The sequence below is a fragment of the Metarhizium album genome (assembly GCF_000804445.1).
Source record: "Metarhizium album ARSEF 1941 chromosome Unknown scaffold_2, whole genome shotgun sequence".
Lineage (NCBI taxonomy): Eukaryota > Fungi > Ascomycota > Sordariomycetes > Hypocreales > Clavicipitaceae > Metarhizium > Metarhizium album.
Window position 1 is genome coordinate 1214190 of NW_024467576.1, and position 220678 is coordinate 1434867.

The 220678-nt window shown below is 54.2% G+C and overlaps 62 protein-coding genes across 62 annotated transcripts; 33 read left to right on the forward strand and 29 right to left on the reverse strand.

The window, feature by feature from the left end:
- Nucleotides 1–2003: 2003 nt before the first annotated feature.
- On the forward strand, nucleotides 2004–3029 carry MAM_01487 (pre-mRNA-splicing factor spp2; the record flags this gene model as incomplete). The annotated part of the gene is made up of 1 exon (XM_040820286.1): nucleotides 2004–3029. One exon carries the CDS (start codon nucleotides 2004–2006, stop codon nucleotides 3027–3029), a length of 1026 nt encoding a protein of 341 aa, XP_040681774.1.
- Nucleotides 3030–3563: 534 nt separating this feature from the next.
- On the reverse strand, nucleotides 3564–5445 carry MAM_01488 (putative protein family, YAP/Alf4/glomulin; the record flags this gene model as incomplete). Its single annotated transcript, XM_040820287.1, has 2 exons — nucleotides 3564–4544; nucleotides 4615–5445. 2 exons carry the CDS (start codon nucleotides 5443–5445, stop codon nucleotides 3564–3566), a joined length of 1812 nt encoding a protein of 603 aa, XP_040681775.1.
- An 800-nt stretch (nucleotides 5446–6245) lies between these two features.
- Nucleotides 6246–9536, reverse strand: MAM_01489 (DNA polymerase gamma; the record flags this gene model as incomplete). Its single annotated transcript, XM_040820288.1, has 1 exon — nucleotides 6246–9536. One exon carries the CDS (start codon nucleotides 9534–9536, stop codon nucleotides 6246–6248), a length of 3291 nt encoding a protein of 1096 aa, XP_040681776.1.
- A 2088-nt stretch (nucleotides 9537–11624) lies between these two features.
- MAM_01490 (uncharacterized protein) lies at nucleotides 11625–15733 on the forward strand (the record flags this gene model as incomplete). The annotated part of the gene is made up of 2 exons (XM_040820289.1): nucleotides 11625–13168; nucleotides 14914–15733. The coding sequence occupies 2 exons, from the start codon at nucleotides 11625–11627 to the stop codon at nucleotides 15731–15733; spliced, it is 2364 nt and encodes a 787-aa protein (XP_040681777.1).
- Nucleotides 15734–16519: 786 nt separating this feature from the next.
- MAM_01491 (uncharacterized protein) lies at nucleotides 16520–21760 on the reverse strand (the record flags this gene model as incomplete). Its single annotated transcript, XM_040820290.1, has 3 exons — nucleotides 16520–16576; nucleotides 16631–20838; nucleotides 20899–21760. 3 exons carry the CDS (start codon nucleotides 21758–21760, stop codon nucleotides 16520–16522), a joined length of 5127 nt encoding a protein of 1708 aa, XP_040681778.1.
- Nucleotides 21761–22379: 619 nt separating this feature from the next.
- On the forward strand, nucleotides 22380–31571 carry MAM_01492 (Serine/threonine-protein kinase tel-1; the record flags this gene model as incomplete). Its single annotated transcript, XM_040820291.1, has 8 exons — nucleotides 22380–22419; nucleotides 22477–22524; nucleotides 22574–22616; nucleotides 22678–24069; nucleotides 24118–24455; nucleotides 24521–28988; nucleotides 29040–31480; nucleotides 31552–31571. The coding sequence occupies 8 exons, from the start codon at nucleotides 22380–22382 to the stop codon at nucleotides 31569–31571; spliced, it is 8790 nt and encodes a 2929-aa protein (XP_040681779.1).
- A 1194-nt stretch (nucleotides 31572–32765) lies between these two features.
- Nucleotides 32766–33605, forward strand: MAM_01493 (Killer toxin, Kp4/SMK-like, core; the record flags this gene model as incomplete). The annotated part of the gene is made up of 1 exon (XM_040820292.1): nucleotides 32766–33605. One exon carries the CDS (start codon nucleotides 32766–32768, stop codon nucleotides 33603–33605), a length of 840 nt encoding a protein of 279 aa, XP_040681780.1.
- A 955-nt stretch (nucleotides 33606–34560) lies between these two features.
- On the forward strand, nucleotides 34561–36998 carry MAM_01494 (ubiquitin ligase subunit CulD; the record flags this gene model as incomplete). Its single annotated transcript, XM_040820293.1, has 2 exons — nucleotides 34561–36890; nucleotides 36941–36998. 2 exons carry the CDS (start codon nucleotides 34561–34563, stop codon nucleotides 36996–36998), a joined length of 2388 nt encoding a protein of 795 aa, XP_040681781.1.
- Nucleotides 36999–37632: 634 nt separating this feature from the next.
- Nucleotides 37633–40242, reverse strand: MAM_01495 (uncharacterized protein; the record flags this gene model as incomplete). Its single annotated transcript, XM_040820294.1, has 1 exon — nucleotides 37633–40242. The coding sequence occupies one exon, from the start codon at nucleotides 40240–40242 to the stop codon at nucleotides 37633–37635; it is 2610 nt and encodes an 869-aa protein (XP_040681782.1).
- A 4738-nt stretch (nucleotides 40243–44980) lies between these two features.
- Nucleotides 44981–47447, forward strand: MAM_01496 (DNA helicase PIF1, ATP-dependent; the record flags this gene model as incomplete). Its single annotated transcript, XM_040820295.1, has 2 exons — nucleotides 44981–46070; nucleotides 46126–47447. The coding sequence occupies 2 exons, from the start codon at nucleotides 44981–44983 to the stop codon at nucleotides 47445–47447; spliced, it is 2412 nt and encodes an 803-aa protein (XP_040681783.1).
- Nucleotides 47448–48386: 939 nt separating this feature from the next.
- Nucleotides 48387–50784, forward strand: MAM_01497 (YjeF-N domain protein; the record flags this gene model as incomplete). Its single annotated transcript, XM_040820296.1, has 2 exons — nucleotides 48387–48504; nucleotides 48626–50784. 2 exons carry the CDS (start codon nucleotides 48387–48389, stop codon nucleotides 50782–50784), a joined length of 2277 nt encoding a protein of 758 aa, XP_040681784.1.
- Nucleotides 50785–57864: 7080 nt separating this feature from the next.
- Nucleotides 57865–61103, forward strand: MAM_01498 (heavy metal tolerance protein precursor; the record flags this gene model as incomplete). The annotated part of the gene is made up of 3 exons (XM_040820297.1): nucleotides 57865–58302; nucleotides 58436–60630; nucleotides 60695–61103. The coding sequence occupies 3 exons, from the start codon at nucleotides 57865–57867 to the stop codon at nucleotides 61101–61103; spliced, it is 3042 nt and encodes a 1013-aa protein (XP_040681785.1).
- A 1853-nt stretch (nucleotides 61104–62956) lies between these two features.
- MAM_01499 (Longevity assurance, LAG1/LAC1) lies at nucleotides 62957–64372 on the reverse strand (the record flags this gene model as incomplete). The annotated part of the gene is made up of 1 exon (XM_040820298.1): nucleotides 62957–64372. The coding sequence occupies one exon, from the start codon at nucleotides 64370–64372 to the stop codon at nucleotides 62957–62959; it is 1416 nt and encodes a 471-aa protein (XP_040681786.1).
- A 1274-nt stretch (nucleotides 64373–65646) lies between these two features.
- On the reverse strand, nucleotides 65647–68022 carry MAM_01500 (pH signaling pathway protein; the record flags this gene model as incomplete). The annotated part of the gene is made up of 1 exon (XM_040820299.1): nucleotides 65647–68022. The coding sequence occupies one exon, from the start codon at nucleotides 68020–68022 to the stop codon at nucleotides 65647–65649; it is 2376 nt and encodes a 791-aa protein (XP_040681787.1).
- Nucleotides 68023–77295: 9273 nt separating this feature from the next.
- On the forward strand, nucleotides 77296–77849 carry MAM_01501 (uncharacterized protein; the record flags this gene model as incomplete). Its single annotated transcript, XM_040820300.1, has 2 exons — nucleotides 77296–77423; nucleotides 77507–77849. The coding sequence occupies 2 exons, from the start codon at nucleotides 77296–77298 to the stop codon at nucleotides 77847–77849; spliced, it is 471 nt and encodes a 156-aa protein (XP_040681788.1).
- Nucleotides 77850–78817: 968 nt separating this feature from the next.
- MAM_01502 (cell division control protein Cdc48) lies at nucleotides 78818–81632 on the reverse strand (the record flags this gene model as incomplete). The annotated part of the gene is made up of 6 exons (XM_040820301.1): nucleotides 78818–79410; nucleotides 79480–80971; nucleotides 81033–81282; nucleotides 81349–81404; nucleotides 81475–81502; nucleotides 81589–81632. The coding sequence occupies 6 exons, from the start codon at nucleotides 81630–81632 to the stop codon at nucleotides 78818–78820; spliced, it is 2463 nt and encodes an 820-aa protein (XP_040681789.1).
- A 4767-nt stretch (nucleotides 81633–86399) lies between these two features.
- Nucleotides 86400–89022, forward strand: MAM_01503 (Protein kinase-like domain protein; the record flags this gene model as incomplete). The annotated part of the gene is made up of 6 exons (XM_040820302.1): nucleotides 86400–87419; nucleotides 87586–87664; nucleotides 87731–88078; nucleotides 88136–88598; nucleotides 88649–88736; nucleotides 88795–89022. The coding sequence occupies 6 exons, from the start codon at nucleotides 86400–86402 to the stop codon at nucleotides 89020–89022; spliced, it is 2226 nt and encodes a 741-aa protein (XP_040681790.1).
- A 1422-nt stretch (nucleotides 89023–90444) lies between these two features.
- Nucleotides 90445–90840, reverse strand: MAM_01504 (uncharacterized protein; the record flags this gene model as incomplete). Its single annotated transcript, XM_040820303.1, has 1 exon — nucleotides 90445–90840. One exon carries the CDS (start codon nucleotides 90838–90840, stop codon nucleotides 90445–90447), a length of 396 nt encoding a protein of 131 aa, XP_040681791.1.
- Nucleotides 90841–90978: 138 nt separating this feature from the next.
- On the reverse strand, nucleotides 90979–92069 carry MAM_01505 (elongator complex associated protein Kti2; the record flags this gene model as incomplete). Its single annotated transcript, XM_040820304.1, has 2 exons — nucleotides 90979–91995; nucleotides 92064–92069. The coding sequence occupies 2 exons, from the start codon at nucleotides 92067–92069 to the stop codon at nucleotides 90979–90981; spliced, it is 1023 nt and encodes a 340-aa protein (XP_040681792.1).
- A 1024-nt stretch (nucleotides 92070–93093) lies between these two features.
- On the forward strand, nucleotides 93094–93903 carry MAM_01506 (uncharacterized protein; the record flags this gene model as incomplete). Its single annotated transcript, XM_040820305.1, has 1 exon — nucleotides 93094–93903. The coding sequence occupies one exon, from the start codon at nucleotides 93094–93096 to the stop codon at nucleotides 93901–93903; it is 810 nt and encodes a 269-aa protein (XP_040681793.1).
- Nucleotides 93904–94575: 672 nt separating this feature from the next.
- Nucleotides 94576–95510, reverse strand: MAM_01507 (Smr protein/MutS2; the record flags this gene model as incomplete). The annotated part of the gene is made up of 3 exons (XM_040820306.1): nucleotides 94576–95169; nucleotides 95280–95380; nucleotides 95477–95510. 3 exons carry the CDS (start codon nucleotides 95508–95510, stop codon nucleotides 94576–94578), a joined length of 729 nt encoding a protein of 242 aa, XP_040681794.1.
- A 915-nt stretch (nucleotides 95511–96425) lies between these two features.
- MAM_01508 (uncharacterized protein) lies at nucleotides 96426–97545 on the reverse strand (the record flags this gene model as incomplete). The annotated part of the gene is made up of 3 exons (XM_040820307.1): nucleotides 96426–96785; nucleotides 96842–97208; nucleotides 97289–97545. The coding sequence occupies 3 exons, from the start codon at nucleotides 97543–97545 to the stop codon at nucleotides 96426–96428; spliced, it is 984 nt and encodes a 327-aa protein (XP_040681795.1).
- Nucleotides 97546–101993: 4448 nt separating this feature from the next.
- MAM_01509 (Guanine nucleotide-binding protein alpha subunit) lies at nucleotides 101994–103363 on the forward strand (the record flags this gene model as incomplete). Its single annotated transcript, XM_040820308.1, has 4 exons — nucleotides 101994–102111; nucleotides 102270–102612; nucleotides 102698–103254; nucleotides 103320–103363. 4 exons carry the CDS (start codon nucleotides 101994–101996, stop codon nucleotides 103361–103363), a joined length of 1062 nt encoding a protein of 353 aa, XP_040681796.1.
- Nucleotides 103364–104498: 1135 nt separating this feature from the next.
- Nucleotides 104499–105446, reverse strand: MAM_01510 (uncharacterized protein; the record flags this gene model as incomplete). Its single annotated transcript, XM_040820309.1, has 1 exon — nucleotides 104499–105446. The coding sequence occupies one exon, from the start codon at nucleotides 105444–105446 to the stop codon at nucleotides 104499–104501; it is 948 nt and encodes a 315-aa protein (XP_040681797.1).
- A 972-nt stretch (nucleotides 105447–106418) lies between these two features.
- Nucleotides 106419–107657, reverse strand: MAM_01511 (cell division cycle protein 123; the record flags this gene model as incomplete). Its single annotated transcript, XM_040820310.1, has 1 exon — nucleotides 106419–107657. One exon carries the CDS (start codon nucleotides 107655–107657, stop codon nucleotides 106419–106421), a length of 1239 nt encoding a protein of 412 aa, XP_040681798.1.
- A 358-nt stretch (nucleotides 107658–108015) lies between these two features.
- MAM_01512 (pre-mRNA splicing factor CWC21) lies at nucleotides 108016–108568 on the forward strand (the record flags this gene model as incomplete). The annotated part of the gene is made up of 2 exons (XM_040820311.1): nucleotides 108016–108245; nucleotides 108301–108568. 2 exons carry the CDS (start codon nucleotides 108016–108018, stop codon nucleotides 108566–108568), a joined length of 498 nt encoding a protein of 165 aa, XP_040681799.1.
- An 883-nt stretch (nucleotides 108569–109451) lies between these two features.
- On the forward strand, nucleotides 109452–111309 carry MAM_01513 (Tannase/feruloyl esterase; the record flags this gene model as incomplete). The annotated part of the gene is made up of 5 exons (XM_040820312.1): nucleotides 109452–109806; nucleotides 109877–110012; nucleotides 110105–110645; nucleotides 110702–111189; nucleotides 111243–111309. 5 exons carry the CDS (start codon nucleotides 109452–109454, stop codon nucleotides 111307–111309), a joined length of 1587 nt encoding a protein of 528 aa, XP_040681800.1.
- Nucleotides 111310–112268: 959 nt separating this feature from the next.
- On the forward strand, nucleotides 112269–113407 carry MAM_01514 (synaptobrevin; the record flags this gene model as incomplete). The annotated part of the gene is made up of 3 exons (XM_040820313.1): nucleotides 112269–112445; nucleotides 112501–112653; nucleotides 112706–113407. The coding sequence occupies 3 exons, from the start codon at nucleotides 112269–112271 to the stop codon at nucleotides 113405–113407; spliced, it is 1032 nt and encodes a 343-aa protein (XP_040681801.1).
- Nucleotides 113408–113907: 500 nt separating this feature from the next.
- MAM_01515 (anthranilate synthase component II) lies at nucleotides 113908–115104 on the reverse strand (the record flags this gene model as incomplete). The annotated part of the gene is made up of 4 exons (XM_040820314.1): nucleotides 113908–114135; nucleotides 114198–114428; nucleotides 114470–114822; nucleotides 114900–115104. 4 exons carry the CDS (start codon nucleotides 115102–115104, stop codon nucleotides 113908–113910), a joined length of 1017 nt encoding a protein of 338 aa, XP_040681802.1.
- Nucleotides 115105–115903: 799 nt separating this feature from the next.
- MAM_01516 (trifunctional tryptophan biosynthesis enzyme) lies at nucleotides 115904–118247 on the reverse strand (the record flags this gene model as incomplete). Its single annotated transcript, XM_040820315.1, has 2 exons — nucleotides 115904–117866; nucleotides 117928–118247. 2 exons carry the CDS (start codon nucleotides 118245–118247, stop codon nucleotides 115904–115906), a joined length of 2283 nt encoding a protein of 760 aa, XP_040681803.1.
- Nucleotides 118248–118904: 657 nt separating this feature from the next.
- Nucleotides 118905–124570, forward strand: MAM_01517 (Nucleoporin; the record flags this gene model as incomplete). Its single annotated transcript, XM_040820316.1, has 4 exons — nucleotides 118905–118975; nucleotides 119037–119958; nucleotides 120015–123149; nucleotides 123218–124570. The coding sequence occupies 4 exons, from the start codon at nucleotides 118905–118907 to the stop codon at nucleotides 124568–124570; spliced, it is 5481 nt and encodes a 1826-aa protein (XP_040681804.1).
- A 607-nt stretch (nucleotides 124571–125177) lies between these two features.
- On the reverse strand, nucleotides 125178–125466 carry MAM_01518 (Tim10/DDP family zinc finger containing protein; the record flags this gene model as incomplete). The annotated part of the gene is made up of 2 exons (XM_040820317.1): nucleotides 125178–125366; nucleotides 125434–125466. The coding sequence occupies 2 exons, from the start codon at nucleotides 125464–125466 to the stop codon at nucleotides 125178–125180; spliced, it is 222 nt and encodes a 73-aa protein (XP_040681805.1).
- A 2353-nt stretch (nucleotides 125467–127819) lies between these two features.
- Nucleotides 127820–130785, forward strand: MAM_01519 (GPI biosynthesis protein Pig-F; the record flags this gene model as incomplete). Its single annotated transcript, XM_040820318.1, has 2 exons — nucleotides 127820–127970; nucleotides 128225–130785. The coding sequence occupies 2 exons, from the start codon at nucleotides 127820–127822 to the stop codon at nucleotides 130783–130785; spliced, it is 2712 nt and encodes a 903-aa protein (XP_040681806.1).
- A 795-nt stretch (nucleotides 130786–131580) lies between these two features.
- MAM_01520 (GPI mannosyltransferase) lies at nucleotides 131581–133568 on the reverse strand (the record flags this gene model as incomplete). Its single annotated transcript, XM_040820319.1, has 3 exons — nucleotides 131581–132972; nucleotides 133043–133288; nucleotides 133353–133568. The coding sequence occupies 3 exons, from the start codon at nucleotides 133566–133568 to the stop codon at nucleotides 131581–131583; spliced, it is 1854 nt and encodes a 617-aa protein (XP_040681807.1).
- Nucleotides 133569–135770: 2202 nt separating this feature from the next.
- Nucleotides 135771–137275, forward strand: MAM_01521 (ornithine aminotransferase; the record flags this gene model as incomplete). Its single annotated transcript, XM_040820320.1, has 3 exons — nucleotides 135771–136271; nucleotides 136366–137067; nucleotides 137138–137275. 3 exons carry the CDS (start codon nucleotides 135771–135773, stop codon nucleotides 137273–137275), a joined length of 1341 nt encoding a protein of 446 aa, XP_040681808.1.
- A 6450-nt stretch (nucleotides 137276–143725) lies between these two features.
- MAM_01522 (Serine/threonine-protein kinase) lies at nucleotides 143726–146702 on the forward strand (the record flags this gene model as incomplete). Its single annotated transcript, XM_040820321.1, has 3 exons — nucleotides 143726–143854; nucleotides 143950–146485; nucleotides 146545–146702. 3 exons carry the CDS (start codon nucleotides 143726–143728, stop codon nucleotides 146700–146702), a joined length of 2823 nt encoding a protein of 940 aa, XP_040681809.1.
- Nucleotides 146703–147907: 1205 nt separating this feature from the next.
- Nucleotides 147908–148750, forward strand: MAM_01523 (uncharacterized protein; the record flags this gene model as incomplete). Its single annotated transcript, XM_040820322.1, has 2 exons — nucleotides 147908–148042; nucleotides 148172–148750. The coding sequence occupies 2 exons, from the start codon at nucleotides 147908–147910 to the stop codon at nucleotides 148748–148750; spliced, it is 714 nt and encodes a 237-aa protein (XP_040681810.1).
- A 415-nt stretch (nucleotides 148751–149165) lies between these two features.
- On the forward strand, nucleotides 149166–150164 carry MAM_01524 (zeta toxin family protein; the record flags this gene model as incomplete). Its single annotated transcript, XM_040820323.1, has 1 exon — nucleotides 149166–150164. The coding sequence occupies one exon, from the start codon at nucleotides 149166–149168 to the stop codon at nucleotides 150162–150164; it is 999 nt and encodes a 332-aa protein (XP_040681811.1).
- A 195-nt stretch (nucleotides 150165–150359) lies between these two features.
- Nucleotides 150360–151037, reverse strand: MAM_01525 (uncharacterized protein; the record flags this gene model as incomplete). Its single annotated transcript, XM_040820324.1, has 1 exon — nucleotides 150360–151037. The coding sequence occupies one exon, from the start codon at nucleotides 151035–151037 to the stop codon at nucleotides 150360–150362; it is 678 nt and encodes a 225-aa protein (XP_040681812.1).
- A 3177-nt stretch (nucleotides 151038–154214) lies between these two features.
- On the forward strand, nucleotides 154215–155688 carry MAM_01526 (RNA polymerase I associated factor, A49-like protein; the record flags this gene model as incomplete). The annotated part of the gene is made up of 3 exons (XM_040820325.1): nucleotides 154215–154356; nucleotides 154424–154749; nucleotides 154822–155688. 3 exons carry the CDS (start codon nucleotides 154215–154217, stop codon nucleotides 155686–155688), a joined length of 1335 nt encoding a protein of 444 aa, XP_040681813.1.
- An 861-nt stretch (nucleotides 155689–156549) lies between these two features.
- MAM_01527 (3,2-trans-enoyl-CoA isomerase) lies at nucleotides 156550–157518 on the forward strand (the record flags this gene model as incomplete). Its single annotated transcript, XM_040820326.1, has 2 exons — nucleotides 156550–156740; nucleotides 156891–157518. The coding sequence occupies 2 exons, from the start codon at nucleotides 156550–156552 to the stop codon at nucleotides 157516–157518; spliced, it is 819 nt and encodes a 272-aa protein (XP_040681814.1).
- A 197-nt stretch (nucleotides 157519–157715) lies between these two features.
- MAM_01528 (Vps51/Vps67) lies at nucleotides 157716–160076 on the reverse strand (the record flags this gene model as incomplete). Its single annotated transcript, XM_040820327.1, has 1 exon — nucleotides 157716–160076. The coding sequence occupies one exon, from the start codon at nucleotides 160074–160076 to the stop codon at nucleotides 157716–157718; it is 2361 nt and encodes a 786-aa protein (XP_040681815.1).
- Nucleotides 160077–160411: 335 nt separating this feature from the next.
- Nucleotides 160412–162289, reverse strand: MAM_01529 (Something about silencing protein 10 (Sas10); the record flags this gene model as incomplete). The annotated part of the gene is made up of 1 exon (XM_040820328.1): nucleotides 160412–162289. One exon carries the CDS (start codon nucleotides 162287–162289, stop codon nucleotides 160412–160414), a length of 1878 nt encoding a protein of 625 aa, XP_040681816.1.
- A 2269-nt stretch (nucleotides 162290–164558) lies between these two features.
- Nucleotides 164559–167167, forward strand: MAM_01530 (chloride channel protein 3; the record flags this gene model as incomplete). The annotated part of the gene is made up of 6 exons (XM_040820329.1): nucleotides 164559–164855; nucleotides 164917–166056; nucleotides 166115–166447; nucleotides 166501–166878; nucleotides 166930–167040; nucleotides 167111–167167. 6 exons carry the CDS (start codon nucleotides 164559–164561, stop codon nucleotides 167165–167167), a joined length of 2316 nt encoding a protein of 771 aa, XP_040681817.1.
- Nucleotides 167168–168930: 1763 nt separating this feature from the next.
- MAM_01531 (4-aminobutyrate transaminase GatA) lies at nucleotides 168931–170553 on the forward strand (the record flags this gene model as incomplete). The annotated part of the gene is made up of 1 exon (XM_040820330.1): nucleotides 168931–170553. The coding sequence occupies one exon, from the start codon at nucleotides 168931–168933 to the stop codon at nucleotides 170551–170553; it is 1623 nt and encodes a 540-aa protein (XP_040681818.1).
- An 865-nt stretch (nucleotides 170554–171418) lies between these two features.
- On the reverse strand, nucleotides 171419–171778 carry MAM_01532 (uncharacterized protein; the record flags this gene model as incomplete). The annotated part of the gene is made up of 1 exon (XM_040820331.1): nucleotides 171419–171778. One exon carries the CDS (start codon nucleotides 171776–171778, stop codon nucleotides 171419–171421), a length of 360 nt encoding a protein of 119 aa, XP_040681819.1.
- A 5277-nt stretch (nucleotides 171779–177055) lies between these two features.
- On the forward strand, nucleotides 177056–177505 carry MAM_01533 (dgpfaetke family protein; the record flags this gene model as incomplete). The annotated part of the gene is made up of 1 exon (XM_040820332.1): nucleotides 177056–177505. The coding sequence occupies one exon, from the start codon at nucleotides 177056–177058 to the stop codon at nucleotides 177503–177505; it is 450 nt and encodes a 149-aa protein (XP_040681820.1).
- A 353-nt stretch (nucleotides 177506–177858) lies between these two features.
- MAM_01534 (uncharacterized protein) lies at nucleotides 177859–178477 on the reverse strand (the record flags this gene model as incomplete). The annotated part of the gene is made up of 2 exons (XM_040820333.1): nucleotides 177859–178112; nucleotides 178195–178477. The coding sequence occupies 2 exons, from the start codon at nucleotides 178475–178477 to the stop codon at nucleotides 177859–177861; spliced, it is 537 nt and encodes a 178-aa protein (XP_040681821.1).
- Nucleotides 178478–180557: 2080 nt separating this feature from the next.
- MAM_01535 (histone H3 lysine 36 (K36) methyltransferase) lies at nucleotides 180558–183499 on the forward strand (the record flags this gene model as incomplete). The annotated part of the gene is made up of 3 exons (XM_040820334.1): nucleotides 180558–180939; nucleotides 181120–182726; nucleotides 182792–183499. The coding sequence occupies 3 exons, from the start codon at nucleotides 180558–180560 to the stop codon at nucleotides 183497–183499; spliced, it is 2697 nt and encodes an 898-aa protein (XP_040681822.1).
- A 539-nt stretch (nucleotides 183500–184038) lies between these two features.
- Nucleotides 184039–185001, reverse strand: MAM_01536 (uncharacterized protein; the record flags this gene model as incomplete). The annotated part of the gene is made up of 1 exon (XM_040820335.1): nucleotides 184039–185001. The coding sequence occupies one exon, from the start codon at nucleotides 184999–185001 to the stop codon at nucleotides 184039–184041; it is 963 nt and encodes a 320-aa protein (XP_040681823.1).
- A 3186-nt stretch (nucleotides 185002–188187) lies between these two features.
- MAM_01537 (uncharacterized protein) lies at nucleotides 188188–191721 on the forward strand (the record flags this gene model as incomplete). The annotated part of the gene is made up of 3 exons (XM_040820336.1): nucleotides 188188–188673; nucleotides 188756–188851; nucleotides 189028–191721. 3 exons carry the CDS (start codon nucleotides 188188–188190, stop codon nucleotides 191719–191721), a joined length of 3276 nt encoding a protein of 1091 aa, XP_040681824.1.
- A 150-nt stretch (nucleotides 191722–191871) lies between these two features.
- MAM_01538 (uncharacterized protein) lies at nucleotides 191872–192228 on the forward strand (the record flags this gene model as incomplete). Its single annotated transcript, XM_040820337.1, has 1 exon — nucleotides 191872–192228. The coding sequence occupies one exon, from the start codon at nucleotides 191872–191874 to the stop codon at nucleotides 192226–192228; it is 357 nt and encodes a 118-aa protein (XP_040681825.1).
- An 805-nt stretch (nucleotides 192229–193033) lies between these two features.
- On the reverse strand, nucleotides 193034–194725 carry MAM_01539 (Molybdenum cofactor biosynthesis, MoeB; the record flags this gene model as incomplete). Its single annotated transcript, XM_040820338.1, has 2 exons — nucleotides 193034–194340; nucleotides 194455–194725. 2 exons carry the CDS (start codon nucleotides 194723–194725, stop codon nucleotides 193034–193036), a joined length of 1578 nt encoding a protein of 525 aa, XP_040681826.1.
- A 1885-nt stretch (nucleotides 194726–196610) lies between these two features.
- MAM_01540 (uncharacterized protein) lies at nucleotides 196611–198389 on the forward strand (the record flags this gene model as incomplete). Its single annotated transcript, XM_040820339.1, has 2 exons — nucleotides 196611–197473; nucleotides 197573–198389. 2 exons carry the CDS (start codon nucleotides 196611–196613, stop codon nucleotides 198387–198389), a joined length of 1680 nt encoding a protein of 559 aa, XP_040681827.1.
- Nucleotides 198390–198936: 547 nt separating this feature from the next.
- MAM_01541 (uncharacterized protein) lies at nucleotides 198937–199631 on the reverse strand (the record flags this gene model as incomplete). Its single annotated transcript, XM_040820340.1, has 2 exons — nucleotides 198937–199033; nucleotides 199087–199631. 2 exons carry the CDS (start codon nucleotides 199629–199631, stop codon nucleotides 198937–198939), a joined length of 642 nt encoding a protein of 213 aa, XP_040681828.1.
- A 950-nt stretch (nucleotides 199632–200581) lies between these two features.
- On the reverse strand, nucleotides 200582–201500 carry MAM_01542 (extracellular serine-rich protein; the record flags this gene model as incomplete). Its single annotated transcript, XM_040820341.1, has 2 exons — nucleotides 200582–201078; nucleotides 201155–201500. The coding sequence occupies 2 exons, from the start codon at nucleotides 201498–201500 to the stop codon at nucleotides 200582–200584; spliced, it is 843 nt and encodes a 280-aa protein (XP_040681829.1).
- An 863-nt stretch (nucleotides 201501–202363) lies between these two features.
- MAM_01543 (dephospho-CoA kinase) lies at nucleotides 202364–203188 on the reverse strand (the record flags this gene model as incomplete). The annotated part of the gene is made up of 1 exon (XM_040820342.1): nucleotides 202364–203188. The coding sequence occupies one exon, from the start codon at nucleotides 203186–203188 to the stop codon at nucleotides 202364–202366; it is 825 nt and encodes a 274-aa protein (XP_040681830.1).
- Nucleotides 203189–206171: 2983 nt separating this feature from the next.
- On the forward strand, nucleotides 206172–207411 carry MAM_01544 (INSIG domain-containing protein; the record flags this gene model as incomplete). Its single annotated transcript, XM_040820343.1, has 2 exons — nucleotides 206172–206978; nucleotides 207040–207411. 2 exons carry the CDS (start codon nucleotides 206172–206174, stop codon nucleotides 207409–207411), a joined length of 1179 nt encoding a protein of 392 aa, XP_040681831.1.
- Nucleotides 207412–209688: 2277 nt separating this feature from the next.
- Nucleotides 209689–211539, forward strand: MAM_01545 (PUA-like domain protein; the record flags this gene model as incomplete). The annotated part of the gene is made up of 1 exon (XM_040820344.1): nucleotides 209689–211539. The coding sequence occupies one exon, from the start codon at nucleotides 209689–209691 to the stop codon at nucleotides 211537–211539; it is 1851 nt and encodes a 616-aa protein (XP_040681832.1).
- A 356-nt stretch (nucleotides 211540–211895) lies between these two features.
- MAM_01546 (uncharacterized protein) lies at nucleotides 211896–214052 on the reverse strand (the record flags this gene model as incomplete). Its single annotated transcript, XM_040820345.1, has 1 exon — nucleotides 211896–214052. The coding sequence occupies one exon, from the start codon at nucleotides 214050–214052 to the stop codon at nucleotides 211896–211898; it is 2157 nt and encodes a 718-aa protein (XP_040681833.1).
- Nucleotides 214053–215572: 1520 nt separating this feature from the next.
- MAM_01547 (uncharacterized protein) lies at nucleotides 215573–216030 on the reverse strand (the record flags this gene model as incomplete). The annotated part of the gene is made up of 2 exons (XM_040820346.1): nucleotides 215573–215907; nucleotides 215967–216030. 2 exons carry the CDS (start codon nucleotides 216028–216030, stop codon nucleotides 215573–215575), a joined length of 399 nt encoding a protein of 132 aa, XP_040681834.1.
- A 1177-nt stretch (nucleotides 216031–217207) lies between these two features.
- MAM_01548 (Threonyl-tRNA synthetase, class IIa) lies at nucleotides 217208–219490 on the forward strand (the record flags this gene model as incomplete). Its single annotated transcript, XM_040820347.1, has 1 exon — nucleotides 217208–219490. One exon carries the CDS (start codon nucleotides 217208–217210, stop codon nucleotides 219488–219490), a length of 2283 nt encoding a protein of 760 aa, XP_040681835.1.
- Between the last annotated feature and the right edge of the window lie 1188 nt (nucleotides 219491–220678).

The following is a 220678-nucleotide window of genomic DNA, read 5'->3' on the forward strand; positions in this document are numbered from 1 at the left end:
ACCTGCGATGTTTTGACGCGTCTTTCAGCGGACACATCCACTATGGCCAATGCATGTGGGGGGGGAGGGCACCACCAGTTTTGTGCACTTGTGCAGCACAATGCTGAGATAAGTAATGAAAAGCGAGCTTGCACCAACGGAAGGCCTGCCTTGCGCAATGCACGAGTCGTGCATGCGACTGGATAAACTGGCGGCTGCACAGACCATGGGCAGGGCCCAAGGGAGCCACCACTCCACGCTCCACGCCCGCGGACCTGCCTTGCCTGTATGAATCAATCGGTTGCAATTTTCACCACCGCATCCGGAGTGTACGCTCGCCATGCGCCGCCAAAGCGTAGAAGCGTTCGCAGGTTTCATATGGCCCTGCACGTCATCTTGCTTTTATTGCCCTGCCTCCATTTCCCCCCCAGAGAAGTAGTATCGATCGTCAAAAAACAAGATGTAGAGACCAGGAATTGTGCTCCGTACCTCAGGCAAGAGAGAGCAAGAGCAAGAGCACACACCCTTTTAGGATGGGACTTGCTGCATAAATAGTGTGCTTTCCTTGCTAAGACGGGAAAAGTAAAATTCCACAACTCTTGAGGAGAAAAAAAAAGAGCGCGGGCCTATCATTCATTGCCTTGGCCAGTCGAACGGGTTTAGCTTAGCACAGCTACCAACGACCCAAGAAAGCCAAACTAGAAACTAGTGGGCATTCTGAATAGTATGTTGGTCACGTCTTCACGGGACCGCAGCTTACATAACACTTACCTACTTGAGTAGTCGAGCCATGCAGCCGACAGACTTCCATATACGTACGTCGCCGTTTATGCATATTTTGTTTGTTTCAACGTCTTGCTGATCCAGCTCGCCAGGATGACAAACAGATGGGCAGGCAGGGGTCGCGATTTGAATCTTGATTTTGGTTCCAACACCATCGGAATGAGTAGCCATTTCCCCAACCGTGTCATTTGTCTTGTCTTGCGGCCACACTTCGGGGCATTCGTCACCCTTACTTGAGTCAATAATAGAGTGTAGTTACGTAGCTATTGTCCGTCCACTGCCATGGCCGCCATTTCAAGCGTGGGCGAGCGACATGGCCAGTCCGACAAGTTTCCATCGCTGCCCGGCATCAGTTCTTCGGTGCCGCTCGTTCAACTGTACACCGTGGTTCTTGCTCGCAGAGACTCCCACGCCGACTAGGACCCTGTTCTTCCCCCTGCGCGGTGGCCATCTCCCTGGCAATCTCGTCGCTCACGTCCCTCCGCTGTCAATGTCGTCTTCTCGATGTCCTCTTGGTGTCTTGCCCGAACCACGATGCCTCGGCGGTCGCCCGCCCATACAACCCCCAACACATGTCTGGGAATGTACCTCGTGGTTATGACCACGGATAATGTGTCACAGTGGAAGATTTACAAAGCCAAGACGTCAACAGGTGTCCCGCGAACGTATCTGGGCCTGCAAAGGACAATAGCCTCAGAGCGAACGACCTCTTTGGTCGTTGAGCGTCGAAGCGTCGAAGAATTTGTAACTGCTCCTCAGCAATGAAGATTGATCCACAAGAAAAATTTGGAATGATCGATGCTTGGATACGGTCTGCAAAATGAAGTCTTGAACTCGTATCGACGTTCCACGGCCGTGGGGAAATCTACAACACCCGCTCGCGGCCTGCGCCCTGGTCACCACGGCATGTCCCCATCAATGGTCAGGGCACAACCAGGTCTCAAGTCATCTGTCGTAGGCGGGTCGTCGTCGTCGTATAAATCGGGTCTGGCATCGACGCCACGGCCGTGATGCCTCTGCAGACGGGTATTTTGAGCGTAGTAAGTGATGAGACTGCGCAGTCTCAGCATTGCATCAGGAAAGCGCGCACGGAGTAGCGAAAGCAAGCCACCCCCCGACGCCACGCCCCCACATCACATATTCAATGTGGATCCTGGCATCGGAAATCTTTATCCATCTCATCATCAGCATCAGCATCAGCATCAGCATCAACCTCCAACCCAACCCATCCTCCCAGCGCCATGTCGGAGCCGCCCAAAGGCCGAATAGCCATCAGACTCGGCTCTACATCATCAGCCCCAACGTCCGACAGGCCCCCCCGTCCCGCGCCCCCATCAAGCCTCGGAAAGCGACCCCGGTCCCGCGCCGCCCTCGGCGCAGACTCCGACTCCGACTCCGACTCCGACCAGGACCGCCGCGGACGCCATGAGGCCATCACCGGGTTCGGCGCAGATGGCGCGGAGACGCGACACGGGAGGGAGCAGGCACCGAAGAAGAAGAAGGAATACATCATCGAGAGACAACCAAACAGAGATTGGAGAGGGGAGATGCGCGCACAGAGGGCAGACGCTCGAGAGCCAGAGGACGGCACCGCGGCGACGGCGCCGGCAGACTCAGGCGGCAACAATCAATCATGGGGCCTGACCGTCAAGGGAAAGACGCGTAGCCCTCCCGCCGAGCGACAAGACGGCCCGGCGGAGACCCCGTCGGAGACGCCTCGGCAAGCACCCCTACCCAGGTCGGCAGACGACGAGGCCCTCGATGCGCTGCTGGGCAACAGGCCGAAAGAAGCGAGAGTCATCACAACGGAAGACGACGTGTACAGGCGTGATGCTGCGGGCGCGGGCGCCGCCTCCACGCTGCAAGACTACGAAGAGATGCCCATTGAGGAATTCGGTGCCGCCCTGCTGCGCGGGATGGGGTGGGACGGACAACACCGCGGGCCAAAGGTCAAGGATGCGCGCAAGAGGCCCAACCGTCTGGGTCTCGGCGCCAAGGAGCTGAAAGGCGTCGAAGATCTGGGCGGCTGGAATCAGAACGGCGCAAAAAAGAGGAGCAGGCCGCGGCTGGATGAATACAATCGGCAACAGAGTCGGAGGAAGGAAGAACGGGGCAGGGAAGATAGCTACAAAAGAGAGCGGGACAGGGACAGGGAGAGGGACAGGAATGGCCACAAGGAACGACATAGGGACGGCGATAGGGACCACCATGGAGACGAGAGGCACAGGGGTAGGCATGGGGATTACAACAGGGATCGAAGGCGGTAGTTTCGACGGATTTGTTGATACGAGGGCAATCGTGAGGCGTGGACGGTCGGCGTTGAGCCCGATAGCCCGCCCGGCACTGATTCGAAGTTGTTTCGACGCCCGGCATAGAATACCCGATTCACGCCAGTTTCATGGCTCGTCGGCCGCCATCGTTGAGGTCGAGACTGCCGCGATACCACTCTACTTTGCGCATCACGACGACGAGGCCGCCAGAGTGCTGTGCTGTGTGTCGACTGTGAAGACGACCAGCCACCGTAGGAGCACTGACGGCACGTGCTGTGTCGTCCAACCATCAACTCGGCATCATAGCTACGACTTTCTCAACATATAGGCTCGCGCGCGGGGATCGACTTGCACCACCGACAATCAACAACAGTAGCAACATCAATACCCAGGAAAGGAAATCGGCCACATCGTCACTCCTTACATACAAGTCACGTAACCAGTCCCAGTTCAAATACCTAGGTCAAACGAGCCCGCCGCGACCAAATGTCGTACAACATTTCCACCGATTGCACAACGTTTCACAGCTTGTCACTGCAAAGGCACCCTTTCAAGCGTGTCCTTCAATATTCCCAGTTCCATAACCATGTTGTCAGGGGCGTCGGAATTTTCAATCTCCCTCTTTCCCATCTCCTCAATCAACCGCCCAGACGCGTGCAGAAGTGGTTGCACATAACGATGCTCAATGGCGGCTGCCATGCCCGCCGGCGCCAAGTCCCTGTACTCGTTTCCAAACAGGAACAGAGCAAAGTTTGCAGCCTGTAGGTGGAACGGGGACGCTTCTGCCCAGAATTCCAACAATGACTCGACATCCGCTTCGTTTAGATGCGTCAGGTCGGGGAACAGCGTGTATTGTACGGACTCAAAACAGTCAGGTGTGCTGAATCGTCCTTTGGATTTGGAATTGCGGGCGGAAATGACTTCCTCCCTGAGCCAGGTTACCGCACACGCTTGGAGGGACGCAAACATGCAGTTCTCGAGGAGGTCTTCTAGGATGGCGAGGCGATCGTCCTCGTCTGGGTCCGAGTGGAGGACTGCCCCGGCAATGACTGTTGCGGCATTTCGAGCCTGGATATTGGGGTGGAAGACAGAAATCAGTGTTATGAGATGGTGATATGGCATGTAATTGTCCTTGGCACTTGTATCTGTTGCGCCGCCCTTGGCAAGCTTCTTCTGGCCAACTAGCCAGATTGCGAGTACGACCAAGGCTTCCATAGTTCCAGGGTTGTTCAAGATTTCCGATTGGGGGTCGTCTCCAATGTAGTGCTTGAGTAGTTGTTGGTGGTCTGGAAATATGTGCATCCCAGGCCGAGGTTGGTCGGCATCAAAGACGTCTCCCGCAAAGACCCAATAAGCAATTATGCATAGCAGCCCACCTCCCGATATCTTGATCTCGTCCGCATTAGCAGGATCAAATTCGATCGCCAATGGATCTCTAACTATGGGCGCTTCAAGGATCTGTCGAAGCTCGGCAAAGGTCATCTTGGCAAAGTCCAAATCCCCAGCAACAGCCTAAATAAAACACGCCAGTCAACTCTCAATGCCAGAAAAGGAGACGGCGGCGGCGGTGACGATGACTTACTGCTAGCTGGCCGACCAATGCATCTTTTGCTCTAAGCGCATCTACTTCGTTGAATGCCTGCATCATCGTCTTCCTTCCCGGGGGCACTCTGTCGGGATACGTAAATTCCAGCAATCTTGCTGCCCATTCCAACTTGTTCGAGTTGACGTAGGCCTCAATGACGCAGGTGATAAAGCACCGTAACAAATGCGTCACAACTTCGAGCTCATTGTCGTTTGGAAGATCAGACTTATCCGCCTCTGGATCCGGCGCACTCTTTGTCTCGTCGCTGGTATGCACGGCCGTCTCGAGCACAGTACTCGACTGTCGTGACGGCAGCGGAGGTCTTTTTTGCGCAGAAAGCGATTGCATCAAGGAAATGATGGCAGCGGTCGACTCGGCACTGGTTGGGTCGTATGATCGATACACAGTATCTAGGGTGGTGTGCAAAAATCGAGACGGCGTCTTGACTTGAAGGCGTTTATGCAGGATGCCGAGCATGCCGCAGAGAGTGACAAAGCACTGGTTTCCCACCGCGCCGTTTTCTCCTTCTCCTGTCACCGTTTCCATGACCTGCAACACCTTTAGGATGACTTCCCGAGGGTTTCCCAGACGCGCAATGGTTTCTAGACAGCTCTCGCTCCCTGGGACGTGGATGAGCATCTCAACGAGGTCCCAGCCAATGTCGCTGGTAAGTTCTACATCTTCCAGGATTTCGTGGAGGGCCGGCAGGATATCGGGGGACATGGACTTGTCTATGATTGTGAGGTATGTAAATCTATCGGATGCCGGGGGGCGAGCCTCCTTGAGCCGTTGAATGACCTCGTTCGTGGTTGGCTCGTCGGTGGCCATGACGGATTGCGTGCATGTAGCCAAGCTTCGATCGATGTGTGCTGCAGCTCGAGCCGGGCTTCAAAACGGACGGCCGGTGTGGTTGGTTGAGTTGTTGAGTTGCGCGACGATGCGATGATCGTACTTCACGGGCAACTTGCCTGGTGTGCGGAGGAATTAGTTACATGACTTCACAGAAAAGCACTGGGGGAACACGGTCCGAGCTTGGGTCCCTACCGGTACTCGGTACCTACAAAGTAGGCAGATACTAAGTACTTTGGTAAGTACAGACGGCGCCGGACATGTACATGCGTGCCTACTCGAGGCAAGTACGACCCTGCTTCCCCGCCCTGCCCTCCCTCCAATGTTAATGCGGCCCCGCATCGTCAATGCATAGCATATCTGGGCCTCGGCAAGCCTCACCTTGTCACCCCTCCTGCCTGTCCCGGCCCTTGCATTGACATGTTGTCACAGTCGCCGTGTGTTGGCTTGGGAACTTGAGTCTCTCTGTCTCTCTCTCCTTTTTTTTTATTTCCCTTTATATCCTTTTTTCTTTCAATTATGTAGTTGGCGGCTATAGACTGACATTACCCAAGGTACTCCGTAGGTACGTATGTGCGCCATTTGCGTCCCTTTGCGTCACTTACTCACTCCCTCCCCTCGAATAGCAGACATATTCTGTCTGCACAATTCGTCTGCCCCTTTCTTTTCACCGCGCCAATAAATGTAGAAAATCGTTCAAAATACAAAATTACAATACAACAGCCGATTGTCGTCCGCTCCGGGTCCCGGCAAGTATGATAGATACATGTTGTACATCGCTACAACCCCGTGCTTGTCCTCGAGCCCTTGCTAGGCACCCTGGGCCACGACCACCTGTTCCTGCCATCCTCTCCACTTCGATACTTGGTGCGCAGCGCCTCTGAGACAGAAATGGGCTCTTCCATGGGGATTAGTTGCGGCTGGGCGTGGTATGGCAGCACATTTGTCAGTCTTCTTTTAGACACCGACTTCTCCTTGTTGGCGCCTGCTGCTGATTCCGCCTTCCTCATGTTCTTTACCATGCTCCCAAGCTCGGCATCGCTGTCGATGATTTGTGCTTTGATGAAAGACAAACCATGCCCGGAAGCGTCTTGCATTGTCTCCATCACTGGAACGCGAGGGGTATACTTGTACTGTTCGGGCCGGGGTGCACACCTCGCGTCTGGAATGATCGTGGGGTCTAGCATCGCCTCTGACCCCTTCTCCAGCAGTGCGCTCATGTCCAAGCTTTCGCCGGGCGCGATTGCCGTGGGGTGACTTGGAGTAATGCAGTCCATGTCTACCTCCTTGCGCAGGACATGATCGATATCGACCGCTGAAAAGTACGCGCAAGATTGGGGGAGGTCATGGATGCCAACTTGCTGAGCAAACATTGCTCGAGTCCAGACATTGGCAACCTGGAGAGCCATGGCGGCGCGGTACTTGTCCGCTTCTTTGACAAGGTATCGAATCTCATCATGGACAGTAATGGCTAGACGAGCGTCAATGTTGAACCTCCTAACCAGAAAATCCATCGAGACGATAAGCAGGTGCAGATAGTCGACTCCGGAGGATTGAATGGCCCAGTTGATTCGCGATGTGAGGTAGCCACCTTTGCTAATGAAGCGGCTCATCAGAGCTTCTGTGATTCCAGCTCCGAGAACTGGTGTCTGCGGTCGTTCTTGCTCGGCAAACTCTTCAAGCTTATTGAAGACGAAGGACTCCGTACCGCCTCTCCAAAATGGCTTACTATGAACTATCTTGCGAGTCGTCTTTGTGCCCTTGGTATTGGCATACAGCTTCGAGGCCACTTCCATGGTCTGACTCTCGGACAAGCTGGGATTAAATTGTCGCAACAGCGTTGCCGCAAACTTCAAGCCGGCACCATAAATACGGCCGTAGTTGAACACCTTGGCGTCGTTTCTCGTGATTCCCAAGATGCCGGCTGTCCGTGAGTGCAAGTCCGTACCCGCTGCCTTTGTGCCTTCTAGTGTCATGAACCCAATAGCATTTCCACCATGGATTTTGAATGTCGCATCCCCAACCAGGCTAGCAATCCAGAGCTCCTCGGAGTCGACGTCAGCCCCTACGAAGCAGTATCCCGCAGGAGCCTTCACCATGGCCTTTAGTTCAGAACCAACGCGGTTCTTCTTTGCATTGCTTGCCGTCAGCCACGTATTTTCCACTGCCCGCCTGGTGATCGTCCCCATGGGAATGACTTGGGGCAAGATGAAACCTTGAGAATCTGCCTTTGGCTTGACCCGTCGTCGTCGTGTCGAGGCCTGGCCCTTGGGAATATCTTCTTCATACACCACCATTTGAGACATGATCCGGTCTCTCGCGCTTATCCAGTAAGAGCATGAAGCATTCATTTCAAGAGCTTCTTTGGCATATTCGTATTGTGACGACAGTGTTCCCTTCTCAAAGTAACGCAGATATCCTTTTGCCATAGGATTGGCGCATCGGGCTGTCGGACCATCCTTGTGTGGAAGCTTGAAATAGTCGTGGTCTTCATCGTCCCTGAGAGCAAGCTCCGTTTCGTCAAATGTACACTTGACCATCTGCTTTGCCTTGTACTTTGCTGATTCGCCTCGTGGAACTCGAAAAGTCCACCCGTACTTGTCCGACCAAAATAAGGGGTGGCCATCCCAGGCCAGCCTAAGAAGCAGAGGCGCTATCCGCGTGCGAACTGTGACGTTGATGGGCGAATCGTTTGTTGAAAACAGGTCTTTGTACCACTGTGGCATCCCCGGTTTCTTCTGCCTGGCCGCGGGGCGTGGTGGATCGTTCTTACGTTTCCCTTTGACCATGCGAACTTCCTGTCCAGACCAGTCTAATTGCTTCATCCAGGGATCGTTTTGCCACTTGTCCATGTCATCCTTAATCCCCAGCGCCTTCTCGGTTAATTCAATGAGACGTTCCTGAACGGCATCAGATAGCTTATGATATGTAGCTTCAGCGTTCGCAATGTACGCATCCCACGACTTGTTGACGGGTAGAATGACGGATGCCAAGTGACGTAGGGCCGCGAAGCTGACCGGATGAGGGCAGACCTCGAGAAAATTGGGGAACACAATCTGGTAAACGCGATGTGTGATGGCCACATCCGCAGCACAATAGTCCATCAATTCGTCCAACTTGGCCAAGACGCCCTTGCGATCAAGTTCGCCGAAATCATCTCTCACGGCCTTGTCGATGGACACATTGAGGTGAAACTTGGCCACATCACGCAGGGAATTTATCGAACTACGCTCCACCCAGAGTTCCTCTTCGTCATGCACACTTTTGCTGGTCAAGAGTTCTGCAAGGTCGTTGTCGGGGGTTTGGCTCGCAACCCGATCTCGAAGTTCGCGATTCTTCTTGTGCCTTAACCATGTTGGTCTCTGTTGCGAGCACATGCCGTTGACAGCGACGTGAAGGGACATTGTATCGATGAACGCATTTCGGGACTGCGCAATATCGTACTCCTCCAGCACCCTGGCACGGTCGTATCCGACGTTGTGTCCCACAATGACCCTCTCTTTGGCAGGGTCACCAAGGGGTATAAGGTGGCGATGATTCTTCGACTTTCCCAACAGCCAAGGAGACAGCCATGCATACCAAGCCGTGGGACTTGAGGCGCAGGCCATGACAGCAAATGGACTTTCCTTCCACATGACTTCTGTATCGAAGCACAACATGTGCTCTTCGGGAACGTCGACGGGCTCGTTTCTTCCATCGGGATAATATTTCGTCCATCCACTACGGCGAACCCATTTTCTGGGCTTTGGAGGAGCACTAGCTAGGGCGAATTGTTTGGCGTACGCAAGGTACGGGTCCGCACTGTCGGAGCCAAGTTTGTGGAAGTGCTCATCGAGAGTACGTCCCTGCAGTTGTGGCAAGTCGAACGCGATGGGTCTGGAATTGTCGGTGTTCTTCCCCAGAAGGTCATGGCGTTTTAAATGATCCTTTGACAGCTTGACAAGCTCTTCGGGGGGCGGCTCGCAGCCGTCGGGGAATATTTGGTTGAACACATGAGCGCTCAGCAGTTGCACGCCGATTTCGTTGTATCTAGGTTGTGAGGAGACTTGGGCGCTGGTTAGCAAGGCCATACATGGTCAACGAGCAGCAATGACGGCACGAGCGGATTCCCCCTCGTGGGTTGACTCACTTGCCAGGCTCCCGGAGCTTCTGCCATTGTCGTGTCTGGCGATATCAGACTGCCAGCGGACAAGGGCTCGCCAAGCAAGCCCACGATTCCCGTGATGGCGGGCTAGGCGCACGAGACCGGCAGTCGAGGCGCGCTGGACGTGGCCAGCAGCGGGACAGAGCGTATTCATCAGCGAGGGTGAATCATCACATAGCAGCGACTGTGCGCCATGAATCGTGGTTGGCTAGGGCTTGATTGGCACAGATGATGGAGGTTTGTTTGTCGTGTGTCGTTGCGTCGGGTCCGAGCTCTGGGCTCTGGGCCCACATCAAAGACCCCGGAGCGGAGCGGAGACTCTGCCTGCACAAGCACTGACGACACAAGTCACATGACGCTTCGACTTCCCGCGACGAAGCGAAAAGGGGGGTGGGTGTGTGTGTTGTACACAACCAATAGAATATAAGAATCATTATAGTATGCATGGAACGCCGTAAAGCTCTTCTCGTGACGGGGAACTACCAGGTCCCGTCATCACCCAATATGAATATTGACACCACACGACTTCGCGACGTATCCCGTAACCTATAGTTACTTAAGTACGTAATAGAAAACGGAGGGATACCTCTTTCTCTTACTCTCCTCCAGCTTGTAGTCATTACTACTTACTTAGTAAAGCTTAACAGAACGGGCAGGTAGCACTTATTTTGGTGGCTTGTCGCCTGTAATTCCTCCTCTTTCACCGCCTCACTATTGATTGGAACTTTACATAATCATCTGGGTGTGTATTTCCGCATCCGGTCAAGTTTTTCTCAGGGAAAAAAATAAAAAATAAAAAATCAGATATAGAACGACTCCAAGGAACCTTGGCTCACTTCCTCCTCCCCCCCTTGCCCATCAACTACACCATTCCCGCCCACCCCATCTCACAGATTTTCGAAAGCCGTATTGGGAATATTGAGAATGGTCGCGCTAGCAAGGGAGCGATGTGACGTGTGCCTCCAGCCTTGGCATCTACCTCAAGCTGTGTCATTGGCCGCCTCGATTTGCACATTCCACATTCTGCTAGGCTCAAGATGTAGCTGAAAGATGGTGTATCTCGCCAATACCATCGTTATAAGCTATATTCTCCTGTCCGAGACCAACCGCGAGGAATTAGCGCTCGGACCTCCTCCTCTGACGACCTGCCGAGGAGTTGTTGTGAAGCATTCACGGGCGTGATGGATTATAGCCAAGCCATGAGAAAGCCTTAGGGGCAGAAGATGGGCCTCAAGCCGGGTGAGTCGGGTTTCTGGAGATCAATGCGGTCACTGGATAGGACTTGACTAGCTCCTACGGCCTCTTCCATCGTGCACCTATCCCGGCACTTCTATACACATCTGTGACAAGGACTCGTCTGGGGGCTCGCAGCACCGTGCCTTAACTCAACCTATAACTCACTTTGGTACTAAAGATCCTTGGCTTTCTCCAAGGTCCTTGCGGCCACAGGCCTCTATTTATGCAGCAGCCTTCCTCCCTAGGTCTCTTGACCGTAGTCCTTGCTCTCCAACATCCGAGTGACAATACTCTCGTAATAACAGCAAGGGGACATATATATGGTCTCCAAGACTTGCGCCCTGGAATCATAAAAGTGCTAAGGAGCCTCCTGGATTTGCGATCTGATAGGCCAGTTGAAATCCTCACAAGTCGGTAAGTAGAATAGTGGGAAAAGCGTTGCACGTGACAAATTCTTACCGAGTTGATAGCCTGGTTACAGTTCTGGTCGGCACCATAGGATATTACATCGGCTTCGTCTCTGAACTCCATGTCTTCCACTGGGACAAGTGAGAGCATGGCTCACGTCAGCCGGAGCATCAAGGCGGAGCTCTGTGAAGATTGGCTTAAACAGCGTGTAAGGCGTTGGGGTCCAACGCGAGCAGGGGACAATCTTGTTCCGTCTTGGACTGCGACTATCACGTCTCAAATAGACTCGGTTCACCATTACATTACGTGCTCCGGAGTCGTGAACGGGCAACGCTGTTTGGGATGTTGGTCCCGAAGACGTCGCTCAACTATGGACGTGGGCATCCACTGCACGTTCGGTGGCTGGATACGGTATGACGGCAACACTATTACTGCCGATATATGCGAGGCTTCTGGTGAAGTTCCCTGCACTACCAAACGGAACTTGGCTCAGCTGAGGCGGTTGTGGGCTAAACATGTCTTGACGCAGCCGAGCTCAAGCCAGCAACAAACATCCGACGGCCAGAACAGCACCGCAATTTGGGACAAAGCAGCCATGGATAAAGTATACGAGATGATTGATACAGCAGTCGCACGGTCTGCGGCCAAGAAGAAAGGTGGCGTTGGCAGCGAGAAGGTATTTGGACAGGGTTCGGGGGGCTGGTCGGGCATGTCTGAGGACGGCGTGGTGCTGAAGCGTGACTCGGGGCTAAAAAACGTTGGCCACTATGCTGAAGGATGCGATAAGGAGCCTGGAGGCATTTTCCAGTCGGGAGACTCCGAAGTGTGGATGACGTGGAATGGGTGGTCTACACTAAGCACCAGAGATGGCAGATGGCGCCCGAGTTATCATTTGGAGATTCTGCTCCTGCATCTCACCACTGTGATCGACTTTGGACTTACAAGGGCTAGATTTCGGGAGCGTCAAGCAAGATGGGCATGTGCCACTGAATGGGCGTGGCTAGACACGCCATTGGACGTGCCTCAAGAGTTCATGGACGCGATGCGAACGGACGCCTCTGAGATGATTAGGAGAGAAAAGCTGCGGGCGCAAGACTTGAATCCGCACAAATTTGCGCCCGAAGACGCCGGCACGAAACAGCAGCGACTGCAGAGACTTCACGATCGCGCAGCTCATGTGGCCGCGTATCACACGGCCGGTCAAGGGCTTGACACGGGGCGTGGACTGTTGGCTGCGTGGGCCTTGCTCCTCCCGAATGACATGATAGACTATGAAAGGGATGTTCTTTGCGGCGAAAGTAACAACATGATCCGCAGCTTCACCAGCAGCCAGCAGATTGTCGACGCTAGTGCCTGGTTGCTCAGGGGTCTCTTGTGGTCGTTTCTCAACTCCGATTTCGATCTTGCCGATGTGTTTGTTGGTGTTTTGGCATTTAATGCCGCATATTGGCGATATAACACGGCAAAGTTCGTCATTTACGAGGCAAGGAGTATCCGCAACGTCCGACCGACCACGCCTCGGGAAATCAGTGATGTTGCAGAAATATTAGCTACCAGGAACGCGGTAAGTGTCAACGAAGCTGAAACATATGGTGACATATACCAGGTCTTGGAGAAAAGGGTCCGAGCAGCGTACGACGGCTGCACATGCGTGGAGTTTCCCGAGGGACACGAAGCGAGCAAACTGCTTGCAGCGGTGATGAATGAGGGCGGTGGCGATGAACTTGAGCACCGCCTCTTGGCCGCAATCATTTCCCTCAACAACGGGGCTAACTCGGGGGACATCAGGTGTGAGTGTGGCATGGACCTCCTGATGTATGAGGGCTTCGTGCGGTTCTTTCATCCAGACCAGGGACTTGTTGCTCGACTCCATTACCGCTCCGGTAATCTTGACAAGGGAAACACCATCGTCGAGTGAGCCAATTCGTTGTTCTTGTCTTGGGAGTCTCGTGGTAGAAGTCCGTAGAAGGTATCAGCAGAACGGAGGTAATTTTCGGAACACTGGGGGTATGTACTATGTATTCCCTTGTTCCATCTCTCGCGTCCTCGATTTAATTTACGTCCACCTTGCCCTGCTGCAGCCAACGTTGATCCTTGCAAGGCGGTGCTTGTATAGACTGCTCAGCCCGGTAAGTCTGCGGCGACGGCATCAACTCCATGTCCCTGAGGACTTGGTGAATGACCACGGGTTGTAGAAAGCCCGTGGAGTGGTGCCGGATGTCACTCTTCCTGTATTCCCTCGACAGCCTAATATCTACCCGCTTCGGCGATCGGTGAGATACCAACAGACATTGAATAGGTGGTTCGGCATCTCGTGAGTCTCAAGTAAGTTGGGGCCAAGGCCACTTCGCACCTTCATCCTTCATACTGCCTTTGCTGGCCAGCCCTCTGCTTTTGATGCCATTTGCTCTGGAGTGAGGTCTACAATTGAAGATTATCGAGGCCAACTAGTGGAGAGTCTCATGCCCTGTGCGGATATCAGCGTCCCGGATCTGGAAGCGATTGGCCAAGAATGGGCGGCCGGCCTAGGATTCCAGGACGCCGTCATGGATCCCGGAGTCTGGCTTGTGCATTTGCCGCCCGAGGAGCGGACGTGGAACCAGATTTTGTGGTGGATACAAGGCCAAAAGTCGTTGCTGAAAAACGTTCTCCATGCATGAGCTTTGGACTCGTGCCTGATGGCAAGGCGTAGACGTCGCCTCCGTGGCGATGAGGTCTGGGACGTTCGTCGGTCTCGGTACTCCGTAGTTGGCAAATTGACACGTGATGAGATCTTTCTCCTCCTCAGCCTGCCACGTCGCCTACACTGAGGATACAAGAGCATTTGCATCAACTGGACAATACAGCGCATCAATTGTGTGTGCTCGTGCATCCATTTACGACTGATGAATAGCCCCAGTGTTTGCAACGGTCCACGGAAATCGCCACCCAGCTCGTGGCCTGGACAAGATGTACACGGTACGAAGGACAGTGCGCATTGTCCGGCGACACGCGGAGGTACTTGCTATGTCCTCGAGTATACAAGCATACATACCCAAAATGACTGGTGTCATCGAGTACCTCTGCCATCATATCCTCCGTTCCCAGGTACTCGCCGCTAACCACACGCACACGCATCACACACACCATCGACTTCATCTTCGCTTGCACAACCTCCACCTCTTCAACATAAGACTTCACCCTTGCGCCCGCTACGGGGAACTCGGCTCGCATGGGCTTCCAATGTACGTCTTACGTTCTTTGCCCTGACCCGAAACAACAGCACCCATCACGTTGTGCTCTGACCCGTCTGTGCCTCAGTAACGCGGAGGGCCGCCTGCAACTGACGAGGATTCGCACGCATGCACCATGTCCTCGCCTCCAGCCCTCCCAGAAACGACCAATGTAGAAACGGAAATCGATCCATGCCAAAGCACTTGTCAAACAGATAGCCTCTCGGCACGAAACGCCCACCAGCCCATCCCCCCCATACTACCGCAACAGTCTCCCTGGCTGGCACATACTTGGTTGCCACGCCGTCACACCTCGACAACCTCTTCGTATCCATCTACGAGAAACACGCTGCGCGCGGCAAACGTACCGAATACTCCGTCGACTCCCCCTTGTCAACGACAGCATTCACCATCTTGCTGGCCCTCCTTGGGCCGTTCCACCGCCAGCCTTATCCCACCCGCCCACTGGGACCAAGACACCATCAGTGACGATTTCGCCTTGGATCATACAACAATCCCGCTCTGCCCTGCCGGCGACGACGAAGACGACAACGATAGCGACAACTTCTTTCTGGGAGCATTTGCCGACACCGACTTTTCCTCTCCGTCCACCTACCCTCCATTCACAACAAACCCGCCCGCGAGCGAGCAACCACCGCCGGACCGGGCTACATTTCAGCTCCAGCAGACGGCTCGCACCAACAACAACCCTGGTCCAGAGCCGGCCCCCGTCCGCCAGACGTCAGCCTGTACCCGAACCTCTGCGGCGCCCTCACGACCTACACCGCGGTTCAGTCCGTCAGGCCCAGGAGAATCGCAAAACACCTCGTTTACCACGGACCACGGCGACGACTCATCCCCATCACAAAGCTCTCACCCGGCCTTCTCAAACAAGATGCCGCCGCCGCCATCTCGACTTCAGCATTTGCTCAACGATACTGACGCCCCATCAATTAGTAAACGCATGAGGACATCGCAGCCCGGCGCCGACGCTGTAAACACGGCTTCCGCAGGCTCGTTAGCCACGCCATCGGCACCCTTTGACGACGACGACGACGACTTGTTTGGAGAGGATCGTACCACGCAAGGCTCCGAATTAGTCGAGGGCGAAGACCTCACGACCATAGACTTGACCGAGGCCAACAAGGTTCCAGAAGGCTTGAAGAAGCCGGAACAAGATAACCGCACCAAGATATCCAAGTTCCAGTGTGTCATCTGCATGGATGATGCCACGGCCATCACTGTTACTCACTGTGGCAAGTCTTGACCCTGCAGCGGAAAACATTCATGTCCACTAAGCCACAACTAACTAACACGCGCGACAGGCCACCTCTACTGCGCACAGTGCCTCCATTCGTCACTCCACGTCGAAGCAACAAAGGGAAAGTGCCCCATGTGCAGAGCCAAGATAGACACCAAGTCAAGGAGCTCGTACAACACCAAGACAAAGGGCTTCTGGCATCTTGAGCTGAAGCTCATGACTGCACCGAAAGGCAAACGAAAAGCAGACGAAATGTTGTGACTCGCGCAGCTCATGGCTACTCACTCTGTTTGAGACGAGGGAAATTTTTGGGCGTTGTACATGACTTCAAATTCGCACAAGCGTGGTTGGCCTCTGTGATTGTTACATAAAGGCCTCAAAGAATACACGTGGGCACGGCGCGCGGGGTCTACACAACTTTGCAGAATTATGAGATGCCCTCGTTGGTGGCCTCGGGTCCTGTTATTGACAAGTTGGCATCGAGGCATGCATTCAACGATTGAAAGAGTACATAAGATCCCGTTTGGTACATGCATGATCCTCAATGGACTTTATTTCTAAGACCGTCGCTATACGCTGACCCAAAACACCCCTCAGCCTATGATCCGTTTATTATCCCCTTCGGGCCCCTTCTGGCAGCGTACTACTCTGGGGCCAGTTTATCCCGTCGCGATAGTCGGTTCATGAAATTCCTTCCCCAACGCCGTTTCTATCACCTAGTTTGAGGGCGAAGACTTTGCTATGAATTTGATCAACTTATTTTTTTTCATCTTTACATTGCCAACTGCGAGATCAATGGAACAGTGATTGGTTCGGCTTCATCGACTCGGCTACGGCTTCATTTTCATACTGAATTCTGTCAGCGCAGGAAACCAATGACCAGAGACATCAACGTCAACATACCTCCAAGAAGCCGGTTGCAGCAATCACAACCATGAGCGCATCGGCAAGGTCGCTAACCTTGTCATCCAATGCCTCGTTGTCCACACCCCCGCCGATGCCAGCGCTTCTCTTGAGTGTATGAGTCACTAGCATCCTGTGGTCCGTGAGGAACCTGCGCCCCTGGATGATGTTGTGACTTCCCCTGCTGAGTAGGGCGGCGCCAATGATGCGGACGACCTTTGCCAAGAGGTCGTAGTGCTGCTCCAGCGCATGTGAGTTCCGCACATCACTCTGCAGTTCGGGGTCCGCGGTGAAGAGGCCGCTCGCGTCGATAGCGCGGAAGAGGTTGGCGTAGAGTATGTATTTGGCGCCGTGGCGGGACTGCGCCATTTCGAGGAGGAGCGCAAGGCGGGCGTTTTGGTAGTTTTGCTGGTTGGTGTGGCCTGGTTGAGACGGTGTTTGGTTAGACGGCACGGGGACATGACGGTCGTTTTGACTGCGGCAGAAGAGCTTACCGGCCGTGTAGGCGTCGTGCCATTCTTGCATGATGTTGCGAAGAGAATCGACTAGAACGCCAATAAAGTTGAGCTTGTTGAGAGTCTCGATTACGTGGCTGTCGTTTTCTTGCCGGCCGACACTGACGAGGGAGCTCAGGAGAACGAGAGCCGATGACTGACACGTCGGCTCCCCGCAATACGCGTCGTCGCAAATCACATTGATCAGTCGCTCGCCGTACACCTGGATAGTCTTTGTCGTCTTGGGACGGTTGGGACTCGGCGCACCCTGCGCAGATATGCCGGCGAGATATCGGTAGCAGATCTCGTAATACACCGACCGCAGTTCAGATGTGCCGGCCCACTTTCCAGTTGCTTGCAGACAAATCTGAAAAAGTTGGTACAGTTTGTCGCTCACCAGGTTGCCAATCGATCGACCGTTCTTGTCCGACATGTCTTGACTGCTCAAGTCTAGCTTGGACAGCAATACTCGGGCTAGTTTTGCCAGCTCCAGAGCCTCTTTCGGTCGGTCTGAAGCAAATACTTCGAGGCTGGGTAGCACGGCCTGCAGTGCTTGCAGGAAAAAAGATGTTCGGGCTGTGCCTTTGAAGTCATTGCACTCGACCATGACAAGCGACAGTCGGGTCCATGACTTGAGCACTCTCAGACATTGGGTCGCGATCTGGTTCTGACGGTCAATGGAAATGAGATATTCAATAATCATCCCCTCTTCTCTTTCCGTCATGGCAAGCTCCTGGACAGAGAGGACGCTGCCTTGAGTCTGGAACTCCACTCGTTTTAGAAGCAATATCTCCTTGACTCGATCAATGTTATGAATGGTATTTCCGTCGGCGTCGTCTTCCAAGCAGATGGTGACATCCACGTCCTTGTAAAACTGGAGCGGGGGAGGCGGAATATCCCAGATCCCCTCGGGGAGGAGGAAGTCGAACAAGTCAAAAACAGTTGGTGTTTGGATGGGTTGGTTGTCGTCGCCGATGACTTGCCCGTTCAGAGCCTCAAAAGCCCGTCGCTTTGTGCTCGGTATGCGACCTTGGGAAATCATGCACAACTCCATGGCCATATATTCCAAGGCCAAGCTTCTTGTGGTCAGAAAGTCGACGAGAGTCGGGGCACCGTCGGTAACGGGGAAGTGTAATGATGCGACATTCTGGCCTTCCCAAAGCAGTTCGGGCTGAATGACAGTCTCACGAATGAGAAGGTGAAACAGAAACTCGTTTTCTCTCAATTCATCAATCACCAAGGGCGCGGATAGGGGGGAGCTCCAGAGAATGTGAAGGATACGCATTACTCTGGACTTGATCGCAATAAGCCATCGCCTCATACCCTCGGCATCTTCGGACGGGATTTCCATCAACAGTCGAACAAGTGTGTGAAATAAGGATGTTTGATTTGCAAACGCACTGTTGCTCTCAATCGTGATCGAGTCCACGCCACACTTGAAGCCAAGCAGCAAATGTGCAATGGTTGGTTCTTTCGGGGTTGTAGAAAGACACTGAAGGAGGAAATCTAGGATGTAGATTTTGGTGACGTAGTTCGGGGACTCAGCCTCACGCCCTGCTTCTAGAGGTGCATTGAGCTCTGACGAGAAGCTTCGTGAGATCGATTCATGTTCGCCGTTTGCTTCCATGGCCACGATGGCTTTGTTACGGTGCGATTGACGACCGGACCCTGACCAAGTCGCTGCAATCTTTGATGATGAAGACATTTTCTCGAGAAGTTTGAGGCATGCCAAGGTGAGATCTGGGTGTCCAATGCCACAGTAATTGCCGAGGTCCACGACAAGGTGCAACCTAGTGACTAGTCCCTCCTGGAATGAAGCATATGAAGCATTTGCAACCGGTTGGCGTCTTGCTCCGACTTCCGCTTTGATGAGCGGCCTCACCAGGTCCAGATACGTCGCCTCCAGGTCGAGGACTTTGGAAATGACTTCAACGGCTCTCAAGATACCGAGAATCAAGGGCGAGTCAGGAGCGGCATTGCCCACATCAGCGGGTTCTTGGTGGATCGTGTTGAACAGTGCGGTCATGACCTTGTCGTTGAACATCCATTCCATGACCCGGGCAAACGGGTGCTTCCGAACGTAGGTTGCAAGGTCAGTGGTCGAGATGACAGAGTCAATGTTGATTGTGGTTTCGCTTGTAATCACAATCAAGTCTTCATTGAATGTCGACAAACACGTCAGCATGAAATCAAGGCAACCTAGCCTCAGTACGCGCAACTGGTGCTTGTCTTGGAGCTCATGTGCTTTGCTTGCGAAAACCAGTCCTATCACGAAGTCAACGTAGACCTCGACGCCGGGAATTCGTGAATTTGAGCCCAGGGTCTCCGGAAACGGTAGAGTGTCGTTGAGAGGACTGCTGTCTATTGCGGGTGAAACAAGTGACAGTAGCAATTGAACAAACGACTCCGAATCTTCAAAGCCACTGCTCATTTCATCCAGAATTCTATCCATGGAAATGAGAGGCGCAGGTTGAGCCTGTCTCAGGGGTCCCGTGGCAGGTCCTGCGTAGCCGCCAGTGATCCAGTTTTCCAGACACGTCCACATTGCGAGGTTTTCTTGCATGGTCTTTCTGGACATGAGAGCTTTGAGCGCCATGAAGACGCATCCGCGAAGTCTTGGGGGGATTGGGCTGCTTGCCAGCTCGTACAGCACGTCAACCAGATTGTAGTTTGGATTTTGAAGTAGAAATACCCGCGCAGTTTCACTCTCGGTAGCGAGCTTGGCCATCAAGCGCAAATAACACTCGAGCATCATGGCGGATTCTGGCTCTGTCTCGACATGTTCGTTACCTGGCTTACCAGTGCGGAACCGGGATGTCTGTGTTGTTGTAGGCTTTTGTCTGATCTTGTCAGAGAAGAAGTCTAGCTCTCTGAAAATCTGTGTCCAGGTCAATGACTGAGATCGTCTCATCTTCCCCGACGACTGGTGGCCATCATCGAGGAGGAACTCGTGAGCAGCCGTGGCGCATTCATCGTTTCCAGCTATGGCTTGAAGCATTTCACAAAAGGCCGTGACCAGGGGGGTGGAAGCTCTCCTGGACGCCCAATGCATGAAGCCCGCAAGATTACTGTCTGGGTCTGACCAGAAGTTTGCAGCCGCCTCTTCACGTCCTTCATAGGAATAAGCAATAATAAGGAGGAATCGTTCCAAGTCTAGGTCTTGCTCATGTGCTTGGCTAAGCTGTCTTTGCTCATCTTCCTCTACTCTGAGTTTTCTCAGGACGTCTGGAAGATTTGATATGAATGCATCTACAAATACTTCGATTTGCGACATGAGGCACAGCTGAAAGAATCCTGCAAACTGCACGAATTCAGCCGTCAGGGCAGATGATTTTCTTGTGAGCCAATTCCGCATGCCCACACGAACTGAGTCATGCCAGTCAGCTGGTTTAACATCTCCGGCAACTGAGAGCAGAAAGTCGAAAGCACCATCCTTCAGGGCGTCCAAGAACTGTTTCGATCGTTGGCGATCCTCTTCGTCTAGGTCGGTTCCGGGAGGAATAGCTGCCTCGGGCGGATCATCAAGATAAAATCCGCTGTATTCAGCGAGCCACCAGGCCCTGAATGCGGCATGAAAATGAGGCAGCGGCCATGTCGAATCGTCTGCGGGGGGGGAAAGTTTGCTGTGTATTTCTCGTGCTTTGATCAAGTCATAGCCTCCTTCAGTGGACCCGAATACTGAGATGTAGGCTCCCATTGCGGGAACCAAATGCGCTGTTGCACATTAGCCATTGTGTCAGAGGATTCCATTCATGTTGGAGAGCTTGCACGAACCAAGCAGATTATCGTACTTGTCCAACTTGTTCAGCGTAGAGACAAAGTCCATAAAATCCGATACATCGGCTTGTCGCTTCTCGACCAGACGGCAGAGGACAACTCCCAAAAGTTCGTGCTGCTGTATCAAGCTCACCCGAGAGAACTCAACGGTCTCCATCTCTTCAGAGAGTTGGTCAGACTTGACTTGACTGAGAGCTTGCGCGGCGGCAATCTTGTCTGCCAGCCGTTGCAGCGAGCTTTTGATTTTTCCCATTGCTGCCATACATCGTGGCACGTGTCGTTTGGCCCCCCTCGGCGGGGACTGAAACAACCTGGCGGCAACAAACATCTTGATGGCTTCTAGAGCACCGGATTGCTCTGTGACGTCTTCAATGCTATCCAACTCCAACAATAGCCTCAACGCATCCAAAGTATATTTGCGCTGTTGGTGAAAGCGGATGATGCCACATTCCACCAGAGATCGACCCAGAACAGCCGGGTCATCTTGCGATTCGAGGAGGCACTTTGCAGCTTCGAGTTCGTCGAGGTCGAGTTCATCAGACAATAAAAGCGCGTCTTGTTGGAATTTCTCGTTGAGGATGTACTCTTGTCCTTCAATCGAAAGTTTTCCTGCGAAAGCTTCAGTCTTGCGTCGAATGACCTGGTGAAAGACGTGCTTTGGAAACCTACCCGACTTCACCACGTTCCGGCTCTCATCGTTCTTTGCAGGGGACTCCCACAGCTTCTCCAGCTCTTTTTCGAATGTCCGCACCAGAAGCTCGTTATTCAGACTTTCGGTTGCATCTCCAAAGCCTCCACGCAAGGCCACCAATTCTCGGTGGAAAGCCTGCAGTGCATCCAAAATCACCACGTCGGCCATATTGGTGGTAGGCGCGCTATCGCATAATAAAATATCAGGAACTGCGCGTAAGCAGACAGCTGTCGTCACCAGACAATGGCAAAGAGGGCTTCGAGGATCAGCCGATAACTGTCGCGTGTCCGATCCGGCCTCGATGTTCACGACAGGTCCACTGCTCTCTCTCAATATTCTGCAGCCTCGTTGCTTCCATCCCTGCTGGCGGCGAGCAAAACCATCAGTGATTGGTCATGGCGGAGCTGTAGAAAAAGGCTGCGGGTCCAAGTAAACATCGACAAAGGCGGTGTGGATTCTGCCGGGCCTATTTCCCACAGGCTAGAGCTTTCAACGCTGCCGCAAACTCAATGTGACGCCAGGTCCCAGGAACATTGGCGCGAAGGCATCCTCAGTAGAACAAAGCTGCAACTTCGGTGGCTTGGCCCAAGAGGGACGAAAGATATCAACTCCTCAGAGCAATGGATGCTTGACTGTGCCCTGTCGACGAATTGACAAGGATCGCATCCCAGTTACATCAGCCGCCATCATCACTCAGGTCCACACGCAGCAGCGACGGCAATGTTGACGTTTCTTTCATCTGAAACCAGCCAATCGTCGTACATGGGCTCTCCACTGCTTGGACAAGATGGCCTCGTCGCATACGTCTACAGTAATGAGCCTGACCAGTAAGAATCCCCAGTTTCCGTCCAGCTGTGGCTGCCCATAGCTAACTATCCGACGAGGCGACGTCAAATCGGGGTCTGTCAAGGCTCGTGAAAAGGCTGTAGATGGTGGGTCAACCTGCCTATTCTATGGGATTGAACCTTCTAACCAAAGCAGAACTGGTTTCTATATTGAATCCCAGGAACCGGACTGTTAATCTGTACGCTAACCCCCCCCCTTCATCGTTCTGAATTTGTGCCGCCCATCTCACCAATTGAAAGTGCCGACCTGGGCGACAAGAGCTATCACCAGATATTCGAGGCCCTTTTTAATGTTGTGATCCGCGAGAGGCCTACTTTGTATGACAAAGGCAAGAAAGAGTCTTCTCGCAAGGCAGCCACAACTCGCCTGACCAAGTGCGCTTCGGCCATCCGAATGACCGCTGCCAGAGGTGCCTCAAGACTAGGACGCAAAACCCTGTTAGCTCTTATAGACCATATCTCTCAAGTTTTGCCGGACCCAGACGGTGATTTTGTTGCACCTTTGATACAAGATTATGTCAAGGCCTTGTCGGAGGTGCTCTCACGCCAGCCGCATGTCGAGTACCTAGCTCGGCAAGATGCCAAACACTGGGAGATCTGTGTCGACTTTCTACTTGATATAGCTGCATACATTATTCCCAGTGAAGCTCCTTTTAGCTTGATATCTGCTGCCCGACCTTCTCCTGCTCCAGATGTCTCGACACCACGTTCCATCATGCGATCTAATAGTTCTACTCAGAGCCAAAAGCGAGCAAGCATTGCCGAGGGTGAGCCGCTTAGAGATGCCCTTGAAGGCCTCCAGCATCTGAGTCAGGCTTCAAATGCTCCCATAGCACGGCGAGGAAGAAACGTTACAGACCTGGCGCTTCGCGTTCTCAACATGAAGCACCTCAGTCTTGGGTCTATGCAAGCAATGTGTTTCTTGATTTGCAATACGGTATTTGCTCAGACGCAATCTGAAGATCTCGACTACGGACTCTCATTAGTGAGGGATCTTCTACCATTGATGAGCCATTGGTGGAGGGCCGAGAAGGTCTCTCAAGACGAGCTCATAAAAGAGTTGCGAAATGAGATTTCCAAGACAATATACCTGGCACACTCGCATATCGAGCATCTATCCAGCACATGGACTGAAAAGATTCAGAATGACATCGAGAATCTTGTGGACCCCTTGTGGCAAGAATACTCCAGAAGAAGCGAACCGTTTCGGCTCCAGCTGCGCGATCTCACTTTCAACAGGTCATCACTGCCAGGTGGCAATATGCACTTAAACCTCTTTGGAATACGCAATCACAATTCAGAAGGGGAAAGCCACTGGGCCCTTGTGCAGAATCTTTCCTTTTTGGAGAGTATTCTCTTGAAGCGCGGCGACAATTCTGCGAGGAAAGTGACACAGAACGTCGAACAGCCACGAAAACGACAGCGCACTCGAGAAAGCCTGAGTCGTCTCAGACTGAAACTTAGATCGAGATATGTTGGTATTCAGAGAACTGCGCTTCAGATTTTGCCTTTTCTGGTGGAGGGTCCTGGCTTTGCAGGCGAAGAGCTGGCTTCCATTTTAGACGACCTTGTCACATATGTTTCCAACAAAGATCCAATCACGGCGTCATGGGCGTTGGTCGCATCAGCAAGGTAATGTAATTCAGTTGTATCTTGTCGATCAAAGCTAACAAGACCCAGCTGTGCCTCGTTGCTCGCGGCGAATCAATTGGATGGAGACCAATGGAAACAGCTCTGGCATTTGGCTGTGCGATCGGTCAGCATCCCAACAACATGCCGGGCAGCCTGTTTGCTTCTGCACCAAATGATTGAAATGGAACTACTTCCATACAATGCTACTTCAGAGGATATCGACGGGATTGTCACAACAGCTGACGTGAATGGGCCTGGTATACTCTGTGATACTTCACTTATCCTGATGTTCCATCTCTTCCACGCTCGAAATGCAGCACTACCCAGCGCGAGTCAGGCAACATCTAATCATATAATCAGATGGGTATTTCTGAAATGGAATCCCAGTGAGTCGTCACCCATGAAATTTACACAACCTGCAGTTATCAAATTTATCAAATAACATGTTCAGATGAGCCAGCATTTGCATCCTCCGTATCGCCTCTCATCCAGCCCCTGGAGCTCGTCAACCTGCTTCGAGTGTGTTGTGGCGTCCAACCTTTGTGCTGGAATGAAGTAGCTGCTATTTCAGGCACGACTTTGGAGGCCACCTGGAGAACGAAGCATGAGTCGGCCAAATTCAATGAGTATCTGCTGTTGTTGAAGCATAAAGAACCCAGCCATAACATTCGGCCATGCATCTACCGTCCGGGTTCCGGCAGACAGCTTCAACCTGCAACGGATTCGCACAGCTTCTACCCGTCCAAGAGACTTGCGTTCGAGCTCTTTTGTCCAAAATTGGACGATCTCGTCGAGCTATGCGACACGTGGTCAAAGAAGCCCAGCGACGGTGGAACTCAGATTTCTTTGGATCGATATCGAAGCCTTTTATCTGCGTGCATCATTGGGTCGCTTCTGATCCCCCAGTTTGCTGACTTGAACACGCCCCAATCAGCCTCGATGGAATCCAATCTTGTGAATCTAGCGAAGGAGAGTTTGGTATTGGCATTGGACTCTGTCGAACCGCAGGCCTTTTTGGAGGCCACCTTGCGAGTGCTGAGGCCTTGTATGCCCGGCATGACAACCGTCGATTTGAACAGACTGTATTCGGACCAGTCCCCCTTTCTGCACGTTTTGACAACAATTTCAAGTGTAATTGATCACAGACAATCCGATACGGCCTTTGGTACAAGCCCAGGCCCAATGGATCTCGACGATGAATTTGGCTCGCAGATCAGTAGGGCCACATGCGCTTCGACCCCCATGGCTGTACCGAGACAAAACGTTCAATTGTGTTCAAGCCCACGAGTGTTCCACGTGGATACGAAAATGCGACTAGGGCTGCTTCGCGCCATCAGTGATGACTCGAGTCAGATTGGTTTGCTTCCTGAAGCGTGGATTGACGGTTTGTTGCTAATGTCTGACGATGACTTGTTGTGTTGTCAGGCTCTACTATTGGAGATTTCTACTTCCGATCTGGTTGTGGGCTCAGAGACTGCATACAGCATCATAAAAAGACTAGGCGAAATTATCTCTACGTCGGATTACCAATGCTGCGAGGTGGCGCTTACGACGTGCATAGAAATCCTCGATGGATGGCATAATATCTGGTTGAGTGATAATCAAGATCTCGCCGAAGGCGTGGGCGACTTATACAACTATTTTATCAAAGTGTGCCTGCCTTCTAATTTCTTCTCAGCCAAGGCTCAAATGTCAATGGCGCGTTTGCTTTTCTCATTGCTCGGCGCAAATCCCGCGTACGGCACCGACTTGGGTCTGGCTTCATGTCGCACCTCGTTACTCACTATTCTCGCCACTGGCTCGATGCCAGTGAAGTGTTTTGTGGCAGACAGAATTGCTGGAGTATTTGATCTGTTTATACTGATGCTGCACGATGAAATATTTGTCGACGTTCTTGCGAGCTTGCCAACCAATCCTGCGGACACGGCCGGTATTGCCTTCAGGCTTCTTGCTTTGTCAAAGTTGGCCTGTAGATGGCCAACTCTGCTGCGACGATGCATATATCACATCTTTGAGACTCCAGGAAAGATTTCACAGTCTATCGACTACGCAAAGTGGTGTCTTGCTGATGTATCAAGCACGCTAAAGTTGGAATCGCCAAAAGAGCTTTTTCTATTATTCTCGCGCCAATTGCTCTACACCTGGATGGAACATGACCCCATTGAGGATATTCCCTTCGCTATATTCGGGTTCGACGACTTAAAAGACCTTTTACGATCTGCTCAAGCGGAAGCCATTGCGCTGGCGGTGATGCGAACCCAGGAATCAACCAGTGCCAGCATAGCCACCTTGCTTGGAATGACTGAAAGAGATTTGATCAAGCGCAACTTCTCCACCACCTTGTCTTACAGCATGGCCTACGCGGACGCTTTCGGTAACGCCAGTGATGTGAAGGGCGAAGATTACATTCGGAAAAAGCTAGGGAGCAAAGGTTACGTGGAAGCAATATATACCAACCTTGTGGATATCATTGCCGCATTTTTCGATCTAATAGATCAAGAGGATAACCTCGAAAGGATTTTCCGCAGACACGAAGACATTTCTTATGCAGCAGACAATCTAGAAGCGATCAAGAAGGTGGCTTGCTCATCCAACAAGCTTCCACCAAACCAGCAGCCCATGTTTCGAGCTAAATACATCATTCACGATATCTTCAGGCTTTGTCAAGGCACCGAGTTTCAGTTTCAAGACCTATGGACGCCTGCATTGGTTTTGTCAGTGACAAGGAGCTTATTCAACACCATCCACGCCGCCATGGGCTCCCTCTATGCTTGCTCTGTCCTTCGCAAAGTCAGACTGGTCATCTCTTTGGCAGGTTCAGTGGCGCTGGAGTCGTACTGCCTTGAGATGTTACTCAACTCGGTTCGTGGTTTCATAGTGGATGCAGAATGCGCAGATGATGCCCTTGGCCTGACCCAATATCTTTTGTCTGGGGGAAGAGCATATCTGACCCAGAAACCGTCCTTCCTCGCAGGATACGCCCTGTCTACTCTTGCTTCTCTGCGGGTCTTTTTGGAGTCAAGCCAGTCCAGCACAACCCAAGACAGCCAGTTCAAAGCCACCATGAATAAGACTCAAAAGTTCCATGATTGGTTCAGTAAATACTTGTCTGAATACGCTTCGCCCGTCTTCCAAGATGACGAGCAATCAAATTTATTCAAGTCAATAACTCACTCCGCAGCCCACATAAGATCGTCCGGCAACGCTGAGAAAGGTACATCGGAGAGTAAGCTACTTGTTGATATTTTGAGAGATGGCGTCACTGGCAGTCGCTTGCTGAATGAATCGTCGCGAGAGCTTGCGTTGAAGTTGCTCTGCGGAGACTTCACGATACCAGCGACAATTCGAGAAGATATTGTTGAAACCGATGCTGCTGCTATCGAACAGGCGTCAAGTGTTTGGAAAAGCTGCGAAGCACAAGATCTCAGCAAAAACTACCTGTCTTGGGCAGGACGTGTTGTTGGCCGCTCGTTTGCTGCATCTGGCGAATTCCCCGGGGATGTGCTTAAAGAATCAAACCTGAGCCTTTACAGACACATTGCCCCAGGGCCCAACGGATCGGAGACGTGGCTACTTTGTCTTCTGCAAGATCTAGCGGCAGACCAAAATTCGACAGTGGCTGGATTGGCAGAGGCGGCTTTGCGGGAGACAGTCACGCGAGCGCTAGAACATGGCGACGAACCTTTGGTTGTCGCATGTCAAAGAACTTTATCCGAGAGCCTTTTCACAGTATCACAATGGGGTAGATTCTGTTCACCAGACGTGGAGGCTACCGATAACTCGAAATTGGATGGCGGGCCATCTGTCTGGGAAGACGATATCTCATCTTTAAGCTGTTTGCAAAGGATCACTACTCATCTGGCTTCAACGGCTTCAGACTCGATATTGCTGTCGGTTCTAACACCAATCTTAACCGAGGTACCGGGGTTTGCCGAGAAGGCGTTCCCTTTTATTGTGCATCTAGTTTTGTGTTTCCAACATGAACAACAGCAAACAGCTAAACGACAATTGTCTATGGCAATGAAGGAGTGGTTGCGAGATGATAGGCCATCGGCATCACAGAACGTAAAGCTGCTGATCAACACCGTCCTTTATCTCCGCACACAGGAGTATCCCAAAGAGTCGTCTATTGCAGATCGAATGCACTGGCTCGGCATTGATTATGCAGCCGCAGCCGCTTCTGCGTCTCGATGTGGCATGCAAAAGACGGCCTTGCTCTTCGCAGAATGGGTCTCCTCGGAGGTTTCGCGGCCATCTCGAAGATCTTCGGCACACAGAGAACACGACATCAACGACATTCTGCTGACCATATTTGAGAACATTGATGATCCTGACACGTACTACGGACTGCCGGAAGATGCAAGCCTGTCCAAGGTTGTGGCTCGAGTTGAATATGAAAATGAAGGATTGAAGAGCCTCGCATTTCGAGGAGCGCAATACGATAGCCACATTCGTCTGCGACGCCGAGAGGCAGAAGCAGACGGCCAAGCTCTCGTTCAAGCACTGGGAACATTGGGGCTCTCCGGCTTAGCTCAGTCAATACTTCAGACACATGAAAGCCTCGGTGCCAGCAATCCATCCGTTGACAGTACATTTACCACGGCGAGGCGTCTGGAGATGTGGAACTTGCCTGCGCCGGGAAACAGCGAACACCATGCCGTCATTTTGTATCAAGCATACAAAAGCATTCACAATTCGACGTTCTTGCCAGACGTCCAGGCCGCCGTGTATGAAGGCTTCAGTGCCATTATGAAAAACATGGCGAGTTGCAACCTCAATGCAACTGCTCTTAGGAGTCGGCTGGCTGCACTAGCAGCTCTCACGGAGCTAGACGATATGCTGAATATCTCAGACCCGTCCGAGGTGGCCGTCATGATGGAAAAGTTCAAGAGTCGCTCGGAATGGATGCGAAGCGGAATGTGAGTGTGTATGAGAGCACAGCCCGCTGTCCATGATGCTAATTGCCTCAGGTACGGTGATGTCGGCCAAGTTCTATCTTGCAGAGAGACATCAGTCAGTATGCTTTGCCAGCATACCGGCTTGCTAAAGCATGAAAAGATATCTGCAGATGTATTGCGACAAATGCAGGTGGAGTCGATGATTTTGTCGTCTGGCATATATCGGTACCACCAAGCGACTCAGGAGTCCCTGAACATCGCGACTGCACTCTCTGACATGATTCCATTGTGCGAAAGCTTGAACCTGCACGTTGATGCCGCCATCAGAATTGAAGTAGCCAACTCACTGTGGGATCACGGTGAGATGGGAACATCAATTCGTATGCTGCAAGCCATTGACAGGGAGTCGTCTCTGACAAGACAGAGCATCCGGGTCAATCGGTCTGACCTCCTTTCCAAAATCGGACACAAAGTGTCACTGGCTCGACTTGAAAACCCTCACGATATTCAAAAAACTTACCTCGGCCCGGCCTTGAAGGAGTTGAAACGAGAAGGCAACAGTCAGGCGGGATCGGTCTACCATCAATTTGCCACCTTCTGCGATGAGCAACTGCAGGATCCAGACGGGCTCGAGGACTTGGCAAGATTACACAATCTGCGCACAGCCAAGAAGGATGAAGTCAATGATCTCAAGGCTCTCATTGACTCAACCAAAGAAACTCAACTAAAAGCCAGATATGCACATGTCCTCTCCAAGGAGAAGCAGTGGCTGGAGCTCGATGAGAAGGAGCTAAAACGGGTAGAGCAGACTCGGAGTGAGTTTGTGCAGCTTAGCTTGGAAAACTACCTGCTCTCACTGATTTCATCGGATGACTACAACAATGATGCCCTACGTTTTACGGCATTGTGGCTGGAGAGGTCCGCTGAAGATTCAACAAACAAGGCCGTCATGAGGCACCTGTCCCTTGTCCCTACCAGAAAGTTTGCCCCGTTGATGAACCAGCTGACCTCTCGGCTACAGAGCCAGGAGGGCACATTCCAAAAACTCCTTTTTGAGCTGATTTACACCATCTGCGTTGACCACCCCTACCACGGAATGTATCAAATCTGGTCAGGAACAAAGGCCCGGGCCCAGCAGAAAGATGAGGTGGCTGTACAGAGAGTCAAAGCAACAGAGAAAGTTGCGCAAAGACTCTCTGCAAACAAGTCAGTCGCAAATATATGGCTGTCAATTGACAAGACGAGCAAGTACTATCACGGGCTTGCCATGGAAAAGAACCCAAACAAGTACAAGTCTGGGGCTAAGATTCCGCTTAAGGACTCTGCAGCAGGGCAGTACCTGGTCAGTTACCTTGCGCGATATCGTATTCCTCCTCCAACGTTGCATATCGAGGTCTCAATGACCAAGGACTACTCGGACGTTCCGTTTATACACAAGCTGGAGCCCACAATGACGATTGCGTCAGGAGTCAGTGCACCAAAAATCATCACGGCCGTCGGCACGAATGGCGTCAGGTACAAGCAGTTGGTCAAGGGTGGCCACGACGATCTACGGCAGGACGCAATCATGGAGCAAGTATTCGCCGCCGTATCGTCTCTTTTGAAGCTGCACCGGAGTACGCAACAAAGAAACCTGGGTATCAGGACGTACAAAGTCTTGCCACTTACGGCATCGTCTGGTCTCATCGAGTTCGTTCCAAACACGATCCCGCTGCACGAGTACCTTATGCCAGCGCATGAGAAATACTACCCGAGGGACCTCAAGGGCTCGCAGTGCCGTAAAGAGATATTCAATGTCCAGAGCAGAACGACCGAAACACGTCTGGCCACATACCGCAAAGTGACGGAGAGATTTCATCCCGTGATGAGGTACTTCTTCATGGAGTACTTTGTCGATCCGGACGAATGGTTCGCCAGAAGATTGGCTTATACGCGGAGCACGGCAGCCATTTCTATGCTAGGGCACGTCCTTGGACTGGGTGACCGTCATGGCCATAATATTCTCCTTGATTGCCGGACTGGCGAAGCAGTGCACATTGACCTGGGAGTAGCCTTCGAAGCCGGTCGTATTCTCCCGGTACCGGAGCTGGTCCCTTTCCGGCTGACTCGAGACATTGTAGACGGCATGGGCATCACCAGAACCGAAGGTGTTTTCAGGCGTTGCTGCGAATTCACGCTTGATGCGTTGCGCGAGGAGCAGTACTCAATCATGGCAATTCTAGATGTCTTGCGATACGACCCTCTGTACACCTGGTCGATATCACCGCTCCGACTCGCCAAGCTCCAAAATGCCAGAAACAATGGGGGTGGCGGCGAGGAGTCGGAAATGAGCGAAACAGCAGATGCCAAGAAGGCCAACAAGCACAACTGTCGAACGAATGAGCCCTCTGAAGCAGACCGAGCACTCGAGGTTGTGAGAAAGAAGTTGTCAAAGACTCTAAGTGTAACAGCAACAGTCAATGACTTGATTAACATGGCTACAGATGAACGCAACCTGGCTGTACTGTACTCGGGTAAGAGCCCCTGATTTGTGGGAAACAAAAAAAATGTCTGGAGAAACGTACACTGACATTGGACGTCTCAGGATGGGCTGCATACGCGTAAACGTCTTGGTTCTCGTCTTCACCATGCGTGGTAATTCACGGACTGTAGCGAGCAGGTTGGGAGACGCCCATGGCGTTGTAAAATACATTCCAGATTGGAACATTAACAAAATCAAGCCATCTTGTAAAGAGGGCAAATTTCTTTCTCTTCTACTGCCCGTTTTTCAGCGTCGTCACACTTGCCGCTCGCAATTGCCCATCAGAGCTGGTGAGAACTTGCACGCTTCGCACCTCGACCGAACCTAATCCCTTGCGCGACGCTATCAACAAGTCTTTGGTTCATCGTCGACATGGGCATCCGGCCAGGTCAGCACTAGTCAGTCCCAGGACAGCATGCGCTCAGCCTAACAGCATGTCTGACCCAGATTCTGGCAAAGCCACAGGCGCTGATGCTTAGGGACAGCCGCGCGAAATGCTGTGATTCGTGGAAATAGAATATCCCAGGCCACTTCACAGAAAGCGGAGATGGCAATGGCCGGAGGTGCCGAGACAATGGACTGCTTGATTTCGGTAGTCGGTCCTGACACGAGCTTGAGTTGTGACGGTAGTACAATGAGCTAAACCACAAGGAGATGTGATGTCTACAGGGGCTACGGGATATATGATGCCACTGATGGGTTTGGCAATGGCTTCAACACCGAGGGCTCAGGTCTCGCAAGGAGCCATTGACCTGGGGTCTGACCGCCAGGGATCAGTCCTCACCCAAATCACAACACCAAATAGAAGACAGGTAACTAACAAGTCACGCAAACATTGCAGCTCGGTTCGTCAGACAATCTCACGCACAGCAGCCAGAAAGAAATATCCATCAATTACGGAGTACACACCGGCTTCTCGTCCTCGAAGCTGACCATGTGGCTTGCTTGCTTGCTGTCGGCGAAGCGTTTCAGGGACATACTACTCAAAACTAAGCAGCAACGCGCCTTGGAGAAGGGTACTGCAAGCTGCCAATGGAGCTGCGCCAACTAGCAAGTTTGGCATCGGGCATCGCAAGGCAGACGGAGCGGCTCCTGGGTGCTCCTGGTCGCTTGGGAAAGGTTTGCGAGTGATGAGGGCCGACTGTCGACTGTATATAAGGGGCCCTCGCCCTCTGCAAGCTGGTGAGCATCAGACAGACCGGCCAAGGACATCATCTTTCATCCACATCTCCCCATCTGGAAGCCGTTCCACATAGACTCACGCCTCACAAACCAAGATGGTGGCGACCAAGACAATTCTAGCCCTCGCGGCGGCTCTTGCAGGAACGTCATCCGCCCTTGGAATCAACTGCCGGGGCAGCGCTCTCTGCTCGGGTAACAAAGGCATCCTCAGTCAAGCCCAAGGCCAACTCCGTGGAATGAACCAGAACCAGCAGTTCTCTGACGGCCAGCACATCACCTGCGTCAAGTCCTCTGTCACCATCGGAAACCCCTCCCTCTGCATCTTTTATCAAAAGACCGGAGGACGCAGGTGGACGGTTGCCCACACGGTCAGGTATGTACAGCAGCTCCTGGACCACGGCTGCGGTGCTTGCGGCAGCGTACCGACCAATCCCGGGAACAACGTCGACTACGGCGAGCTTACTGCCAACATGGTGACGAACGCTGCTGCTCGTCGTGGCCTGGACCTGGCCGACAGGGTTGCCAAGCCTCGTGAGCGGAAGCGAGAGGCTGAGCCTCAGCCTGTGAGCCAGGCCGAGGACTCGGCTGCCATCCTGGCACGCGCTCTGGGAATCAACTGCCGTGGCAGCTCAACCTGCGGCGTCGGCGGCATCGGCCACAGCCCTGCTGGCACGCTTGAGCAGGTTCGCAACGCGGTTGCCGGCGGTCCCAATGGAAGCTGGGGCAACGGGCAGCAGATTGCCTGTGTGCCACATGTGACGGGCCGCCTGTGTGCGTTTTATCAGAACATCGGTAACCGGATGTTCAGCAAGCAGCAGAGTGTCGCTTATTTGGACCAGCTGATGGCTCATGGGTGCAGGGTCTGCGGCAGCATCCCTACAGACCCTGGCAACAACGTTGGAAATGGAGAGCTGACTGTCAACTTTGTATCTTGAGAGAGTGATGGGACTGGAGGGTGGAAGGATCCATGACGCGGGAGTACGCAGTAGGTAGCTGTGATTTTTGAGGGAGTGGCGTTTTAATGGACATTCATCATCTGACTGTTGTCTTGTGAGCTTCGTGATCCATGTTTGTTGGGCACTTGGCGTAGGTGCTTTTCGAGGACGGGAGTGGCTGATATGCTGCGAGGTATAGTAGATGCGAATTCGCCCCTGTCATGGCAGCGCCTGGCGCGTGTCATCTCGACATCTGCGCGTGCCGCTGCGCCGCTGCGCCGCTGCTACTTATCACCAACCCGAGGCGGCGGCGTCTCTGTGATTTTCGGCGGCCATAAATTAGAGCCTCGACTCCGTCCAAGTCCGAGCCGTGACAACATGGATTTCCCGCAGCTGGCCAATCCCCGCCTCGGCAGCAGTCGCTCGGTCATCCACCCTTGCCCCACCCCACAGCCGCACCTCCCTTCGCCCAATCAGCTCAACCCTCGCTGCTCCTTCCAGACGTCCTCACTGATCAGTGATTCAGAGACGGCCCAGCTCGGCCTTCAACTTTGTCGAAATGACATATGATTCAGCTCGCGTCCAACTCTCCACCTCGTCATATTCCCAGCCTCAGCTTTACCCCTACGGTCGCCCGTGCTTGTGTGCGGACAGTTCATTCCTCGTCCCACAACAAAGTTGTCGAGCAACTATTGGTTCCCCCGTGCCGCGAAGCGCCAACCGTCATCGCCTTCTTCCGATCCCCGTTATATCCTCCGATACGAAAAATAGTCGGTACCATACTTGCGACTTTCCTTGGCCGCCAACTTGCGACGGAATCGTGCCTCTCTGATCCATGCTATCCGCATCCGGGACGCCCGATTCGACCTCCTCACGACGTCGGCAGCGTCTCTCTACGTCTCCATCTCCATCAGCAGTCAACCCCAAGCGAGCTCGGCTTGCGGATCCCCCCGCCATGGCGACTGTCAGGGCGAGGGGCAAGATGCCCGATGTCGTCGATCTGACGGAGAAGCCGTCCGCCTTTCAGCCATATACCGGAGTCAAAAGGCTGGTTATCAAGAACCTTCGAGCACCCGTGAGCCGTGAAGCACAGGTGGAGGAGTACTACGCGCGCACAGAAAGGGATCTCGAGGAAGCTTTGGGAGCCATATTTGCCGATAGGAGGCCGGCCGTGCCGTTGGAGCGGTTGTATCGCGGCGTCGAGGACGTCTGCAGAAAGGGCGGCGCTGCAAAAGTGTACGGCCTGCTCAAGGAGCGCATTGATCAGCATTTGCAGTCGGTGGTCCTGCCAAGGATAAGACGCGCTGGCGGGCAGTCCAACATCGACGTGCTTCGAAGTGTACGGGGCGAATGGAAAGCGTGGAACGCACAAGCGATGACCCTCCGATCCACCTTTAGCTATCTGGACAGGACGTATCTGCTTCGAGAGTCCTTCCCATCCATCAACGACATGGCCATCAGTCATTTCAGAAGAATGGCATTCCCACAGTCGTCGCAGACCAACAGCAGCTCGCCCGGCGAAAAGGCCATTGCCGGAGTGTGCGAGCTGGTCGAGTATGACCGCCGAGGCGACCAAAGACTCGACTCGTCTCTTCTCAAAGAATCCATCCGCATGATGTACGTGCTGGGCGTTTACGTGAAACAGTTTGAGCCCGTGTTTTTGAAGCAGTCAGTCGCGTATTTCGAGGAATTTGGCGAATCGTGGAGTGCGTCCAGCCTCAAGGACTATATTGCTGCCTGCAAGGACCTTCTCGACCGAGAGGACTACCGATGTATCGCGTACAACTTTGACGGTACCACCGAGAAAGATCTCATGGACTCGGCGCACAAGATTCTCATTGATCAGTACTCTGAAAAGCTGCTGCACGGCGACAGCTTGTCAAACCTGTTGTCCGATAGAGACGTCGCGTCGATGAAGGGGCTGTACAATTTACTGAGGTTGTCTGACATTCAAAAGAAGATGCAGATGCCCTGGACTGAATATATCCGACGGACTGGTGCTGCCATCATATCAGACAAAGAGAGAGGAGACGAAATGGTCATTCGGCTGCTAGAGCTGAGGCGATCGCTAGACCTCATGATTCGGGACGCGTTCCAAAGAGACGAAGACTTCCTATGGGGCATGCGAGAGGCCTTTGGAAAGTTCATGAACGACCGCAGGACGGCGTCCTGCTGGGATACAAGCACGTCCAAGATTGGAGAAATGACCGCCAAACATGTAGATGTGCTGCTGCGAGGCGGCTTGAAGGCTCTGCCCAAGGAGTTGCTGTCCGACGCCAAGGATCGAGCGGCGGCCGAGAAGGAAGGCCAGGCAAGCACGGCGGACGAGGACGCCGAACTGGACAGGCAGCTTGATCAGGCGCTCGAGCTCTTCCGATTCATCGAGGGCAAGGATGCCTTTGAGGCCTTTTACAAAAAGGACCTGGCGCGGCGCCTGCTGATGGGCCGCAGCGCAAGTCAGGATGCGGAGCGGAACATGTTGACGAAGCTGCGCAGCGAGTGCGGGTCAAACTTCACACACAACCTGGAGCAGATGTTCAAGGACCAGGAGCTCGCCAAGGACGAGATGGAATTGTACAGGCAATGGAGCGACAAGAACCGGGAGCGCAAGGGCCCGGTAGACCTGTCCGTCATAATCTTGTCCGCCTCGGCTTGGCCGTCTTACCCCGACACGCGGCTCAGCCTGCCCGACGAAGTGGCCACGCAGATCGAGAGGTTCGACCAGCACTACAAGAACAAGCACACGGGGAGGGTGCTCACGTGGAAGCACTCCCTCGCGCACTGTTCCATCAAGGCGTCGTTCCCCAAGGGCACCAAGGAACTTCTCGTGTCGGCCTTCCAGGCCGTCGTGCTGATGCTGTTCAACAAGGAGCCCGAGGGCGGCTTCTTCACCCGCGAACAGATATCCGCGGCGACGGGCCTCCAGGGCGGCGACCTGGACCGGACCCTGCAGTCTCTGGCGTGCGGCAAGGCGCGCGTCATCACCAAGCACCCCAAGGGACGGGAGGTCAACCCCGCCGACACCTTCACCTTCAACCGGGCGTTTTCCGACCCCAAGTATCGCGTCAAGATCAACCAGATCCAGCTCAAGGAGACCAAGGAGGAGAACAAGGCCACGCACGAAAGGATCGCCCAAGACAGACGCTTCGAGACGCAGGCCGCAATCGTCCGCATCATGAAGAGCCGCAAGTCGATGGGCCACGCCGAACTCGTAGCCGAGGTCATCAACCTGACCAAGAAGCGAGGGAGCGTGGAGCCCGCCTCGATCAAGAAGGAAATCGAGAGGTATGTTGTCCCGCCGGCTGGGTCGCGCGACGGTGTGCTAACTGCCGCAGCCTCATGGAAAAGGATTATCTCGAGCGAGAGGATAATTCGTACACCTACCTGGCGTGACGCGCCGTCGGTCGGGCCGGCTGCTCGGCATCGATCGACAAGTGTACGAGGCGTGTGTGTCGCGGTGTCGTGTATGTACGAGTTGACCATGTCAGGCTGGAGCCGGCGAGATAGAGACGTGCTTCAGCGCCCGCATCGTCGTGTGTTGGCACGTGAATACACCGGGTTTAGGCGTGTGCCGTGCCGACGTGATGCCCCTGTTTCATGCTCTCGCGGCGAACAACATGCACCTCTCTTGTCTCGGGTCGAGCCATGTACGAGTTGCTCTGCTGCGAGCCTCGCCTGCCCGAGTCTGTCGCCTTGAAACGACGGTCGGTCGAGCAGAGCTTTTACGTGTGCGTCGCAGGGGCCGAGCAGGACAGTGATCAACGGCAAAATAATCATTCGTTCAAGCAAAGTAAGGAGCTGTGTTTGCGTCTGGTACAAAGTACGTCCTCGCCCTGCAATCTCCTGCCTTTCTGCCCATCGGCTATTTGTCTCTCGCAATCTCATGTAATCTCCAGTCAGACCTTTCCCGCCAGCCGCGAAAACTCCACAAGGAGGAGGAGGAAGAATAAAGGACAAAACGAATAAATCAATAAAGGCACGAGTACAACTTGGACACGCTTGATTCTACGAGGGTTCAGGTTCAGGTTCAGGTCCAGTACTGCCGTCGGAGAGTTGGATAGCCGCCGCTGGCCGGCATCATGGGATTATACCGATCGTCTCTGCCGTCCCTCCTGCTGCTCATGTAATCCCTGGGCGCCCACCGGTCTCCCCCGACGTCGTCGTCGTATGCGTCGTCTACCACGTCCCGTCTGGGCCTTCTGCCGGCGTGGCTCCTCGCCCAGCGATCCGCGGACTCGTCGTACTCGTTGTCCACGATGTCTCGCCTGGGGCTCCTGCCGCCGGATCGCCACCCTCTTTCAAAGCTATCGTCTGCGCGCGGGTAGTAGGGGTCCCTGTCCCTCCTGTATACCTGTTCGCCACGAATGTGGTCTGTGACGCGGACTTGCTCCATGTTGCGGCTCACGTCGTCAAGTTGGTCTTGGTGGATGGCTTGCCTGGCCCTGTGGGCGGGCATCATGCGCCCGAGGTGGTCTTGCACGACCACAGGGCGGTGCTGCTGGATGCCGTCTTCTTTCCCGATGTGGTACCCCCTTTGGAAGCCGGTGCGATACTCGAACGCCGGCTGTCCAGGGGACGGCGAGGTGGAGGGCGGCGAGGGCGGCATCGCCTGGTCAGTGTCTCGTTTGGAATGCCGCCTGGTCGAGGGGACCCCGACACCAAACTGCTCGGGGCGGTCTCGGCGGCCGTGGCGCTGCTTGGACGGGTAGCGCCTGTTGCTGTTGCGATTGTTCCGGGCGCTGGAGGACACGGAGGACTGGGGCGTCATCGAGTCCCCTTGGTCGGAGGAGGAGTCGCTCTCGAAGGATGTGGCAGAGTCTGTGGAGCTGCGTGGGCTGGAGGGCCGGGATTTCACGTAGACCTTGGGGTTGCGTTGCTGGCCGGCTGGTCTGACTTGGCGGTTGGACGTGGAGGAGCGTTGGGCGTGAGGGGTGTCGGGGCGACTTTGGAGGTTTGGGTGTGGTGTCATGTTGGGAACTCTGGGTATTTGAGGCGCAGGTGGTGATGGTCGTCGTGGTTGCTGTTGCTGTTGCTGTTGCTGTTGCTGTTGCTGTTGTTGTTGATGGTGCGGTGGCGACACTTGGGGTGGCATGGCCCGTGGTGGTACCTGCTGGGGTATCTGCGGTTGAGGCCTGGGAATCTGCTGGCCCTGGGAAGGAAAATGCTGGGTTTGGGGGTGCGCTTGTTGCTGTTGAAGAATCGGAGGATGTTGCTGAGGTTGATGATGAGGCTGATGAGGCTGATGAGGCTGATGAGGCTGATGAGGTTGATGAGGTTGACGAGGTTGATGAGGTTGACGAGGTTGATGAGGTTGGGTATGTTGCTGCTGCTGCTGCTGCTGCTGCTGCTGTGCCGGCCGAAACGATTGCGCCATTCTCGGATTCGCATTCATCTGTTGCTGTTGGTGGACCTGAGGCATGTTCGTTCTCTGCTGCCCCTGAAGCGTAGCGTGACCATCCGCCATGTTGTTTTCCACGGACATGAAGCGGCGTTGCTGCGGTCGGCCACTCGAAAGAAGCGACTGCTTCTTCAACCTCTGCTTCTCTTGCAGCATCTCAATGGCGTCTTCATTACTCCTGGGCACTCTCCGAAAGTATGCCGTCACGCTGACTCTCTCGCGTTTCTTGTCGCGTTTCTTGTCTCCCTTGTACTCCTTGTCGCCCCTATACTCCCTGCACCGACGATGCTTGTCCTTGTACCTGTCTTTTCTGTCTCTGTCCCGGTCCCTCTCTTTTCTTTCTTTGTCCGACTTTGAGATGTGGATGTGATACAATGGATTGCTTTCATCAATCTTTCTAGTTTCGCTCTCCAACTGGGCCAGCTCGTATTCATATCTATCATCATTTTCGTCTGCTTCCAATCTGGCTTGCGCGCAGTCAATCTGTTGCCGCACGGCCTTCGGCAGTGCTCTCTTCTTTTCTATAACCCCATCGTCCTTTATATCGAGCTCATGCACTCTGCGGGCGGCTTCTTTCTGGGAGATGCCCGTTTCTTCCGTATGCGTGGCGCATTCCCAGGTGGGCAGAATCGGATCGCCCAGTCTGTCCGTGCCACAAACGTTGCGAGCCTTTTCCATGTGCCAGACAATGTATGTGGAGAGCTCTTCACGGGCCTTCTCCTCAGACATGTTTTCGTAGCGTAGGTCAATGAGCTCGTTGCGGTGCTCACGTCTACGGTCCTTTGGGGCCGGTTGGTTTATGCTTTGTTGTTGTTGTAATTGTTGCTGTGGCCATTGTTGAAGGTGCGAAGGCGGCGGGCTTTGATAGGCTTGACCGTGACTCATAGGCGGCTGCACTTGAGGGTTTTGCATGGGACCGGGGTTCATACCGACTTGCTGTTGCACAAGAGGAGGATATTGTTGCTGTTCTTGTTGTTGTTGACCAAGCTGCTCTTGTTGATACATTGGACGTTGCGGCATGGAGACCGGTCCTCTTACGCCTTCGGCCATGCTGGGACGAACTCCGGCACGAGGGACTCCTTCATGCGTCGGCTGTCCTCCTCCGTTGAAACCATGGAGACCGGCTGCTGCTGAGGGAGACACGGTAGCCACAGGCGGGATGGCGTTTGGCCCGTTCACAGGACGACTTCCGCCTCCCATGTGGCTTGGTGGGAACACACCCGGAGGTAGGCCCGCCATGTTTGTCCTGCAGTCTGGATTATTATGTCACAGTCTTGTCTGGATGGGGATCTAGATGTCTTTTGGCGTGGTGGTCCTTGGTTCTGGGGTGGCTGGGGTCTCTTTCGTTCTTGTTTGTGGCCGATGGCGGCATCAAGTATAAGAAGAGCAGAGGGGAGTCGGGAACGCCTCCCATTAAGGGAAAACGCAGAGCCTCCTGTTTTTCTTTTCCACTTTTCTTTTGGGCCCTTCACACACTCTCTCTATGCATCAAGTGCCCACGATGTGTGACATTGAAAAGGCCCGTCCGGCGGACCAAGTGAGGCGGCCGCATGTGCTCAAACAGGACGGCAGCGGACGGGAGCAGGATGAAGTGGTGGTGTGATGGGAGAGCTGTCAGGGAGTGGTCGTGTCAAAGATACAAGGCGTCGCCGAGTGCAACACAACGCTATGCTTGGCTCGGTGCGGAATTCAAGCGGCTTGGAAATTCCATCGCATAGCCTCGATCCATGGAGAGGAAAAGCAGGGCGGATGTCGATGTTGACCGTGCCATTTTCGAATTTCCTATTTGGGCGATTCTGGCTTACACGACGCAGCAGCGGGAGAAGCAGGAGCAGCACAGCACAAAGAGGGGGAAGGAAAGAAGGCCGTTTTTTTCTTTCCTTGTTTTCCCTCACTTTTCCCCCCTTCAAAAAATCAATAAAAATGTCTCACTCAGCACACACGCACGCTCACTTCAGTCTGTTTACGCCTTGCCACTCCTGGATTCAGCTTGACGGACATTGTACCGTCAGCGTCACCGAAACAATGAATGCATCACGACGCTCCTCCGTCTCGAGGCAGCGCCGCGACGTGCGAATAGCAAATTGCAGCCACCACAGCTGCTCTGGTTGACAGCACTCGAGTCGACCACGGTGAGGCTGCCGTGCAGATGGCCCAGGCCATGATCCATTGATCTGTTTGGTCCAACACACCAATACTGGAGTCTGGGATCTGAGAGCATCACCGTTTACAGCCAGACGGTGTGTGCGGCCACGGCTACCCATTGGCCGCGACAGGAGGGCATTTTCCCGCCGGGGTCAGCCGACCATGAACGCCTTTTCTACAGGACTGCAACGGCCCGTCGGCCTGGTCGATCGCAGAAATCTCCCAATTGCGAGCCATTGTGTGATCCCCGTCGGTTCCGGGAACGCTGTCGCGGTGTTGGACCGCGAGGCCACGTTGAGAAACAGCCATCACTGTCGGGACAAATCACGACGACAATGAGGAACTCAAAAGAGCCGTCTAAGCAAAAAAAAAAAGTTGTATATAATGTGGTGTGGTGGTAGCACGGCATCCCTCCCTTTGTGCTCTCAACGCCAATCGAGGGAACCGTGTGTTGCGACATTATCGACGTTGCGCGGCCATTGTTGCACGATCCTATCCCCCGGGATCGAGTGCTTTCGGTCATCATCATTCAGAAACACTCTCGCGTTGGTCGTGGCGCAATATTCCCACAATCAGCTGGCTGTCGCATCGTTTACGTGGTTGCGACAACGGCCAACATTGAAAGCCTCGTTGATATCCGCGGACCGTGACAAGGCGCAACAGGTTCCTCCAAAAGTGCTCAGCTCGGCCCCCCTGATTACTGGGCAAACTGTCAACGTTATTTTGCCCCAACAAGCCATGATTTGCTGAGGTGGTCGATTATCTACTTGACTGCGGCTGGAGTTGGCCTGACGTCATTTCTGGGACTCGACTCTCAGGTCAGTTTCGTGCCTTGTAAGGCTTATCAACCGGTCGTCGTCATCGGTGTCGTCGCCGTCCATTGATGGCTGCATGAAACGCCTCGTTGTCGCCGTTTCGTTGCAAATCTGAAAATGAGGCGGCCAGCGCAGAGGACCGGGCGTTGGCGACATGGCCTGGCCTGCCCGACCTGGTGACAATCCCAGACGCGAATTCTTTTTTAATATATATATATCATTATTCTCCTACACACATCCTACCCTGTTCAACGACACAAGGAAGCGGATATATAAACAAGCGGCTTCATGGCAGAATAACATAATAATGTCTTGGGCCTTCCGGGGAACCTCGTGTAACCCTCGACCGTGCAGCCTCATCGTTGCAAATACTTACTGCGGACAGCCAGTTGGGTACGTTGTGTACTCCGTTCTTCTGCACTACCACGACGCACGTCTGACATGATTATACCTGGGAAACTCAGTACCCCGGATGATCCATGCAGCGCGCATGCGTAGCACCGGGCTATCACAGGGATTTTGCGAAACTGCCCGGTTGAGACTGTCTGTGGCGCATCAAGTACGTGATACAAAAGTACAGACGACACCAAGTCCCGAAGACTTCACTTCTGTTTCTCTCATAGCCCCAACACGGCCCAAGAGGTGAGCGTCTGCGCAATGGGACGACGTGAGGTGGTTGTCGTCGTCGAGACCAGAACGAAACAAGGCGGGGCGTCAATGTGATAGTCCATGGAGCTGCAAGGCACAGCGTGAATCCCCGAGCGACTCTTGAGTATCCTGGTCAAGTTGCTCCAAGAGAGGCCAGCCGGAACCTAAACGTGTCGCCTCGCCGCCTACATGCGATATGTCACCACTTTTCGCGTGATCGTGATTTTATTACTACCACTACTATTATTATTTTCGGGTATATTCTCTCCTCCATAATTTGGACTGTCAGCCTCCTCCCCCTTCTCGATGTGGTCCTTTCAGCTCGTCTCTCGCAATCCCCTCTCACTCTCAGCCACGATCCTCCGCGTCTTCAGGGGCTTTCTCCAGCTCCCGCCCTCGCTGGACATCGATCATCTCGTACAGCCTCTGGGCTACGGGCCCAGGAATATGACTGCCGACCCGAATGTGTGCGTGTACCGACAGTCGGGAACGCCGAGCAGCACATCGAAGTAGCCCTGTCACCTGGTCTCTGCCTCGTCTTTCTGCCTCGCTCTGCGCATCGTGCCGTTCTGGAACATGCATATGGCTCCCGTGGCGCTTCTGCCCTGTGTCTCCCTCGACGTGTTTCTTGATGCATCATCACACAGAAACTTGAAGACTGAAGATTCCCTTTCTTCACCCCCCCCCCCCCCCCCCGGGACCGAGTCTCAGACACTGCGGTCGGAACCCGGTCGAGAATCTCGTTCGTCTTCCTGCTCTTCGGGTGCCCTACTCTCTCATCTGAACCCTGATGGCGCATTGGCGTTTGTTATTGGGCAAATCAAGGCATATTCGCCACTGAGAAACTCTGGCTGGCTCTCTGTTTGGAGGAGCCTTGTCAGACGGCATTTAAGGTCTCGCGATACCACCATTCTTTTACTTGATTACTTTTTTTTTCCTGCCAGCAGTATTAAATTGAAATTGGTTCGGCTACGTGTTCCAGTGACGACTGCGTCATTGACGTGTCATGCGGCATATCCTCTCTCATCCAGTGTTTGCGTCGGCCGGATCGCCAGTCCTGTCTTGCCATGTCCCTACGCTCATAGGACGTCTTATTTGCAGCATCCCCGAACGAGGTGCCCGATGGTTACTTCATCGCGCAGACTCATCAGTGTCCGTTGGCGCCCGACTTCGGGCAATCTCTGGTTTGCTCCGGAACACGCAGCTTCCCCGGACATGGACGCACAAAGCTGCCTTCAACAACCGTGGGATCCGCGTACCTCTATCGTCTCCAACGAGGGCAGACCTCTCCGCCGCTCGAGCAGAATATGGAAGCGTCTCGCGAGTGGGACATCTGTTGTGAGGTTTGACATGTCGTCTTTTTGATAAAGCATTTGCTGCCTGAGCGAGTCCAACGTCGCTGGAGCAAACATCGGGCTCCGATTGATGGACCTGTCGTGTTCACAGCCGAGGACTTTTCGGCCAGATCAGCATGGAGGATTGGGCAAAGGTGGAAACAGAATTTTGGCAGCTGATGATGCCATGTCCCACTTGTCAGTCCAGAATAACTCATTGAAATTGCTCTTGTACGACCATGGCCTCGCTTTTAACAGATGAGACTTGTATTAGTCCCACGGGCGATTCTTTTTGGGGTAATTTTGTTGCCAAAGGACAGCAGGAAGGATACTGTCACTACTCCTTCGAGAGCAGCACCGTGAAGCAAGCGGCGACAGCTTGTGCATACTTCTAACTTCCTTACCAGGCTCGATCAACGTATGGAAACTGTAAGAGCTCCATTGCCAAAAGGTCGGTGGTCTTGACTGTCTGTCTGGTGCAAGGGATAATGCACACGCTGCCCGAGATGTCCCAGAGGCATGTATTGGTATAGGCATATCGGATAACTCAATCACACATTTGACTAAGAGTGGGCCGCGGCCTACCGCTTTCCGAAAGCAGTCGCGCGTTGCTGTAAAGGTAAAGAAGGGGCAGCCCACATTACGCGTGCCACGCCAAACGACCGCGTCAACTGGTGGTGTCTCTAACCGCACCTGCCATTGTGCATCGCACGCTCACGGCTCATCTACGGCATGCCCTGAGTTTGCGCGCACATCTCTTCTCAACTCCATCCGTGGCCTTCATCAGGTGGCCGTCGTAAGCCTTTGCGTTTCCCCTGGCGAGGTCGACATCCTGCCGACGGGCCGCGTCTTCCTCCCTCTCTGTTTATGACGGCTGGCATCACCAGTCTACCCACAGGTGCCTCGCCGACCTCTCGCAGACTGCTACGCGAAGCAAGCCGACTAGCCCATGCTCGCATTTCCTCCAAAGCGTATCACGCGGTGGCTAGGCCAATGTTGAACAGAGCTTCGCAGAAATTCCAGGACGCTGCCCCAATGTCGCGGCCGCGTCCAGCCTTGGCTAAGCAGCTCTTCCCGTCAAGCAGTCCTAGTTCCTGCGTTGGCGACATTCGAGATCAGTTCAAAAAGCCAAACTCGATTAGCTCCGCAGCTGCATCTGCATCCGTGTCGGCGAGGACCGCACTAGACAATCGATCAGTCAACCTGGCACAACAAATTGGTTCCGGTCGAGCAGCCACCTCCAATGGATCGATAGCCTCTTTATACTCGGCTCGTTCAGACTCTTTCGGGACAGAACCAAGCCATATCGACCTTACGGGCCCCGAAAATTCTACCGCGAAGAAGCTGCACGAGCCTGTTTATTTTGCTGAAGAAGACTTCAGCGACGACGATGCCCTTGACCTCGACTTCGAGGCCCCCACGGCTCTCCCACGACACCTGGAACCACCGGCGGTACGAAGTTTGCCTCCTCCAGTCACGCCAGCTCAACACGAGACAGAAATCCCGTGGTCTTCTTCTCCAGTATCACATTTCTTCCCGCCAAATCCTCCCCGGATAGCATCGGCGACTTCTAGTACATCTCAAACATCCTTAAAGCGAGAGTCATTCAACGACGTCGAAATGATAGCTCCGCCAACACAAAAGAAAGTGAAGAAAAGGGTTCTGCCTGCTAGTTTTCACAGGGATGAAGCTGCTGGAGAACACGATGGTGGTCCTCTAGAGCCTTGGAAAACGCCGGCGCACAAGACGAAAGCTCCTTGGGACTCTAGTGCTAGCGCCATCAAAGAGCAAAAGAAACTGCTAAAATCTCAAAGGAATTCTCGTAACCCCGCTCCCGAGCAGGATGCTGACCCGGAGACTACCCACGAGGTCGAAGAAAAGGCATCCAAATCTGTTGCCATTTCTCTCACTGGTGAACAAGCACATGTGGTTGACATGGTGGTGAACCAAAACCAAAGCGTTTTCTTTACTGGCCCGGCTGGTGCTGGAAAGTCTGTCCTTATGCGAGCCATCATCAACGAATTGAAAAAGAAGTACGCGCGAGACCCGGAACGAGTTGCTGTCACCGCCTCGACCGGTCTTGCCGCCTGCAACATTGGGGGCATAACCCTTCACAGCTTTGCTGGTAAGACATGTAGCAACGTGACACGTGCAACGACCGAAATACTAAACCTTGTTAGGCATTGGCTTGGGCAAAGAAGAACCTTCTGTTCTTGTCAGAAAGATTCGGAAAAATCCCAAGGCCAAGAATCGGTGGCTTCGGACAAAGTGCCTCATCATAGATGAGATATCCATGGTTGATGGGGATTTGTTTGATAAACTCTCTCAAGTCGGGCGCACAATCCGTAACAACGGCCGTCCCTGGGGAGGAATACAGCTCGTCATCACTGGAGATTTTTTCCAGCTTCCTCCAGTTCCGGATGCAGATAAGAAGCGCGAATCCAAGTTCGCCTTCGATGCCGCAACATGGAGCACATCAATAGACCATACTATTGGGCTAACGCAGGTTTTCCGTCAGCGCGATCCGAAGTTTGCACAAATGCTCAACGAAATGCGAGTTGGCAGAATCAGTGATCAGACTGTGCAGGCGTTCAAGGCACTCTCTCGGCCTCTCAACTTTGAAGATGGCGTGGACCTTGCCGAGTTATATCCGACCCGTGCGCAGGTTGAAGGGTCCAACGAAAAGAGACTCCGTGATCTGCCAGGCGAAATTCACCGGTACGAGGCCATGGACTCTGGTGACCCAGCTGTTCGGGACAAGCTGCTCATGAACATGATGGCTCCAAAGGCGATTGAGTTGAAAATTGGCGCTCAGGTAATGCTCATTAAAAATCTGGACGAGACGCTAGTCAACGGGTCCCTGGGCAAAGTGATTGCGTTTTCTGACGAGAAGACGTTTGAAATGAGCGGCAGCCACTCGTACGATGACATGATGGAAGACTCAATGGCCAAGGCTAAGCGAAAACTACAAGCATTCAGCCGTGACTCAGATTCAGCCGCGAGCAGCCAGCTATATCCGGTAGTACAATTCATCTCAACAGGAGGTGTCCCGCGTGTCCTTCTCTGCCAGCCAGAGGAGTGGACAGTCGAGCTACCAAACGGCGAGATTCAGGCAAAAAGGAACCAGTTACCTCTGATCCTAGCCTGGGCACTGTCCATTCACAAGGCCCAAGGCCAAACACTGGAACGCGTCACGGTCAATCTTGGGAGGGTGTTTGAAAAAGGTCAGGCATATGTAGCGCTGAGTCGAGCCACTAGCCAACATGGCCTTCGCGTCTTGGGCTTTGAGCGATCAAAAGTAATGGCACATCCAAGAGTCATTGACTTTTATAGCAAGCTGTCCTCAGTGGACGACTTTGGAGCCAGAAAACCGCAAACCATCGCCGAATTTATATCATCTAGGAAAGGCATAACAAGTCGACCAAATGGCGGTGCGAACAACAGACAGACAAACGTAGACTTGGACGACGATGAAGAAGCACTGGCATCATATGGATGCTGATGGGTTCGACTTTGTGAGGAAAATCGAGTGTTGCTCGTCGGCGACCCTCGCCATGATTAGACGAAGAAGCATGTGTGGCTGGCGTTCCGGTGAGGTATATAGGTATAATGTCCCTGTACAAATTTTCGAAGTGCATGGGGATGCTGAACGGGAAATCATTCTGTATATCTCCTACACTTGAATACTTAATTGCATTCAATCGAACATGTCATTGCCCGGTGGTGAATCTTTATGCTGACTGACCTTGAGTGTGGTGCCTGAACGTCAGTCCGACGGTCATGTTACGTCAGCAAGTGCCCACTGCCCAGCACCCCGGCTCCCGGGCTTGGTGTGTCCGCTTATCGATAAGAAATGGTCGCTTCCGGCATTGAGTCCATCGGCGAGTGACCATCCAATCTCTAGACGGCAAAGCCTTGGCGCGATATTCTTCAAGCACAAACTCTGGTTGACGAGCGTTGAAAGAAAAAATTCCAAAAAAAAATACAAGCCGCTTTAGCCTCGACGTTTCCAACGAGCTCGTCGACCCGGGCCGATACTTGTATGCGATCCGGTTTCTCTCGCGTCTGGTGCCAAAAGACTCCGGTCACAACAAAAGGCCCCTAAGCAACGACAGACTTGCGCGGTCGAGCCAGCCAACAAATCCCCATCGCGCGGACATCTGCCTAGATACGTGGTCAAGCGATCCGGAGAAACGGCAGCCTCCTCTAGTCGGCATACTGGAGAAGCTAGTCGAACAGAGCTGTGCACGACGTGGCGGGCGAGTAAGCCTCCCTATGACCGGTTCTGTGTCAGGTGTGGGCAAAAGCTCGGTGCTTGTCAACGCTGAGGCTCTCAGAAACTGCTTTACCGACGCCGAGGAGGGACAAGAGAGCTGCACGCCGGGCTCTGTTTTCATGGGCCAACTGTACCTCTGAGTTGTCCAACCGACAGTCCGTCAACATGGCGAGCCAGTTTATTGGACTGCACATGAGGGTTGTGTTGCGCGAGCCACCGGGCTATCGGCTCACTGGCATTGTGAGAGATGTCGAGGCGGGAAGCAGCCTGACTCTAACTGATGGTACGTGTCGCAGGCCTCGTTGCTCCCTCTTTTACCAAGAAAGAAAATGTCTTCTTTTTTTGCCTTGTTTCGTGGATGCTGGTTTGCTTGATGCCTTGTAACTGACTCTGATGTCTTGCAGTCTACATTGCGTCTACGTACGAAAGAGCTGCGCAGATGACGATTGATGCGGCTAACATTGCTGACCTCTCTGAGGTATCTCTCGAACAGGACTCGCCTACCAAACTTGCATCTCCCGCTTTGGAAGCTGGACGTTCTGCCATTTCCCAACCTGCGCCGCCGCCGCCGCCGGAGCAGCAGCAGTCTTTCGTTGATCCAGCGATTTTGAGCGTTAGGAGACGCCCGACTTCGAACGCGCCGTCGGCTCCTGCTCCTGGTCAGCCCCATCACTCCGACAACGGAGAAGTGCCAGTGGCGAAGCCGGGATTTCTCCCTTCAGTGACCTCCAGCAATGCACCAGGCAGGAGACCTGAGCAGGAGATATTGGACTCAATCCAGGGCTTGAAAGTCGGCGGTGGCAGTGGCAACAATCCAGGTCTTCAGAGCCTCAACGCCGTGGCAGCGTCTCAAACGGCGCCACAGAAGAAAAAGGGCGGCTCAAAAAATTCCAAGCAGGCCAAGGCGAATAGTGCTACTTACCAAGACAAGCAAGACGCTGATGGATCTAATGTGGGCGGGCATGGCAAGGGCTGGAGACAGACACCAATTCTTCAGAGCACGTCGTCCTTCCAGCCATTCAACTTTTTGAAAAAGAACGAGAAAGGACGCAAGGGGCTTGCCGACAATGGGTGGGCTTCTGAAGAAGTGACCGAGGAAATGGGCGACTTCGATTTCGAAAATAACCTCGCCAAGTTTGACAAGCGCACCATATTTGACCAAATGCGTAAGGAGGACGAAATTGACGAGGCTGACCGTCTTGTCTCGCACAATCGACGACCGAAACCCGGCACGGCAGGCGGCAAAAACCTACACTATACCGAAATGGTCCTCGACATGCCTTCTTCCAAGGGCGGACAGAACACCGACTTCTGGAACAGCGAGGCAGAACTGGGAGCGGACGGGTCAGACAGGCCGAGCGGACGAGAGGCCAAGAACGGCGGCGCTTCCTCTGCCGGAGCTGCGGCCGCGGCGGCTTCTGCCAAGCCACGGGCAGAGAGTAAATCAGGGCTCTCGAGGCGTTCGCAGTCCCGCAAGGCAAGTGGTGTCGTTACGAGCCAGCCGCTCAGCAGGGTGAACTCGTCTGTACGTCTATCCCACTCCTCCCCCCGAGGCCCGACGCCGAAATCAGGTAAGCGTGAAGCTGATGGCCGTTCGCAGCAGCGGGTCGAGCAGCCCGGTCTCTATCTCATCCCCTCCCAGCGCCGCCTGGAGGCCATTTCCACGCTGCAGATGCTCAACCTCGAAAACATTGCCGCCAACGAAATCGGCTTCTCAGAAGCCCTCATGGCGGAAAACGCCGGCCGCGGCATCGCAGAGGTAGCAGTCACGGCACTATCTGATCCGGCCTTGAAAGTGCGATTCGGGCTTTCCAGGGCCGCCTCAGCAACCGACACGTCCTCACCGCCCGGAACCTCGACCATCGTCGCCCTTGCGGGCAACAACAAGTCGGGCATCCGGGCGCTCGCGGCGGCTCGTCACCTGCGCAACAAGAACTTTGACGTCCTGGTCTGTCTCGTGGGCTTTGAGCGCGAAAAGGACCTTTTGGAAGACCTACGGCGCCAGATACAGCTGTACCGTGCGTTTGGGGGCAAGGTCCATCACAAGAACGACTTTTTCGAGCACCTCCGCAAATCATCTGCCTCGGGGACCCCCGTCTCCGTCTCCCTCATCATAGACGCTCTGCTCGGGCTGACCATGTCCTTTGAGGAACTCCGCATCGGCGACCAAGCGACCGTCTACGAGCTGATGGAGTGGGCGAACCGCAACGAGGCCTTTGTCTTGTCCGTAGACGTGCCGACGGGCATCGACCCTACCTCTGGCAAGATCGCCATCATCGACGGCGCACAGTTGTACGTGAAACCGCGGTACGTCGTCGCTATAGGAGCGCCCAAGAAGGGCCTCTTGGAAGCCGTTGCGCCGCCCTCGGATGGGGAGCCGGGCCCCCTGAACAGCGGCGGCGCCCACGAAGACGAGTGGCGACTGTTTATTGCGGACATGGGACTAGGCAGTGCGGTGTGGAGGAAGGCTGGCACCAAGGTACGCAAGGGCATCGACTTTGATGGCAAGTGGGTGCTCGAGATGCGGTATCGCGGCACGGGAGCCGAGTATCGCGGGGATTAAGGTCTGTTGATTAAGGTCTGTTGTACTCGAGATGATTCATGGCTTTAGCGGGACACGGCTGGGATACGCTTTTTTCTTTTCGCGGTCTCGAGAAGAGACCTGGGCGACGTCTCTCTCTCTCTTTTTTTTGGGGGGAGCAGCTTCAAAATTGCATTGCTTGCGGCGTTGTATTTAATTTAGCTTGTGCGGCGACGGGTGTAATACAATCTAGATGCTATCAATTACCCTCGACAAAGAGCTGCTAAAATGGCAACAAAATATTCGTCACATGCCGGCGGAGCCATTGATGTGCACATGCCATGATGCTTACGTATTTGGCGAGAGATGAAATCCTGCCGAGACTGGATCGCCACCATGAATTAAGTTTCGACACTAGCACGTACGGCTTGTTTCTTGGTGTGTGTTTGGACAAGATAGGCCGATGTTATCGCGTAACCGCCATGTCTCGTCTTCAACGGCGGCGGCGCCCGTTCCGCAGACCTTTGCATTGCTAGCGTGTCATACATGACTAGTACGGCCCCTGTGAGCGGCTTGGGTCTGGAATAATTCTGCTGGCGTGTCAATGCAGCAAGCAGTCCACGGTCCATCTTGGCGAGCGGAAGACGCTTGATGGCCCCAGGCATGCGTGCTATTACAGGTTAAGCTTTGCCAAGGGACAATGCTGTGTGCGATCCAGGTCCACGGCAGTAAAGGACAAATTTGACAGATCCAGCCCGCCATAATTATTGCGCAAAGTCTAATCTTCTGAGTCAGGGTTTACCCGGTGCTCGAAAAGGGCAGGCACTGACAGGCCATTGGACGACCCGAGTTTGCAAAAGATGATGCGGACTTCCGAAGCCCTCTTCCATTTCTCGGCGAAATGCGTAAGCCTCTATCGTTCGATGGACTCGACATGACGATAGATGATATTACGTGGCAGCATGGCAGGTGACACTGGGGTACCACACAGGTTCTTATCTCCCGTGATGGCGCAGAGAGGACCGGGTGGTGAGACCAGAGTAAAGTGTGGCGTCGCAAAAGCAACGTTAAGTTTGTCTCGGGCCGCTTTGGCCTCGATTAGCGCCGTAATTCGACATCGCTTTTTGCCGTTTGGACGCTAGTTGCAGCCATTTTCGCGGTTCAACGCGTCTAGGTTGAAAATTGGCCCGCCTTGGTGTCCGGCCCGCCTTGCTGTCGAGCACCACCTTTGGTGGTGAGGGCTTTTGCTAGCCGAACCACATAAAGTGGGGCGGGCACGATTAGTACTTGGTAGAGCATTGTAAACTTGACCGCACAGGGTTGGACAAAGATCCACAGTTGAGCTGTAGGTCGAGTGGTCGAGTCTGGGGTGTTTTGAAGTCCAAGACATGCACGGCTTAAGTTGCACCCGGAAACAAGGTTTTGCAGGGTCGGCCCAGTTTCTTGGGACAGAATGACAGCACTGAGCGTGAGTCTCCAAATGCAAGAAACCAGGGCTAGCCACTACACAGTGCTCCGTACCCCGGAGGGTATTGAAGGAAGAGATGGTTCTTCGAGGTGTGATGCGTGGAGTCGACGCTAGACTTGGCTTCCGCTCGGTTCTTGGGAAGAGGAGGAGGGGGGACCAGATGACTGCTCAGTGGCAAGCTTCGTTGTGGGAAAGTAGAGATGAACCTTGAGCCATGTATGGTCTATGACACAAGGACACATGACTTCCAGGGCGGGAACCGAGCATGAACTCGACAATGCATGGATGCTGATGAATCGCATCCGCTTGCTCCTTCCCGAGAAAATCCCTCCGCCGCCACTTCCTATATTTTCTCAAAACCCTCACTCCGGCTCTTGTCTGTTGTTCTGGACCTTGTTTCTCGCCAAACATGTCGTCTGTGAAGCACCCGGCATCGAGGTTCGCGCTCTCAGTTTCAATTCCTCGTGTGCGCGACACGTGGAGTCTGGTACCACATAACATACGGAGAATTCTTAGCAGCAGCTTGCCGCTAGGCCCCGGCACTGGCGGGCAGAAGACAGTGCGAGCGGGGTCGCCGCCCGACTCCTGTATGGACCGAAACCTGCAGATCGCACACTCTTCTCCAATGCAGGCGCCGTGAATGCTGCAGCCGCTTCCTAGCTATACGGGATACGGAGTATAGCTTCCTGAAACCGAAGCCCTGACCAAAATCCGCACCATGTGCGTCAGACAAGCAATTGCCTGCCGGCTCCCTGGTCGCTTGGAGGGACTTCCCGACTGAAGCTTCCATACAGCATCCCTCAACCTTGACGGAGAAAACACGAACAGGAAACCGAATCCGGCGCCCATACATACGTGATATTCCGAGTCTGATCGTGAGCGCGGGGGTGACCAAGTTACGTTGAACACTCAAGGCACATCCTAGTACCATGTGCGTATGTTATCAATCATGCACCAGATGAAACTGAATATATCAGAATCTAATCACAAGTCAAGCAGACAGATGAAATTTCCCGGCAGTCTCCTTGCTGGAAATGTCCTTTGATAGCCGCCTTCAGACACGGTAGTCTTACGCCTCGCTTACGCTGGCACTGACCCTTCAAGCCGCCCAGTGAGTGGACAAAGAACCCGACTCCCAAGTCGGAGGAGGCCCGTGATCCCTCCAGACCAAAACCAAAACACCGCCTCCGCCTGCCGCCATGGACCTGCAGGTATTGGTTCGGGAGGCGGCCATGTCTTCAGTCACCAGAATATGGCCCGACTCTTATGGAGCATTGAAGCTACTCAGATGCCATTACAGGCGTGTTGATTTTGCTAATCACGTGTAGATATAAGATTGGACGGCAAGAGCTGGAGCATTCTTGTCACAAGAGCACGGCTGTCTGTTTGAGCTAGGCAGGTTTTGTACCTGTCTCAATCCCTAGTGTATAACTAGTACTACGTCTGACTATGATTCAGTTTCGTTTGGTGAAAACAGTTTTGATCACGGGCTGGTCGGATGGCAAGCACGGGACTCTGTTATACCCCATGGTCTTGCCCGATTACAACCATCGACTAAGAACCCCGCAGAACTAGAAGTTTGGAGCAATGTGTAATGCATGTCACGAGGCTGAGTGAACGCCAGATCGCCTTGTCAAGCTGTCATCTCCCCGGCATTGGATTTATGTGAAGGCTGGATGACGCACCACCTGAGGCGACACCATGGACAAGGTGATGCTAGGTTCGTTCAAAAGGCCAGCATTGTTGAATCACAATTGACAATGGCCGAGGATTGTGGAGCACTTTGGCCACTGCCGAAAGTGGCAACACGATGGCAGAGCCGTCGGTTTGTGAACCCGTGAGTGAAAAGAATCCTCATCGTCACGAGACATGCTGTGTTTGAGGATGTACCTGTACCGAGCCGAAGGCAGTGACGTATTCATATTCACGTTCATCTTCACACCAAGTGATGCAATGGCCCGGCATATCTGGTCATTGTGCTCAGTGGACGCCGATGCAATGTCATTCCTCCGGGTTGCACATGCCCGTGGGCACCAGAGTCCACAGCGGTAGAAGGTCAATGACACATCACTCGCCATCAACGGTTTTCTGCCCCAACCTTGCTCACCTTGTCCATGACTCTGGCTCCTATGGCTCTTACTCGGGCATGGCTGGGCAATAGTACATGCGCACATAAGATGATGCTTCTTGGTTGCCACCAAAATTTGCCCGTGGACCCCTCGACAAGTTGGGCTTGGGACTGGGGACCAGAGCGCCCTTGGGAGCGCCGGTGCCACTCGGGGGCAAAGTCAGCTGCTCCACTAAGTAGAGGCGGCTACTAAGTTACTACGTATTAGGCCCCAGGCCCCAGGCCCCAGGCCCCAGGCCCCAGGCGCCTCGGCCTGCCCTACAGGCTACAGGCCAAGGCCACCACCGCAGACCACAGACAGGGTAACTGTGGCCCCACAAACACTGACGCGGCATCAACAGGCCCGGCAGCCTGACCTGACCTGCTCGACGTTGACGAGCAAAAAGAAGCGACGTGTAATTGGCCTCTGGGCAGTCGGACATCTGGAGTCTGGAGCAGGGGTACGGAGTATGAATATGACCAGAGCTGATGTGGAATTCCCCGGTGTCATGATGATTGATGACGGCCAATCTGGCCTGCCTGGTGCTTGCTGTTGCTTGCTCCCACCGCCGCCGTTGCGAAGCAGCCGGGCCGCCCGTTTGGTGCCGTTGCAACCGCTATAGCCTCAGGCCGTCCAAGAGCCGAAGGCTTGATTGATTGACCGTCGTTGGCGATGTCGTAATACTACTTAAGTAGTCAATCACGGCACTGGTTGGGCGCGCACGGGAGCACCCAAGCCTCGTGGCACCTACCCGTTCTTGTGAACGATGGATCGATGCGCAGAGATTCGAGATCGGAAGTGCGCTCGTGTCGGGTTCAGCAGAAGTTCTACCAGCCGACGAGGATGCAGCTCTGGGTTTGGACGGTGATGGGCGTGGCGAGCGGACAAAACCCATGCATGTAATATCATGGTTTACGTGTCATGACACGGACAAAGCATCCGTCATCAATCGTGACGGGAGCATCAAACGTCTCAATACGATGCAGTGTCATGGCATGGCATGGCATGGCATAGCATGGCATGGCATGCCATGTTGTGGTCTGTGGCTGCGCGTCGTGTGTCCCCATTCAATTTTGAAGCTTGGAACATAGCTGTTTGTTCATATTGTACGGAAGCATGTTGACATGCTATGTTCCACGTCCGTACTCCGTACAAATGAACCCAATGCTCACTCAGATTAAGCATGCACTGGTTCCAACTTCTCGTGGTGCACAAAGACAGACAGACAGACAGACGGTGGCCCCCAGGATCCAAAGACGTAGCCCCATGTCCATACTTTATGCGTCGTGTGTGAACCAGCCGAGTCGAGTCCTTGGAGTTTGACTGAAACTCAACCCCCCGGGCCTCCCTTCCCTTGGCCCCCTTCTTCTCACGCCCGCACGCCCCAATGTTGAAGCAAGAACAGAGTCCAGAAGCCAGAAGGCATGCATGCTTGCTTACCCACTGCGAAGGCCCCCCCGAGTGTCGACTGACGGAGCTACCGCCAGGGCACATTCATTCCTTGGCTCGCCGGCCGTCTTGTTTATTTGCTTGCTTGATTTGGGAAGCACACAAGCCCCGTGCAATACTGTAGCAGTGGTATGTTGGTATGTACGGAGTGCATCGGAGCGGATGGTCATGGCCATCTCCCATGAGACCGCTCCCAACCCGAGCATTTGAATGCTGATAATTCGACCCCATGCCACGCGCCTCGCCTGCACTTGCACCCCTCATCATCCACACCCACCGTCCCATGCCAGTACGTAGTGACCTGTGTTCTCCGTACTAGACACTAGGCCCATATCCGTGTCGGGGCCAAGCAGGGGCCTGGTGGCAACGACATGGGCCTGGTGGTGCTGGTGGAGGAGGAGGCGGACGAGGAAGAGACGGTGGTGAGTGGTCTAGTCGACGGTGGGACGCTATGCTGGGATGTCGGCAGGAAAGAGTTGACACGATTGATGCATTGATTCATTGAATCATTGATGCGAAGTGTCTGCGTATTCTCGTCTGTAAAGTCTGTGCGATGTACGGGTCACGTCCGTACGTGGAATCAGGAGGCTAGAGACGCAAGAATTGTTGTGTAGTCAAAGGTCTGGCTCGGTCCGGAGAGCAGGGACGGACAAGAGGGACGAGTTGACGCTGCACCACATGCTGTAGTGGCCTGTAGGCTGCAGCGGAGCAGGGCGTGCGCATACAGCGTGCGTCGTCTGGGGTGTTGCTGCGCACCCGGTGCGTGTGCTAGCTGCCTACTTCTTCCTCTAAGAAGTGGCAGCCTCTAACTAACAGCTGCCTTGGGTACTTGCTCAGGTAAGAAGTAGGTACAGCACGTACGTACCGGGTAGGTACCTAGGGCGGGATGGATGTAGGACGTTGTACGGAATATGTGCAACTTGTACATGCCGGCTGTGTGGCCAAGCCATGGCCCTGGCCCGGCGGACGAGCTGTGTGGCAGCACTGCACCGCGCACTTCGAACAAACGACCCCTCTACCTGCCCAAGTACTTACTTCTCAGTACTCAAGTAAGTACTTAGGTAGGTACAGCACGGAGCACCTGGTAGGCTTGAATGGTCCAGACATGGATGGGCAGAGTACATGTGGGCAGGTGGCCACGGCGCACGTACTCGAGTGCCTGGGACCAAGTACTTTTTGGTACTGTCACTTGGACCGTTTGGCGTTTTGCAGGCAAGCCCCCCCGGAACAGGGCCTGACACGCCCGCGGCACTGGCGCCGCCCGGTGCAGAGACACAAGGAGACCTTGAACCTTCGTAGAACATGGTCACCGGCTTTGAACATCTGAAGTACTACTTAGACACCACTTCGGGCCTCTCAACTCTCGGCTTTTAGCCTCTGCATCTGCAACAGGCTGCACCGTCGACTTCAACCATCGACTTCTACCCTCAACTCTCAACCCTCATTCTTTTTTTTTTCTTTCCTTCTTTCTCTCTTTCCTCACCACCTCCATTCTCCCTCCTCTCCGTCCTCTCGTTCGTACTGCCCGCCGACCCTTCTCCCTGCCGATCGTTTCCTGCCTCCTCTTCCCGGCACCCTCTCAGGCTTCTCGTCATTGCGGGTGTAGGTCAAGAGACTCTCCGCACTCCAGTGCGCATCACCAGCTGCCGCCAATTGACTCGGGCAGGGCGATGGTTTGCTCCAGGTGATTTGCCAACACTCCAATTCTCTCTGTATGTGACCGCACCAACCCCGCCAGTTGTTTCATTTCGACCAAACCACTTGTTGTGGCATATGCCCCGACTGAGTCCTCCTCGAGAACGTGTATGAGGAACAGTATCGACGGCCGCAGTGCAACAAGAGACACCTTACCGCCTCTTGCTGCGCCGGTACTCGTGCCAGAGCCAACAACCGGCGTGGGTATCGTGGCAGTGTCCAAATCCCTACACCTCCCTCCCCGCTCTCGAGGACCGATTCATTCTTGTCAACAGCCAGCATCTGTCTTGTCCGCCTCCTCTCCTCTCCTTCTAGCAACCAGACGCCTTCCAATCATGAATTGCCACTTCCACTCCGCGATCATTTGCTAACGATTTTGTTCATTTTCTGCCCCAGTCCGCCATGGGAGCCGCCGATGAGAATCAACCTCCGGATCCGAGAGACCTAGGTCCTACCTTGGACAATGGCAGTCTGGCCGTCATCGTCCTTCGCCAGACGCAATTCTTATATTCGTTGGTACTTCTTTTTGGTTTTGTAACAGGCGCCGCTTGGTATAGCGTGTACAATTCCAAGAAGGACGAAGACCTCGTCCAGCCTACTGTGAAGGGACCTGGTGGGAAGCCGCTGCCCATCACGAAGCGTAAAAAGCGAGACGATGGCGAGCGCAAGGTGGGCCCCCGTTTTGGGCCAGTGGCCAAGAACGTATTCCGCTACTTGGCGGCGATTCTGTTCTTGAGCTATGTCGGCACCGGCATGTCCATGTTCGTCCATGCCTTCTGGCACGAGAATCCGTACAAATGGTCCAAAGAAGGCTTGCCCTGGGCAGGTGAATGGACTGCGGTACGTTCACAATCTCGATTCTTGTAGTGTAGGAGTGTAGCCGGCTGCACGATATTTCCGACTCCCTGGCCGACTCATCTCTGGGGTTCTATCGTATAGGAATCCGTTGGCTAACTGTTGTGCGTTTCGTAAGGTCCATGTCACTGGTTCTACATTTTTCTACCTATATATGCTTTTCTCTCTCTTCGACTGGAGGAAGGGCCCCAATATTGTTCACCTTGCCATCTGGGTCGTGGGACTATGTGGTGAGCTTGTGCTGTTCGTCACTACTTTCATTGCGGCGGCGGATTGCCAGTTCATTCGCCCGGGCCGAACAGCAGATTCTGAAGCAGGAGAGAGCTGCATAAGTTCCTGGACCAAGATTGACTTGGCTCTGTATTTCGTCCGCGTTTTACACCTTGTGGCGTCCATAAGCTTCTTCTGCCTTGCCTGGATTATGAAGGGCCGCCGTGAAGTCTGTGAGCTCGAAGCAGTCTCTTGTTCAGAGTCTACGCCACTTCTTAATGGGCGGGCTAATGGCTCGCATGAGACGACAAACGCTAATGGCCAGGCGTACACTCCCCAAGAACGACGATCTCGCAGACGGACAATGTCAAACACGGCACGAACCGGAAACTATGGTACGTCTCGCAAGGAAGAACAAGCCGCGTTCTATCGCCCAGAGAAGCTTCCTCGTCGAACGTGGTTCGAGTATGTTCGTGGATACTCCTTGTTCTTTCCGTATCTGTGGCCAAAGGATTCGACTCGGTTGCAGCTTCACGTGCTATTTTGCTTTGTTCTGGTGATGCTCCAGAGATGTGTCAATGCGACGGTCCCCTGGCAGATCGGACGCGTCGTCGATAGTCTCGCCGACGCGCTCCGAAGTGTGCAGCGGGGCGAGCGTCTCACAACCGAGAACTTCCCTCTCCAAGACTTCTTCATATTGGGATGCCTGTGGACGCTGCAAGGACAAACAGGCTTATTGGGATCGCTAAGATCACTCTTCTGGATTCCGGTGTCGCAGTATTCCTACCGAGGGCTCACGACTGCGGCCTTCAACCATGTGCACTGTCTTAGTCTCGACTTTCACCTGTCCAAACGCACCGGCGAGGTTCTATCCGCACTTAACAAAGGCTCGGCGATTAATCAGTTTCTTGAACAAGTGACATTCCAAGTCCTTCCCATGCTTTTCGATCTATTTCTTTCCATCATCATCTTTTACTACGTCTTTGGGCCATTCTACGCTGAGATCAATCTCGTCAACACTTGCTGGTATCTATACATGACCGTCAAGATGGCGGCAACACGTGCTGATCATAGACGTGAGATGACGAATGCAGATCGGGAAGAGGAGGCTGTCAAAAATGACTCCATCTCGAGTTACGAAACCGTCAAGTACTTCAACGCGGAGGACTTCGAATCCAGACGATACCGGGACAAGGTCACCATATTTCAGACAGCGGAAATCAAAGTCCAGATGGGCATGGTCATGATGAATATTTGCCAAACCTTGGTCTACAACTTGGGTAGGATCGTCGCGTCCTTGGTCTGTGGCTGGCAAGTCGTCGTTGGCGTTCGGACAACGGGAGAGTGGTTCACTGTGGTGGCTTTTCTAACCCAGCTTCAAGGCCCCCTGAACTTTTTTGGCAACTTCTACAGAACTGTGCAGCAGGCCATGATCTCAGGTGAACGACTTTTGGAACTTTTCAAGATTCAACCCACGGTTGTCGACGCACCACATGCGGTGCCGCTTGACAAGTTTCGCGGTCACATTCGGTGGAAAAACGTCAGCTTCGCGTATGATAGACGAAAACCAGCCTTGCGCAACATTAGCTTTGAGTGTGCGCCGGGAACTACAACAGCCTTTGTTGGCGAATCAGGTGGTGGCAAGTCGACGCTGTTTCGTCACATGTTTCGATACTATGACAGTGACGAGGGCAGCATAGAGTTCGACGGCAAAGATATCAAAGATCTGACAATTGAATCAGTGCGTCGACAGATTGGAGTTGTGCCTCAAGATACAACTCTATTCAACGAGTCCCTCATGTACAATCTTCAGTACGCGAACCCGTCGGCCACCGAGGAAGAAGTCTATGCAGCTTGCCGTGCTGCGAGTATCCATGATCGAATCATGAGTTTCCCCGACAAATACAATACTCAGGTCGGAGAAAGGGGGCTAAGGCTTAGCGGCGGCGAAAAGCAACGAGTAGCCATTGCCCGAACGATCCTCAAGAACCCCAAGATAATCATGTTGGACGAAGCTACCTCAGCACTGGACACTCATACCGAGCAAGAGATTCAAGACAATGTGTGGAATATTGGGGAAGGGCGAACACTTCTTATTATTGCGTAGGTTGAACCATGTCGAAGCAAAAGCTGGGTGTTGAGTACAATCCGCTAACATTTTGGACAGACACCGTCTATCCACCATTACCCACGCTGACCAGATCATCGTTCTTCACGCTGGTGAGATTGTTGAGAAAGGAACTCACGACGAGCTACTAGACGCCAACGGTCGATATGCCTCGATGTGGGAGAAGCAGATTCGGGCCGAGCGGGCCTTGGATGCTGCCCGACAGGCGCACCTGAAAGCGGCGCGGGCAATACGACGGGCAAATATGGGCTCCAAGCCGCCAGAGGAGGTTACCACGGAAGATTATCACAGCGTTGGCTCTTCCGGTACGCTCTCTGGCAATGCCACGAGTCGTGGTAACAGGGGAGAGGAAACTACCTCGGCGTCATCTTCTTCATCATCCGATGCCGAGTCGACCCATACTCGTGACCACGACGGCCACCAAGATGAAGGACGAATGAAGATCTAAGCTCGAGCAGACTGCATGTTGCTGCAGACTAAAGACTGGAGCTTTTTTTCTTTTTTTTTTTGTTGAACGCGAGACAGCACGGTACGAATTTCACGAGCATTGGCTTTAGGATTTAATATCCCTCACCCCCCTTCTTTCTCTCCCGGCAATGCAACGCAAGCCTTTTGGCCGCGGCCCGGTCTCGAGGCCTGTTGTCACAATGCTCGAAACGAGAAATGCATATGTGCGACGCAAACGTTTTAATATTCTTTCCCATGATTAATTCACTTATATCACGATCGACAGCTCATCAAGACTGCATCAGACCGGCGTTTGGAGCAATGTCTTCTCATTGTCATGGATGTTTTTCGTTGCTTTGGACTTTGCGCTTGCACACATCAGTTTCTAGCCAGCTCGATGATGCCTTCGATATGCATCTGGCCACGGCCACAGGCAGAGGCACGGTGAAGATTTTGTTTTTGTTTTCTTTAATGGCATATGCGACTCATCGTACGTCAACAGAACGAGAAAGGAAACGGCACATACGGCACCCCTGGAACACTCTGGTCTGCTGGGAAACAACAGTTTGGTGGGGAAACATGGCAAAGGCCCTTTTCTTCAGCAAGTGTTCCCCTCGGTCATTGGACCCCACGAGGATGTGTATTGCCGTTGTTGACGATTTCAAAATCGAAAGAGCCATGGTTTTTTTTTTTTTTTTTTTGGTTTTTTTTCCGGCATGCGAAGAGGCACGCGGCGCAGCGCGTTTATCCGCAAGGGACTGATAATCATGCAGCCGGGGCGGATTGAAATGAGAATGTTGAGGTAGATGGGGGAATCCTCCAAGACGGGCCTGTTGTTCTCTCGGAAGTCCCCACGCCTCGGCTGCTTTTCTTTACTCTTTCTTGCTTCTCTCTCTCTCCGGGCACCGGTGGGAAAAATACAGTAATACGCACACGCACAGGCATGGTTCACGACAAGGAAAGGAAACGGAGGAAAGGGAGGGGGGAAAAAGGGAGAGAAAGGAGGGGGGGGGGAGGGGACTAGCGGTACAAGGAACAAAGGGGCGGGACATTTTCACAAGCGGAGTTTAGCGGATCTTGATGTTTTTTTTTTTAATCACCCTTTCTTTTTAGCTCGTACAGAGTAGAGGCTAGGACAGGAATGAACAGACGTCAGAAATGTGCCGACGAGGACGTGCATCGCAGCAGACATGTCGAGATACGTGCGCCTTGAAGTAGCAGCACGGCAAACACACGAGGGCAAGCAGTCAGTCTCATAGCACGTCGATACACCCTGCCTTGACGGCGATTACAAACGTAATGTATAGGTAAGAATGAAAAGAAGCGGCCATTCTATCATACACGCCCCTATTACGCCGCCTCGAGAAACGGCGCAAAGATTATTTAGAAGAGAAGGAGGTTTTTTTTTTAAAAAAAAGGGAAAAAAAAAAGAAAAAGGGGGACACGCTCCTGTCCGTACAATGCGCCAGCCAACCAAGCACTCACTGCATGTCATGTCATGCATCCGCCGTCATTCACCTTGGAAGCAACGGTGACTTTTTCTCCCCAACGCCGTCTTATGCTTTTCGCCACAGACACACACAGAATAAACACCACGACACGAACAACAGGGTTGGTGATGAAACAATCAAGCACACTGGTAGAATGGGACCTTTCTCCCCTTTTTAGCCTGCGCCTGAAGAGGTTGGAAAAGAAACATGCAAAAGAGCGGTGCAAGGAGAAGAAGAGACGCGCTCTTCTCTCCCCTGGCACACGCACGCACGCACGCACGTGGACGCATGCGAAGAAGAGAAGAAGAAGAAGGAAAGGAAAACGAAAACGAAAAAGAGGACCAAGCCATGGTCAAGGACATCATCAGTGTAAGCTGCCATTGACGGGCTTTCCATTGAGTTCCAGGGTGGGAAGGGGCTCCTCGTCGAGGTGGGCGGGTTCGTCGTCGTCGTCGTCGTCGTCGTCGGATCGTTCGTCGTCGGCGGTGCTGTCTCGGATGAAGCGGTAGGCAATGCGGATGATGTAGAAGAGCCAGAAGAGGTTGAGGGCCTGAAGGGAGGCGAGCAGGGCGACAGAGATGTACTGGGAGATCCAGCACTTGTACTGCTCCGTGGCCCAGTCGAGCTCAAAGGGGCCGACGGTGCGGAACTCGGTCATGAGGGACCAGAGGATGCGGAGGTTGACGACGTGGCGGAGATAGATCCAGACGCAGACAAAGAGGAAGAAGTAGGGCGCGACGAGGGGGTGGTCGAGGTAGTTGAGGACCTTGGAGGTGGCGAGGAAGAAGTCGCTGATGTCGTGGGTGGTGTAGACGGCGATGCCGACGTAGGTGAAGTGGAAACGGTAGCTGAGGGCGATGAGGGCGAGGCTGACGACGTGGTGGCCGACGAGCTCCTTGAAGTCCTTGCGCGGCTTCTCCATGCCGAGGACGAGGACGATGGCCTGCTGGGCCCAGTAGGCGGCCTGGAAGAGGTAGTAGAACTTGACGGCGGCCTCGTGGGAGCGGTGGGGGTAGTCGGCGTACATGGCGTGCGTGTTGAAGTACCGGACGGGGGTGCGAGACATGACGAGCATGCCGGCCGGGCCGAGGAAGAAGAAGTAGAGGGCCGTGTAGGCCTGCTCCATGAAGCGAGCCTGCTTGTTGCGCTTGAGGCCGGCGGCGCGGGCCCAGGGCCGCAGCAGCTCCTGCATGACGAACTCGCGGGTGAAGGAGAGCACGACGGTGTAGAAGGCCACCAGGGCAACGTCCCAGGGGCCCTTGCCGTAGTGCGTCGGTCTGGACGAGTCGCCGTCGCCGTCGCCGTCGCCGCCGCGGGCGTGCGGCAGCGGGTACGAAAGAAAGATGAGGTGGTGGAGGGGGTTGGCGTTGCTCGGGTTGACGGCGTAGCCCGAGAGGACGAGGCAGAGGACGGCCAGGGGCAGCACCCAGGTGTGCTTTGCGCAGGTCTGGCGGACGCGCGAGAGGAGGCCGCGGGCACGACGGCGTTTGGAGAGGCCGCGCTTGGTGGCAGCGGTGGTGGTGCCGTTGAGAGGCCAAGACGAAGACGGAGACGAAGACGACGATGCCGATGCCGGTGCCGCGCCGTGAGTCGACTCGCGCTCGCTGCGCCGGCCGTGATCGAGGCCGGCCGTGCTCGACGCAAACGCCGGCGCCCCCGTGTCGCCCACGCAAATCTCGCTGCCGAGACCGCTGGATTTTCGCCGTCGTCTCGTGCCCTCGGCTTCTAGGCTGTGCAGTTGCTCTGCAGGGCTGCTGAGCAGCGGAAAGGGCTCCGACATGATTGCTGTGCGATCGTGTGCTGCCCCCCTCCCTTGTTATTTTTTGTTCGGGTTTGGTCTCGTCGACAAGTATCCGGGGGAGGGGGGGACGCAGATGGGAGGAAAAGAAACGGAAAGAAGAGAGCATCGAGATGTTACGTCGGTGGAGAGGAGGGGAAATTAGATTGCCGCTGCCGCCAAGGCTGAATGTGAATGGATGGAGCTTGGTACGGAGTACGGAGTATAGCAATGGCAATAGCACTGCTCCGTGCTGACGAGCTCGCTCCTTCCTCTTCCTCCTTCTCTCCTTTTTTATTTTATTTTTTATTTTTTCTTTTTCGAGGGAAAAAAAAAAAAACCCCCTTCCATCCCCCCGCCTTCGTTCCAAGTAAGACCACGTTGCCCGCCTTGCGCCCCCCTCAGGTACCTTGCGAATTGTAATCGTCCTGGCTGCCGCTGACTTGCTTTCCCGTCCCGTCACTCCTTGGTCGACGACGACGACGACGACGACGACGACGACGTCATCACTCGTGCAACGGATTCATTGCTCTCCGCCCCGGCACGGCACTTCCATTTCGCACCGGGCAGTCTCCGTCCCGTCCCCCTTGTCGCGCCGCCCATTCCGTCGTTCTCAAGAATCACAACCCGGGTACAGGTCATGACTGCTTCCCAGTCCCTGCCGACCAACTTAACTACACGCCAGAGAGCAACGACGACAAACATAGGACAGGGACACGCCAAAAATTGCGTCCATCCAATCTCCACATCCCGTAAATTGCAGAACACCAGACCCACAACCGCCTGACCAATCAGGAGACGCACCATCGTCCAAATCGTGCACTGCATGTGCATGTCGACCAGGAGTCTGTCTGTGTCTTTACTTTCCTTCACAATCCGCTCTGGCTCTGGTCCCCGTGCCCAGTACAACCCACACACATGATACCATGAATACGGACGGGGTGCTGAGCATTGAATGCATCGGTCCTCATTGTCTGCCCCTCTCCCAATGCCAATCGTGCAATGCCCCGAAACGCCATATAACTTAGTCACCTACCCAAGGTAGTAGTATACTAGTCTGCAGGTCCGACATTCAGACCCGTCGTGTAGTCGTGTGCCAAGATATTATCCTCTCCCATTGAAGCTGGCTGTAAGAAGCCCAAACGGCGTTGACATCTCGCCCCCTTCTCCTTCATCTCTTCCTGGAATATAAACTCAGCACAAAGGGTCCCCAAACACCGCGCTAGAGGCTTAAAAAACCACAATCAAATCAGTCAGACGTCCATCGACCGCCAAACCTATTCTCTTCGACCTGATTCGTTGGCGCCTCCACCTCTCGAGGGCCCAGAATCCTCCGCCGAATCATCTTCTCCGACGTTTTCGTCGCTGCTCGACTCCAGAGACTCATCCGTGTACGAATATTCGTCGTCGTTCTCGTACGTCACCAGACGCCGTCTGATTCCAGGCCACAGAGGAGGGCTCACCGAGTCTGTAGATGACGCACCACGCAAATTGCCATTCTGCCCCTCGCCCATGTGCCTTGCCTGACCTTGGTCCCGTCGTCCTTCATCGTCCGAATCTGACGACGTGGACCGCCGACTTAGGCCTTCTTCCTCTAGGACTTGCTCGAGCGCAGCACCTTGCCGCGGAGGTGCCGGGATAAAAGTCACCGGCAGGCTGTCAGTGTCAGTCGTCGGTCGCAACTTTTCGCGTATCTTGTCGGCTTGGTTTGCTGCAAACATCTCCAATCTTGACTTGATGTCCCATCGGCTTCCCATTGTGTCATGTCGGCTCACTTCTTGCCTAGGCGCCTGCCGCTGCCGCGTTGGTGATCGGCGGCTGGGCGCCTGCGACAGTGCTCGCCAGCGGTCCGTCCGACTCGGCAACGGTGAATTTGCCTCTAAATCCACTGTGCTGTTTGTGGATGACCGTCCTCCATGGGCCTTCTGCCGTCTGGGCGAGGAGCTCTCCACACGTATCTGGCTAGACTTTTGGGGGCTGTCCTGTCTGCTTAATTCTGGAGTGGAAAGTTGAGACTGTTGTTGCGGAGACGATTGAGGTGGTGATTGTGAATTTGCATTCGTACTCGTATGTGGTTGCTGCTCAGAATGGGAAACATGTAATTCTGGTGTCCGAGCAAAGAGATCCGGCGTACGGCCTGTTGTCTCCGAAGGGGGCTGATACCGAACGGCATACACCGTGCTTGCGGCGCTGGGAGTATCCGTCCTGCTGACCGGTGTCATGACAGCTGCAGGCCGTGCAGGCCAATGAGGCCGGAAAATGTCCCCAATCGTTCGCTGTGCATTCTGCTCAGGAGTCTGGCCTGGTGCCGCAGTGCGACGTTGTCCGCGTTGTCGACCGGTAATCGCTGATACGCTTGGCCGTCCATTGGACTGCATGTGGCCATGGCTGTTTCGACCTCCAAAGCCGCCAACATTCGCATTGCCGTTGGCGCCTCTGCTTTCGTCATCTCCTCTCCCACTGCCTCCCAGCCCCCCAAAGCTGCCGTCCTTCCGGTGTTTTCGCTTTCTATCCCATGGATAATCCAGAGCACTCACTTCAAGCATCTCTTCTCCTTCAAAGACTTCCCGGCCGAGAACGCCTCCTCTCTTCTCCTCGCGCTCGAGTGCCTCTATTCGTTCAACCCATTCCCATACGATGACACTCGCAGCCGCCGCTCCAACCCATCTCACGTAGTCGCCCCAGCGTGCAAATGTAGGGTTCGATATATCAAGAATGAAGAAAACTATAGGAATGAGAATGGCGGCTAGTGATATAATGGCCAAAAGGCACATGTTCTTCATCAGCGGGTGGTAAAACGCATATCGCTTCTTCATTAGCGCGTAATATATGACCCAAGCCGCATATAAAACACCAAGGAGTAGCTGGAACATGTAACTCAGCGCGGGAATGGGATGCGTGAATCCCCCGCCCATGGGGTTGTAGTTCTGGTTGGCGCCACCACGCCTGAAACTGTTGATGGCGGAAAAAATGAGATCGAGAGTGATGAGAGCAAACGCCACCCATTTGATAATTACTTTTTCTCTGTGGCGTGGGAATAGGCGGATCAGTGTTTGGGCCTGAGCCAGCCACAGGAAAAAGTTGGACACGAGTCGGATGACCCTGAGCTCCATGCTTCCCATAACTTCTGTTTGCAAGACGGTGGCATTTTGCGCGCCGAATTTGTACTGCTCAGCCAGAAAATGAAATGTATCGCAAGTCGCAATAGTCAGAGAAACCGCCACAGTAAGGGCGGCAACCTTTTGCAGCCACGGCCGACCACCGATATTGTCACCTCCAGATGAGCTGTGAGTGAAGCCAGAACGGCGGCCGAGATAAACAACGCCGCCATCCAAGAAAGATCTGGGGGTAATGAAGAGCATGATGAGGAGCATGTATGAGGTGACAGTCGTGGCCGCCAAGGCATAGCACATGGGCACTGTAGTCGCATAGAAAGGCTCTCGCAGGTTTGATACAGAAGGCGAGTTTGACGAGTCGTGCGAGTTAAGACTCGCATCCCCCAGATAGGTCGTAGTCTCTGCAGCAGGAGTCGACAGCGCGGTAGTTACGGAAGTAATCGCCGATGAAGTGGTCGCGAGGGTCGTCGAGAAGAGAGATGCGACCAAGGACGTGGTCCTGGTCCCGGAGGGAACAATGCTCGCCGTGGTCGACATGGCTGGCCCTGCCTTTGCCCGACCGACGCGGGAACCCGATCAGGTTCGCGGCGTCGCGGCCGTAGTAAAGGTGCCGGCAAGGTGCAGGCGAAGGAAGACCGTGTATCTAGTGAGGGCGCGCCATCGATGGAGGAGCGAAACGTCGGAATGATGCAGTGACGTTGGCGAATGAAATGCAGATGGACGAAGGCGTCGGGGTAGGTCTCGCCGGCACCGCCACAAAGCGTCAATGGGATCCTCTCGGGGTCGGCGACGGAATCGGCCACGCGCGCGGACTATGCTGTATGTCGTCGGATGGAGAGGATTGAGAGCATGTGGTGAAAGTCGCAGCTGGGATTTGGAGAGAATTGCATGGCTCTACTCTGTGCCCTGTACGATGGATTGCGGACCAGGCAGGCAGGGGTGGGCTTGGTGGGCGAGCAGGACCTACCTGGCTTGGAATGTCAACGCAGTTCACCCTTTGGTCCATGCGACAGATGCCAACTCACGAGCAGTTATTCCTGGCTAATGTCTCCGACCAAACCGGCTGCGGCGGGGCAAAGCGCCGGAGACTGGTAAGCTGGTGCCAATTTGGATTTCTTGGCGGTGGAGGGCCCGTTGCCACGCGTGTGTGTCACAGACGGGAGAAGCTTGATCGACAAGGCTAACCGTTGCTATCGTGTCAAAGCCCAGGCGTTGGAGGAGAGATGTGTGTGGCGTAGGACTGTGTACTGAGCCGGTCTGTCCTGGGCTGCTCTGATTCCCACAATGTGCGCCAAGTGGTGTCTCTCGTCTTGTTATTCGTACCGACGCCGAGCCCGTATCCATGATTCTAGGACCAGAGTCTTGATGGGTCGGAAGAATGGACTGGATTCGTCGAGGCCGATTCAAGACTCCGCACAGTGGGCGGTGCAGGTGCAGTCTGCAAGTCGGGCTGGAGTACGAAGCACTAAATGCGTTAGTAGGTGGCAAGCTGGATGGTGAGTCTGCCGACAGACGAGCCAATATTTCAAGGCTGACATGTTGTTGAAGGAAGCAAAAGTTCGACCGCACTAGTGAATTCCCAGTGCATGCAGTCTTCTTCCAAAATTGGTCCGTCGGTCCTTCCCGTTTTGCTGGAAACGCCACGGTATGTTGCAGAAAAGAGGAAAGGCAAGTGCTTCACGTGGCGCCTGCCCCTCCTCGACAGCAGAGTGGCCTCGTCTTCTGCGCCAACAGCATCAAAAGCAGCAGCGTTCACGTCAAACCTCTCTGACCGCGCGTACGGAGTCCTTGCCTGTCCCTTTTCAACCACTTCTGGTCTCCTGTCCACACTCCTCCGCGAGCATCAGACGCAACGCGATACACAAGCGGGTGGCCTCGGAACCGACCAGGCGAATTGCCGCGAACCCACCTGCAACATGCAGCATCCAGCTCAGTGCTTCACAAGGCAAAGACCACGTCTGTCAGTGCTCCTATTGGCGAGCGTTTCAGTTTCTGATATTCCTTGTGCTGTTTTCGTCACGACTCTACGGTCCAAGATCAATTGAAGCGGCAGTTGATGAAGAAATGAAGCGCACCAGAATCCAGAATACCCTGCGAGGCTCGACGCACGTGTCAACGAGGCTCTTGAGTATATTGAGGAAAATCCAGGTGCAAAAATTCGCTCTGTGGCGAAGAAATTCAACGTGCCTCGTAGCCGGCTTCAACGACGTGCTAACGGCGTTCCTGCTAGGAAAGGCCATCCAGCAAGAAATACAATGCTTTCACGAGAAGAGGAAGTTGCTTTATGTAACTATATCGATCGCCTTGATAAGGCCAACTTCGCTGTACGACCTGAATTCATTACAGATGCTGCAAATTACATCCTAAAAGAGAGGGCATCGTCAACTGCCCCGCCTAGGCAAGTTGGAACGCGATGGACTACACGCTTTATCCAGCGGCATCACTATCATAAAGGTCTTCAAAAAAAGATTGATTCAAGTCGAAAAGCTTCAGAAGATGTGACAAGAGCTCTTTCTTATTACAACAAGCTTAAAGAGGCTATTCAGCAGTACGGAGTCCCTCCTGAAGATATCTGGAATATGGATGAGACTGGCTTTCGTATTGGAATGGGAAAGGACCATTTAGTTGTTACAAAGCGAAGAAGAGCGCATCTATTTTCAATGCCAGAAAACAGGGAGACTGCAACAGCAATAGAATGCATTTCTGCTGGCGGCAAAGTTATTCCTGCCTTTCTTATCCTTACAGGGCAAAAACACATGGAGTCCTGGTATCGGATAAAGGAGCTTGAAGCTAATACCAAAATAACAGTCTCACCAACCGGCTTTACGAATGACGAAATTGCAGTTGCTTGGATACAGCATTTTCAGGAATTTGCAACGCCAATAGGCAGATATCGCCTTTTAATCCTAGATGGCCACGGATCACACCATACAATTGAATTCGTTGAATACTGCGAACAGCACGATATAATTCCCTTTGCGTTGCCCTCGCACCTTACACACATCCTTCAACCTCTTGATGTTGTGATATTTCAGCCACTAAAGCATTATCATGCAAAGGCGTTGGATATCATTGTTCGAGACGGCGTGTTGAATATTACAAAGATTGAATTCCTTGCTTGCATTCAAGCTGTACGAAAACAAGCTTTCAAGACTACTACTATTCTCACAGCCTTTCGAAAAACTGGAATTTCACCCTACAATCCACAGCCTGTAATTGAGGCCCTTGAACAACGAGCTGCAATTTACACATCAACACCATCGCCGCCGCCGTTATATCACAACAACTCTTCCGACTTTGAGACGCCCACAACACTCAGGCAGATAAATAAGGTTGCCAACAAGCTAGGGGAGGTATTAGAAGACGATACATCCCTTGAGCCTGAGTTTGCACGCATCTCGGCGCTTAATATGCATATGATGCCTGGCCCTGGCAGGCATGCCACAGCATATCGCCAAAACGGGATCTCTTCCGCCCGGCATGCCCACTCATTTCTCACCTCTTGTCTTTTCTGGCGGACGAGTACTCTTTCTGGCAGTTGAGCAGTCTCACCGACAAGGGCCTGCGTCCGCGGTTCAACATTCGAAAAGGACGATCGGGCGAAATGTAACATTAGAACCGACTTTTTTGTGTTCACTTTACGCTTTTCATGCCTATCAAGAGGAGCGCGAGTGAGTGTTCTGGCAACGGTGAAAGGACAGGCTTGGCTTGATGAATCCACGTCTCAACTACTTCGCAGTGTCTCTCGGTCAATTCATCAAGTACGGCCAGTTCGAATAGGAACCTAAAATCGCTTGAAGAAACAAAGCAGCAAAGTTGGGCATGGGCAAGAAGGTTCCATTGCGGTTGAAGGAACCGTGGCAACTTGGAACAATGGTTGCAGGGGCACACTGCCTGGGATCCAGCGCCATTCAGACAACTCCGTTATGAGTACGGAGTACGGAGTACGGCATAACTGATAACGACATGGCCCAGCAATCTGAGCCCAGAATCTGGGTTGGCCCGGCTCTTGTCATTGGTACTTTATAACGCCCTGCCTCAGCTACCTACCAGAGCAGGTAACCATGCCGCCATGCATGTCCCGCTACCAGCCAGGCTGATGGGTTGACTGTGGCCGTGCCTTGGATTGAAAATAGTCCACTGGATTATCTGCAAATCAGCGTCGCTCAAGTTGTCGAGTCTTGTCATTGCCATGAAGGAGCGACAAGCACCACCGTGGCCCACGCAGCGAGGTCGCCGAGCAGACCTCATGGGTTGCGTCCATGTCAGAAGCTTGCCTGGAGGCGGGGTGGCACTGGAAGCCACCAGGGACTGGTGGGGTTTAACGACGGTCCAGAAGACTGGAGACTGAGAAGTTCTTGACTGCCAATCCATTGCCATCTACGCCGTATGGGTGCAGGAGGTTCTCGTTGCCGCCATGTCTTGAATACCACCCGCCTTTCCAGCCACCATCAGCTGTGGCTGGTCCTGGCTTGTTTTAGAGGTTATGCTGGTCAATCGAGCCATATCTAGATGCCGAATGAGAGCCGTCAATGATTCCCAATGCCGGAAGCTGGGCTTGAGCAAGAGGGAACCTTGACTTCAACCTGGTGCCACTTGGCTGACCGGTCTGCACCTTTATATTCACGAACTCGCATCGAAATCCGCCATTGGCGAGGCGTCAGGGCAAACCAGGGGAGATGCGCGTTGAACAAGGCACGCGTATTCAAATCCGCCTCCGACATCAACTTCGCCCCTCAAACCCGAAGGTACTAGTAGCAAACATGCTTGGCGGTACATGTGGCGAGCGTCTGGTGTTTTCCACAGTTTTGAGTAGACGATTGCGGGCGATGGGCGTTGCATTGTCTGTCTCATGGCCACGACTACGACCACGACCACGACCACGACCACGACGACCACGACGGCGACCACGACTACGTTATGGCATCCCATACGGACTAAACCGAATATCTGTTCCGTGAGCACACCACTGAACGACTGTAGGCATCTCATTGCCCCTGGGGCAGGCGCCAGCCGGTATCAGTCATCTTATACAACACTACACACTCCGGCTTGTCACTTCGCATCCGGGCCCGGTCCCTCTCGCCCGGGGAGATGAACCTTTTCAAATATTGGGGGAGGGGCATCGGCTCACAAGGTAGTGTGCGGCCTCAGCTCCAATATCTCCGATTATCGATTTCTCTTCCGTGGGGGTTGGCCAATCGAGATTCTGCATGGAATATTGAGCCCATGTGACAGCGTTTGAGTGAGGATATGGAGCAATGGGATGGCAAATGTGGCTGCCAAGCTGCCAAGCTGCCAATTCTGACCCATGCAGGTCTGTCTCCTCCGTCTTGAATTAGCATCATGATGCGGGTATAGACGCAGCCACTGATTTGGTTTGCTACAAAGGCAGAGTTTCCGCAGAGAAGGGATCCTTGGTCGAGGCGCTAACCAATCTGTCAATAGGACATGTCAAGTCTCTGCAGAGGCTGAAAGGCGTGATTCTGATGAATGCTTGCCTTGGGCTCTTCTCTCCGTCGAGCATTCGAGTCGCCACTGCCCGTACAGTCTTGGGACGTCATTGCGCACGGGATAACTCATGCGGCGCGTTGGTCTATTGCTCTCGCGGATGCGCAGCATGTACTGCGTGTCTCATGTGCATATCTGCTCTTTTGGCTCGCGCTCAAAATCCAGCGAATGCAAACGGCTCACATCGAATCTTGTCTTCGTCGGTCCCAGTCCACCCTGCAACAAACAAGTTCTGTCCGCTCCTCCACACTCGAGAGCCGTCGTCCTTGATACCAAGTGGCAATTTCGGTGTATTAGCATTCAGAAAAGGTCAATGTGTGTCTCAGCCTCCGTTGTCGTCGTTCTGTATCGATAGCTAATGGTGGATATCGTGTTGCAAACCATGGCACAGTATCCAACGTGGGAATGGTGACGGCACATGCAACGAGCCAAAAAAGGGCCTCCAACGGGAGGAGGGGCGCACCTCGTTCTCCATGAGCGGTGATGCCTGGTCTAGGTTTGTCATGGTTGCAGCCAGCCTTGGGAAGGGAGTGGTCACGAAGCTACTCAGGGAGTCACAGTGATGTGCAAGCTCTCCGTGTTTACCTTGCCAGTGGCAGAAGATATGTGCTGGATTGAAACGCCACGACTTATTGCAGGGAGTCTACAAGCACGAGGCACATACTTGGCCACGCAAAACCGATGCAGAACATCGCAACAAGCGTTGCAAATGCGCGACTAATCAGACAGCGTCCCGAGCCTCGCGTCGCCTTTTTTTTATTGCACTCATCACCATACCAAGATATCATAGGCTGGCTCGCTACAGGGCTAATCCTTGTTATTCTGCTTGCAAGCAATTCCCACCACGTTTGAGATATCAGATCTTTGCTGGGTTGCTGCGTCCATCAGCCACGGCTTGAGGTCGGAGCTGCCGTTCAATTTCCTCTTTCCCTATCCTTGACCCTTGCTCCGGACTCCACAAAGACATGGCGCTCTCTACCGGAGCCAGTATGGTCGCTTTTGTGGTTGCTGTTGCTGTTGCCGTTGCGGTTGCTCTTGGTGATGTCGACGCCGTTGTTGTCGTCGTCGCTGTCCAACAAGTCAGAGCGCGGATGCTGCCTCCCTGGCGTCTTGGATTTTCTCTCGTGTCGCATTTCCATGCTCCTCACATATTCAACTACGGAGTAAAGCAGGGAGGGATAGAGAAGTATGTGTGAGACAGCTGGACCTCAGACTAGTGGTGGCCTCACAGATTTTCGGACCAACACCGAGATTCTTCCTGTGGGTGGCTATCTACTACGCCCGACGATGGGTCGCAGGTTGCTCACGGTCATACACTGTATATGTAGATCTGGTGAATAATGGTCTATGGCGTATTTCTATCGTGAGTTGGGCCGTTTGGCATCCATGCATCACGAATTGATGCTTCCGAGGCAGATGCCCAGTGATCGTCTAGGCCAGTTCAACCTGTCTAGGCTTGGGCGCCAAAGCTACTATTTCCAGTAGCAAAACCCAAGGCGACGAAAAGCGAAGCTGCCGCTGGTTCCGGCGTACGCCTCCCCGTTTCTGTGGCACATGACTCCAGATTCGGGTATCATTTCACCAGTGTATCATCTTGGCGCATGGCTTTCCGGGCGGAGGACTCGCTCACACATGCGGAGCGAGCGATGGGTTCCCGCTTGTACGAATGAACGAGCGGCGAGGGATGTCTTGGGGTTTGCACATTTCTATACCGAGGATGGACCAGCTCACCTCCCATAGCGTGTTTTGCGGTTCCGGCCATGTAGGGTGACATCACACGGCCGGCTCCGGCTAACTGTTTTGCAGGATCCAGGCCATGGCTCAAGGGCCACGCTGGCAGCATGGAGAAGGAAGATGCGAGATGATGATCAGTAGCAATGCGACGTTGGTTACCCCGGTTTCGAATGTTGATCCGGCCGGGGGCCCCGACTTTGATACGCGGTAGTAGCATGTACCACATGGACGGGGAAAGGGGGAAGGGGAAGGGGATGGGGATGGAGGTGAAGGTGTTGGTACCAGTTGGGTTCTGGTGGTCACCATGCATCCAGGCCAGTTGGTCGATTCTGCGATTTGAAATGATGTACGAAGCACGGAGTACTGTGCAAGTGTCGTGATATCACGGGGCATCAGGAGGGTTGGGCCGACCAGGCGGCGCTCACAAAAGCTGATATAAAAGGTTGACCTGGCTGACGACAGGAGGGGTGGGATAGAACAACTCATATTCCAGAAGACTACTATTATTAACGCCCACATGCGCCGATAACATACGTACATGTGTCCCATGGTTATCCCGTGCCCTATAGGTACATGACGTGACGTGTACGTTTTGATATCTGACAATTCCCACGGTACATGTTGCCAGCACAATTCCCTTGCATCGACGAGGCAGTCTCTCCCACACGGGGGGTTGTCGGTATTGCGCCCCTGCCCCAAGCTCAATGCTGCCGGTACGCGTTGTAACGAGGCATAATTAACATTTTGCTTGGCACTTTTGCCGCTTTCCAGCGTCATCCAACAACCGACTTTTCCGTCATGTCCGGGACTAGATTGCCAGTGACGGTTGACGCGTCCGAAACAAACGTCTAATACTGGCACTGGTTGCTTGTCCATGTCTTTTGTCATTGCAGCCTCATGAACCCCTGCAAGGGCACGCTTGGACTTGACAACTCGAACCAGTCGGTGAAGAAGGGCGAACGAGGGCTGCCCTGTCCGATCCGCAAAACGCCAACATCGGGCCTATGATCTGACGGACATGTTGCCGTCCGCGTACGGAGTATAACAGAGTAATACGGCTTCTCGAGATGCTTCCTGGATGGAAGAACAGAAGAAGAAAAAAAGAGGATCCCCGAAGCCGGAAGACGGTGAACCGGGGGAGGGGTTGGTTGGGTGCCCTTCTTTTTCTTTTGCCTTGATTTTTCGGAGGGACGAGGAGAGGCTATTGGGCAAGGAACGGCACGGGCCGGAAGCAAGGGGTTGGTTTGAGTGTCTTCCTTTCCGGCACCAACGAATACGGTTGGGGATGTCTTGGTGAGGCCGCGAAGTCGGTGAGGATGGCCTTTGCGAAGGGAACAGGGCCTAAGTTGCGATTGGTTCGGCGGTAGATGATTTCCGTGCCGGACGCCGGACGGCGGTTGTCATTGCGTGTCACTCTGTGTAGTTATTTCGGAAATCGGGGGCGAGAAGGATGAATGCTCGTGACTCGTGAGGTTGGAAGTTGGTCGTCGGGCTGGTGTAGGGTAGCTGGGTTGGGCGGCTATGGAGTAGTAAAAGACGTGCTTCTCTGGGGTTCTGGACACGACGACGCGGCTTGGTTTTGAAAGTACGCGGGTGGCTTGTGATCGGGAAGCGTCCCAGCCGAGGGCTTTGACGTGTCGAATTGGGCGGGTGACGATGGATGAAGGCGTGGGTTTACTTGTATGTCGAGGTTGAAGACGAATGTGGACAGTGAACACATGATGAGTTCGCGGCGGGGACTTGCGCAGCGTGCATGTCGGTCGACGCCGTTTTGACTTCGACCAGACTTGCACATGCTCATGTTTCTCGTGCCAGCTACTGAACGGAATGAAATACACATATAGAATTATTCACGTATATAAAGTCATAAATATACAGCATAGATTCTCGACACATACAACGCTCGCTCAACCGCTTTCAGTCCCCCACGTCTCGAGACCTTGTCCAACTCGGACAGCCATGGAGGGGCAGCCCCCAAGCTGACCAACCACAGACCGCAGCCCGCTTGAGCTCGAAATGACCCCAGGGAGGCGCCACCCAGCCTCAGCCTTGCGTGCCGACTTTGGAAAGGCAGACCAACGTAGTTGCAGTAGCTTGACATGGTCATGATGAGAATTGACCGAGGCGACCAAAACGGCCATCACCCGAGCAAGATCTAATCGTGCCTCAACCATAATTCCCCCGACAACAATCTCTCACCCCCAGCTGGAGGGACTGGTTGTTTTCGTCAGCCGCAAGGTGAGCACCGAGCTCCATTGGTCTGACCAGCGTCTGTAGTTGATTCTGATTCGCTTCACAGGCAGAGACTGGAACTTCTTGGCTTCCAAGCAGGGCTGCCAACGGAACAAGACAGCTTTGAAGATACGTCAAGCCTCCGCCTGCCCTTGTCTCGCCTTGCCTTTTCTAGGCTTTGGGCAGCTTCATCGACGACGTCGGTACGCATCGGAATTGCGAGCCAGTCGAACCCGAGTCTACCTGGCCCCCTACCCCCCTTAGCACCGCCGCCAGATCGGATTCCCATCTTCCGCAGCCACAGCCGTATCACCTCACCTCTCATACTCAACCATGTCGCAACAGCCCTCAACGCCAGTCAAGGTGCCGTCCGCAGCGGCAAACAACACCCCCGCAACCCTCGACCCCGACCTGCGCTCGCAAATAAATACCGTCCTCTTGCGAGACGGCCATGTCACAAAGTAAGACGGCTGCCGAGCTCTATACACTCTCGCTCTCGCGTGGAAACCCCTTCCTCCAAAAAGGCTAACACCTCCCGCAAAAGAATCCAAGAAGCCCTCCTCCACGCCCTCAACTCCAACTCGTCCAACTGGCCGACGCAGATCCAAACCCACGCTCTGTCGCTCCTCCGCTCCGGCGAAATCACCACGTACCCCGCGCTCCTTCGCCGCATCCTCGACGACGTTCGCGAAGCCACCGCATCCAACTCATCCCCCACAAACGGCAGAACCACCAACGGCGATGCCAAAAAGATGAACGGGTCAACCACAACATCCACCGAGAAACCAAACCTAGCTATTCCCGCCACCGTCATCGAGGAAGCCCTCCGCGTGACGAGGGAAAGCCTAGAAGCAGTCTGTGAGATCGACGACCACGGAGCTAGCTGACTCGGTGCCCCCGCGTCTCAGCACACCGCAACGACAGCCAGAGGACCTACGGAGGCAAGGCCATGGCGGACACACCACCCACAAGACTCAAACAGCTCAACTCGAGTCGAAGCCCCCAAGTTCGTTACAGGATGAACCCACGAATCACACATTACAAGTACACAACCATGCTCATGACATTGCGGACGAAGCATCGACAAAGGAGAGGCTTGATATCAAGGTCAACAGAATACCGCACCATACCTCTTTGCTGTCATTCTCTTTTTGACGAGGCCAGAAACAAGAGGAGGGGCCTGGAAAAGCGAACGGGCACCGGGTAACAGAAGGCATTTTCGTAGACAGCTCAAGAATGGCATAAATACCACCGGGTCTCACTTGGGCAATTCGAGTCCGTCACTGACCTCCTTGTGTCTCTTCCCTGCGACTCCTCGACGGAACGCAGGTGCTGTGGAGTTGTCGGATTCATTGCAGATTCCCATGTTTGCCAGACGGCCATAACAATATGCTAGGGACCGTCTCGTGCACAACTGGACATGCCTCAACGTTGCAGGATTGCTCATCAAACGAGACATAGCTAATGCTCACATGGCATGTTATAAAGCAAGTTGGTTTTCTTGTCTATTAGGCTATAAACCTTGGCCGTGGTTCAGTCTACGGCACGCGAAATCAAGCACTCATCGAGTAAACGCGTTACGTGCCAAAGCAAGATATCCGGCCCTTCCAGGTGCCGTCAAGTGTCAAGTCCGTCGTATCGAAGCGACTCCAAAAACCACACTCTGCCGTCTTCCATTTCTACCAACTCCCAGAGTCCTAAAAATAATAGCTCCACAACAATCTTGGCAGCCTCAACCCCAACTAAGCCATATCGGCTCTCTCTTGACTGTATGCAGGTTTCGAAGCAGACATGCGAGTGAGGAATCTAGAATACAGGGACCAGTATCACGTCCTTAATTACGTAGCCGGATAACTTAGTCATAGAGATCATCATCATTACCGGCATCGCCGAACCCATTCCCGCCGTTGCCGGAAGGCTGACCGTTGGTCCCGTCAGGGAACTTGAAGAAGGCGCCTGGTCCAGCATTCTTCATTTGCTGGGAAAAGGCCTCGTATCGGCGGATCTCAACGTCACTGACAGACTTGCGAGCCATCTGCATAGCTTCCTCAAAGTGAGCCTTGGTGAGCTCGGGAACGGGGTCCTCGCTGTCCTCATCATCCATGTCCATTTCGTCACCAGCAGCCTCACGAGCCTTGGTTCGTTCGATATCAGCCGTGATGGATTCCTTGATGGCGATCTTGACAGCACGCTGGGTAATGAATCCAAGATCGGCACCAGAGAAACCATTAGTCTTGCTGGCAATATATCCAAGGTCAATATCAGAGGCCAGAGGGGTCTTGCGCAGCTGAGCCTTGAGAATGCTCAGACGACCAGCCTCGTCGGGAAGAGGCACATAAATGAGTGAATCAAGACGTCCCGGACGGCACAAAGCAGGGTCGAGCTGCTCGGGTCTGTTGGTAGCGCCAATAACAAAGACGTTCTTCTTTGAGGTCATACCATCCATTTCTGTAGGAAAAGAAAAAGACGTTAATCACGCGTATCTTGTGTAATCCTAGGAGCTTTTGAGCAACTTACCTGTCAAAAGCTGGTTTACAACACGGTCAGAGGCGCCGCCTGCATCACCAACAGAGCCACCTCGGGCTTTTGCAATCGAGTCTAGCTCATCAAGGAAGACAATGCAAGGAGCAGCGGCACGAGCCTTGTCAAAAATGTCCCGAATATTGCTTTCCGATTCGCCAAACCACATACTTAGCAATTCAGGGCCCTTGACTGATATGAAGTTGGCAGCGCACTCGTTGGCAACAGCTTTGGCCAACATAGTTTTACCAGTACCAGGAGGACCATAGAACAGCACACCCCGAGACGGAGAAAGACCAAACTTGAGGAATTTCTCGGGGTGGTCAACAGGGTACTGGACTTGTTCTCGGAGGTCCTGCTTGACGGCCTCGAGGCCACCGATATCTTCCCAGCGAACATTAGGAACCTCCACGGCGACGACCTCGCGCAAGGCAGAGGGGTTGGAAACGCCAAGGGCAAAGCGGAAGTTTTCCATGGTAACGCCAAGGGAATCGAGGACCTCTGCATCAATGGTATCCTCATCAAGATCAATGAGATCCATCTTCTCGCGAATCTGCTGCATGGCAGCCTCGGAGCAGAGGGCAGCCATGTCAGAGCCAACACAACCGTGGGTCTCAGCTGCAATCTGTTCCAGATCAACACAGTTACTGAGCTTCATGTTCTTGGTGTGAATCTGAAGAATCTCGAGACGGCCAGTTGGGTCAGGGACACCAATATCGACCTCACGGTCAAAACGACCAAATCTTCGGAGAGCGGGATCGATAGAGTTGGGACGGTTGGTGGCGGCCATGACCACAACGTTGGATCGAGCCTTCATGCCGTCCATGAGAGTCAGAAGCTGAGATACGACACGTCGCTCGACTTCACCGTTGGTCTTCTCTCGCTTGGGGGCAATTGAGTCGATTTCGTCGATGAAGATGATGGCGGGCGAGTTCTTCTCGGCTTCCTCGAAGGCCTTGCGCAGATTGGATTCTGATTCACCGGCCATCTTGGACATGATTTCAGGACCGTTGATGAGGAAGAAGAAGGCACCAGTTTCGTTGGCGACGGCACGAGCCATGAGCGTCTTACCGGTGCCTGGAGGACCGTAAAGCAAGACACCACGGGGGGGCTTGATACCAATCGACTTGAACAACTGGGGGTGACGAAGAGGCAGCTCAACCATCTCTCTGATCTGAGCCATTTGCTTGCGACAGCCACCAATGTCGTCATATCCAACCTCGTTCAAGTTGTTCTCTTCCTCATCTCGCTCGATAGGATCGCCTTCGCAGTGAATGACGGTGTCTTGTGCAACAATACCGTACTCCGGGGGGTCGACTTCTACGACCTTGAATTCCACTTGACGCATACCACCACGTACGATGAAGAGGTCGCCTTGCCGGACTGGTCGGTAAGCCTCGCGGAAGTAAGGGGCAAGGTAAACGTCAAACAAAGAGCCTGTGATGCCCTCGACGGTGTCGGCGATGGGCAACACGGCGATTCTCTTGGCCTGCTTGGCGTCAGCACGTTGTCTGGCTGAATAAGGTAGTGCCTAACATGTTTGAACGTACGTATTTGATATCGGGGCAAGGTAGAATGGTGATCATGTCGCCGTGCTTGACACGGAGGTTGTGTCGCACAACTCGGTTAATGCGGGCGCTACCGTCATCAAGTTCTTCATCGGCCATGACGATGAGGACAGTGTCTTTTCTCTTCTTGCCTCGAACGAGAACAGTATCACCTCTGAATAGCTGCAGGGCGTCCATGGTAGTTTCGGACAAGGCAATGATGCTGTTGTCATCATTGACGGCATCGGTAACCCTGAAGGCGGAGTTAGCCATGAGTTGATACTATACCAAATCGGCAATGTGGGAAAACAAAACACACATCAGCTGATTGGGCTTCTTCTTCTTCCTGAGAATCGCTGTCGCGGTGTCATCCTCCTATTAGAGCAGTCAGTTTTGCTGCGGCGTCGGAAGCCTCGACCTGAGGGGAGGGCGCGGTTTCACGAACATGTTTGACGTCCGCACCAGAAGCGTCGCTACAAAGGCAGGTCAGCATAATGATTCTCATCTCTCAACAGCGACCGAGTTGGGCGGAAGACATCGGAAAAGGCAGAAAACTCACGTCAGGTTCACCTTCTTCTTGTGCTCATCGGGCTGGGAGGCCATGGTATCCGATATGCTTCGGCGAAGCTGCAGTTCAATTCGAATAGGTATGGAGACGTGGCCGTGAGCGGATGAGGGTTGAGTATCGTATCTGCAACAAGCTAACGAGCTTTGGGTCTTGCTCCCGAGAAAACGGGAATGCGAAGAGCGTGACGGGTATATGTGAGGGGAGAAAGCCACTCGATGAGTAATGGAAGGTGGAAATTGGGGGAGAGGATGATGTAAAGGTTAGAAGAAGTAGAATAGCGAGATCGAGTTCAGAGGTCGAAGCACAAGCCGCGCCAAGTGTGAGCACCCGGACTGGACTTGGAGGCGGCGACAAGGCTAGCCGCACTTCGGGAACAAGCAAGTACTGAGCACCTAGGCACGCAGGTAAGCCTTCAGCAAAATGCGCGCCTGTGCCGAAGTACGGAGTACTGATTGCTTTGGATTACTCACAGGCATCCAGCACAATCCAGCAGTTGCCAGCAAAGGAGGAGGACACCAGCGAACCAATGATAACGCCGTGCGCCCTGGCCGGAGGCGGAAGATCGATGATGCAGGCCCGGACAGGGAATACCACTGAAAGGCTGCTGTGGAAAGACGCAGAAGTTTCTACTTTTCGCCTCTGCGACCGACTCACTCAGCGGCGTGGTCGCAGCCGCCTGGCAGGCAGCAGGACAGTACGTCAGGCGCAATTTCACCAAGTACTGCCAGCCGTACGGCCGAGAGGGACCCGCTTTTGAGAAATGCTACTGCCAGCCTGCGTGAATCCGTAGAAAAGAAAGAAAAAAAAGGGAAGAAAGAAAACGACAGAGAGAGAGAAAGAGAGAGGAACAAAATCCAAAAAAATTTCACCGCCGGGCATTTCTAAATTCTTTTGCGGGCGCTTGACTAACTACGAGGTGCGAAGCACCTGCGATGGCCAGTACTAATGTTGTCCTGCAATGCGGTGATACTCCTTCGTACGTAGTTCATACCCTGTAATCCCCGTCCACCTACTCCCAGGAACACAGCGCCAATATCCAAGCGGTAATATATAATAAATATACCAAGTAGTACGGAGCACAGTCAGAGCACCCAGACACTTCCCCCGCATCAACAGGAAGCACGGACAAGCGCCATTGCGCAGGACCGCGTAGATGCGAACGCGACACAGCAACCGAGACTTCTCCCATCACAACGTGACCATGGCAACTTTGAGATTCTTTTCCCCGGACATTTCGTTCGCGGATGCGCGCTAACGAATGAGTCGGAATGACTTACGACAACGGAGGGGTGGTGACTATTCAGAAGTGAATTTGCTCGACGACTACGACTTGTTGAATTGTGTCGACTATACAGAGTACTCCATGTCTAGGTATGCTGTTTGGCCAGCTAGCCCATGTCTTGCGCTAATTTCAGCTCGTCGTTCTGTAAATTGGACGAGTTGACACGGAGTAGAGTGCTCGAGTTCTTCGGGCATGGCCTGGACTGCGGAGTTAGTACAAGGCAACGCTCTCTGTGTGGCTTGCTCTACAAGTCAGCACGTCGCAGCGCGAGGGGAGCCTTGTACCGGGATCATGCAGTATTGAGATGAATGTTGACGAAAAGCTCCATAAATGTCACTGCTTCTGCCACTTGAGGTTGCGGCCAGTCTCATGATGAGGACGGATGAGGATGCGCAGTCCGCCGTCAACACGGAAACTATTATCGCAAGGCGGCTAGACCATGCGCTTGCAGTTGCTCGCCACGTCAAAACAGAACATGATCACCTGTGAGCAACGATATTGCAAAGCTTCCAAGTAAGCGCCCACTTTACAAGCTCGGGACCGTTGCATTTCAAGGGGTCCTCTGACAAAGTTCCGAGCACGAACGGCATCATCCAGTATCTGAGTGGCCGTCTGTAGGTAGCATCGAGCCTGCCAAGATGAACGTCGAATCAGCTCTACTGCTACTTGTCGGGAAGGGCCAGGAACGCAAAATCTTCAGGGCCTGTCTCTGCCGCTGCCAGAGAGTATGGTGTTGAACGCATGGTCGCCCGTAATAGATCCGACACGGTCCTGGCTGGTCTTGTGAATAGTGTCGGTTGTGACGGCAAGCGATGTGAATCAACCGCTGTAACCGCCTAGAAGAGTAATTCGTAAGATCGGCCATCTTGATGAGGCGGCCCAATTAAGTTGGCGATGAGTGAAAAGAGATGAAAGTCAGGCCTCTAGTGGGCGGAAAATGGCCCAGAAGTCTTGTTCAGAACTTACAAAGCAAGTATTACTTTCATGTTTTCCACGGATTGAAGCGTGTTACCCAGAGCGTAACGACGGGCCACAGGGTTAGAAACGTGCTGTCCAGGTGCTGCGTCGCCCATCCATGGCCTGTTGTCACGGCTGCGATGGTGGAAGCCTTCCCCACGAAATCACGTAATTGTATCCCATGCCTGTGTTGATGAATTGCAAGGGGGGGGCCTCCTTTCGAAGCAGCTGTTGTCAAACTTTCGATTTCAGGGTGTGCCTGGTGTTACGGGTGCTGGTGCTGGAGACGAAAAGCCGCCATTCGGGATTGTCGCTGTCGACGACTTCATTCATGCACCACCGCTTTTCTCATTCGATGGAGCAGAGCACCTAGGTTTTCCGGTTGACGACAAACATTGCAAAATTCCAAAGAAGACGAGACAAGAAACCTGTTCATCCATGTTTGCCGGAAAGCCAGCCTGAAGTTGACGGCCCGACAGCATTTTGCCTTTTGCATTTCTTCTTTCTCATGATGTGTAACACCGTGCTAGGATGCCAGCAAGCTGCGTCGTAGCCACAAATGTCGGCCCGTCTATCTGACACACAATCTCATCATCTGTCACAGTATTGCCGTCTTCTGCCGTTTGCATTGATGACGCATTTCGCCGGCCGGTGCTATCGCATGCTAGACTTGTCCACGTTTCGATGGGACTTGGGACTAGCAGATGTCCGGTTTGGAGGATTTCCTCGCCGCACCATGTGCGTCGATGTATGTCATATAATTTTGCCCGTCAATGAGTGTGGCGACACTGAAACCTCTAAGAAGCTGCGGAGCGCAGCCTTGACTCACATCAATCACTACTTAAGCACTCAATAAGTAGCAACTACGAGGTGCTCCGTAGCTTAACTGATGCTCCGCTCCCATCGGAGAATAAACGCGAGGTGGTAGGGAAGGTGCTGTCGTGGAACAAAATAGTTCGGCAGGGGCGACGCCTCAAGCCTGCCACAAGTTACAACCTTTCTCCTGCGTAATGTTCCTTCAATGTTTGGATAAATGAGACGTCCGTTTCCTTGTCGTTGGAGGGAGCAAATGTCAAATTTGCCAAACCAAGATTCTGAAAAAAAAAAAATGAACAGACTTTGCCGTCTGGAGGCGTCAGCGATGGTGCAGTAGTAATAACAATCGGGGAAAAAATAAAAACGACTTCACACCGACACAGTGCCAAGGCGAAGCTAAAGGCCCGCCAAATATATACCTAAATGTTGAAGTAGACATGGTGAGCAAGGTCAAGACGGCGCGCCACGATTAACAGCCTGTACAGTATAGACATCTGGCACCGTGGCTGACATCTGCAGGCACTACAACGGTCGTCTCCGCACTTCTCGTCGAGCAGTGCGATCCAGCCTCTCATTAAATGGTGAGTTTGTGTTTCGTTGTTGTGCCTGGAGTATACTGTATGTCTGCCTGCATCCGATATTTGCTTGACCCTGCAGGGCAGGCAAAAAATAGGAGTCAGAAAAGGCCTCGCTTGTGTACGGCCAGGGCAGTGAGGGCAGCCACGTGGAAGCATTGCTCACGTCACGTAATCGAATAGTCATAAAACAAAACAGACGACGGAGCACCGTGAAGACGAAATCACTTTCCACCCAATGCCACGCTGTTACTGGCCCAGCCACCGGTCCAATGGTCCAGTGTTCAATTTCAAAATCAGGATTCAAGGTTTGACCAGGCCCGGCGGCCGGTCCCCTGCCTGTCCACCAAGATGTTCTTGTGCACGAACAGAACATGGTGGGACTTGCTGATGCACGACTGACGAACTTCAGGTAGCGCTCAAGTCCCTGACCTTTTTAGTAGCGTAAAGTCTGGTACGGAGCAGGCCTCTGGCACACTGTATAATTGTCACGGTCCGCCAGAAATGACTTGGCTCAAGTGCCTACAGGCAGGAGCGACGGGCCCAAGCTGGGGTCCCGGATTTCACTAGCACCAAATGCCCAACCCCAACTACAGAGTAACAAGTAACTACCATGCCTGCCCCTGAGCAGCCGCCCGTCGTCACGGTGCGCAGTCTGACCGTCCACTCGCGGTGCTGCCCTTTGAGGATCTAACAAAGGTTTTCCGTGGCTTATGGCTCAGTGGCCCGGTGGCCCAGTGGCCCGATGGCTCAATCAGTGGCTCAGTCGCCTGGCTACCGAGCAGGTACCTGCTTGGGTACGTACATCTTGGAGGTAACTACTTATCTAGGGCACTCCCTGGGAATTGAGCGCCGACGCAAGTAGCACACTAGGTTCAATGTTCGTCAACGGCACCGACGTCGAGTGCAATCAATCCTCCAGTCGCAGACAACGGCTCTCTGCACGCCGCCCACTGCCGAGTGTCCGCTGCCCGCTGCCCGCTGCCCGCTGCCCACATCATTCGTTTTCCGCCCTCATCGTCCCAAAGTTCCGACGTCAACAAACCTCATCTTGTTCCGTCCTCCTTCCCTGCGAGAACCACGTCGATTCCGTGCCACATCCACCATATCTACTGCCTGGAAATTTCACCTCGCCCTCCCCTCCATTGCTCTGGGGAACGCTCCCAAGAGGCATGTCGACGCCCACGACGGCCGTGGCCACGCTCCCTCACTATCACCGTCTCGCCCACCAGGCTCACCCAGCTCACCACCACCCGTCGTCGACCACATCAAATTATCGCACCACAGCTGCCAATTCTTTGCTCTACGCACCGAATCCATCCGTGCCGGCGTCTTCGGCTGCGTCATCGTCGTCGACCACCGCGGCACGCCTATTGCCTTTCGACCAGCCTGGTAGCCATAATGCCGGCTACACTTCGTCGGATGCCGTAACCCAGAACCATCAGCCCCAATCGCCACCAGCACCCCCTCCCCACGACCAATACCTGCATCGCGACCACCACATTGAAACCTCAACCCCAACAACCCCGAGGCATCGCATTCATCATAACCACTCATCCGCCATGGCCAGTGCAGCGGCCACCGCCTCGGCTTCTTCTGCAGCCGCTGCCGCCCCCGGCCCTGCGAACATTCGCGACCTTGACCCCCCCTCGCGGAAACGCCGTCGCTCCCGCGAACCCGACTGGAATACCTTTTATCGCAACGGCCTGCCAAAGGAGATTATTGTCATTGACGACACCCCAGAGCCAGAGGCCAAGACCAGTCGGAAATTGACCTCGTCCAAGACAAACGGCGATGCGTCTGGCGGTGCCGCTTACCACGAGGCCACCACCAACACTCGCCAACCCGTGAAGCGACGACGTCGGGATGCTCCCGCCTCGGGCTATCACGTCCAGTATGTGGGCTCCCGCACAAACACACCGCTGCAAAATGGCACGCCCATCGGCTCTACACTCTCCAGCGACCGCACCAACTCGTTTCTCAACACCACCGCCCCGACTTCTCTTTCTTCCAATAGCCAGTACGACGAGGCCCCTGCCCCTTTGAAACGCAAGCGGACAACCCGTCAGCAGGCGGCCAACGAAGCAAAACGTCGGGATCTTGATGGTCTCGGCGGCCGGCTCCTCACGTACAAGCCACCACCATTCCCCCCGAAAAAGGTTTCTGATGTCCAAGTCCGGGTTGTACACGATGTAAGTGTTGCGTTGCATTGCTTTCTTCGTCTCTCAGTCTCTCACCATCGATTGGTGTTTGGGCTCGAGTTTCGTTTCCACGCAAGCTTCTCCCTCCCATGCAGGATGTTCTGCGCCGGTTTAAGAACATGCCGCTGATTGATTTTTTTTTTCAAACCATGAACAGCACTACTCCAAGAACGTCGAGGTTGATGACGACGACGGGCACTATATTGTCGTCCCCGATGCAGAGTTGACGGATAAATGTACGTCCAATTTTACATGCAGTCTTCTCTGCAAACCCAATGCGTGCGTGGCTAACGCTCTTATAGATCAAATCACTCGTCTACTTGGCCAGGGGACTTTTGGCAAGGTTGTTCAAGCCCGTGATCAGAAGCGGAACCGGGCTGTCGCCGTCAAAATTATTCGATCAGTCCAAAAGTACCGCGATGCGTCTAGAATCGAACTGCGAGTGCTAGCTACTCTGAAGGCTAATGACGCCACTAATCGATATCGATGCATACACCTAACCGATTGCTTTGACTATCGAGGCCATATCTGCATCGTCATGGACCTCTTGGGCCAGAGCGTCTTCGACTTCTTAAAGGGCAATGGCTTCGTGCCTTTTCCCAATAGTCACATCCAAAACTTCGCTCGTCAACTCTTTACGAGTGTAGCCTGTGAGTTCAAGACCTCGGGTGCTTTTGGTACTCTACCGCGCCGCTGACAGGGACCAGTCCTGCATGATCTAAACTTGATCCACACCGATCTTAAGCCGGAGAACATTCTTCTCTGTGATGACCTGTACCAGACGTTTACATATAATCGGAAAATCCCCTCATCTTCGACAACAATCAACAGGCAAGCCTCGCAGCGCCGGGTGCTGCTCAACACCGAGATCCGGTTAATTGATTTCGGGTCGGCTACGTTCCAGGATGAGTATCATTCATCCATTGTCTCAACAAGGCACTACCGAGCTCCTGAGATTATTTTAGGCCTGGGATGGTCCTTTCCCTGTGATATCTGGAGTATTGGCTGTATCTTGGTTGAGTTCTTCACCGGCGACGCCCTATTCCAAACACACGACAACCTTGAGCATCTCGCCATGATGGAAGCCGTCGTCGGTTCCAGGATAGACAGTCATCTTGTTCAAGCTGTCAACAAAATGTCTTCGAGGAGCGGCGGCAATCCAGCGTCAAGGTAGGCCTGACCTTTGTTGCCTTTACAGCACGATGCCCTAACCTGCATAGATATTTTAAACGTCTCAAACTTGACTACCCTACTCCAGATACAACGCGAGGATCCCGGAGATTCGTCAAAGCCATGAAGCATCTTCACGTGGGTCCCATTCCACCCTGTCGCCACGTGTGTGACTACTATCTAACTCTCAAAATAGGACATTATTCCATCGAGTAACCAATTCTTTAAGCATTTCCTTGATTTGCTGCAAAAAATCTTTGTATACGACCCTGCACGTCGTATCACCGCCAAGCAGGCCTTGAATCACCCGTGGTTTGATGAAATCGCGCAGCCGGATGATGGCACAGAGGCGGCCAAGATCCGACTAGAAAGGAAACGACTGGAGCAGGAAAAGGCTCGGGCCCACCATCCTTACGCGGCGTAATGACGACAACCTGCCGAGTAAAATATCTGTGACCACGACCAAGACACGACCAGTTCCACCTTGTACGGTCTCGTATTTTTTTTTCTTTTGTCATAACGACCATATATATATTTATTTGTTGGGCATGGATATCGGAGTTGATGGATCTTTTCTACTTTCTTTGCGCTAGAGGGATAGCCTGAACGAGACCTATGGTTGAAGCTCTTCTTGACAGTGTGGTTATTGGTATCCTGGCTTCCGATGCGTCGTTGGGGAAAATGGGCGGAATGCAAGCGGGGTGTCGAATTGAATTTCTTCTTTTTGGAGCTATCATGGTATCAGATCTAGGGCCGAGATTTCGAAGCCAGTATGGAAAAGAAGCTGATGATTGTCCCACGAGCTGCAGCCTTCATCTATTTCAACCATCACACCCACGCCGTTGTTCGTTTGCGGTCTACTGAGAAAGACCGTGCACAGTAGCCGCCTGGCCGAGGAGTTTTTCAGACTTTAATGCTCACAACAGACGCCTCGCCGCTTTCTAAGGACTCGGGAGCGCCGCAGGCTGGCCAAAGAATTCCATGCTGTGACCAGGAATAGGCCCAAGGGAACAGGGTACAAGTCCCAGAGGCGTCGTGGGCGTCAGCTGCAGTACATAGCGTTGGATGTTCCATCTTTTTAGTCTTTGTTTTTTTTTGTTGGGTAGCATGTAGCATGTATTGTAGCACGCATCACGTCATGTCTTTGTTTTTGTATGCAGCATTTTCAATTTTCAAAAACCGGCCACGGCCAGACTTGGAAAGACGTGTGTCGGCGCCGTTTCTCTCTCTCCGGCCAGAGGTGCACCTGTCCGCTCTGGATTAATGCCCGGCGTGTCGTGTGAAGAGGATGAGTCTGGACCACGACTCGCCGGCGGTTCCCGCCGTTTGCACCGTAGCAAGCCTCTCGGTCTACTGATCCAGAGCGCGTGGGACGGGTGTTAATCGGCAGTGTTCTGTTTGCGGTACGAGCTTCAATGGCAGCAGAAGAAGGAGAGGAGGAGGGGACTTTCTCACGAGCAACTTTGTGCGTCGGCGTGGAGGATTCCGTGACGGCGGCGGCGACGACTGCGAGTAAACACGAGCGCGGGGGAACACGTGCGTGCCATTGATTCATTCACCGACTGGCTGACTGCCTGGCCATGTCGGACACGGACCGACGCCGAAGTCGTCTTCTCGATTGGCGCTACGAGAATTGAAGGGCTTCCATGGGGCGGGAGGCGGCAGGAGAAGGCGTACGTGGGAGAAGCCCCGAGGCCCTTTGATGTATATAACTATCTGGGTGTACATATGTCTGATGACCAAGATGCGGCACAGGTTGGTCCCCCGGCGTCTAGACCTAGACCTCGTCGTACAGGCTCCCGCCGGCGGCGTCGTCGACCTTGACGGCCTCGCCCAGCCTACAATGCTAAATAGCCGCCTGGGGGGGGAGGTCGGGGGCGGGCCCGGTGCCGGCCGTGTGCTTGACGCGCGCAAGCGACTCCCGGATGGCCGTGTACGCGGGGGCCAGCGCGGCGAAGGGAAAGATGATCATCCTGGACCCCAGGCGCCGCGCCCGACCATGTTGAGCAGCAGCGGCACGGGGGCCAGCGCGTCGCACGCCCGCCTCGCCTGCTGGGCGTTCTGGATGCCCTCGAGGAAGGCCACGTCGGCGCCAATCGGCACGACGCTGCCAAACCGACGGGGCCGGGCGAGTCGATCCGGCTTCGACGATGTTGATCTCCAAGGCTAGTCCGGGGCGCTGGTTCCAGATTTTTCCGCGGCCCGAGACGGCCCCCCACGGCGATCCATGTCGTGACGCCATGGAGGATACATGTGCTGTTGGAAATCAAACCCGGAGTCCGCCTCGGTTGTAGGGAGGCACTTTCGGAGTCGGCAGATTTGCTCGCGTGCGCCGTGCCACGGGCGTTGGCCAGATGCACACCTGCCCAACGAGATAAGCTCAACACGAGTCATCCTTTTCAAACGCGTCGTTCAGAAAGGCGACAAACAGCTCCCTCATCCCGTCAGCGGCCATGTTTCCCACCCTCTCGAGCCCGATGCCGCCCCTGTTCAGGCCGACAAAGGCCCTCCTCAGTCTCTGCAGCTGCGGCAGGCCGACCTTTCTGCCCGCCGGCAGGTCCACGGTCAAATGCTGGCTGCCGGCCGCGGCGAGAGGCACCGTCACCTCGCCGCCGCCGCCGTCCCCCTGCTGGTCGAGTATTCTCTTGACGATATCCTGCGTCTCCCGCTCCAGGACATACAAGTAATCGCCGCCGGCGTCTCGGCCACGCTGCACCGTGGACTGATTCGGCCTGACGGCTTTGCGCCCCTCGCCGGCCATGGCGTCCCAGAGACGATCAAAGGTCTGTTTCGTCTGGGTCTCGTCGTCGTCCCAGAGGAGAGCAAAGAGCGGGGAGTCCCAGCGGGTCATGGGGTTTGGTTCCTCGTAGCGGAAGACGAGGTTGTCCCAGTTGGCCGGCTCGTAGGGCTCCGGAGCGGCTTCGCCAGTTTGCTGCTGCCCGGTGGTGGTGGTGGTGGTGGTGTCCCCTCGCTGCCGCTGCCGCCGCCGCCTCTCCTCGTTGATGTGCCTTGCCTGGTCCACGGGGCACGCGACACGCAGTATGCAGTTTGGCGTCCTCATGGCCTTGGCCTCGCAGTGCAGCTGGTACCGCCAGCCCTTGATGTAGTTGAGGCCGTCGAGGATGACAAAGTCCCGGTCGGAGAGCAGGCGCTTGACGGCGCCGTAGAGGGCGGCGCGGGCATCCTTCTCGGACGAGTTGGCGGAGCGCGTGTGCAGCCGCACCGTGTCCGGGGAGAGGTCGTACACGGCGCGGGATATGGAGAGGGAGTCGTCGGAGACGAGATGAAGGCGGTATTTGGGAGGCTGGGTCTCTGCGATGCGCGCGGCGAGGTAGTCGCGGAGTTGCTTGGCGCGGGTCGTCTTGCCGGACGTGGGGAGGCCCGAGACGACGATGAGCTGCGAGGCGGTTGCGTTAACAGACCGACGACGTGTGTGGGGAGGGGGTGCGGGTGATGGCAGCTGACCGGCATGGTGACGGCGACGTTGTGCGTTGTGAGGCAGAGCGCAAGGCGGCGACGTCGGGACGCGCGAGGTCGAGAAGTTGCCGTCACCGGCACGTCGACTTTTTTTTTCGCGGCGGGGTGCAGTTTAGTTCGTTCAGGTCGGGGGCCGCCGAGGGAAACCTCGACCGGGCCGACCAATGGGGGGGGGGGGGGTAAAAAATGCCACCCGTCGGCTCCGGCACCCGCCCCGGCTCGCCGCCGACCAATTACCGCGCCGGCCTCCGTCGTGCCCGCTCGTCAGCCCTGCGCTGCGGCGCTACGGAAGCGCAACTTACGACTAGCCGTACCCGATGCAGCAATTCCATTCGAGCCCACTAAGCCGCTTCTGGTAACTGTTTCGACGTCCCCCAAGGGCCGCCTCGTCACGACTCACGACTCACGACGCATTTGCGGCTGATGAGCCACGGACCGCGCATGTGCGACGGGCACTATCATCATTCTCGGCTGTCTGATGCGAGATGAGCGAGTCTGGCCTGGGCGTTGGAGCTCGGAACCGGGTCGCGAACCGTGATGCCGCGTGGCCGGCGGCGTCGGTGTTGCGTATGCCTGCATCATGGAGCTGTTCATCTGCGTGCCGTGATCCGGGGCGCGGGACGTGGGACGGACACGTCTTATAAGAAGGCCTGGTTGTCTTGCGGAAGCCCGACGCTTCTCTACGTTCATTCCATCTTGTGCGGGCTTGTTACGCCTGATCTGTCGGTACGCAGTCTCTGGAGTCTGTCATGTCATACTAGCTGACATTGGGTCGTGTCCAACCAGCCCTGCGCCTAGTCGTATACCGTTTCTCGTGGCAGCTCTGTCAAGTCTCGGACAGACTTGGACAGAGTTTCTTCAGTCACTTGCAGGCTCACACGGAATCTGCCGTACATCTCGTCGCACCGGCTCCTGTACAAGCCAGCACCGCATCTCTGATATATTCGCGCCCACACCTCATCTCTTGCACATTCTCGCCGGTAGCTCACACCAATCCCCCCCCCCCCCCCCCCCCCCCATGGCTCGCCTCGACGCCTACGACATCATCTCCATCGTCGGCATCCCCATCTACGTCGTCTTCCTCCTCTGCGCCGTCCTGCTCTTCCTCAAGCACGGCTTCAGAAACTCCTCCGGCTGGCGGTACCTCGTCCTCCTCGCCGTCATCCGCATCGTCGGCTTCTCCATGCGCCTCGCCATCGTCAACGACCCGGCCAACGTATCCCTCTGGATCGGCTGGATGGTCGTCAACGGCCTCGGTCTCGGCCCGCTCGTCGTCATGCTCCTCGGCGTCCTCAACCTCGTCTTCGACGCCCTCGGCCGCCAGGGCCGCGCCGTCCTGACCCCGACGCAGCAGCGCCTCCTCAGGCTGCTGGGCCTCGCCTCCGTCGCCGTCACCGCCGCCGGCGGCTCCCAGTCCAGCTTCAGCATCCAAGGCGCCGCCGTCCACGTCGACTACTCCGCCGCCAGCCGCGCCGGCGCCGGCCTCATGATTGCCATTGTCGTCCTGCTGTGCCTCGAGGCCCTCGCCGCCCTCTGGAACCGGCGCCTCCTCGCGCCCGGCGAGTACCGCATCCTGCTGGGCGTCGTTGCCTCGCTGCCCTTTGTCGTCGTGCGCCTCGTCTACACCTGCCTGTCCGTCTTTGCCGGCGACAATGCCAACGTGTGGACGTACCTGGGCATGGGCATCCTCACGGAGATGATTGTCGTCTTCGTCACCGCCGTCTCGGGCCTCGCCCTGGATAGGACGCCGCCCTCGCAGTCCAAGAGCGACGACCCCGAGCTCCTGGCGCGTCGGCGCGCCGAGCAGCAGAGCGCCAGGCCTTGTTGAGGCTGGGAGGTGGGAGGTGGGAGGTGGGAGGTGGGCTTTGGGCTTTATTTCCTTGCTTCTCTTCCCGTCTGCCTGTATCTAGGTCGGGGTTTCTTTTCGGTTCCTCATTGCCGCGTCAGAAGGCCTATTTATCTTTCGGCATCGACGCATTGCTAGTGCCCGTCGCTCGTGTCTTTCCGGCGGATGAGCCACACTTCGTCGCATGGGTGGATTCCACGTTCCCTTTCTCGCGGCGTGACTTTGTTGAGCGACACGGTACGCAGTCAGTCTATACAACCAGCTGCGTGGGCATGAATACGCCCGCACGTAAACGTGGACGTGACGCTCCCGTATAAACTGTGACTGACCGGTCGTGAGTCGTGACTTGTCTCCTCACCCATTGCCGGCACCGTCTTTCTATTGTACTCGGATTGTCCGTCGATCCAGGCATAAGCACTTTGCTCGCAGCTTCTACAAGTCTACCGTCTACCCCCTTCCCAAGGCCCATCGAATCATATTCTCAAGCACACCGCGCGCGCTCGCCGTACCATACAGCTGGTCCCGCATGTCCAACATCCATATATACAAACGCATAGATATAACGTCTTACCAAAGGCAAGAGGTGTCCGAGTTCGCAGGACAGGGGCGGGCCGAAATGCACATTGCCCGTATCCGACGCTCATTTTTCCCAATTCACATGACCGTGCAGCAGGCCTTCTCCAACTTCCTCAGAACCTTGGGCAGCACCTTGCCGACCAGCTCCTCCATGTCACTCTGCTGCTGATTGCCGTGCTGTTGCTGTTGCTGTTGCTGTTGCTGTGGCTGCCCACCGTGGCCGGTGTGTCCCCCATGTCCGGCACCGGCACCGGCACCGTGTTGGCCGGGCTTCACAGGCTCCCCGCCCTGGAGGTTGATGTATATCCTGCCGGCGTTCTCTTCGGTCCTGTACTTGAGCCCCAGCTCGCCGCACAGCTCCTCCACCTTGGGCTTGATCTTCTGGACGTGGCCCGTGGAATGGTTCCCCTTGCCCACGATGGCGTGGAGGTGCTGCTGGCCGCGCCGCTGGCCGGCGCGGATCCGCTCTTCCAGGATCCGCTCTGCCTCCTCGACGTAGAGGCCGTGCAGGTCGATGGTGTCGCCGTCGACCTTGCCCGGGGCATTGTTCTCGCGGAAGATGTAGTCGGCTGCCTGGCGGTTGTAGTCGTCGCGTCTGGCGTAGTGCTGCTTGGACTCGCGCGAGTGCTTTTGGGATGCGTCGTGGTCGCCTGAGCGGAAGGCATCTTGGGACTAGGGCGACGGTGGATGTTAGCCGGGCTGTTTGCCCATCAGGCGAGGCGGGTGGTTATTTTGGCTTTGGTTCGTGTGCTGTGCCGGCATGTGGCATGTCGTGGCCATACTCTCTGGGACGCCTGGTGAGCCCGGTCGTTCTCGGCGCGGGCCAGGTCACGCAGTCTGTCGTATTCGCGCTCGACATCGTCGTTGTCGGCTGAGCGCAGGGCTGGGGGGGGAGCTCTTGATTAGCTTTCCGCTGCTGATTGTTGCCGCTGGCGGCTGGGAGCAAGGAGCAAGGAGCAAGAGGCAAAGGGTGGCGTACCGCGGCCGCCCAACCTCTGCATGGGGATCGCCATTGTGCCTCAGATGTCAGATGTGCGGTGCGGATTGATGCTGCTGCTGCTGGCGAGGTGATTGGTGGAAGGGCCGCGCGCGTGGCGGCAGCCGTCGTAGACCTGCGTGGCGAATGAAAGCCGCCGGTGCGAGAAGCTGGGAGCCGTGGCCGTGCCGTATATACGGTCAGGTCAATTGATTGTCAATCGATTGTTGGCTGCAGATTTCCCTTTGCCGCAGAAAAAGGTTGGCTGGCGTGGGTGCAAATTCTTCACGGCCATGGCGGCGCGCGCACACGCACACAAACGCGCACACATGATGCATCACACATGCATTGACGTGACTTGGCACTTGGGTACGTAGTACTAATCGTGCCCGCCCCACTTTATGTGGTTCGGCTAGCAAAAGCCCTCACCACCAAAGGTGGTGCTCGACAGCAAGGCGGGCCGGACACCAAGGCGGGCCAATTTTCAACCTAATAACGCTATTAACCTCTTCGCCTATAATGTACACCCTTCTCGTCCCAAATTTCTAGTAGATCTAGTACAGAATCCAGACGCCATTTACGTGCCTTTTTAGCTGCTTCAAAAAACGTCCTCTTGGCGTGGTTGTGGCGCCTTTTGTCGGCATGCTCTTTATGCTTGCTGTTCGCCTGATGAACTCGAGAAAGGTCTTTGCAAAGGCGTGATTGGAAGGAGAAACGGCGAATGGTTGACGCGACAGGTATGCATTTGTTGGCGGTGACGGGAGGGGAGCCATATGAAGAGGTGCATTATCTGTTGACTGTTTTTCTAGACCGGGAAATAAAAATAGGACATGTATAGAAAACCAGATATTACAGCCCTTTTTAAAAAAAAAATCAAAAAAATCAAAGGTCGTCACTCATTCATTGGAAGCTTCAACGAAAAAAAAAACCCCGGATGTAATTACGCAGCTCATTAAAGATCCACCTGATCAATCGCCGGCCACCATTGAGACCAGGCCCCCTGCTCGTCGAGGTTATTGCTGACTTCCGCGAAAAGCTGGTTCAACAAGGTATTAGTGTCGAGCTCGTGCTCGTGCTCGTGCTCGTGCTCGTGCCCTTGAACCGGCCAAGTCGCCTGCGCCGAGGGCCGCTCCGCGCCCCGAATCTCCCGAGTATGCGCGTCGGATCTATCCACGACACGGAACTCGTGGACAGACTGGTGTAGAGTATCAAAGTCTGCTCGTGTGCGCCCCTGGTATCGTGTCCGGTCCTCGGTTGCTCGCTCGTAGAGCACGGATGCATGGTGTATCGTTTTGATCTTGCGCGTGCCGCCCTCTCAATGTTAGCGCAACGGTGGCCACGGTCGTGTCATGCTTGCGGGCGGCTTACCCATCCGTCGGCGATTTTCCAGACAAGTCGAAACTTTTCCAGGTAGTCGAGACACATTTTGAGACAGTCGCTTGCTCGCGGGCTGCGGCCCAGGTTCATTCGGGGGTATTTCGCCACGTAGAGGTTGAGGTAGCCGGCTGAGAATGCGCAGAACCCGGCAAAGGGCGTCATGAGATGCACGCCACACTCGGAGGCCTCGTGTAGAATGGCGGCGATGTGCTCTGCCGCGCCGAAGAGGAGTCGGGAGCTGTCGTCCCACCAGCCCTCGGGGGCGGGCGCCCCCAGCATGGGCTGGTCGACTGGACCCCGTGGCTCCGACTCCGGGGTCGGCAGGAAGGGGAAGTACTCGCGGTGAAGCATGAGGGTGCTGACAAGGCGTAAGCAGGGGCGGCGGCGGCAAGTTGGGAGCCCCGTCGACCGCTACCGCTGTGGGAAGGGGATTCTTACCTCACGTAGTACAGGAGATTGAGGTAGACGAACGTCTCGCCGAAGCCGAGCGTCATGTGGACGGCCACCGAGTTGCTGGGGTAATGGAGCTTCCGATGCTGGCCTGCCCTCCAGGCCTCGAGCTGGCTTCGGGATTGTGACCAGGGCGACGCCGGGACCCAGGGGCAGTTCTGGGGTGCGCACATGCCCTTTCTGCGAATGGAGACTGGAGACTGGACCACCCCATACGTGCCACCACCAATTATCTGCACGTCCATCGGTGTCTAGGGTAGACTGCGGATCCGTCGAGGCCACTCGCAACATCCAACAGCCCAAGCCCATCAACCATCGCATCACAGGGCACGTCACTTTGCAAATGGATCTTCTCCACCGAGAACCCTGCTTGGAGATTGGGAGCCGGCAAGCCCCAGCCCCTTGGAATTGTGCTCGACGCCGTGGCACTCGGACGCCGAAATGCCTGGTCACCCATGAGTACGTGTGTGCGATTCTGTTGGTGCAACATAACTAATCAACATCAAACGCCATCCGTGCTGGCAACTCTATGAGTCATGTGCTCCGTTTTCCCGTCAAGGATATGCACAGCTGACGAGTAGTGCTATTCGCTGCTCATCGACGATTTTTTTTATTTTTTTATTTTTTGCTCGCTGGGTCGACGGACATCAAACGTGCATGTACTCCGTACGTAGTACATATTATCCGACCGAGCAGAGTACGTACTCGAGTAGGATGCTTCGGAGTACGCCGTACCCAAGCGCAAGTGGTCAACAAGACTTCCCTAACTCCACGATCCCAGGGCCCAGGGCCCAGGGCCCCGGCAGGTGGGAACGCAGAAGGCTTCTGGAAAAGTAAGAAGTCTCGATTACGGGGCTGCCGCATGAGTCCTTGACGCCTCTCCGCCCATTTAGACGAAACCCTGGCCTACCGAGTAGTTACTCCGTACGGAGCGCAGAATCGTCGATAGTAACCTGCACTCTCAGTCTGTCGGGATTCGAAACTGCCAACGGTACTCCGTATGTATGACCAAGTGAAACGCTCGCATGTCGTGTCGCCTTTGGTCCTTGACTGACGACGCCGGCTTGTAGTATAATGTCATGCATGTACCGCCTATCCCGGGACATGCGTCCGTCTCTAGGCGCTTATACTTGCTTGTCCTCTGGCTTCTTCGTGCTGTATCGGGCATATCGAGAACGAGCTCCGATCGCATCATAGACCTTTCGGGGGAGAGGGCTGATATAAATCACGCCAAGAAGAAACGATAACAGATACGTCGTTTTTCACTTGTCAGATTTTTGAGAGAGACCAGAGACAACCATTGGGGTTATATCCTTGTCAGGGGATGCATCGCCCTCAAGTGACAAGTCCATGTGGTATGCACATTGCATACTACTCCATGACATCTGGGAGAGGGGAGAAGATGTACGTACATTATGTACACAGCTGTGAGAAGCTCATGTTTGTTGTACGTCCGTACGTAGTACTTGCTGGAAATACGCTGGAAGCGACGTGTGGCAACGGGCCACGGGCCACGGCCATGCATGATGTCTCTCCCTTTGCCAATCGCCAGTTTCGCCTCAAACTTACGTCCGAAAACCAGCTTCTTCAAACCGATTTACGCAGCATTTAGCCCACGAGTGGAGTCAGCGTTCCGGAGGCTCACACAAAGCGAGGCCAGGGTAGGGAAATTGCACACGGTGCCGCCGCCGTAGCTAATTTCAGAAGCACCCACCACCTTGTTTGTCAAACGGCGTTGGATTAGTACGCATGCATGCACGGTAATTCCAGCTGGATGTTGGTTACCACTACCCATTCATTGAAAGCCACTTGTCGGCAGCAACAGCCTTCAAGAGACGCTGGCGCCCAGTCCAGACCTCTTGCAGAGAGAATGGCGGATCTCGTGGTTATGCCGGACAATGGCCGATCCGGTGCAAGAAAGCGCTCGTTCGGCACAATGTACAGAGGTACGGCACTGATGTCCGGGGCAGAATCTGGAGTTTTGAGCTGTGTCCATCGGCGGCCCTATCCAAGGAATCTGTAGTATGCTGTGTGAAATCGTGTGCTTTTTCGAGCCCTGGCGCGAATATAGTCTGGCATAGAGGGCGGCACATTAGTGTATACGTATGAATACATCGCACCCAAACATACCCAAGTACGTATTCTGCCACAGACAGTAGACAGGCCGCAGCCGTTCGTGTGCAGCTCCTCCGCATTCTACTCCGTAAACGAGACAGCAGCGTTAGTGCACTTTGTTGGGTTGGCCTCAGCAGCCAAATGCAACGCTGACTGACCCGTGGAAACTCCTGGCAAGACGGCTGAGTTGGTTGCTGATGGAAGCGGTAGCCAATGACTTCCTAGGTGCCTGGTTGAGGAGTCTCTCTCCGTTTTCGAGAGGAGGGATAACGGCCTGGACAACTGTGATCCATCTCGTTTCGTACAAAGGTGTGCAATTCATCGGGCGTCGTAAAGATCCTACTAAGCTAAGAAGGAGGCTCCAAACAGTGAGACAAGGCGCCTCATGCACTCGGCCCTGTTGTCGCTCCGCAAGCGATCCAGGTCTTTGGGTTGTTCATGTTTCGTTTCAGCGCCCCATCAACCCAACCCATCCTAGCAAAGCCGTAGTTCTCAGTCAGACAGATGCATGCCTGCCTACTCCCTATGCCTGGGCCAATTGTCAGTCACGACGTACTCCGTACCTGGGTAGTTACTCCGCACTGGTTAAAGCATTACCTGCTAAGTAAGTACTAGTAGGTAGTTGTGCCCCAAGAATGTACTCGGTAGCACGGCAATTGTGTGAGAGCATACGTATTACATTAGCTTGGCTCTGGACCAGGTTGTTCGGGGGCGAAAAAATGAGAGTGATCCATGGCTGAACCAGCCAAAGACGAGGGTCCGTGGCCGACGCGGCGCTTTTCCAATTGATACGGCCTGGCCAGGAACGCTCAATTTTTGGTCTCCAGCTGAGATACAGACTTGACCAAGCCGCAGCATGGAACACAACGATCCAAGAGGAGCCCATGGATGGTTGTGGTGATGGAGTACCCGACTCAGCGGGAAGGTTAGTCCTCCCACGAGCGGCAGTGTTGGGGAAATCGTCGGCGCATATTTATATAAGCTATCGCAAGGTGAGGTGTCGCAAGGCAAGCGAAAAAACGTGACGGCCTGGTTATTAAAAAATTTAAAAATTCTCAACTGTGACTGGGAAGTACGGAGTACGGAGCAGTCAATTGCATCAAAGGGCAGGGCCAGGCGAAATACAGGACGGCGAAATACAGGACAGTGTAAATAAATCGACGCCTCGCCGTCGTATACTGCATGCACCGCTGAGCCAGGGCCAAATGGTCCCCAGGATGTCGCCCCATTGACGGGGTCAGCGCAAACACACAGTGCAGACGGCACGCCACACACACACCACCCAACGTGACCTCCCTTGCTTTTCAGGTCCCGAATACTCCGTACGGGGAAGGTTTCATGGCCCAAGGTCGAGATGCAGAGATGCAGGCTGGGCAACGCTGCAGTCGCCCTTGAGCGGCAAGGTACAGGACAGTGAGGGAGTCTACGTTTGTCAAGAGAAATGGCCGTCTTTAGAAAAGAAGGGTACACCGTACATCCCGTCCAGCCATCTACCTGTTCAGTACTCGGGGTCATCGTCGACGCTCTCAGCGCCGATGTCTGCAAGATTGGTCTCTGCCGGCCCACTTCGGCCGCTGGTTGGCTCTTGGCATCGCCCCTCGTGCATTCACCCTGGCCACGCAAGTCAGGAGCGAGTGCCCACTTCTTTCCAATCTCACTTGCACCACACAGGCAAAGTCAAACACTGAAGCCAATAACCAATAACCAATACAAGACCGAGTGCTCCGTACTCTGTACAAGCCAAAGTCCCTTCTCTCCTCCCGACTTCCCCTTCGGCCTCCTCCCCCCTTCGCGGTTCGCAGTTCGCAGCTTCCCGAGTCTCAAGTGCTTCAATCCTCCAACCTCCAATCTCGACTGCCCCCCGACACCCTTCGCTCTCTGCCTCTTCCTCTGCCTCTGCGTCTGCGTCTGCCTCTCTGCGCCTGCTCGCCCGCCTCCTTTCCTCCTGCAACCCGACCAATCCCTCGACGTTGCCCGTTGCATTCTGCAGAGTCTGCGCTCAATTGGCACTCCCTGTTGCCAGCAGGCCACCCAACTCTGGTGAGTCAAGACGGTCGCTGCATTCTAGCCCTCCGACGCCATTTCAATTCGATTTGTGGGCGTCCCAAGACTTTCCTGTGCTGCGTTCCATGTTACGCGCCGTTGCCCTTTCACCCCCGACTCGGCTCCATCTTCCCTCGCCCCTGGACGTACGATCACGTTTCCCATGCACCCGCACGACTCGTGCTGCTCGTGCCGCCTGTCAAAATAAAGCATCTGCCCCATGGCCCCGGTCACAGCCTTTTGACTGTCGTCTCTCGATGTCTTCTCTTTCCCTTTCTGCCTTTTGAGGTTTCGCCTTTGGGTGGGTGTTGTCGACGCCTGGTCTGGATGGAGCCTCTGCCACCGTCTTACAGCCTTGTCCTCTCATCTTGTCTGCTCAGCCCCCTTTTGCTAACGTGACCGCGTTCTCGTGCAGCACCTTCCTTTCCACACGCGAAGTCTGCATCATCACGCCAGACGGCATAAGCGCGGCCTACTCGATCTTGCCGAGTTTTATTTCCAAATCAGTTGCCGCGATCGCTGAAGCGCCGTCAAAATGGGATGCGGAATGAGCACAGAGGAGAAGGAGGGCAAGGCCCGAAACGAGGAGATTGAGAACCAGCTAAAACGGGACAAGATGATGCAGCGCAACGAGATCAAGATGCTGTTGCTTGGTAAGTGATTTGCAGCAACCCATGCCGGGGGAAGTTTGCCGATGAGAATAAAACCACCTCAATTCCACCTCGGATTTCTCGTGGTCCTTGGTCCCTTTGACGGTGACATGTGTACACCCCCGATTATGATCAAGTGTTGCTAACCCGCCTTCCGATAGGTGCTGGTGAATCTGGCAAGTCTACCATTCTCAAGCAGATGAAGCTTATCCATGAAGGCGGTTACTCTCGTGATGAGCGCGAGTCTTTCAAGGAGATTATTTTCAGCAACACCGTTCAATCGATGCGAGTCATACTCGAGGCCATGGAGTCCCTTGAGCTGCCTTTAGAGGATCAACGAATGGAGTACCACGTTCAGACCATCTTCATGCAACCCGCCCAGATCGAAGGAGAGGTTCTGCCTCCCGAGGTCGGAGGTGCCATTGAAGCACTCTGGAAAGACCGAGGGGTCGAGGAGTGCTTCAAGCGATCACGAGAATACCAGCTCAACGACTCTGCGAGATAGTATGTTGTGTCCTCAACCGACGGGAAGCCCGTACCTGAATGCCTTGATGTGTCCGAAAAATAGCCGAGTCTAACTGTCAAATAGCTACTTCGATAACATCACTCGTATTGCCGCCCCGGATTATATGCCCAACGACCAGGACGTTTTGCGATCCCGCGTCAAGACGACTGGTATCACTGAGACTACGTTCATCATTGGCGACTTGACCTACCGCATGTTCGATGTCGGTGGCCAACGATCAGAGCGAAAGAAGTGGATTCACTGCTTCGAAAATGTCACTACCATCTTGTTCCTCGTCGCCATTTCTGAGTATGATCAGTTGCTATTTGAAGATGAGACCGTCAACCGTATGCAGGAAGCCTTGACACTGTTCGATTCTATCTGCAACTCAAGGTGGTTCATCAAGACATCAATCATCTTGTTCCTTAACAAGATTGATCGTTTCAAGGAGAAGCTACCCGTCAGCCCGATGAAGAACTACTTCCCCGACTATGAGGGTGGCGACGACTACGCTGCGGCCTGCGACTACATTCTCAATCGATTTGTCAGCTTGAACCAGCATGAGACCAAGCAGATTTATACCCACTTCACCTGCGCTACCGACACTACTCAGATCCGTTTTGTGATGGCGGCTGTCAATGGTATGTCTTTGTCCACGTAACCGGCTGTCACCCGTGTTTATTCCCACGCTAATTTGGATATCTAGACATCATCATCCAGGAAAATCTCCGGTTGTGTGGCCTTATCTAAACCATTTGTTTCATTTTTTGTCTTAAAACACGAATACCCTCAAGCTCAATAACGACCACCCAGGGGGCCACGGAGACACGGCTCATGATTTTTCTTTGATTGTACTCGTATCAGTGAAATCGAGAGACTTGATGTCTCTGGTTTGTTCCCCATTGCATATAATTCTTACCAGAGTTATATACTACGGCGCTCCTCTTGCATGCGAACCGAAGGCGATGTCTTTGGCTCTCGTGTGGGATCTACTTGCGCCTCCATGCACACGTAAGGGTGGGGTGGAGTTGAGGGGGAAAGGGGAGAGGCGATGCAACCATTCTACAGCATGATACCTCGTGTATCGAAATACGGCAGAAAACGTGTGTTCAGAAAGGCAGAGTGCATCGACAGAACCTCGAACGGGGAGGGAGATACTACAAGGCATCGCGAGTCAGTCAACACATCGGCGCGGCGGTGAGATACTTTGTTTTAATTACGAAAACTATCACCTTTTTATTTCCTTAGATGCTCGATATTGTCGTCTCTTGTTTGCGCGTGTCAGTTACTGTCTTTATTGCCGCCTTTCTTTCTGTTTATTTCAAAATTTTCATCTTTCTGGGGCGAGAATGGCACTCGAGACGGACCATTCGGATGTACAGGTGAGCAAGTTGGGACATGCGATGCGGCGGTTGGAAATCATGCAACAGGTGGGACATAGCTGAAGCCAGATCCAAGATCAAGATACAAAAACATACAGAAGCCTGCATGGCACACCCAAGTAGCTTGACATCCATTGCATTCACTGTGATCCACGCCTGAGGAGCACCATGGTTATAGGTGCTCGGTGAGAGAGGCAGGTGAACATGTTAGTTGCCATGCATAAATTTAGCTACGTCTTCCTATATTACGTTTTAAGAATGTCTGACTATGGACATTCAAAACGTAGTGAACCAATATATATCCCTTTTACAAAATGCCCCAGAATCGTCTCGTTTTTGTTGGTCGGGTTTGTCATGATATATGCCTGAACTGAACTTGGGGTATCGATACGAGCAAAGGTACGGCTTACTTGATGAAGAGCTGGGTATACTGCGATGGCCCGCCTTCAAGCTTGCCGAATTGTAAGGTTGTGTGCGGTGAACACGGGTCAAGGACCTTGGATTCATGACAATGGCCCGCCGGGTGAGTGGTCTTCCGCCTGACTCTGAGAAAGCTGGTCTTGTCCCAACCTTTGCTCGGCGATTGCTTCTGGGGACTGCAAATACTCGTCGTATTCCGCGAGGCGCATCCCCAATTCTTGGGCTGCAGACTCTATTCTGGCAATGTACCGTTCTTTTTTCGTCAAGCTGACGATATCCCCCACCGTCTGGCTAAGAAACTGCCTAGTTGCATCAGCCGAGAGCCGTTGAAAGATATCGGGCTGTAATGACGTGCTGGGAGGCGCCGCAGTTGAGAGTTGCTGGTATGTCGTCGCTACAGGATGCGCTGCCTGTGTGGAGGAGGCAGGGACAGCCAAGGACGAGGCAAAATGAGGTGGCTGAGGGTTGTTGTTCTCTAGTCCATCGCATCTTGTTAGGGTTGGGCAAGCGAGGCAGGGCTGACACGATTTGATCCGCAGGCCACGCAACGTACCATGAAACGTACACCTCGAACCACTCGCGTTAAACCAGCAGTTGCTGCAGCTGCCGCACATTTGGCCCTCGTACACGACACACAGGGTCCACGGGCCGTTGCGTTTCTGGCAGTTCTTGCAAGCCTGCGCAGCCACCTCGCCGGTGATGTAGGCCAGCAAAGCCTCGACGTTCCTACGCCGTTCAATGTTTAGCTTCTGATCACTCCGCCGCTGCGTCGGCTCCCGACGGGCTGGCTCGCCGGCAAACTTCCTGCAAAGCGCGCCGTCGATCCTCAGCGTGTGGCCGTATGCGTCCATGGCCACATCGGCCGCGGTTCGACTTGGCGCGTGGCAGCCGGATACACTTGCGTATTCGGTCGAGCCAGGGGAGGGAGGATGGAGGCTTTCTGAGAGACTGTGTTGGCCCAACTGCAGTCCTACCCAACCAGCTCCCATCGTCTGGTCAAACAGGATGCCGAGAGCGGGGTCGTCGCGCATTCCATGAGGGGAGGAGGCCCGGCGGCGATTCATGGCCCGCTGCGACTGGCCCAGTAGGGAACAGGCGTCGTGTTACCGGGAAAGGAGGGCCTCTCGGTGTAGGACATAAAAACAAGTACAGAACGGATGACGGATGGAGATGTTGGTTAATAGAAACTGTGATGTTGATGGATGGGAAAGTTGTGACCCGCGGGTGCCTAAGGCCCGAGGAGAAGAATTTCCTAATTGAGAGACCGCAGCTCAGTTTCTGCTCACCTTTTGTTTACCACGCAAGAAAGGAGGGGAATTACTTGAAGCCTACCAAGGTCGTCAAGTTTCTACTGAGATATATGAGCGTATGCCAGTGCACTCTTGTATTCTCCCAAATCCTTCATATACTTCAGTATAACGAACAGAAAGATATTCCGGTGTACCTGGGCCATTCGACCACCTGGTATTAGATCCGACAGCTCCGTCAGACATGATAACGCTTTGCTACGATACGTTCAACTGTCCTGTCCTGATGCTCCGTCAAATACACATGCAAAGCATCGCTGCCAATGCCATCCCATTGGTCACACGGTTATAGATAGATATTAGATTCTACCCGCGTGCGTCGTAGTACCAAGACTGAATAGCAAGATTGTGCGGCCGCTCTGAAGCATAAAAAGGAAACGATCACCTTAATCACATGCGACTAAAGCCAACAGACTGGGTATGAGGACGAGGATGTGTGTACTGGACCCTGGTACAAGCTTGGTCATAGTGCTAGGTATATATGCCCTACTATGTTTAGAACGAAGTACTTCACAGTTAGGAGTCGGCAGGCCCACGGCGAATAGTTCAGTAGATGTAGATTGCGACTCCATATTGTGTAAGCGCCCCAAACGGTTGGCAACCGACACTGTAGTTCTCCATCATAGTAGTGAAAGACACACAAAATAGGCGTATAGCCTGCCGGTGGTGCACGAATCCAAAATTGACGGCGGCACGCTAATCAGCTCGTTGGTCCCATAGCCCGTCTGCTCTACCTTCTGTAATTTCTTTCCACTGTTGCGCGAACTCCCGGAGACCCCCTTGTCCGGCAAGACTAGCATCTACAACCTCTTTTGGAAGTTTGTGAGCCGAGTACTGCGGCGTACTGAAATTGAAAGCCGCAGGATCGTCTTTTTCGATCAACCTAAGCTCAGGCAAGGAACTAGGTTCGTAGTCCATGTTGGTATCGTCATCCGAGCTATCTGCCTCAGTGTCGTTCCCACTAGCGTCTGAAGCATGGCCAGGCGCCGCTGAGCCGTAAAGCGGGTTCTTGACTTCCATGCCGAGGAGTTCTTGCCAGGAGAAGAGCAAAGTATCCGTCCGAGGGGCCCAAGGGTTGATGTCTATGAGGCGAACTTTGCCCAAGCCATCGTCGGCCACAGCGTCCTCGGGGATGTAAACGTCGAATGTGAAGCACGCATCTGGAAATGTGAGTCTCATCTTCTCTCTGAAAAAAGACCTGATCTTTCTCCATATTTGCGGCCGAAGGCCCTGCAAGAAATCATAGTAATTCAGGTCTCGCTGCGTAATGCCAATAAGTGACCGATGCTTGACAAAGCAGCGAAACTCGAGAGCAACGTGTGGCGTGAAGAATGGTCGGAGGACAAGGACGGGAGCAAACGGCCGCGACGGCGGTACGGGTGTGCAACCGTCAAACGCATGATCCAAATCGTGCGAGACGAACGACGACGATTTGAGCAGGAGGTATATATCGTTTGGTGAAGTGCATTTTAACGTGTTTTGATGTGGCGACACCCATTTGGCATCCTTGGGGGTCGACCAGTTCAGTTTGGGAGCAACGGCTCCGCCGAGTTCTTCAATAGTCTCTATGATTTTGCGATGCGTCTCAGGAAACCTCTCGTTCGGTGGCGGCCGAGGTGGCTCATCTTCGTCCTCGTCTGAGGAGTCGTCATCTCTGTTGTCTCGGGAGTTGGAGTTTGCGCCTGACGAATGCCATTCCAGATCAGTGGGTGCAACGGAGGCACCTTCGTCGGCCAACAAGATTCCGTCCTCTTGTAAGTATCCCACAAAGGACTGGGGCAGCGGAATGATCCTCGACTTCAAGGAAGAGCTTCTGTAACTTGGAAACCAAGAGTCATATGAACAGTTTTGGATGTGATCTTTGGTAACGGGAGGGAACACGAGCTCTGCGGCAGGCTGAGGATTTGCGCCCGGCCCGGGGGCCAAGTGAGGCATAGTTGTGGCTAGGTTTCAAACGAGGGTCGATGGACAAGAAAGAGCAGAGCATAGGGCAGTCAAGAGATGGCGATGGACATGTACACATCACCCGAAGACGCCGACAGGCTGAAAGTTCTCCCTCGTGGATCGACTCGCTTCATATTCCCTACAATTTATCTTGTATTCGCCTGCCACTTGCCAGGCAACCCCACCGTTATCGATTTTGCCGGCCGCGAGGGTGGCACGTCTCATTCACCGCCTACCTAACTGGGCTGCGAGGTTGTTTGTCATCTGCCTCCCCGCTACCCAGTCTCAGCAACCTTCCCATTGCATTTCTCTTCGGAAATTTGTCGTTCTAAGCAGCAAAAAGTCAATCATGTCAGAAAATGTCGGCCTATCGACTCCGAGGGGCAGTGGAACCTCAGGATACGTCCAGAGGAACCTTGCTCATCTCAAGCCCCGTGACCATGGAGCCCCATATCCCAAGGACTTGGATAGCTTGCGCCACAAGCAACGACAACCCGACAAAGGGATCCTGGAACATGATCGCAAGAGGCAAATTGAGGTCAAGGTGTTTGATTTAAGAGATAGACTCGAGGATGAGGAGTAGGTCCTCACTGCAACGACCGCCGCACGCCGCGCGCGCTAACAAAATGCCCAGGATTGATGAAGAAGTGATTGACAAACGATGCGATGAACTGCGCGAAAAACTTGTTGCAGAAATGGAATCGGGCAAGAGGGGCTCCGGACCGAGGCGCGAATTCAAAGCACATCAAGTTCATGAAATGGCTGATGCCAAGATCAAGGAAAGCGAGCGATTGAGGAAAGCACTAAAGATTAGCTCCGATTATGAGGAAGGTAGCCACTGGAAGAGACAGGAAGAACGTCTTCGAAATGCTCTCGAGAAGGAAGCGGATGAGAAGGAGTGAGGGTAAAAGTGAAGCTGGGAACAACGAATACCAAGACCAAGCCACACATCAGCTCGCATTCAAAGGCACAACATCTCGACGGGTCATCTACCTCCACTTTCGACCTGAAGAAGACGGCTGATACCCCCTCAACGCGTCGAAGCATGCGGTGTTCAGCCTACTTGTCGCAGGGCTAGCAAAGTTGACCGAGGGGGGCAAGGATGGAGATGGGGACTGTGGACGAACCAGAAATACCTCCCGTCTAGAAGTGGACGAATCCTCCGCACTGTGGAAACTCTAGGATTTCGACGCGATTAAGTTGCGGCGCATGTGAGATATGGCATGAATGGTGCGACAACTCAGGAGTGAGATGAGGCGCTATCAAGGATCCTGATGGCCGCGTCGGTTGCAGCGTCTGGATGAAGTATGACTGCAATAGTATTACCGAGTTCTCAATCCAAAAAAATGTTTAGAATGTTTTTGACCCGTCATGACAGGCAGCCGTTGTGTCGGCGATGGGTTCTCGGGCTCGGGTCTCCGTTGTCTTGGAAGGTGGCCCGTCACTGGTCTGATGGCTGCTTGAGAAATGAAAAGATTGACGATCCTGCAGTCCAGAGTCGTACCCATCAGGTTGTCTTAACCCGATCCCTGCCCCGGTCAACGCTCGCATGAACCTGGTAATAATATACTCTCTGCTGGCCTGATGTCTGATCCAATCTGACAAGTTGGACGAATCACACCGAGTTCCCTCGAGAGCGTGGAGTACCCAAGACAAAGAAAAGACGAGACCATTCCGTCGAGGCTACTCCGTAGTCGGCATCTCTTGTGAGTCTCTTCCCAATCGCCACGATATTCCTGAGGAGCGACACCACGGCCGGCGAAGCGCCACTCAAGCCTTTGCACCATGCTGTTGAGGCTCTCTATTGTGCTGGCCCTTGCATCCTTGAGCCCACCAACTGATGCCGGACGGACGGGGCGGACCGACTTTGAAAGCCGTTGCTTGTCCTTTGAGCCGGAGACGCTGGTTGTGAACTCCAAGCTGATGCGCCTCGCCTATGTCGCCAAAGGGACGGCTCTGGAACTTGCAGACAATGACGCATCATGCAACAGGGATTCGCAGCTTGTTGCCGCCAACATATGCAGGATAGCCCTGTACATTGAAACATCGAAGCGGTCGGATATCACCTTTGAGCTCTGGTTGCCCGAGGCGTGGACCGAAGCGAGATACATATCCACTGGCAACGGTGGTGTTGATGGATGTCAGTTTGCCCTCAGCTTCCCGTATCAGAATGGGCAAACTCGGATCAACTCAAAGTCTAACCCCGGCAGGCGTCAAGTACGAGGATCTGGCGTATACGACTGCCAATGGCTTTGCGGCCATGGGGACGAACAATGGCCATAATGGCACTACGGGCGTGCCATTCCTGAATAACCCTGATGTTGTCGAGGATTTCTCATACAGGGCGTAAGTCAGTCTCACACCTTTACTCGATGCTGGACTGGGTGAGAAAAGGGGGCTAACTGCTTGTTGAATTATTTGCTATTCTCACTTGTCAGCCTTCACACTGGTACCACAGCGGGCAAGTTGTTGACGAGCAGATTCTACAAGAAACCGCCTGCTCACTCGTATTACATTGGATGCTCTTTGGGTGGTCGCATGGGCGTCAAAGCCGCCGAGGCCTTCCCAGGTGACTACGACGGAATAGTCGCCGGGTGTCCTGCCGTTGACTTTCTTCACCTCCAAGGCGAGAGGGCCATGTTCTATACCATCACCGGTCCCGCCGGCGCGCCCAACTTTGTTCGCCCAGAGCTGTGGACCGGCCTCATCCACGATGAGGTTCTCAGGCAGTGCGACCTTATCGACGGAGTGCAGGATGGAATCATTGAAGTACCAGACAAGTGCCACTTCAACCCCGAGGCCCTGCAGTGTCCGACGAGGGCCAAGTGCCTCAACTCCCAGCAAGTGCTGCAGCTGAAGACAATCTACGCCACGTACAAGTACCCGGACGGCAGCCTCATATTTCCTCGCATGAATCCAGGCAACGAACAGCAAGCTGTAAATAGACTACTTGCCGGGAGACCCTTCAGCTATTCTCAGGTGCGCATCCTCGTCCGCGCCGGAGCCCGTCGACACTCACTGACGGCGTAAATTAGGACTGGTTCCGATACGTTGTCCTCAACGACTCGACCTGGGATCCCATCAACTACAATTCCTCCCTTGCGGCCCTAGCTGACGCCCAGAACCCCTTCAACATCCGAACCTTCCCCAACAGCCTCCCTGCGTTCAAAGCAAGAGGCGGCAAGATGATTAGCTACCACGGCGGTCAGGACAATCAGATCACAATGTTCAACACGGAGCGTTTCTGGGACCACATGGCCGAGGAGGATCGCGACTTGCACGACTATTACCGCTTTTTCCGCATCTCCGGCATGTTCCACTGCAACGCCGGGCCGGGGGCGTGGGCGTTCGGACAAGGCGGTGGCGCTCCGGCAGCAGGGATCCCGTTCGAGCCCGAGACGAATGTGCTTGCCGCCATCGTTGCGTGGGTAGAGGAGGGGAAAGCCCCCGAGACCTTGACGGGGACCAAGTTTGTCAACGACACGGTGGCGCTGGGCGTCGATTTTCGGCGTAATCATTGCTTGTAAGTTCCGTGCCGGGAGTTGAGGGGTCGGCGCACGGTGCTGACATGTACAGATATCCAAGGACGCAGACTTATGTGGGTGGAAACCATAGACAGGCTTCAAGTTGGAAGTGCGTGTAATGTGGGTTCACTGAGCGTTGATGTCTATTCAAGACGTCGAACCCTCCTGCTCATTTATGAGATGAGTGCCCGTTCCATCGCAACTGAATCTCATCCACTTGTTTCACCATGGCCTTTTCTATTGTGTCCGCCCTGCTCTTATCCCTTGTTGTTGGCCCGAACACGACGCTCGCAGCTCGCAGCCCTCGTGGCCGTGTAGAGGAAACACACGACACTACGACAGAGCGTGGGCAAGGCCCAAATCAACTCTACAAGGTGATGGAAATCGATTGTCCAGACGGTACCGTGAAATATGATCTTGTACCGTACAAGAAACTATCAGTACTGGCAGAACCTTTCAGTCCATTAGTGTACCAACTTCAACGTGCGCATGCCTGCTTCTGGTGTTGCTACTACTAGAAACTCAGTGTGTGCTTAATGACCAAGTTGGAATAACTTGTCAAAACTGCCCTTCCGAATCAAGTACGTACTTGGGATGGCCGCACACGTAAGGGTGAGCGGGTATCTGATGATCAGTCTTCCCCGGCTCACGACACTTTTCCAGCAGCCCGGCTCGCAGGTTCGTCCAGAAGAGACTTTCCACGAAGATTCATGATCGGGGGACGCGGCGACATGCCTCAAACATAGACAGACTCTCCACGAGCACGGGATCGTCCGAAAGAGATTCGGTATCGGAGTCTGGACAGGGGTAGAAGAAAGTGTCGCACCAAAAAACGGGCGTGGCCACGCCACTTTACTTACTGCGACAGAAAGTCGGGACGTCCAACTAAGCCTGTTTTGGCATCGAAGATGTGGCGTCCACGCTTCAGCCACAGGGACGCCCAACCGACGACGCCCCACCAACTCGAAGGCTGAAGCTTCCCGGGCACTTCACTTCAGCTCCGAGACTTCACACGTCACCAATTCCCGACGACATCGCGACTTCAAGTCTGCCAAACCGCTTCCCCCTCGTGCCAAGGATGGCCCTTCTGTCGCAGGACCCCCCTCTTCCAGACGCTGCATCTGCGCTCCCAGAAACCGCTCTCGCGGAATTGACACTGTTGCTTTTACGATTGCAGAACAACCTTCTACATCCAACTCCATCCCGAGAGAGACGACTACGAACGAGCGAGTGCGAGAGGGCAAAAGCGGAGGCGGTAAGGTGGACTGGAAGCTCAGACCTGGCGCCGAGGCTGACGAGACGACGCGCAGAACCTCAACTATGCACGGAATGTCTTGACGAAGCTCGAGCAGGATGCCCTCCGTCTAAAGGCCCCGGCGAGGAGGGCCGAGACGCAGAGTCTCTTGAATGTGAACCGAGATCGACTGGAGACGCTGCTTGACCGACTGGAAGACCTGCGACATGTCAGGCTCATCTACCGGCCCCACGGCACGATCATTGCTGACACTCGCGCAGATCGCGCGAGACGACGACGACGGCAGCTCAGACGAGGAGGATCTCCTGGGCCATGTTATCTCCACGCCGGGCGAAAGCATGGACTCAAGGTCCTCGGACACAAGAGACGAGCCCCAATCTCTCGAGACGCCGCCCGAGCCTCCAACCCCGGAGCCTGAGCCTGTTGTTCCCCACGAGACGCCCCGGCGTGCACCGTCACCGTCGCCGTCACCGTCACCGTCACCGACCCCAGTCACCCCTTCACAATCAACTACGCAAATCACGCAGACTCTGCGGTCGCGCTCCTCTGCCCGGCCCACCCCGCCGTCGTATACCACCGCCACAGCGGCCCTCTATGCGAGTCGTCCCAAACCACCCGAACCGCAAACGACCACCGCCACCGCCAAGGCCATTCTCGATAACCAAAAGGCCGAGCAGGACGACCTATCGCGTTCCATTCTTCAGCTGGCAGGCGCCTTGAAAGAAAGCTCGAAGCGGTTCGCGATAACCCTGGAGGCTGATAAGGACGTGCTCGAGAAAACCGGCGAGGGCATGACCAAGGCGGAGCAGGGCATGCAGTTTGCCGCCGGGAGGATGGGCAAGCTGCGGAAGATGACGGAAGGCCAGGGCTGGTGGGGACGCATGATCTTGTATGCGTGGGTTTACGGGCTGATGTTGAGTCTGGTCTTGTTGGTGTTTCTGATGCCCAAGTTGAGGTTTTGACACGTCACGAGCAGCGAATGGAGGAGCTAACAGATCGGCTTGGCTTGTCCCTGTCTATTTACGTACGTACGTATGTACGTATGTATGTGTGACCCGCCGGGAAAGGGGAAACGTCGCATCAATTTGCAAATCAATGATATCATGATGGAAGCTCTTCTGTCCACAGCAAGTCTGTGGTGAAGCAAGCAATGGGCAGTTCTCCGTCCTCCGCGTCAACTTGCTCCGCTTTCTTCTCGAGTGTCACCAGCTGTCGTCCGCCTGCGAAATTGTTCCTCCTGTCCACCGGTCGTTGGGGCACCGCTTCCCCCGTCATGCGCCAACGCCGTCATGTCATGTGAGCCTTTGCCTCTGCGCCGTGTTGGATCCAAGATTTCCCACGCTCTGTTATTCTCTGTCCCTTGGTGCCCAGATCAATACTTGCCTCGTCGAATCGCTCGTCCGCACGAATTGTCGCCTTTGTTGATGACGTCCTCGCCTCACCGCCGGTGGCATTCCCAGCCTCAGTCGCGGAGAGGTTCTCGGTGCTCGTTGCCAGAATCAACGCCCGTTTCGCAGCCGCGTGGCACTTCGCAGACGCCACTCTGAGCACCGCGACCGTCTTTCACGCCTCTCTCCTGATCCTCCGCCGCGGCTGTCTTCTCTGGATTTAGCCCCCTCAACGCCCTGTTCAGCTCGAAACAAAAGTAGCGGGACCACAGCTTGTCTCTTCCGGTCGATTTCCCCCCCGTCTATTCGCAGTTAGCCGATTCAGTGAAAGCCCAGGCAGGGGGGTGGACGCGGGAAGACGCACCGGGGGCGTGTACTGGAAATACTCGGCGGGCATGGTGGCGTCCCTGATGATTCGCTCCGACCAACGAATCCCCGTCTTGAGCTGGAAAAAGGCCTTGAACGCGCCCATCTGAGCACGCCGCAAGGTAGGGAACTCCGTCTCTCGATAGTAGTGGGGTTGGGTGTCGCCCTTGGACTTGGAGTATTTCGCCGCGAACCAGTATAGGTGCGGTTTGGCGTTGGACTCGTAGAGCTGTGCTTCGAGTCAGATTGTCTGCGCGAGAGGGCTTGCACGCCTCGTTCGTGGGGGGGGTCCGGGTCGTGGCGAGTGAGACGGGTGAGCTCGACCTTGTACGAGAAGAGCAGGTCGTCGACGAAGATTTGGTAAAGATCTGGCAAGGCATTAGCGACCGCCTGCGACTGAGGACCAGGCAACGGGCGGGAATACGGACTAGGGTCGATGAATCGCCTCGCCAGTCGTCTCCCCTTTTCGAGCCGCATCATCCTTTGCTCCTTTCGTTTCCTCCTGTTGTGCCCGGCGCGGAGGTCGTGGTCTTCTTCTGGCTGGGCGGCTTCTTCGCCGCCCATGGAAAGGAGGAACCATTCGTAGCGAACAATGTGGCACTTGTGCCCTAGGGCTTTTTTGACTGGGAATTGTTAGCAAGCTCTTCTTTTTGCGTGGCCAGAGCGGCCGGGGCTCTGATCGGGATTCGTCATCACGAACCAACTGGGTTCTCGGCTTTGAACTGTTCGTCAGAGCAGAGAAGGTGGGTGACGCTTTCGTCAAACGTGGTCGTGAACTCGCCCTTGCGTAGCTTGGCCCAGTGCTTGAAGTTTTCAACCGTGTTCTTGTCGGGCAGAGGACCGGCGGCAGCTATGATCCTGCCCTTGAAGATGGGCTGGGGACTTGAGAATGAATCGCGCGGCATGGCGGAGGTGGAATGGAGTGGTTGTGCAAATGTAGGGGAATAAGCTCAGATCAAGATCTATCCAGATATTTGGGAGTGTCCAAGTCCGATTTCTTTTCAGATATGAGTCTACTGGAAGATTCTCTGGCCTGGGCTTGATCTTGTGAAAGCCAGAGGAGTATGTCATGTTGAAGGGAGTGTGAACGCAGATCGGTCAACTTGGTGCCAAGGTCGCAAATATGAACGGCGAATAGAGAATAGGAAGTAAAGTACTATGATATGCGCTAAATTCCAAGAGGCCCGAGAAGATTAAAAAGAGGCAGTAGGCCTAAACGTCTCCTCGATTCTTCGTGTACGTGCTCCGTTTGTGGAATGGGCGATGCTTTGACGCAGAGCCAACCTGAGCTCATGGGACAGAAGCACCATCTCTGCGGACAGATGATGAGCAACATTACCACGGGCAGTCAAGTTCCCTTACCTTGGGCGCCATTTTATTGCCTTATATCATCCTGAGCAACTGTTGCCTTGCGCGCCTTCTTCGCGCCTGGCTTGGATAAACGCTGGATACTCACGTCCACATTGAACAGATCGCTTACGATGGTGTGAGGATGCCACGTTCATACATACGTACCACGGTGATGAGCTTTCGAGTTATTCATTGAGAAAAAGAGGCGTGCAGCAGAGAATGACGGCAGCCAAGCTGTAGCAGCGGGAAGGCATGAAACTAGGCTGGCAGACTGACGACAAGGAGACATCTGCTACAAAAAGAAGGTTAATTGCCACCCAGCACATTCTTTACCGTCTTTCATAGACCTGGGAGTTATCGAATCGTCTTGCCAGCTTTGACAAAAGCATCGATTTTCTCAAGACTCTGCTCGCCACCTTCCTCTACACCACTGCTGACATCCACGCCAACTACACGATCACTGACGTCTCCGAGCGCCTTGACTGTTTCGGCCACGTTTTCGGGGTTCAAGCCGCCAGCAAGGAATACTCGCAGATCAGGGTCCCCTTCCAGAGCCGCCTTCACTTTAGAGACGTCTAGCAGCTTTCCAGACCCAGCACCTGGGTCGAGCAAAGGAATGGTGTGATAGCCACGCAGTCCTATTCCGACGTTGTCTGCCTTGAATGATCGGATGACGGGGACGGGGATGAACTTTGCCCACTCGATGGGCTCCTCACCATGGAGCTGCACCAAATCCAGCTTGTACTGTCGCTGTTTCTCCAAGATTTCACTGAGGGGTTGATTCTGGAACACGCCTACCAGCCGCGTCCTCGAGCTTTGCAGACGATCTTCTGCGGCGGCGAAAAAGTCAGTAGCTCCGCTCTTTGAAATCGGCTCTTCTTTCCTGTCCGCCAGGTTGTCCCCTGATGCGTGAACAGCTTTCGAGATGGCCAAAGCAGAATCGTGTGAGACACACCGCTTGGTGCCGGGTACCAGGATGATCCCAACGAAGTCGGCCTTGGATTCCACTGCCTGCTTCGCCGCCTCAAGACTTCGAACTCCACAAACTTTTACAAAGAGGGGCCTCGGCTGTCGTTTCTTCATTGCAGGCTTGGATCCTGAGCACAATTCCGCAATAAATGATGTGGCATCTGGCGCTCGCATGATCGACTCGCCAACAAGAATGGCCTTGACACCATCGTTCTTGCATGCAAGCACATCCTTGTAGCTGTTGATACCTGAGAGAGCACAGATGACGGTGTTCTGGGGAACCATCTTCCGCAGTCGGCCGGTTGTGCCCATGTCGACTTCAAAGCTCTCCAAGTTTCGATTGTTGACACCGACGACTTTCGAGCCGAGCTTCACGGCAATTTCCATTTCCTCAGCAGTTTGTACCTCTACCAAAGGCTCCATGCCCAACGAAAGGGAGTATTTGTACAGTCGTTCAAGGAGTTCGGTCTCAAGCATCTTGACAATCAGAAGCACAGTATCTGCACCGGCCAGCCTTGCTTCCAGAATTTGATATTCATCAAAAATGAATTCTTTTCGGAGAATGGCAGGCCTGTTTGGCATACCATCGAGGACTTGCCGAACGGCACGGAGATCGTCAATACTACCCTTGAACCACTCAGGTTCGGTAAGCACTGAGATGACACTTGCTCCAGCCAAGGCGTACTTCCTGGCCTGCACTGGTGCGCTTATGTCAAGGGCAAAAATTCCCTTGGACGGAGAGCCGCGCTTGATTTCAGCCATCAAGGACACATCAAAAGGCGTCTGCTTAAGACGAGCCAAGAAGGGGACTAGGGGAGGAGCAGCATTCAAGTTGTAGGCTGCTTCAAGATCAGACATCCTTTGAGAAGGGATCTGCTTTTGAATCTCGACGGCTGCTCTCCGATTTGCGTATATTCTTTGGAGAATGTTGTTACTCACTGCTGGTGCAGCTGTAGTGGTCTCGTTGACTGCGGCTGTCCTCTGCAGCCTGGCATTCTCTTCCCAGGTTCCACCCTGCATGCGCAAGAAGTTCTTAATGATTGTACGGCCATGGGCTGTCAGAATGCTTTCAGGGTGAAATTGTACACCCTCCATGGCGAATTTCTTATGGCGGACCCCTTGGATGATGCCCTGCGAGCCGTCATCCTTGGCCACCCAAGACGTCACCTCCAAACATTCGGGAAGTGTCAGACGGGTGCCCGCCAAAGAGTGGTATCGGGTTACAGGCAGGCCTTGTTCAAGACCGGCAAAGACACCCTTCGAATCGTGGGTCAATGGCGATGTCTTGCCGTGGAGCCATTCCCCGGCAGAGTCGACCTGGCCACCATAGACATCAAACATGCATTGCCTAGGGAGTGTTAACCTTCTTCCCTAAAAAGGGGAAGACGAAAATGGAGATAGCTTCTCACAGTCCCATGCAGACCCCAAAGATGGGAATCTTGCCGGCAAAATGTCGAATGGCGTCCCTGCTGACACCAGAGTCGGTGGTAGGATGGCCAGGGCCGGGACTGATAATGAGCTGCGTTGGGTTCTTTTTTACCAGCTCGTCAATAGTGATTTGGTCATTACGAAAAACATGGACCGTAGCACCCTCGAGAACCAGGTATTGATAGATATTCCAGGTGAAGGAGTCATAGTTGTCAATGAGGATGAGATTAGACGCCGTGGCTACAGGAGGCGAGGGCTCCGGCTGGTGGGGCGAGTGGTCAACGAGAGCTGGAGTGGTCATCGTGATGAGAAAAAAGCACACAATTGCCAGTAAGATGACGGGGCAGGACTGTTGAAGTTTCAGACAATGCTGGCCATCCGCGCTGATGGAGAGGGGAATGTGCCAGTTTATCAGTGCTGTGAGTCAACAGTTGTCCGATGAATGATTGGGCACCGTTGCAACGAGGGAATAAAAAAAATTAACTCAGGGCATCGAATAAAGTAACGCACTGTCTACACACATACACGAGCTGTGAGGTCTCACAGTCTCATCTGACAGTGCGCATTCTTCGTGGTTGCCTCCGATTGGTCTGGGCACGTCGCGGAGATGCCAAGTTGCATCCCGAGCATGGTTTTGGCAGGCTCCCGTCCCTGGCCGGTTGAACATCGGCACCACCTTGAGCTCCACTTGCAGCCGGGGGAAGAAAAGAAGTCGACTCCGAAGCGGCATGGCTGCAGAGCTCTGCAAGTACTCTGTACGGAGTACCTAGTAACTAATCCGTACTCCGTACTTGCGACTTATTAGTACTGGTAGTACTGCGTACTTAGTACTCGGTAGGTCCTTGCCGATTGCTCAGCTCGCGACAAGCAGCGCGTCAACACCAATTGACCCCTTCGTCACCAAACCGCCCTGGGTGATGCATCGCGTGCCACTGCCACTGTAGTGACGCTCGTGGCAATGGCGCCCGTGTCCGATAGCAATTATTTTCCCTCCCTGGGAGACTGCTTGTCCGGGGAGCGAGTCCTCTTGTGAGTCCAGCCCGCTGCAGCTGACTACCTCTTGCTTTACTAACACCGGCTTTTCTCACAGATCTTGGAGGCATGTGGCCACGGCGTTGGCCGACGAGTCGGGCAGAAGGCAAAGATGCACCGAGGTTGTCAGCTTCTTGTCCGATGACTATGTCCACGCGCTCTTGAAAGATCCCTCTCTTGCGTTTGCGCCACCTAGCGAGGCTGCAAGGAAGGACTTCGAAACAAAAACGGCACCCATCAACGTTACCTCAGCGTCGGCAGAACGATACGATATCAAATTGCTCAAGCAAGATGCCGAGTGGCTGAGCAAGAGCGCAAGACTTAATTTGGTTGCTGCATTGCGAGTTGCCGCATTAGAGGTGCAATCGAGGCCAAATAACCATCTCATGGGACCGCTCTCGTCTCAGGACGCAACAAATCTTCAGGAAGCCGCCGGTCTTCAGAACGGACGGAGTACAACCTTCATGTCAGACTTTGGAGCTGGAAACGCTCGAGATGCTGACGAGATCTCTGCCGAGTTTGATACCGATGATTCGAGAAAGCGCCGGCTTTTCAGCACGTTTCTGACCGAGCGAAGATGTTTCATCATGACTATGGACTACTTGCAATCAATCAGACTGTATGGGAGGCTGCCGATATTTACCTCTGGCAAGGACAAAATGGCAGCACTCTACAAGCTAAAGGCTTCGTCAAATACCAAGGACGAGAGCGTATCATTCCTGTCCGCCTATCTCAAAATCATCACTTCCAGCACGACCAGTCTAGAGGCTGGCCTCAAGTCGGTAACAGACGAATCTGTCCTATTGAAGGACGATATTGAAATGGATTGGCTGGCAACTCTCCTCACCGAGGTCATCCATTCTCAGTCTGTGGTTTTCCAACTGGTAGACTGCCTTGGGAATGACTTCCCACCCTCCAGTGTCATTAGCCAGTGGTTTTCTTTGATGGACTTGTACAACTTTTTCGATACCCTTCAACCTGTTCGTGAAAATGGCCATGTCACTTTCTGCATCTTGATTGCTAACCAACAAACTAGATAAATCAAACGATTGACGAATTGGTTCTGCCACTGAAGACAATTGCTGTGGCTGTCTCTATCAGCCTTCTCAAACCCGCTCGGTCCCTGACTTTTTTGGCCGAGAGAGAAGAGGAGCCGACCCCGTCCGATGACATGTACGATTCATACTTGATACTGTCAGACGTCTTGGAGCAGGTTCATAAATGCGTTCTCAACGCGGCCGGCATAGATTGCGAAATTGCTACACCCGTCATCTTTGCCTGGACCCTTCTTCTTCACCGCATGAACGTGTCATACCAGAACCGGACCGAGAAGAGGGATAATTTGTTGCAGCAGAATGCACGCGAGACTTTCGAATCTGGCGGTGTCGTCCGGCCGATGGTCCGACGCAACTCCGCGGGCAGCATATTTTCCATTGAGTCATCCAAGTTTGATGGCTTTCTTGAGAATGGAACAACAGCTAAAGATCTACAAGTTGTCGAACAACTTGCATCGGCCGCTACGGCGCATGGAAAGGTGTTCGAAATCATATCACACATGGCAGACTGCCTCGGTTCTTCTCCCGGAGGTAGCATGACGCCTTTGCTTAGCTCCCGCATGAGAACCTCATTCCTTGAACTTCTAAAGGTGTCATATCCCATTGTTGGGTACCAGTCCGAGCCAGTCAGCGCTCTTCTTTCTCTCCTCTCTCCTGGACGGGAGTACTGGCAATTGTTGCCGGACAAAGATCTTGGCTTCGGTCAAGATGTCATGACCAGCATGCTCCAAGATGACTACACCATGGAATTCTACTTCCAGCAAGCTCTTGACCGGTATCCATATGAGTTCATGCCTTTTATCAGCATGTGTAAAGCACTTTGCACCGCGTCCGGCGATTCAAGTAACGAGGACCGCTCCAACTTTATCCTGAGTCTCTTGAGAAAAACGCCAAGCTTGACCTTTACCCTCCCAGACACCTTTCAGTCATATGAGCTGGTTCAAGAAGACGAAAACACCAATTCGTTTTGCCTGTTGGAAGAGTTGCCCCTGATATCGCTGTCATCTTCATGGAGCAGACGATACATTGAGAACGATGCTTACAGGCTTCCGGTTGGAAGTTATGGACGATTTATTACTGACACCGGCAGAGTTGTACTCATGGACTACAAACACTCGTCACTGTCACTTCTCGGAAGGCGATTGGAAATTAATCTGATGAAAGAGGGATATCGTTGTGAGTTGGGGATGTTACAGCCTGATGAGGTTGCCGAGGTTATATCGTTATTTGCAAACCTCCTCCGCATGGAGTATTTTCATACTGGACCTGCTTCTAGCACCGCTCTCGTGCATGGCGAGGGTGACATCCTGGCCGAGATCAGCAAACACATCAGTGGTGGCAAAGATGTGGTGACTGTCGTTTGCGAAACTATGGACTATTACATGCAGGATGAGCTCGCTGTGAACGAAGAAGCCGCAGTAAACGTTTTAACGGCATGCGTGAAGTTTTTGGATGCTATTCTACGTTCTCGACCAAGTCGAGTCTGGTCTTACTTGGCTAGAGGCGAGCTGCTCGACTCCGATTCTAGAGCAGGGAAACTGTCCAGAATCACCGGCAACCTCGATTTGGTTTCAGAGAGATTCGATTTTCTGAATTCTTCACTCCTGCTCTTCTCCGGGCTGATTGATACGGCAATGACATCAGCCGTACAGCGTCGGACTGGCAACAAGATGGTCTCGAGGCAGAAGGCAGATCTCAACCCCTGGCTGGGGACTGCAGACAAGGTGCTGACCAAAGTGAGTCTGTCTATTGCTCACGCGTCGGTGGATGCTTTTGAGAGCACATCTACTTGGAGGTTTGACGAAGCAACGAGGCGCAAACTGTTACTGGACAGTATCGTATCTGTTCTGAATAAGCTGGTTACATACAGCTACAGCATGGGAGAGTCGCCGACATCTGACAGTTTAACTGCCTGCCTACGGCCGGCTGCGTCATATGTCATTGATTGTTTCATGACTCCAGCAAGCGGAACACTTCGATTCCAGCCGATTCTCTCGTCGTTGATCGATGCCGTCGCAATGCCCGAGTCCACGCTATATTATACGCGAAGCGCCATTGCTCGGCGCCAGGCCAATTCTACCTTGCGTTTCTCCACAACTCTCTTGAGAGCAGCTAATTACCTAGAAAGGTCCTCCACGATGATCGAAACCTACCTTTTCAAGAGCTCCACACTCTTGGCCCGACTGTGTGCCGTCTCTGATGTTTTCAGAGTAGGCGCTATCAACCTCCTTGAGTCCCTCATCATTAACGCAGCGTCGGCTGCTTCCGAGCCGCCGTCCCTCCTTGGGTATTTGGGGCCTCAGACCTCCAAATCTTTCCTTCAGGTCTTAGCACATATCGGACGGCCGTTTAATTTGACATTGGAGGTCGGCACAACATGGCGATTTTTTTCATCCATCCTTCGCAACAGACAGCAATGGATGTCAAACTGCCTTCTCACAGGACTGACGCCACGAGAGGCTATGAGACAAGAGACAAAGAAAGGCGATCTCTCGGCAGATTCTGTATTTGCGACCGCCCTCGAAAGGTTGAAGAGACTGAAGGAGCTAGAGTTTGAGGAGGCTCTCGCTATTTTAGATTTCGTTGCCTCCGCGCAAAATTACTGGCCATGGACGGTTTTCACTCTACTCAAGGACACCTCCTACACTGACGGCCTGCGGGAATATGTGCGGGACCTAAGGCCGTCTCATTTGACAGTCAAGTCAGATGCTCTCAGAACAGCCGTGGATGCCAGAATAGCAGCATACGTTGCAGAGACCTTGGCGATGCAAATTTATCATTTACGGCATCAAGGAGGCTCCGAAGCTCTTGCAAAGAGCCTGGTTGGCGACATGGATTACTACATTCGAGATGGCGTGGGAGTGTCTGGGTACAATAAGTCTCTGCACAGCAATTTTGCAAACAACTTTGCCAACAAGTACTCTGGATGCTCGCTGGATAACTTCAAAAGGACCGTTCTCGAGCCTCGCCAACTAGGCAAGAATTACTACTACGACTTGGATCGTGCCACCGACATGCTGAGTTTTGACCCTGGCTGGCTAGGGGGGAAGGACAACGGCTTCAAAAATGAAATGGAGCTGGCGAACGCGAATCTGTCTCTGGTTGATGCTCAGATAGTAAGTGCAAATTTTGAATTGGGGAATTCACAAATCAAAAACGCAACACCGACTGACGAAACAAAAAGGCTCTATTTCATGCTTGGGAGTTCTTGCTGGTAGAGTTGAGTACCAGCTTACCCAACGACAAGACGATAGCGAAACAATTATTGCAGGTCGCTCAACAGTGTTTGAATGCGAACCAAGGTGTGCCTGGGCCTGAAAGTATCTTTGTTAAGCTCATCGATAGCAGGGCAAGACTAGCTCTTGTCTTGGTCCAGCGACTTGCCAAAATATCCATCCCGGTTCATGATATCAATCAACTTCTCGGCACTCTCACAGGCACTATCCACGGTGTCGTAGAGCCTTTTGCCAAGGAATCGATTGCATATTACCGTACGCTGTTGAAAGCTCTTTTTGTCACTCTACGCTCATACCGTTTTTCCGATCACAATGGACTGTCTGAACCTTCCGTCAATCTAGGCAGTTCAACTGTCACAGTCACACAAACCGTGCTGAATTTGTTGGACCACATTGTCGGTCAAGGGTTTCGGACACTTATCAGCCTCATCCATGACAACGATTCGGACACGTGCCCCGAAGACCTCGGCCTTTTGACGGCAATTCTGCAAGCCTGCTTAAGCATGCCCAACATGGACCAGTCACAAACACAAATTCTCAACATTATGGCGGCACACGATGTGGTCAGTGCTGCTACGTCATTGTTTTCCTGGGCAGATAAACTGGCATGTCAAGGCGACCCAGTATATGGCGAGCTGAGCATACTGTTCCTGCTCGAACTGTCTACTCTGCCTCTCTTGGCGGAACAACTAGCCTGCGACGGCGTTCTTGGTAGTCTTCTCTCGGCGAACCTGTCAAAGTACATGCTCAGATCTACAATATCGCCCTACGCGGAGGCACTTGTTGCACAGCGATGCTATGCCATATGGGCGAAGGGCTTTCTTCCTCTGATGTTGAATATGCTGGCGTCGCTCGGCCCTACCATTGCTCCCGAAATTACATATGTGCTGAATCAATTCTCACATGTGCTCGAAGCTAGCGTGGGCCGATTCGAGGCACCGGGAGCCTCGCGAACCAAACCCAAGTCGACGCCACAGTGTCTCACGCTGCTAGCAACATACGAGATTCATTCTCTGGCGCTTCTCACAAGAGTGTTGTCTGCCCTACGGGCCAATAATAACCGGGACATCCCTGCAGTCGAATGGGATGCTGCTAGTCTCTTGGAAAATGTTGAATTCTGGCTTTCAAGCAAGCGGCTACTTAAAGAACGACTCCTTCCGTTGGGACCTCGCGAAACTGAATGGAGGAACACTCGGAAGGAAACTGGAATCTCTGGCGACAGCGAAAGCCTATTGGAAGAGAAGGTTGTTTCGCAGCTCGAGACGGTACGTGACGTCTTGAGCGAGGAGCTAGAGAGCTAGAAGTTGGAGAAGCGACTCTTGCTTGGATCAACGTCCGACACGTTGGCTCCTTCGTAGCGCCTTTTGACTTTGCAGTGGGCATCATGATTAAATCGAGAGAGTATTTTGATAGATAGCGGGACGTGCTGGGCCTAGGCGTTGGAATAAAAGGAGACCGCCTTTCTCACTTGTGAGACACGGTTGTGTCGTGTGGGCATGAATCATTTGAAAGGTAGCCAGTAGCAGGATGCAGATCATGCTGATTACTGGCAACTTCTTTGGACGACTTGGGGTGATTGATTTGATAACCCCAACAAGGGAGAGGGAGACGTGCACGCGGCCATGCCCCCAGGTCTCCGTCTCATTCTCCCCTGCATTGTAGTTATCCCTTTGCCTCTCCTTGCTGCCCGCTGCACTATACTCATACATGCCATTCGACTCGATCAGTGCCCCTCGGCGACGGCCGGGGCATCCGTCCCTGGTCGTGGACGCCCAATTCCTCATATCATACACTACCCACGCGCAAGCCCATCCCATCCCTTCCGACGACGACATGGGAGGACGTCCCAGCGCAGCCACGGCTACATCGCCGCCCCTGTGAGATCGCGCCGCCACGGAGCCTCTGCATTCATTTATTCTGCATCTGCTGCGTGAGCTGCGCGTTGTGTTCTTGAAAACGGTCGCTGACACGCTGCTGCGTAGCCATCCACTTCGTGACGCAGCGGTTGATGCAGCCGTTTTCGCGGGTGGACACGGCCTTGGAGGTGAAGTCGTCGACGCACGAGGTGAAGCAGTGCTCTACGAGACCGCCAAAGGCCTGTTTGTACGCTGTTAGTCGCCTCGGGTGGGCTTTCTGGGGCTCGTAGGAGGGCAAGGCAACGTACTCCCATGAACTCCTTGACTTGGCGCTTCTGCATGCGCTGCTCGAGCGTGCGCTGCTCGGCCTGTGTTAACCTGCATGGCTAAGGTCAGGGCGGGCTCTCCTTCTCGACGGTTGAATTGGAGAGGGGGAGAAGAAGGGGATGGGGAGTCGAATCGTACATGTCCATGGTGGGCAGTGCTGGTGGGCGGAATTGGATGTGGTTGTTTTTTTTTTTTTGGTATATGCGATGGATGGATGGAGAGAGGTCCTGATGGATGACGCTGGGTGAAATTTTGACACGGATTGGCACTGCTGGGCTTGGCGGCTTTACCGGTGGGTCTGCGGTCTGCGGTCTGCGGTCTGCGGTCTGCGAGTTGCCGGCTTGCCTCGGGGATGGAGCTCCGATTCGACGTTGACGTGGAAAGGGAAACATCAAGTCATGTTGCAGGGCTTTTTCTGGAGTTTGCTGTTGCTGCTGTCGCTGCTGCTGCTGTTGCGTTTCTATTTTTCAAAACGTTTTCTGTTACTGATTTTTTTTTGGTCCTTCATGATGGCAGTCAATTCTCGTTTTGTGTACTGGTACATGGGAACCGGGATCGGAGCTTTTCTTCTCTTTCCCCATAGCAGACCAGTGACAATGTCGTCCCTGTGGCAGGAGCGATGCTCATGTGGCCAGAGCCTTGCTTTACCATTTTCATTTTTTTTCTTTTTTCTATTGTTCTACTTAATTTCATTTCATTTTATTTTTTGGTCATCGACGAGTCGTGTGTCTAGAATATTCGGCCTTGTCCTCGAGAAGGCTGCGTAATCGCACACTCGGCGATAATACAGGGCGTCTTGCAAGGAGTGCTCCTACTGTCCTACTGTCATTGGATACCGCGCACAGTTGTCACATCGCATTTGCTGGTCCGACGTGTCTAGACTCCACAGCCACAAGTGTACCTACTTAAGAAGTATGTATGACTGCATGGCGAGGGTTTGGTGGCGGGCCCGGGTTCCAAGGCCGAGATGTACTGATCAGTGATGGACTGATGGAACTGGTGAACTCATTGACTCGAGTAGAGAGCCAGTGCAGAGACGGCAAGCGCGTGGTTGTTCCTTCCCAGACTGTCGCCTGGACCGCCCATCAACCAGCCAGCCCGCCAGCCAGACTTGCTCCTCCAAGCAAACGACATGTTCATTTCATCCAGACTTAACATAAGCGTCGACGCCGCGTTCCCAGACTCGCCGCGTTATTTGCCGCAACACTGCTGCTAGTGTTGTGTTTTTGCATACGCCTGCACAGCTCCCTGCACCAGTCAGTCAAGCCCGTATGAGACGGGTCCCCCTTGGCTCCCTGACTCCTCGACTCCCAGACTCCCACGACTTCCCTGCCACCAGACGGCCCACTTCGGAACCAGACCTCTTCTTCCTTCGTTGGCCTTGGTCTCTGGGCCGGCTGGCCGCCACCACCCAGCCCAGGTCGATCGTCGTCGACATCAGGCGCCTGCTTCTCCACAGCAAATCCAAAGCTTGCCGCTTTCTTGCTTGACACGCCTCTTCTTGCTCGCCGGCTCGTCCTGGCCTGCCACTGCCGTACGGAGTGCTCCCCACACGTCACATAAGTAGCCAGGCATGTACGGAGTACCGCACGTCATAACGCCTGTGAGTCCGACCCCATTGCTCCGTACGAGACATCATTGGGGGCGTGCTATTGTTGGCTCAGCGTCAAACCCCCTTGACCTTGAGCGTCTGTCTCCCCTGCACATGCTTACTTATCTCCATGCCCAGGTCCCGACAACGCAACAGCAAGGAAGGAGCATTGTGGCCCGCCCGCCCGCCGTGCACCTGTTTCATCACCACTCCCACTCCCACTCCCGCTCCCACTCCCATAGCTTCCGCGCGCCAGACATCTCATGCTCCTTCTGCTCTTGCCTCCAACCGTCGCTCGCGCTCTCGGCGTCGCACGCTTCGCTTTTGCTTCCTCATGTCTCTGACGACCTGACTCTACCCTCGACCACTCGCTCGACCGTAGCCGCTTTCGCCCCGTCCCTTCGAGCGTTTGCAAGCCTGTCGCTGCTCCGCCTGCAACTCAACCCCTCGATTCTTCCGAACCAAAATTGATCGCCGCCTCGCACCGCAGTCGCAAGAACGAAGCCAAGCCGCGACACCTCCGCCGTCAACCATACACATCGCCATCAGGAACTCGCTTTCCGTTGCATCTTTGCATTTCCAACCGACTCATCATTGACGCTGTCGTCGTTGGCCGTGACGGAAATCGCTTCGTCTCGGTCGCCCCGCCCGCCAATTCGGCGTCGAGCCGCCCAAGTTGGACTTGAGCACGTCGGCTGACCAAGTTGCACAACTATATTGACTCGACCTGCTTTCACCATAGCTCTTTGCTGCTCACTGAGCGCCTCTCTTTCACCATGGCATCGCCGATACCGACTATGAACCAAGCGAACTCGTCGCATCACCATTCACCACAAGGCGCCACACCTTCCTCGCCGCCCAACAAGCGCGACTTGAAATCGTGGTGGAAAGGTTTCAAATTGCCGTCTAAGCAGCAGGATCCTCCAGGTACGTTGTGTTGTCCTCTCTCTCTCTCTCTGTTTTCCTGCCGAACCATGTCGTGTCACACGTTGCACGTACCTCTCCTGCTTTGTTGCGCAAGCCATCCATCGTCCGCCTGGTGGCCCCTTCATCAAGCCCAGCCCTCCAGCACGAATTTTCTGAAAGCCACAGACTTCTGGGGCAATTCCTGACCTGAGAAACACCGTATACCGTTCCCACAACTGTCTATGTTTGTAACGGTCTAATCAATTATGCACTAGAAAACAAAGCACCGGGCATCTTTGGTGTTCCGCTGCGACAGAGCATCACGTATGCCAATGTTGCCATATCCCTTCTTGACGAGAACGGGAAGAGCTACATTTACGGATATGTACCCATAGTGGTTGCCAAGTGCGGCGTATTTTTGAAAGAAAAAGGCATGTTTGTAATCTTAAGCCTGTCCAGCCGGAAAGGAAAGCCACTAATGAGTCTTGCAGCCACCGGAATTGAGGGCATTTTCCGGTTGAGCGGCTCTGAAAAACGAATCAAGGAACTAAAGCACATTTTCGACTCGCCCGACAGATATGGCAAAGGCCTTGTTTGGGATGGATATACTGTCCATGACGCCGCCAACGTTCTCCGCCGTTATTTGAACGACTTGCCTGAACCTGTAGTCCCTTTGGCCTTGTACGAGAAGTTTCGCGATCCCCTGCGCGGGGCCACCAAACAGCCAACTGCAGATGGCGAGGGACCACAGTTTGTCGAAAACTTTGACGAACAAGCCGCAATTAAGAAATATCAGCAACTAATTACAGAGTTGCCCCCTCTGAACCGACAGCTCTTACTTTACATCTTGGACTTGCTGGCGGTCTTTGCCGCCAAGTCTGATGAAAATCGAATGAACTCGCAGAATTTGTCTGCCATTTTTCAGCCCGGCATGCTCTCACATCCTAATCATGCAATGGCCCCGGAAGAATATCGCCTCAATCAGTGCGTTTTGATTTTCTTGATTGAGAATCAAGATCACTTTCTCATTGGCATGCAAGGCACTGCTGCTGATGAGAATACAAAGAAGGAAGTAGAGTCAGGGACTCCTACTACGCCAAATGCAGCAGGTGTTAATAGATCTGCATCTACTGCAAGCGCTGGTGCCAATAGTGTTCGCAAGGAAGGCCAGTTGCGCCGTAACCGGTCTACGTCTTCTCGGCACTCGAGAGGGGAGGGCAGCGTCGGCTCCCACAGCCCGTCCCTCGCAACGAGCACCACCGGGGGCCTCGGTCGCAGCAATACGGTACCCTCGAAGAAATCTCCAGGCTTAGCAGGGGGAAAGTTCAGGAAGCTCGACAGTCCTGGCCAACAGTCTCCAGCCCGCCTCGAACCCATGACCCCAGTGAGGCCGGCCATGGCGTTTGATGAATCAAAGGAGACAAGTCTAGATCCTCCAGCGGTTGGTTTTACACACGTTTCTACTGGCACCGCTCAGACGTCAGCTCCAAGCCAGGAAAGGCTGCTGGAGGTCCCCCAAGAATTTTTACCAGCCCCAACCAAGGAGCGAAATCTTCCAAGCTTGTTCCAGCGGTCGTCAGCAGAGTCCAGCGACAAACGTCAACCAAACAAGCTGAAGAAGAAGAGGATTCCGGGGAGCATGAACATCAGCGCTCACAGCTCTACTGCTTCTCTGCCTCACTCGAACGCGGCGTCGCCAGCCCGGGAAGCGTCGAATCCAATGGAAACGATGCAGCACATCTCTGAGAAGCTGACGTCTGACACATCAAAGCCACCACTTGCAGAAGAAACTAACAAAACGCCTCTAGCTGAAACTCAGAATCCTATCAACTCTTGCGGAGCGCACGTATCGCAAACAAAGGCGCCGTTACCACACCAGTCGAGTGATTTGTCCTCTGAACCGACGCCACGAGCATCCCAGATTGCCTCGGGTAATAGTTTACGCCCTGATGATCATATCACCGGAAAGAAGTCGCCGCCAACGTCGATCCATTCATCTTTCAACGAGGGATCTGACCTAGACCAGACCTTCGAGGGCCAGACTGCTCCACAGATTGAGAATCCTGATAAAGAGAAAAAGCGGCGATGGAGACTGTCCAGAACAAGGAGAGACGACAATGATTACTCTTCCGGGTCTTTGGTGACTCCATCACCTGGGAATCTCGGATCCAATACTGGCGCCGAAACAAGCACGACGACTGTTGGCAGTGGAGGTAGCAAAACTCGCAGAAGCTTCCAACACGATGGATCAGAGTCGCACTTGTTCGATTCTCACGGTGGGCATGACGGTGAGAGAGAGAATGGAAAAGACGACCCGAAAGGGCCCATCGGTTGGATAAAAAACAAATATCGCGAGGCCAAGGAGAACGCTGAACAACGCCGAAACAAGTCACCGCCAGCAGACAGGCATGAAGATCGACAGGCTCTTGGTGCAGCCCTGGCCTCTCGTGGGAAGAGCCTGGACTTGAAGAGGGAGGGACAGGAGAATGATAAAGCAGCAGAAAAGCCCTCCGAGACCTCCACCGCCGAGAAGGCCGCCGAGAAGGAAGTGATTGAACCGGTGATCGCCGCACCGACGCACCACGATAATCCCAAATTTACCGAGGTGCTCACTCCCACAGCTACAGCTGGACCACTAGAACCTGTTCTTGAGACGCTCATGGAAACGCCAACAGAACAAATCCACACCGTGACTGAAGCGCCACCGGCAAAGATCTCAGAAGGCAAACCCGGCCAGTCTGAAACAGAAGTTCCAGTCGCGCCCGCCCCTGCGGTGCCAATTACAGGAGAACGGGCACCTGCTGAGGCACCTGCCGAACTTGGCAAACAGGCATGAGACTGGTTTGTCCGGCTATTTTAGATGAAGTTTTGCGATATTAACACGGCGTTCTTGGATAAAACGAGGAGAAAATTCGCTTTGTGCCTTCAGCCTTTCTAGACTTGATTGTTGGATCTACGCGCCTTTCAGCACCATTTTGTTCACGAATAGGGTTTCTGGTCTCGGGCGTTTTGAGATTTATCAAGTAGCCATCAGCCTCTTTTGATACCACATTTTACGCCATTTCACTTGACTGCCTGGTTTGGCCGATATCCGCCACTCTTTTCCCACGTGACTCACAGCGCAACTCGAGCGCATACATGAACATTGTTTCACCACACCTCCGAACGAATCGAAGCCGTTTATCACTAGGTTGGATGCAGAGTGTGATATCAGGATGATGATGTTTCTGTGTAACGTACCGGAAACAAGAAAGAGTCGGGACGTCTTTTTCTTAATTATTTATGCTTCGAGTCTAGTTTCATTTAGTTGGTCCCTATTTGCAACCCCCGCTTTCCCCTTGCGTCCACATCACTCACCTCCCGTTCAATTCAATTCGTGAGCGGAGGGACAAGGAAGAGCTGGCTTTTGTTTTACCGCATGAAAGTGAATAGAGCCGCTTCTCTGCCAATGATATCCCAGGATCGTTTTGCCATAGTATGCTCTCTATTTGTTCCCCAGTCCTACAATATATATACAATATATGACGGGTTCATTTTGTTCATCGTTTTGCTTGGATGCTAAAAAGTTGATTCGACCACCCTGAGTAAGCACCTTGCTTGTATGCATGACCCAAAAAAACAAAGCCCGGCGCTAGGGCTGGCGCTTCTTCGATGGACCAGGACGATCAAATGCGCCAGTATCCCAAACTAGCATCCGACCCGACCTTCGCCAATCTTCGTTGAAGAAGCCGTTGAAGCCGTCCCAGACACGACGAGGCTTGATGCCAAGTGCCTTGCCGGCGGGAGTCTCTAGAAACTGAAACAGCCAAGCTTCGATCCCCTCAAAACCAACAATATAACGAGGGGTGCCGATTTTACGCCGCGGACCAAACAGCTCGTCTGTAAGAAAGCCTACAGGGTCGTCGTAGAATCTATCTGCCTCATCCCGGTAGTCGTTCCTCGCGCGCGTGTTGGGCTGGGTATCCAGCGGCGGCTCACAGGTCAGGGCGTATGCATCCAAGCCAGGGTAATACAAGTGGGATCGCCACGGCGTAGAATGACATGGCATGAGGAATAAGGCGAAAAGTTCATCGCGCGGCGCGGGAGGTTGATGGGTCCTGTGAGCGAGTTGAACGGATTCCGGGTGGATGCGTTCGTATTCTTTGCGGAGGTACGAAAGGACACTCAGCGGCGCTGGTTGATGCAAGAAGGACAGGTAGCCGGCGAGAACGAGGTTGACACCGACGGCTGCCATCAAATAGGGCTTGTTACGGAGGCGGGGACGGGAAGCGACTGCTTTGGACGAGGGTGGTGAGGTGAAGAAGGCGGCGGCCACTGGCGCAGCGACTATGTTCAGTATGGGGAGCAAGGGGTAGATGAAGCGCACTTCTTTGTGGGAGATGAGGGATAGAGCAGCAACTGTGGCGAAGACGGCAGAGGATAGGACGCGCAGAGCGTTGCTCGCGTTTGTCGACAGAGTGGCTGGTTTGTACAGACCCGCGAGGACGAATGGCAAGCTGGTAGTGCAGAGGAGAGGGATGCCCTGGGACAGATAGTAATGCCAAGGATTTCGACCGTAGAAGACGGCTAGGGATTTCGAAATGTTGAAATTGAGCCAATTGTAGGGGGGAAAGGTCCAGAAGCCAAAATACAAGTAGTCGGAGACTACAGATATGGCGAGCATCAGTGATCCGCAAAGGAAAGCCTCCCTCGCGAGAAGCAGGATCACGGACTTTGTCAGTGGCGAAGGGCCCTCCAGAGACACTCTGGTCAAGGCCATGGCGGAAATCGTGGCCCAGATGAGAAGGTTTGTAGGCCGAAGCACGACGGCAAGTGCGGCCAAAGACAGGGATAGGCGAAGACGGCAGATGCTTCCGAGTATGTTGGCCGGCTTCGGGTTCTCCTTTGTCGAGGACGGCGGCGCAGCAAACAGCGGCCAGGGCCAGTAGTACAGGGCCATGACGGTGAGAGTTGTCTCGAGGGAATTGGAAAAGGTGCGGGTGGAGCAGTACCACTGCCAGGCGCTGAAGAGCTGGAGAAAGAGCTGAGAGGTTGTGTCAGACGGACAGACGGACAGACGGACTTGCGAGGGGGGACGGGCGGGCACGACGGACTGCAAAGAAGGAAGCGTTGCTGTCGGGGCCGAAGATGGTGACGGCGAGTTGCCAAGTGTACCAGTCGCCGAGGCCTGCGATGACGGCCTGCAGTGCCTTGGGTGAAGCAATGACGATGGCAGATCGCAGCATGTTTCCCTCGGGGATGAGCCTTGACGCCCAATCCGCGACGAGGTAGGCTCCCGAGAACATGGCCGGGTGGAGTGACGATCTCAGCTGATGCTGCCATTCCTGCATCACGCCGTGCTGGTCAGTAGGTAAGACGAACAACGGACACGTCCACGTCCAACGGCCGCGAGAGGACACGCACGGGGGGGGGAGGGTGACTGACCCAAGTCAGCCATGCACCGCTGTTGGGACCGAAAGCCAAGCGCCAGGCTGGCTCGAGAGACTGGAAGTATTCATCTGGCTGGAAGAAGGTAGCGATCCACCAGGCATTGATCAGACGGATGCTTATGACGTGGCGAAGAAAGCTGCGACGGTTGCGCTCGTTGCGGCGAAGACGAGCCGTGGTGGACAGGGCCATTGCCCGCCCGTCGGCTGGACCCGACACCAGCACGGCCGCTGGCTCGCTCGAGAAGCGTTTCTCCCTTCTGTTTGTCTTTGTGTCGTTTGTGTCTGCGATTGTGCTCGTGGTGAGACGCGGACCCAGGTCAAGCGACGAGTCCTGAGGGGGCGGGCTTCTGGAAAAGAAGATCTGGGGCCGAAAGCGCAAGCAAAGGCGGACCGATGCGGGCAAGATCCGGAGGGCTGGGGGGTTCTTTCGATGTTCCGTGATGCCAGTCGATGGCGGTCATGTATGTTGTAGTTGTGTTGTGTGCGTGTGTGCGTCCGGTCTGGTGGTGGTGATGCATCCGTCCATCCACCACCAACCCGCCAATCACCAGCGTTCCACCCTGGCAACCCTGTTCTGGTTGGTGGACCCGGCCATGTCAGCAGACACCGGGTGTCGGCGGTGGGGCCTTCCGCAGTTTGGGCCGGTCGCGGCTAATTTGGCTGGTCGCACCTGCCGCCATGCAACGCCCGTGCCCCGAGGCTTGGTTTGGGTTCTGCCTGGCTGGGCTGGACTGCTGCCCAGGCAGGACGGTCCGACCGTGGAGGGTTTCCAAATTCCCTTATCCCATCGTCTGCCTCCCAATTCACGACTCGGGCGACCTGGATATAGTGGCAAGGTCTAGCTTCGTTCCGCGTCCTCGTCTAGGTACGCAAGTCCATCGGCCATGGGCCCGGCTGTGAGCGAGCTGACGCACGGCAGCAGTCTCGGTCGAGACGCCGCCTACGCCTACGGCGTGCCACCACCACCACCACCGTCTTGCAGCACTCATCCTTCCTCACGGTTTGCATGACGGCAGATCTCATCCATGCACATGGCTCGCCTGCCCTGTTCGACCAGGACGGACCGCAGATGACGACTTCCAGATCTTGGAAAGGTTTTGGGGCGTTTTTTGGGGAGAGACATAACTCGTCGTCGTCACGTAATGCTTGCTTCTCCATTGGCCGGCTGCTTCACGGAGGTGCATCCACGCCCCGTAGGTCATTCCGGGGTCGACAGCCACAGTCACGTTGGAGCAGCGCCGGAGCGCACACGAGAGCCAGCTCTAGCTCTGTTCAGAAAAAGAGAGACTATGTCCAGCAGCGAGCACGACGGTGAGTGAGTGGGTGGGTGGGTGAGCACTGAGAACCGGTTGCTGCTGCTGCCTCTGGGACCGCACTTCCTCACACACGATTGATTGCCGAGCGCATATGAGATGGCATGCCGGAAAACGAAAACATCGAGCGGCCGAGGCCAACAAACGGGCCTTCCATCCAGACACAAAACGGGAGCCTGTAAGGCCTTGACAAAACGGTGGCCCGGGGGGCCGGTTGGCTTCGGCATTCTTGTGCATCATTTTGCCCTCGGATTACGGCCAACGACGACCGTTGACAACGACCATGACCGACTCTCCACGCAGGGGCATCCAGCCATGGACCACCGAACCGAAGCCAAGCTTGCCAGGAAGCCCCGTGCCGCCAAAGTGGTGGCACCACAGACCACAAATGCTCCGGTCCAGCCAACCGGCGGCCAAACGCCTCGCTGCCTCTTCACGACGCCGGGCCTCCGCTCTGCCAGTCCACTTGCACTTAGGGGTATAGCGGCCCGCAAACTTGGTTGGAGTCAAGTCGATGAATAATAGTAACTTTCGTCGTCTCGCGCCACATATATATTGGAAAGGGGGAATGCCCTGAGAATTTTTGAATTTTTCCGTCTCGTCTATTTTCCCAGTTCTATACCTACCCACGACCGTCCAACATCGTCTTACACAAGTCTCGCCGTCTTTCTACGTCAACCAGGTGCCCGTTTGCCCGAGCAAGCAACCACCTCATCAGTCGCCACGGTACGCAGCCTAGCCGAAACTGTCTGTTCCGAGTTTTCGAGTGCCCCCAGTTGCCCAAACCGCGGACCTCCGTATTACCAACTGGTGCTTGACCCGTCCACCGAGAACATGTGGCTTTGGCCGCGTTTTCTGGCTCGTTCCTTGGCGGTGTGGGCGGTGCTTGCTCCATAAAACTCGGAAATCGTTTGCTGTTCCACTATCGAGTGCCATTCTCGCCAACGACCCCAATCACTCACTGCAGCTATTGATCCAACGTGTCTGGGCCAGAAATTAACACCTTCGCGAGCAGATCGAAAGACGCCGCCGACGCACCCCGCATATTCTTACAGTTGGACTCGTTTTCATCCTCCAACATGGCGCCCCATGCAGAGGTCGCCGGTACCCCCGCCGTCTCCGGCATCACCAATGCCCGGCACCACGCCGCTTCGACCGAGGCTGCAATCAAGGCTGAAAACGAGTTCGCCGCCCACAACTACCACCCTATCCCCGTCGTCTTCTCCAAAGCTCGCGGCGTAAATGTCTGGGATCCCGAGGGGCGCCAGTACCTTGATTTTCTTTCTGCCTACAGTGCCGTGAACCAGGGCCACTGCCACCCCGAACTCGTCAAGGCCTTGACCGAACAGGCCAGCCGCCTGACCCTGTCCTCCCGAGCTTTCTACAACGATGTGTTCCCCAAGTGGGCCGAGAAGATCCGCAAAGTCTTTGGCTACGAGATGGTCTTGCCCATGAACACCGGCGTTGAGGCTACCGAGACCGCCATCAAGATTGCCCGGAAGTGGGCTTACAAAGTGAAGGGAGTGGACAAGGACAAGGCTCTTGTTTTCTGTGTCACTGACAACTTTCACGGCCGATCGGTATGTCGCTGCCGCCGTTCAACTCGTGTTGCGCAATGCTGTGTGGTCATGTCAGTGCGTAAGTATGCTTGCTAACTGTACTTCGCTCCTGCAGATGACCGCCGTCACCCTGTCCACGGACCCCGAGTCCAAGGACAACTACGGTCCTTACATTCCCAACATTGGCGCCGCCAGCCCGTCCACCGGAAAGCCCATTCGATTCAATAATGCCGCCGACTTGGAAGAAGTACTTGAATCCCACGGGAAGCAAACTGCTGCTTTCTTAGTCGAGCCCATTCAGGGCGAGGCTGGTGTTGTGGTTCCCGACGAGGACTACCTTGTCAAGGTCCACGCTCTCTGCAAAAAACACAACGTTCTCCTCATCTGTGATGAGATTCAGACCGGTATCGGCCGGACTGGTCGCATGCTCGCCTCGGAGTGGTCTGGTATCAAGCCTGATATGGTTACACTCGGCAAGGCCATCTCCGGTGGCATGTATCCAGTGAGCGCCGTCATGAGCTCCAAGGAAATCATGCTGGTCGTTGAGCCTGGCACTCACGGCTCCACGTACGGTGGTAATCCACTGGGATGCGCCGTCTCTATTCGAGCATTGGAGCTTATTGAGGAGGAGGACATGATTGCAAACGCTGAGCGTCTCGGCAGAATCTTCCGCGACAGTCTTGCCGCCCTCGAAAGCCCGATTATCAAGACCATTCGTGGAAAGGGTCTCTTGAATGCCATCGTCATTGATGAGACTGCTGCGTCTGGCCGCACCGCTTGGGATCTGTGCATTCTCCTCAAAAACAAAGGCCTTTTGGTCAGTTGATACACGACTCTGCCACTCATGATGACGAGGACTCGTGAATGCTAACGACTTTGCCCTTCAGGCCAAGCCGACTCACGGCGATATCATCCGCTTCTCTCCTCCCCTGGTTATTACCGAGGCTGAGCTCCGTAAGGGTTTGAGCATCATTACCGCGGCCATCGAAGAGCTTCCTACCTTTGAGAAGTCTCTTGGTCACTAGCGATCAAACCGATGCCACCTACCCGGTAGCACGAAGCGTCAGGCCCAATCTTTTGAATGAAACGGGTCTGAGGAAAGGATGATATGCATGCTTTGGACCTTTCTTGAGTAGTCTTTTGCTTTATAGTACCACAGATACCCCCCCGGCTCAATAAAACAAACGGGAAAGGGCCTACGGCCGCCTTCATTAGATAAGCCGGCCATCGGCATCATGAAGGCGCAATGGGAAACGGAATGCGCGATATTTGGATGTACCATTGACTTGAAACACCGGCTCTGTTCGAACATCGGAGGAGTAATAGAGGTCTCCAGACTGGCGCGAATGGTGTTATTTTTCTGTTTTGGGATGTGGTATTGGGACCATTTTATATCGCGGAAATTCACTTACAACGATGGGATATGTGCCGGGTCTCTCGCAGCTAGGTGTGTGTGTGTAGATGTATCGTTGCGTAAAGCATATCATCAAGACGCCAAGCAAGCGGTCCGAGGGAAGCAGGGAGACGGCACAGATTGGGGTATTAGTAACAGTAAATTCGGCCGGCATCCATTGCACGGTCACTGACTACCTGCGACGGTCGATGTAAGCTTTCAGCCAAGGCTTCGCCACGTAAGTCTTGAGAATCGGCTGCGAGGAGCTCGGCCCCCATCATTATGACTGGTCATCTCCCAAGTAGCTGCGACATGATGCTGATTCTGTAATTTTTTTGTGCTGGTTCTCGTCAAAAGGTAACCATGCTGCATGCATGGTCTAGGGAAACTCGAGAAGTGAGAGAGTGTGTAGTCTTTTGGAATGAATGAGGTAGAGTCGAACAGGCTGGTATTTACTGTGCAAGGGAGAAAGGAGTAATGAAGCCGCAATGAGATGAGGAGACTTATACGCGGCACTGCCGGCCATTCATGCCCAGCGACAACCTAACAAGCGGCCACCACCTATTGATCCGGAGCATTTCGACCAAGTATAGTCTATGTGCTACTATTAGAGGGAATTTACATAAGTTCCAGCTATATATTAATTAAGTTAAACATTACAGTTAGGACTAGGACAGAAACTAACTGCAATATTAAGCAGCTATCCGTTCTTTAGTGCAGAGTATTTTTAAGTAAGCTGACGATGCACCTAGCAGGCTGTTGCCAATATATACTCGCGAACAAATAGGTGCAAGTTACGACATGCTATCCATGGCTTAGGTGCGTGTTTTAGACACTCTCTCCGGCTCCCACATGGCTAGGCAGTGGCACTTAGTGGATCCTCTTTTTGTAAAGAGAGGAAGATTCCAGCATATCACAGGCGATGGGTTCTCCAAACACGCGGCGCTGTAGGTTCGCTCGGGTTTGCGTAGTCTTTGCTGTGCTGTCAGCAGGAGGCGGGATGACGCCAAAGTTATGGCTGATGGGAGAGCGTCGCAAGCTCGCGCAGCCGTGGTTGATGACGCACGCCATGATACTTTGCGAGCCGAGCGAAAAAGGCGCTGTTTGTTTTTTTGTGTACTTTATTGACAGCTAAGAACTGGCGCGTGAATATGAGCTTGGTCGGCCGTTGTGAAACTTTCAAGACGTCGCATCATCAGGGTGTAGTTTAGTCTCATCATGGGTTCGTGTGGAGTACAAGCTCGCCAAAGTCCGAGCCACCGAGGAGTAGAAAGTGGCTGGCTGGCTAAAGACAATCTATTAGTTGGGTGCTTCATGCGCGCGCAGTGGTACGGACAGTTTATGGCACTCAAAGTTGGATGTGAAGGGGGTCTTTCTGTCATACCTCGACGTACAGAGTTGGTTCGTAGTTGACTGCCAGTAATTCTCCATACGGAGGAGCTGAATGACTTGGTATGTGCGGAGTAGAAGGGGTGCTAGAGAAATCGGCGTGTGGTCGAGTGCAAGTTGAGGGATGAGTTTCTGAGATGATACTTGTGCTCGATTGGTCTAGCTCATTCGCTTGAAGCATCAAGCCTACAATGAGAATGAGGCGACTTGCATATGTACGTAGGCATGTCAGCCAGCGGGGAACCGGATCGTATCCGTCCGTTAAATAGTTATTCGAAGAAGTAACCTGTCCGTACGTGGACTGAAGCTACCGCGAAGTGAGAGACATGTTGAAGTGTTGGCGTGTGCATTCGGCGCAGGCGTCATGCCAAAGGATACGAAGCAAAAGCCGATGATGGGTTTCAGTTGGCTCCGTGGCTTTACCCGTAAAAATGCTGCAAGAAGCAACCCGATTTACATAGTTTAACTTTCGGCTTTGATTATTGTGGCCAAGACCCGACGGTGGTCGTAGCCAAATCAACCGACCGCACGTATGAATGACGGGTGTGCGAGTTAATGTGAAAGTGTTGAGGTCCCGTTCTGTGAATGCCAATCATTTCATCAGTCTTGTCGTTGTTTGATTCTCCATGTGTCACGGTTCGCTAAGGGTGCGTCTTTGGTAATCGTGACGAGAGAGCTGCATCAATGGCCCAATGGAGGGTGTAGTCGAAAAAGAATCTCCCGAAGACAAGGCATCCAATGCGAGCAAGGCATCTATCTAGACACTAATGGGGGACGGGTTTGTCAAGCTCGATATGATCGTGGGTTTGTTGGGTACTTGGGTAGCTAAAAGAGAGAAGCTGTGACGGGTGCCTACACACGTTATAGGTTTGACCGGATGCGTTGATCTGGAACACGCCCCTTGGGGACTTGGACAGCTCTCCTTATTGTGGGAAATTATTAATGAATACTGGTCAAGTTGAATGATTCCACGAGTGCGCCTTACATTAGCCCAACCGGTTTGGTCGACATTTCCGGTCTGACTCGCTATGCCCCCTCATTGCCGATGCTGGCATTTGAAGTGTTGGGCTATGCGTCCTATGGTTTGGACGGATGAAGTTGAAGGTTTAGGGTCCATGTTTAATATGGCAAAGTTGGCAAAGCGGGCGAGGAGCGGGCTCTTTTCCTCTGCCATGCTGCCGATGCATATCGAGTCAGGTAGAGGGTCCGCACTCCACCATATCTGCATCGAGATGTTTCCCGACACACACACCCTGCATCCTGTAGGTGGTTCGGGGCCAGGAGCTAGGACCTGCACTTGCTCAATAAATAAAGGGTATGACAGAGAGGCATGATCGTAGTGGGCGCGGGGCGGCTATTATCAAGGCAACGAACGGGAGTCGAGATGGCGTGCGTGTGTGCCCGGTACATTTGCTTTTGTTGGTCCGCTGTGGACGGGGACGTGTGAGAGTCATGACCCTGTTTGCCTTGATACGATTAAGCCATCTTCTAGATAAAGGCGCAACTGGTTGCATTCAGACGGGGACGAGGATGCTAAGGATGGCGTGAATGATGACGAGAAGACTGCAAAGGATGATGTGAACCAACTTTGGGAGGTCGGACGCTGGCGTGCTCGTGTGGCCTGAAAGTATTGAACTTGAACTGGAAAGAGCGAGCCTTCCGCTGGTGGTCCTTGCATGTGTGCACGGACTTCGGAGCACCTAGCCTCTAGGTGTGCCCCGCTAAGAAGTACGAGGTAGGCTACCTTCCAACACCAACATGGCAGGTGCTACCCTAAGGTGCTCACCAATCTTGGCATACAGACTGGTGCTGGAGTAAACATAGTATCATAAAACGAGTCCAATGCCTGCCCAACACGTAAAGCAAGCTGCTGCATGTGCTAGTTATACGGAGCACAATGGTTGCAATCCACCCAATATTACTACTGTACGGATTCTGCCGCTTCATCCAGGTGCCGGTCATCAACTCATTGGTGCAGTCGAATGGCCGTCTCACAGGTGGTCGGTCAACGAGACGGATGCTGATAACCAATCTAAGGGGCCGATGCTTGTTGTACAATTAGAAGTAAGTAGGTACTTAAGTACTTACTTGAGGTAGGTACGTAGGGGTACCACGTGTCAATTCGACGGCGTGTGCCAGTGGCATGTAGACGCTTCCCTGTGAACTCTTGCGATGGTGGTGTTGGCGGATCCGGGACGCCCTACACAGCATTTATTCATGCAAAAGCAGGTCAGCTCAAGGGAAATGGACTAGTATATGCTGTTGTTGATATGAAATTTGAGACGGCAGAGGGCAAGGAAACATCTGGGTCTAGTGGACGTGGTAGGCTCAGGGCTCAAGAGGCTGTACCAGGTGCCTATTGGTACTTGAGTGCTTAGTGCCTGTTTACTTCAGAAGCAGGTACCTACCTACTTGTACTTAAGTGTAAGAAGTAGGTAGGTAGGTACTTAAGGCACCCAGAGGTCACCTGCGGGGTCCATGTCGTTTGGATGACGTGGGCCGGCTTTATTTCAGTGCCATGTTCAGTTGCTCACGGGTGCTGGACAGTTGGCATGGACTGCCAATGTGATGTGAAGGGCCAGGTGCCATCCCAAACGGCGCCGAGGCACTCTACAGTAATGGGTCAAGTCGAGAGCTGGTGCCTCGCTTATACGTTCTTGATACTGAGTACCAAGTCTAAGAACTTAATTAGGTTAAGTTCAAGTACTTGACCACGTCTCGAGGTTGGACTTTAATGGGCTCCGCTCTCAGGGCGCGAAGGCCAGCGGCCCAAGTGCCATGTTGCGTGAGGAATCCCAGGGTACTCTGTACTCTGTCCGCACCTCGCACACGCGTACTTGGCACTTGAGTAAGTACCTAGGTACTTACTACTTAGTAGGTTGCTGCTGCACTGATCCGGACGTGGACACGTCCCGTCAGCGTCACGAGCCCACGAGACGAGCCACCGAGCCCACGGGCCCGCGTCACGCCCTTGCGCAAGACAGCATCGGGGAGTAACAGCTGGACGAGTTGCGTACAGCGCGTAGCTCTTCCCCATTGTCCCCCCGTGCCTCGTCGTGCACGTTTGTGTCTGGTGGTGTCGGGCATCACTCCATCCCCCCCTCCCTGTACTCCGTACTTCTTGTGTCTTCCATCTCCATTTCCATTCCGATTACTCCGTACCTTGCCCTAGTTCCCACTTCTTCCTTTTTGTTTTTGTTTTTATTTTATTCTTTTAATTTTCCTTTCCAACCAGACAGTCACTATGCACCTAATGATTTGTTCCCTCTTTGCCTCCCTACTTCGGCAGTGCCTCGGCTTTTGAGTCATCCATCCATCCATGCCTCCCCACTGCCCTGCCCATAGCCCACAGCCCACAGCCCACAGCCCACAGTCCACTGTCCGGCATTCCGCCATCCGTCATTCCGCCATCCGCCACAGCCTGCTCATCAGGTGAGCAAGCGCCAGAGCCCGCCGCCCACCGATGAATACTTAAGTACCGAAGCAGCTACCGAGTACCGAGTACCGACTACGTGCCACGCCCACGAGTGGAACGCCTTCACACTGCAGCCAACCGCAACCCCGGCCTGCTCGGCTCCATCTGGCCTCGCCCACCTTATTCAGTACCCCGTCGTTCCCATTCATCCTTCATCGTTTCTGTTCGTCTGATAAAGAGCCAAGGTGGGTCACCATCTGCCTCGCCAGGCTGACGCAGCACAAGCACCAATCAGTGGCCCAAGCAAAGAGAGCGTCACTGGCCAGAGCACCACACGGCGCTGCCTGCCTGCCCGCCTGCCCGCCGCCTGCCTCCAAGTTCTGGAGCCATCCAGTTGCTGGTACCGAGTACCGACCGCCTGCTCTACTTTGGTAGGGACTTGCCAACGGTCTGCTGGCACGCGCCAGGCTCGACTCCGCAGACGACTTCAGGACCCGTCCCACATGCTGCTGCCGCCTGGCTGATTGTCAGTCCTTATCCGTAGACTGTCACTCATTCCTGGTCTCAGCAACTTGGACCTCCGACTCCCTTCGTCGTCCATCAGGGTGCTCTGAATGTCCATTGCTACTTCATAGCAAACGCCCTGTACCCTGCTTGGCACTGCGGCCACCCAGTCCGAATCGCCGTCGCCATCGCCGTCGTCGTTGAATTCGTCCCGTGTCCCACTCAAGTGTCAGTCATTTTGCTCCAGACAGACCTCGGGCTCGGGCTCAGTCATCTACCTCTACGCCCTCCAACATCACGGCAAACTCTCACGACGCGTCTCCCGCAAAGAAAAGGCGTCGTCCCATCTCTTTGCGCCTCTTCGTTTCGCCGCTCAACCACGCAGCAGCACTCCCGCCCGGTATGCATACTGGCGGTTCCTCGATCTCAACGTACTAACTGCAAGGCGACCTGTGGCCGTAGTTTTCGCCTGGCCTATCGGCTACCTGCCGCCAATTCACCAGTCTTCACGCATCCCAGACTCCTTCCTTCGCACCGATCGGCTTGCTCACCTCGTTGCCTGCGCTTTCGTTTCTACCTCGACTCTCGTCGTCATCTGCGGATGGATTGCTAAACACCTAGCTCGCCCACCACCTGTTTTATTCTTGGCAAGCTCCAAAATCGATTACATGACGACTTCAATTTTGGCAATCGGTTTTCGAGTCCTGTAGGCCCACGGGCTTCCACCGACATCGGCCATCTTCCTGTCATCGGCAAGCTCATCAGGAATCCATCATGGCGAGTCGTCAAGACGGGCCGTCCTTCGGCTCGAGGAGGCTGAACGGACGGGCTATCGGCCAATTCGTCATCGACAAGGAGATTGGCAAGGGCAGCTTTGCACAGGTGTACATGGGCTGGCACAAGGTGCGTTGCGTTACTGCTCGTTGTTTTCTGTCAATTCGGAGTACCTCCTCCTTTCCACACTTCCAACCGCTAATCGCCTACGTACTCTGACACAGGAGACGAAAGCCGCCGTGGCAGTCAAATCTGTCGAGCTCGAACGGCTGAACAAAAAGCTAAAAGAAAATCTCTACGGAGAAATTCAAATCCTCAAAACATTACGGCACCCTCACATTGTCGCACTTCATGATTGCCTCGAGTCATCCACCCACATCAATCTGATCATGGAATACTGCGAGCTAGGAGACCTGTCGCTTTTTATCAAAAAGCGAGACAAGCTGTCCACACATCCTGCCACCCACGATATGGCTCGAAAGTACCCCAGTGCACCAAACTCAGGTCTTCATGAAGTAGTCATTCGCCACTTCCTGAAGCAGCTCGCCAGTGCTCTGGAGTTCCTTCGCAGCAAGAATTATGTCCACAGGGATGTAAAACCTCAGAACCTCCTCTTACTTCCACCAAAGGCCGTTCGGGATCAGAGAGCTCTTCCCATCATGTCTGCCAGCCACGACTCATTAATACCTGTTGCCGGCTTGGCTTCATTGCCCATGCTCAAGCTAGCCGATTTTGGCTTTGCCAGAGTGCTTCCGTCAACATCTCTGGCTGACACGTTGTGCGGCTCTCCTTTGTACATGGCTCCGGAGATTCTTCGCTATGAGCGATACGACGCCAAGGCCGATCTGTGGTCTGTAGGCACAGTCTTGTACGAAATGATGACTGGTCGGCCGCCTTTCCGAGCACGAAATCATGTTGAACTCCTCCGCAAGATAGAAGCTGCCGAGGATGTCATCAAATTCCCAAGGGAAGTCTTCATAAGCTCCGAAATGAAAGCCCTTGTCCGAGGCCTGCTCAAACGCAGCCCTGTGGAGCGTCTCAGCTTCGAGAGTTTCTTCTCTCACCCAACAGTCACGGGTGACATACCTGGGTTAGTGGAGGATGACGTCCCAAGCCCCTCCAAACGAGAACTACAGCCGATTCATCAAGGAGAGGAATATACTCCATCCCCCAGAGCACCCCTTGCTCGCCAATCAGAGTCAGAAGACGCCCAACGAGAAGCCGCAGCTCGATCGCCGCAGCAGGGAAATTCTGTGGATGACCGAACCAGACGTCGGTCTCTGGATTTGCAGCAGCCCGGGAATTCTCCTCGCGATGTGGGAGCTGGCTTGGGTATCCATCGACCTCCCCCCCAGCACACGCCGTCTTCATCCAATCAACCCCGTGTCTCTGATCGGTCCTCTCGAGACCAACCCATCTCACAGAGCAACCCTTCTGATGATCCGTCTCTCAGAATCTTGAGAAAGTCATCCAACGGCAAGAAGTTGACCGAAGAGGAGAAGGCGGCCCAGGACGTAATGTTTGAAAGGGATTATGTCGTGGTGGAGCGGAGGCATGTTGAAGTCAATGCGTTGGCTGATGAACTGGCTGCAAATGAAAGGTTGTCTGGCCAGGGTTCCGGCCCCCGTTCCACGCAGATGGTACGTCGAAGCACGCTGCAAGGAGCACCGACATCAACGACCGGTGCAATCCCGACACCGTCCTCTCGTACCGCCCTAGTAGCCCAGGGCCACGTGATTCACGATCGGAGGTCATCATACGAGAAGGCGTTGTCGGCTAGTCCTGGCTCTGCCTCCAGTGCCATTTCCAAAGCTATTCAGGATGCCAGTCTGAGGCTTTTTGGCTTCAAGGTCGCTCCAGTTCGCGGCAAGGGCCACTCGCCTCCCATGTACCATCCCTTCCCGGCATACCCAACGCCGTCTCCTCCCGGTGGCCTCATCGGCGACGGAAAGAGCTCGCCATCCGCAGATGAAGACGTGAGGACAAAGGACGCCATGGCGGAATACGCTGAACGCAGTGACTGCGTATATGGCTTTGCTGAAGTCAAGTACAAGCAGCTTGTTCCCATGGCACCTTCGATGGACCACGGTCTCGGCGGCGTTGGCTTAGACCAACTGTCCCAGGATGAAGATGGCCTCACCATGGAGGCTATTGTTGCGCTGTCTGAAGAGGCATTGGTGCTATATGTCAAGTCACTGACCCTGCTTGCCCGGGCAATGGATCTTGCCAGTGTTTGGTGGGCCAAGAAAGGTCGAGGTGACGGCGGCGGTGGTCTGTCCGCCGCGGTTGCGGAAAACATCGCGCAAAGCATCAACGCCATTGTGCAATGGGTCCGACACCGTTTTAACGAGGTCTTGGAGAAATCAGAGATTGTGCGACTCAAGTTGATGGAGGCCCAGAAGATGCTACCAGAGGATCACCCCAGTTATCCGTCGAATCAAGGCACGGGCTCCCTTAACTCGTCATCAGGGTCAACAGCAAAGCAGGTGTATCTTACGCCAGGCATCAGCGCAGAAAAACTCATGTACGACCGTGCTCTAGAGATGAGTCGTGCGGCAGCAATTGACGAGGTGACAAATGAGAACCTTCCCGGCTGCAAAATTTCCTACATAACCGCGATTCGCATGCTCGAGGCTGTTCTGGACATTGACGACGACGAAGTACCTCGAAGATTGTCTTCTAGCAAGGAGCCGACCAGAAGCTTCCCCAGAGAAGCTGACAGTGAACTCGACAGCGATGAAGAGGCCCATGTACGGAAGAGTAAGTACACCCTCGCTTAGACGAGATGTCGGCGAACAGAATGTTAACGTGGAGGCTAGTGATCCAGATGATCAAGGCCCGCCTTGCGGCGGTTGTCAAGAAGCAGCAAATGATTGCCGACGCAAACACCAAGGAGCAACAGGCACAGCTGCAGGCCGCACGTCGACGCAGTGGCGATGTGACACCGCGCAGTGTGCCATCGCACGGCTCGGCGTAAGATGAGGTGCCCGCATCGGAGACCAAGTTGACCAGAAGTCATAATGAAACCCGGAAGCAAAGCATACAGGGACGAAGCAAAACAACATTTCAATAGCCCCGCGGCTAGGATATCTCGCACAATTGTGCTTTTCTTGCCTTTTTTTTTCCTGGTCTTAATTGATACCAACCCCCTTTTTTTTCCCTCCCTCCCTTTTTGACTTTTTACCTGAGCTTCTTTCTATTTCCTTGAATACGTTTGTGGCGGCGTTTGGACCGTTGGCTATACATCAGTATATTTCTTTGCTCACTACGACTAGCGAGTAAGTCGATGCAAGATTTGGAGATTGTAGTTGGACTTGTTACAGGCACGGACCCGGAGCTCGATGGTCATGGATTGGCGTTTGGGAAATGGATGTGAATTTGGTTGTTATTTCCAAGTATGGTGTGGGAAATCACCGAGAGAGCTGATGATGGCAGATGTATGCATGCATCTTGTTGGCAAAGTAAGGCCATATAGGCGTTGGTTGCCGTGTATAGCGGGAGGTATACAAGGATATACCCGCGTGCCGAGTTGCACATGTCTTTCCCTGTGGTATGTATGCAATCTGGTCTGGAGGCCTCTGGCGAAGGTCTGGCAGTGCCAGTGGGACATGTTGTATTTTCTTAACACATAACTCTGAATGCTCAGACGACGTGGCGGGTTGGCCCGTGAAAAACCCATCGCTGGTCTGGAAGTGTGCATGTATGCCAGCCCTTGCGAAAGGGCACAAGACAGCTGAGCTGGCTAGCTGCCGCTTGGCCTCGTTGTCCGTGGAGCACGTCTCGGGAGTCGGGCCGTCCACAGTTCCTCGTGTCTGCGAGCAGAGCAGCGCAGCGCAGCGCTCAGGTCGCACCGTGGCGCCGGCGCCTGCGTTCAAACGAATTTCCGGAGAGAAACTTGTGTGCCGAGAGGGGCATGCCGTTCCGCCAAGGGGCATCGGGTGCAGGTGTAACGTGACGCCAAACCGTGTGGCCACTGGCCAGGACGTGCTGAAGAAGAGACACAGGCGCGGCCGTGAGTGAGAGAGACTCGTTTAGACCGACACGCAACACGGACGCGACGGCGACGGCGACACGGGACGGACAACAAAGCCGGACAGGCGAGCGACCGCCTGGGTCATGCTCCCTCTTTCTTGCTGCGCGACCCATCGAACTTGCATCCCTCCAACTGGGGTCATGAGAAAGATGGCGACACAGTGGAGAGACAGCGAGGGCGAGAGCGCGGGACCAGGACTCTACGCCAACACGTTTGACATGGCGGTCGATTTCGAGGGCTACGCGTTGGCGCTGGGCCAGACGCGGCAGTGCCTCCTTGCGGCGGTGCGGTCGCGGCGGCGAGCTTCCGGGGCTGCGGTCGAGTCTGCGAGCGTCGCGGGCGCGGGCGCCTACCGGCGCTTGGCGGAGGAGCAGGGCGAGCAGCTGTCGCGCCGTGTCTTTCGGGCTCGCTAGGAGCGAGAACGGAAACGGAACAAGGAGGCTTGGGGGGCGCGGAGGGCGAGGCGGGTGTCGGGCGACTTTGTGCTGGGGTGGATATGGGCCTTGATTGACCGTGTCGATGGGTTTTACGGCATCGAGGAGGAGGCCTGCTGGCTGGAGAGGCTGGAGAGGGCGAACAGGGAGATTGAGGAGGTGTGGGAGGAGAACAGGAGCGTGGTCGAGGCCGCGGTGCCGAGGTATTTGGACGGCGTTCCGGTGAGGATGATGATGCGGCCGCCGGTTGCGAGGGGCCCTTTGAGAAGCGCGGCCCGGTGGAGGGAGCGAGCCAAGTCTTGCTTGCCATGCGTGGCCAAGGGGCTGAGGTGTTCGCCGGCGTGGGATCATGGGGGCCGTTGTTCGCGCTGTGTGAGGCACGAGGATGCTTGCTTGGTCGACGAGGAGGAGGAGACGATGGCCATGTCGAGGGCGAGTGCGGCTTCGAGAAACGTCACGTCGGTTGCTAAGCCTTGCTTTGCGCCGCCGTGGCCCGGGCACAGGGAGATGGAGTCGGTGATGGGACGGATACTGGGCGACGGCGGCTTGGACATGTGATTGCGAGAGAGAAATGTCTTGTCGGGCTCGACTCGGACGACTCGGAACTGTGCCATGGAGGCGAGAAAGACGAGGGCAATCAGACGTCAACTCCCATCCCGTCTGCGCATTGCCTTGTCTGCAGTCTTGTGCCGTAAAGACGACCGACACGTCTGACGGAGTAGATAAACACAGTCGCCGCCCTTCATTTCAATCCCCGAGAAAATCCTAGCAGACATCATGTGTTCTTCGTCCATCGTCGTCGTCGACCCGTTTGTAGGGACGGCTCCTCATTCGTGGCCTGGGCCGTATCGTGCGTGTGTGTACTGGGCATTTTGTTAGACATTCATCGACCCCGCCATGCCCAACAAACTCTCATTCTCACCACCTCAGTCATCCCTCGTCTTCAAGGCCGACTTTAAACACCCACGACGCCATGCCTCCACCACCAGATCTGTCATCCTTTCGTCTCTCAGACGAAGACTCCCAACGCATCTTCACCACCGAAATCTTGCCCGCCGAGTTCTGCCACCTCCCTTCTCACCACGCGCCCCCAACGCCGCCGCCCCTCGCCGTCCTGGTCGTCGGCCAAACAGGCTCGGGGAAAACTCGCCTCTCCCCTGACATTCTCGCGGCATTTCAGCTCGCCCGCGGCGCTCCTCCAGCTGGCCCTGTGCATCTCATCGCCGACACATACAAGACATACCACCCAGAATACACGCGCCTCATGCTGTCGACGCCAGACCTAGCTTCCCCTGCCACGGGGCCCGACGCGAGGAAATGGCTTGCCATGGCGTCCGAGGAAGTCGTTCGACGGAATCTAGATGTCCTTTTGGAGAGTGCTTGTCGCCATCCTGCTGATTTTGTGCAATTGGCCCGTCTTTTCAGCACCGCTGGATACCGCGTCGAAGTCGTGCTTTTGGCGGTGCCAGCCGCCCTCAGTAGATTGGGCCTATTGGTGAGGTTCTACGAGACGTTGCCTGAGGGCCGGTCAAGGAATTTGCCACTGAGATTGACACCCACCAAAGTCCACGACGATTCGTATGCCGGACTATTAGACGCAGCGAGGTTCTTGGATGAGAGCTCTACAGCGCATCAGGTGCTTGTGGTAAGAAGGGGAAACCTCGTGGCATACGGCACCGTCGATGGAGCTTATGGGAACATGGTCTATAGGGGAGGCGTGGAGGAGGCGTTGAAGAGGGAGAGGGAGCGGCCATTGACGGTACCAGAGATGAAAACTGCCTTGGATGATATTCAAAGGATGAGTACGCATGCTGATGCGAGTGAGCAGGTAGAACAGGTGAGGAGCATGCTGAAGCCGCTGATTGAGAACAGCTCCCAGGATGGTTGGCCGGAATTGAAGCCCCTGACTTTTGGCAAGGTTGGTGAAGAAGCAGGTGGGACCTACAATGTTCTGCGGTTAGGACAATTGTGAGTAATGAGATGGAATATGGTGCTTATATAGTATAGTGCAAGATGATGCTAATTACGTCCCTTGGATTGTCGCCCAAGATGATACATCTTGTTTCGTAACCAGCGGTTTTAGCAAAGCAAACAAACTAATTATCACTGGTACTCGTACAGCGGCACGTTCTATTAAAACCTGCAGGTCTGCCGACGCTTGGCTTCATTAGCCTGTCGTTGTCCTATTGTAGATTCTCATCAGGGCCCCATCTCGTCTGGGCACGATTTGTGGTTTCATATCGCGGGAAAGAACTTCGTCGTGCTTCCGCTTCGGATTTGTTGAGCAAGTGCCCGGTTGATGGGAATCGACCACTTCTCGGGATGGTGATGTCGGTTCTGTCCCCGAGCTTTCTGGAATGTCTGAGCTTGCAGCCGTGATTTGCATTTTGCTTGACTTATTCTTGAGATCTGCTGTGCCGAAATACCTCGAGAACTCTGTCTGTAAAAGGTGATAGCGCTGGGAGAGAGTAGCATATGCCTTCAACAATTCCTCTTGATCTCGCTCTTGGGCCAAGACTCCCATCAAGACACTTGGGAGCTGCAGTGGCATTGGGTTCAACTTGGCTGGAGCTTTCCAGCTACCCAAGATCTTGTGGTCGAGCTGTTGAAAGAATGCCAGGTGCTTCTCTGGAGTGCAAAGCCAATCGTGGCACGCGGCTTCGAGACCCGAAATCCTGGCTTTCGGGGAAACTTGAAGGCACTGCCACACAAATTTCTCGCTGTTTTTGGAGAGTTTCAGACATGGCTGAAAAACGTCATGCTTCAAAGTCCTGTCCAATAGAGCCTGAGTATATCGGTTGAACTTGGGAAGGATGTTCTCGATATCCAAGCTTGCCGTCATCATTATGACAGTAACTATGCCCAAGGACCATATGTCAATGGCTGGCGTTTGAGAGGACTGGCCTTCATAAAGCTCCCTGGGTGCAATGGTTAGACATATTGATAAGAAGCCGGGAGGGCGAAGCTTCTTACGGTGCTTGATAGTTGGCTGTTCCGACTAGCGTGTTCATCCTGTTTCTGCGTGGCACCGCACTTGTGGCAAAGTCTGATAACATTACTCGATGGTATGCAATTTTTGGTGAGTAGGCTAGCAGGATATTCTCTGGTTTAAGATCACGATGAATGATGCCTTTGGCATGAAGGTAGTTCAGCCCCCTGATGACTTGTCTAATTATAATTCGCGTGTCAAATTCTTTGACACCATTGTGTCTGTTGATGAAAGACATCAGATCTCCCCCTGAAGCTAACTCCGTGAAGATGAATCTGAAATGGTTAGCGTGTGTCTAGCTGTGGTGACAGAAAATACTTGCAGAGAATGGGGCGAAGAAATGGATTCGACATATGGCAGGACATTCGGCTAGCTCCATTTAGCAGCAATTCCCGATCCCATAAGATTGGCACCTACATGTCGTAGTTGGCGAAGTATGTCAGCCTCTTGTAGTTTTCTGGTTGAGCCGTGCCGGTCAAAGCGGTTTTGGAGCTCGTCAAGATTCACCACCTTGCATACAATTTGTCTTTTTGAGATCACGTCTTGGGCCAGGTAGACATTTGCATCAGTACCCTGCCCAATGCAACGTTCGGATATCGAGTATTTATCCGAAAACAACTATGAAGCCGGTTAGCACTTTAAATTCGGGACGCAGTCAGTGTACTTTCCTTGGACTCTGCCAGCTGAATTTTGTTCATTCCAACTCGTGGAGTGCCACTCTCTTGACATAGTCTGAACGTCCAGTAAGGCCGGATTTCTATGGTATCACCGTCTTCAAGGAGATACCCAGAAGAGATGTCGGGTCCTTTGCCAATCAAGACCCCGTTGACGAATGTGCCATTGAATGATTTGCGGTCCCGGACGTAGACTAGATTGACCCCTGGTTCATACACCACGGTGTAAATTTCGCAGTGGTTTCTAGAAATTAGGCTCTCGTGATCGCTGCGGATGGACAAATAACTGCACAATAAGCATCAAGAATATCCTGGGATCGAAGGGTAAACAAACTTTGACCTAGGGTCCCTCCCAATCTTGAAAATGTCGTCTTCCCGGATGGATATGAAGCCTCGTCTGGAATTAGCCAAGGCGAACAAGGCGCAGGGAGCTTGAATAATTAGCAACTTTCTGAACACGTTCACCGCAAGCGAAAGTATACTCGAGGCGCGCGACAGGAAACTGGGATAGGGCATCTCTGGCACGTGGTGCAGGTGATGAAGCTCGCATGATGCTTCACGAGGAATTGATGGTTGACAACGTGCAATATTGATGCTTTCTTATGATTGATGTCGAAGTCACAACCTATTGAAATTTCAAAAACAGATTCTTCTTCCCTCCCCGACCTAAATCTTCACCTCTCAGGCACCCGTGGCTTGTGAAGTTGTCACGGCAGTTACACCAGGTTGCTCCTTCCATGATGGTGCAGTCGGAATACAGTGCATAATTAACGTCCACACTGTACCTTGTATGCGAAGGGCACGGACCAGATGGAAGACCCACGTGACCTCGGGGGGTTTCTTGCCCTACATTGGGAACTTTCCTAAAAGCTTTGGAATTTCCCCCGCTCCTTCTTCTGTTGCAACTCATCCAAAGCACGATTCTCATCCACGAACTAGTAAGTACTTTTCTCAATAGTGCAGCTCAAGGACATGAAGGGCCTTTGTCGTACTCTGCGAAGCATTGAATGCCACTGCCATTGTTCTCGGTGCGCAATGATGGGACTCACCAAATTTGCTGACCAAGCTTCAGACCATCGTTCAAGATGAGAGCCAAATGGAGGAAGAAGCGCGTTCGTCGCCTCAAGCGAAAGAGAAGAAAGATGAGAGCGCGATCGTGAGTGCCACCAGCCAATTTACCAAGTTGAAGCCAGCTGGACCATGTTCTCTAACATCCACACAGCAAGTAAACGCCTCGCTCTTCTACCTGACTTGACGCATCTTTCATGAAGTAACGAACTCCTCACGCCAGAGGGACACGTACAAACGAAGCTGGGAATGGGCCATGGTATCAGTGATGCCGATGGGGTTTTGCCTTCGGGGACCACGTCAACGGCGGCTGGTTCCACCAATCCGAGCTACGATGTTTTGATGGGCGTGGTGAGAGATGGGTGAATGGACAAAGGAACGGTCGGGTACAAGGATGGCGTTCGGGGATCGCCAAAGAGAAGCAAGCTGTCCTACGAAGGCGCCTGCAGGAACAAGTTTGGCACATTGTCTTGACAAATAAAACACAGATTCTGCTTCTTGACTCGTGACGTGTGTGGTCTCGTGATGCCTCTGATATGTCAGTGCGGGACAGTGTATATGTGACGAGAAAGGGAAATGGGATGGCAACAATGCCACGAATTGTCTTGCACCGGAGGGAGGCATGATTTGAACCTCGTCCTGAGTAAAACAATGAAGACAACGCTGATTTTTTGCTCTTTGAGTCGCCGTGTTTGTGCTTTTATCTCGCCTAGCGGAGCTACAGGACAGCTATGGAGCAGAATGGCCTCGAGAGCTTTTTCTGGTGGAGCCAGAAGCTGCCTCTCGTCACGGATCTGGGGGTTCGAGATTTCACATTGCGGCGATGGACATAAAACACAGTTGCTCGGCGAAGCTCTGAGAGTTTCGGATGGCTTCAACCAAGATGTGTCATAGCATAGAGCTGTGGTGCAAAAATTGACGCAGCTTTTATCAATACGAGTACGACACAGAATCGAAATCGATTTACAGTGATTTACAGTGGTTTGACTGAATCTGCCTGCCCTTCGGAAAACTACGCCCGGAAACTTTTTTTCAAAGAGTTTACCTCTTCATTTTCCATGCCAAGGTACGTTACTACGAACTTCACGCGGAGCTATGCTGAGCAACCAGCCAGTCAATGTCGGTGGGGCCTGCAGCCTCACCGCCCGAGTCTAATTGGCGACCAGATGTTTTGTGCCGCTCTCGGAGTGTTTGCATACCATTTTTTTTTTTTTTTTTTGGCAAATCGAAAGTTCTGAGCAGAGCAGAGAACAAAAGATCTGCCCAGCCTTGGCCTGGGTCACCATCCGTCATGGCAGATGTCAGTAGCAAGAAGCGGAAAAGAGACGGCGAATCTTCTGGCAAGCCGAAAAAGAAGGTTGTGCTGCACGCCCCGGCATCCACAGCCTCGGTCTCATCAGTCCTTCAACCCAAACACTGCCCGCCAGTTATTGGTAAGGAATTGTCCTGTTGATTGTGTAGTGAATTGAAATGACTTGATACTAAGTTGCAGCTCTTTAGCTACGACTCCTGGTCTTGAGATTCCTGCAAATGTCGCTTTTCATCCATATCAACCTAGAGCGGGCTCACGGCCAAAATCGACCAAATCGAAGCATGCGGGCGACAAGGAACTGCTGCTTCACTCAACCTCCCACCGAAGCCTAGATTACACTGCCAGAGAAGAATGCAAGAGGGGGTTGAATCAACAAGTCAAACATTATGTTGGGGTCTATGATCCCCAAACCGGAAATCTCGAGGTAGTGGAGGCCAAGAGGATGGTAATCCGTGGTATGGTTCGCGCCAAGCAAGCATCGGCCTCTACCATGGTGGAAAATCAGGCCAAGCAGGTGAGATTTTGTTCTTCATGTGGAGTGCATTTTCCCCAATTGGAAAGTCTACGCAGCTAACGGCTCCGGTAGAATATGATGGAGCGCAAGACGGACCTCGGACAAACATTTGGCACCAAGAAAGCCAAGAAGGCCATCCGTGAGAATGTACTCAACGCCATTGCCCCACAGAGGAAACCTGGCGACTCTCCTACGAAGATTGACGATGCCGGTAAAGCAATCCTGAGCTCCGTTGGCGAGGTTACGACAAACATGGCAACAAGGGAGGAGCTACAGGCTGCCGTCGACGAGGCTAAGCCGGTGCCCAAGGCCAATTTTAATGCGCTGGAGATTCATGATGTGTACGATCCAAGCGTCATTGTCGGCACAGATATCCTTAATCTCGTGCCTATAAGAGAATGGCAAGAAAAGGTCCGTCACAAGGAAGGCATCCAAACTATATCCCGATTTGTAGCAGCTCGAGTCAACGCCATAGCTGGGAACGACGACGCCATCACCCGTCTGCGTGTGCTTCGATACTTTAGCTTTGTGCTCACGTTCTACCTGAAAACCACACCTGGAAAGCAACGGGGCACGCGACAGGTCCCCCCTCGCGACAAATTGCGTGAGCTGCTCTCTCCGGCTCCCGAGGCGGTCGTGGAAAGTATCCGTCGGAAATTCTCCGATGCGGGCGTTATGAGAAAGTTCCATATTGATCTTCTTATGGCCTACTGCTGTGTGTTTGCGTTTATCATCGACAACTTTGAAGTAGACACGCAGAATCTCAGAGATGATTTGAGGGTGGACCAGAAGACGATGACGCAGTATTTCCGCGAGATTGGCGGCCGTGTGAAGCCTGTGAGCAACAAGGCCGAGGGTGGACGGACTATACACGTAGCCAGGCTGATATTGCCCCTCGACTTTCCCAAGCAGAGACAGATGGCTCAACGTCGAAAGTGAGGAGCAAGGCAATGGGGTTTGCTGTGATGTACAGCAAAAGACTGCACGTAGATGATGCATAGAATGGCGTTTGGGATGCCCAGTCGAGGAAAAACATTTCATTTCACTGTATGGGTAACATCGCCCGGGCAATGGACTTGTATTGCGGCCATGCAAGTGTGAGTGCCGTTCGCTCGCAAACAACTCCAGAGGCTGCGTTTCCCAGGATTTGCCACTGTCAGCGGCAAAGTGATGGCGAGTCTGTGCTGTCTGAGCACTTGGACAGTCAATTGATGCAGCCCACGAGCACAAAATCCAAACACAAGCCGCGCAATTCAAGCAGACGTGCAAAGGGCAACCCAAGTAACGCTTCTGCATCTTCCAGATCCGCACACCCCGTCCAATCGGTGTGTCCAAGACCGAGCCGGCCATCGACTTGCCCCGCAGTTTCCGACGGACCGAGGCAATTCGTACTGTAAGTTACTCTGCAAGTGCCAACCCGCATTGCAACCTCGACCCCGGATTTTAACCCAGGGCCACGAGCAAACCTGCCAAATCCCCCATGCAGGGTGCTTTGAAACCGGCACTCGAGCGTCGTATTTCCCTTGAATCTAGTTTCCCTGCCCGTCCTGTTGTACTACTACCACCTATTGCCCGATAGATCTTTCCGTCAATCGGTCCCAGGATCATCGATAGACGGCTCAACATCGCTTCGTCATTGCATTGCACGGGCAGGCGACAGCTTGTTCTCTTCTTCTCTTCTCTTCTTTTCTTTTTGTTTGTAGACGTCGCCGAGGTAAGACAAGACAGTCGACAGACAACAGACAACGGACGAAAGGTTGCTAAAAGAAAAAGAAAAAAAGACAGAAAAAGCAAGACACAATGGCCACCAAGTCCGTCATCAGCGTCGAATACCGCGGCCGCGTGGCCGTCATCACCATCGACAATGAGAAAAAGCTAGGAGCCCTCTCGCAGCCGCAGTACTACGAGCTGGCGACCAAGATGAACGAGGTGGCGGCACACGACGAGGTCTATGTGACCGTACTCACCGGCACGGGACGCTTCTTTTCCGCGTAAGTTCTGCCAACCACCAACCACCAACCACCAACCACCACGGAGTGCACATCTCCGAAGACAGGCGAGACACGAGACGAGACAAGACACGGCCTCGCCTCCTCGTGGCAAAAGGGTGTGACGGGTCACGGGACTAACTCGCTCAGCAGAGGCGCCGACGTGTCCATCTCCCGCGATGGCCCCGAGGCCCCTTCGGACGCCCACAAGTTCTGGCTGCAGACGTTTGTCGCCTTCAACCTCAACATCGCACACACCTTCGCCACCCACCCCAAGGTGCTGGTCGTCGGGCTCAACGGGCCGGTGGTCGGGCTGTCGGCGGCGCTCGTCGGCTGGGCCGACTTCGTCTACTGCACGCCGCACGCGTTCCTGCTGACGCCCTTCTCGTCGCTGGGCCTCGTCGCCGAGGGCGGTGCGTCCAGCGCGCTCGCGTCCCGGCTGGGGCCTGCGCGCGCCAGCGAGGCCCTCCTCATGAGCAGGCGCATCTCGGCGCACGAGCTGAAGCAGTGCGGGTTCGTCAACGAGGTTTTCGACTTTGGCGAGGCCGACGACGCCGGGTTTCGCGCCAGGGTCCTGGACGAGGTGGACGAGCGGCTGGGCGCGCACCTCAACGGCGAGAGCTTGCTGGGCATCAAGAAGCTGTTGAGGAGGCCCGGGCTGGACGTGCACAACTCGCAGAATGTGCACGAGGTTTTTGCCGGGCTGGATCGGTTCGTGAGGGGAATCCCGCAGGAGGAGTTTCGCAAGTTGGCCAGCGGCGAGAAGAGACATAAGCTTTGAGGCTGTAGACGCGCTGCCTTGGTTCTGGGTTGCCTCTTGCGAGCAGTTTTGTGAATACATGTCCGTGTCCATTCCACCCACCACCTCCTTGCTGCGACGTTGCCAACTTGCTCGCAACGGGAGTGCATCACATCACATCACATCACGGGCGAGGCGTGAAACTTGGAATGGACCCATTTCAAGGACAACAGCTGGTATTATGCCAAGAACCCAAACAACAAATTGACGCGTCCCCAAAAGTCTTGCGCCATCTTGTTAATCTTCTTCCTCGCCGCCTCGTCAAGCCCGCTCTTGTCGTATACTTGCCCGTCCAGCTCTTCGAAGTCGTGCACCCCTTCACCCGTGGCAATGCAGCAGCGCAGAAGCGCAATGTCAAACAGCCACTGCGCACAAATGTCCCCCGTGTCCGCCGTCACAGACTCCTTGGGCTTCTCCTCTTCGTCCGCATCCTTCTTCTCCTCGTTCCCATCGTCGTGCCCACCGCTAGGCGTAGCGTCTGTGGACAGTCCATCGAGCTCCTTGCGCCACGCAGCGCACAGCTTTGCCATCAGCAAGCCCTTCATCGCCGCCGTCGCTGCAGGCGTCCACAGATCGACCCCCAGATCCGTCATTGACAGCGACAAGTCCCGCAACAGCTGGAACACAGCTGGCGAGGGCTGACTTGGCATTGCGGGCTCGCCCTCCCACAGCGGCTTCAGCGCCACGCTCTTATCCGACAGACCAGAGGATATAAACTCCTCCGTCGCGGACTTTGATGCCATGACAGCAACTTGGTTGTGGAGGCTGGGAACCAGCGATATTCCAAAGTCCTTGATAGCCGGGCGGTCCGGGAGCCGCGTGCGGATGTCGCGTAGCACGCGGATGAGGTAGATGGCCATGGCGCCGCCGGACTCGTGCTCGGAGTAATGTCGCCACAAGTCCTGTAGCTGGTGTTGCAGATCTTGGAATGCCTTGTCTAGAGTCGTGTCCAGCTTTTCTTGCAACTCTTTGGGGTCTTCCTGACTAAGCATCTTCTGTCTCGCTTCGATGGTCTCCTCGTCCTCGATCTCGTCGTAGTCGTTGTCCCAGCGCTGTTTTCGCAGCTGCTCCACGACGGTCTCGACGTCGTCGATGATGTGGAACCAAGAGCCGTAGCTGTGAGTTGCTCTCGAAACCGCGTCGTTGCGACCGTACAGTCGGGAGACGACCTCCTGGATAAAGGGCGTGGCTCCGTGGGACAAGGCGGCATCGTAGCCCTTGTCGTCCCAGAGGCCGTGAGACTCGTCTGAAACGCCCCTTTGCCATCCTTCGAGGGTGGCCTTGACCTCGGATCCCACGAGCCGTAGCCTGGTGGCTTTGATTTCGACGACCGCCAGCAATCGCGTGTTGATGGCCTCGCGCAACTCGTCTTGCAGGACTTGCGGGTCGAAGCCCTTGGCCCGGCCGCCGTCTCTGATCCAAAGCTGCAATACGCGTGTTCGCAAATCAGTTATGGACTTGAAGTCCATCATGTGGTCGAGCGTCCTTTGCAAGCCAGAAATGACGACCTGGCCACCTCTTTCGGCAAACGTGCCGAGCATCTCCCTCGCCTGCTTGCCGTCAAGGTCGTCATGTTTGATGAAGGGTGTAAAATCCCGAATTTCATCGCTGCACCAGCGTTCATAAATGTCCAAGCGTAGGCACTCGAGCTTTCTGAGAGCAGCGTCCGCCAACAGCGTGTAGCTCTTCAAGCCGGACAGGGCTTGCGACAGCTTGACTGGGACCAAGGCCTGGACGTCGAGAAGGGTCTTGGTGTAGAGTCTCAAGCTGCGGATCACATCCTCGGCGCCGGTCGTCCGCTCGCTCTCCTCCAGGTCCAACGCCGTCTCCACAGCTCGTTGTCTCACTCGGAGAAAGAGCCAGATGGCACGCTTCGCCCCAGAGCTGTCCGCAAGACTGTGCGCGCACAATGCCTTGACCACATCTTCCGTGTCTGTCGTGTCGTCCGCGTTCTCAAGCAGTCGCTCGATGTTTCGTTGAATACGTCGACGCAGCGACTCCGACATCTTACCGGCGGCGTCGGCCGCTTGCTGAACGTGCTCCGACGAGGCCTCCTCCCTCAAGCTCTTGACCAACAGTCGGCCAATGACAAAGACCTTTGTAGCCAGCACCAATCTGTCGCCCTTCTTCATGTGCTCGTCTACTCCCGCACCGCCTTTCAGAATCCTCGCTACCGCGAGACCGCACGATTCCACCAGCTTCAGTCTCGCCGTTTCGATCGCTTCCGGACCTTTGTTTCTTGTGACAAACTTGCCAAGCCCAGACGCCTTGGAGGAGATGACGCTTCGTCCGCATCGGGCTCCCATCTTGCCCAGAAGATCCTGCACTCGGCTATTATCGTCTCGCATGTGAACGATTGTGTCAGCCGTGCCTAGGAGTTCGCGGTACGAGCCGCCGACCTGCGTCCGTAGACGAGCCGCCTTCTCCCCGATATGGACATGGAGAGAGTTGTGGATGGATCGAATTTGCGGGAGGGTGTGAGTTCCGGAAAAAATGTCGGCAGACGAAGTGAGGGTCGTGGGGTCGGGGGCAGATGCCATTGTGACGACTTGCGCCTTGACGGCGGAGAATTGTGGACAAGCACGATATTGGACGGATCATCAGCGCATCGTAGGGTCTTTGTGTAACGAATACAGCGCACGGCTGCGCGCAGGCTCGAGTCACCGTGTGTGTGCGAGTTGTGATGCAGGATGCAGGACATCATGTTCAGTCGAGGCGAGAACCGTGGCCAAGGTGGGGCTCACCAACAACTGAAGCGGCCTCCCCCTTGTTTCGCTCATGCACATTCGAAAGTATAGCTGTGGGATGCCAACCACATTTCTTGGTCAGGAAATACTAGTTTCACATGTACGCGGTTTTGTTCAGACCCAATCTCCTACAACTTGATGCTCTTCACGACACCGACATTAACACCAGAGGTTTCTCCCTGGTAGCCGCCCTTGGGCTCGCCCCCTTTCCAGACAGGCTTGATGCTCTTCAACTTCTTCAACTTGGCCTCGTACTGCTTTCTCCTCTTCACTCTTGGGTTTCGGACATCCTTGTTTCGTTTGGGCGCCAGGCCTTTGTTCTTTTCAATGGCATATGTGATCTTCCTCTTGCCATCCTCTCCCACCTCTTCATTTTCTACCACCCTATCTGCCTTGCTTGCTGCAGCATAGGCAGCATAACGAGCGGCCTTGTCGTCTCGCTTACCCTTTGACTTTTGAGCCACCATGTCGTAGTACTCGTCCTCGCCATGTCGAAGAGAGTCTGCGGCAGCGTCGTCGTCATCGTTGCTGTCATCGCCAAGATCGGCACCGTGCTTGGAATCTCGCTTGCCTCGCTTCTCTGCTTCTGCAAGGAGACGGGCTTGTCTGTCTCGAAGTCGTTCGCGATGCGGGATGTCCATGTCTCCTCCGGCATCGCGTCCGGCACCGGCACGCTTATTGGCCTTTTGTGTGATTTTTGACGTGTAGAATTTGAGACTCTTCTTCCGGGCGGCTTTGTCTGCGGCAGTTCGTGCGTCCAGGCTGTCCTCCTCACCAAAGTCAGAGACATCGTCATCTTTCGCCGCAGCAGGAAGCTTCGACTTTGGTTTCAACTTTCCAAAAGTCAGCGGCAAGTTGTAAAGATCAGAAACGCTGCCTTCAATGGCCCTGGCCCTTTCGAGCTTCTTCGCCTCCTTGGCGGCTGCAGCCTTGTCCTTCTTTGCGGGCTTCTTCTTCGCCTTTGGAGTGTCGAGTGCCGTCATGGCATCGTTCAATGCATATTGCCCATTGCAATCCGCGGCCAGCGACATGGACGTCTCATCAGGATTGCTCGCCGCCGTCAGGTTCTTTACTCGATCCCAAGCCACGCGGCAACTGAGTAAAGTCTCCATGACTTCGTGATCCCGTAGGTCGGTTGCCGACAGGGGCTTTTGTACTTTCCCGGCGTCTCGCGCAGGTGATGTTAGAATGGCAAAATAGCTGGCCAGAGTGGCAACATAGCAGCCCAGCACCCAGTATTTGATGGTCTCGACTGACGTGTCTGGTTGATTGGCTGCATCCTCCTTGAGCCCGAGATACACGGGGTGCATCTCCTCGAGTTCGCTTGCCAAATGCTCGAATTCAGGATATCTTGCTGACATGAGCCGCAGTCGCTCTTCTATGCTCATTTCAGGGGTGACTTCGATGTCCTTGAGAACCTCAACAACCGGTCCTCCACTTTCCTCGGGTTCGGGCTCTCCAGCTAACCACTCGTCGCCGTCGAAGACGAAATCCTCCTCCCTCATTTTCGAGAGTTTCTTCTGCTGCAGTCGCCTGGCCTCGGCTTCTTCTTGCAGCGCATCGGCCTCGGTTTCAATATTGTCAGCGTCGTAGTACTCCTGTCTCGAAGATCCCCACCAGCCAGAGTCCCCTTCTTCTCCTTCTCCTTCTCCTTCTTCTCCTTCTTCTTCACTGCCGCTTTCGGAAACTTTCCGATTCTTCGCAGCCTTCCTTGACTTTGTGAGGAGCTTTGTATCGGTCTCGTCCCCATGATCATCAGAGTCGGAATCCTCATAGCCAAGTATCTCTTCGTCTGAAAAGTCCATGTCTTCGTCCTCTTGTCTCCTGCGTTTCGAGTTCGGCTCCTCGTCCAGCATTATTGTGTCTTGGCTGATAAAGTATTCGTCTTCCGAATCGGCGACATCTTGGTAAGTGGTGATGGGACCAAGTCTAGCGTCACCCAGATCAAGTTCCCTTGGGCCTTTTGGGCCAGCATTGCGACCACCAGCCTTTCTTTTCTTTGCCATGATGACACGACTGATCTGCGGTCAGTTTTGGGGAGAGTGGCTCTGTGATTTCAACCCCTTTTTTTCCTTTTGCATGTGTGTGTGTGTCTCCAGCGACGACGAGGCAGTTGAGTTGGTCAAGCTGCGATGGCCAACGTTTTTCTGCTGCTCTTGTCGGTCCAATGGTGGTCAGAAATTTATTAATTTTGAGGCGACTGATAAGATAAGGATGTGTGTGGCAGACGGTGTGGCACTGCTCAGGGTCGCACCAGGGTCGTCTGGCGCTCGCGCCAGCTGAGGGGTGCGGCCAGTCTACGGAGTACGGAGTACAGTCGATAGCAAATCCCGAATCATGCCCCTGTGAACGCCGCAAAGGCTCAAAGGCAGTGCAAAATCCAATTACTCGAGTCATCAATCTTCCGGTGTGCTTCCTGCGGCAATAGAGCATGTACCTACCTACCTAACTAGTAGGTGCCTGGGAGCTGTGCATACGCCAGCAAAAACTGCCTACTGGCATTCAGCTTGCACGTGATGATGCTCAGCAGCACCGCTTGCTGTTGTACCGCGTCAAGTGATCCGTAAGTAAGTAGGTACCTACAAAGTGCCCAAGCACGTCGACTTCGGCCGCTGCTGGGGTAGGACGGCATGGCGAACTTGATACTTCCCATCCTCCCGTGTACTGAGGTGCCATCCATGATATTTGTTGATAATGAAACTTCATACCTCCTTCCTCCGCGGCGTGCAGTGCATCGAAGCGATAGCCTCTTGCGTGAACACGAGGAACGCCGAGGGCCGCATTCCTGCGCCAGTTGACGCACATCCCACTGCCATGTGCCCGTGTTGGTACTTGAGTAGGTTACCTAGGTACCTACACCTACTTGAGCACTTTAAGTACTTACGTAAGTACTCTAGGTAGGCACGTACCCAAGTACCCAGGCAGGTGCTCCCGTGATGATCATTGACCATGACCAGGATCACGAACCACTTTGCGCCGCACCATGATGACGGCGTGTGGCTGGCTCCCCAAGGTTTGTTACGGCCTCCACGTGCTGGTTAATAACGTTACCAACTTCACGCTAACGTTCCCTGCCCCCTAGAGCCAAACAGAACAATAGACCTTGCGCCAAGGGGCTTGCGCAATCAGGCTGAGAAAGTCCGGGTCGACACTTTGACGGCACCAGCAGCACTTGCAATTCAGGTTGAGACGCCACTGGAAGCCTGATCTCGCCTGACAAGCAAGCAAGCCAGCGACACGGTTAAAAATATCCTTGAGCATCTGACCACTTGAGCACCTGGGTCCTTAGGTGAGACATCACCATACCATTCGCGACGCACCCATCTATCCAGCCCGACTGGATTCCAGCTTGGGCTGGTGCTTTGAACCGCGGCAAACAGAGCACAACACTCGACCGCACTTAATCACCCAGCTTTGGTCTGCAGCTGCTGGTGTTGTTCTTTTGGCAGCTATTCTCTATGCTGCTTCCGATCTTTCTCGCGTCGTCGTCATCGCGTCACCACCACTCTAGCTAGCCCGCTCCGAATTTCCGTCTTGCATGCATCGTGAAGGCATGGACGACTCTCTCCCTTTCCCGGTCATATTGCAGTCGTCTATCACCTCTTCATAACACCTCGTCAATCTCGGATCTTACTGCCGATCCCCCGAACCCCGACCCGTCTATCGCTACTTTTATTCACCGGCGACGTCGAGCAGTGAGTGGCATGTCGCACTTTGGCGCGGGCCCGGTGACATAATATCAGCATCACTGTTGACGCTTCATTTTGGGGAGCTCTCCTCTGAGCCCTCCACAAGTTGTCTCAGCCCGCATGCTTATTATCACCTCAGATTCCGATCCTGTTGCGATATTACACGACATAAACCCGTCCAGTCGACCTGATCCGGATAACCATGGCGGACCCCGGGCCCCATAATGCCGGCTCGCAGCCGTCTTCGCCTCGTGCGAGCCGTCGACCACATGCCCTCAATAGGAGTGATTCGAGCATGGAGCCTAACGAGCGCTCGTCGTTACTCTTGAACAGTTCCCGATCTAGGGTGAGAATAGATGGTCCTGCACCGTCTCCTCGAATACCCCCAATATCTCGAAACCATAGTTATACAGGTATGCCTCAGTAGCTGGACCCCACGAATCCACTACGTGGTCATGCCATCTAGCAATTTCTGGACGCTGACGGACGTTTTTCTCAAGGCAGTGTGCGGCCAACTAGACACCATAGCAGACAAGGATCATGGGGACAGAGACTGATGCAAGCCTTGTCAGACCGGAACACCTCAATGTCGGAATCCAAAGCTTCCACGGCCCCCGACGAGAGGGTATGGTATGACCAATTCACAAGTACTGACTGGGTGCACGATGCCATCGCGGATTCTCATCGCGTCAAAGCCTTGAGAAGCCGAAGGGACTTTTGGGGCCGAGTCCGTGTTGCGCTCGATGGCTGCCAGGGCTGGATTCTCAGCGCCGTATGTGGGCTTGTCGTCGCCATTATTGCTTATGCCATTGACGTGGCCGAAGTCACCATCTTCGACTTCAAGGATGGCTACTGCTCAAGAGCGTGGTACTTGAACGAAAAAGTACGGTTCTGGTGTGAAAAGCTGCCGTTGATAGTCTCTTGGCTAATGCGTGTGTGTACAGAAGTGTTGCCGGCGAGGTCCATGCGATGACTGGAGAAGCTGGTCACAAGCCTTCAACTATCACCCACTAGGCGAGAAGTGGACCGATTTCATGATATACCTGACTTGCGTCATTGGCCTAGCGCTCCTCTCGTGTTGGATTGCGCTTGGGACAAAGACCGTCGTTCCGTCGGCATATCAACTTACGACCCTGGACGAAAATCTAGGTGCTGTTCCTCAGGTAGCGGGCCAGCTCGTCGACGGAAACACGACAGATGACAGTGTAAGCCCTCGTCAACAAGAAGAGCTTCAGCAAACGAGCGCTCCCATGATCTATTACTCTGCCGCTGGCAGTGGAGTTGCTGAAGTTCGTGTGATCCTCAGTGGATTTGTCCTGCACGGCTTCTTGGGTTTCCAGACCCTGCTTATCAAGTCGGTTGCGCTCGTCTTGAGTGTCGCGTCTGGCCTCAGCCTGGGAAAGGAAGGGCCATACGTCCATATTGCTGCTTGCGTCGGCAACATTGCCTGTCGATTGTTTGCCAAATATGACCGAAACGATGCCAAGCGCCGAGAGGTACTCTCCGCAGCAGCAGCAGCAGGGGTTGCAGTTGCTTTTGGTGCTCCTCTGGGCGGCGTGTTGTTCGGACTGGAAGAGGTGGCCTATTTCTTCCCTGCCAAAACTCTGTTTCGGACCTTTTTTTGCTGCATTATTGCGGCTTTGTCGTTGAAGTTCCTGAATCCATATGGAACGCACAAGATCGTCATGTTTCAAGTCCGCTATCTCACGGACTGGGCGTACTTTGAGCTGGTTAGCTTTGTTTTTGTTGGCATTCTTGGCGGTGCTCTTGGTGCGCTGTTCATCAAAGCCTCGAAATACTGGGCCCAAACCTTCCGTCGTCTTCCAGCCATAAAATCATATCCCTTGCTGGAAGTCTTCTTAGTGGCCCTTGTCACTGGCCTGATGAGTTATTGGAACGCCTTGGTAAAGCAGCCAGTTGCAAAACTACTGTTGAACCTGGCATCTCCATGCGATGGCAATGACGACAATGCAGATGAGCTCGGCCTGTGTCCCGGCTCGGTGAACGATATTCCTCCCATTCTTCTTACACTTGTCGTTGCCTTCCTCATCAAAGGATTTCTCACCATAATAACTTTTGGTATCGTAAGTGTCCAACATCACGACCCGTTCCTTGGCCTGCTGCTAACCCAGTTGAAAACAGAAAGTACCAGCGGGAATCTATATTCCATCCATGGTTGTCGGCGGCTTGATGGGGCGAATCGTGGGACACCTTGTGCAGTGGTTCGTCCTCTCAGTTCCGAAGTGGTCCATCTTTGGTGATTGCGCAACGGCTGCGGACGGGTCGTGCATCCAACCAGGTGTTTATGGCCTCATGGCAGCCGGGGCTACCATGTGTGGTGTGACGAGACTTTCAGTGACTCTGGCAGTCATCTTGTTCGAACTCACTGGCAGTTTAGACTACGTCCTCCCATTTTCACTGACCATCTTGGTTGCCAAATGGACAGCTGATGCCATCGAACCCAGCAGTATCTATGTAAGCGATGGCTGGGTCGAAGGCGGGACGCAACGTGACTAACAAATGTCTAGGACCTCTTGACAAGCATGAACGCGTATCCGTTCTTGGACAACAAGCACAAGCCAGTCTTCACCAGCGACTTGGCGGATATCGTCAGCCGACCTCGTCGGGAGAGAGTCATTGACATCACCAACTCGCCACTGGTGTCGGCCGTGAGTCTTCGGTCCAAGCTTGAGCTTCTTCATCGGGCTGGCGAGCTTGATGGTGGGCTTCCCATCATCCGACATGACGTCTTGGTGGGACTCATCCCGGCTCCAGATCTGGAATATGCCTTGGATCAGCTCAAAGATGAGCAGACAAGCCTGTGCTTGATGGATAGGGTGCCAAGCATCGACGAGGATGACGAAGATGGCCTGGACCCTACCGACTTCACGCAATACATCGACCCGGTGAGTCACTCGAGGTTGCAATTCGGGGCCTCTTGACTAACCACAGTGTAGGCTCCGGTTGCTTTGGATATCCGATCACCGATGGACCTGGTGTACGAGTGCTTTGCGAAGCTAGGCCTGCGATATATTTGCGCTCTGAAAGATGGCAAATATAGGGGCATGGTGAGTGGTGTTTTCCTCGCCCCCCTCTGACACTACCTCCCGCTCTGGGCTAACGGCTGCTGCGCCGTAGATTCACAAGAAGACTTTTGTGAGGCATATGCGACAGCTTGAAGAGGAGGAAAGGTAGACATGCTCATTGGGACGGGCGGTGGGGACTGGCAATGGATGTTCAACATGTTGGTACGGCACGACTGGCGTTTTAGACTCATGCAGTTTGGGGTGGTTATGTATTTCTTGTTTTAGAGCCATTGTCTCTGTAGTGCTTGCGGCACCCTGCCTTGGTTCCCATTGGAGATGATTCCAGGGAATGAGCAATTGGCGTCTGGTGTTGGGCATTGTGTAGCGACCGAGGACCATATCGATTAGACATTGCACGTTTGGGCATTAGTATTAATAGAGACGACTGGACTGATTGATTGCGCGACGCGGGCCGCTCCGTTGACGTGAACCACCACAGGCTGGATTTTTTAAAGCATGTGAATTGTAATCATATCAAGCATTCTACTCAACTCTGGGGGAGCTTCCATTACAAGACCCAAGTTGATGTGTTTATCTCAAACCTGGGCGCGAGACGCGATTGAATTGAAGCAGATTTCTCGCATTGTCGTCCCCCCCGATTCAGCACGGCCTGAGCACGACGAACGATTGGGTAGTTGGAATTGCTTGTTCGTCGACGGTTAGCTTTTCCGGTTGGATAGACACGTTCAGTGAGCCCACTTGGGCGGCGTTCCGAGATGCGGTCCGAAGCAAAAGCGGAATCCACGGGGCCCGGAGCTAATTAGTAATGGGCCTAGTGGCAGTCAGTCGGAGTCCTAATTTCTAAATCAAGAAGCCAACCAGGTGGGACAGGGTACGGTCCACGTGAGGATCTTGTCAGAGGCAGTACTGGGCGGGGGTTGGTTGGTGTGGTGGTGGCACTGGTGTTCCGTTGGGCTCCGAGACTTGCTGGGCGGAGAGTCAAAGGCAGAGAGGGGACCTACTCCGTAATGATTACGTAGTTAGACCTTGGAATTAGACCCTGGAAGCCCATCGATGTTGGGACTTCGGCGTGGTACACGCCGGATAGCGGGCAACAAGGTTGAAACATGGTTTGATCCCGGGCTTGGGCTTGCCAGCGGTCTTTTGCTCCTTCCCATGGAGTCGCTTTGGCGTGTCAGACGGGGCTGGTTGCTGACGAGGGCATCGGGTGGTGAAGCTGACTGCCTGGTCCTACTGTCCAGGAACGGCCCGTCTCACGAGCATGAGCGGTGTCGGTGTCACCATGCCGTGACGGCGCGCGCGCACGCTCTGCAGCGGGTAGCCGGCTCCCTGCCGCCGAGATGCTGCTTGGCTGGGATGTCGGAAAAGGCGCGCACGAGTACGTAACAGTGGTGCGTGGTAGCCAATGGTGCCCCGGCCGATGGCGATGCGGGGGATCCTGGGAGGCGTTGGACATGGAGTGAGTGGTGGGTGCGAGTACCGAGTTCGGACGTAGTGCCTGGGGAAGCTGACGGGCTGGCAGCAGATGATGGCCATGGGACATGCGTTGGCTCGGTCGATGGACGGTTTGGCGACTGGTGGGAGATGGAGGAGATGAACGGGAACAAAGATGGAAGACGGAAATGATGAGCCTGACAGCGGACAGCGGCTGCACAGGTGGAGCGTGGGGCCCGGTGGCGGTGGGACGCAGTGGGTTCGGGTTCTGCAAGACGGAGGGTGCACCTGCCGCAGGTGGGATAGAGATGGGCCGTTGTACGGAGTAGTCCGGCGATAAAAGGCACTGACTGGACTGGAGCTCCAGCCCAGCCTCCGACAGCGCTTCCCGGCCCTCCTGCACTGCTCCTTCCTCAACACCGCCGACGTTTCTCGTGATCCCTCCCCTCGCCGCTCGCAAGTCCACGCCACGCCAACATGTCGGCCCTTCGTGCATCTGCTGGCGCGTCCCGGCCTGGCATGATGCAGTCGTTCCGAACTGCCATGACCAAGCGTCCCTTCAACACTGCCAGTGCCATGCGCCCCGGTGCCGCCAGCTCATTCCACAGGGACGAACCCGCTGCCCCCATCCTCAAGACCAGTATTCCGGGCCCCAGGGCCGCCGCCGCCGCCGAGGAGCTGGATGAGGTCTTCGAGACCCGCAGCATCAACATGGTGGCCGATTATACTCGGAGCGTTGGCAACTACATTGCCGACCCTGACGGCAACATGCTTCTGGATGTGTACGTTGGTTACCTTGTCCTTGCGGCCCTGCTGCTGCTACTCAAACAGCTTCGTCTCCCCCACTGCTCGTCACGCACCTCCATGATGTTAACGCTGCCGCCACCCAGTTACGCTCAGATTGCCTCCATTCCTGTAGGCTACAACAACCCCCAGCTTCGAAAGGCCGCCCAGACCCCCGACATGGTTGATGCCATCATCAATCGTCCTGCCTTGGGCAACTTTCCCTCTCACACGTGGGCCAATATCCTCAAGACTGGCATACTCAAGGTCGCTCCCAAGGGCTTGAACAACGTGTACACCGCCATGGCCGGCTCCGACGCCAACGAGATCGCCTACAAGGCTGCCTTCATGTACAAGCGACAGGTTGAACGAGGTGGTCCCGACGTCGACTTCACTCCACAAGAGATGGAGAGCGCCATGAGCAACCAGGCCCCTGGCTCTGCACAGCTTTCGATTTTGTCTTTCAAGACCAGTTTCCACGGCCGCCTGTTTGGTTGCCTCTCCACCACCCGCTCCAAGCCCATCCACAAGCTTGACATTCCTGCCTTCGACTGGCCCCAGGCAACTTTCCCCCAGCTCAAGTACCCCCTTGATCAGCACGCCGAGGAGAATGCCAAGGCTGAGCAAGCCAGCTTGGACGAGGTTGAGCACTTGATCAAGACTTGGCATCTGCCTCCTGCGGCCGTCGTCATTGAGCCTATCCAGAGTGAAGGCGGTGACAACCACGCCAGCCCGGAATTCTTCCAGAGGCTCCGCGCCCTGACCCGCAAGCACAACGTTCTGCTCATCGTCGACGAGGTCCAGACTGGTGTCGGCGCCACGGGTAAGTTCTGGGCTCATGAGCACTGGGACCTTCAGGACCCTCCCGACATGGTGACCTTCTCCAAGAAGGCCCAGACCGCCGGTTACTACTACCGGTCCAAGGACCTGCGTCCCAATAAGCCTTACCGCCAGTTCAACACTTGGATGGGCGATCCATCCAAGGCCCTTCTTTTCCGTGCCATCATCGGCGAAATTGAGCGCCTCGATCTTGTCAACCACACTGCCAAGGTTGGCAACTATTTGTTCGGCAAGCTCGAGGGTCTTGCCAGCAGATACCCCGATCATTTTCAGAACCTCCGCGGAAAGGGGCAAGGTACTTTCATTGCTTTCGACCACCCCAAGCGCGACGAATTTCTCGCCAAGGCCAAGACCTTTGGTATCAACATTGGTGGCAGCGGTGCCAATGCCGTTCGTCTCCGTCCCATGCTGATCTTCCAGGAGCACCATGCCGATATTCTCATTGAGGCTCTTGAGAAGATTGTCAAGGCGTTGTGAGGGCCAAGGCCATGATGGAAATGCGGCGGCTTAACCATGGGTAATGCACAGCGACACGAAGAGACTGGCGGATAAGTTGCAGGTTTTGCAACTGAAAGAAGAAAGAGTCACATGCAAATCAAGGCGTAGGGCCTTGATGGATTTCAAATATCCCATGACCGACTCACTGCCGGGAGGGAACCGCAGGCAGGCAGGCGTCTGATGTGATTTTAAAATATTCGATTAGGTTTGTGCAATGAAGGACTTCGGTCCTTTCAACTATAAGAAGGGAGCAATTTGAAATGCATATGTAAGCATGGTCCAACGACGCTGACTGAAGTTGAGTCATATTCGAGCAGTTTATTGAGAGCGTATTGTGATGCTCTGTGGTTCATCCGGCTTCGTAACTAACTAATATGATTGGAACAAAGCGAGTGAAGTTGGGGAGGGGCTATGACATGGTTGTATCCTCTCACGTCTGGCTCTGCAAAAGTTCACAACTGCCGCTCCCTGTTCTACACATCTCATCCACATCGTATCGTACATAAAGCCGTGATTAGACAACCACAATCAACATTGCAGTCTTTCCATACCTGAATTCATAACGCTCAAATCAACAAATCAACCACCGTTTCATCTCGCTTCCAAAGACAAACGGCATTTCGAGAAGAGTCGTACCAAATGTGAAACAACCAAGGCCACAGAGCTCAGGCACGTCGTACTTAAGAATCGAAGTTGTGCCCAAGTCTCAGCCTAGGCCGCTACACACGAGGCTAAAGCCCAAGTGCCTTCGTCTTGGCATCGTGAATTGGTAGTGCGGCTCGCCTTTGCTGTGAGGCAGGTGGCCGTACGAGCAAAGTCTTTGGACAAGAAAAACTGAAATCAGTCACACAAAGCCGGCGGCACTGCAGTCGTTGTTCATGTTATTGACGGTGTCAGCAGTGTCCGAGACCTGCTGAGCTTCACTGATATCGCCAACCATCTTGGGATCAATGAGACCCTGATACTGGTCTTCAAAATTTGTCGGCTCGTAAGCAGTTTGTGAGACTGGGAAACCATGACCCGCCTGTATATTGCTCAAATTCCAGGGCTGCGTGACTGATACTAGACCATTGCCTGGATTGTCTGAAACACTTGTGACTGCTGGCCCTCCATGAATTCCGAAGAGCATATTTGTAGGCGTCTGATGAAGGCTAGAAGGACGTGAGCGACTGATGAATGATAATATACGGGCTGCTGTTGGCATCTCATGTGCAAAATCCTATGTCGTGGAACTCGATACAACAGAGCCGGTAGGAAAGGAACTGGGTTCAGCTTGTTGAGGTTTTCCAAGAGGCGTAGCCAGCCTTCGCTTCTTCGCCATTCCCGCATCAGCGGTCGCAAACAATGACACTCGTGGCTGCGTAGGGCGGTCAGATGGATGTAAAACGGCAGGCAAAATTGGCCTGTGTCCAGTGCCATGTTGCACACGGGGAGCTATGTGTGGTGGAAGATTTGGGCGAAGATCACTCTTGGCCCTATCCGTCCGAGATGGTCGGCCTCGTTTCTTTGGTTGTACTGTTGATGAGGGTGGAAGCGTGGCAACAGGTTTCTGCCCAGGTTCGTTTGAAGGTCGAGGGAGGATTGGGACCGGTACATTTAAAATTGGAGGTGACAACTGTTGTGTTTTGAAACTGGTTGTGTCGCCCGCGACGCCAGGATTGGCTTCCCTCGGAGCAGACTGCTCCTGACTGCTCGTTGATAGCCATTTGGAACTAGAAGGGCCGCCCATTTGCTCTACAATTTGCATACACTGATTCATAGTACGACCTACAGAAACATTAGACGTCTGCTTAACAAAATTTTGAGGGTTCCAAGACAAAAAAAAAAAAACGACTCACGTACCAAGTGGGAGCTGCATGCTCATCCAGTCGGGTTCAAGACGATTGGTGCTTATGAAAGCCAACAAAATGTCGATATTGACAGCACTGGATTTGACGATCTCAGCAAGAACAAATCGCTGCAAGACGAATATTATTATCGGAATTTCTCATCACCTACTCTTGAAAACACTATCAAACATACCTTCTCGTCCGGCGTAAAGAAGAGCTCCATGGTCTTTGCGATGCCCAGCGGAAATGAAACAAGTCGCAGTAGAGCAGGGCAAAAACAGAATATGAAACAAAATGATTTGGAGGAGTCCGACAAGTCTCGAATGCGCATTAGTGGTGGTCTCGCTGGGCTTATGAAAGTGAAGCGAAGCTGACCCGGTAGGAGAATAATAGAAGTGTTGTCACTACCTCTCCACCATTCAAGACATTATTGTTGGCATTTCTTCCGAAATAGACGTCCTTGACTGAACCACAGAATCGTCTGTACTGATTCCCGAATAAAGGTACGGACAATTGAATTCCCTGAACGAACGGGCGTTACCGCAGCCCCTGCCTGTTGTGTATTATAAACAAGGGTTGTGGTTGGGTAGAGTGTCCCCTCTACTTCTCCGTTTTTCACATGAAAATGTCTGGCACAAACTGGACGATGCAAGACTGTAGTTTCGCGACTCGTCAATGGAAACCTTGACCTTGGAGAGGGAATCAATTGTCAAGTTGGTGACGCCCAGCAAGATTCCGGTTGTGCGCCGAGAACAGAGAGATAATGGGTAAAAGAGTAGGGGCGAGGCGGCAAATGGGTTGGGCGATATTGATCTGCGACAAGCAGGCGAGTAGCGCCAAGAGGAAGCACAGGTCAAGGAGACGGTGACCGTCTGAGTGACTGAAGAAGCACAGGACAAAGTTCCTGAAATAGGTCTTGTTTACCAGTTTGTTACTGGCCGTTGCGGACTGGACCAGCGTGTGCTGGAAGGGGTCCCATGTCCTATCCTCGGACAGGCGACCACGGCTCTTTCGCAGCATAGAATCCAGAGCCTCATGAACCGCGTTGAAACTTGACAATCATAGCTTGGCCAGCCCGCGGCTCGTGGATACCACCTCGCTATTCTAAGAGGGCGCGGCACTCCGAACGGTGACGGTGGTGGTGCCGACAAAGAATGGCCAGGGTCGCAATAGGAATGGATCCAGAGGCGACAAGATGGAGAAGTTGCCCTGGCGAGAACAGAAAAATATGGTAGCTCTCCCCGTTGGATGCCACGCCGCCCAGCCCCAGATACGGGTGATCATGTGTATTAGAAAAGGCTTCATGACGGAACCATGCAGCAGTATCGGGGCTTGTTTCCAGATCCTAGTCTCCAGTGACAGCCTCTCACGCGCTGAATCACGGCCAACCTTTTGCCACACTCGGGAACAATGAATAGAGCTGTCTAACCCTTGGATGTGTAAAAGAGCGTGGTTTGCCAGCAGTACGTCGGCAGCTGTTGTCAAGCTGAGTAGAGTACCGGGGCCACTGGTGAACTTCAGCCCACTCGACTGGCCAAAGATGGCTTCGGCGCGGGCCGATTGGTATCAGCCGACGAATGAGTCCCCAACGCCCAATAACAAGTTAAGGCCTGGAGAGTCTCGGCTCGCCTAAAGAGTCGTGAGTATGCAGTTTTGTAAAGTTGCCAGGATCTCGTGTCTTTTGTCAAACAAAATGTGTGTGTGTGTGCGTGTGTGTATGTATTCATCGCGTGAAAACCCAACGCCGCATAGCTGTCACTGACCAAGGACAGCTTCTGGCCCCATCTGTGCCTGCCCGTGGTCCAGGTAGTCATGGCTCGAGACATGCCGCCAGCTCGGTTTAGGAGTTAGTGTCTTTGTTCAGGTTTCTTCTGGTCGCAATACCGAGAAAAGCCCGTCCTGTGAACAAAGAAAGGTATAAAGAGGAGAAAATTTGACACGGCAGTCTGTCACTCGGTGCGGTGACACTCGACCCACCGTCGTTCTGCACATGGCGGTGGCCTTCAGCCTGCACTTCTCAGGCAAAGTCTCTCTTGACCAGGCATAGCCAATCCCACGATCGCGCCTGACATGTCTCAGTACCCCCTCCAACCGTCGATGGTAGTAGACGCCAACTTGGCGACCCGGGTAAAGCTGGGCTGCCTCGCGGCGCTTCTCGCGCTCACGCACCATGAATATGCTTCTTCGACTGCCCAACCCTTACCAGGAACACGAGCTGATGGGCGGGGACGTTTTCTCGAGGCAGATGTGGTGTCAAAACCGGTGAATGTTGCTACAGCAGGTGTCGTGCAGGAGATTGCGAGAGAGCCCGCTCGTGTAAGCAGTCGCGTGACCGTTGGGCTGTGGGCAAATGAGATCTGTAAACTGTGGCTCAAGCGACAGCGCCCATTTTGGGGGAGTTCTCCATGGCTGTGCCAATCAGAGTCTCCTCCGCATGTTCATTCGTATGTCGATTGTGCATGGCGGGCTGCCGTTGCCAGTCGATGTGGGCAGGCTCACCGCCATTGCTCTGTAGGCACCAGCCACCGGCGGCCGCCTTGAGAGACCCATCTTGGAGCACTGGGAGACAACGACCCGTCGACAAGTGCAGAGTACGTAGGCAGGGTGATGTCAGAATCACACCTTCTGCGGTTCGGATAACGCCTCCATCAGCAAGACAAAGAAGGCCGTAAGCATGACAACCGTTTCAAGAATTGAGGGGGGTTTTGAGCAAAGCCCAAAGTTCTGCAGCCGGACCGCCTTTTATAAAATCAGCCCTTGGTCGCTCCTTCCGAGCCAAGCCCGGCACGGCACGCCTAACGAATGACCCATGCAAAGTACGTACTCCGTAAGTGAGTTGGCATCCAGGAAGTCTCACCGGGCAAATTTGGGATGCATCATCTGTCCTTCCTTCACAGTTGCGACGGCTCAATTCTCTCAGGCCGTTTGATATCTGCAAGGTGTGTGTCGTCCTGAAACCTGTGGCCCATCATGGCCCAATTGCCTCGTTCAATTCCTCGTGCATATTGCATCCTGCCTCCGTCATGCAGGTCTACGATTGCGACCTGCCAGTAATCTCGATGGACAACAGGGGCTAGTGACGACAATCAAGTGCTCAGGAATTGCCAATTGTGACACGGGCAGTAAGTATTGGCGACGCCAAACGGTTGATTTCCGATGTGGGATTCTGTACTCCGTCCGCAGCTTCACATTGATTACCCGAGAGCGGGTTCACTGTCCGTAGATGGTGCGGTAAGCAAGGCCTTTTCGTCTGATCTCAACGCTACTTTTCGGAACCGCCAGAATCGAGTCGCCAAATTCCTTTGCCTGAGCGAAGATGCCATTCAGGCGTGTTACGGGAGTAATGCCCGATGAGATATGACACGCGTACTTGAGTGGTCAGAAGCAGGCACAAGTCTGCCTCCTACTTACTTACCTCTATCGTATACGTAATGCTGATCGTTTCTAGTACATGAATGACTTGGCAGTCTTCTAGGGCAAGATCCAAGTAGAAAATGCCTGAAATGGTACCCCAGAGGAGACACAGCAACGGCACCTTTCGTACAGGCAAGGGGATTGCCACCCTGGCGCTTGACTCGTCACTGCCTGGCTCAGTATGTCTGTCAGCTCATCTTGGGAGGAGAAGACGACCATGATGAAGAAAAGGGCCCAGGCTGCATCATCAGTGCTGATTGAGCTCCAGCACTGGGATAATTCGCTCGTTGGACAGCTCGCCGTGCTTACTGGTCATTGTTTTGTCTCGCGAGACCGGGATACAGCACAGTACGTGCAGTTACCCGCTGATATATTGAGTCCAGGCACACGAGCAGCGCAGACGCGTACGAAACAAATGATGGTATTACAAAAGGATGACTATGATGAGCCCTTGAAGCTCACGGCCTTTACAATTTAACAATAAAATCAATTCTGATTTTGAGAAATAGCAAGTCTTGTCGACTAGCACTTATTATAGTGGTAACTATGCTAATTGACGAGGTGGGTAGGTATGATGTATTCACGACATCTCAGCTGAAAGCAAAGAGCCCGCTTCGTGAAATGATGCAGCCCGTAAGCTACTGCAACTCCGTTGCACATTCTCATCGAAGAGACAGATGCATTGTTCCTCGTCCCTGCGCTACTGTCCAATCCCAGATTTGAACGCCAAGATTCCCTCAAGGCAGCACGTGAGAACGCCCAACTTCGCAGACTGAGGGGATTCAACCTTGCTATTCCAATGATGGGAACCAGCAAGCGCCACAGAACAAGGCCGAAGCAGCCAACCGCAACCGCTTTGCCTGTCTTGTCAAGTCGCTGGCCGCTGGGCCTACGGCGTAACGATGGCGCCCGATTAACGGGTGGCGTGCGAGTTGCCACGCAGAAACACGCAGAGAATGAACTCTCTACGGTCTCATTTGGAGCCATGTCCCATGCGCAAGCCAAACGCTTCTCATCAAAACGCAGTTCGCCTGTTGCTTTGAGTCTATAAATTCCGAGCTTGTCCTCCCAGAAAACTCCATCACAGAACAGCGATTAAGTAACAAGGCTTACTTGACGTCGTGATTAGACATCCCCACAGCACCAATATCGACACAGTGCAGAACACGTTGTTTGCGCTTGCAATCAATTTTTTTTCCGACGTATTTTCCACCTTTGCATCCAAAGACGCCTCCGAAATGCCTCGTTTCGCCTTCCTCGTCGTCGCTGACGCCATGGCCGATCGACCGAATCTCGAGATCCCCACTGAGATGCTCGAGACGATGACGGCCTTCAATGAGAAGATGGCGGATGCGGGCGTGCTTCTCTACGCTGACGGCTTCACACCTTCCTCTGACGGCGCCTACCGCCTCAAATTTGGCGGACCGTCCGGGCCAGAAGTCACGCCTGGGCCCTTTGATTTGTCAAAAGAAGACCACGTCTGCGGGTACTGGATAGTTAAAGTCAGGGACACCGAGGAGGCCTTGGACTGGGCCAAGCAAGTCCCTTTCCAGGCGGGACAGCTTCTTGTTCGTAAACTCGCGGATGGATGTGACTTGGGCAAGAGTTTCACAACTGAATTGAAGGAGCGTGAGAAGAGGTTGAAGTTGAAACTCTTGGACAATCTCAAGAAGGCGGTAGATGAGTGAGACGGGGCCAGCCGCGAGGCATGGATAGGCGTATTTCCATCCGTAGTGTGCTGTGATTCAGACTTAGGATTGTTGGTATAGTTCAGCTTGGATGTTTTTCTTACTTGACTAAGCATCTGTGTTGGGTGCGTCTGTCCAGAGTATCGTGACAACTGTCTGCAGCTAAACCCAGCACCTAAATGTTATAGCTTCACTTGCCATGTCCGGTATAGACAAATACGCCAGTGGGAAAAGAGAAGAAAAGAATGAAAGAAGGTATTACGCAACATTGTATTACAGGAACAAACTACGTGTCCGTGCCACGTCTGTACCAACACCATTTTCTGCAGGGCACTGTGATCATGCACGCCGGTTCAGCTGTACACACACGAAACAGGTTTATCAATAGGCAAGCTTCGTGGCGAGAAGCCCAGGCAGCCCGTGTTTCCTCCAGGATTGATAACTTCGGTCAACCAAACGCTCCAAGAATCATCTATAGAGCCAGGGCAAGCCTGAAGAATGTTGTTGTGGAAAACGAGATTCCCGGCGGGATCAATAGACCAGCCGTCGAATTCAGCATTCCGAGGAGCCCTGGCGTCACCTGTGATGTAGCCAATCTTGCCTTGGCCTATTCAAACTGGTCAGAACGAGAAGGGGGCAAGTAGGAGAGGATTGCCTGATTGCCTGCCGAAGACAGCTGGAGTACGTACCCATTCCAGAGCGATCGACATAAACCTGCTGAACTACATCCCCATCCGAGTAAAGGAACAGCTTGGACTCATCGAGGTAAAAAGTAGCGCGGTTGTTCGCTCCCTTACACGTAGCACCTTGGTGGCGCAGGTTAAGAAACAAGCTACCTTGTGCAGCACTGAGAGGAGCGAAGTGGATGGGGCTAGCTGATCGGAGGGCCATAATGTCGAAGGCTTGGGGCCGGTAGGGAACGGCGAGGGCGGAGCCGGCGAGGGCGGGTAAAGAGATGGCAAGGAACTTCATACTTGTTTAAAGATTGGATGGCAGAAGCTAGGACAAGAAGCTATCTCGGCAATGTGCAAGAAGAACGAGGAGTTGCAGAAATGGTTGGGAATTAATTGTCTTGTATTCTTAAGCTGGGAGAAGGAGGCAAGTGCAAGTGGGTTCCAGACGCACCTTCTTATACTGGTCGACACCGACGGGCAGCCCGATTTTGACTCCCGAGTCGCATCTTTTCCGGGATTCGGAAGCTACTGGTGGTGTGGACGTGACTGGGCCTTACATGATTTTCCACCACTACGAGCTGCAGATGGCCATTTACAGCAAGAAAGCAGCATAGTGGACGGCAGGTTGAAGTTGGAGCGAGCCAGCCAGGGAGCAATGACGTTTGTGGATACGAGAGGACCGACGTTGCATGGGACCCTGGCAAAGCGACGGACTGGAGACTTGCGGCTAGGTTGGAGGGCCGAGGCGCGGAAAGACTGGCAGACGTCATGTTTTGGCTGATGCGGGCCGTGGAGGGAGTTGCGGATGATATGGTATTGACCACCGGCGGCGGGTGCCTTGATATATGACGATGATGTGCGGACGTGATGTGGTGACTTGGGTGCTGCCAGCTGAAGGCCGTGGCGGCTTAGTCTGTCTGACCAGAGGCGCGAGGTTGTGGTCAAATGGTTGCAGTCGAGCGCATTTCAGAAGTGGCTGGATTTGAAATGTCGTCGATGATGGACGAATCGATGATCCAAAGCGGACGAGATGCTCGTGACCGAAGGAGCTGGCTTTTAGTTTTGGCTTTCTTTCGCTCTCTGCCCGGCCTCTGATTCTTCCAGACCAGCGCTTGCAAGTTGAGTTGGCTGGGCACAATTTTCTGGCGGTGTACTCCGTACGGAGCAGCTCCTTTACGCTGAGGTAGCTGGGTGATGCTAGGAAACATGGAAGATGGACACGCTGGCAAGATGGGCTCCATTGGAGATGTAGTAAGTAGGTGGTGGTAGCGTTGGAGTGGTGAGCATCATCAGGTTCGCCATATCCGGCTGTAGGTAGGTAGGTACCTTAGGTACTTGCTTACCTACTAAGTACCTGAGTACCTAGGTAAGTAAGTACTGGGCAGGTACGTTCCTACTCAAGTTAAATCTAGGATACTTCACAGTCAGCATTACGTACCAAGGGCATCGTTCCCGGAAATAGCGGCGCATATACACATACCTTGGTGATAATAACGGGACTACGGGAATTAGAGTTGGAACCCGAATTGCCAGGGGTTTACCGACCTGCAGACCAATTCTGAGTTGACGTTGTTGATGACCATTTGACGCCAGGTGCTTACTTAGGTAAGCAAAGTACCAGACCCGGCGTGCGGACATGCGTCAGGTACAAAGGCCAGGCCCAGTGCCACGGCTCCGGGCCAATTGGCACCTGAAAATCTCGACTGGTGGCGCCCAGCAGCGTCCTGACGCCGGCCTGGTCCAGTGCGCAAAGTCTACATGCAAGTGCCAAGTAGCGATGAGGAGCGCTGTCTGTCTGCGCCGGGCCCCGTGCGGCCAGGCCAGCACGCACTCGCACTAGCACTGACAGACAGCACCGACGGCGCCGACAAGCACCGACTGACACCTTGACCAGACCAGACCAGACCAGACCAGACAGACATTTTCAACTCCCTCGGCCCAATGCCCTCAATTCCTCTCTTCGCCTCTCTCAAGGTCTGGTGCAAGGCCACATGCATCGCAATCGATCCCGACCACGCCGCAGCTGAGAACCGCCCGTCGCCTCTTCGCTCCCGCCCTCCCCTCTCTCTGCCGTGTCTCCCCGTGTCTCCCCGTCTCTCCCTCCGTCTGTGCCTCTCTCGCTGACTCCAAATTGCCGTCGGCGCACGCGGTCCACCGCAAATCGCTGGCTTCCATCCTCCATCTTCCAGCTTCCGGCCTTCGCTTCAGCCCACACCCGACTCTTCTTCTCAGCAGCCTCCCGCGCGCGTCTCCCCGTCGCTCTCTGCCACAACCTCGTCGAGGCCCTCGCTTCCTGACCCCGGATTGCTGGCCAGCCCGGCCGAGAACGACGTGTTGGCGTTGACGCTTCACACCGCCGTCCGCTATTTAATGTTGTAATGGAGGATGAGGAGCATGCATCCAGAGGCATGAGTAGGATCAAGCTGGAAGACGGAACCGCCAATGGTCGGCCCGAAGCCATGGACATGCCCGAGTCCACGCCAACGCACGTCGTCAAGGGCGGTGCCTCGCCTGCATCCGTCAATGGCATCAAATCAGAGAGCGACGGCGTGAATACGCCCGCCTCGGGAAAGCCACGCCTGTCGCGAAGATCTTCACAGAAACCCGCCGAGCCCGAACCGCGACTCTTCAATCATCTCCCAGACGTGACCGATGAGTCTTGCAAGTCCTTTCAAGTCATTCGAGACTGTCTCTACGGATCGAGACATCTTGGTTCTACCGACAATGACGCCTTGGACTGTGACTGCGCCGAGGAATTTCGTACGTGCCGTTTTCTTTTTCTTTTTCCTGTTCTTGTTCCTGTTCTTCTCTCCCTCTTCTTTCCTTCGTTCCTTCATCCACGCCTATTTATTCACCCCCCTCCCCCCGCTCATTGCGCGCGTGCTGCGCCATGTGTTGTTGTTGCTGCCCAGAGCGTTGTGACTAACCAATGGACTGCAGAAGATGGAGAGAATTTTGCCTGTGGCGAGGACTCGGACTGCATCAATCGCGCTACGAAAATGGAGTGTGTAGCCAGCGGCAGCAATTGTGGTGGCGGCTGCCAGAATCAACGCTTTCAACGCAAACTTTGGGCCGATGTTGCAGTCATCAAGACCGATAAGAAAGGATATGGTCTTCGAACCGACTCCCCCTTGCAACCAAACGACTTCATTTATGAATATGTTGGCGAGGTCATCAACGAGCCCACGTTTCGACGGCGTATGCTGCAGTACGATAACGAGGGCATCAAGCATTTCTACTTCATGTCCTTAAGTAAGAGTGAATTCGTAGACGCAACCAGAAAGGGTAACCTCGGTCGCTTCTGCAACCATTCATGCAATCCCAACTGCTACGTGGACAAGTGGGTTGTTGGGGACAAGCTGCGCATGGGAATCTTTGCATTGCGCAAGATCCAAGCCGGCGAGGAACTGGTATTCAACTACAACGTCGACCGATACGGTGCCGAACCACAGCCGTGCTACTGTGGCGAGTTGAACTGCGTCGGATTCATCGGAGGCAAGACGCAAACTGAGCGAGCCACCAAGTTGCCGGCCACAGTCGTCGAGGCACTTGGCATTGATGACGCTGATGGTTGGGATAAGGCTGTTGCCAAGAAACCACGCCGCAAGCGACCCGAGGAAGATGATGAAGAGTATGTCAACAGCCTGCCAGCCAGGAGCTTGGGTGAGGACGATTCGAGAAAGGTCATGGCTGCGCTTGTGCAATGCAAGGAGAAATGGATTGCCGTCAAGCTGCTTGAGCGCATCCAGCGCTCCGATGATGACCGAGTCATCCACTCCGTCATGCGTATGCACGCCTACCAAATTCTCAAAACCACTCTCAACACCTTCATCGACGATCACAACGTCGTGTTGCAGGTCCTGGATATCCTGGACAAATTCCCACGCATGACGAGGAACAAGATTCAAGACTCCAACATCGAAGCGACGATACAGCCCTTGACCGACTCGAAGCACGAAGATGTATCAGCAAAATCCAAAAAACTGCTCGACGACTGGAGTAAACTGGAAGTGGCATACCGCATTCGACGAAGGAAGGTTGACCCCAACGCGCCAGTTCAAAATCTTTTCGACGACCGCCGAGGACAAGCTCGCGAGGAAGAGACGGCTCAGTCGACACCGAAAACAGCATCGCCACGACCGATTGACGCTCCCAAGGGCCCCAAAAGCAGTATTCCCCAGCGCAGTGTATCATTTCAGCATAACAACGTGAACCGGCCACCCCGACGCTTTGGACCGCTCCCCGAGGGCTGGTTCACCGCCAAGGATTCCAAAGGTCACACCTACTACTACAACAAACAAGGCAAAACGACTTGGAGCAGACCAACTCAGCCCGCCAACGACGGGCCGAAGGCGCCCTCCAAGGCCATACAGGAGCAACTAGCGATCCAAAGTATCATCGACCGCGTCACCAAGGAAGGAGCACCGAAGCACACTTTGCCACAGCCAACTCCATCACACGCCAGTGAGTCGTCATCCAAGGAGTCCAGGAGGAGCAAGTGGAAGGCACTGCCCATGGAAAAGCAGATGAAGATTTACGAAAATACTGTACGCCAACTCGCCTTGACCAGCACCTGAGTTCAATGACGTGTGCTGAGCTAATTGTCATACAGGTCTTCCCGCCAGTAAAGCACATGCTAGACAAGTTCCGCCATAGACTCCCGAAAGCAGAACTCAAGCGGTTAGGTAGAGACATTGCCAAGAAGCTTGTAGCCTCGGATTACAAGAACAACAGGGTGGATGATCCAACAGCAGCCCTCAGCGAGAAACAGACGCTCAAGATCAAGAAATACGTCAAGGACTTTTTGACACGGGCAGTCGAAAAGTACGATGTGCACCAGCGGAAACAGGCCTCGAAAGAAGCGAAGCCAGGCAGCTCCAATGACGGAGCTGCCACGACGGCCAGCGACCCGTCTCAGAGTGTCGAAGCCGAGGTGGCGGCGGACGACATTGCGCTCAGTGACATGGAAGAAAACGAAAACGACTCCCCTAGCAGCCAGGAGCGCAAACGCAAGAGAGACTCGGACGTGGCAGACTCGGCGGGCGCAACACCTTCCGAGGGACCAGAGCTGAAGAGACCACGAGCCGAAGACGGTGCCGAGCCGTCGCCTCCGCCTCCTCCACCCCCTCCACCGGACTCTGGCTCAGACGACGCCCTGACGGAAGAGCACAACGCCGAGCAAAGGGCCTTGAAAGAACAAGAAGAGGCTCTCATGCGAGAAAACGAAGAGGCGCAACGGCTAGAGGATGAGGCGAACATGTCCAAGAACATGGGAGAAAAGGCTGAGGAGATGCGTAAGGATATAGTTCTTGCGGCGTGATTATCTGTTTATTAGCATCAGGCGAGGGCTATATCTTTTTGCTTACCAGGGGGTAAAGGGGAGGGGGGTTTGGGCGCCGCGGCGGCCTTTTGATACCAGAGCAGGGGTTCTTGCAGCATAACCGGAGTCTCTCTAGGCATATTGTACCATTACTTGATGTTGTTTTGCAAAAAAAAAAGGGGGCCCGAGTGAAGCGTGGGCCGCGCTGCATTACATGTATTATTGGAGAAACCCACAGGGGGAAGCAATGGAGCAAGTTTCTACACGGAACAGAGGCGGACAGGGGCCGCAAGCGAAAGCCTCAGCGGTGGCAGGGGAACCGATAGATCAGATACCACGTTTAAATGGCTCCATGTGCTAACATGTAAGAGGGGGGAAGGGGGGGAAGAGCAAAGAGAGAGAGAGAGAGAGAGAGAGAGTGAGAAGAGAAACGCCGCGCGATGCCAACGCAATACCAGCCCCCGTGTCCCAGATGCGTGCCGCGACGGTCTGTCGCCGCACGCTGCAGAGCCAGAGCCTTGGTGCCATGCCATGCTGTGTCATCCATCGTCGCCCGAGGAATCCGAGTCGTCGCCGTCGCGCCCCCTCCGTTTCCTGGTGCCCGTCTGCGCGGCGACGTCGCCCCTCCTCCGGAAGACGTAGCTGCGCGCGGTCCGCTCCTCGCCCTTCCACCCGCCGCCCAGGTCGCCGTTCCTGGTGCGCACGGCGCCGAGAGTCCGCGCGTGCTTGTACCCGGGGTACGCGGCGGCCTGGAAGCGGAAGCTCCGGTCTACCTGGAGGCCCGAGTGGCGCGCGAGGTCGCGGATGTTCCAGAGCGTGTAGGGCTCGCCCTCGAAGAGCGTGACGACGATGGTGCCGCCGGGGCGGAGGGCGCGCGTGGCCCCGCGGAAGAAGGACACGAGGAGCTCCTGGTTGTGCCGGACCTGGCGGTTCACGTCGGTCGACTTGCCGCCCACGTGGGGGAAGTTGAAGACGACGGCGGAGTATACCGGGCGGGCGAGCGAGGCGGGGAGCTTGGTCGCGTCGATGCCGTAGAGGAGTCTGTTGGTGGTGGTGGTGGTGGTGGTTGTGGGCGCTTCCTCTTCGTCGTGCTTTTCGTCGTCGTCGTCGCCGTCGCCGCCGTCCTGCCGAGTGCTTGGCCCTGTGCGCCCCGTGCGCCCGGTTATGACGGATATGTTGTCGTCGACCGAGGGGTACTTTTCCGCCAGCTCGTGGTGATGCTGCTCAAGCACCGTGGCCGTCACGTCGACGCAGCCGTGGTGCCGGATGATGGACGCGGCAAAACTCAGGTCCCCCTCGCCGATGAGCAGGATCTTGTCCTCGGGGCGGAACGGGATGACGGGTTCTTCGAGCCGCCGCTGCTGCTGCTTCTTTCTCGAGGGCGGCTGCCCCTTGCTGGGCGTGGCATCGCGTCGGGCGCCGCCGCGCAGCGCTGGTTTGGGCCTTTGCACGTTGGGGCGCTGGTGTTGGCGCTGCAGCTTGCGGCGCTTGGCATTGGCCATGGTTGACGGGATTGGTATCGGGGGACTGCGGCGTCGAGATGGGAGAGAGCGTGTGGGTGTTGGGGAGTTATTTTATTTTTATTTTTTTAATTTTTTTTTGTTCTCTCGTGTGTTTTGTTGCTGTAGATGGTGGTGGTGTATCGTATAGCGGGGTTGAGGGGGGTTTCGGCTGCGTGGTCAAGATGAGGTCTCTTGCACTCCTCCCGGCTTGCTGCTTGCTTGGACCAGCTGCAAGTCTGAACCGTCACTGCTTCCTCCCGTCAGTCGTATTACACATCACACATCACACATCACACATTACATACAGATTACACACCGAGTACAGCTGACCAGCAACGGCGTCCCTGGGTAATCTGCGGCGGGCCCCTGTCTGCCGGGGCGGATCTCACGTGCGTTGTGGGACGATCCAATCTGCCATGTAACTACGTACTCCGTACTCAAGTACGGAGTTTAAAACGCAAAGGGAACTGGGGGCGTTGCCGCTTTGGGACCTGCGTGCACCGCACACTGTACGCCGCACAGTGTGCTTGTCTGTCGACGTTTGATTTGTGTTGCGGCATGGGGGAGTCGGAGATTAATTACTGGTAGAGTTCTGCTGTGAAAAGATGGTGCATGGCCGTGGGCGCGCATCTGGGGGCGGTTTGTCCGGTTGTTTATTCAGTCATGCCTTTTTCCTTTCCCCCCCGCAACATGGATCGTCCCCGATCATGAATCACGGGCGCTCTTCCTGGCTGGTTCGTGTTTGCATCCATCACGGCGCGACGGGGACCGGAGTGCGGCTGAGCAGTCGCATCACGGCTCCCCCGTGGGCGGCGAGTATAAATTTTTCTCGACTCGGTATGGCTTTGGCATAGCTGACGGCTCCTCGAAACCGCGTTGTGTGCTCCGTATCGGAGCACCGTACCTGCCTGCCTTGGCAGTGCCAGTGCCAGTCGAGACTCGGATGAATGGGCGTCAGGCGGGACGACACTTGCATACGTTGATTGGCTGCTGGACATGTCGGCTGCGGGCACTAAGCTGATTCGGCAGGAGACAACGTGAGGCCCGCGTCGCTGGTTGGGCCGGAACGGAGGATACTCCGGCCGCAGGGTGCGTGTCGAAGTCAAAGTGAAAGAAGACGAGGGGACCACTCGCGGGGAGGAGGAGAAGCGCAGGGTGTAAGAGAAGCAGAAATCTGTCCTGGTGTAGAATTGTTTCTTCTTCCTCTTTCTTTTTTTTTATTTGGTCATGTCTGTCCAGGTGGTGTCGGTTGGATCTGAACAGCGAGGCAATGTTCCGGCCCGTGGCGAGCGACTTTGCACACGCCTCATGATGATGCTGGTTGAACCTACTCAAGCTACAAAGTTACAGGACGTACGAAGTCAAGAATCAACACAAACTACTCAAGTACCCACGTACCCTAGTACCTACCTAGGTACTTAGTAGGTACCATGTTGCTGGGAAGTTGGAACCATACCACTTGGTGTGCTGCCGGCCGGCATCTTGAACACGGGAGTTTGCGCGGGAGGCGTCCACGCATGAACGAATCCGGGAAACAAGACATGCTCCCTTTCTTTTGCGCCAAGTAAGCTGGGCAATTTTTTTGGTGCCATGACTTGGACAAAAAGTCAGAGGGTGCCTTCGCTTTGTGCTTGGATACATGGCGGTGTTTCAACACATGATGCGGTACCTGCATCAGGACCAGGCCGTGGGCACTCGGTCTCCCGTGCGAACTCGTTTGACCAACAGTCTCACGGCATCGGAAGAGCCATGGTGCCAGAGGGCATCATGTGCTGCTTGGAGTCAGTCCGGCCCGGCCTGGAGTCGTCGATGTGCAGTGTGACGCAAAGCGGGAGGAGTTGCGACATGTAAAGCAGAAATGCTTCGCTGGCATGGGCCGCCGCCGCGCCTCAGGTCAGCCTCGCCGGGCTCGAGTAATTTACTGTGTGAGCAGGGCACCACTGGCGAGGCAGTGAAAAGTCGACGCCTTTGTGTGTCTCTGTGTCTCTGCCTCCGCGTGGCCTCGTCGTGACTCGTGGCCGTGATGCGAAAGCGCCGGCAACGTCTCTCTGCCTTGGACTGCACTCAAAAGGCCTTTGGAGCAAGGACTAGCTACTTGGCGTACGTGCGGCGGCGGCGACGACGGGGGCAGTGTGCTAAAGAAGAAACGGATTTATATATAGCCTCCGCAAGCCTTATTCGCCTTTAGCCAGGGCCAGCCTGCGTTCCCGCGATCATTTGTATTCAACAATCAGTCGGCTCCTGTGCCTTTGTATTCCCAGTCGGGCGGTACACGACGACAGGCGCAGACGCCCGCGCACCTGGAGGTACCGCCGCAGCCCCGGTACCTGGTGGAGCCTCGAGCCACTGCCCGACGCAGCCAGACGCAGCCAGACGGACAGGACCGGCTGGTGGTCAACCAGACGCCGCCGCCGCCGCCGCCGCCGGCAACCATTGAACATTTGCACTGCTTGCTGGCCGCCAGCCTGAGAAGGGGCTGCCCTGCCGCCAAAAAAGGTCCCCCAAAAGGTCACGCCTCATCGTTTTCTTCTAATCATCCATCCGTTCTTGCAAGTCGCCGCCATCCACGCTCGCCGCCTCTCGCATCACCATTGCACGCGGCAAAGTCTTGTGCGGCGGTGCGTCGAGACGCCTCTGTATTTTTTTTTTGTTTCATCAAAAATCATCTGCCCTGGCGCTGATTGCCCGTCGGCCTTGGGTGCTTTTTGGCTCACTTGCATCCGGTTGGTTGGCTGGGGCAAGGCTTTTGCTGCCGCTGCCGCTGCCGCTGCTGGTCGCCTCTGTCTGGTCTGGTCAAGTGCCTCTGGTGCCTCTGGTGCCTCTGGTGCTCTTGTCTTGTCACTTGTGTGCTCTTCTTATTACACTTTCCACTTTGCCTGGCAACTGGCAGGCCTTTCTTGCCTTGGCCGCACCTGCACTTTTGGGTGGCCGACGGACATAGACACGCCAACACCCACCGCCACACCACTCACATACACCCAACACACACTCACATCACACTCACAATCCACATACACAAACATACAGAACTGACCCGGATCGAGTACATCCACTCCATCCGTCGCTCATAACCTCCCCCGTCTCCTCCCTCTCACCTTTAACCCCCCCCTCCCTCCTCCCGATCCCCTTTTCGCATCCCTCCGCCTCTCCAGCTTGGATACATGATCCGGCTCCGCTGCGTCCGCCATGGCAGCTGAGACTTCATCGCCCGCGCGCGAGCCCGCCACATCAACCCGTGGCCGTGGCAGAGGCGGGCGAGGCGGCCGTGGTCGAGGTCGAGGAGGTGGCAGAGGCACCTCCAATGCCGCCGTGTCGAAATCTACTGCTGCCTCTCGTGGTCGGGGTGGCACGCGCAGGGGGAGAGTAAAGAACTTCTCCGACTCGCGTGTACAGGCTGCTTATGAGCGCCAGCGCGACCTCAAGGCTACCTACCAAGCCGTGGCTTTTGCCCTCAAGCCTGCTCTGCAGGAGCTTGCCGAGCGTAGTGTCGACGAGATGCTGCAGAGGCCAGACTCCCACAAGCAGGCCAAGGAGTATCAGCCCATTATCCAGCAGCTCCGGGAGAAGCTTGATAACAAGCTGCGCGAGTGTGACCGTCGCCTCGAGTGCGATCTCAACCTTGCCGAGCACAGCTTCAATGCCGATAGATATGTCGCCGAGAAAGAATTTCAGGTTCGTCTTGCTGCCGCCTGGCTGCTTCCCTCTTCCCTCTTCCTCTTGGACCCTGGCCGTCGGCTAACACAGACAATCCCAGAATGCCCTCGGTGACATGATAGAGCAGTTTTACCAAGGCCAGGAAAACCGCCTGCGCATCCTCACTGCCCTTCAGGCCAAGAGTTTGCCCGTCGATGTAAGTCTGCCGTTGTTGTCATTTATTTATTTGCCTTGTTGTTCTGTCCTCGCCGTCCGTCCGCCCACTTCACCTACCCATCCATCCATCGTCCCCCCTCCCCCCGTCTCTTGCCGCCTCTCTCAACTTTCAATTTGTCTGAATATCATGGCTGACGCCCACCTCCTTCCGCTTAGGTCGAGGATGACCAATACGAGTATCGTGTCATCAGTGACGCCGAGCTCGACAATGACTTTGGTATTTATGAATGCTACAAGAATGGTCACCTCGTTCCTTACCCCTCACGTGTCGCCGGCACGGAAATGTGGAGGAAGGCTCGCGACCCCGAGGCCTCGGCTGCGACGCCCCGAGAATCCTCAGCAGCTCCCACGAGAGGCAGGGGACGGGGTCGCGCCGGCCCTGCCAGCGGCATCAAGCGCAGAGCTGTCGATCAACCAGATGGCCAGTCAACACCAAAGAGGTCGACTCGCAACGTTGATGATAATCAACTGCTTGCTCCCGCACCCATCGCCCCGGCGCCCATGAAGGGCTTGCTCGCCTCGGCCGCCAACGTCGACGAGGAGCCCGAGGGCACCCCTGGAGAGGAAGAATCCGTTCCCGCCTCACCGGAACCGCCCCTGCTCAATGGCAATGGGTCCCTGAGCGGCCGTGCTCTCAGCAGGCAGCAGGCTCGAGAAAAGAGCCCGCCGTTACCCAAGAACATAGGGGAGCCGGATGAGTACGGCGTGCGTACCTACAACCAACGACCGTCAATGCGAGAAAAGGGCATCAACAGTCGTATCCTCGCACCCCACGTCGTCTGGTTTGAGGATTGGGAAATTGGCTTCAAAGACACGTCCAATGATTCCTCAAAGGGCCACACTCGCGCCAAGCGAGGCAAATTCCTCGACACCCCCAACAGCAACGGATTTCACTTTGATCACTGGTGCAACGCATATGACTTCTCTACCACGACTCCCGAGGACTTTGATCAGGAACTGGTCAAACGATATGGTGTACATCCCAAATACGGCATCTTCCTTCCCAACAGCACAAATGACTTCGAGCAACCGCAGCCTTACGTCATGCCAGGGAAGCCCATTGTGTACATCGCCAACCCATCCGGCCGCGTATCTCACGCCTCCAGGGGATTCCAGTCGACAACCAATCAACGTCGATCGGAAGAGTCGCCGCTCAGAGAGAAGATGAGGGCCAGTCTGCGCCGATTCTGCAGGATGGCCGAAATCGACTCTGACGACATTGACATTGCCGAGTTTGTCCGATCTGATGACGCACTTCGAGCCAAGTCGCTGGGAACTGCCGAAAAGGAGTTCAGTGCACGACCTCAACTTTCCGAGACGACGTCCGAGGCAGATCAAGGTGAACCGACTCCGCCTCAGGAACCCGAACAGTCTGACGAAGGCGTCGCGGACCTGTCTGCGTTGGCTTACGCAATGGCCTTCATCGCAGCTTGGGATGTCACCCGCGCTGCTGCTCCACCTGCTACTACATCCAAGCCGGCACGTTACGATGCAATTCGCGATGTGTTTACCGACTCGAAGCCAGACCCTGCTCCTGCTCCTGAGAGCACCGGCCTGGGTCTCAACCTCCTGGCAGAATTGTGCGACCTCGAGTCACGCCCTCCCGGTTGGGACGGCCACGCTGAACGGACAGGTGCCGTCGCGGAATCGGATTTGCGTACCACGATAAAGCACGAGGAACCACCCCCAGTCTCCTCATTCTCTCATGCACCGATGAATCCAAGGCTCAGCCAAGAGCCGCCTCCGCCGTACACGCACAAGCAGCAGTCGGACCGTGTGACGCTGCCTCCGGTCAGTTCTGTTCACGATCGTCCGGCATATCCTGTTCCCACGCCACTAGATGCCGGCCACAGAATGGACTACAAGTCCTCCGCTCAGGCCCCCCCGGCACCACCTATGCCTGATCATGAAAGTTATTATCCCCCTCCAGGTGGTTCTTATCCACCTGCTCCTCGTGAGCCTCACATCTCAAGCGGTCGACCTATAGAGCCGGGCTACAACCCTCGTCGTTTGAGCTACGGACCCGAAACACCTCAACAGCCGGCATACAGTAGCACGTACTGGCCTCGACCGCCGTCTTCCGCCGGACCGCCAGGCCCTCCATCCGTTCTCCCTCCGGCTGGTACTTCTGCTCCTCAGCCGGCCCCTCAAGGGTATCCGCTGCACCCGCCTCCGTCGAGTTCGAGGATGCCTTTCTCCCAGTCCGCGAGCGCAGAGCCCCTCCCGCCCCTACGTCCACCGCGGGCACGCACACAGTCCATGCCGGAGGAGCCGCCGTACGACCTGAGTATGCGTGGCGGCATTCACAGCGCTTACTACCCGCTGCATCCACGATCTTATCAGAGAGGATACCCCCTGCCAGAAGCCCACCAGCCCCTACCAACGCTTCAGCCTATGCCTGGGGAGAGGATTCTTTCAAACCCACACCAGAACAATCCTCCTTACATGGGTTCTCCGCCGCCGGCGGTTGGCTACGCGTCTCAGATCATGTCGCCAACATTTGCCAACGCCCCGGGGCTGCCGGGGCCGCTGGGTCAAAGCCCGCCCGGAACACCCTACGGTGGACCTCCGGGCTCGATACATCGACACAGATCGACGCCTTCCGGCTCTTCAGACGCGGGGTCGAACAAATATCGTAAACTGCAGCCGGCTCCTGTACCACCTCACCGGGCATGGTCCAACAAGCCAGAGCTGAAAACGATCCCTTATGACCACAAGGAGACTGGCTCTTCAGCTGCACTTCCCAGTTCTGGTCCCACCCAGATAAGAGGGTGGAATGTAAATCAGCATCGTAAACGAAGCAAGCAGGACAAGGGGGACCTTTCCAACGACAGAGACGAGTCCAGATAGGATCCGGGCCGTCTACGGGTCTCGAATACGGCGACGAACCAACCCAAGTACAAGTCTGTTCGGTTTCTAACCCCGCGGGTTTTACGGAAGACGCTTCCGGCCCTCTGCCCCCGAATTGAGCCTGCACACCAACCGCGACCCGAGGCCAAAATGGTGGCGGTGCAGATGCCCGCCGACCCTTCTTCGCTGAACAACGTGTCTATGTATGGCTTTGGCGCGATACCAAATCTAGAGGCGTCGGTGACTCCGGAAGAGCCCCTCAAACGTCGTCTGCGACCACGAAGGGGGAAAACTGAAGAAGCGTCCGATGCAGACGTCTTCCTTGTCAACGTCAGACAGCGCAGCAATGGGAACCAGCGGCCGTCGTCCTCCAGCATCAAAGTCAAACCCAAGCCACGGAAAACTCTTATCCGCCTTCACGGGTCGGCCAAGGCTCAACCCGGCTCCAAACACTTACCCATCGAGATACTTGACAGCGAAAAGAAGGCTGCCGGTTCCGATACATGATCACTATCAAAAGGCTTTGGGCCTTTACAGGCAAGAAGGCCACACACACCCTGACTCTTGTACTATTTTCTGCCAGCATACATACAGTACTGGTTTCTTTAGCATTCCATCTGCAGCCATCTGCTTTCATTATCAGTGGCCACGATACCCGCCGCATCATTTCTAGCTCTTTTGTTGTGAGGATGCACAATGAGTACATAATTCTTCAACCCCCTCTTTTTTTTTCTTGGGTTTTATTTTGCCCCAGATAATCTCTGGTCCCCATGGCATAAGATGGCGTGTCAGGTTGTCTCATCATTATTTTTTCTCCGTTATTGACTTATTTTCAACGTCATTCTCGCTTCCCCCCACCCTAACCAACCTGTATGAATATACATCTGTTGTGTATGCCTCGTCTACGGAGGTGGATGGGACTGCAGAGGATAAAGGTGCATTGTCATGTGCGTTGATAGACGAGCCCCGGATAATGAACGAATAAAAGCCTTTCTTTTTGGTACCGAACATGCTTTTGGAAGCACTGTGCATGCTGTGCAAATGTGGGATATTGTTTGAAAGTACAGCCATTGTGGTGATACATTGGACGAGAAATTTTCAGCGTTGCCATGTAGAAAGTAGATGCAATCAAGTCCAACCAAGGCTATCTACGTGCCGTGGAACGGTCGCTGTCCTTTTCATCAAGGCAGTCATTTACCCAAGGCATCCATTCTCCTCGTCTCACGTCGCCCGAGATGGAGTCCTCCTTGTTTCGTCTTTCTTTCCTCCCCACACGACATGACAAGAAAATGTCTCTCCTTCAATCCGGACTCTACGCAGGAGCGCCTTGCTTGGAAGCCTCATTTGACGTCTCCTTTTCTGTGTCCGCCTTGTCGTTGTTCTGACCGTCTGCCGGCTGTGCGGGAGCGTCTTGTGCCTTGACGTTCACGACGGCCATGTCTACATTATGCATTGGCGCCACCACGGGATATGCAGTGTTCTCTGCGGCGCCAAACATGTGCACGTCTCCGGGAATCACGGGGTCCCCCGCGGCGGCAGAATTGGCGTTGGGCACGGATAGCAGGCTTGCGCCGAGCTCGAGCTCAGGGTGGAGAGGATACACGGGGGCTTCCATTTTGTTGCCGTCGAAGATGACCATGTTCTGGATAGGCTGCTGCGACTGGCCGAGCACGTTGATGACGTCCTGGGCCAGCTGGCCGCCGAGGATGGCGGTGACGGGGGCGATCTCGCTGCCCAGGTTCTGGAGGAAGCTGCGCAGGAACTCGGGCCGCAGCGTCTCGCTGGGCAGGCTGAGCGCTTTGTGCTTCTGGGTGGCGATCTGGGTGAAGAGCTTCAAATCCTCTCTGTTGCTGGGAAGGCGGTTGCCCTGGAGTTGCTTGAACTCCCAGAGAGCCCGGAGGCAAGACAGAGCGGGCGTGACGGACTTTAGGCGCCGCTTTGAGGAGGTGTATTCTGGCGGGAGGACGGCCACGTCGCTAGCGAGGAACCACGTCGAGTAGAGCTCGCGCTTGGTGACGGATTCAATGATTTTGCCGCCGTCCTGCTTGGTCTTCACGTCGATGATGGAGCGGGTGCGCGACTCCCGCTTGGGCGTCGTGAAGACGTTGCTGGCTTCACGGGAGATGATGTAGTCGTGCTCGATGAGGTCGCTGAAGATGAAGCCGTACATGCCGTGCGTGCCGGCAGCGTAGAACGGCCGCCCGTTGATCCGCGTGGCCGTGTTGATGATGTTGAATGTGCCGGGGTCCAGGTCCGTCGCGATGACGACGTCATAGGCGGCAAAGTAGCTGGGTCCCTTTGCCGTGACACTTTCGGGATCTACGTGTACGCGGACTCGGGGGTTGAGCTTGCCAAGTGCGTGGCTGGCTGCCTCGGCGCGATTCTGGCCGACGAGGCTCTCGCCGCCTTGGGAGAGGAAGAATTGGCAGCCTAGGTCGGTTTCTGTGACGGAGGAGCCGTCGAGCAGGGTGATGGAGCCGACGCCTGCAAGGACGAGATTCTTGGCGATTTCGTGGGCGAGGCCACGCATGGTTATGAGGAGGATGTGGGCGTTTTGGATCTTTTCTTGGGCAGCAATGCCCCAGAGGCGGATCTGCCTGTCATACAGGGCGATGTCGTCTGTCCCTTTTTGTTAGCGGATATTGGGCGCATTTGGTAGCTGGCTAGATTTTTTCAAGGTTTTCTTTATCGCATGATATGAAGAAGGGGGGTGGGGGGTCGAATGGCTCGTACCAGCAGATACCGTATTTTTTGGCATTTCCGTGGACAGGCTATGTGGCATCATCATGGGCATCACAAATGTCCCATCCGCCATGGGGACGTCGCCCAGGCTCGAATCTGGTATGAATGGCCGGCCGGCCATCATGGCTGCCATGGCCTGGGGGGGATTTGCCTGGCCCAGCATATTCTGGTCGAACGCGGGCAAAGATCCATTTGGCTGCGCGCTTGGCAAGGCGGCAGCATCAGCATCTGCAATGGTGACAGCGTCGTTCTGGTGATGCATCTAGATGTGACCTGCCAAGTGGACTTGAAGGATACGTGTATGGCAGAATGTAAAGGCTTTCTTGTCCGTTTGTCCTTTCTTGCCGAGATGGAGTGTATTATTTCTCGTCTGAGAAAAGAAAATTAAAGAATTAGTGATGAGTTATTTGGCTTCCAATAAAAAGAGTGCCGTGTGCCACAGTGCTGAGATGAAAGTTGATTGTGATGGGTGGGTGAATGAGTGAGATGAGAGCAAGGTGAGGATGACCGAGATGAGGTTGGGTTCAGATAGATGTTTGGCACGACGAGCAAGACGCGCAGTGGCATCGGGAATAACTCCTTATAACGTACTGGGGCGGCAGGGTGAGTGTATTGATGCACGGAGGCGAATTGATGCAAAACTTGTTTCCTTGAGCCTGCGCAAGCTGTCAAGGAGACGGATCATGACGAGGTGCAGGAAGCATTTTGGAGACTCGTGGTGACGTTTTGACGTCTTGACTCTGTCTGGACTCTGGACCCTGCCAAACGGAAGGGCAGGCACCGCAGGCAGGAGCGACTCCCGAGTACTCTGTACTGTACGGGTAGTTCGTTATCACTGTACGGAGTAGGGAGGATGAGCGCTCCGTTTGATTGGCCGGGGTGCTGACGTAAGATGACTTACTCTCGTTGGCGGCAGGACACAGACTCGCGAGTCGTCAGTGATTTGCTTTGCGCCTGAACAATTGCTCGTCCTGAGTTGAATTGTTCTCGGTAGAGAAGATGACGCAAGTTCATGTTTGTCGGTATGTGACGGGAGATGAGGAGCATCAGGTGGGAGTGATTTGACCGGACCGACGACGACTCGACTCGAAGCAACGCTCCGAGGATATGCATCAGTCACATGGCCCATGATGGATGAAGTACAGTACATGCACATGAATCATGTAGGTCAAGATGAACGAATGCCCACCCAATGGTTGATAGAGAACAGGAGCTGCCAGAATTGATGTTGTTGCTTGTCGTCCATGGCTGGTTGCTGGTCGTGGCATTTCTATCTTGTGCATTCATTCGTTCATCCGCCGCTGCGTACACACAGCATCAATAGGCATCGGTCCTCGCTGTTCGGTGTTGATGGCGGACGGACTTGGCTTGACAGTCAGTCAGTTTAAACGTTGGACGTTGGGAGTCGACTGCAGGCTGGACTGCACTTGAACCAGTTCTTTGTCTTTTTTCCGCGGAACCGCATCCCTCCGTCCATCTCCCTCCTTATCATTTGCCTGCCCTCGCCTTCGCTGCCCTCCCTCCAACTCAACTTACTCGTCAACTCCACCGGCGGCTCTCGTTGCGACACGGAATCCCCCCCCGAGTGGATTATGGAAAGGGCCAAATAAACATTGACCTGTTCTGACTGCTGTTTTGAATTCATGATCCCTGACCGCGAGCGCTCATGGCCAGCCACTTGGCCAGACGCCAGCCAGTCCTCTCTCCTCTTCTGCCTCTTCTGCCTCTTCTGCCTCGTCTGCCTCGTCGGCCTCTTCGGCCACCCCCTCCACCTCCTCCCTCCCGCTCTCGGACCATCGTGGCTTTCAAATAACGCGTCCCTCCCTCTCGCCCGCCCTTGCTATTCATGCAGTCTGCTCCGCCGTCGCCCATTCTCGGCCTCTGCATCGACGTCGTCGTCGGGGCTCAGCTAGCCATTTGACTTCTAACGGCTGCTTCATCGGCGTGTCCTAACTCCCATTCCAGCTCCAACTTTCGTCCATATCGCCATCGCCATCGCCATCGCCATCGCCATCATCATCATCGTCGTCGTCGTCGTCTCTGCCATCGCTCTCGCTCCCGCCCCGCCATCGTACCCAAATCAGCAGCCACCCTCACCATCACCACCATAAATAACCCCGGGAGAGAAGCCGTCGAGCGCTCCCGCCATGGCCTCCAGGTCGGGGGCCGGTCCTGGCCGACACCCTGCACATCCAAACCCCGCTCGAGACGCCGAGGATGACTTCCCGCCGCTTCCTCTGCCCCGATTTCCGTCCCTGCGCACGTCGAGCGGTGAGCTACAACCATCTCGCCCGGCTTCACCTTCACGACCAAGTGCCAACGCCAACGCCGCCACCGTTGCTGCCGGCCCCGGCGGACTCAACGGTCGACCTCCCACAAGATACTGGTCCGCCGCCGCCAGAAGAGCCGAGCGCATCCGCAACCTCGACGACAGAGACAGAGCCCCCAGTCTGGATGACCTGGAATCCAACTCCGTGGACCCGTCGTGGTCCTCGACATCCGGGCGTCGCCATCCACGACTACGGCCACTCGACTCCGCTTCCCACCATCGACGACCCAACCTGGACGAGCTGGACCAGACCCTCGACGAGGCCAACTCGCAGCTTCGCACCCTTCTCGAAATGACAAACCACATCAACCTCATGACGCCCTTTGTCCGTTCGACCCTGTCGCCCACTATCCGCCCCCACGACTTCTCCGATGACAATCTCCCAACCAAGCGTCGCAAGATCGACTCAAACAGGCTCGTACCTAGCTTCAAGGGCTTCCGATACGGCAAGTATGGCCAGGTTGAACCAGGCCACCTGCAAATGGAGATTGTGAGCTGCGACGGCGGCATGTTTTCCAACGAGTCGTCCTACGCCGCCGAGAATATCCTCAAGGACGACAGCTCGGTATACTGCACCAAGGGCAACAGATGTAATATTGTGCTGCGACACCAAGGCGCCACCGTCTTCACCCTGGAGGAACTCATAATCAAGGCTCCTGCCTCGATGAATTATTCTCACCCGTAAGGCAATCCCAACTCCCGCCTCAAACGATAAATACATGACCAAGGAAACAAATCTCCATCCGCCATTACTGTTGCACTCTCTGACGATGAGCTCAGGGTCCGCGAAGGCATGGTCTTCATCGCCATGAACCAAGACGACATCCTCAGTCGCACGGCCCAATACCAAATCCAATACGTCCCCTCCAACCGCGTCACGTACGACGACCACACCACTCGTCACTCCCTCGCTCGCGACCCAACACCCCGTCACATTGTTTCCATCCGCCACCACCACGACGGCACAACCTCTACCCGCGTGCGCCGCTCCGTCTACCCCTCCCTCTCTCGCTCACACGACAACGATGAGCACGACCACCGCACCCCCGAAATGCCAGACGAGTTCTCCGCAAACCAGCCCGACTTCCGCATCACCACTGAATGCACCTCAGACGAAGAAGACTACTCCGCGCCCCACAACCTCCGCCGCACACCTAACCGCATTGGCTTCCTGCCCTTTGAGACAGAGACCTCTGATTCCGAAGAAGGCCCCTTCACAGACGACTTCACCGAATCCTTTCACCGGCAAATCCACCCTCCTTCGGCATCTTCGACGTCCCATCCTTCACACCCAGTCCGCCCTCGCACTGAACGTCTCTCCGTCTCCCTGGCAGAAGCATGGGACGCCCACGCCACGGCCACGCAAGAAGCCATTCGCGCAGTAGGAGGCGAGCTGCTCGTCCCTCACGCCAAGTTCTTCATCGAGAAGAAGAAATCAAAGTGTACCATCCGATTCGACCCCCCCGTTTCAGGACGCTTCATTCTTCTGAAGATGTGGAGCTCGCACCATGACGTTGCGGGTAATATTGACATACAGAGTGTCATGGCCAAGGGGTATGCTGGACCACGCTACTTCCCCTCGGTGGAGCTGAGTTGACAGTCTCGGCTTCGCGACCAAGCTGGAAAACGGCTAGCAGGGAGACTGTTGTTCTTTTCTTTTATCATTTCTCTCTCTCTCTCTCCCTTTCGCTCTCTCTCTACTTTCTTTTTACATGTTTTTCTCCTTCAACCCCCCCAACTGGGAAGAGTTTGTAGATATGGGCTACTTATAGACGATGCTGATGAGCGGATACGGCGTTTAAGCTTCTGGCACTGGATGATTGTCGATTTGGGTACATTACACACTTTTGTAACGAAGCCGCTTGGCAGACTTGTCTATTTACAGACAAGGACATGTACATATGCTACATGTTTGCATGAACTGAATGTGGGAAATACACGCAGGTGCTTTATTTTATAAATTCGACTTTTATAAGTGTGAGCATGCTTTGACGCCTCATCGTAATCTATTCATGCTAACTTGTATTCATGATGCAGAGACTAGGTGCTATTGAAGAGAGAAAGCAGCGAGCCACCATTACGAATCCATCAAAGATTCACCCCTCAAGACTCCATATTGATTTGGTTACAAAGCACTCGTGTCATCAGGCATCAGTAGGGACTACAGCATGTACACCGACCAAAACGCCTACGGGCGGCGCTAGAGCGACGCCCAAACCACAAATAACAGCACTAAGGATTCTGGCAAGGCGTTAGCATCGAAAGCACTTCATCCTGCCACAGCCGCCACTAACATGTTGAAATGGACCATGGCAATGGGGAAAGTCGTCCCGGCAATGTGAATCAGCTTGGAGAGAGTAAAGGCCCCCCCGATTCCGACGAGGAGCCCATCGCCCGAATCGACCCTCATGTCCGCAACGTTGAGCAAGCTTGATTGGTTGTGACTCTGTTCTCCGAGACCGTTGCGCAAATGGCTCAAGCTCGACCAGCCGATAATTTCCATCGGTACCAGCGTCAGCAAGGTGAAGAAGACGCCACGAAACACGTACAGAGGATCCAGCCTAGCGTTGGCTGTGCGCGTCACACCGTGAGTGAACATGACGAGCGCCACGAGACCAGAGATGAGGCCTGCGGCCGCCAGGAAAGGGTAAATGCCCCAGGCAGTGAATCCACACGCAAGGCCATGCAATTCGCATTCTTGATACTCTGTCTGGTGTTTAGCCTTCTTCCAGGCAACGACGGATCCGCCGAAGAGGATGAAGTTTGTTATGCTGTACTGCCCGAGGAGGCAAAGGAGGGTACGTGAGGATGCGCTTTTCCTGCCTGATGGCGCAGACATTGTAGACCATGCACGGCGAAATGCCACGGGATTCGGGCTGGGCGGAGGGCAGGCAAAGAATAAGAGAAAGAATGAAAGAATACTGGCAAGCGGCCGAAAAGCGATTGACGAGTCAGTAACTGAATGATGCTGTAGCTAATGTAGTCGGGAAAACCACGATGTGGCTGAGGGTCGAGTGGCCAAGATTGCTGGTGATGGAGAGGAAATAGAGAAAGGAAAAACAAAAGCAGTCCGGGAGGATACTCTTGACTTGGATGCTTCGATATCTACTGCTTACCCAAAAGTACCTACCTCAATTTAGGTACTCAAGTAGCTTCCTGCCCGGGTAGCCTTGTCACTTGGCTCCTTCCGACAGACTCGCCATGGACAAGAACAAGGAAAGAGCCATCTACGCAGTACGTACTTATGGATGAAGTGTTGGTGGCCCTCAGCTTGTCTTCCATGCGTCCAAAGCCCCGACATGGCTACAGGTGATTCCACCGTCGCTGGATCATGACGGTAGTCAATTTATTGGTGCCGAAATCGACAAGGGTTGTTGCAAACGTTGCATACTTGAAACTACTCGGGCATAGATTTCTTCGCCGTCGAGGATGACCGAGGTCTGGAGCAACCAGGACATGTTGTATTTGGCTTGGGGGGGAGCGTCGGTACATCACACTCGTCATATGACTGGACATACTCCGCTGACATTTTACCCAGTGATTATGGCACTCGGTGGGAGACATTAGTTGACGAAGACACGCAGACTGGGGTTCATACTTTATGCGACGTGTTGTTATAGGATGTCTGCGAGATACAAGAGACGCATCGGTGCTTCTGAATTAGGCCGCGCTCGTTTTGTACCATGGGAACTTTATGCCCTCTGGTGACTCTATACCTTTGCGTTCCTAGTCGGAAAACGTTCTATACCATCCGTGTGTCTATGGACAAGCTCTATCCGTACACGCACTTTACAGGATGGCGGCAATGGCCGCAGCCAGCGCTCCAGCATGGCAAATATTCAGACGACGCGTCGTCCCCCCTGCGGCAGTGCCCTTGCTCGGCGACGTCGTCGCAGCAGAGCCGGCTCCGACGGCCGCCGTGGTCACCAACGTCGTGGTAGCAGTGGTGGTGAACGTCTGTCCATTGCTGGTCCAGGTCGAAGTATACAGCTTGGTGGTGTAAGCCCAAGTTGTCTGGGAAGTGGCCTCTCCGCCAGCGACAACGGTAGCCGCGGCGGTACTGGTGAATGTCTGGCCCTTGCTCGTCCAGGTAGGCGTGTACGGCTCGCTAATCACAGCCGTGGCCTGTGCAGTCGAGCTTGAATTGTCTTGAGAGCCGCCGTTGCCCAGGACGCCGCCGACAGGGTCACTTCGGGGGGAAGTGCTGTTCGAGGCTCTCATTGCAAGCGCAGAGAAAGCCTCAAAGGTGTGGCCCGTCTTGGGGGCGTTTATGGCGCCAATCATGCCTAGAATGCGGTTAGCTTGACTGTCGAGCCGCAACCCGAAGGCTGGTCACAGACTGAATGCTGGCAGGAGACGCACCCTTCTGGCAGTGGTTGGCCTGGCCACAGTAGAACCAGATGGGCTTCGTGTCCTTGACCTCAATGGTAAAGGTGGTTCTGGACGGAGAATCCGTTGTGGGCACGAACCCAGAGAAGAAGCCATCTTCAAGGGGGTGGCATGGATCGTTGAAGGACGATTGAGTGACGCTGTGGTTTCGGGGGAAGTAGAGAAACTCGATCTTGGTGCCGGGTGAGGCTTCAAGGTTGGACGGGCTAAACGCGAGTTTGCCGTGGGAACCGACCTCTACTTTGATGAGCTTTGCTTTCTGGGCAGCCATGGGGGAAGCTGCCAGTGCGAGACCGGCCACGAAGGAAGAGAATCGCATCTTTGATAGGTATTTTGGACAGGGGATTGCGTTGGAGAGATACTAAGAGTAGAACTGCTAGGCGTCGTCCTTGGTGGTGATTCAGAACGAGACAATACGGCTCGGAGGGGAACTCCAGCTCTTTATATGCCGATGACTGCCTCTGGTATATACGGCACAGATTTCACTCACCAGCGTGAGTGATGGGATTTCGAGCCGGCTTGCTTAGACTTGCTTTGGACGCCACCATCGCCAAAACCTCGAGCAATCATCGACCACGTATTTCATCCCCACCGGGACACTTCAATTTTCATCTCCTACCGCCATCTCGGAAGACGATACTTCCGTCGCCAGTTGAACAGGGCTGGTTGTCGGCCAGGTTAGCAAGCAAGCGCTTATTCGGCTCAGCCACCGATCGCTGAGCTCCCGAAAGAAAGCTAGTCAGCAGCGAAAAGAAGAGGACGCCATCCCGCAGGAAGGCACGTTTCCAGAATCTACACTTGTCGCCCTGAGATCTGCCGTTTACGTGGGCGGCGCTGCGCCTCTCGGCACGGTAAACAGCCGCGCCATGAAATGGGGCCAGGGGCCGATGGCATGAAGGCGTCAAATCAGACGCGGACAGTAGAGATTGTTTTAAAAGCGACAATACCGCCTTGTTCGCTATTGTCCGCAACCAAACTCGGGCCGCACGAATCCGCGCAGGCGCCATTCGTGTCCACCTCAGGAGAAGAAAGGCCGCGATGTACCACGGTGTGTCAACTGCTTATTCCCTCCGCGCCAATGTTGATCAAGCTTGAGCCATGGGGATGGTGAGCCGGCGTTTCTGAGCCTTGGACACGACGGAGGCCGCTTACAACGGCCAAGTCATCTGGCTCAAGCACACTCTACCGTCTCGCCTTTGCTTCCCTCTGTGATTCTTCCCATTGCTGATTTATCTTGAGATTTCCCCATATCCTCCAGGCAGCCGCAGCCAAGGCCAACGGCGGACAGCCCAACAAGAGCCACGACCACCACTCCGGGCTGCTCTCCTTGACCTTGGTCACGGCCCCGCGCAGCTTGAGCTCCAGCTCGTCCTTGGATCCATCATTCCACAAAACCACGCCGTTGGCCTCGCCTCGCGCCAGGCATCTCTGTGCCTTGTCCCTCACATCACCTTGGCTGCGCACCCGATTCTCGGCATCCTCCCTGCTCAGGTGGGCATCCCTCTCCATCAGCCGCCTCATCTGAATCTCGGGGTCTGACACGGCAACCACCATCGTCACCCCACAGAAGCGATCCAGCTTGCTCTCAAACAAGAGCGGGATGTCAAGCACGACGGCCCAGTGGCCACGGAGATAGCACCCCAGCACCATTTTGAACATTTCCCTGCGCACAGCCGGATGCACGATTCCATTGAGGACGGCACGGTCCCTTTTCAGCTGCTCGCTGTCGCCAAAGACGCGTCTCCCGAGGGCGGGACGATTGAGCGGGCGTCCCTTGCCGTCGGGGCCGTTGTCCGGCACGCAGTCGGACGGCTCGACCAGGAGATCCGGTGTTGTCGGGCCAAAGTGTTTGACGATGGCCTTGTAGCCGTCCGTGCCTGGTTCGACGACCTGGCGGGCGAGGACGTCGGCGTCTACGATGGGCAGCTCGTACGGCGCCGACTTGAGCATCGATGAGACGGTGGATTTGCCCGTGGCGATGGATCCAGTTAGTCCGATGAGTAGCATCCTTTTTTTGCTCTGGGCACCTAGTATGTTGCTCGGTTACCAAGGCCGTACATTTATCGGATGCATCTACACGACAATCAAGGAGGCGACTGTAAAGGTTGGACAGGGCGGAACTAGAACTGTTGGTGAAGCTCTACAGGATAAGTTGAGCAGCCAGGAACGCAAAGGCAAGCAAGCCAAGCCAGCTTACGTAAGAGGTCGTGCGGAGTGACATTAATGTTGAAACGTTGATTGGGCAGCAGATGCCAGTAGTACTAGTACAAATTGAGCACCAAGCACCAAGCACCCGCTCCGCCAGCTGTATGCACTTTATCTACGGAGTATCCGTGGGTTGTACTCCGTATCATGTATGCATATTTATCGGCGGGCATATATTATGCCAGAACAGGGTGTCAACGGTCTGCCAATGAAAGACGGGTTGATAACGTGGCTGGCAGGAAGAGAGTAACCCAGTGCTTGTTTTTGTTGGATCATCCCCTGGATTGGTCGGCTTGAGCGGGGGACAACGGACACGCAAAGACGGGAGTTTCTACAACCATGGTTTGATGAGGATGGGTACTCCGTACGGAGACTCGAGATGCTGGCATCACGATTGACAGGCTCCTTTCCACGGGGCGGGGGTTCATCTGTAGCCATGCATCTTGATGGCCGGGTGACCATCACGTATGTTATGGATAACATGGTGGAGCATCGCCGAGCGAATGGCACGGGCAAGTCCGAGGATCATTGTGGACAGTCCATTTGTACGAGACGTCGGCAACGATGAGAGCCCGTGGTTGTCCTCGCTTCTGCGTCTCTTGGCCGTCAACCGCAGATCACTAGATCATGCGCCTCGAATGCCATGTACGTGGCGGCAGCAGCACGGCATTGGGGAAGCTCCACGTCGCACAGATCAGCAGATGCTTTACCGGTGATGTGGCCATCCGTACGGAGTACTGCGTACACGTATGCAGCTCGGCCATAGTTGCGTTGTGCTGCAGCGTCGCATGAGCCCCCTCCCCCTCCCCCTCCCCTCATTGCCGGCTGCGAAATGCAGCCCTGGAACAGAACGCAGTCATGTACACCGGAGCAGAGTTGAAAATGCCAAGGATACGTAGGAGACGGGGCCTCGCCCTAGCAAAACTTATTAGCAGACCCATCCGGCAAGTTCCTGAACACGTACATTGACGTGGTACGTACCTGACCGTGGTCAGCATGGCCTCGCGCCAGTGTCCTCGACGCACGCGCCGTGGAAATGGGGACGGCCAGGGCCGTCTCACACGAATCTTGCCGAACCCGGGGCGGTCAGCTCCACAGATCGATGGAGCGTGTCATGCAGGGCATTCCTGGCTGTTGTGGTCACTGGTGGCTGTCCAGCAAGAACTTCAGAGCCGTTCCAGCACAACGACGGGGTAGCAGTACACCGTCCCGTGCAGGTCTGCACGTACATCCATGGATGCGGTTGCCTATCGTGGCGTTTCTCGATATATCATCACGGCCGAGGGTTGCGCCGCGTCAGTGAGGAACGGCCAGAAAATGGCGCGAGGGGCAAGAGGGCCTTCTTGGAGTCTTGACGTTGAGAGAAGGGAGAAGCTGCACGTGCAGGCGTCCGGCGGCAGGCGTCCAGGGAATAAGCCGCGGAGATTTTTGCCTTTGTCCGTGCTTCTTTCCTCGCCAGCAAAGCAGAGGCAAGGACGGGCGAGTGGCGCATAGTGGCGCACGAGTACGGCCGTCATAACTTGATAATCTAGAGAACTACCTGCTTTGAGAAGTAGGTAGGTACTTCGTGGCGCAAGTATGGCCAAGTACCTGCGGCCTAGGTATTTCGACCTGGAACGTGTAGATCTGTGAACGGAAGATTGACATGTGCGGTGCAACACACATTGGGTTGGGGTGCGGGGATGAACGCAGCAACAACCAAGTGCCAAGCAATTGATTGCGGGTACTGATACTACCTGCCAAGGTACCTGCCGACTTACAAGTGCTTAGGTCCTCCGGTTGTAACTACCTAGGTACTTACGTGGAGTGCGTTTCCGTACATCCACGGCACACGCCCGCTCAGTACCGAGGTACTTGAGTCTTGGATGCATGTACAGTACTCGCCATGGGCACGGAGTCACGTCCGGTCGACTTTGGTCACGTCTGCGTTCGTTTCGCCGCCGCGCTGCTGGCTTCAATGTTCGCCGTCGACCGCCTCCCACACCCCAGCTTCACGAGGCGGTCTATGCGCGCCAGGGTCGAATGTTGCTGCAGATTTTCCGACGAATTACGCGCCATGTCGAGTCTGGACTGACTGACGCCTGTCCGTCGATGCGCCGCTTCTGTGCCGCCGCCAATTCGGACTCCGTACCTGGATTCCATGTCGACCACGATTCGGAAGCGCCCCACCACCCCCAACGCACGTCGCCCCATAAAGAAATGGGAAACCCTCGGGCAGCCTTCATCGTGTGTTGCTGACCCTTCTTTTGAACGCCAGGCCTCGCTCCCTACTTCTCCCAAAAGTCTACTCGTAGTCTGCCTTTTCAATTTTCGAGTATCGGTATACTTCTTAGCGACGGGCAGTCCTTCTTGCGTCTACTCCTCCGGCCCAAGCAGCCCTTCCAGCTTCCGAGCTTGAAGCCACCTTCGCCAAGCGAAACGCTGGCGGGAACTCGGTCACGTTGGCTCGCCCGGCCTTGTTTCTGGCTCAGGTCCAGCTCTGTTTTACTCTGGCCATCCTCTGCGAGGTAATTGCAGCCGTCGTATTGTCCAGCTCACGCCGGCCCAGGCCCTGCGCCGACCAACCTAAAAGTTATTTGAATACCGGCTGGCCAGTCTCACATACCTCGTCGAGACAAAAGCAGCCTGGGCTGTTGCTGCGACCTCTTCATCCTCGGTCGAGCAATATTGTTGACATTCCCGCCCTCATATTGGAGTCCAAAGCCTATCGTTTGCCCTTTTTCCCAGTCTCTCGGAATCCGGCAGCCTTGCGATTCAAACATTTGGACAACAAATAGCCATAAACATGGGCGACGACGGACCCCAACTCGTGCGGCCGATTCCCCGTCGACCATTCGATATGAATCTCTCGAGCGCGACACCCCCAGGCGATGACCTCGCCGACTACGACGACCCTTCTCAGGCTAGCTTTGGTTCCGGCCTCGATTTTTCAAGCCCGAGGTTCCTGCATCCCAATTTCGAGCGCGCCGAGTCTGCCGTATCGCTCAGCCGGCCACAGTCCATCATAAACTTGACTTCTTCGACCCTGATGGGGATATATTCCGTGGCGGCGTCGGACAGTCGGGATCGACTCTTTAATGATAATGATGAGCCAGATACGCCATGGGGAACTGGCGCGCATACTCCAATCAGACGCCCTAGCGTCAACGAGGCGACTTATGAACTTATGCGCGATCGCTCTCACTTTCCCAGGCGCTACTCTTCGTTTGGACCTTATGCGCAGGTTGAGCACGCCGTATCATATTCCACCTTCGATTCCGTTACGTCCCTCACATTTCGTGGCACTCTACTGTTCTTGCTCGGCTTGGGTTACGGCGCCCTCGTCACACGCCTTCACAACGAGCAGAGCCATTTGCCCCCGATTCCTGACGACAGTATCCTGAAACCCGGAAACAATTGGAGGTATCTGGCCTTTTGGGGTGTAGCGGGCGTCGGGCTGGGCTCGTTGTTGCCGTGGTTCGACAGACTATGGGATAACATCTTTGGCAGCGAGGGCGACAACGTCGTCGATGACAGCCGAGCTGGCCCGGGCACCGACTGGGCTCTAGTCGTGCGAGCTATTGGGGCATTTGTTGGCATCATTTTTGCCATTGTGAGTTCCAATATCCAACAGCGGCGCCTCCATGTCACGAGTGACTGACGAATTCTTCCAGCGCAAGCTGTCGTGGGCATCTACCCTTCAAGTCTCGGCGACATTGGCACTGGTCAATCCCTTGTTATGGTGGCTCATAGATCGCAGTAAGCCTGGATTCGTTCTGTCTGCTGCTGTTGGCCTGACTGGCTCGATCCTTTTTCTCCGTGTCGACCCGGAGATTATGCCTGCGCCATTAGGACTGTCACCTCGTAATTTTTCAAATGTCTTTGAAGGCGACCCCTTTACACTAGGCGGCTTAGCCACGCGGAAAACTGTTGAAACAGGCGTGTGGATGCTCAGCGTGCTGTTTTGCAGCTGTCTCTGCTTTGGCAATATTGGTCGCAGGCTGACGTGGAATAGATCGAGCGGGAGATGGGGTGTGGTTCGATAGAGGCGCTCTTTTTCTTTTCTTTTTTTTTTTTTTCTGCGATTCTCGAGGTTATCTGGCAGCATGTGGCAAGCAGCGCAGCTTCATGAGGAGATTCATGTTCGCCCTCTATTTGGATAATGGGTGCTGTAGTGGTTAAGTTTGTCTGTAAGTTCATGATACCCGTATGGCTGGGTCAGAGGATAACCATGAGAAACATGGAAAAAGCCCGGCTATAGAAGCGAATATTCGATCATTATCACACTTTGTGGTTGGCCGTGTATATGCATGCATATTATGTCTTGGGTGGTGTGCGAGCCGTGCTGGGCTCGAGAATCCGTGGTGAGATGTTTTCCCTTTCCTGAGCTACCCGACAACACAACTATTGCGCTTGTCTGTGGCTATGTCTTCATATTGGTTCCAATAATGGTCGCTGCTCCAGCCAGCGCATAGTCAAACCACTTCTGAATGTAGCACTGCAAAACAGGCGAATACTGTGGGTAGTTGGGACGCCCATTTCGGAGTGGCATGCATACCAAAGACGACAGGACAGGACATGTAGTTACAATATTTCCAGGCGCCGGACTTGACGGCCAAATCGAGTACGTCGTCGGTAGCTTTCGAACAATACTTGAGGGCATGTAGGTAGTAGCTGTAAGTCGAAACCATCGGCTTGCAACGGTTATTAGCTAGCACTCTGGTGCAAGCCACATCTTTCAAGGAGTGACGCCAACGACTTTTTCTGCCTCGGGAACCGTTAGCAAGCGACGGAATGATGGGATTATACCTCTGTGCCGGATACAGGCTGTAGAGACAGGCCCTGATCTGAAGGACAGCACGGATTAGGCACGCCGCCACCACTGTAGGAGTTGGCCAAAATGAAAAATCGTGACTAGCGGCGATGATGCGAATGACGTCTTGTACGGATCGAGGCCAATCGTGACCATCAGCCCTCATTCCTTCAGCACCCCCACTGTGGGGCCCTTGAGTCGTACTCGTTGGGGCCCGGGGGGGAAGGAAGGAAGCCAACGCTAGCGATCGCCTCTAACACCAATCTTCAGGGTCCTCCAGTAACTTACATCATGACGATTCTGTCGTGATGTACGTTGGGTCTTGATGGGAACGCCGACGACTCAATGGAGCCGTCTTGCGCTCTACATCTCAAAATAAAAGACACAGGATGAATCCATGCATGACGCTGCTTAATGGTGCAGAAATCTGCAGGCCTTCTGGCCCCTGGGCTACCTACCGGTGCTTCCTTCGCTCCTGCCGCCTCTGTGTGATGACGCGACATATGACGTAGCCTGCAACTCCCCAGGTAGGCTCGGCGGGAAGGTGCGAGTCGCTTGCTTCTCTGCTCGGCAGGTAGTCCAACGGAAACTGGGGAGCGTCAACGGCTCGGTTACGCATCAAGTTTAGAACCAGACAAGACTACAGCCTTGCAGCTTCACACCATCGCCAGCAGTTGAGCGTCATCCAAATCCCAAGGGTCCTGGGGCCTCGCCTCAGCCGATCCCGGGCACGAGCAGTGCGGAGCCATCCAGAGTCCCAGACACGCCATGCATGACGATGACTTTCCACCCCCCGTAACCGTCGGCTCCTACGTCAACGGTATTTTCCCTTCCCTACGTCTCGGCCACTCACCCCGTCTTCCAGTATCACACATCACACACCAGCTTGAAAGCCGGCCCGTTATTGTGGAGATCGAGTCTGGTTCTTTCACCTCCCATTGACGTCGGATTTCGGCGATACGATATGAGGCCAACCCGGGTAGGCATACCGTCCGCCAGCTCCCAGCCTTGATCATCTGCAGGGGCGCATGCAAAGTTCAAACGGAAAGCATAATCATATTCGTCTATTTTCGCCGCCTCTCCATCCTAGGACCTACCGTTGTCTCTTGCCTTTCGCCGCCACTAATCCCAGCACCCTAGGGATCCGTATGCAAACCTTTTCCTGTTTCGTTTCAGAACCGCTGAACCCAAATTGGTAGAGTTGTCAGCATCCTCTGTCGGACTCTCCTCCCGCATTGGCGCGGGTGACCGAGTGGCATATTCATCGGCCGAAACCTTGCTTGCCGGTGCTTCCAGACTCTTGTTTTGCCAGACGTTTGAATTCTCGAAAGCCTTTGGCTGTACAGAAAAGCTCTGCCCTAACTGTCACAGATCGCCGAGATCATAGTTCGACCATTGAAGCGACACATTAAACCCTTCTCTCTGACTGCCCGAAGAAGCATTTTCGTTCGATCCACACGCTACCTCGGTGACTTGTTTGCCAGGGCTGCGTGCTCCGACTCTCATGCTCATGACATCACGTCAGTCTTCACTGGCTCATGCTCGAGCCGATGGGAATCCGGAGCATGTGCAAAATTTTGAGAGTCAACTGCAAGACACGAATTTCGAAGAGCATAGCACACAGAGCGAGATGCTTCTGGATGTCCCCGCACAACAGAAAGATGCCCATCGACTCCTGCCAGACTCTCAAGACCAACAACATGAAGGAGAGGACGGCAGGTACCCCAATCGAAACCTTATACCACGGCAAATACGTGACATCGTTCGTCTCTTCCAATGCCGTCAATGCTCGAAGCCGCTCAAGAATGCCGTAACTCTCCCTTGCGGTCGAAGTATATGCAGAGCATGCGTTCCTGCAACCCACCTCCGAACCAGCATCACATATCCCGCCATTCCTGATCGACTTCGGGGCTTCGGGTGCCCTTTTGTCGATTGTTCCAAGGAGCATGTCCTGAGTGATTGCAGCTTCGATGTGGTTCTCAACAAGGTTAGCCAGCTCATGGAAGATGAAATTTGTCGCGCTCAGCAAGCTGCCGCCCATGCAAGCATTTCAACTATTATACGGCTTCGAGACGCATGGGACGTTGCTGGCCTACCCTCGATGAATGATAATCACCATGATGCCCGAAATATGCCAGGTGGCCGGCTGGTGGCGACATGGTGCTTGGCCGCAGAAGGCCATTTGTCGGCCGACGCTGAAGTCACCTATTACCAGGACAATCCTCCGGAGAGGTCTCAGGATGATATCTCAGATTTCGACGTCAAGGCTTTAAATCGCCTGCAAAGTATCACTCGCAACGAGGTAGACTGCCAGGTGTGCTATGCATTGTTTCACGACCCGTTCACAACGGGCTGTGGGCACACGTTTTGTCGCTCATGTCTACATCGGACATTGGATCATTCGCATCGATGTCCCGTTTGCCGTTGCACACTTGCCATCAACCCTCTACTAAATTCCGGTCTGTGCCCATCGAATGAGTCCATCACTCGGCTTATTGAGCTGTTTTGGCCCGATGAGAAGGCGGCTCGGGACCAGGATGTCGCGTCAGATATCGCTGCGCAGCACCAAGATCTTGACTTGCCATTGTTTGTCTGCACGCTTGCATTTCCATCTATGCCTACCTTCCTCCACATTTTCGAGCCTAGGTACCGATTGATGGTTCGGCGGGCATTAGAGGGAAACAGGACATTCGGCATGGTCTTGCCAAAACGTTCCCGAAGCCCAGACGACGCCCATTTTTACGAACTAGGCACACTCTTGCGAATCGTCAACGCTGAGTTCTATTCCGACGGCCGGAGTTTGATTGAAACAGTCGGTCTGACCAGATTCAAGGTTTTGCGGCATGGAGAACTAGATGGGTACACAGTTGCAAAGACGGAACGTCTCGACGACATGTCCCTCGAGGAGGAGGAAGCTATCGAAGCTGCTGAAGCTGCTGCAGCTGCTGCAGCGGCTGGGAGTTCTGATGCCAGCGTTTTCAACAGTGATTCCGCCACCGATGCGGACAATTCTGTACTTGAGAACTTGGACGGGACCAAGCCAGAGACCGGGCTACCAGGCGGCCCCCAAATCCCGACGACGACTTCAGATCTGCAAGCCATGTCGACGCAAAATCTAATGAGTTATGCCACAGCTTTCGTGGCACGCATGCGTGGACAAAGTGTTCCATGGTTGACAGCCCGTATGTTCGGCATATATGGAGAGTGCCCAAGCGACCCAGCCGTCTTCCCATGGTGGTTTGCCAGCATGCTACCGGTAAAGGATCTCGAAAAATATCGATTGTTGGGTACATATAGTGTTCGTGAACGACTCAAGATCTGTTGTAGTTGGATTTTGGAGTGGGAAACGACAAGATGGTAAGTAGTTTTACTGCTCTCTGGTTCTGGAATAAGCCTTCCTCCCCTTGCCTGCCGTACTCGACGCGCTAGATGGATAAGAGCTAAAGAGTTTCAGGGCTAATCTAGTCGAGCCGCGGTTAGGTCGTTTCGCGATTGCGCTATTCTCTGAGGATTAATGTCCAGGCACAGGTCCCATTTCCCTTCAGGAGGTTGAGTGTACAAATTGCGTTCCGAGAGGCCGAGACTGGATAGACATGTCGTGTTTGCATAGCTTCGTTATTATCATTCGCAGTCTGTATTATTGAACGATGAATAAATATGGAATATGATACCCCGACAGTCTACTGCAAACCCAACTAGCATGAATGGGTCGCATTTCTATTTCAGATTGTATCGCAAAAATATATGTCCGTTTTTATTTCCCCAGGTCAAGCATCGCCAGATGGTATCCCACGACAAAATCACCACATGTTCTCGTCTACTCTCCCCCCCGTACTTGCCGCCATCGTCGCATCTCCCCAGGCGGGAGTATCCGGCGCGGCACTCCATGAACCAGGCATGACATTGTTGTGTGCCTCCGCGGGGGGGGGCATTATCGCCTTGCGCGGCATCGCCCCATTGTCCAGTATTACTATCGACATTCCCGTTCTGCGCATCCTGATTTCCCCAGGTGCCGTTGCCGGTAGAAGGCTGTCCTCCATCAGGCCACCCACTTCCACAGTTGCCGGTATCATGGTTGTTGCTCCAACCCGAGTCCTGATTATCCCCGCCATTGAATTGCTGAGAACCTCCCTGCTTTCCATTACCATTGTCATTCCACGTATTGTCCTGTGTCTGATTGTCCCACGTGCCCGTGGCTCCTCCATTGCCGTTCCCCCATCCACTCTGCTCCGGCTGACCCGTGGGTTTCTGGCTTTCGAGTTTAGCAGGGCTCACATTCTTGGGGCTCGCGTTCCGTACGGAGCCGTTGCTGCCTCCAAACCCACTGAATTGAGATCTGGTCTTGTTTGGAAGATACGGATTAGCTTTCCCAGGGGGGAAAACATTGTTCCCGCCAGCAACATCCTGGCCTTTGCTCGATGGAGCTGCGCCGGCAGCGTTTACAGCAGGGTTCACCAGACTGAATGCTCCCTTGTTTTGGCTCTGATTCTGAGTTGCTGGCTGCATGCTCGGCCACGGTGCGCCCGGGAAAGCACCGGGATACCCGGCGAAACCCATGGGAGCGAACGCGTTCCAGGCCGGCATTGCCATTCCCTGTGTGATGGGTACATGTTCCATGCCGGACTTGTCTTGGGCCCTTTCAAAGCCGTGGTAGTACGGGTTCTGAGTCGGATGCGGCATGCCGATTGGTAAAGGTAGAAGTGAGGGGTCCCGCTTGGGATATAGAGACTGGTGGTGATGTCCGTAAACGGGACCGTGATATATTCTAACAATGTTATTTTCGGCGTCATAGTAGGCGTTTGGGATGGGATCTTCAGGGGTTTCGATGACTCTTTCGGTGTGAACGACTTCTGCACGCATGGGGGCAATGAGGTTCGGACGGCGAAGATGAGGGCAGGGGTAGGGCCTTGGGTATCTGCTTTCTCTCTCCTGTCCGAGTTTCTTTTCTGAAGGTGGTGTTTTCTTTTCGGCTGCCTCTTTCGGGGGGGTTTCCGGCGGGTTTTCCGGTACTCCTTCGCCCTTGGATTTGTCGTCCTTCTGTCCGTTCTTAGTTTGGTCTTCCTTCTTATCCCCATCTTCATTCTGGTCGTCGTTCTCTTTCTTCTTCTTCTTCTTCTTCTTCTTCTTCTTCTTCTTCTCCCGCTGCTTGTTTTCCTTCTTCTTCTCATTGCTGGAATCATCTGTGTCCTTGGCAGACTCTTCCTGCGACTCGCCATCCGAACTGTCCGCCTTGGTCTTCTCTTTCTCCTTGACCTTTCCTTTTTTCCCGCTATTTTTCTGACCTTTTTCACTCTCCTCGTCAGTTGTCGCTTCTGTGTCAGAATCGGAATCTTTGGGCTTTTTGGAGGCTTTGGTAGTTTTGCTCTGCTGTTTCTGCCGACCACGAAGACAACTGGAACACTCACCAGTGGGATGGGGTTCGGAGTCATCTTCGCTATCAGAAAGTATTGCCGGTTCTTTTGTCTTTTCTCTGTTCTTTTTACTTTTGCTCTTCTGGGGAGACGGTGAATCGCTTGCTTTTGAGTCGCTCGACTCGGCAGAGATCTCTGCTTCGGAATCGGTAGGCGCGTCTTCAGACTCGGATGATGCCGGGGACTTTTTCATGGAGGATTTCTTGGGCCTTTCTTCAAAGCGGACTTTTTTGACAGTTGCACCCAATGTGTTTTGTTTCTTGGAAGATCTCCCAGACCGAGGGTATGTTATTTTAACGGTATCTTCCTCCTTCTCGTCGTCGGTGAGTACTTCCACCGTGACAACGTCTCTTTTCTCGCGAGGCTTCTTGGGGATGGGCCCGAGGGCAGAGGCAATGGTAGTGCCAACGACATACTCGCAGAAGAGAAGCGCTTTTGAGGGCCGCTTTTTCTTGCTAGGCATTCTTGGGGGTCTTTATTGAGAGCTCCTTTGCTGAGCAATTTGAATTGGCCGGGCATGCGCGAGAAATGAACTTTGTCATCGAGTGGCAGACGGAGTCGTCGTGGCGATCAGACCAGCAGCCACCTACCCAGGCAGAGGTGAAGAGATGGAACGAACGATATGGATTTTCGGGTTGGGATGACCTGGTACAAGATGAGATGGACGGGAAAGGATGTGAACATTGAAGGCGAATTCTGGGTCGAGCTGTGAAGACGGCTGGCTGCCAGCTGTCAAGCTTGCGGCGGACCGCCAACGCATGAGATTGGCGGAAGACGGAATCGATTGAGATGAAAGGCTGTGGTTTCCCGTTTGACAGTTTCTTTTTTTAAGTTTTTTTTTGTATATTCTTCAGATCAAGAGATGTCGGCACACTCGGCCGGAATTGTCCGTGGAAACGTCGCAAACGGCGTCCCCAGGCCAGATTTTATATGAGTGTCTGACGTCTCTTTGGACAACGACGGTTAGCAAACCGCTTCCTTGGACGGAGTCACAACCAAGGTCGAGGGCTGATAGGCGTCTGCAACATGAAGTCTAGAGCAAAACGAATCGACAAGAAATGGCCCATCGCGGGAGAGGCCCATAGCAATGCCTAGTCAATAGAGACCACCTCGAGCAGTCGACTGGAATATGGGGTGAGCCACGTTCGGACGCAGGCAAGATGCAGAGTCGTCTCAATTTTTTGTCGCTCAGCTTTGGCAAATTCTTCGTATCATTGCTTGTATGCCGGGAGGCACACGACACTGTGCGGTAGTTTGATCCCAGAAAACTACAGCTGCGAGCATCTTTAAAAGCTCGATCTAGCTCGCTGGGTAGCAGACAAGGGTCCGACTTATACTCTTGGTCCGATTTAGGCTATTGAAACAAGTGATTACTCTGGCGGCTGATTCTGTCTGTGAAAGCCCTGGGCTGTTCGTCCCAGAGCCATGAGTTCTTGTAAAATCTCACCGTTTCCGAGTATTTGTTTTCATTTCCTTTCCTCGCTCTCCTAAGTTATCAGCATGTACTACGGTCAGCTGGTGTTTGTTTGGCAATTGCTTGGCTCGAATAACCATTCTTTGTCAGCTTTCGTTTTTCGTGGCGCAAATGTCACCGCAGACGAACTCGTTGGTGGCCATGGCGAACCAGTGTGTTACGAATAGAGTTGGCTTTTATATGTCAGCCGCATCCTGTAGAGGTGTGGTCAAGGTTTACTGGCATGGGAGGTATCGGCCACAACCAGCTATATCTGACTTTGGGTGGCAAATGTATTTCTTGATTCGTTGCAGTCAAAACTTTCCGTACACTTATATTCCGCAGACGCTGTGGGATCAAAACCCAAACAGCAGCAAAATATAATTCCAACTCTGCAATTTCCTCTCATTTTCCCAGGCTCATGCTTTGTGCTGGAATTCATTATCATACAAGTCGGTTCAAAGACGTGACATCTCAAAGTCTCCTTCTAAGCTTGTCCTTGGGCGCCTGATTCACTGACGTGTCCCTCGTTACAATTCGTCATCCTTCTCGCACTTCTTGACTTGGTAATTGACTGTGTCATTTCCGGTCCCCCAGACCTTGGGCTTGAAGTCAAGGTACACGAGCTCATTCTTCCCGGGCTTCCATTCTCCATTTGTGTCTCTGTAATACACCATCTCGCCACTGCCGGCGTCTCGAACCTCGACGGTCGTGTGAGAGAATGTGCCGTCCGTTGACCACTCCAGCTTGTAGCAGGCGTCCCTCTTCACGGGGAAGGGCTTGGAGCAGCGGATGTTCCCATCGCTATCGAGGCATTTCTCCACTGCGTAGTCAAGCACTTCGCCTTTGGAAACGGTGTCACCAGCTAGAAGGACGGTGCGTTAGATAGCCAAAACGGTCAATTTTTGAACGGAGCACCCGTACTTAATTTGACGCTAGCGAGAGCCAGGCCTGCAGTGGCGATCTTCTGAATATCGGGGACATACATGATGAGAGTCGGCGGTTGACTGGGGTAGAAAAGAAGCAGATAGATTGGAAGACAGTAGATTGGTGCGGGCGAATTTGTTGTTGAAGATGTGATGGAAGAGCAAAGTAACTACGCTCCTTCAGAAACAAGAAGTCTTGGTACGGGGGGCGAGCGGGCAGATTTTGAACCTAAGAACCTTGCAACGAGTTGCTAAAACTTATTCGCATCATCGATGACGTTGGTGCATGATGCCTTGGTCCTGGCTAACCCTGACGTTGCCTAATTTGGAAAGCGGGGCTGTATTATGGATCAACCCCACACGTGCATATTCAAACGTCGACATCCCGCCAGTTAAACGAGGAGTTGCTAGTCACCCGGGTGTGCGCTGCCAAGTAGTTATTCGCGCACTGTGGGCTTTTGACCGTATGCCCAACTCGTAATGGACAAGCTGCGTTGTTGAAGCTCCTTACTATTCTGCCTCTGCTCGTCTTGATTATTGTTCAGTTCAGGCCGCTGGAGATGGTGATGTGGCTGCTCAAGTCAGTAATCCGGTGACTCAGGCAAGCATAGAGTCATACGAGGCCGTGCCATCTTGACTCTTGGCTTGGTGCATGTCAGGATGGTACGGATGTATAGTCGCGTAATATTTCATCACAGTTCCATCAATATATTCGACAGAATGCCTCTCTAGATATTTTTTTTTTTTTTTTTTTTTTTCAAGTAGTTAACTAGGTACCTAGCAATTTCAAGTTTTCAAACCTCGAGAGGGAAAATGGGCAAGGGGAGGAAACTACCCTGTACCTATGTACCTGAATCCTAGAACCCCGCACTAGAACGTTTTGGGATGTCGGATCGTTGCTCCAGACTCCACCCCTCGCAGCCCTTGAGCCCCTCCGGAAAACATCAAAAATCACCCCTCTTCTGACTCAGGACGACATACAAGCTTGCAACTCTTCTGCTCGGTCTAGTCACCACGGAGACGTGTCTCTCGGATTTGCTCCTATTGACAAGCCGTAGTCTAGGTGGAAGCCTTCGGTTTCAATTGCTTAAGGCAGCAATACCATATCCCACAGGTTCGAGCTCGCTCTCGATACATCAGTCGCCTCCCCTTCCACACCATTCTGTATGATGCCGGCCGGAGAGAAACTGTTGCATTCGACCAGCTACTGATCAAAAGACGCTATACTGCAGGGTCGCCATGGCTTCCTTGGCCGCTTCCGCACCAACCAACATTCCCGTCAGGGATGGTCCCCCGTCACAATCTGACGGTCAGCTACCCAGCTTCATCGTCGAGAGAAACCAGCTATTCGAAGAACTGAAGAAGAAACACGACGATACCGTAGCCTCGAAGCCTCGGAATCCAATCACTGTGTCGCTCACAGCTGGCCCGGACAATATCACTGAAGTCTCTGCTACCGCTTGGGAGACCACACCGGGTCAACTGTTGAAGCACGTTGCCAAGGTCATCGCTTCCGAGGCAGTCGTCGCCAAGGTCAATGGCGAGGTCTGGGATCTGACCCGACCTCTGGAGGCCGACTGTGCCGTGTCGTACTTGTCGTCAAAGGATCCCGAGGGTCGTGCTGTCTTCTGGCACTCGGCCGCACACGTGCTCGGCGAGGCTTGTGAACACCAGTTTGGCTGCATGCTGTCCCATGGGCCCCCAACCAATATGGGCTTCTTCTACGACATGGCCATGCAGGAGGGCGATGCCGTCAAGGAGACTGACCGCCCAGCCCTCGAGGCTTTAGCGAAGAAGTTCTTTAAGGAGAAGCAGCCATTCGAGCGAGTCGAGATTGCCAAAGAGGACCTACGAAAACTATTCGGCTACTCCAAGTACAAGATGCACTATATTGAGAAATTCGTCCCTGATGGCGGCTCCACCACCGTGTACCGCAACGGCTCCCTCGTCGATCTCTGCACCGGCCCGCACATCCAGAATACCAAGCAGATCTCCGCCTTCAAGATCATGGGCAACAGCTCAGCTTACTTCTTGGGTGATCAGACCAACGACTCCTTGCAGCGTATCTCTGGCGTTGCCTTTCCCAAGAATGACCAAATGAAGGAATGGCTTACCTACTTGGAGGAGGCCAAGAAGCGCGACCACCAGCTCATTGGAAAGAACCAGAAACTGTTTTGGTTCAGTCCGCTCTCCCCAGGCTCGCCATTCTTTCTCCCTCACGGCACTCGCATCTTCAATGCCATCCAGGCAATGCTTCGAGAACAGTACTGGATGCGTGGGTACGACGAAGTTCATTCTCCCCTCATGTACGATGTCCAGTTGTGGAAAACCTCGGGCCACTGGGATCACTACCAGGAGGACATGTTCCCTGTGCCATTAAAGCACACTCATGCTCCAGCGCCGGATTCCGCAGCAACTTCTGCGCCAGATGCTGGCAACAACACCGACAAACCGGCCGGCAAAGACGCCGAGCATGGCGGGCAAGTTGCAAAATTGGAACAGGAGAGGTTATTTGCCCTGAAACCAATGAACTGTCCTGGTCACGCTCTCATGTTCGCCAGTGAGGAGCGTTCCTATCGATCTCTTCCCTGGCGAGTCGCCGACTTCAGCGTTCTGCATCGCAATGAAGCCTCTGGCGCGCTTACCGGTCTTACTAGAGTCCGCAAGTTCCAGCAAGATGACGCGCACATATTCTGCACCCTCGACCAAGTCACTGATGAGCTCCGGGGCCTGTTCAAATTCATGACGCACGTGTACACCATGTTTGGATTCCCTTTCAAGTTGAAGCTCTCCACTCGTCCAGATTCCTACATGGGAAAGCTGTCCGACTGGGATGCAGCCGAGGATCGACTTAAGAAGGCTTTGCAGGAATTCAAGGGCGATGACTGGGCTATTAATCCCGGTGACGGTGCCTTCTACGGACCCAAGATCGATGTCACTGTCAATGATGCCCTGGGTAGAGAATTCCAGTGCGCCACTATCCAGCTTGACTTCCAGCTGCCACAAAACTTCAACCTCCTCTACCGCACCAACGAATCTACAGCCGATCGCGTCAGGGGAGAGGGAGAGGAGGAGAGCGGCATCCCCTCTGGCATGGCGAGACCCGTCATGATCCACCGAGCTGTCATCGGCTCCTTTGACCGTTTCATGGGCATCATCATTGAGCATTTTGCGGGCAAGTGGCCTTTCTGGCTGTCGCCGCGCCAAGTCATGGTCATTCCCATTATGAAGGATGCGGAGGACTATGCCAGGGAGGTGCGGGACCTCTTGCACGACGCGAGGCTCTACGCTGACGTCGATCTCTCGGGCAACACCCTGCAAAAGAAGATTCGTGCCGCTCAATTGGCTCAGTACAACTTTGTTATGGTTGTGGGTGCCGAGGAAATTGAGAAGCGAGCGGTGAACATACGAAACCGGGATGATCCCTCAAGTCAGCAAAAAGGCGCCATGGTTGATCTCGATGATGTTATCAAGCGCCTTGTAGAGTTGAAGGCCGAGAGACGATTGGTAAACGCCATCTGATAGACGAGGTGTTTGGGAGCGGTACTGAGACCCACGGGTAGGGGAAAAGAGAAAAGAAGAGTTTTGTCTAGCGTGGATTATGAAAGGAAATCAATGATTCTGACTTTATTACTCGGTACGTCGTGTGAATTGGCTTCTAGACTTGATGACTATTTTTCTGCCCAGAGTGACCCTTTTATTTCGACATGCTCCCTGGTAACCTGTATGCTGGGAGCATACTCTGTGACTTCAATTGTCACGTACAACTTCTGCAGCCACGAAAATTCATCTCCCAGTAAGTCCCTGTCGGAGTGAATAACCGTCTTAGTTTTGTACAGCTACTGCTGTCCTGACATAGATTAAAAAATGACGAAACCTAACTGACAGGGAGATGATGTCTCGGTTCTCGCTGGGTGCAATCAACCTCGCCGCTCTTTCAATCAAGACAAAATGGCATTCGATTTGCATGTCGAAATATCCACTTTGCTTCGCAACGCGACAGAGCCGACCTGGCAGTAATCCCCTAGCAACTGCATCCGCCGCCACGACGACTTGACAACGGCCGTCGGCTTCGCGAACGGGTCGTGTGCTGAGTATGCGTTGGCGATTCACGTAAGCCTCGATACGTCTGTCTCCTGCAGGCCTTGTTCCTCTCTGGCCTGTGATATTGCATGAAATGATTTGCTGGCGCCCGCTGGAAACGCAGAGGCTGCTTCTGACTCTTTCATTGCCTGCATGTCTACGGAATACCTGGCTAGTCATTTATTGGGCGTCATCTTCGAAACTGTGCGAATTCTCGGCACTCGCCCGAGTTCACCAGAGCCCAGAACCCCATTTTAGCCATTTTAGGCGGCGGTTCATGGCAAAATGAGAAGGAACGACGCAGCAATTAACTACGTAGTATGCATGTGCAGGCAACTCCCTACTCCTGCCTGCCAAAAGTGGAGGCCAACCTCCCAGGCTGCTGCTATCTTCCATGTTCCTCCCTCTCCCTCTTCAGTCGCCCAACAGGGAACACCACTTCTGACATGAACCGATCCCTAGGGTGTGTGAGATACTGCCGACACAAGAATTCAGGAACTACGGCGAGGGCCGCAGCTGACGCCAAAATCCAGCATGTACGGTGCCAATTGCAGTCTTTCGGCTGAGCAATCGAATGCAAGCCATATTGAAGCTAAAGTTTCTAATGGAGCACCGAAAGCACAAAGG